At 43.1% G+C, this 288,358-nt stretch overlaps 6 protein-coding genes and 1 pseudogene across 20 annotated transcripts; 4 read left to right on the top strand and 3 right to left on the bottom strand.

The window, feature by feature from the left end:
• The first annotated feature begins 75,065 nt into the window (after positions 1-75,065).
• Positions 75,066-164,264, top strand: NSD1 (nuclear receptor binding SET domain protein 1). 10 transcript variants are annotated; one of them, XM_060240173.1, is made up of 23 exons: positions 75,066-75,083; positions 77,732-78,630; positions 121,794-121,929; positions 123,781-123,953; positions 124,765-126,934; positions 129,927-130,048; positions 130,541-130,823; positions 134,282-134,388; positions 136,229-136,304; positions 137,767-137,885; positions 140,024-140,167; positions 140,581-140,704; positions 141,519-141,719; positions 141,907-142,086; positions 143,585-143,741; positions 146,762-146,967; positions 148,462-148,574; positions 149,526-149,795; positions 150,790-150,906; positions 151,235-151,376; positions 154,418-154,524; positions 155,697-155,898; positions 156,619-164,264. In XM_060240173.1, the coding sequence occupies exons 2-23, from the start codon at positions 77,752-77,754 to the stop codon at positions 158,472-158,474; spliced, it is 7,884 nt and encodes a 2,627-aa protein (XP_060096156.1). In that variant the 5' UTR covers positions 75,066-75,083; positions 77,732-77,751; the 3' UTR covers positions 158,475-164,264. The 10 variants fall into 10 exon arrangements, with proteins under 10 accessions (XP_060096156.1, XP_060096155.1, XP_060096157.1 ...); XM_060240172.1 differs by lacking the exon at positions 75,066-75,083 and adding an exon at positions 76,405-76,423; XM_060240174.1 differs by lacking the exon at positions 75,066-75,083 and adding an exon at positions 76,794-77,077 and having other exon boundaries at positions 129,930-130,048.
• Positions 81,050-83,602, top strand: LOC132571010 (GTP-binding protein Rheb-like; annotated as a pseudogene).
• Positions 164,265-168,963: 4,699 nt separating the features above from the next.
• On the bottom strand, positions 168,964-177,199 carry RAB24 (RAB24, member RAS oncogene family). Its single transcript, XM_060240166.1, has 9 exons — positions 177,011-177,199; positions 176,238-176,467; positions 175,680-175,748; positions 173,877-173,955; positions 172,295-172,362; positions 171,727-171,826; positions 171,019-171,069; positions 170,047-170,109; positions 168,964-169,452 (listed from the first exon to the last, which is right to left on the bottom strand). Exons 2-9 carry the CDS (start codon positions 176,352-176,354, stop codon positions 169,385-169,387), a joined length of 615 nt encoding a protein of 204 aa, XP_060096149.1. The 5' UTR covers positions 176,355-176,467; positions 177,011-177,199; the 3' UTR covers positions 168,964-169,384.
• PRELID1 (PRELI domain containing 1) lies at positions 177,133-181,306 on the top strand. The gene is made up of 5 exons (XM_060240164.1): positions 177,133-177,483; positions 178,904-179,129; positions 179,235-179,348; positions 179,474-179,552; positions 180,708-181,306. The coding sequence occupies exons 1-5, from the start codon at positions 177,392-177,394 to the stop codon at positions 180,851-180,853; spliced, it is 657 nt and encodes a 218-aa protein (XP_060096147.1). The 5' UTR covers positions 177,133-177,391; the 3' UTR covers positions 180,854-181,306.
• Positions 180,956-187,565, bottom strand: MXD3 (MAX dimerization protein 3). Of its 2 annotated transcripts, XM_060240168.1 has the most exons (6): positions 187,416-187,565; positions 187,102-187,201; positions 185,245-185,274; positions 182,791-182,905; positions 182,139-182,313; positions 180,956-181,896 (listed from the first exon to the last, which is right to left on the bottom strand). In XM_060240168.1, exons 1-6 carry the CDS (start codon positions 187,483-187,485, stop codon positions 181,778-181,780), a joined length of 609 nt encoding a protein of 202 aa, XP_060096151.1. In that variant the 5' UTR covers positions 187,486-187,565; the 3' UTR covers positions 180,956-181,777. The 2 variants fall into 2 exon arrangements, with proteins under 2 accessions (XP_060096151.1, XP_060096150.1); XM_060240167.1 differs by lacking the exons at positions 180,956-181,896; positions 185,245-185,274 and having other exon boundaries at positions 182,082-182,313; positions 187,416-187,528.
• A 9,980-nt stretch (positions 187,566-197,545) lies between these two features.
• On the bottom strand, positions 197,546-235,517 carry LOC132572764 (lateral signaling target protein 2 homolog). Of its 4 annotated transcripts, none has more exons than XM_060240163.1 (13): positions 235,357-235,517; positions 220,736-220,876; positions 218,510-218,647; positions 213,301-213,503; positions 212,865-212,954; positions 212,529-212,618; positions 206,225-206,326; positions 205,142-205,294; positions 204,327-204,454; positions 201,295-201,408; positions 200,442-200,528; positions 199,445-199,557; positions 197,546-198,626 (listed from the first exon to the last, which is right to left on the bottom strand). In XM_060240163.1, exons 1-13 carry the CDS (start codon positions 235,396-235,398, stop codon positions 198,495-198,497), a joined length of 1,533 nt encoding a protein of 510 aa, XP_060096146.1. In that variant the 5' UTR covers positions 235,399-235,517; the 3' UTR covers positions 197,546-198,494. The 4 variants fall into 4 exon arrangements, with proteins under 4 accessions (XP_060096146.1, XP_060096144.1, XP_060096143.1 ...); XM_060240161.1 differs by having other exon boundaries at positions 200,418-200,528; positions 235,357-235,505; XM_060240160.1 differs by having other exon boundaries at positions 200,418-200,528; positions 204,327-204,450; positions 205,129-205,294; positions 235,357-235,483.
• A 16,599-nt stretch (positions 235,518-252,116) lies between these two features.
• Positions 252,117-288,028, top strand: FAM193B (family with sequence similarity 193 member B). 2 transcript variants are annotated; one of them, XM_060240158.1, is made up of 10 exons: positions 252,117-252,439; positions 265,940-266,179; positions 266,645-266,861; positions 267,255-267,455; positions 268,012-268,408; positions 270,596-270,791; positions 271,215-271,451; positions 273,229-274,240; positions 274,901-274,976; positions 287,629-288,028. In XM_060240158.1, exons 1-10 carry the CDS (start codon positions 252,266-252,268, stop codon positions 287,723-287,725), a joined length of 2,847 nt encoding a protein of 948 aa, XP_060096141.1. In that variant the 5' UTR covers positions 252,117-252,265; the 3' UTR covers positions 287,726-288,028. The 2 variants fall into 2 exon arrangements, with proteins under 2 accessions (XP_060096141.1, XP_060096142.1); XM_060240159.1 differs by lacking the exon at positions 267,255-267,455.
• Positions 288,029-288,358: the final 330 nt, after the last annotated feature.

Raw genomic sequence — 288,358 nt, 5'->3', positions numbered from 1 at the left:
TAACATACCCACTTCAACTTCACGTTTGGAAAGTTCTTGCATGAATTTTGGAAGCCAGAAATTTGGTATAATTGAAAAAGCATGTTGAAAAAATATAGAATTTTTTTCCTGTTGAATTCTCGAAGCACCAGCACTTTAATTCAGCCCGTTGGAACAGGTGAATCGTCGTGAGTTTTTACAAGTCAAATTGAAGCTATTAAAAGGACTGGAATAAATGAATTAATGAAATATTGACATTTGTAGATGATTTATGATTGCTATGTGTATGTAATTAGGATGAATTTTTGATGTTGTGAATTTTTGTATTGTATTTCTTTAATCACTTGTTATTTAGTTATTAAGTTTTTGCCTTTATAAATTTGAAATAGAAATTTCGTATTGAGTTTTTTTCATTAACTATTTCACAGTTTTTGCTTGGTTTCAGACTTCTACTGTGATACTCTAGGAGTCCCAACGCACCTGGGGATTGGCAACCCTAGCTAGAAATATATTGAGTTTATTAAGGTTGCCATTTTCTGGATGTGAACTATGCCATCTTGCTTATACGCCCCATCTATTGTGTTAATAGTAATAAATGTCCATAAAGACAGATTACCCACATCTGTTTAACCAAGGGTCCATTGTACCTGCTGACACCTCTCCTGGTGTCCACCAAGCGCTTTTAGAAAGCAGGAAGAGTAAGGTGTGGCTTTTTCCCAGAAGAACTTCTGATTCACTGTACAGATTAAAAGTCACCCTGTTAATAAGCGCTTGTTGGGAAATAAGATTGAATTCAGAGGCGTGGAGTGGCAATAAATGGCGATGAAGCTTATTTCTAGCAAAATAAATAAAGTTTACTAGAAAAACATCAGGAAAAGGTACTTGGGATAAAAAGAAATACAACTTAGCTTACTAGCATGGCTAGATACCTCTGGTCTCTACATGGCTACGGTTTACAACTCTTTGTCTTCCAGTCCTTGTTCGCAGAAAGCATTTGGGACAGGAAGACAGGCTATTCAGCTTGCATACAAGATCAAAGCTTTTCACACATAACCTGCTGTCTGACCAATGCAATGTTTACATGTTTCCTGGGCTTAGAAGAGTCAGTCCCCAATTGGGTTTAAGCTACAATACATCATTTCCTCTTTCAGGTAAACAAACAGTTAACTCTATAATGTCTGATATGTGCATAACTTGTATTCTAACAGATCTTCTTCTTCAAATGTTGAAGACTTATTAGCGTGGTATGTAACCTCAATCCCTGACATTTTGTGGCTTGCTCTGCATCCTGCAGCAGCCCACCACCCTATGTCCGAATTCCAAAAATGCCTCAGACCCAGAAAAGTTGAGGAACCCTGCCACAGACTTTATGAATATTCCTCCTGAGTGGATGTTGCCTTGACTTTCAGTTAATCTACTTTTTTTAGCCACAGAAGGTTTACTTACTGCATTTGGAGATGGTGAATTGTGGAAAAGCCCCCCCTCCCCAAGTAGGAAAATTGCTTGGTGAGAGTTTCTCTAGTCTGCATCATTTTCTAGTTCTATAATCCTAATCCTACCGCACTGTTTATTGGAAGTCTTTGCTGTTTGATGGCACAATTTCTTATATTTTGTAAACCAGTGTTAATTTCAACAAGAAAGGTGGGCTATAAATGAAGTAAATAACAATGACAGATTTCTCAGGCCCAGTCTGTTCTGTCTGTCAAAAGCAGTGTGCTGATTTGTTCCCTTCCTAATGAGTACCATGCTCTAAATGTATACAGTTTTGAATATTTGAGTATTCTTGATAGTGAGAACAGAGATATGATATAAGTACACATTTATGACATCCAAATATGAACATTTATTTTCTGGTTATAGAGAAAGCTATAAATGAAAAATTCAAAAATTATCTGGTATACGCCACTGGATATTTGCAAGTGGCTTCCACATTATGGTTCCTTTATTAACCCAACAGAAAACAAATGTATCTATATTACTTGCAGATATCGCAGGAAATTTTCCCACTAGTTTCAGGGAGGTTCACTAGGAATAAATCCAGCCATAACTGGGGGGGGGGGGGGGGGGGGGGGGGGGGGGGAGGGATTGCAGAAACTTTTCCAAAATGGAAAAAAAATTATAAGGATTATTTCATAACATTAACAACAATAAACGGGCCACCACTGTCAATGCAAGATTAGACACACTTAGCATTTTTAAAGTTGTATTAGTATTTTTCATGTGATAAACCCTAGGATTTTTGATAGAATACATGTACATTTCCTTGATTTGTAAGCCTAGGGAAGGGGATTAAAGCTGCAAATAATAATCCAAATGAAAAAAATCAATGCACCTGATTGGCGTACAGGTCAGAGCTAAAATTATTATTTATGTCTTCTCTCACATGGCTTGGGGGGGGGGGGGCTCTTTCAGCATATCATCTAATGCCTATCCTAAAAAAAAAATCCCAAATTTCAAAAATATTGGACCAGGGGGTCCAACTCTATGGAGCCCAAAAGAAGTTGCCCTTATCCTCCATTATTTCCAGTAAAGGGAAGGCATTTAAAAGAAACATGGTCCCTTTAAATGTGATGGCTAGGCCCAGAACTCGCTTAGGAGTAATTGTGCTTGTCACAACCTTGCTCCTGGCTATATCCCCAAAGTCTCCTGGCTCCGCCCCCAAAGTCCCCAGATGTTTCCTGAGTTGGACCTGGCAGTCCTAGTCCTGATGTAATATGTTCCCACATGAGATCAGGGCTATGACAGTTCTGTAGGGCCTGTGAGACGCAGCTGTTCTGCCAGGCCTTTGGATGAGGCAGGGGGCATTAAACTATCTCGGCCTCCCCTGCCTTTGGTACATGCCCAGTGCCTTCCAGACACTGTTTATTACTTATGGTACATTATATTTCAGAGTACCTCCCACCATCTGGTCAAAAACTCTTATAAATCAGGCCATCTACCACCACCTGTTTAAATGTTACCGGAGATGATGGATTACTCATATTTTAGTGCCATCTTCTTTTAATTGCTTAAATTGTTTAACTGTTTTATATCATTGGTTTTATTGTTTTTTATTATGTTGTGAGCTGCTCTGAGTCCACTCATGGGGTAGGACAGGATAAAATAAATTTTCAAATAAAACTTTAACTTTATTTGAATATGACATTTAAATCATGCTTGACTTAGAAAACAAAACAAAATTCAGTTCATATATTTGTTACATTAAAACGGGGAACTTTTAAAAGACAGTATTTATATTCCTCATGCTCTGGAGTTAGTGGAATCTTTCCTTTTTCTCCCAATACAATATAATGTTTACATAGGTCCCACTTAACACAGCCAAGTTGCTGGTGTCTTCCTGCATTCAGCCACCCAGGCAATACCTCTCCTCACCCTCCAAGCCCTTCAACAAGGGGCTACACATATTAGCTGGAAGCTGATAACAATGGTGTCGCCATGGTAGCCCATGCTGCTACTCAGCAAAATAATCAGTAAACCAAAGAGAACTAAGGCAGCTATCTTCTTCTAGTATAAGGGCCACAGGCTAACCAGAAGCAAAGAGGCACATGTGGGGCCTGTCTGGGCCAGAGGAGGGGAGGGCCACTCCAAGCCCACAACAACTGGAGGCCGATTTTATTGTTTAACATTCCTGATATTTTCTGTCAGGGCTGAACCAATTGTCCCTAATCCACCAGGCTCTATTGGCCAAACAAATGCAGCTGAATCCTCAGCATCCTGTTCCCACTGAACAGGCATCTTTTGTGAGGGGGGATTTAGAGCGTAGCCCAGTAAATCCAGCTAGTTTCCTGAGCTGGGGTTCCCACACACACTCTTCCAGCTGCTAGGTCCTGCCCACTATATGGGGTATGGAGATGCCCTCTTCTGCCCTTCCTAAGCAGTGGCCACAGGGTTTTCTTTCTCTGAAAACTCTTTTTTGGGAGGAGAGCACTTTGAGAACTCTTTGTCACGCTGCAAGCTCCTTTTGTAATTTGTGCAGTGCTTATGTTTGCGGCCCTGTGGCACAGAGTGGTAAAGCAGCAGTACTGCAGTACTGTGGTCTGAACTCTCTCTCATGACCTGAGTTCGATTCCGGCGGAAGCTGGATTCAGGTAGCCGGCCCAAGGTTGACTTAGCCTTCCATCCTTCCAAGGTTTGTAAAATGAGTACCCAGCTTGCTGGGGGGAAAGTGTAAAAGACTGGGGAAGGCAGTGGCAAACCACCCCATAAAAAAGTCTGCCGTGAAAACGTGAAAGCAATGTCACCCCAGAGTCAGAAATGACTTGTGCTTGCACAGGGGACCTTTCCTTTCCTTTGTTATGTATGCTAACACTTCTCTCCCTCTCCTTCACTATCATCTGCCAACATGTCAGTTGACTCCACATCTGTTCTTTATAGAAGCAACTGCTATCCCTTTCATACTGTCCCTTCTGTGCTACCCAGGAGAACGACTGTCACTGGGCACAGCAGCCATTTTAGATGCACACAGTTCAGGGCTCTGGTTTACAGCAGAAATATATGTTCAAAGTTTGCACAAAAGGTAGAAACTTTGCTTACTGTACAATCCATTGTAAATTAGAATCATGATTAAATCAGTTATAAAACCTCCTAGCAAAGATGGATGGAAGCAGTTACAATATTTCTTATTTCTAACCATTGCACTTGGGTGAGAGTGATAAACAGTGCCCTTTGGCCAGATTTAAATTTTCCTGTTCAGGATTTTTATCCTCTGGAACAAAATTACTCAGGATAAAGGCACGTTTCAGATGTACAGCTTCCCTGAACCAAGAAGAAAGGCATGGCATAAATATTTTAATAAATAATAAATAAACTCTAAACTACCTAGAGAGCCCGGTGGCACAGAGTGTTAAAGATGCAGTACTGCAGTCTTAAACTGCACAAGACCTGAGTTCGATCCCCGGTGGAAGCTGGGCTTTCAGATAGCTGGCTTGAGGTTGACTCAGCCTTCCATCCTTCTGAGGTCGGTAAAATGAGTACCCAGCTTGCTGGGGGGAAAGTGTAGATGACTGGGGAAGGCAATGGCAAACTACCCCGTAAAAAGTCTGTCGTGAAAACGTGAAAGCAACATCACCCCAGATTTGGAAGCAACTGGTGCTTGCATAGGGGACCTTTCCTTTTCCTTTCCTTTCCAAACTACCTACAGAAAAAGGTGGACTATAATAAGGTAAATACATAAATATGCAAAAAAAAAATGAGTTTACCAACAAAATCGGACCTAAGCTGCTCTGGCAGACTGTACTTATGACCAAGGGTCAAACTATACACATGGAGGACCGCCTCTGAGCTGAGGAATGTCTTTCTTCCACCTCCCGGCATGTGCTGTTTTCCTAATTCAAAATGCCTTCCTCTCAAGCTGTTTGATTTGGGCAGGGGTGGGGGGGAGACAAGGTCTATATGGATGTCTTTTTTAGGGTGGCCAGCTTCCAGGTGGGGCCTGGAGATCTGCTTTTACAACTCACCTCTAGCTCAGCTGACAGAGATCAGCTCCCCTGGAGAAAATGGCTACTTTGAAGGGTGAACTCTATGGCATTGTACCATGCTGAGGCCCCGCTCCCCAAATCCCACCCTCTCCCAGATCCACTCCCAAAGTCTCCAGATATTTTCCAGCAGACTTGGCAACCCTAGTCTTTTTCCTTACTGGTACTTAGAGCAACCTGTTTGGAGAGGGAGGCACAAATCGTTTCCAATTGGGGAAACAGTAAGTGGAGAGAGAACAGTTATTCTCCTCTCACCCCACCAGTTAATTTTTACAACTAAATTGCAGGCCCTGAGGAAAGGGAGCTGAGGTAGATTTCAGCCTTCGCAAACTGAAGACCGACATTTAACCAACCCTGTAACATGCCTAAACTATTTCCCCCCTTATCATTTATATCAATCTCCTTTTCAATCTTTCTTTTTAGTCCCTTTTTTTCTTTTTTCTTTTTGCCCACTTTCTCCTCCCACCATCTTTTTCCTTCCTATAAAACATCTACATTAAAAAGAAACAACAGTCACAATAGCTCTTCTCATTCAGATCTGTTCTGTCTTCCTGTATTTTTAGTAATGTGAGCAGTTTTACAACAGTTTTGCAGCTCTATGATTAAAACGTGTGCACTACTGGGTTGCTTCTGTTTTCCTTTCAAGGACTCAGGAGACTCTAGGCCCAAAAACACACAGAAATAAGGTAAGTACAGTATGTTCCTTAATTTGAATGCCCTCATTTTAGTTTTGCCCTAGTTCTTCCAGATGTTCATGTCTCAGAATACCTTTTTAGAGTTGCCAGCCTTCAGATTGGGCTAGAAATTTCCTGGTATTATAGCTGATCTTAAAGTGACAGACAGAGGTCAGTTCCTCTAGAGAAAATGGCTACTTTGGAAGGTGGACTCTATATAGGCTTGCCAACCCCCCCGCCCTGGCGGGGGACTCCAGAATTTATAGCCTCCTCCCCCGGTCTCCAAAAGTCCAGAAGCGGGGGGGGGGAGGGGGGGAACTTCATGTCACTCTCCGGAGAGAGCCTGCCTGATTCCCTGCACCCACCGAAGGCTCAGCACTGGAGTCCAGTCCTCACCCAGGCATGCTAAGCAAGAGCCGAAAAAGAAGGGAAGGGAGGGTGTGTGTGTGTGTGTCCTGTCCTGTTAGTAAAGAAGATTTGTAGAGGTGGTTGGTGTGTAAATAAACATTCCTTCCAGGCACAGAGAGAGGGAGATCTAGCAAACATTTTCTCGTCACACAAACCTGCTCTGTGCCTTCACTGCAGAACAGAAAGGCATGAGGTGCTCTTGATGAGATTTTGAATGATGCATGAACTGATAAACTGCCTTGCCCTCAACCTGTCAGCAGCAACTTCTGCAGAATTTTGCATTAGAATACTTATTGAGAACTTTTGGGGTTGTTTTGCCTTTAAGAAGAAAAGCCTCTCTTCCAGAACAGGAAGTGCAGGCAAGGAGTAGTCTTCTGATGCTGTTTTGCTCTGCGACTAAGGTGCTTTCTAAAGCTTGATTTTAAATGATTTAAGGTATCCGTTTAGAGTGCTTAAGTTTTCGTTTTATGTGCTTCTCAGCCGGGCTGGGCTAAGCGCAGTCCCAGCCTTGTGTTCTTGTGGAGACTGTTTATTTTTTCATTGTCTTATCTGATTTATTGCCTCCTCTGCTTTTATTGCCTTTGGCTACCCCATGTTCAGCTTAACTTTGGTATATGCTGGCCCGGGTGTCTGGAACATTCTGAAGAAATTTGTCTTAATTTTTAAAACCTTGCTAAAACTTTGAACCAAGTGGCACCTTTAAGACCAACAAAGTTTAATTCAAGGTATATTTTTTCATATGCAAGCATATTTATTCAACTGATTTGCAGTTTACAGAAGTCATTTTCACTTGAGAAAATGGGTGTTAAAACTAACCTATTTTTATTTGCTAGCATTGTTTTGCTGAGTTAATTATCCTGCTCTCCTTCCCCCCCCTTAAGATATAGCAGGTTTTTTATCACAACAAACACACCAAACAAACCAATCCTATAACGACTGGGGGGAGGGATTTTCCAGGTAAAGATCAGATAGTTTGACAGGAATTGTATTTTTTGTGAAAAGGAAGCAATATAGTTTATTGCATTATGAATATGTTGGTTCTAGATGACTTTTAAACATATTTTTGAGCAATGTTTCCTCTAAGCTGAGTTAGTGTGAGCTAGTTCAGTTTTTAGTCTCCAGCTCACACATTTTGGTCTTAGCTCAGGAAAAATGGCCCCACATGAAACTAATTTATGCAGGAGCTCATGACTTCAATGCCAATAGCTCACAAAGTAGATTTTTTGCTCACATGACCCCACAGTTTAGAGGGAACATTGCTTCTGAGTCTCAGGTGTTCTAAATGCAGTACTGCAGATATTGTTTTGATATTGTGTTCTTTTCTAATCCCACTAAATGAAAAGATGAATAACTGATACTTGAAAGTATTTCCTGGAATTATGGCATATCTCCAGATTACAAAGTCAATTTCTGCTGGAGAAAATGGATGCTTTGGAGGGTGGACTTTGGGAGCATTGTAATCCACTGAGTTCCGTGTCCTCCCCAGGCTCCACCTCCAAGTCTCCAGGAATACCCCAACCTGGAGCTGGCAACCCTACTCCTGCCTCTGGTCAGTGACAGGTCCTGGCAACCCTAGAGCTATTCTATTACATGATGGTAACCAGAGCTGCTTATTAGGATTTTTGGTAGGGGTGATATATGCAAACCTCCACTCCCAATTGCTAGACATAGAGGAGGACATAATATGCTCTAGTGTGCATATAAGAATTTTCTCTGGTGTGAATTATCTTAAGCTTCCAAATTGCCAAGCATAAAGAGCTACAAATTCTTTTTTGTGGCAAAGAGAATGCAACTGAGAAATACCTGACCACAGAATTACCAGAGGTATGATAGAGCTACTTAGGCTTGTAATTGTGTTTGACCTGAGAAGACAGCAGTAACTAAGTCTTACTAGGTTGGGAATGGCCTCCACTGTTTAAGAGGGAAGCCCATATCTGTTTTGAATTAAGTGACATTATTTAGCAAGCTTTCATCCAAATTTGTCAATTAGAATCTTATCATTTGAATTGAGTCTAGCACTAAAGTCTCTCCCCCCCCCCTTTAGAATCAGGTGTGCTGGAGTATCTAATAAAAGTTCTTCAATAAAAAATTCAGATTAATTACAGCACCTTGCTATATCTGATCATTTTTGCTGGGGAGGGATATATACATTTAGTATTAGAAGAGACCCCATTTTGAAGTGTAGGAGGATAGCCATTGCCCATGGGTTTGAATTTTTTAGATGGACACATTCAATTTAAGTGATGTAGAAATTAGGATTCCTAAACCCCCATGAAGGGTTTTAGAGGTGGGGTTTGATGCAGTGTGCTGGAAGTGATATAGAGGAGTGAAGTTCAGGAAGTGACATCACTTGACCTTTGACTTGGAAGTGATGTCACTTCCTTGCTCCTGGCTCCACCCCCAAAGTCTCCTGGCTCCACCCCCAAAGTCCCCAGATATTTCTTAAATTGGACTTGGCAACCCTAACTCTATAGCATCCTACCCAACTGAGGTCCCTCCCCAACCCAGGCTCCTCAAAAATCTTCAGCTATTTCCCAACCCAGAGCTGGCAATCTTACTTTGGAGCCATGTAAGATGAAGATCTTTGAGCTAAACTGGAGCATGGTTGAAGGCCCCATTCTGAACCTAATTGAACTGCAGTTTGATAGAGAATGAAATAATTTAACATTTTCACCAACGTCAGGTTGCTTAAATTTTGTGCCAAGAAAAGCTGAGTTCTGGGATTTGAATAAGTCATGCAAATGAGGAAGGTTTGTATATATTGGCTTATTCTGCATATTTCTGCTTCAGCTAGTCATAGGGAGAAACTGTGTGGGGTATTGTAGTCTCAGAGCCGGTGCGTCCTCGGGCACCAGCTCTTGGGGACGTGCGTTAGGCTTCCCAATCCCCAGGTCCCAGCAGGGGATTCCCTGGTTTTACAGGCTTCCCCCCACCCCCAGCCAACTGGCTGGCGGGGGGGGGGAGCCCTGCCCCCATAGCCACCATGTACCTCTAGAGCTCTGGCAGGTTTAGAAACCTGCAAACAGGTCCTGTTTTAAAATGTATGTGTGTGTTTCTGTTGTTTGTGTGCTTTTAAAGTTGAGCAGGAAACAGGAAGCACTTCATGGGGAAAGGTCAGCAGCAGCTTAAGTTTGTTTTGCTTTCGTTTTCAGAGCAAGTAACCAGACCCAGTAAGTGTGAGTGTGTGTGAGAGAGGGAGGGTTGCCAGTTCCCAGGCGGGGGCAGGGGATTCCTCATTTTTGAGGGCCTCTCCCGCTTTAGAAAGGTAAGTAAGAAAGCGGAGGGCAGGGGAGGAAATGTCTACTGGGCACTCTATTATTCCCTATGGAGAACGATTCCCATAGGGAATAATGGGAAATTGATCCATGGGTGTCTGGGGCTCGGGGGGGGGGGTGTTCTTTGAGGTAGAGGCACCAAAATTGCGGCACAGCATCTGATGCCTTTCCTCAAAACACCCTCCTAGTTTCAAAAGGATTGGAGCAGGGGGGCCAATTCTATGAGCCCACAGAAAAGGTGCCCCTATCCTTCATTATTTCTAATGGAGGGAAGGCACTGAAAAAGTGTGCAGTCCCTTTCAATGTGATTGCCAGAACTCCCTTTGGAGTTCAATTGTACTTGTTCCAACCTTGCTCATGGCCCCACCCCCAAAGTCCCCCGTCTCCACCCCCAAAGTTCCCAGATATTTCTTGAATTGGACTTGGCAACCCTAGCGTGCGTTGTTTCTGGGGGCACGGGGCGGAAGAACTCTCCCACCCCCTGCATGCCCAGAAACAGCGTAGCACCTTTCAGTCCTGGACTCCTGGAGCACTCTCCGAAGGCAGGGAGCCTGTGGGCTGTTCCCTCGTAGAGTTCTTCCGATGCCATTCTGAGGCGCCCGGCCAGCCGCTTGCCTCTCAAGGTGGAGTTGGGTGCTGGTTTGAAGAGACTTTTTTTTTCAGTTGGTGTCTGCTGTGGTCTTTCCTTTTTCTCCTTGCCTGGCCACTGCTTTTCCTCCTCCCCCGGGTGTCTCTTCCCTCCACTCTACAGCGCTCCTCTTTCCCCCCCTGGCCAAATGCCCATGTGTGGTACTGGTGGTGCCTCTGCCACCCTCTGCCACTGCTGGTGGTGGTAGTGCTTGTGTGCAGAGCAAGCTGTGCGACGGGACTCATTGGGTCACTCGCACTCACTCCTGCACACTTTGCTCGTGAGGCGCTGTGGGGGGGACGGAGGGAAGGAAGGAGGAAGCTGCAGCAGCGGCGATGATGACTCCACGTACCCGCTGCCACCCTCACCCCCATCCCTCGTTGTGGTGCCTCGCTCGCTTCACAGACTGGCTCCCCTCTCCAGCTAGGCTCGCTAATCAAGCACCAAGAGAACGCCACAGGGCTCTGCTCCAGCCTCACCTAGCGCCATCCTCTTCCTCCTCTGTCCCCTCCCCCTCTTTGATTGCCCATTGTCTCTTCAACTCAGGGAGCGCCCATGACTGAAAGGCACCGTGTGGTTTTTGGGCACGCAGGGGCTGGGACAGTTCTTCCGGCCCCTGCACGCCCAGAAGAGCACTTGATGTTGTCACTGTGTGAGGTCATCATGCCATGCGTGAACAATGGGATTGGGGGTTGGGGGGTTGGATGCACATCAGGGTTCTGCCTCAGGCGGCAGAACCCCACGCGTCAACCCTGTGTAGTCCTGCAATCTATTTACTGAAGATTTTACTCAACTGCACTCTGGTTTCTGAGATTTTACCAGGCATTCAGGCTGTGGTTCAGCGGTAGAGCAAGAAGGTCCCAGGTTCAATCCCCAGCATCTCCAGTTAAAAAGTTCAGGTAAGTAGATTATGTGAAAGGCTTAAGACCAAGGAGAGCCGCTGCCAATCTGAGTAGACAATACTGACCTTGATGGACCAGTGGTCTGATTCAGTATAAGGCAACTTCATGTGTATGAGCTTTTTCACACAGCCTAAGTATTCCGGTATGGAAGCTGGTCAGTTACTGAACAGTAATGGGTTTCTGCTGGCATTTCAGACAGACCCGACTCAGTACCTGGCTGCTACCGGAATACTGTCACCTTTTCACACAGTCCCGCGGCTCTCCCGGTAGTGAGGCATGCCTGAGTCATTACTAACAAAGAGCAGCTTCTTCCAGTCTTCCAACCTTCTTCCGGGTTGAAATCGGTATGGGGCGCTGTGTGAAATGTCCAGTATCTAATCCGGGAGCATTTTTCACGCCCTTTTGCACCCGATCTCCGGCTTTTTTTTAACGTCTTTTAAGATCTCTATAGCGGGCCGAGTGCTACGGGTGACCGGGTCCCGCCACTACGATATATCAACCGAGGGGGGCCAGGTACTACGACGGCACATAGACCAGTTGCGGCGCCGCACGCTGCCGGAGGAGCCGGCGGACACAGAAGAGGCAAGATCCGGGGAGGAGCCAGCCAGGGGCCGACCTGAGGACGCGGCCCCAACACCCATAATGCCGGCGCAGGAAGCACCGGAACCGACAGAGCCCGAAGGATGGATGGGTGCACATCAGGCTGAGTTAGCAACATCTGTCTCACCAATCACTGTTGGTCTGTTCTCCCGCCGAAACCTGCTGCCCTATGGGCAACCCCTCTCCAGGTGGCAACAGCTCCCCCCCCCCAATGTGCCTCAGAGTCACCTACAGACCAATCTCATTCCCCTGACTCCCATGTGGGCATGGAAGTGATAGCAACAGGTGACAGACCAATGCCTGGTGCCCTGATCTCCCGCTTGAACTGTGTATCCAATGGGGCACCTGTTACCAAGTTTCAGCAGCGGCGATCTCTGGCATCTCAATGGAGCCCAGCTATCCCTAAGGTGGTGCTGTTGTGAGACATTGCTATAGCGCTATAGCGATCTTAAAAGACGTTCCAAAAAAAAAAAGCCAGAAATCGGGTGCTGGTGGGCAAAAAAGGGCGCGAAAACGGCTGGCGCTGGTGGAAGCAAGATAAAAGCAGAACAGTGTGAAATGGCTCGCTTCAATCACGGAACCCTACCAGGAAAAAAAACATGTTTCTGAAAACTCCCATCCCTGTCTCGGATTGCTGCAAGTCGGCAGAATACCGATTCCCTTCTGGTTTCCACTGGTAAGTGTGAAAAGGGCCAATGTTTTTAAGCCTTGTTTCATATCCTTCAGAGCCAGAAACTTGTATTTTGGAAAATAAAATAAAATGCTTGCAAATTCTGTTATTGTGTAATATAATTGTGCAAGCAAAGAATGCACTTACTCCTTGTCATAACTAGAAACTCAACTCATTCTGGCAATGCTATAAAAATTAAGAATTGTCCTGGGAAAAATCAGGTGTAAGCTTCATGAGCTGTATGTATATATGAATATGTGAGATTTCCAAGGCACCTGTTCTGTACATATGTCAGACTGTGAAAGGGCCATCTTAGACACTGATGCTTGAAATTGGGATGGGGCAGAGGTTGGGGCAAAGGTGTCCCTATCATTGGAGAACTGTTTGCAGATTCCTAGCTGTACAAACACAGCTCTGCAGCCCCTCCTGGGCACTGAATGAGTCCATTGTCCCAGCTACTTGCCAGGATACACACATGTCACAAGCAGGGAGTCACTGAGAACCTTTCAGGATTAACTCTTTATGGCCTGAGCTCTTTCTACTTTCATCTAAACCAGTGTTTTCTCTTTCCATATTTTAGTTGTCACTCATCAATCTGGCACTCAGGATTTCTTTTTTATTCACCGCCAACCTCTTTTGGGTAGAGGATTTGGTCAGCGTTGTAGAGAGCTAGTGTAGTATTATGGTCAGGATATTAGAAGACTTGGGTTCACACCATGCTCAGCCAGGAGGCTTAGCCAGTCACTTTCTCACACACTAATCTGCCTCATACAACTGTGTGAGGATAAAGGGGGGGGGGGGGGGAGAAATATGCTGAGTTTTTTTTTTTTAAAGCAATAATGGATTATAACACCATATCATGTGGGTGAAAGGAAGACTATCACTATTCTTAAAGTAACCTATGGTTATTCCATAACACTTAAAGAAAAAATGCTGCTTTCTTTTGTAGGACTTCCCTCTAGCTTTTTCCAGAGTGCTGGAAAATGTAGAAAAATATATAGGAGGAGAGAATGTTTTGAATTGGTAGCTGTTTTAAAATAATAAATGATCTAACTAAACAGGAGAACACAGAAATGGTCTGATGAAGATTTGATTGAAACAGAATTTGGCTGGCAATCCATCTATTTGTCATGCATTTTAACTCCTTTTTGATGTATTATAGATTACTGCCATTTCGTAGGGCCTGCAAGATGGAGCTGTTCCGCTGGGCCTCTGGTTGAGGCAGTGGGTGTCCTATTATTCCATCATTTGGCCTCCCTTGTGGTGACATCATGCTTTATTACAGTGCTATCCTATTGTTATTACCATAGTTTAAGGTCCACCGGTGGTGCATTTTATTTATTGTTTTTACTGTTAATTTTAATTTGGTGTTTTAACTTTGATACGTAGGTTTTTATTGTTATTTTTATATGTTGTGATCCGCCTTGAGCCTATTTACGGGAAAAGACGGAATATAAGCCTACTAAATAAAAAATAAATAAAAATAAATTTATAGTATCAATTTTTCTATGTTATTTCTAGTTATCAGTGCACTGAATATTGTGCATAGTTGTATGCATGACATTTTTCAAATTGTTGGATCAGTTGGTGTTTTCAATTTGTAGTTTACAACACACCCCTATTTTTGGTATACACTTTTGTACTTTGGTTTTGCATTTCTTGAGGGTGTTCTTTCTAGTTTTCAGTGACCTACAGAACAAGAGAAATTCGACTGGCTGACTGTAGATCCATCATTTGCAATGAGGAGTTCCTCTGAAGCTGTCTGATTCTGTCCTGCCAGAAAGACTCCCTGACAGTCCTGTATTTCTTATTGGGGAAGTGTCATCATGACTCCTCAGAAGAGTTTTTTATTTTGTATATTTTTTGCCCATGTTTCTCCCCATTGGGGACTCAAAGCGCTTTACAAAAATACACTTCTAACCAAATTAATATAAAGCAGAAGATGGAAAACAAAATACAACGGGTAGTTAAGACATCCTGTGTTAGTATCCCCACGTTAATCTGTCTGACTTAGGCCATAGGCTGTCAGCCACAGGCTAATGGCTAAGGGCATTTAGGTAATACAGGACATAGTACAGACAAATATGACTTTGAATGTGTATCTGAAGCCATGTTTGTCTGTATAACCCAGAGAAGCACATTCTCGAAAAGTAGCTCACTGCAAGGGAGTCTCATTGTCTAAAATGTGGCTAACTAAATCAGGGGTGTTATGATGGCTAGATCTGACATAAATGAGACCTTGTTGGGCCCGGCCATGTGGTCACAAAGTGTAATGCTAGGTAGCAAGATATAAATGTTATAAAGGAAACAGACAAAAACAATTAAAGATTTTTTAAAGCATAAAATATGCTTAAAACAGCACTTTTGCAATATTTTGTTTAAAATAACTGAAGGAAGCAAGAGAGAGGGAGAAGGAAGCAGATGACAACCAGTTGCTTGTGGGCCTGATAGGAGCCCTCCGGGGCCTGGTTCAGCTCCTAGGGCACACATTTGACACCCCTGAACTAAATGGTTAGACTTCAGCCACACTGCAGATAAGCACTCAACAGAGATCTCTAGTAAGGATAAATCTTATGCTAGTCTTGTCCAGTACATTTGTTCTATAATAAAGGATTGAAATTGAACTCAAAGTACAGTTGACTTTTGAGATCGTCAGAGCAGATCACAGATGTGGCTCTGTTCCCACCCGCCCCCCACCCCCACCCACCCCTCACTTAAAATGTTTAGTCCTATTGTGATGGAAAGTTATGAAGAGCAGCTTCAGCTTTGATTGAATCTGGGGCTTTCTTTGCCCTCTTCTAAATCTATAGCATCTCATTCATCACTGTTCCTTTTCCCTACAGTGCAATTGACAGACATTGCCAGCTGCCGGACGGTTCTCTGGCCCTCCCTTAGCTCCATTAGTGTTTTACCTCTTTGGCCAAAGAGCCTTGAGATGTTGGGGGAAGGGGACTGTACCCTTGTACCCAGTTCTACAACTTTCATATTTCATTAGCCCATTTGTAGATAATTCTGATGCATCCTGTCTCACAACTTGATTCCTTATTTGAAATTATGCCAGTGCTGCCTTAGGCACAGGCACAGCTGTGTGGCCCTGAAAAGAGCACCACTCTCAAACAGATGGAGCCAAGAGATGCCGGGGCCCCTGGGAACTGCAATATTAGTGTTGGAGACAAGCTGCAAAACAAGGCTATGAATTCTACTGCTTTGTGCTCCTTGCCTCTAATCCTTCCCAACATCTCATGCCATCTCCCTGTGCCTGTATGCCCAAAGCCGCCTTCAGTCCATGCCTATGTCTTTTGCATTGGCACATCTTGAGGAGGTGCCTTGTACTGGGCAGTTAAACCTGAAAAGAACGCTCCATTTGCCGGAGGGAAATTAAGCTGAATCCCCAGGAATCTGTGTCGAGAGGGAGGGGAACAGCACTTGTGTTACTCTCTTTGGGAATGATGTGGGAGGGCCATTAATCTGAGGAAATATTTCTTTATTTTCCCAGTGCAGAAATTTGAACTCGGGCAGCACCTGGGACAACAGGCTGTTGATTGCTTCAGCTAGGCATCCAACACCCTCCCCTCCCTCTCTGCAAAAGAGCCGTTAGTTAATCCTGCTCCAATGCCCAACAGGGAGGAGGGAGAGTGGCTATTAAATAATTAAATCCTGAAACCCGAGTGAAGGTTTGCTGACCTCTCATGGGCAGGTAACCCCAGCCCAATTCCCAGGACTCATCCCACAGTCAAAACATAGCAGCTTGAGCATTTTTTGTTTTCATAGCTGAAGGGGCTGGAGCTGGATCCACTCCAAGCATGAGGACCCCATCTCTCTTTCTCTCTTGTCTTGTCTCAGTCATGCCTTGCCTATCTTTCCGTGGCCCACAGCTACAGTGACCTGCAGAAGAGGAGGGCTCATGATGTTTTCTCTGGATTCTGTCCAGTGGTGGAATAAACCTAATGGATCATGGCTGCAAGGTGAATAGTGTGTCCTTTTTATAACAGTACAAGGTGAAGGTGAGGCCTTTTTATATTTGGGCCTCTGCATCTGGAAATGTCTTTTAGGGAAGCTAGCTAGGTGCTTTCTGCAGTACACAATGCCCCAACTTTCTGTTCCCTTGCACAGCAAGTTGTTATTGCCGAGCCTTGTGGTTATTACTTTCTTTAAAGCGCCAGCTACTATAGTAGAAGGAATTCAGGAGCAATTCTTTTATATGACAAAGGACACTTCTAGCTTGTTTATTTGTTTAATTAATTTAGAACAATTTTAAGCCATCTTTGGAGCCAACTTTTAAGGTTCCTGAGGCGGCAAGCCACAACAACATCAAAACAAGACTGAAACTCATATAAATATATATAAAAGAAAACACATAAACACAGCCTGTTGGTGACAAAGAAAAAAAAGAATTGACAATAAACTCATGAATAACTAGACTGAGATTAGGGCTGCCAATCCCCAGTTGGGTATACAAGGAAAAGGCAAAAACACCTCTGGCATAGTAAAAGTCCCAATCACACGTATTACAAATGTAAATATTTATAAAGTCCTTAAAATGCCAAAGCATAAAACATAGAAACATTTACACAACAGAAACCATTATAAATGAACAGGTAACTCGAACTCTATAGTACAATTTAAAGGGAACCAGTCCCACTTTTAGTGAGTATCCTGCGTTCCAACTTGGTTGTGAAAAGCTCCATTGTTTCCAAATTACTTCAACACTAGGGATGATTCCAAAGAGTCCAAGCTCAGCAGTATACATCTTCAAAAATCCAAGCTCAGCTAATGAGAAGTACCAGTCTCAGCCTTTGTTTCACTGAAGCTTTTTAAACACTAATATTCTCAGGCAATCTTATATATTTCTGCATCCTTCCATCTGGAATGGAAGAACTTTATAAATATGTACATTTGTAATATGTGTGATTGGGATTTCTACTACGCAGGGGCATTTTTGCCTTTTTCTTGCATAATCTTCCTGTGCTTCTCACTTGACTTGCCTATCCCCAGTTGTGTCACTATAAAAAGGGAGAATCACGGAGAGATAGCAAACAAAAAACCACCATGATCTAATTTGTTATAATTGGTATCCAGTGCATTCATTATTAGATCATGGTGTTTTTTTGTTTGCTATCCCCAGTTGTGGGCAGGGGATCCACCAGTTTGGAGTTCCTCCCCCCACTTCAGGGTTATCAGAAAGTGGAGGGGGTAGGAGGGAAATGTCTGTTGGACATTCCATTATTCCCTATGGAGACTGGCAGGTCTCGGATTCAGCGGGAGCTCACAGGAGCGCAACACCTGAACCTTTCTGAGAGTTCCACCTGCTCCTTCCCACTTTGTCCATTGAATAGTAGGTGCAACTGCATAACAATCCCTGGATGAGCTCCATCACCTATTTTTCTACAAAATGACCCCTGGAGACCGGTATAATGGAGAATTGATCTGTGAGTATCTGTGGTTCTGGGACTGTTTTTTTGTGGTAAAGGCACCACATTGTCAACATAGCATCCGGTGCCTCTCCTCAAAACACCCTCCAAGTTTCAAAAATATTGGACCGGGGGGTCCAATTCTATGAGCCCCAAAAAAGGTGCCCCTATCCTTCATTATTTCCAAATGGAGGGAAGGTGTTTAAAAGGTGTATGGTGCCTTTAAATGTGATGGCCAGGACTCTCTTTGGAGTTCAGTTGTGTTTGTCACACCCTTGCTCCTGGCTCCACCCCCAAAGTCCCCAGATATTTCTTGAGTTGGACCTGGCAACCCTAACTGAGATGCTGTTGTCACAAGAGACAATGGACAAGGATGAAAATCACAGGGGAAAGCAGCAACCCCATCATGGAAGAGGTGGCCACAGGTCAGCATGTATTTCTCCCTCATCAGCCAATGCTGGAGAGAAGGAATGATACATATGTGCCAGGAACCCAAACAATTAATTCTCTTTACATGGTGCAAACCACCACCACCACCACCACCACCACCCCTTATAGGCAACATGGCCTGGTCACAAGTACAAGACTGCTCAAAAGTAAAGGCCTATTCACAAGCCTGCTTACTTAGAAGTAAGCCCCATTAAGGCTAACACCCAGGTAGAGTATGCATAGAATTGCTGATCCTTAGGATCTAGAGTCTTGTATGGAGAGTGAGGTAACCAAGTTTGCAAATGATAATAAATTGTTGGGATTTTACTATCCTGAATCTGACACTAAAGAACTCAGAAATAATTCCTTCCTGGTGGTGGTGTATAACATTCCATATAAGTGCAATGTGAAGCATGCCGGGGTGGGGGGGCAGGGGGGAGTCATCTTAGTTAACGTGTTATTGCTTTTCTCTTGGTGCTTTTAGCTGTTGTTCTCTTCTATTCCTTCTTTTATCTGTCTTTAGTTGCTTACTGGATGTGTTTGATAATCACGGTGTATACTAGATGTAAAATTGGCTTTTGTTCATTACTGTAAACTGCTTTGAGTAGTCTACAGATCAGAAACACAGGATAAAAACAGTTTGTAGTGTTGCCAACTCTGCATTGGGAAATGCCTGGAGATCTAGGGGTGGGGCCTGGGGAGGGCAGGATTTGTAGAGGGTAGGGACCTCAGTGGAATATAATTCCAGACAGTCCACCCTCCAAGGCAGTCATTTGCTCCAGGGAAACTGATCTCTGTTGTCTGGAAATCAGCTGTAATTCTTGGCGATTTCCAGGCCCCACTTTGGGGTTAACAATCCTAATGGTTAAGTAATTACTTTGTTAATAAGGGATTGAATCTGGCTACAGCTTCATAAGGCCTGAACTACACAAGATGTTTTGCTACAAGTCAAGTCCGGGTACTCCTGCCCCAACTTGCATTCCCTGCAGTCAGAGTACCACAGAGTCCAATGGGGACCAGGACCATGGTGTGGGGTGGGGTAGAGGAGAGAAGGGGCTTCAGCTCCCCCCTCCCCAATGCTATTTCCCTGAGGGACAGAACCTTTTGGAATTGCCCTCTGGTGCTGTTGTAGATAGGAGAGCTGTATGGACAAGGATGAAAATAACAACCAACCTAGCCTGAAAGGTCTAACTCTAAATGCAAACCACATGGACCACATTCAAATCAATGCCACCTGGGGTACCTAGAGAGGGTTTAACTTATGCCTGCTTTGTTGATCCCTTCCTGTCTTGGAAGGAGAGAAAAAAAGAGGTGTGCCTGTCTTTTTTCTCCCCATTCTTCAGTTAACGGTGGCAAAGGGACTCCATTTTACTAGGCAAAACCATTCCATCTAAATTCCCTCTCTCCTCCACACAGATTGAATTAGTGAGTGGTTCCCATTTTAAAAACTGCATGGAAGGTCCTGTCAGGAAACTCCCATTGTCTCACTGTGTTTCGATCACTGAAATAAAATCTGGTAATTTTAGGAAAGGGACTGGTAATATGCCAGCAGGAATACCATGACAAAAATCCATGGGGTTGGATCCAGTGGACAATTTTCACAGATGATAGAAGGACATGGGTGATTCCCACCAATTTCCCCCTCCCTTTGCAGACCTTCCATTTCCCTCTCATGCCATTCTTGGGGGTCCTTTGCCCTCCAGGACCAGCATGGAGGGGAAAGTTTGGGCTGCAGTAGGAAGGGTGGAGGGAAGAAAGCATGCCTTTGATGAACACTGTGTGTGTTTTCCAGGGGCATCTGCTGGAGATGGGAGTGTCAGACTCAGTGAACTTTTGCTGTCATGTAGCCAGCTCATCCTCATGTTCCACCTCATAGCTTGGAAAAAATAAGTCATTTGTATCTACTTTCCTTTCCCAGGCTACTTAGTTACTATTGAAAATGCTGTTTTTTTAAAAAAAAAAAAACACCATGACTTCTTGAGGAAGACCCAGGAGGATCACAGTGTTGGGATTAATGATCATCAGTCTACTTTCTCATGACCCATTGTTCCAAAGACATGAACCAGAACTGGATTAGTAATGGTATCTCAGAGCAATATTGATATAGTGAGCATCCCTCACTCTGCCTGCAAGAGAGAGGTTTAGGTGAACCTTCTGCCAACAAGAGAACCCGGCAATGTATCCTTCCCCCAGAGTTCGCAATACTTGCTTCTTCAGAGCAGTTATCTGGGCATGTGAATAACCTCCCCTCCCACCACAGACTGAGTTGCTATCATGGCTCATTAGTCAGTCAGGATCAAGGAGTATGAAAGTGCTGACTTCCCTTCCTTGTCTTCTGACTGTGCTGGTCAGTTTTTTCACATGATCTACTGCTGTAAATCCCTCATGTACACCACAGTACCTCCTAATTTTCCTCTTTCAACTCCAGTTATTATGATTCCTTCTAAATGCTTGAGGAAATCATTCAGGCACCAGTGCTGCAGTTTCATATCTAAGATGAACATTAAAACTTAGTCTCTCACGCCTTTTGAGGACACCCAAATCTGGGGGTGGGAGACTACAGAATGGCACCTCCTGTAGACCCCTGCATTTTTGCAGCATGTTTTGCAGAATACAGAGATTGAAGGGTGAGGTCTTCAAATAACTCTCGTTAGTTGTGATGTTTGAATGTGGGAACCTTAACAAATTGAGGTTAGTTTTCCCCCAGTAACTGGAAGTATAGTTAAGAATCCAGCTTACTGGGAAAGAAATGAGCTGATATCAGGAATCCATTTCCAGACATCTCAAGTAACTGGAGTTGAAGACTTAGTGCATCAACTGAACATTTAGCCTGGTATGTGCCCATCACAAACACTAGATTGTTCATGATGTCTAAATTGAGCCTGATCCTGTGAATGTTAGCATGGAAATAGGATTGCTGAGACCCCCTTGGCCACTGGCAGGGGATGAAAGTAGCAGGCTGCCAACTCCAGGTACAGAAACTCCTGGAGATTTGGGGCAGAGGCTGGGGAGAACCTCAGTAGGGTGTAATGCCATAGAGTCCACTCTCCAAAGCATGCATTTTTTCCAGGAGAACTGATCTCTGTAGTCTGGAGATCAGCTGTAATTCAACAGAATCCCCAGGTCACACCTGGAGGCTGGTATCCCTATATGAAGGAAATAAGTGTCACTGAATTTAGTGAAGGTTACTCCTACATAGACATATATAAGTATTGTCTACATGACTGCAAGATTGCAGTTTTTTAAAACATAGCGGAATCACAAAATTAAATCAAGTTTTCCCATTTGACTCCTCATATTTCCTAAGCAAATATACTTCTAATTGGTTTTATAATAATTCAAATATACCAGCTTGCAATATATTTCACAGCCTTTGATAATGTAGCCACATGTCTTTTGTACTCCAAAAATATATCTGTAGAGACATGGAGGGTGCATTGCAAAATTAATGGATTTTTAAAAATTGTTTCTGTATGCATAATCAAAAATTGTGAATGTCTCAAACTGTACCAGCAAGGCCTGGTGCTTACTGGACAGCACACTATTTCCAATGAGAAGAAAGGTAAACAACCACACAGTTTAGTTAGCAGTTACAAATATCTGAGGAATAAACACATTGTGAAACTTGGGTAATTACAGGGCATAAACTACGAATGCAAGATCAGTTTGGTGAGCTCACTAGATGCTGCTGCTGAGATACAGGAAGGCATCTCTGCAGCCATCCAGATTAAATGAAGAAGAGTATAGTAACTCTACAGGGGTGTCAAACATGTGGCCCGTGGCATGGAGACAGCCCACACAGGGCTCAAATCTGTTCCCAAAGCAGCCTTCTCCTGCTTCCTTTTTCAGGGCTGCTGCTGCAACCGCATAATAGCTCCCTTGGTAGCTCTTTGCTTCCTGCCTTTTGCCATCCTCCTTCACTCTCAGACGCACACAGACACACTTCAAGACAAGCACTTTTCTCTGTCTCTCACACACATACACAGAGATCTTCTGCCTCCTTTTCCCTGGCTGTTCCTCTTTTGGGGAGGAATAGAGGGGGAGGAAAGAGAGAGAGAGAGAGAGAAACAACAAAGTTGGAGTGAGTCCCATGGCAGATTTAAGATCAACAATGTTTTATTCCAAGTACAAGCTTTTGAGTGCAAGCACACTAATTCTTCTTGTTTGGGAGAGTGGGTGGATGGATTCTTCTGACAAGCACAAAATACATTAAGGATATTATTTTGGCTTATTCTGAAAAGTTTAAAAAAAAAGATTAGATTTCTCTGTTCCTATCTGGATTATTTTCTTTCAAAAAGACCCTGATTCAGAATTAGAACACTTGGATTGGTCCTTATATAAATATAAAGTTTATATTTCCAGTACCTGGTGTTACATTTTATGGCATGCATGGCCCGGCCCAACAAAGTGACACATATCAGATCTGTCCCTTGTAACACATGAGTTTGACGCTCTGTGAAATTAAGGCTGTGCTCCTTTGTGTGCTTACCTGGGAGTGAGCCTCACAATACAGCAAAGTGAAAATGGACAGGACTGAGTTGCATAATACAATTCTCCTACTTCTTCCTGTTATGGAGCTGAAGGTTCTCCAGTACAAACCAGAGCACATTTACTTGAAAGTAAACCCTCTTGGATCAGTAGGAATTGAGCTTTAAAAAATGCATTTTAAAAAAATCAGGTTTTTAAAATCCAGCACAGTTAAAAAGCACTTATATCCCATTGAAATCAAATGTTCCTGTGCTTGATTGCAGTTCTGAATTGAAGGTATAAGTAGAATACTCTTTTACCATATAGGATTTTTAAAAACTATATATACTATATAAAATATATTTAAATAGCCCTCATTAAGAGATGATGTGATTGTGCCCTAACATGCAGGATGGTGATTTTAATCAATAGTGATTGCAAAAACAGAAACAGGGAGGTGGTATTTGCAGCAGATTAATTATGCTGGAGTATGATCTGGTGAATGTCTCTTTTGAAGCATGTCACGCTTCCTGTTTAGCATACCTGCCATCTGCAATGCTTTCCTGTATTTTCCCCAGTCTTTCAAGGGGCTCGATTTGCAACCTCTGGCTTCCTCATGCCCTATGATTGGCAAAGTTCTAAGGATCTGCAGGGCTTAAAATCTGTCTTCCCTTCTTCCAGACCAGCTGTTGGAGCCATCCAGTTGGGGGGGGGGGGTGAGAGGGAGACTTGTTGTGGACCTGAAGCAAGGCCAGATGGTTTGCTTCTTACCAGCACCCGGATCCCATCAAATGCAGACTTGTCATCAGAGCTGCAGGCCTCAACATGCACTAAGCAGTGAGATCACAGTGACTGCTCACAACTACAGCAAGAGCTCCATGGTGGAAGGGGAAGGCTAGGGACCAGGGCAGCTTCCTGCATCAAGAGACTGCAGTGTCTACATACAATGAGGACTTCCTGAGCCAAGTATCAGGCACTCACTTCCTAAACCACAGGCAGCTTCCCAGCTCTGTCTGTGACTCAAAGCTGATTCACATGGCCCTTGAGCATGAGGGCTATTTACTAGAAGATGGGAGTAAACATGTTTTGCCTCCTGTTCATCTCTTAGTCCTGTGGCAGTGGGAGCCAGCCATCACCATGGTGATCTCTGTTGCATCAGTCCTTCTGTTGAAACAAAGTGGATCAGGCCTTATCAACTACCCAGGTGGAAGCATGCCTAGGAACCTGAATTTAAGCCATTCCACGTTTCTCAGAGGACAAGGCATATAATAAGCAGAAAGCAATAAATTGCAAAGTTGTTGTGTGAGCAGTTTTCCCCTGCAGATTGGGTGATTTTTCATCATACCCACCACAACCTCTTTTTTCAGAGGAGCCCAGCATGCTCTTTCAGTCATGGCTGGAGCTGCAGAAATCATTGGATTAAGCTTTTCATTTCACAGAAACAAACTAAGGGACTAACTACAGAGGCAAGCTGAAAAACTGGCAACCCTGCCTCAGGCCAAGGTTGGCCGTGGTCAGAACTAAACAGCAGTGATGAACTTCACTTGTTTTTGTGCACATGACCTTAATCCAGAAGCAGATTCTCAGCAAGGCTTGGCCTGGAGCCCTTGTTCAATTGGAGTTCCAACCAGACCTCCCCTGGAACACTCTGCTTAGTTTCTGGGAAATGTGGACTGTAGGATTTTAAAAACTAGGCTAGTAGAAATATTTGTTTTATGTGAAATATAACAAATGTTGCCTTATGATATTTATATGGCTTCTTTGCATATAGTTATCTAATTAATGTTATAGCATTTAGCCAGTTAGTAATTTCTTTTGTGTGAAAGCCCAGGATTTTGTGCTGAGCCCAAGATACAAAGAATTGTTCCTCCTCCTCTCCACCCCTCCCCCATATTTCTCACTTTCATTCAAACAGAAATCCCACTGCCAAGTTGCCAGTAATAGGTACAGCTAAAGTTAAATTGCTGGAAGGAGCAAAATTAACAAAATTAAAATGAAATTCACACACTCTCTGACAACCCAACAACACAACACATTGATTGTTGTGCCTCAATAGTAATTAACACATAATAGAGCATCTAGAAGCAGCTGTGTAATCTTTAGACAGGAAAAGAGGACATTTTCTCTAGCAAATAATTAATCTGTGGAGGGGAGGGAAAGCCCAGTGTAAATGAATTCTGAATTCACAAAACTTCACATAAATATTATTTGAATTCATTAAGTGGCAAAACATTAATCACAGAACAAAATTAGCACATAGGAAAAGAACTGCAGATTTCTGTTTGCACAGTTAGATGTTTTAAATTTGCTGGATCCAACCTTCTCTTCTGAATTTTCTTCTTGGCAATTGTTTTTCTCTTTGTGCTTGCTGCTGTTCTCTCTGAAGTTGCAAAAGGCTAGCCCAGGTTTGAGTCTGGCTGTCTCAGCAGAAGAGGGGGAAGGGAGAAGCGTGGTGGCAACAGCATCCGGTAGTGGCCTAGGCATTGAGCACATTTCTGGTTTTATTGCACACACATCCTCAATAGTTCATTCAAAGCATTTTTAAAAAAGAGCTATTTAAACTGTGTTGCCTTTCTAATACTTTGCACCAGGGGGCACAATACTCAAGATGCATTGACCAAGTAATTCTTTTTTTAAAAAAATTCATAAATCATTCACAGTGGTCCTTGAGAAGGGAAAGCTGTGTGCATGGGACCTGGCTTCCAATATTAAAAGAATGTGACACTATTTCTATTAGTTCTGGTTTGTTTGCAAGTCCCTGTTTGCAAGTTTGCCAAGGGTCCTACCAAGTAAATCATTACCTTTCTCAGCAAGCTGACTCCATCTTATAAAGAGATGATGTCGTAGAAAGGACCATGAGTTTGGAGTCCTATCCAAACTATTACTCTTCATGCATACATAGGAAATAATTGGTTTAATACTCAGCCCATGTGGAGCTCTGTATGGAGTCCTAGAGAACTCTAAAAGTAAGTCACAGAACCCTCACCAATTCCTGAGGGAGTGTCATGACCCATAAAACAGTATTTGGTGTAGATACACTTTAGTCTTGGGTAGGGGATACTGTGTACTGAACTGTTCTGTCAGTGACAGTTCATCTTAGTACAGAGTCCTCTCATTCAGCTGAGCAGCATTGCTACTGTGTATTATTCTCTTGTGTGGATTCTCTCTTCAATGAAAGAGCCTGGTGCTACCCTTACAAATGTTTACCACAGTCAGAGTGACCAGATGCAATGAAAGGTAGGTCTCCTTGAGCCTTTAATGGTTATATGGAAGAGGGAATTTCCACAGTAGTTTTCCGTATCACAACATGAGGCACTGCTCTGGCTGAAACCCCCCTCTTTTGTTCAGCACTCCTTCTCTTTTTGGCCCCTATTTCCCCCTACCTAAGGGCAGTATCTCATATAAACAATAATCTTCCATGGAAATAAATTGGCAACAGCTTTAAGATAACATAAGTAAGGATGTGTTCAAGCAGCATGTGATTAACCTGTGGAATTCATTTCCAGAACATATCATGATAGCTGCATACTTCTAAAACCCATTAGGGGACACATTTATAGTGAATAGGTCCGTAGGTGGCTACCAGCCAAAAATACAACTGGTAGCTCTGACTTCCAGAGGCTGGGGAAGAACCAGACGGGGTATCGAGTGTCATTGTGCCTTGCCTGGGAGTTCTCCTTGTCCGGCTGCTGTCAGTAGCCCAAATGCTGCTGAATTTATCACTAGTAGAGTATGCTGCTATCAGTTCCCCAGGAATTCTATGACATTGGCTACAGTCAAGTGACTCGCTTCCATATTCATGCTTCCAGAATAATAGCAGTGGACTCAAAATCCCTTAATGCCTACACATGGCCGTGCAGGCTTTGCTTATGAGAATGAAATGCTGATACTGTGGCAGGGAAATCCTCAGTTTTAACAGGTTCTGGTTTCTGCTGAATGCATCTATAAGTTATGACCAGGAAGTAACTATTCCCACAAAAAAGGGAAGAGGAATATATTATGTTAGGTCAGACTTTGAAATAAATTTTGCTTTGATGATTACTAAAAAGGAGCAGAACTAGACATTGCTGTTTTTGTTGTTTTGTTAGCATAGGGCTGGGGCATGACAGGAAAGTATCTGCAGGGTATAGCAGTGAGTTGAAGAAAGGTCCTGGATCAACTCAAACATGCACTAATTCTTGCTCACTAATGCCCTCCCTGCAGCCATTTATAATTTGCAAGAGCAAATCACTGAGCACAGAAAGGGTAAAACAGCCTTCCATACTGTTGCCCTGTCTTCCCCTGTAAACCCCCCCTCCCCGCCAAAAAAAACTCTTGGCAAATATGCGTTTATACATTTTACTTTTGAGGTAACATCTAGTTCACCCCTCAGTCTCACTAACTGTAATTCAGGGATGGGACTAGTTCTTCTGTAGCTTGCTCCACAGATGAACGAAATTCCACATGACCTAGGAAGACAAGGGACAATTCACAGGGGTATTGGTGAGTACATTTGTTCTTATGGACTCAAATTATGCTCAAGGTGACTTGAGTGTCAGTAGTTCCTCATGGGCCTTTTGCACACAAAATTGTCTTTAAATAGTTCATTTGTTTAAAACAGGCCTATCTGGAACTTGAATTTAAAGTAGACCCCATCCAAGAAGTCTTGCTATGAGGTTGTTAAAGTTTGCCTCATGAGCCATATAAAACCTTCTATGTTTAGATTTCAAGGTCCTGTAGAGGCTGGTAGTCACCGTTGCTCTGAATATATATAACTTCATAGGGGTAAAATCCTGGGTTTATGTATCTGTTTACCGTATGGTTAGGAAAGGCTGCCATCTGCTGGTACAAAATCTGAAGAACATATTAGAAAGATGCTCTGGAGATGGTGAAGAGCCCCTCTGACTTCTCCACATTTGGTGCTTATTAACATTTTCATCACCATCTTCCCTGTCTTCTGGATGCGGGCACTTCTTACTCAACCTGTCTCCTTTCTTCTGCTCAGCCATTATGGGCAGGGTAGTGGAACATCAGATAGTCTGTCAGCCTAAACTGCAGCAGAGCAAGGGATAAGAAATGCTCAAGCCCTGGTATCACTCCCCCCTCCCCGCTTTGAGTGAATTTTTCCTGACTGAGTTTCAAAGTAGGGCACCCAGGCTTAATCCTTAATCACAGCATGAATGCCAAAACCTACTGTACTGCTTTTCACAGCAAGGGCATACGTAGGATCATAGTGTTGTGGCTTTGTAATGCAACTTACTGTGCTGAAATTTAGTGATAATGAACTCTGGGGTCCCAATACTGTAGGAATAAGTTCCAGTTGCTTCCCTGAAGTTGTGCTGCTTTTGCTCAGCTGAATCCTCTCATATCACCACTGAACTTGCATCCTGCTTGTCATAATCACCTCTCCCATTCCAAACTGCAAACATTTCCTGTGTTCTCCCCAATGTCGGAGGTGGAAGACTGGTGGTGGTGGTGAGAAGGCCGATAGCCCTCAATGGCTTTGCCATCTGTTGATTTAAAGGGTCAAAAGTCAAAACCTAGTAACATCCTGAACGGAAACAGAAATAAAAACAAGGACTGAACTTGGTGCTTGGGGTCAATGGGGTCAGGGCTACAAATAATAACTTCCTGCAGCCAGCGTGTAGTTAGGGAAAGTGCTCCCCAACAGATTGATGGCCAGTGACATCTGCTTTCGTCCCCTCCCTCTGCAGACAGCAGTGCCACAGATGCAGTGAGCAAGGTTCTCTGCTCCCTGCTCCTGAGAATTCTCATTGTCCATCCAGGGCAGAACTGGTATCATCATATGTTGGATGCCCAAGGAAGCTGTTTGCTTTCCTCAGGAACACTTACTAAACCAGGGATGCTTACAGCTGACCTATTTCTCCATCCTTAGGTGCCATTCTATGTCTTAGGGGTTTTTTTCCTGGGCTGCTGCAGTCCTTTGTTATCTTTGTTCAGTTATTTTGAATTTATTATCTCCCCTTCCTGGGTAATTCTCATGAGACTACTATAGGCTGAAAGCCTTTCCAGGGGGAAATAACAGGAAAAGTCTGCTGTTATATATCATTGGGAAATAATAATTAAATGTTTTTCCTCAAGGTAGTGTTTATGATGTGTGGAAGTAACATATCTCCAGCACTCAAAGCACCTTCTGCTTCAGGAGAACATTCCCTCCTTCTCCCCAGCCCTCTGCTAGTGTATAGAGTACAATCAGTGGTAATAAGAGTGCTATGAGGAATGTGACTTCATCACTGGCAAAGACCATATATTGAGAAATAATTTCCTTTGTCATGTTTTATGGCTGGGGAGATTGGTTAATATTCTCCCACTCAGGCCTAATAATATCATGTAGGCCCTTATATATATATTAAAAAAGATAACATGGGGAGGAGCCATATCACAGTGATAATGCATTTACTTTGCATGGTTAAATCCCCAGCATTTACAATTAAAAGAATCAGGTGGTAAGCAATGTGAAGAATGGCTGCCTTAGACCCTGGAGAGCTGCTGCCAGTTTGAGTATGGGATGGACTCATGGATGGTCTGACTGCATAAGGCAGCTTCATGCGTGTCGTGTATGTGTGTATTCAACCTCAGCTGTTACCTCCATCTGTTTTAATCCTCTGCCCTATCTTTTTTTTTAAGTTGGCCTATTTTGTTTTTCAAAATGTTTTGTTACTATTTATTTAAAATATTGATTATCATTTAAATTATCTACTATTGCTATTCCCGAGGTGCATTGGGTGCTCCCCTTCTCCAGTATTGCCGCACGTATCTCTCTTTGATTTTCTAAAAGGGCCGCAAATATGAGTAAGAAGGTAATAGAGCTGTTAATATTGCGCCGCTAACCCTAGATTACAGCTAGCACAATTGCCATTTTAAGGAGGAAGCAAAAAGGTTTTTTAAACATTTGCCTAGACAAACCTTTTCTTATTCTGTTCTCCAAGGTACATTTTAAAAAAATCAGTTATCAGATATATGGAGGCCTAATTTGTATTGGAACCACAAGGGGAGAGACAATTAAGCATCTACACAGTTGTGGTGATCCAAAATGGCATCAGTTGTCTGCCATGTGCAGGGACGGATCTAGGGGGGGAAGAGGGGGGTGCTTGCCCCAGGCATCAACAGAGGGGGGGGGTGCCAAATTGGGTATGGAGACCATTGTATTCTATGGGACCATAAGACAGAATGACCCATAAAGGGGCGTCATTTTTTAATTTTGCCCTCCCTCTCAAAAAACATGTAGATCCGGTCCTGATGTGAAAACATACAGGTCCAGATACGGAAACTTATAGGTTTACCCAAGCAGGGGCTCCACAGAGCTGTTTGAGAATGGGGGAAAGAGTGTAGGGAGAGATGGATCAAATCAGGCTTCTCTGTGCCTGGTAACTGAATTTTTAAAAACAGTGTGAGTTCTGGAAATGAATCTCCCTTAATCTTGTCTGGTTTGGTTCACAGATGAAGGAATGATGTGTAGCAGCATTGGACATTGTGGGAAACAGGAGTAGGGAAGTTTTGGGATATTGAGAGTTTAGCGTGGCTTCTGTTGATACCCTGTTGGGGTCTCATTACTACTATGAATGCAAAGGCATTTGCATATGTGTGGAGTCTCCATGTGGGGCAATTCCCTATTCTTTCACTGTTTTGCTGTCATTACACCATCCAAGGGCAATTGCTGATGTGATGGGGCTGCTTGACCAAACATGGGTGAAAGGCTCAGGCAGCACAGCTTTCTTGTGCCACCTTCATTGCCAGCTCGTCCTTCCCCAGATGGCCCTAATCTAATTAATGTGGATTTGAAGTGCTTCTGAAATAAATTTGGCAACAACCAAAGTACTATAATGGGCTGGCATATTCCAAGGATATTCAATGGAGAGGATGGAGTGGCAAGGGAAGGGCAGAGTCCCTTGGCCCCTCAATCCTCCCCTGCTAAAAAGAGCCAGAGGTTACAAACTGTGCAGTTCAGTTGCTTCTTGTAGATGGGGTTTATCCATTTAGGATCAAAAGAGTGAAAATTTTGGTAAACACAGTTGGGTCACAGTTTTAACCTTTGATAGCAAAATATAACAGTGGTACCTAGACTGAACAAAATTTATTCCAGTGTAGGTTTTCCTGAGTCAGAGATCATTTCTTCAGATGTATTTAAATGCCTAATGGGTGGACATTTTATGCTTCTGAAGAAGTACATTCTGCTCACAAAAGCTTTTGCTGAAATTAATGTTAGTCTTTAAGGTGCCACTGGAATCCTGTTCTATATTGACATTTTCAATGTTTCTGCAGACCCTTCTAAACTGTCACAAACTACTCTTTAAAATCCCCTCCATTTCAAAATGGTTATGTAGCAGGGACAGGGATGGCTGTTCCAGAGACTAAAGTTTCCTTGGGTGTAGGAGACTAACTGGATGATTCTTTGGATCCCATTAATTATTTAAGAAAATAAATAATCCCAATACAAATTGTTTGAGTTTTGCTGAGTCTTGCAGCTCTTTGAAGGCACTCTAAAGTGCTCAGTGTTTACTACTATGAGGAAACTGATTGAAAACTCTGACAGGTGCGCCTCAAAAAACAATTGCTTTGCCCCCAAAATTCATGATCAAAGAAGTGAAAAATATTCCTACTCAGACTATGAAACAGCAACCTAAATTGCTAAGACTTGGCACAAGTAAGGAAGGAGACATTAAATGAAATTTTAAAGCTAAGAACTTTGTGTTTGGAGGATCAACCAGGAAATGGCATGGCATTTATTGGGAATAGTAATGAAAGTACCCCCTCTGCTGGACACAGTTCGAATTTAACCATGCTTTCTGAATAAGACTGGTGGTGCTTGTGTTCATGAGCAAATTAAATCAGAAGTATAACTGCTGAAACCTGGTAGAATCCAATGACTACACAAAAGTCCGCAGTTTGCCTCAGCCATGAACTCACAATGTAACCTTAGGCAGCCCTTCCCATGTTAGCACGTCATGAGCAACATGAAGATAATAACTCAATTATTTTACAGGCTTGTTGCAACAAAATCATGTATGTAGCTTCTTGAACTCTGAAGTGTTTTATGAATATGATGCACAACCATGGAGTAAGAATCCCCCTATCTATGCAAATGTTAACCAGTTTGAAATTGGCTTAATTGACGTGGCTTTTCCCCCAGAGAACCATGGGGACTGTAGTTTTGAGAAAACCACAATTCCCAGCATTCCTTGATTGGAACCTGTATCAGTTCCGCAGAGCAGATTTGAATCCTTTCCAATGCACAAGATTAGCATGCCTTCATACAGTTCTTACTTTGCTCTAGGGCTCAACTATGGCTTTTGTTTTGAATGCCAACACTGGGACATATAAGAGATGAAAATGCACCTGAGGAAGTGTAAATAGAATAACCCTCACCTCCATGCAGCTCTCAACACATCAGGGCAGGGATGTCGAACTCATTTGTTATGAGGGCAGGATCTGACATAAATGAGACCTTGTTAGGCCAGGCCATGATTTAAGATTAGATAGCAGAGATATAAACTTTATAAAGGACACAGACAAACACAATTAAATATTTTTGTAAAAAACTTAAAACATTAGCAGACATTTGTCATTTGTCAAAACAAATACTTGTTTTGTATTTCTCCCATGGGATGCAGGGAACTGGGCAAAGGAAGCTCTGGCTCTTTCCTTCCTTTCCCAGGGGGCCAGGAGGGGGAGGAGCCTCAGCCAATAGAAGGAAAAGAGGCTTGACTCAGTAGCTCTTCTATGTGATTGTGATAGCCTGGCAAAGCAAGCTTTTCCTTGCCCCCCTTCCTCCTCAAGGGAGGAGTCTCAGCCAACGGAGAAAATAGAGGTTTTGCTCTTTAGCTCCTGAACGATCAAGTAAGCCTTGCAAAGCAAGCTGTTACACAGAAGGAAGCAAGAGAGAGGGAGAAGGAAGTAGATGACAGCCAGTTGCTCAGGAGCCTGATATAAGCCCTCTGGGGGCCTGGTTCAGCCCCCAGGCCAGATGTTTGACACCCCTGCATCAGGGAATAGGGGGAAGCAGGGCCTTTTTTGTAGCAGGAACTCCTTTGCATATTAGGCTGCACATCCCTGATGTAGCCAATCCTCCTGGAGTTTACAGGGCTCTTAGTACAGGGCCTACTGTAAGCTCCTGGAGGATTGGCTACACAAGGGGGTGTGGCCTAATATGCAAAGGAGTTCCTGCTACAAATAAAGTCCTGGGGGGGGAGAATTTTGTGATCATTGATGCAGTTTCCAAGAAGAACAGAGCCCCAGTATCTAGAGACCAACTGGAGAGCTCCAAAATAAGGCAGACGTGCAGCTGTAAGAAAATGACATATTTCACGTCACTATGTTCAAAGTACTGTTATATGAACATACTGTTTTATTTAATAAGGCCTGTTGTGGAGAAAAATACAATGAACTCTAGGAAGAGACTCTGGGTGAGCGCCCCCCACCCTTGCTGTCTTCCCATCCACCCACCCAAGTCAAGGCATTCACTCCCCTTCTTCTCACCCCACTCCCTCCAAATACCACCCACCCCAACCACCTCTTGCTCTCAACTACTCCTGCACCCTTGACACACCACTACTTCTCCCACCCTTAGCATTCATTCACCCCACCCTTGCTGTCTTTCCACCCACACACCCACCAATCCTTGGCCTTCATTAACCTTGCTGTCTTCTGACCCAACCCAACCCTTGGCATTCACTCACCCCCCCCCTTGCTGTCTTCCGAGCCACCCCACAGCTGAAATAGATGCTGGCTCCCCCCTCCCACATATGTGTATTGTGTGTCCCCATGTCTGTGGTGGCCATGGCTCAAAGCCCTGAAAGAGGCCCAGAATGGAGATAAGGAAGAATAATTATTATGGTGGGTGTGTGGAGCATGATGACAGTCATACAGACATGAAGCTCAGCATTTCTTTTGTTTGCAGTGCATTTTTGTCACCTTTTCCTGTCATATTCAGCCTTGTGACATTAAGCATCAGCATGAGCTTTTGGCGTGATTCAGGGGCAGTTTTTGCCTGGCTTGGTTGTGTTATTGTATACCATAGAGTATGCACCTCAAAGTGCCCATTTTCTGTAGGGGAACTGATGTGACTCCAGCTTTCCATCTCCTTCCCGTCTCTGCAGTCTCTACCTAGGAAAGTACAGTTTTTCTCCACAGTGGGGACCAAAGCTGGAGGGAAGCAACCTCAGCAGGGTATGATGACAGAGTCCACCCTGTAAAACAGCTGTTTTCTCCAGGATAAGGAGAGAGATCTGTTGTCTGGTGTTCAGTTGTGATCCCAGGAGATTTCAGGCTCGACCTAGAGGTTGGCTACTCAAGGCCTGGCTGCTTGCTCTGTTGCTGGGAAGGAGATAGGGTTGCCAACTCCAAGTTGAAAAATTTCTGGATATTTGAGGGGTAAAGCCTGGAGAGAGTGGGGTTTGAGGAGGGGTGGGACCTCAGATGTACAATGACATAGACTCCACCCTCCAAACCAGCTGTTTTCTCCTGGGGAACCATTGTTGCCAATCTCCAGGTGTGGGCTGGAGATCACTCAGAATTATGATTGCTCTCCAGATGGCAGAGATCAGTTCCTCTGGAGAAAATAACTGCTTTGCAGGGTGGATTCTATGGTGTTATAGTCAGATGAGGCCTCTCCCTTTACCAACAGAGGCAACCTTGGTGGCCTTGCAACAGCCTCTGACTAGCAGCTTCCCTAGTGGCTCAATCCTTGTCTGTTCTGGAGCAAGGCTGAGGGGAGGAGGGAGGGGGAGTGACAGGAAAGAGGTGGCAGCCATGGCCTCAGAGGAAACGCTCCCAGTGGGACCAGGCCTGTCTGCCTAGTCACATAATAGTGGTGGCGGCAGCTCCCTGGCTATTTCAGCAGCCTTTGGAGGCTGTGTGTGCTGGAAGGCTATTGATGGGGCAGCAGAGGTCTGTTCCTGGCAGTGGCCACAACACCTTTCATGAGGCCACAGTAGAACAGCAGCCTTTTCTGAGGCCAGTTGACAGAGAGGACAAAGAGAAGCATTAGAACTGTGTCCATCTCTGAGGTAAGACTGTTTTGATGGTTTGTTCAACATTCCTGGGCCTGTAGTAGGTGAGGGCAGGGGAGTCAGCCAATGGGAGGCCAAAAATGCTGACTGAGCTGTGATGGCCCAATGGTATATGGAATGTATGGAATGCACCTTTAAGCCAATGGGAGAGTTCCATTTGGCCACCACCATTAGGGAATTATATACATATAGATTTATACCCTGCCTTTTTCCCCAATGGGGACCCAAAGTGGCTTATTCTCCCTATCTGCATTTTATCCTCACAACAACCCTTTGAAGTAGGCTAGGCAGAGAATGTATGCCTGGCTCAAGGGTTGCCAGCTCTGAGTCGGGAAATTCCTGGAGATTTTGTGGGTGGAGTCTGGGAAGTGCAGGGTTTGGGGAGGGGAGGGAGCTTCTCAAAAATAGTGCCATAGAATTCATCCTCCAAAACAGTAATTTTCTTCAATGGAACTGATCTCTGTCACCTGAAAATTCCAGGAGATCTTTAGGCCCTACCTGGAGGCCAGCAACCCTAGGTCCATTGGGCAGAAGGGAGATTTGAACCTGAGTCTCCCAGACCATAGTGTGCCATTTTAGCCACTACACCACATTGGCTGTATTCTTTAATGTACATCATCTTTACAGTATTCTCATATTTCATTGAAGTTGCTTTTTGCAATTACAGTGAATCTCTTCTTTTCCATGAAATAAAGAACAGGTAGTAAACCTACCAAGTGTGTCTTTAAAAAAAAAGAAAAGAAAGTAAGTACTGACTTTATATGTGGTAGCTTTATTTAAATGTGTGAATATGGGGGTGTATTTTGTGTGCGTTTGTGTGTGCACGCATGTGTGTGTGCGCACCTGCAAGATATGGTGATGTCTAGTGACTGACTCCTACTGGGGGCCTGAAGGAAATTTGAGGAGGAGGCTGAATAAAGCCTGCCCCTGCCTCCTGATATTCCAAGGTGGTCTCACATCCAAGTACTTGCCAGAGTTGACACTGCTTAGTTTCCAAGATCTGATGAAATCAGGCTGTCCGGGGCTATCCCAGATGTGTGAGTATCTGAATGTGCTTAGTGCTTAGCACAGAAGCTGGGCTAACAACAACTTAAGCAAAGGGAACTGCTGTGGTCCTTATTGGAAGACAAGTATCATTCCCATTAGGTACGTGCAATTGTAAAAAATATGGTGTTTTTTGGATTTTGAGAATGGGTTCCATGTCACTATTCCAGAACAGTCAGGTCCCTCCATACCATTTCAGAATTCTGATTAGAGGTTATTGTGTTTGTTTTTGGCATTCCATCCCCCCCCCCCCGCCCCCAATATTCCAAACATACAAGAGCAACCACTGGCCAAATGCCTCCCAATGCAAACAGAACCAATGTCAAAGAGAACCATGGGCTAGTGTGGCAAGACCAACACAACCCAATGTAAAACCAGAGAATCCAAGCCAAACCATCGTGCCCAGCCAGTAACAAGGCAAGACAGTGACAAAGACACTAACATCATGTCCCCATGGCCAGGTTGTGGGAGTAGGCCAGGTAAGCAGCAGCCTAGGGTGGCACCTGGCCTTCAGGGGCACCACTGGGTGACCCTCTCCCCACTGGGCCACTTTCACCTGCCAGGGTCTGTGCAGGTGTCACCCCTTTGCTTTTGCCTGTCCGCCTCCAGCCTCCTCCCCCTCACCCGCACAGGGAGGGAGGAAGGTCACACTGTAGGCGGCAGCAGGGTTCTTGCCTGGAGTGGCACAGGAGATGGATAGCCGTGTGAGAAGTGATGTAATATTCTGGCAGTTCTGGAGCAGATACTGGAAATCACATCACGGTGTCCAGTTTGGGATTTTCTACATAACACAAATCCAAGGCAACCCGCACCACTTTTATTTATTTTTTAAAAAATTAAACCTATGTTCCAATTAATTTTTTTAAAACCACCTGGCTAATGTTTTGGGAAGCCTAATTTAAGATTATTTTTTAAAATACCACTGAACCCTAAATTGCAATTAATTTTATATTTTTGTAAAACACCTAAATCCTTACCTACAATTATCTGTTACTAAATTTTCCTTCAGAACAATTTTTCAAAACCAACAAGATCACTTCAAAATTTTACAAAACCACTTCCCCAGAAAATACAAAATGGAAAGATCTTTAAAACAACTATAGAAGAACAACTGTAAAACCAGAATCAGAAGAATATATATTTTAAAATATATATATATTTAAAAAAATTAAAATAGTAACAACTTGGAACAGCCTCACAAAAGCACAAACTCTTTTTAAAAAATGCAAAGCAGTAAAGATTCTAAAACAAGCCAAGAGAAGAGAACCCAACAAAACAGCATAAGCCTTTTAAACCCTTTTAAAAACAGTATGAAACAAAATCAAGGGAAAGTATTTTTAAAGGGAAAAAAGGTTCTTCTCCCAACTACCTCACCCCCAGGCAACCCCAAAAAACACATGGAAACTTGAAATGTTTCAAATTGTATTTTAAAGTTTAAACCAAATAAGGATGCTTATTAATAGAGGAATAATGCAAAGGAAGAGTTATCTAACCCTCTCTGTATGCCACAGGTCTGATCAAACAGAGTACCTGCCTAGATTTTAAAAAGTCACAAGATCCTGCCAGGAACATCCTATATGACTTGCGTTTGGGCTCTTAAGACTGCAGTTCTATGCATGCTTGGTGTAAGCCCCATTGTATTCAATGCATAAAGTGGACTGAAAGGAGATATGCACATATCCAGGTATGAGGTTATCAGGAATACTAAACAAATGCAATGTATAAAGACAGAAACGCTGAAGAATCCAAATGTACTACACAAATGTTCTTTTTGCACTAAGCATTTATTAAGTGATCCTCCTGCTAAGAGTAAGTACAGCCAGTGGTGGACTGACCAGGGTGTCAGCTTGCCTGATGGCAAGTGGGCCCCTGATGAAGTGGGCCCCCTTATACATTAGACAATATGTTTAAAATGTTAATGTCCTTTTAATAGCTTGAAAATATAATAGAAATTTCAATATTATTACTGTAATGCAACTAAAATTTACATTGTATTTAGGGTCGCCAGCCTCCAGGAGGGGCCTGGGGATCTCCTGCTTTTACAACTGATCTCCAGCTGGCAGAGATCAGCTCCCCTGGAGAAGATGCAGTCTGTATTTACATTTAATATCTACTGCATAATGCCAGTAAAATGTACAATATATGTACACTGTAATTACTAATATTACTATATTACTAATATATACACACACACACACACATTTATTTCACATCAGTTTTAATTGTACCTTTTTTCCACTTATGTATTTTTGAAAATTTTATTTATTTCTTATAAAAATTAAATGATAATCTTATAGTTGTGGGTGAGCCCCCTTTGTCTCCTGGCAACCAATATTTTTAGGCCCAGTCCATCACTGAGTACAGCTAGTCCATAAATCTGCATATTCTCACTCTAATGATTCATTGGTTTTTGTTTTTAGTAGCCTAACAACCCAAAAACCAGGATAGAATCTAGGGTAAGAATGCATAGATCTTTTTGTGAAGAGCCTAGTGCAAGCACATTATCACACTGTCTGCATGGAGAAGTGCACATTTTTTTATTCTGCAAAGGTACTGGCCTTATTAAAGAGCCCCACGGTGCAGAGTGGTAAAGTTACAGTGCTGCAGTCCAAACTCTCTACTCACGACCTGAGTTCGATCCCAGCAGAAGCTGGGTTTAGGTAGCTGGCTCAAGGTTGACTCAGCCTTTCATCCTTCCGAGGTCAGTAAAATGAGTACCCAGCTTGCTGGGGGGAAAGTGTATGACTGGGGAAGGCAATGGCAAACCACCCTGTAAAAAAGTCTGCTGTGAAAACATCATGATGTATATAGCAGAACAAATTGGTTTTTAAAAAAAGATAAAATGGAACGATTGCATACAAATACATCAGGAAAAGCATAAACATAAACTATTTCTATGAGATCCTCTGGCGTGCCTTTAAAACAGAATAAAGAAACGTAGCCACTTTCTCAGTGACACTAGATGAAGTATCGTTCAAAAGATTATAGACCTTAAGTGCATCAGAACAATCAACCATGCTAACTAAAAGAGGATGTAAACACTTGTGACGAAGATCTGTATACAAATTACAATAAAGAAGAATATGAGTAACTGACTCCACACATTTTTGCTTGCAGAGACAGTATCTGACTGAGTAGGCTGTCTTGTTAAATCTGCCATAAAGAATAGCAGAGGGCATGGTGTTGCATCTGGCAAGGGAAAAAGCTCTACACTGCTGTGGCACCTGCAAGACGGATAGATATGAGGCCATTTTCCCAGTACTAAGAGAGATCTCAAAACTCAGTGGGGAACAAATTTTCTTAGCCAGACTGTATAGGCCTTGGCGCTCAATATCTAGCAACCTATTTTTAATTTGCTGGACTGCGGTGGTGAAGGACAGCATGGACAATAGTTCTAGGGATAAACCCATTGCTTTTATTTTTCTCTCAATTTGTGCTGACCAATTTGACAAATTAAATTCAGAGAGCATTTGAGAGATATAGCTCCCCAGTTCAGAGTTGTAGTGCAAGCGTAGCCAGAATTTGAAGGTCATGAGCCATACACTAGTAACCATTAAAGACATGCCAGTTTCTAAGCAGATAACTGCTTATGGGACACATTTTGGCATGCCCAGAATTTTACGCAAGAATTTGGAATGGACATGTTCGATAGCACCTTCATAAGATCCAGGTTGGGATGCCATACAGAAGTTGTGAAATCACTTTGGCTTTGAATATTTTTATGGCAGCTGGCACAAATTGGTTACCTCTGTCATAAAAAAGCGAGCTATGGCAGATGCACTCATGTTAGCTATCTTCACTGCATACTTGCGATGGGTACACCAAGCAACATTATATTGAAAATAAACACCTAAGTATTTAAAATACTTGACTTGCTCTATCTCTTTACCATCAATAACCCATTTGTAAAGTCTCCACTTTTTTGAGAAAATTAAGATTTTGGACTTCTCATAATTGAGCTGGAGCTTATTACTAGTAAAATACAGAACACAATGGGACAACAGACATCTTAAGCCCACTCTAGAGCAGGACAACAGCACCGTATCGTCAGCATAAAGTAACAAGGATACATGTAATGCACCAAGTTTTGGACTATGGCAGTCAGGACCAGACAACTGAATAGCCAGGTCATTAAGGAAGAGATTGAATAAAAAGGGAGCCAAAATGCAACCCTGTTTGACACCCTTATTGGCAGCAATCTTCGATGTTAGGTTGCCTGCTAATGAGCATTTGATCTGGCAGGTTGTAAAAGTGTGTAATCTCTTAATAAGCATAAGGAGTCTTTTATCCATGTTTAGTTTATCTAGCTTAATCCAGAGGAGGTCCCTGTCAACTGAATCAAATGCGCCTTTTAAATCTAAAAAAGCAACAAATAATTTCTGGTTATTATGCACAGTGTACTTGTTGATTAGATGGGATAGGGTAATGCAGTGGTCTAAAGTGGTCTTCCCTTTTCAGAAGCCCAACTGTTCAGGGCCTAAAAATTTTTCCTGCAACATTCAGAGATTGAGCTTGACTAATAGACGTTTGGAGTAAAGCTTGCCAATGATGGAGAGTAGGCTAATCGGCCTGTAATTGGCAGGGTTAGTGTGATCACTTTTTTTGTATAGCGGGACCACTATTGCATTCAACCATGCCAAGGGAATTATGCCAGTTCAATCTACAATTATAAATTGCTATTGAGCTATAATGCTTTAGCAATTACTAACTTTTTTAAAGCCCTCAAGTGGTAAGGTAGAGGAAAATTGAGGGGGGAATGGTGGAAAGTGCTCTGAAAATTCCAGGCTGGAAGCACTGTTGTCAGTATGCATACCTCCATATTTGCAGCAGTGATGAATCTGAAATGGATAATCCTTGCTGTATGGAAGCAGCCTTTGGCTCTGAATAATTCATTTTTATTTTCTGTTGTGCATCATTATCTTTGCGATCTTCATGGGGTATTTTGAACTTCACATGGTGTATGGAATGTACATTCATGGCAGCTTTACAAATATGCCAGAAAGAGATCTGTTGAACATTTCAATCAGTTTGGCTCATGTGACTGATGGACTTGCAGCCACTCTTTCTGATGTGGTCAATGAGGTGGTACTAGATTGTGGGGAGACGTAAAATTCTAGACCAGACTATTTCTGACTGCAAATAGAGAACATTTTGCAAGGCTCTCCCATGATCAGCGCTACTCTATGCTTTCCTCCATGGTGTGCTGGTTTCCTGCTTGCAGGGATGTTTAAAAAAAACACAAACATCTGACACACACACCCTGAAATGGGACAGTCCAATATTCTTTTCTTTTTCTACCACCACCTCATTTCTGTGTGGTGTATAGAAGTGCTCAGTGCATGCAATAGAATGAGGTGGCAGAATCTTGGCAGAGTGGACTGCATCACTTTGGATTGTCATTTTTGAATGTTCTTCCATCTTTTTAAAAAACTGACAGTAGAAAACTAGCACATCAGGAAGGATGGTTGTAGGTCAGTGTATTTCTTGCTGTGCTCATTCTTCCTGTGTGCTTTTTCTTAATGAACAGGAGTATTAAAAAATATGGTCTCCCACCTACAGTATGAAATGGTCCATGCCGCCATTCTTTGTTCTGTGGCACACATAGAACAAGCCGGAGATGCCAGCGGATGTCCATCCCACAACCATCTCATGAGTGGCTGCCAAGTGTGCCACTTCTACAACAAATGGATGGAAGCAACTTTTGATTAATCTGCCTGGTCTCTTTAAAAATGTCCTTATATTGGAGATTATCACTACATCTGACAAAAGGCAGTTTTGAAGGCTGCTCTCTGGTGATGGTTTTTCACTTGTTTGTAAAAAGTTAAGTATGAAAAAGTAACAGTACAATTTTCAATAATTCCTAACATGATTTGCCTTTTTTATATTTCCAGAATTTCTGTTTCCAGCAGCATTCAACGGTCCAAACTACTAAGCCTCACCACAATGGGAGGGAACAATGGTAATATTCAGAAGGAAGTCCTGTGTTATTCAGTGGGCATATTCTCAGAAAAAGTGCCCTTAGGATTGCAGCAGCAGAGAACAGCTGCTTCATAAACCATCTTTTCAATGTTCTCTCAGCTCAGATAGGAAATGGATACAAGCTCTACCATAATGGCAGACAACTCGAAAGGAAAGGAAAGGAAAGGAAAGGAAAGGAAAGGAAAGGAAAGGAAAGGAAAGGAAAGGAAAGGAAAGGAAAGGAAAGGTCCCCTGTGCAAGCACCAGTCGTTTCTGACTCTGGGGTGACATTGCTTTCACAATGTTTTCATGGCAGACTTTTGATGAGGTGGTTTGCCATTGCCTTCCCCAGTCTTTTACACTTTCCTCCCAGCAAGCTGGGTACTCATTTTACCAACCTCAGAAGAATGGAAGGCTGAGTCAACCTTGGGCCGGCTACCTGAATCCAGCTTCCGTGGGAATCGAACTCAGATCGTGAGCAGGGAGTTCAGACCACAGTACCACAGTACTGCTGCTTTACCACTCTGCACCACGGGGCCACTAGACAGCTCTAAAGCACAGTACTGCCTGGTCTCCCTCCAGCTGAGGGAGTGGGGGGGCGGTGGAGTGGCACACATGGAAGCCTCTGTGTTGGAGTCCCACCTGCAAAATGGAGATAGAGATCAAGAGCACCTGCAGGGGCGGCGGATGGAAGAGCGGGATGCGTTTCAGCCGGGCGCTGTCTTCTAGGGTCAGTCTCTGACCCACCTCCCCGCAACAGGGCAGCTGCCACACACACACACACACACACACACCATGGCCTGCCAGGGGTTGGGAATGCGGCAGAGGGCAGACCAAGGGAAGGGAGCAGGCCGCAGCACAGGGGAGTGGGGTCAGCAAATGCCCCCTGCCAGAGCCCACTGCCTGGTTCAAGTGCCAGAGATGCTCGCACACTGAGCGGTCGAGAGTGAGGGGAGGGGGAGGCCGGGGGGGACAGTGGAACTTACCCAGCCATGAGCGAAAGACCTCGCATGCAGAGCCTCCAGGAACCTAGAACCTGTGGAGACCTGGAAACAAGAGCAGTTAGCCCCAGGGGAGAGACCTCTCTCTCCCCCTCACAAGTCAAAGATACTGTCAAAGCAACCACAAGGGGCAAAACCCATCACCAACGTGCCTCCCTGTCCCTCACTCTAAGTCTGTACGGCCGGGAGCTCGCCGGCAGAACTTCCCGCCACACAAACCTGTCCCTAACAACTGAGTTGTGCGAGGCCAGAGCAGAAGTATTTCTGGGAGGGGGGAGACTGCAGTTAGGTGCTGGGGAGGGGTCTCGTCAGCCTGAGGTGCAAGGGGATTGGCGAGGCAATCACACCACTCCCTAAGGGGGTTGCGAGCTTCCGCAGCAGCAGAGGCAAACTTTGTTTTTGGTTTCAACGAGTGCCTATGGGCCGCCGTTTTTGCAGGCATAAAGCTACGCTTCTCGTGGGGGGGGGGGGGCTGTAATGGGCCAAACTGCTCAGGAGGCCGCCTAAGCCTGGCTGCGCCTCCAACTCCACCCCCTCCTTTGCCTGTACACCCCAATCCGCCTCACTTCCGCCCACGCTCGGGCACAGCCCTCAGGCGCCGCTGCCCTCAGACGAAGCAGTGCTCGGCCGTCCCCCCGCCCACGGAACTCCCCTCCACTGGGGTGGCGCCAATCACACGTCGGCGCAAACCCTTCCTGCGCCCACGTACCAGCTTGTCTGCTCCCAAAAGACTTTCCGCCCCCCCCCTCTGGATTGCGCCTTAAATTTAGCAATATTAGAAATAAAAGCTAACTAATTGGTTTAACAGTGTTAACAATTAACATAAGCATAAAAAAGTAAATATAGTTCCTTTATCCTCAATACTAATTTACTTGTTCTAGCAGAGAGAGAAAAGCAAAAAACACAGTACTTTGTCTATTTCATTATAAACAGATTCTCTTGTCAGAAATATCAGCAGATCCTTAAAACTGCAAAATATTTATGTTGCCTGTCTTATTACAAATGTATCCATTAACCTTTTGTTTACTTTAAACATTTAAAATTCTGTAAAGATTTTGGAGACTTTAGGTCGTATTTTCATATTACTCTAAAAATCAGAAATTAATATACAATAACTACCTCATCTCCCACACTTGTTTATTTTTATGTAAATAAAAAATCATAGAATCTCCTTAGCCTACTCTTAATTACATTATTCTATTTAAATTCCATAAATGAGTATAACAGACTGAAGAGAGGTGTCCAAATTCTGAAAGCCTCCCTTTCCATTTCAAAATCACTTATCAATCCCTTTTATTAACTCAATGTTAACCAGTTAAATGTAGACAAAAAACAAAGCAAAGAAAAAACAGTTAATCTTCTTGAAGGCTTTCCAAAATTTTATCATCTTGCTGAAATCTGCCTCTTCTCCCTTTGGCATCTCCATCCGTTTTGCTGAAAGTGGTACAGCCCCCCAATTTGTCACTTCCCCCTGTGGAAATTTTAATCGGTCTTGATTTTCATTCCATCTTTGTAACTGTGCACATTGCCTCCATTTTGATTTTCTTCCAGATCTTTCCAAACGAATCTTTTAACTTTTTTTTCTCAGCTTAACAGACATCACTGAGGTCTCCTTATTACTCTGCTCATATAGATTTTCAATTTCACTGTATTTCAAAATAAAAGTATCCATCTTTTGTTGCATCAGCTCTGCAAAATGACCAAGTTCCTTCTTTAAGAAGGTTATGGCACTCATGATATCTTTTTTTTCACACGCTTTAGTTTGAACTGCCATTTCTCCCACAGAAAAGAATCAGTCTGTTAATCAAAGTTGAAAAGTAATTCAAAGTCCCAGTTAATGTTTCCTTCAGCCGCACGTTTTTCTCCTACATTACAATTGTAACCATTTCAGTCCTAACTAGGCATCACTGACATTTCTCTTGTAAGTATATTCCGTTTTTATTCAGACCGTGTTGTAATCAAAAGGTGATCTCATTAACGCTTATTTATTTATCAACCAAATCAGTTCAAATATCCTTACTCAGTTCAATTTAGATTATTGAAAATTTTCCAGCTTGTTCTTTACTTTTTGAAGCCTTCTTTGCGGAGAAGGGGGGGGAATTTCCCTCCTCTTCCCCTTTCTTTTGAAACAGTTCCAATTGTTGTTATGTTAAAAGATCCATTAGCCAGTATTGTTAGAAAGCTGACTTACTTGCATGGTAGAATTCCAGTGATTAAGGTAGAAGAATGATGCATCAGAAGCTTATTGAAAGAGAAAAGCAGTCGTGCAATCACCTCTTGCTGCCATCATGGCAATCAGGTGGCAGATCACTGGATCAAACAGGAAAAACAGGGAACAACCGCCGTTGTTTCTCTGGATCCTGTAAAGTTCCTTGCTGTCAGGAGGCCTTCCCCAGGGCCCACCTTGGAATGCCATGACTGTAGCACCCTCCTGCCGCCTGATTCAGGGGAGTAGTCGGAGCCAAACTCCTCCGACCCTCCAATCTTGAGGCACTGAAACCCGGAAACCACTAGTAGATAATATCAAGAGAACAATAAATATAATAAGTTACTGCAAAAGAGGCTTGGCTCAGTAGCTCTGCTGTGCAACTGAGAAAACCTATATTGCATGGGAGCGATACAAATAAAGCACCTTTAAGACCAACAAGTGCTAGTGTTTTAAACATTTTTTAAGTTTTTAAATAATCTTTGTGTTTGTCAGTGTCCTTTAAAAAAAATTATACTTCTGCTACCTGGCATTACATTTTATGGCACACATAAAGAACCCGACTATGGGGCTATTTTATTTTAAGCAAAACAACAACATACCATTTGCAATCACTGACACCACAGACCAGAGAAAAAATTATAGCCCTTTGGCTCCCTATAGTACATTACTTAACAGAAAATTATATACTACCTAAAAACTGATACTATCACAATTAAATATATATTTGAATCAGGTGTTGGCTCATTAGGAAACTCTGCTGAACTTCATTTGACCTATTGTATGTCTGAAACGGATGAAATCACACGGACTGAAAAATTAACAAACTATGAATGAAATAAATAGTATGAAACCAGATAAGATTTTCGTCGGAAAAATATTAAGGTGAATTTGGATTGTTGTCTTTACTTGCAATGTCTGAGGCTGTTTACATTTGACTCCTTCCAGGATCTTTTATTATGGTTGTTTACTCTATTAATCAATATGTTGCTGTTACTGAAGTTTTTTTAATTGCTTGAACTGTTTGTACCGCAATATGATATTTTTTAAAAACTGCAAATGCACTGGCAAGCCCACTAGTTCACATTTGTAACTACATCTTAAAAGAATAATGCCTCAGACTTGGGAATCTGCCAGAATTACAATTATTCTAAAAAAGGATAAAGATTTAATCTGCACTAAATCTTATTGAACTATCTCTCTCCTTAACCAGGATGTTAAGATTTTTACTGACATCTTAGCCAACAGACTAAACTGTATTATTAATAATTATATCCTGGATCAAACGGAGTTAACCATGATATTACAGACATTATATGGAAAATATTGAATATTATAAAGTATTATTTTAAAAAAACAGTTTGGGTTTATGTATTCTTGCATTAGATATTGAAAAAGTGTTTGATAGAGTGGAAACATATTTGAAAACAGTGATTAATTTTATGGGTTTTGGTGACAAATTTAACCATGCTATAAATATGTTATATGCTTCCCCAAAAACTCAGGTTAAAATTAATAGTTTGCAGGATTTTCATCTCTTTAGAGGTACCTGTCAAAGATGTCCCCTTTCACTTTAGCTATTTGTGTTATCTGTTGACCCTCTGGCTACAGCTATTAGAATCACAGCAAAAATCAAAGGTATACCCATTGAAACGTCAGAGTTCAAAATAAGTCTCTTTGCAGACAATATATTTATTTATATCACAGATCCTCAAAATTCACTTCACACTTTGGAAGATACAATTTATGCCTTTAGTCTAATTTCAGGTTTAAATATTAATCAAAGGCCACTTTGTACCCTATAATTTTTTTCCAGGATCCTTACAATTTTATTAAGATAAAATTTTCTTATAGTTGGGTTAATACTATACTTCTGTATCAACAGAAGTATACTGTCCAGATCAAGTGAAGTAATGGTATTGCTTTACTCTGCTCCGGTAAGACCTCACCTGGAGTATTGTGTTCCGTTTGGGGCACCACATTTTAAGAAGGATATTGACAAGATGGAATGGGTCCAGAGGAGGGCAACAAAGATGGTGAGGGGTCTGGGGACCAAGTCCTATGAGAAAAGGCTAAAGGAGTTGGGCATGTTTAGCCTGGAAAGGAGGCGGCTGAGAGATGATATGATCACCATCTTCAAGTACTTGAAGGGCTGTTATATAGAGGCTGGTGTGGAATTGTTTTCTGTGGCCCCAGAAGGTAGGATCAGAACCAATGGGCTGAAATTAAATCAAAAGAGTTTCTGGCTCAACATTAGAAAGAACAGGCTTCCTCAGGAGGTGGCGGGCTCTTTTTCTTTGGAAGTTTTTAAACAGCGGCTGGATGGCTATCTGACAGCAATGCAGATCCTGTGAATTCGGGGGGGGGGCAGTATTTGTCAATTTCCTGGATTGTGCCGGGGTTTGAACTAGATGACCCTGGAGGTCCCTTCCAACTCTATGATTCTATGAATAAGTATTCAGGCTTGGCACCAGAGTTCCTGGCACCTGAGGCTTGCCCTCACCCTAGGCAGACCCAGGAAGGCAAGGGCAGGGTGGGGTGGCAGCTGTGCACAGATGCCAATGCACCACCCGGCTGCTCTTGCCTTCAAGGCAAGGGCAGCAGGGCAGGGCTTGCTCTCCTCCGAGCCCGCCTTCCCTTGCAAGGGAAGGCGGGCTTGGAGGAGAGCACATGTTGACACCAAACTTAGTGAAACATTAGAAAAATGAAAATTCAGTACTATAAAATCCTTTATTTTCCCAAAATTTTAATATTTTAGAGCACTACCAATATCAATCCCTGAAAAATTGTTGAGGAACTGGCTAAGTATTTGGAATAAATTCATTTGGAAATATAAAAAAAACCAAGATCAAGATTTAGCAATGTCTGTTGACCTTCTAGTGTGGGAGGCCTAGCACTACCTGATATGTCACTTTACTATGTGGTGTCATCACTAATTTAGTTAAAATTTTAAATTCTACACACTGCATAGATTGGGTACAAACAGAGGAAACATTTCTCATTAAAAATCAGAACATCCAGTTCCAATTACTCATAATTAAAAAACAATACTATTTGGGACCAGAGAAGAATTAAGTTGACCCCTAGCATGTCAGTTTCTTCTTTTTTGGGGGGGGAGGCAGATTGGTTCTTATGGGAAAGTCCAGGGATTCATTTACAGCAAGGGTGGCCAACGGTAGCTCTCCAGATGTTTTTTGCCTAGAACTCCCATCAGCCCCAGGCAGCATGGCCAATGGCTGGGGCTGATGGGAGTTGTGGGGAAAAAACATCTGGAGAACTACCGTTGACCACCCCTGATTTACAGTATGGAGACCATCCTCATTGTATCAATTAACAGGTATAATATATAGAATATATATAGAATGCACCCAATGGATACCACCGTCTGTGACATATGTGTTATTCGTTTTATTGTATTTTACAGTTTTAGCCTGTAGTTTTTAATTGTTTTAACTTTTGTTATTATCCACCCTGAGCCCGCTTGTGGGAAAGGGCAGAATATAAATTAACAAAAATAAATAAATAATGCTCAAATTATAGACACATTTAAATTAGAGGAATTAGCTAATGCCAAAATTCCCTGGTTCAAATATTTACAAGTGAAGCATCTTTTAAATGATTCAATAATTAAAATCAGTGTCGCTAGACTGTTTACAGATTTTGAAAACCTCTTTGCTAAGCAAGAGAATAGAAGTAAATGTTTATTTTATAAGATTCTAATCTGTATGTAATGTTCAAGCTTCCCATCCTATGTTAAAGTTTGGCACGCAGATTGTAATATAGTTTTGTCTAAATTGCAGCGGGAAACAATATGGGCACAGTACGTATCTTCTAAGAAATCTTATCAATATTCAGCAACAAACATACAAATTACAAGGTAATATATAACTCCTTTACAGCTCTACCATATAGATTCTAAATATTCTCCCCTTTGCTGGAAACTTTGTGAGGAAACAATTGCTGGTGGGACTGCAGTAAAATTAGACAATTTTGGCAAAAAGATCTGTTTCAATTAAAATTACTTACAGGGAATGCAATTGCAGAAAAACCTGAGATCTTTTAAACCACTGGCAGGATAAAAATATTCTAGTAGAGATCTTATAGCCTTGCTTTTATCTGCAACAAAGACCTTGATAGCTTCCAAATGGAAAGACAAGTTTATTATAATTAGCCAGGGGTGGAATTCTAGCAGGAGCTCCTTTGCATATTAGGCCACATACCCCTGGTGTAGCCAGTCCTTCAAGAGCTTACAAAAAAGAGCCTTGTAAACTCTTGGAGGACTGGCTATATCAGGGGTGTGTGGCCTAATATGCAAAGGAGCTCCTGCTAGAATTCCACTCCTGTTATTAGCCAATGGTATAATAAAGTCTGAGATCATTTTATTATTGATAAAATATCAGAATATATCTCAAAGTTAGACTCTCATACTGGTCAATCTAAATTTACAGGACGTTAGTTTCCTATATTAGTCAAAATGGTACATAACCCTACCAGTAGTAAGTGCTTTAAGAAACATCACTATTATAAGTTGATGGCGTATTCTTAATTGTAATTTTTTTTCTGGTAGTAGGAAGAAACCCAGCACTTTAAGTACACCATACAACCTAGATGACCCTTTTCTGCATCACAAATGTGGGTTCACAATATTTTTCTACCACTTACTATCACCCTTTCTAACGAATCTATGCAACCTTGACATAAGGTCACATTCTTAACTGTTTGGGCTACCATGTGATACAGATCTGGATGGGCCATTGTTATTAATTCCTGCAACAGTTCCTCAGGTGATGCAATGAGCCACATGCATCTATTTGTCTCTGCCTTGATCTTTTTTTAAGGTGAGCCTCAAAGCCTCCCTTCTCCCTAGCTTCTCTGCACTTGTTGCTTGAGGCACTCTTCTTTGAGCTCCAGATAGGGGATACAACAACAGTGAGGGAAGGGGCTAAGCTGTAATTCCCCTCATGCATATGTTCCTTTTCATGTAAAAAATGGAGGCCCCTCCTTACCTTTTTGTTGTTGTAAAGTTGCAGTTGAATTATGGCGACCCCTGGTGGGGTTTTCAGGGCAAGAGACTTCAGAAGTGTGTTGCCATTTCCTGCCTCTGTGTCGTGGTCCCCCATCCAAACAGGCTGGCCATAGACTGTCTGGCACCCTGGGCAATGCTGATTTCTAGCCCCCCCTCCCTGAACTGATAACATCACTGAGTCACACAGGGGGAAATTTGGCACTCCAAAAAGGACTGCATAGGGTTGCCAAGTCCAATTCAAGAAATATCTGGGGACTTTGGGGGTGGAGCCAGGCGACATGAGGGGTGGAGCCAGGAGCAAGGGTGTGACAAGCCTAATTGAACTCTGAAGGGAGTTCTGGCCATCACATTTAAAGGGACCGCACACCTTTTAAATGCCTTTCTTCCATAGGAAATAATGAAGGATAGGGGCACCTTCTTTTGGGGCTCATAGAATTGGACCCACTGGTCCAATCTTTTTGAAACTTGGAGGGTAGTTTGGGGAGAGGCACTGGATGCTATGCTGAAAATTTGGTGCATCTACCTCAAAAAACAGCCCCCCCCCAGATACCCACGGATCAATTCTCCATTATTTTCTATGAGAATAAGTCTCCATAGGGAATAATAGAGTTGCCAGCAGACATTCACCTCTCCTACCCCTGCTTTCTGATGACCCTGAAGTGGGGGGAAGGCCTCCAAACCGAGGGATCCCCTGCCCCCACCTGGGGATTGGCAACCCTAGGACTGCACCCGAGACAATCACCTAGTTTGCCTACTGGCAGGGCCAGCCCTGCATCCAAATACTGACCAAGGCTGACCCTATTTGGCTTCCAAGAGCTGACAAGATTGGGCTACCCTAGGCTACCCAGTTCAGGTACTTTATACATAAATGGAGCAATTAGGCCAGGCTGCTCTCAACATGTCTATCACGGTCCTTCATCACTAATGGCTGGCTCTTAAATCTGGGGAGCATCTCCGTGTTCAAAGGATGCAGTCTTACCAGCCCTAGTGTGATCATTCTCTTTCTGAATATCAATGCCATGCTCACATCCTTTTCTCACTTGCCGCTAACTGCCCTGGAAGGCTTTGGACCATGATCCTTTGCCTCTGTTTCAGTATTGGCATAGTATATGCTCACAAGCACTTTGGCCTAGCTACCAGTTAGGGTCTTGGCTTTGCATTGATTTCAGTGTGAACTATGTATCTGTATTTCTTTTTATTTTTTTTAATCTACTGTTTAAGTATACTACTTGTGGAATCATTTGTAAGCATTTGCATGTTTTAATGTCATTGTATTTCTGAAATTTTTACAATAAAGTTCATAAACTTGGTGGGGGGGAGAATTATTCCAGGGTGACAAGGGTGCTTTGCAAGGTTGGTATGATTTCTCAGCAGAGCTCTGTGTTTTGTCATTTTCACCCAGCAGGTGTTCCTAGGGCTGAGGCAAGAGCTCTCCTTAGTTACAGTCCAGTCTCATGCATAGTTACTTGAGCATTTGACCTAGTTCAATTAGCTTTATCCTGTGGCTCTGTTCCACTAGCAACACAGCGTTTCCCCAGCAGAAGGCTCCACCATCCATGGAAAAGTCATAGGACAGAACCAAAGCAGCCTTAGCTTGGAAAAAGATGGACGGTTGGAAGAGGCTTTGTTTCCCATGTTATACATACAGTTCTCTTTGTCTCTTTATCCCCCCCTAGCCAAACAGGTTTTTCAAACAATACAAGGACTTGCAAGATACATTTATCAGAGTGAGATGAATGCATATACAATCCCTTTTAGACTGCTTTGAACTCTCTGAAATATTGCTTGCCATCATGGGAGAAGCAGAAGTTTGCTGTACTTTTTTTTGTTTATTTACATCATGTATACCCCACTTTTTCCCCCAGTGAAGACCCAGAGTTGCTTACCTTCTCCTCTCCCCAATTTTATCATCACAGCAACCCTGTGAAGAAGGTTAGGCTCAGAGTATGGGAGTGACCCAAGATCACCCCGCAAGCTTCCATGGAAGAGTTGGGATTCAAACCTCGGTCTCTCCCAGATCTCAATCTTGTACTCTAACTCCTAGCCCACATTAGACTCATTCAACTCTAGCACCTTAGAAATCAACAGGCAAGCTTGGTCTCATCAGATCTTGGAAGCTAAGCAGGGTCCTCTGGCAAGCGCTTGGATGTGAGACCTACCTGGAATACCAGCAGTCAGGAGGCAGGGGCAGGCTTTATTCAGCCACCTCCCCGAATTTCCTTCAGGCCCCCCCATAGGGGATCCATCACCAGAGGTTGCCATGACTTCTAGGTTCACACACACACATATAAATACAAAAATACCAACAACAAAAAAGATTGCCAAGGTATAAGCTTTTGAGAGTCAAAACTCCCTTTGTAGACATCCCTGTACCACCCTGACTCTCTCTAATACTTATTTATTTATTTATTTAGAATTTATATCCCGCCCTTCCCACGGGTGGCTCAGGGCGGCTTCCAACAATAGATCCAACATAAAATTAAGCAATATTTAAACATATAAGAGAATAAACATTTAAAACAGATAAAACCATAAATATTAATAAATATTCGAAATGTATATAAAAGAACTCTGGCAAGTTGCATTAAATTCTCAAGCTAGGTATAGGCTAGCCGGAAGAGGGTCGTCTTACAGGCCCTGCGGAACTGAACAAGGTCCCGCAGGGCCCTCACCTCTTCCGGCAACTGATTCCACCATGTAGGGGCCATAACAGAGAAAGCCCTTTCTCTGGTGGATTTCAAGCGGGCTTCTTTCGGCCCAGGGACAGTAAGGAGATTTTGTGTTCCCGACCTCAGTACTCTCTGGGAAACATGCGGGGAAAGACAGTCCTTCATGTAGACAGGTCCCAAGCCATATAGGGCTTTAAAGGTGATAACCAGCACCTTGTACCGGACTCGGTATATCACTGGAAGCCAGTGCAGGGTCCGGAGACCCGGCTGAATGTGTCCCCACTTTGGGAGACCCAGTAACAGCCGGGCCGCGGCATTCTGCACCAGCTGCAGTTTCCGAGTTCGTGACAGGGGCAGCCCCATGTAGAGGGCATTACAGTAGTCCAACCTCGAGGTGACCGTAGCATGGATCACTGTTGCTAGGTCGTCGCGCTCCAGGAAGGGGGCCAACTGCCTTGCCCGCCTAAGGTGAAAAAACGCGGACTTGGCAGCGGCTGCTATCTGAGCCTCCATCTTTAAGGACGGCTCCAATAGCACCCCCAAGCTCCTGACCCTGTCCACCGCTAACAGCGGCGCACCGTCAAAGGCTGGTAGGGGGATTCCCCCTCCCGGGCCACGGCGGCCCAAGCAAAGGACCTCTGTCTTCACAGGATTAAGCTTCAGCCCGCTCAGCCTGAGCCACTCAGCCACGGCATGTAATGCCCGATCTAGATTTTCCGGGGCGCAGGTCGGCTGGCCGTCCATCAGTAGGTAGAGCTGGGTGTCATCAGCGTACTGGTGACACCCTAGCCCATGCCTTCGGGCAATCTGGGCAAGAGGCCGCATATAGATGTTAAATAACATCGGGGAGAGGACCGCTCCCTGGGGTACACCACAATCGAGTGTGCACCTCTGGGACAGCTCCCCCCCAACTGTGACCCTTTGTCCCCGACCTTCCAGGAAAGAGGAGAGCCACTGTAAGGCCAACCCCTGAATCCCTACTTCAAGATTATTGTAATGTTCCCCATCCTCACCTGAGTCCTGAGCAAATGTAGAGCTGGAAGCAAACTGTGGCTGCTTGGGGGAGGAGAAAGTTTATTTTGCTTGCCACTTACAGACAAGGAAAATTGCTTTGCTTCTAGGCTCAGGAATGTGGCAGCCAGAGTAAGACTTGTGTGGCTCATGGAGACCCAGGAGAGTAAAACCTGAACAAAACGTGGTAAGAACTCATCAGACTGTTGCTCTGCTGTGCAGCACTAGAGGGCACCAACATCAGAGACTAAAAAGCACTGAACTTTGTGGTTCATGTTCCAATTTCACCCAACTGAATGCAGATTTTCAGAGAACAGCAAGGAAAGATAAAGGAGGCCTTCCTGAAGGAACAATGCAAAGCAATAGAGGAAAATAATAGAATGGGAAGGACAAGAGATCTTTTCAAGAAAATTGGAGAAATCAAGGGTACGTTTCATGCAAAGATGACCATGATAAAGGACAAAAACAGTAGGGACTTAACAGAAGCAGACAAGATCAGGAAGAGATGGCAAGAATACACAGAAGAATTATACAAGAAGGATCTCAATGTCCTGGACAACCATGACGGTGAAATCGCTGACCTTGAGCCAGACATCATGGAGTGTGAAGTCAAATGGGCCTTAGAAAGCATTACTAACAACAAAGCGAGTGGAGATGACGGTATCCCAGCTGAGCTATTCAAAGTCCTAGAAGATGATGCTGTTAAAGTGATGCACACATTATGTCAACAAATTTGGAAAACGCAGAAGTGGCCACAGGACTGGAAAAGGTCCGTTTATATTCTAATCCCAAAGAAGGGTAATGCCAAGGAATGTTCAAACTATTGCACCATTGCACTCATTTCACATGCCAGCAAGGTCATGTTAAAGATCCTACAAGCTAGGCTTCAGCAGTATGTAGATCGGGAACTACCAGAAGTTCAAGCTGGGTTTCAGAGAGGTCAAATTGCCAACATTCGATGGATTATGGAGAAAGCACGGGAGTATCAGAAAAGTGTCTATTTCTGTTTCATTGACTATGCTAAAAGCTTTGTGTGGATTACAACAAACTGTGGCAAGTCCTTAAAGAGATGGAAGTACCAGACCACCTCACATGTCTCCTGAGAAACCTGTATAAGAAGCAACTGTCAGAATGGGATATGGAACAACTGATTGGTTTAGAATAGGAAAAGGAGTTCAACAAGGATGTATATTGTCACCCTGCTTATTTAATTTATATGCAGAGTACATCATGCAGAATGCTGGCCTGGATGAAGCACAAGCCAGAATTAAGATTGCCGGGAAAAACATCAACAACCTCAGGTAAGCAGATGATACCACTCTAATGGCAGAAAGTGAGGAGGACCTAAAGAACCTCTTGTTGAGGGTGAAAGAGGAGAGCACAAAAGTAGGCTTGAAACTCAACATCAAAAAACTAAGATCATGGCATCCAACCCCATCACACCGTGGCAAATAGAAGGGGAAGACATGGAAGTAGTGACAGACTTCACATTTCTGGGATCCAAGATCACTGCAGATGGCGACTGTAGCCATGAAATTAAAAGGTGTTTGCTCCTTGAGAGGACAGCTATGGTGAACCTGGGCAGTATAATAAAAAGTAGAGACATCACCCTGCCAACAAAAGTCCGTATAGTCAAAGCGATGGTATTCCCAGTAGTAATGTATGGCTGTGAGAGCTGGACCATAAGGAAGGCCGAGTGCAGAAGAATAGATGCTTTTGAGCTGTGGTGCTGGAGAAGAATCTTGAGAGTCCCTTGGACTGCAAGAAGATCCAATCAGTCAGTCCTAAGGGAAATCAACCCAGACTGTTCCCTGGAAGGTCAGATGCTGAAGCTGAAGCTCAAGTACTTTGGCCACCAAATGAGAAGGGAGCACTCACTGGAGAAGATCCTGATGCTGGGAAAGACAAAGGGCAAAGGAAGAAGAGGAAGGCAAAAGATGAGATGGCTGGACAGCATTACCAATGTAACAGACACGAATTTGAGCAGACTTCGAAGGATGGTGGAAGACAGGAGGGCCTGGCGTGACTTGGTGCATGGGGTCGTAAAGAATCAGACTCGACTATGCGACTGAAGAACAACAACAAAATATTAGTGTTAGCTTTTTTTGCTGGCAGGGCTCCCATGGCTTGAGAGGAGACAGAACAGAAAGATGCAAAATAGCTCCAGCTTTTCCCAGGATAGAGAAGCAGTGATTTCTGCCAATCATACAGCTTTCAGAGGCAGCAGGGCACTGTCAAAAGCAAGGTGGCAACCAGGATGCTCCTGACAGCAGACACACGTTTATTTTGTCATTTTTATAATTTTATTCCACTTCCTAAGTTCAAGGCAGTTTATAGAATAATCACAACAAATGATAAATGATAACAAAAAAGCCAATAACACAGTCTCACAATATACATTAAAACCATCAAGACAGTAAAAATGAACATCTTGGCAAAAGGCAATTTTAAAAGTAATTTCTTATTCCCTACTAAACTGTGAAAAAGGACTTTCTTGACTTCCTATGGAAGAGAATTCTAGAAAGTCAGAGCTGCAATTGGAAAAGCTCTCATTGTGGCTGGCTTCAACCTTACTTGAAAAAGTGAAGGTACCACTAAGTGCTTGTTAGCTGGGCCCTAAAGGCATGTGGGCTCATAAATGGAGAGTGTAAACAGGTGGATTTTGGTCTTTATTTGGAATTAAATACTTCAGATCTCCCCTGCAGATTTCAGCACAGTTAAAATCAGCACAAGTACTTCAGAATCAGTAAGCACTTGTGTTTTCATAGCCAAGATTTTGTCCACATTCTGTTACAAAGGCATCCTATATCGATCCCAGTTTACAAGGAACAAACAAACATCCAATTTGCCTGTATTTAGACATCCTGGCAAACTGGAATTTAACTTAAAAGATTCTAAAAAGAATCTTCAGTTATGTGCACTGGGAAGGAAGGAAAGCACTCCTGATGACAGCAAAAGTCCACATATAGATGTCAAAATATGCAGCCATTTTTGGTGGAATGAAAGGCAACATGACAAAGCCCTTGCCCTTATGCTTGTATCAAAGCACACAAATTAGAATAATCTAGCTCAGTGATCCCCAACCTTTTGGCAACCGGGACCGGTTTTCTGGAAGACAATTTTTCCAAGGACCAGCGGATAGGGGGGCGGCGATGATTTCGGGATGATATAATTGTGCACTTTATTTCTATCATTACATTGTAATATATAATGAAATAATTATACAATACACCACACATCCACACTGGGAGTCTTTGGGGAAGGGGGGGGGGTCCATTTTGCAGTGCCATTTTAGGTGTGATTCCTCAGAACTCACTCTGCATAACCCACCCAGAGTCCAAAACAGACTAAGAATATAACATAAAGTGACTGTAACCAAAGGAAGTGCCCGGAAAGAGGGAACCAGGTGGCAGGCAGCACTTACCAAATTGGCTGCAAGGAGTCTACAAGATTTCACAACAGCACTGGCCAAAACCCCACCTTGGGCTCACCAGACCTTTCTCTCCCTCCCGGCTGAGTTCACCCCTGCCCTGCCACTGCTGAGCCTTCCTCCCTCGGTGGAATGAAATCACGCCTCTAAGAAGAGCCCTGTCTGTCGCACTAGCTAGGCCCACCCAACCAACAACTCTCCCTTTTCCCACTGCTCCTTCACTGCAGCTCACTCAGTGCCCGGGCCTTGGCCAGCAGGCCAAACAGATCCACAGTTTCCAATCGTTCATTGGACTTTTCCTCTGCTGGAGCTGTCCTTCCACCACTCTCCCATCCCTTCCCTTCCCTCCTTCCTTCTCTCCCCACCATGCTGGACCAGATCTCCATGTCAGAATTTGTTTCACCCACTGCCTCCAACTTCAGCACCCGGTTGGTGCATCAAGGAAGTGATTGAGGGAGAGCAGCCAAAAGGGGGCAGAGCCCAGCCGGCCCGGCCCGGCTCTCCTTTTCTCTTGCAGCTTCTGCCTCAGGGAAGGCGGGAGCTGAGCTGGAGCAAAGGCAGCTGTCTGAAGAAGGAAAAAAAATCCTCATATGCTTCACGTGTCTTGCTGCTGCCGCCACTGCTGCCCTCCTTTTTTGCTGTGCGGCCCAGTAGCTAACAGGCCACAGATTGGTACCAGTCCATAGCCCGGGGGTTGGGGACCCCTGCTCTAGCTGACAGAAAAGCCAAGCCCCTGGCAAGACACAATTCCTTGAATTACTTATTTTCTCATTGTGTATAAGTACCATTATTGGCCCACGTTTCTGAGTGACCTATTGATATGTCACCCAAATGTATTTTTATTTTATTTTTTAAATAAGCAGGGAAAAGATACGTTGTTGGAATGCCTGGTTCTATGCTGCAATGTAGCAGAGGTATTTTGATACTCAGGTAGGGTTGCCAGCCTCCAGTTGGGGGTAGGCTTCCCAACCCCCCCCCCCCCCCCGCACTGCCGGGGAACCCCTGGATTAGCAGCCTTTTCCCCCGATCTCCAAAAACGTGGAAGCGGGAGGGGGGGCACGCGGCCTCCCTTCACGAGGTGCATGCTGGGACTCGTAGTCCTTGCGTCCTCTCCGGCTGCTACAGGCGTCTCCTTGGGGAGTCTGGCCGGTGGAGGGGGAAGGAGCTCCGCCCCCAGAGGACCATGTGGGTTTCTACCTCCGGAGGCTTCAGTCGCTGATTGAAAGGCTTCCTCTTGGGATGGGGTGTCTGTGTTACTTTGAAGAAGTTGGCAGCAACTCGTGAGTAGAGAGGCCAATCCCCCTTCAGTGTTGCCAGAAATGGGGGGGGGGGGAGTCTGCTGAGTACTTCATTATTCTCTATGTGGAGATCAATTCTCATAGGGTATAATGGGGAATTGATCTGGAGGTTTTGGGGGCTCTGGGGGCGCTGTTTTGTGAGGTAGAGGCACCAAATTTTCCATATAGTATCTAGTGACTCTCCCCAAAGTATCCTCCAAGTTTCAAAACGATTGGACCATGGGATCCAATTCTATGAGCCCCAAAAGAAGGTGTCCCTATCCTTCATTATTTCCTATGGAAGGAAGACATTTAAAAAGGTGTGCGGTCCCTTTAAATGTGATGGCCAGAACTCCCTTGGAGTTCAATTATGCTTGTCACACCCTTGTTCCTGGCTCCACCCCGATGTCTCCTGGCTCCACCCCCAAAGTCCCCAGATATTTCTTGAATTGGACTTGGCAACCCTAATTGAGGGTGAGCTTTGTGGCATTATAGCCCAGTGAGGTCCTTCCCTTTCCCAAACCCCTCCCTCTACAGGATCTATCCCCAAATCTCCAAGAATTTCCAAGTCTAGAGCTGGGAGCCCTAAGGGTATTTGATAATGATTTTGAGTTGTATTCTGTAATTAGTAAAGATGCTAATTCCATTTATTTTAAAAGTTTTTATTGTTAATTTAAAAGTGTGTGATATTTGTCTTTTAATCTGTTGTTACCCACCTTGGGTCTCTATATTAGAAAGAAAGGCAGGTCAGTTAATAAGCAACAGCGAACAATCTGTTACTAGCAAACAAGTTCCATTTGGTCACAGTTACAAAATGAAAGACAATGGTGTATTTTAAAATTTGGGTATTAGCAAATAAAGATTTGTATAATCATTTTTGGGCTCTATCATAATTTCTTACTACGAAAATCCAGATGACAAACTTATTATTCCCTGTCTCCAGGGCTTTTTTTGTAGAAAAAGACCAGCATGAACTCATTTGCATATTAGGCCACACCCCAGACATCAAGCCAGCTGGAACTGCATTCCTGTGCATTACTACTCAAATAAAGCCCTGCCTGTCTCATAAATCAACTATTACCCCCACTGAGTTTTCAAAATCAGAAATTGGCTCAGTGTTCAAAACAAAATGTTATCTCAACAATCACTTCTGGTATGTTCCTATAAATGACAAATGTACATGTGTTAAATAGTAATATGAGTTTACTGTGGATTTTCATTCATGCCTTGGACATATTCAGGGTGAATTTCATTTTGGAACCACTGACCTTCCTGTTTCCAGAATAGACTCAGCAGATTAGCCAGCCATTGTAACACTCTGCACAATGCTGATTGGTCTCCTTCATGAATTTCACAAACGCACAAAACCACTCTCCCCCATTCACCTGGAGGCTTTTTAAAAAGTGTGTAAAAGATCAGATTTTTTTAAAGCCAAAGGATTAAATAATTTATTTAAAATATTTATTGCCAGTTTATTTAAAATGTTTGGTGCCTCACAACTTTATGAGGTGAAATATAAAGTTAAGCTGGTGACCATTAAAAATGATTTTAAAAAACCAAAAGAATAACCATATTCAACAGCAGCAATAAAAGCACAGTATTTTACAAGTAGTAAAAGCGCTATGGGCCTGATCAATGGCCCTGGCTAGCCTGATCTTGGAATCCAAACAGGGTTGGCTCTGATTTACTAGCGGGAGACCACCAAGAAGGCCTAGGATCACCATGCTGAGGCAGGCAATGACAAATCACCTCTGTCCATCTCTTGCCTTGAAACCCCATAAGTCAGCTGATGGCACTTTATACACACAAATACGAAGGCACTAGGCTATAAAACAGAAAAAAGATACAGTATTATGCATGTATCATTTAACTCAGTGCCTGGGCAAAAAAAGTGCCCATGGCACAGAGTGTTAAAGCTGCAGTACTGCAGTCCTAAACTCTGCTCACGACCTTAGTTCAATCTCAGCAAAAGCTGACTCAGGTAGCCGGCTCCAGATTGACTCAGCCTTCCATCCTTCCGAGGATGGTAAAATGAGTACCCAGCTTGCTGGGGGGGAAGTGTAGATGACTGGGGAAGGCAATGGCAAACCACCCCGTAAAGAAAGTCTACCGTGAAAACGTTGTGAAAGCAACGTCACCCCAGAGTTGGAAACGATTGGTGCTTGCACAGGAGACCTTTCCTTTCCTGGGCAAATAACATTTTCAACAGGCACGTAAAATTTTAACAAGCCATGCACTGGATAAAACACAGGGAGCGTGTTCCTCAGTCAAGGTGCTGCCCTGTTGCCATCTGCCTTACTCCCCAAGATGGGGACATAGTACTTCCATTCTTGACTGAGCAAAATTAGAATCCAGTAGCACCTTAAAGATCAACAAGCTCTCCCGTGTCAAAGCTTTCAAGAATCCATATTCCCTTTCCCTGAGCCTTTATAGTCATAATCTTAGCCAGAATGTGGGTGGGGTATTCTAAAAAAGTACAATGCAAAATATAATTGGCTTGATTAGAGGAAAAATGCTCAGAGGTGAGAAATGCAGAAAATTATTGTCTGTAGCAAGAATCCTATGTTCCTGTTCAACCTTGATGGTAAGCTTGGTGATGCACATAAACCGGCTAAGCACCTTTTTAAAAAATTGTTAAAAGGTTGTTGGAAAAACGGGGAGATGGGGAGCTGGGACAAAAATAAGCCCTCCAAGAATTAGAACTCCTTTCCAGTGTACAGAGATCAATTGTCTGAGAGAAAATGGCTACTTTGGAGGGTAGACTCTACAAGCAGGGGTGTCAAACTCATTTGTTATGAGGGCCAGAACTGACATAAATGAGATCTTGTTGGGCCGGGCCATGTCGGGTTCTGCCGAGCCATGTTGAGCCGGGCCATGTGTGTACCTATTTAAGAATTGACAGCAGTGATATAAACTTTATAAAGGATACAAACACAATTAAATATATATTTTTAAAAAGCTTAAATCATGCTTAAAACATTAGCAATTGTTGGTCTTAAAGGTGCTTTCTTTGTATTTCTCTCATGGGATCCAGGGAACTGGGCAAATAAAGCTCTGACTCTTTCCTTCCTTCCTCAGATGACAAGGAAGGGGAGGAGTCTCAGCCAGTAGAAGGAAGAAAGGCTTAGCTCAGTAGCTCTGCTGTGCAATTGAGCAAGCCTTGCAAAGCAAGTTGTGTTGCAGAAGGAAGCAAGATACAAGGAGAAGGAAGCAGATTGCAGTCAATTGCTTGGGGGCCTGATAGGATCTCTCTGGGGGCCTGATTCAGTCCCCAGAACACATGTTTGACACCCCTGCTCTACAGCATTACATCTCCCTGGGGTTCTGGCCCTCCCCACGCCCCTCCCTCCCCAGGCTTCTTTCCAAAAATTTCCAGGTATTGTATTTCCCAATCCAGAGTTTGCAACTCTAGCACATACCCATTCCTGGAGGGACATACATCATGTAGCCACAGAAGATCTCATGAAGTCCCTTACTTATTTAGATACTTAATTCAGTGAATTTGATTCTTAATTAAATTCACCCTCCTCCTGAAAACTCAGTACAGATAGTGTTTTGTATCATAACACTCTGTTTTTGTAGTCCTGTGAAGCTTGGGCTGTGCTTGGAGAAGATTAGGAGTACCAAAAATGTACTGGTGCCTCTGAAAATTTTTTCTTTACAAATGTGTAACAGTGAACAACAGCTCTGGGGAGCATGTACTCCTATAACAAAAATCTGTTCAATCTCTCCACAGCAGTTCTCAGCACAACTCTTTCTTTGCTAACTCCTTTATTAGCATATCTTGGGTCAGGCCCTTCATTTTCATTCCTTGATATATCTTTAATTGGGAGAGAGCTATAGGTAATTGCCCATTAACCAGTTTCTATGAACCCCCTCAGCTAGCAGGAGAAAGAAAAGGAAATGTTTCTATTCTACATTATTACAATCCTGGTTGATAACAGAAATAATATGGAAAAGAGGTAAGCAATCTCTTTTTTAGAAAGATTGGGGGGGGGAGGTTAACTGTGTTGGTCTGAAGCGACAGAATAAAGTTTGAGTCCAGTGCTGACGAAGTTTAATTCTGGGTATAAGCATCCATGTGTTGCCAACTGACTCAAATTTTATCCTTCTCTATTTAGAAACTTAGCTGGATATATACGCAAAATGCCAACATTTTCAACAATATTAAATATTTAACCTGTATGCATATGCTAGCATATTTTCTCTGTAGGCAGTTGTGAACCCTTTAGGTAGCTAGCATTTTGAGCCTGTACCCTTCATTTATTCTCATTTATTAACAGCTTTTATGGAAGTTACAGTTACTATCTTTTTTTTTTAAAATGTGCAGTTTGATCCTATGGATTTTACTTGGAAGTAAAACCCAATTTATATGTGCATCAGAATAAAAAAAGTATCTACATTATATCCTTATAGGCAATAGGTAGGGGATTGCATGTTTTAATGCTGCTCTGTGAAAAACAACCATGCACATAGAAGGTGAAGGTGAAATCCACTTCCTTCCCATGTTAGGTTTTGTCAAACAATTGATAAGGGAATAGGACAGGGAAGCACTCTAATGCCAATTACCACTAAAACCTAAAGTTATTACTTCAGCCCTGGGTGGGGGGAACTTTGATTCTGCCACATGTTAATACAAGGCTAAAGTTTCAATGAATTCATTGAGTCTCACTCTCAAATAAGCATGAACAGTTCTGGAACCTTGAGTTTGGGAACTCTACCTCCAGTTTCCAAATCTCAACTATTGTAGCAATAACAGCCCAAAGTAGAAAACAGCATTGTCCTGTTCTTCCTTGAAAACCTTCAGGAAAAGCAATTCCACAGTTCTCTGAACACAGTTTGCTGTTTGCCAAGCTGCTTTAATATTTTCCCCACCTAAATATTTGACCTATATTTTCCTCTGCTTTAAACACCTTGCATAATACATTTTCCACCACTAAATTTTATTTTGTTCCTTTCAAGCTACCTCTCTCATTCAAGATTGTTCTGAATTGCAACCTATTTATCTACCCAAAAGTATGCAATATTCTCCAAGGGTTTTTTTAGACCTCAAAGTTTATCCTTCATACCTTTAATTGGAGTCTCATTAATTAGAATACTGGAAAATGCTGCTGGTGGTCCTTGGAATGCCACTGAATACTTCTGTCCAAGTTTGAAATCAATTTGGTCTAAATTTAGACCTACTGAAGTAGACTGAGATTATAATCCTATGCACTCTTACTGAGAGCCAGTCCTTCTGAAAGCTAACTTCTGAGTAAATATAGACTTGGTCTACATGGAAATGAACTGTGAACCAGGAAGTTTCAAGTGCTGCCACGAATTCGGCAAGTGATCTTTGGCAAATGACCATCCCTTGGTCCTTCATCACACCTGTAATATGGGGATAAACACACTAGTTATAGGACTTTGAGATTTGTTAGGATTGCCTGGAAGGGGGGGGGGGGAGAACCATTTCCCTTTAATAAAGCTTAATGGAATGTTATTTACCAGGTGGTGCTATCTACATGCCATGAAGAGCTTGATCTGCCCATTCAATGTGCATTAAGCATCTATTAAAGAGACAGGACATTTTTCTCCAGGCCTGTTGGTAGTAATACTAAAGGGTAGTTTTCATTCTTAAGAGCACTTTGTGCCTACCCCTGGCAGCAGGAATCTAGCATGGGAGAAAAGGGAATTGGTACATTTTATGGAGGCCTGGACAACCAGGAAGCTTGAACTGAAACTGAAGTCCATTACTGTAATATGGATTATGGTAAACTGCAGTACTGCAGTCCAAGCTCTGCTCACGACCTGAGTTCGATCCTGATAGAAGCTGGGTTCAGGTAGATGACTCATGGTTGACTCAGCCTTCCATCCTTCTGAGGTCTGTAAAATGAGTACCCAGCTTGCTGGAGGTAAAGTGTAAGTGACTGGGGAAGGCAATGGCAAGCCACCCCATAAAAAAAAAATCTGCCATGAAAACATTGTGAAAGCAATGTCACCCCATAGTTGGAAACGACTGGTGCCTTTACCATTATATAATTATGATTCATGAGATTTGATAGCTTGGCCCATGTATGGTATGGCAGGGATGGGGGAGACACATATTTGAAGTTCGTACTGGACTCAGAGCACTGATACCTGTGGTCTGCCTCACAGCCACTATTTCCACCTATCCCCACTTCTTCTCCTCCCCCACTAGTAAAGTGTGGTCACACTTGCATAACAATACCAGGAAGCTATGAGTGCTGCTATACAGAAGAACATGGAGATGGGAAGAATGGCCACATTTTTTTAACAAATTGCATGCAGAAATTCTTTTTCTAATCCTGATTTAAGTTTTCTTAGGAGCACTTTATATAGGCTAAAGTGAAAAGGCCTTGTTGCAATTGAGGTATGCTTCTTATACTCCCCACCCCTTCTTTCTTACTAAACCAGTTACCTGTGTAGATAAACTAGATTTGATATAAGAACATGTTGGCTGTTGTAGTTAATCCATTCCCTTTAGATGTTTATAAACTAATTGGTTTCTCATTGGGTCTGTTGTCTTTCCAAACAGAGAAGACAAGCTAAGGAGACTGCATATATTTCCAGAGCTAAGCATGTTATTTATGCTATTGTCCAGCATCATGCCAGCTTTCTTGAATATATGGCTGTAAGATCTGCCTAGCTGCTTTTTTTCAAGATGCCTGGGTAAATGTCAACAGTCTCTGCTGCTATAAACAGTTTGAATGTATTCCTTTCAAATTTATTTTATAAAATAGGGATCGAGGCTCTAAAAAAAAAGAAGCTATTCAGTACCACAAAATCATTTAATATGCTTTAATTTGCTCTCTTTTCTTTCTTTTTTATTTTTCTGTTGTCAAGTCAAGTTTAATATGGTGAGAGACCCATCCAAAAAAGAAAGAAAAATAAGTAACAAGTGGCATTAAAAAAACCCAAGGTATAAAATTCAGCTTGGGCACAGTATAAAATATTATACATTTCAATTTCCATTTCTAATTATAAAACAAAGTAAATTGAAATATTTCACAGACTTTTAAAATATTCTTATAAATTAGTCATGGGGTGGGGTGGGAAGAGAGAAACAGAAGGGGAAGGCACTGACAAGGGAAGGGAAAGAAAAAGTAAGGTAGAAAAGGAAAGGGAGTATCGGAGAGGTGGGGAAAAGCAAAGACTGACAGGAGGAGAAATGGGGGGGGATAAAGAGGTTGAAAGGAGGGAGTTTTGATCTTTGTTATGTTTCTTCTCTTGTCAGTGTTGACATTATTTGAATACAATGTAGGTACAAATGAAAGCACTTAAGGAAGTGATACTCCACACTTTTTGGGAGGATTAGGGATATGAAGCGAGAAATACCGTAATCATCATCATCATCATTATTATTATTATTATTATTATTTACTGCAGGGCTCTGAGTGATTCGCAGCATTATTATAACAATCACAACAAAACATATGTAAATACATCTCAAAAACATTTAAATATTCAAAAATAGATATGAGTAATAATTTTCTCCTAACTGCAGCTGCTGGCTACTTCGCAGGCAGTGGAGGGAGAGGGGGAGCAAGGATGAAGCAAACAGACAGGGTGCCCACTTAAGAGGAAATCATGTCTTCTTTCTCACTCAGATATATGCACTGGGGAAACTGCAGGTGAGGAAAGGGTTAACCATTCCTTTTCTCTTTGCCACTTCTCTAATTTTAATCACCCCAGTGGGCTTGTTTTCTGCTGTCCGGCAAGCTTTGTTTTTCATCCACAACTGAATTTAAGTGTTCAGTAACTGAGGCCCAGATAGAAGGGCATACTTTAAATATGGACAGGTACCACCATGTCTAAAAAAGTCTTCTGCTAAAAAGCTGAAGATATCCCCCACTGAAGTAAATAGAAAGGAGCACAGATTCTGGCAAAACAAATGCAAAGTTGACAATAAGGCAAACAAATTAATTTAAAGAGCAGGTTAAGACAAAGAAGAAGCATTTCTTCAAACGTATCAGGAGAATGAAACTGGTTAGGGAGGCAATTGCACTTTTGGATGGTAAAATAATAAAAGGATTGTTTAAGGAAGATGGGGAGATCACAGAGAAACTGAATGAATTATTTGTATCTGTTTCCACTGGAAAATGTGGGGCACGAACCCACAATGCAGCTGGATTGGTATTGGGACAGATGCTATTTAACTTGTTCATAAATTATTTGGAACTGTAAATGAGTAATGTAGTAGCCAAGTTTACAGAAATTACTCAGGATGGTGAAAACCAAAGTAAAGTGTGAATTGTTACAAGGAGGATCTTTCTAAACTGTGTGAATGAGCACCAATGTGGCAAATGAATTTCAATGTAGGTAACTGCAAGGTGACGTACCCTGGGACAAAAAAAATCCCAATTTAAAATATATGCTGATAAGGTCTGAACTGAGACTGAAATTGGGGTTGCAGTAGAAAGATCAATGCTAGGAATTTTTATGAAAGGCTTTGAAAATAGAACAGTCAATATTATAATGACCTTGTATAAAGCCATCATGCAGCCTTATTTGGAATACTGTGTGCATTTCTGGTTACCATATCTCAGAAAAGACATTGCAGAGCTGAGAGAATACAAAAAAGGGCAGCGAAAATTATTAGTGGACCTTTTCCATGGGCAACTCTTCTACTGAGTGTCCGGGTGGGAGGAGACAAGGTAAGGGGCTTGTTAAATTATGCATGTGTTGGATAGAGAGAGTTTTTTCTACCTCTTCTTTAATACCAGAATTCAGGGGCACCCAGTGAAATTGTTTGGAAGTAGGTTCAGCATTGACAAAAGAAAGTACTTATTTACTCAACAAGTACTTACACGATTGGATTCACTGTCGGTGAAGGCAGTGATGGTCACAATAATTGATAGCTTTTAAAATGGGGTTTTAAAACGTTTAAAAATGCAGGAGCCCTGTGGTGCAGAGTGGTAAGCTTCAGTATTGCAGTCCAAGCTCTGCTCACAACCCAAGGCCATTCCAGCAGCTGCAAGTGGAGGAGTGGGGAATCAAACCCAGTTCTCCCAGATGCACTTAACCACTACACCAAACTGTTATATTCGCATCCTGCTTTTCCTTTGTGAACTTTTAACCACTTACATTACCAAATCATGGTTGGAGGAATTTTCTTTTATACTTTTGTTAAATTTGATACTGTAGATTTGACATTTATTTCATGTGCTCTTTATATTATTGTACACTATATATTGCTTTTTCATGTGCTTTTAATGCACACATGTACGACCTGCATGAGAGGCAACATTTTACAAATGAAACTAGGGATCAGCACCTGGATTTTAATAACACAGTTGTACATGTGTTGAATGTAACATGAGAATTATTCAATTTATGTGTAAAGAAAAGCCATGTGTACACTGTACATGGTTTGTGGATGTGTTCACTGTAACTTGTGAACTAGGCTACTATGTATCTCTGTTGCCATGGCCTATGGTCATTGTATCCAATTTAGTGTAGTGGGTAAAAGCATAGATTCTAATCTGGGATAACTGGGGTTGATTCCCCACTTCTCCATATGCACCTGCTGAGTGACACTGGATCAGTCACAGTTTTTGAAAAAAAAAACTGTTTCTCCAGAGAAGTTATCAAAAGAGCTCTCTCAGCCCCACCTACCTCACGGGGTGTCTGTTGAGGGGAAGGGAAAGGAGATGGTAAACCACTCTGAGACTCTCACTGATTCCACATTAACCTTTGTCCTGGTCTCTTTCTTGGCTCTTGAGTTTGCATGGGGCAGGGAACAATAAAGGAACACACAGCCCTGCTCCAAAGATGCTAATGCAGAATCTGGGGAAAAGAGCCACCTTGAGGAGCCCCACACAGAAGGGAGAAAAGTGCTAAATGCAGAATTGGTAATCTTGAGTGAAGGGTGGAGTATAAACCCAATTACTACTACTTCTTCTTCCTCCTCCTCCTCCTAATGTCTGATGTTTGCCACATTGGGGGCCCTATTTGTTTGAACAATTGGCACATAAATGTTTTAAATAAAATAAATAAATACACTGATAAATGAATTTGAACCTGAATCAAAACCCTAGAATGCTACAAAGAAGTAAACGTTCAAAGTGAAGTGTTTGTGTCACAAGCATGTTCCTCCTGGAAGTGATTGCAATTATTTCTAATGCCTAGTGGATCCTACACATTTGTGTAACTTGTGGCAGTTTGTTGCAATACTCTTGATTGAAGCTGCCTGTTCCATCATCCATCACTGCAGCTACTCAGTGAAGAGAAAGCACTGACTGAATTATAATGTGTGAAGAATTATGCCACTTTTTTTCAGATTCTGGTGCTCTTCATTTGAGGGAGGGAAACAGTAAGGAGCCCTTTTGAGCTGGAGCACAAAACATGAGGACATTTGATCAGACTTGCAATGTAATCCTGTGCAGAGTTGCTCCAGTCTAAACTCACTGACTTAATTGAGCTTAGAGTGAAGTAACTCTTCATAGGATTGCACTGTTAATGGCTTCAGCTGGTTAGTTTTTGTGAGGGGGTGCCATTTATTGGGAATTTGTCATTCTGTCTACTTTAATAACAAATATTCTTTCTTGCAGAGTGGGCTGAGGCAGACTTTAGCATGACATCTGGTGGGTTCAGTTAACATATATTGGTGGGATCCTTGCTTATGAACCCATCCATTCATGTGTAAAGCAGAGAGTGTTAGTTTAATGTGTTAGTTTAATGTGTTAATAGAGTGTACAGATGAACCCAAACCCAGGGTCCTTTCTTGTCCCTTGCCTTACTGCACTCTCATGAAACATTTTTGCTCCATTTAGGCTGCAGTACCAGTCTAGGGGAGAGGAGGATGTTGGGGCAAAACCCAAGCACGTAAGGTAAGGTGTATTTGAAGGAGGTGGAAGCTGTAGTCTTATTGTCGGTAAAAGGATACTGCTGAGAACAGCTTCTCTGTGATAAACACACCATCTGTGTTCTGGTGGCATCAGAACCAAGATGTTGTGAATTTGCAACCCTTAAGATTTGCTGGAATGCAGAATGAGGTGTGCAGGGTGTCACAGGTTTGATATATAATGGCATGGGGTTCACTCGCCACCGGAGATTACATTTTTAGGAGCATTTCCATTACAACATCAGAAACTCCTGCAATTTGTCAACTGATAATGGAGGTGATATATTATGTTCCCTCTAAGCTGTGGAGTCTTGTGAGCAAAAATTCTACTTTGAGCTACTAGCATTAAAGTTGTGAGCTACTGCATAAATTAATTTGTTCTGGGGCCATTTTTCCTGAGCTGAGGCAAAAATGTGTGAACTGGAGACTAAAAAATTGTGAGCTAGCTCACACCAACTCAGCTTAGTGGGAACACTGCCTGTTTTGGTCTCTGGGGACTCCATCTCTGAGGGTAGGGATGTATCTAACTCCTGCTAACTTTGCCAAAGTCGATATAGTGACTGTATTTTATCTTGTTGAGTGTACTAGGTCCATAGATTAATTGCTGGCAGTGGGCATCTGCTGATGAGGAAGGGTGACACTTTTAAAATGTTGTATGTATTGGTTGGGATATGGGCGCAGTATTCTGCAGTTCACTCACAGGCCTGGATGGCTTCTGAAAATGACCAATGATGTGTCAGATAATTTAAAGGCAGCCCAGATTTGAATGGTTTTCCACAAAAGCTGCAGTTGGCTCATCCTAAGTGATGAAATCAAATGGTTGTATACTGTCACAGAGGCTTTGCAATAATGGCAAAGTGATTTAATGGGCATGCTATAAAGAATACTTGAAGGATGGCAGCTTCAAACATTATTTGCTTGAAGCCATCAAGCTGCCTCTAGGTCTTACCTTGTTTCATCACTAATATACTAAAACAAATAAATAAATCACCATTTACTTGATACTACATATCCGTTCCTTGTTATTTACCTTGTTATTACATTTTACTTTGACAAAAACTATAGCACCTCCTTATTATTAACCATCTCTGCAGGCCATTTGTGACCACCACATCTTTGATATCAGCAAACTGAGCTTCCCCACTTTGGATGATACCCATGTAATCTGTGCACATCAAGTTATATTCAACAGTGACTGTAAGACAGAATTCACAACCATTGCAGACTAATTTTAGAGGTACTGATTTTTGACAATATTCCACTATGATGATGGTGAGATGAAGGGAACATGCCAATGCACAGACTTGAACCAGATGGCCCCATTTTACTGGTCCTTGGTTTTGGCACAATATCATTTTCAAGGACTGTGATCAACCTGCTTAATTCAACTACTAAAGGTTGCATTTTCCTTCACCGTAGCTCAACATTTATTTTAGTCATAGCTGACATGGTGACCCCATAGGGTTTTCTAGGCAAGAAATGTTCAGAGCTGGTTTGCCATTGCCTGGCTCCATGCCACAGCTGTGGTATTCCTTGGTGGTCTCCCATCCACATACTACTCAGGACCAACCCTGCTTAGGTTCCAAGATCTGATAAAATCAGGCTAGCCTGGGCTATCCAGGCCAGGGATACAATTATTGTAACTGAAATTATAACTTTAACTTATATGTGAAATACTTATCCTGAAGAAAAGGCAAGCATCTAGGCTTCCTCTGGTCTTGTATCCAATGAGTTAGCGCAGGTCATTAGTTATTCACTTTGCAGAAGATGAGTCTGAAAATAGGCAGGATTAATTTGAGACAGGATTCACAAGTTTAGTTCTGAAATCTGTTTTTGTTGTCAAGGCTAAGACTTAGAGCTCAAAAGGAGAATAAATATTTTCATTTAGCAGTTCTAACAGCTTAATGATAAAAGTTTCCTTAGTCCTCAGCCTCTACCAAAATTAAACTGAAACATATATAAGTTAACTAAAGTATTGTTCTCCACCTGTTTACACATCACATTAGAACTTCCCCTATGTCAAGCATAGATTGTTAGCTCTTCAGGGCAGAAGCCTGCTTTCTTGCTGTTACTCTGTAAAGTGTCATACATATTCATTGTGATAGATATTGAAATGTCGCAGGTCCCATCTAGAGTAGGGCAGTTTGCCAAAATACTCAGACAGGTAGCAGTGCTACCACAAAATGGCTGCCATGGGAGGCAATTTTTAAGAAATCACTAGGTTTCAAGCCAAGTATCTTCCTCTAATGTAGGGAGCCATTTCCAAATGGGCTCTCCTCTGTGGTCCCAAAGGTGATGACTTTGTTTTTTTTCTGAGTCACCTCCTATTACATTGAGTTTAAGGAAAACCAGACTTGGCTCTTTGTTTGGGTGATGAAACAAGCAGGCAACCAGAAGCATACTGGTGGACAAGCATGGTGCCCAGAAGTGCCATATTGATTATCAGTGCCCTGGAACTGACGTGCCATACTATAGTGGCATAATTTTGGCTGGTAAAATAAATAACATAATAATTTTGGCTGGTAAAATAAATAACATAATTTTAGCTGGGGCTCATTGATGCTCTTGAATATATGCTCGTCCTCATCCTTAACTAACAATGGTCAGCTGTACTGCATCTAGAATTAGGAGTCAAGGTACTGAGAACAATGGATATTGGTTCCAAGCAACATCTTTTTTGGCCAAACCTCTCCAGAAATAAAACACAACAGGCTATCCATTTAAAAAAACACTATTTTTTTTCTATTAAAGCTAGTTCAGCTTAGTTTAGCTTCTGCCCTGGAAAGGACACTCAAGGCACAAAAAGATAAAATTGCACTGAAAAATCATATACAATTTAATATGCAATCAACTAAAATTTCATGCTCATACTGATAAAAGGTATCAATAAAAGCATCTCTGTGAGCAAAAATAAATTAGTAGTTTGCCAATATGCACAAAAAATATACTTTTGGGGGGAAAGAATCCCAATCCTGTGATGAATACAAGCTGTATTTTTTGCAATCTATATGGCGATAGTTTTGAAGAGTTTCTATGAAAGCTTATTAGCATACCTTGGAAAGACAAATGCCAGTTAACAGCAACCCAGCCTGAGAGAGCACTCCTAAGCAGGTTTTCTCAGAAGCAAGTTATTTTATTCAATAAAGCTTACTCCCCAGGAAGGGTTCTAGGGTTGCTACCTGAGTAGGAGAGGCATGCTGACTCCCTTGAATCAGTTTCTAAATCCATGACAAGCTCCTTGCTTTGTAGCATGTAGCATGAAGAACTATTCAACTCATTTTACAGATAGTAAGCTAAAATGAAGGGGCAAGAAGTCATGGTGAATAGAACTATTCCAAAAAGATTACCGTACCTCAAATCATTACCTGAAAAGGATGGGTTTGATTTAATTAGTGGGATACTATTGAGATGGATAAACTGGATGATTTGTGAGGAATTGTGGAAGCAGTAAACAATTTCTAAATCCCCACCCCCAGTATCTCCTCTCAGTTTACCAGAGGGTTGACCAAACTGATTTTTCCTTCTGCCCACCCTTTTTTTAACTGACTCAGCTGCTAATATTCCATACGAGCTGGAAGATAGTTGGTGCTCAACAGGCCATTTCAGGTTCCCCCCACAACTTCTGAATAATTGATAAAGTCAATACTGGAGAAATCCCCTAAGATGTAGATGCTTCTTGACTGTTTGTGGGTAGCTCTATTCCACTGCTTTCTTGATTGGCATAAACAACATATTTTGTGGATATAGTGATAAACTGGGGACCCATAAAGCATCATGGGAGATGGGAACAATGTGGAATTCAGTTGGCAATGCTGTACTGATGTCAACATCTCATCCCTTCTGGAGCCCATCAAGCCGCTGCCACCCTTTTTTGTTAATTTACAAAGTCAACATTTTCTGCATACTACAGGAGACCTCGGGATAGGTATATTGTCTGTGGGTGGCTCTGTTGTGTATGTCTTACCACCTGCACAAGGGCCAGCCTGCTTAATATATGCAGTGATAATCTTAAACATCATAACCAACTTGAGTAATGGTTGACAGTGGTTTTTGTGATAAAAGAGTCAAAGGTCAGTTTGTAAGAACCTGACAGGGCCTAAAGACATGAGGAACTATGGATCATGTCCAGGAGGAATAATGTAGAGATAAAGCACCTAGATGTTGAGTACTCAAGGACCAGGATGCCCAGGAATAAGGGCAGGTTGGTTGAAGAAAGCAGATATTAAATTAAAAAGCAATGACCCAAGAGGAAGATGAATGCTGAACAAAAGAGGGTTGAGACAGTGAGCTGAGGGAAGGAGAAGCCAACAAAAGGGAAGGTGATGGCTGTGGAAATATTTAGCACAGGTTTGAGGGGGGAAATCAAATGGACAATAAACCATAAAGCCTAAGGAGACTAGAGTGGATGTTGAATCACAGTAATATCCCCCTTGCACAAGAAGAGGGGAAATATGATCCTGCCCTTATGAAAATCAGGTGCACAACTGGGTGGGAGCCCCATAAAGCCCCACAGCCAAAAGTGGTTGGGGAGAACCTGTCAATTTGTTGGAAACTACAGGGTGATAAAGGAGAGTTTGTGCCACTGGCTTGATCATGCCAACTGACTAGCGATCACCATTCTCATCTTTGGTTACATGTCTTGGCTAGGAACTGAACTGCGTAATCATTGAGAGGGACAGAATGGTCTGGTCTGTCTTACAGGAAAGATTCTCAAAAATACGATGCGGCCTGATGGAGAGGCAGGGAAAGACACTGAAGAGGTACAAATGTATCTTTTTTTCTAATGTTCAAGGGGGATATTACTGTGAGAAAGCACTGATTAGTATGCTAAGTATTATTACTATCATACAGTGTGTGTTGGGAAGCAGTGAACAACCCCTACCTTTCCTTCACACAACGCCCCCCCCAATGTGTCAATTATCTCCTCTGGAACCTAAGGACCACATTTCCATTTTCTGCAAGGTCCCCCCCTCCTTGAGGGATTGTAAGAGCCATACAGACAGTTCCAGTTTGTCCATTATAAACCCAGTGTCGTTTCTTTAGATCAATTTGCACCTCAGGCCAAGGAGTGAATTTGGCCAAGTACATCATTATCCTTTTTGATGCTCTGGGAGAGTAATACAGCTTTTCCCTACTTTGGGTGAACTTGGTAGCAGTTTTGAGAATCCATCTCCTAAAGTAATTCATTGTCTCAGGGCTGGGTGCAGCAGGTTGTATTCTTGACTTTTAACTTCACAGAGTGAGCAGTTTCAGTTTAAGTGACCTTGCCTAGGCTTGCTCAAGAGGTCTGTGGAACAGGAAGTCTGAGAGTGCACCCTCCTCCATGCTGGATTTATCAGCCATAGTTAAACTGTCTGCTCACTACCCTTGCTATGTAATAGGCTGGCTGATCTCACACACCTTTGCCTGTCTGTCTTTGGATGTGGAGCAACTGCTGTTTTCTATTTGGGAAATATTTCACACATTAGAAGCGCTGCCCCAAACAAACGAGGATATTATAGCCCGCCAACGGCCTTGGGCCCCAGAGCCATGACTCTCTGCCTTACTAGCGTTAGCATTTGAATGCATGCACTCAACGACGGAGGAGTTTTGCTGAAGCTGAGGAGTCGGACATTAAAAAAAAAATAAACTGACGATCCCAGTTCTCTGAGCAGGCAGCTTGCGGACGGATCGCGGGCGAGGATTTCAAGGTAGAAAGAACGAGCCTACGAATCACACCCGTTCTTAGTTCCTCTGGAGGAGGGGGGGGGGGCTCGGTTGCTGCACGGAGAGGTTGCCCCGGGAAGTCTGAGCTTGGCTGGCGGCTTTAATGGCCGCTTTGCTTTCCAAGGCAGGTTGCCGGGGTGGGGGTGGCGGCGAGCAGAGACTGCATTCTGCTCGCAATCGAAGTGGGAGCTGCAGCAGGAAGCGAAGGACGCAGCGTACAACCAAGGCCCGCCGCTCCTGACCGATGTCAAGGCGCTGTGGAGTTGGGAACTGGGCGCACCGGGCGGGGGGGGGGAGCCTCACCCTGCCTAGTCGTTCGGGCTCTGTGGCGGCTGGGCCCCCGAGAACCGGAGGCCCGGCTGCCATAACTAAGCTGTGGTTGGTTGGATCCCAGGAAGGTCCTCGGCTGCCCTGTCACCCACAAGACGGCAAAGCGCCCAGGGCAGAGCTGCAATAAGGAACTACGAGAGACAGCCTCCCAGCTGGCCCCAGAGACCAGCTGAGGAACGGAGCGGGGGGGGGGGGGGGTCGGTTAGGAAAGCTATCCGCCGGCCCCACTTCAGCTCCGGGCAGAACAAGAAGGGAGGGCAAGTTCTAGCGCCTTCGCTGGAGCGAGAAAAAAGTCTCCTATCATAGAGGGAAGCAGAAAAGCCCCAGCCGATTCCCTTCCAACTCCGTCGCCGAGCTAGTCATAGGCTAAGGATTGGATCTCTCGTGCCCGCTCCCCCCCTCCCCTCCGCTTTAGAGACTGGGGAGCGGCCTGCTTTTGCTCAGCCTTAAGTGCAAACCCGCCTCCCCAGCTGCGTGTGGGGCGCGCGCTGTTTGGCCCTGCCACGCAAGAGGACAGAGTATGGGATCCCAAAGCAGCCAGGTCTCCGGCCATTATTTATTTTAGGGCAGTTCGGCTCCCCTCCCCTCAGTCGGCGCGGGAGGGTGAAGGAAGGAGAGCGCGAACGAAGTCTTTCTTGATTCGCCACCCCCATTGTTGGCTGGAGATTAGGGAGCAGGCTGACCTGCCTAGTTTCCTTCATTGTTTGGGCGGGAATATGGGGATGGCCTGGCTCCTTTCTGCTCCCAATTGAGTAGCAGCGAGAATTTCCAGCTTTCCACTCCCCCTTTGAAGTGGGACAAATTGGCGAGACCGCCTGAGTTCTTTGACCACCACCATCATTATGAGGTGAAAAACAGCTCAGATCTAGAAACAGTACCACGAGCACTGGAGAGAACCCCGAGGCAGCACTAAACCCGGTTGGCTGGTGGTCACGGGGGTCTACAAGGCTTCCCCTCCCCCGGGCTGGCAAGGAGAGCGGCGACTGCCCAGCGGGTGGGTGGGCGAGCGAGCTGAACAGCCACCATCTTTGCTCGCTCCGGCTCCCTGTTGCAGCGCTTGGCTGGGGGACTAGCAAAGGCCTGGCCTCGCAGGCGGCGCCCTGCTGGGGCGGTTGTTGGGGACGAGGCGACTGGTTGAGGTTGCGGGGAAGGATGGTGCTGAGCGCTGGTGGTGAGGAAGGCAGGGCTTGTCCAGCGCGGGTAGAGAAAAGAGCTGCGTCGCCATGTGCCGTGGGAAAGAAGGGAGGGAGGGGAGGCCGAGGCCAGGCCGGACAGAACTGCAAGCCGACACCATGGGGCGTGCGACTCATGGGAACGGGTTCAGGAGCTAGTCCAAGGAGCAATAGGTGGGGCAGGGAGGGGCTGCAGCAGTGAGCGCTAGGGGGCAGCCGCAAGCGCAGGGGCCGTGGACTGCCCAAAGGGAGTCCGTGTGCAGGGACGAGCAGGCGCGCGCGCTGATTGGCCAACGCGGCTTTTGCTGCTGCTGAACCCCAAGAGTCAGTGAGGGGGCGCGCAAGAGCGCGCACGGGGGGACATCAGCGTGGACGCGCCTGCAGGAGCGGCGCACGAGAGCGCGCGAGCGGGGAAAGGAGCGAGCAAGCGAAAGAAGCTGGCTGGCAGGCAGGCAGCTGTGGTGAAGACGGAGCTGGTAGGGCCCGCAGGAGCCAAATCGGCTCTTCGTTTGGGCCCTGTACGATGTTGGGGGTGGGGTGGGAAGACGGGGAGGGAAGAAGCAGGTAAATTGGAAGGGTTTTCTTGTCCTTCAGAGCTGAAACGGATCTTTCCGGTCAGATTCCACCCGGGCACTGCAAGGACGATGCAGCCTTCTCCCGGAGGGGCCTTTGGCCGGGGCGGGGGGGGACATCCCCGCGAGCCGGTGTCGGGCCTGGCGCAGAAGCCGGGAGAATGAACGGCTCAGTGCTCAGGAGCTGCAGCTCTCGGGGAGGGGGGAGGGCAGGAGGCAGCTGAAGGGGAGCGCGGCGAGGCCTGGCCTGGCCTGCTGGGCTCCCTACAAGCAACAGCAGGATGGATGCTGCGCTGTTGTGAAGGCAACATTAGCCTGTGCCCGGGAGGTGCCGATCAGGAGGCAACGTTGCCGGGGGTGTGCTTGAGGGGGGGCAGAGAAGGTTGCACCCCGGCCCGTTATAGGCTCTCTGCGGTCTCCGCGCCGGGAGCAGAAGGCGTCTGCTGGGCCTCTGCCGCCGCCGAACAGGAGGAGGAGCAGTAGTAGTAGTGGCTGCCATTTTGGAGAACAAGGCCCTGGAGGGTTTGCCTGACCCCATTGTTGCTGTTTGCTTCACAGGTTGATGCCCGCCGCACAGGATGGATCAAGCCTGCGAAGTGAGCAGGAGGAGCTGCCTGTCCCCTTTCGCCAGCTCCTTAGTGTTAGATGCCCCGGAGAACGGGGACAGCCCTTATGGGGGGGAGGGCCAGAGCTGTAGCCCCGAGCCACCTAATGGGTGCACCATGCAGCTGCCCGTGGCAGCGTCCAAGGCTGCTGCCTATGGCCAAGACCCTTCCTCCTGCTATATCCCGCTGCGTAGGCTGCAGGATTTGGCCTCAATGATCAATGCCGAATATCTGAATGGCTCAAAAGATGCCTCTGACTGTTTGCAGGAACTGGAAAGGAGCGACATCTCCAGCCCTGAGCCACCGGAGCTCTGCAGTTCTTCAGCGCTGGCAGACCCAGAAGACTTGCACATCCAACAAGACACTGCAAGACTCCTGGATTTTGAGACACTCGAGGACGAGGATGAAGATTCTGAAACTTCATTTTTAACAGCAGAAGAAAATCCAGAGGAAGGAATTAAGTTCCCAATGAAAAATACGACCTCAGCATCCTGCACTAAGGCAGAATTTGGGAATGGAACAGAACTTATTCAAGAGAATCAGCAAAGCACCTCCATAGGCGTTAGATACAATGAGACAGTTTCTGCCCTGCTGTCACCCCCCATTCTTCAAGAGCAAATACAAAGTAATTCTTGCAAAATGTCTGGAGCAGGAACTAAAACTGAGAAAGCAGACCTAGCTCCAGTGTCTTACTTGCCTGGAGATACAAAGTTGAAAAAAGAAAAAGAGTTCAGCATTATAAAGATATCTGAAAAAGAAGATCCAGGCCAGAGTCCCATCACTTTAGGAAACTTGATAGAAAGACTTGAAACATCAATTTCTGCAAAAGCTTCAACAACAGGATTACCATCTGTAAGCAGCCTTGGGGTACCAGTTTAAGCTCTCTGCAAATATATTTATGGGGGAAATAAGGTTACTATAGTGTTGTTTGGGTCTGCTACTGTTGCAGAGAAATATACAAGTGGGTGGAGTTAACAGGTTGTCTGGTTTCCCTGTGTTCCTATCAGTTTGCAAAGTAGTGGTTGATGTCAATAAGGTGATAGTGTGAGCACTATATATTTTGTACCCATTTTGCTTGGCATAAAATCAAAAAAGTTGACACAGTGGCATATGTCTAGTGTGTCTTAGCAGAGCTGAACATAATTTGATCCCCCCCCCCCCCCAGGAAATCATATTTCCTCTGCAGGTTGTTAACATTCATCATAATTATGATTTGATAAGTTTATAAATGACTTGAAAACATACATTCCTCACAAAATCCTGCTCCCTGAGCATACTAGTTAGCTTTTAGTATTAACTAGAATTAGAAGTCGTGTAATTACAGCAAGGTGAAATATATTTGGGATAGGGAATTGACTGTTCTAAGCAAACTATTATGATAGTATTTTTCTTTGATTTGCAATGTTAGTAGGTTGCCTCAGACCAAGTGTTTTACTTAGATAGTGATGAATATGGACAGAGTCACTTTGGGAAAATCATACAGTTCTCTTTTACTATGCACATGTAAAGAATTGTGTGTCCGGGTATAACTGCCCAGTAAAATCTACTTGCATGAGGTATGCAGGTGTACAGGTTTATTCTTGTGCATCAAGGTATGCATTGTAAGCACGATGCTGTGTGAAGTAGCCCTAATTAGAAAAATTTTCTTGACTAGTAAAATTAGAAGATTTGACTGACAGGTCTGTTTATTTTTTTCCCTTTGAGGAATGTATTTCTGAAGAGTTGGGAAAAGTCTGCTAAATTATTTTGTGTGATGATAGCAGTGTTTCTTAGTGTACACTTGTATTGGAATCCTCCTGGTATTGAAATTTCAGTTACTGTATTAGGAGGCCACTCTTTATCCAAAATAGTCTCGTTGCCAAATAGCACTTTTTGTTGTTATGTGCTCCAGGGGAATAGCAGAGTTGATTTGTTGCAAAAACAACAAAGAACTGCTGGCAGCTTTAAGAGTTGTTTTTTAAAAAAAAAGCAAAGGGAGGCCTAAAGCTCAAGTAATGCCATAGATAGTAGCAGGTGTGTCATGGTACTGTGCAGAAATATACTAATGATAGACTAATTTAAATTTCCAAACTGGATTCATTATTGCTTACCTATATAGTACTATTGGGATGTGTATATGTGTGTTTTTTTGAGTTACAGTTGTAATAGACCACCAATACAAGTGGGATGTTGTTTCATAGAATGCATTCACAAGACACTAAATAATTCATTTTGCAACTGGATTTTTACTGTGTAAGAATAGCAAAAATCCAGTTGCAAAATGCATTATTTAGTATAGTGTGAACACACATATAGTCCTGCAGTTTTCTCTGAGCAGAGATTCTATTTGGTTTTAAAAGATGACTAATGGTTTCAGTTATAGGGATGCATGGGTAAGAACAGTCTCTTGGTAGATTGCCATTGCTGGACCTTAGAGGACTTCTGTAACTGTCATTGATTATTTTTTGCCATTTTGTGACACAAAACAGTAGCTGAGTTATTCAACTGTGGAAGAGCTCTGAACTTATACATAAGAGATTGAGTGGGTGCCCTCCTAGCAGTACACATCCTGTTATTTAAAAGATAAATATTGTACAATAGCATGACAGAAAATGAAAATGAAGAAACAATGTGACCATATGCCTTGCCTTCTATTTGGTCTGATTATTGCCGTACTTAAATGAAGAAGATAAATCGGTATCCACATAATTTCAATATATTATCAATGTTGTTTACCTAAGAACAACTTTTCTGAGTTCTTTGACCTGTAGAACTTGATGTGGGATGGAGACAAGACTATTTCTTGTGTTTAATTTACATAATCCTCCCCCCCCCCAAAAAAAATCCTGTTTTGTTAGAAGTGAAGGCTGTGTGAATATAAACTTTTGTATGCATGTGATTCTTAGTCTTCATAAAATAAACAGAGAAAAAAATACTGAGTGAAGGGACAGCAATCCTAAGTAGCTCTACTCAGAATCCCTCTTAGTTTTCTTCAGTGGTGCTTATTTCCAGGGAAGTGTTCTTCAAATTGCAGTGAGAATATTTTCCTGAAGTTAAGGCCATGGTTTCTGCAGGGGAGCAGGCCAGTACACCAGCACATGACAAAAAATTTTTACCGTGTCTTTTAGGTGGTGATTCCCATGTTGATAGGGAATGAAAATACAGGGAGACTGACTTCTTTAAAATTGTATTTTTAGAAGAAAGAAAATATTGTAAGAAACATACATGTTTAATTGGCTAAAGAAAATATGGTGGAACATTCTAATTTTCAGAATGGACAAAGTTAATAGGAATGGCTGTTGATTCAGAAGCACTGAAGTGGATGAGAAGCATTCAGCTACAGGTTATAGTAAGGAAGATTTAATTTTGATATCAGGAAACATTTCCAGATTCTATTAGGTGGTGAAACAAGTTACCAAGAAAGTAGTATAGATTAGCGCCTGAGAGATTTGTATGAGGATATTGGATGTGTGTGTATGTAATAAGGATGACTTGATTTGACTATAAACATTGATCATTATATCCAGAAGTAAAATGCTATTTGGACATTATTAGATGTTGCATACTGCTAAAATTGATATGTTTCTTTCAGACCCTCACCCCTTTGGATATTTATTAATTCAGTAGCACAGTCCCTTTTTTACAGCCCTTCTAGGGTTGAGTGATCATGGTAAGAGATGTGAATTTCTCTTCCCATTGATGATCATTGCTTCCCTGCATATGATGAGGTTCTGTTTGTGATAGTCTGTGTGTGATGAGCATTTCAGAAAACGTTGTATGATAATTGCAATTATCACATGGGGGAAAACAAGAGAGCTAGACTTTGATTTTGAATGGTGGGTAATTATATAGTAAGGAGATTTTGGACTGATATGTTGATGTATTTCTTAACATACTCCAATGGCTTTGTTAAAACAGACTTTTGATATACATTAGCTACACCTGAATGTATGATGGAAGATGTGGGGAGCCATATTTCTAAGGTCAAGAGACCAAGGCTAAGAGATTAATGGATTGGGATAGCCTGTGTGTACAATGTTGACTTTGTGAATGTATATGTCACTCCCATTTGGTACAGTGAGAAAAGACAATTGATTTGGAAATAATGCAAATATCATTAGTGGCCAGGTTTCATGGAAAGCAATGAAAAGTCCTGCACATAAATACTTCTTCCATGAAAGTTCTGCTAAGCCTATCTTGTTTGTTAATACATAATATATAGTACTCTTCATAGAAATAATTTTATTCTTGATACAAATAATTGAGAATCTCATGGCTTCTTTGTTATGTTCATATTGTAGCAGAACTGATTATCCTAATTAGGGCTGCAATTTAGCCTGCTAGGGAGTATGCAGAGGATTCATAAATCTCCATTGACTTAAATGAGTTTAGGCAGTGTAACTGCATTGGTTCTGTAGTTGGTAGTAGTGGAAAGTGCTGTCATGTTGCAGCCAATTTATGGTGACCCTGTGGGTTTCCAAGTAAAGAGACAAACAGGTGGTTTGCCATTGCCTGCTTCTTCATAGCTGCCCCTGGACTTGCTTGGAGGTCTCCCATCCAAATACTAGCCAGGGCTGACCCTGCTTAGCTTCTGAGGTCTGATGAGACCGAGAAAACTTGGGTCATCCAGGTCAGGGCCTGTAGTTGGTGGGAGGCAAATTATTTTATTTTGAAGGCCAATCATCATCAGTTGGAAGAGAGTTCATTTATGTAAGGCTACACTTTTTATTAGATTATTTTGGTTCCAGTGTAATATTGCAACTGTGAATTTAAAATATTACATATTTCTCACAATGGGAATGGGAACTTTAAGTCATCTCACATTTATTAATAACACTCAGGCTGACTTACCTCAGTGGGTGGTTGTTGTGAGAGAATAGAGGAGGGGAGATCAAAACTGCTGAGTGCCAACTCAGGTGAAAAAGCAGAATATAAATAAATAAATGCATGAATGAATGCATGTAGTTGACTGATTAAAATACAAATGTTCAGTTAATGGATAGCAGAGGCCTAAACAATTACTGACTTCAAATGACTTAATAGGGTGTATGCTTAGGGTTGCACTGCAGAGTTCTTTAGGAGAGTTGTGGTTTGAATTCTTTGGAATATGGACCAGTGATGGAAATCCTCAGGGCAAAATCCACTCCCCCAGGTTAGTTTTGGGCATTTAACCTGTGGAAGAAGACTTAGTTAATTAACCAGTCTGATTTTTAAAAAAATATAAACTTATTACAGCAGCAAAAGTTGATATTTATCTTAAATGATACTGCTTTAACAGCTAGCTGGCCGCAAGCAATGGTTTGGAGGCTGGCAGGGAGAAGACGCCACCCTCCAAGTCTCACAAGATCAGCATCCTAGGCTACAGAAGCATGGGGAAATCATCACTGACTATTCATTTTGTGGAACAGTTTATTGATGCATATGACCCTACTATAGAGGGCACATTTATGAAGCTGATTGTGGTATATGGGCAAAAGTATTATCTTCAGGTTGTCAGCACAGCTGACCAGGATGAATACTCAATATTTCCTCAGATCTGCTCTATAGACATTAATGGTTACATTCTTGTCTACTCAGTCCCATCAATAAAAAGTTTTGAAGTGATTAAAGTTATCTATGGCAAGTTATTGGAGATGATGGTGAAAAATCCAGATCCCTATTATGTTGGCGGGAAATAAAAAAGACCTGCACATGGAATGGGTAATCAGCTATGACTAAGGGAAAGCTTTATCAGAGTCCTGGAATAAACCACCTTCTTGAAGCTTCTGCTAAAGAAAATCAGACTGCTGTGTATATTTTCAACAGGTTGATACTTAATGCTAATTACAAAAAATTGTTACAATGAAACAAATTAACTTTTAGATATTGTTTTGGGAATTATAATTTCTAGCAGCATTTGTACATATCATCCTTTACATAAAATAGCTAAAGCAAAGCAACAGCAACGATTAAAAGGGTACTTACACGAAGTAGGCAATAAGCCAATCTTCAAGCATTATTAGTCTCTCCCAGGGGCTTTAGAGAGCACACAGCTAAATCCTGTGGAGGGAGAGCTCCCTGATTCCTGCAGAAAGTGTGGAATTATGGGCAGCCATAGAAAGTGTGATCTTTGCCACTGATGACTGCTTGTGTTCATGTTTTTGTGTGGAGATAACAGAAGTTATATCATGTGGCAAACAAGAGAGACTTTAATGCGCTTCTGGATATATGTAAATGTTTTTCTAGGCTGTACTCACAGTCAAGTCTCTTGAGGTGACTTGCAAAATATCCGTATTTTCCTTGATTGCTTTAGCATCTGATAGCAGAATTGCTGCTCTTGCCAACCCCTACTGCAGTTGCCAAGTTGGAGGCAAGAGGACATGAATGAAAAGTATCCACAGAGCTTTCTGGTGATGCAGTGGGACCCTTCTCTGTCAGTCCTCATTACTTTCTCAAACCGGTCCTTTAATAAAACTAGTCGCTATCCAAGATTTTAGGAGACAATTAATTGGAGAAATTATTTGTAACCTGTGCTGCTGCAGATAAAAGCACCATGTGAGATGACAATTTTATAGAACACTGAACTTTAAAATAACAGGGGAACAAATCCTTGGCTATACATGATACATGTAGCCCTGGCTAAGGGGAGGGATATGTCTTTTCAGGGATGCATTTTTAAATTTTTCATTAGCAAATGGAAACAAATACTGAACTTTGATATGAAGACAGTTGCATGAGTTCTGTGTTCAGATATTTGTGCTCCTTGCACAAGACTCTCCTACCAGACCAAGATGAACACTTCTAGTTATAATGTTTAAAAGTGAAAAGTTTTTCATGCCAGAATCTTCATAAATGGTATTGAGGTAATACAAACAGTATATAACCAATCATCTCTTTCTTACATTTACTGTCCAGTGGGCTATATAACCAATCACATATTTCTTAAACTTACTGCCCAGTGGGCTATTCGCATCAGTAGCCTCTTATAGTGGATTAATTCTTATTAACATTACCATGGGTTGTTTTTAGTATCTTTCAGGTTGTATTTGTCTACCTTGTAGACAGCATTCCAATCTGCACAACTGCCAGATATTTGTTTCAGATTGGCCCCAGGATGACTGTAAAAATTTATTGCTTGGTATAGGAAATAAGTGATTGACTTTAGCGAGAATTTTTAAAAATTACATGTTTAGATAAGGAAAAGAAACTTAACACAAAATCCAGCAGTATAGTCCATTATAGCAACCCAAAAGAAAGTCTTATAGGCCCTTGAAGACCAGCAGATTTATTATGCAAGCTTTGTCTAAAGTCTACTTCATTGGATGTGTGAAGTTATTACTTGTCATACACACACACACACACACTCTCTCTCTCTCTCTCTCTCTCTCTCATTAAGTAGTTTAACGGTGTTTCAACACCATAGATAATGCTCCTTGTCAGTGCCTTTCCTTCTTTAATTTTTTTAGACTGATGTGAGATACAAATATTTCAGCAGTAGATACATGCATTAAAATTTAAAATTTGTGTTTAAATTTTGTCTTATATATTCTGAATATTGTTAGAATAAAGTAGTCTTTTCTGTCATAAAATCTAAGCAAACATTTCCGAGTCTCTGGTTTGTGACAGTCAACTGGATAATCATGGTGTTTTTAAATGTTGTCCACCAACTTGGCTGTATGCCCTGATGGCTAAGTTTGTGTTTAACAAAAGACTAATGTTCCTGCTTCTCTCCTTGGTGTGTAGCAGTTTCAAAGGAAGTACTAGGGTGAATATATTGTTATACATATCATTTTAAAGGCTACTAAATAATGGACTGCTAAAAAGGTCCGCTTGGTTTTTTAATAGATATATCATAGCGGAAAGGTGATTGTTGTGATAATGTTTGTCATGGCTCTTTCCAAAAGAAGGAGCCAATCCTCTTCTGATTCAACATTTTGTCTTTGTGTGTGTGTGTGTGATGATAGTCCAAAACTTTGAGGGTAGTATCCTTGTAACAGTCCTGTGCAGAGTTACTCTTTTCTAAGCCAACTGAAATTGATAGGACTTTACATAGGATTGCATTGGAAGTTACTTGTATTAATTTTATTTATAGTTCAATTACTTTTTAAGATCACAAACTGCATATGTTTTGTCTAGAAGGCTGCCTACATTGATCACTGGTTGCCACAATAAATAATAATAATAATAATAATAATAATAATAATAATAATAATAATAATAATAATAATTTTTATTTCTATCCCGCCCTCCCCGCCGGAGCAGGCTCAGGGCGGCTCACAGCATAAAATATACGGTACATCATTTATACTTATAAAAACATGGTTAAAACAGATTATAAATAATTAAAATTAACATTAACAATATGGCGTTATAAACATTGGATCTTCAGTGGGATTCAGTAAATAAAAGCATTAATTAAATGTCTTTAAAATGTGTTGCAAGCAATTTTGTCTTCTGGGTGCGAGATAACATTTGTATCACTTTGCAAACACAGATGAGCAAAAGTAAACATTACTTTTTGAATTCTTCTTTTTCCTTTTAAATTTAGACACTGGTGAAAGAATCTGTGGGTTAAATGCAGTAGGACCTGCTGTTTATTATTTAGGATCAGTTGAATGCCATACCAGGTGGCTGGTTTTTTTTTTTTAATTAACAGAGAAATACACATTAAATCCATGAGCAAATTAAAGATTTACATCCTGATGAGTTCCCAAGGTTACATCTCAACAGGGCTTTTTTTGTAACAGGAACTCCTTTGCATATGAGGCAACACACCCCTGATGTAGCCAATCCTCCTGGAGCTTACAGTAGGCCCTGTACTAAGAGTCCTGTAATCTCTTGGGGGATTGGCTACATCAGGAATGTGTGGCCTAATATGCAAAAGAGTTCTTGCTGCAAAAAACGCCCTGCATCTTAAGTATATTTGACACCATTTACTCCACAAGTGAACATCTCAGGGCGAGTAACGTAGCTATCCTAGTTCCATATATTTCAGAATATTTAAATTATGTTGTTTCTTAACAGACATATTTCCTCTCCCTCTTAATTTCAGGTCCATTCTGTGAATGTGCATTTTAATGTATATTTTTGTTGAATTAAGAGTGCTTAGTTTGAATTTTACCACTGAGGAAGTTTTTGTGCCAAAACGCCTTTGGTTATTGGTTCTTGCATATGGAAACAATTTGTACCTTTTAACCTGTATTTATATTTTTGGACGTTTATCCTTATATTAGGATTAGGTACTTGTATGTTGGACCATAGGATTGTTTTTATATTTTATCATTTTTGATTGTATTATTAAATTATATGTATTTTATACATGCATAATTATATTTTACTTTTGTTATCTTTGTTTCAACTTTTCGAGTTACCTTTCTGATGTAGGGTTGTGTTTTTCTCCCCTTTTTTGGTTATATGCATAGTTCTTCAGTCTAACACTGCCTTTTGGTAATTCCATAATATAGTAAGTGCCAATTCTCTGAACTGAACCCACTAATTCTGTCCTCAGTCTGTCCTCATCTTTCAGTCCTGCTCCCCCTACTTTTTTCCTGTTTCAGCTGTACCCTCCTTCAAAACCTCTCTTAGCAATTATCTCATTACCCACCTCTTCCCATATTTTTATCTCTACCAGGTTGATTGGTCTTTGCTGAAACAGAACAAGAGAATATTGGCCAAAGCTGTTTCAGCAGAATTTTTTTTCAGCCTTCTTATCAGGGCAGTATAGAGTTATCTGAGGAAACTTAATGGACAGAATCAGGATCAGAAACTGAAGAGCAGTATTATATCTGAATTGACTGTGATTGTCTTGGTGACAAAAGGTATGAAGTGTCTGCCAAAGTCTCGAGGCAGCAGGAGGAAGGTTGCGGGCCTGACATGCCTGGGAAATTATAGATGTTTGTATACAAATGCTAGAAGTGTTTGAAGTAAAATGGGTGAGTTGGAATGTTTAGTGTTGGGGAAAACATAGACATTGTGGGAATTTCAGAAACTTGGTGGAATGAGGAGAATCAGTGGGACACGGTGATTCCTGGATATGTTATATCGGAAGGATAAGGAGGGAAGGGTTGGAGGTGGGGTGGCTCTGTATGTCAGAGAGGGTGTACAGTCCAGTAAGACTGAGGTCAAAGAATTAGATTCCCTTCTAGAAATGCTTTGGGTCGAAATAGAGGGCCCAAAAGGAAATTTAACTATGGGAGTTTGTTATCTCCCACCAAATCAAAAGATAGAGGATGATTATAATATGATGGAAGGATTAAAGATAGCTGCTAAATGTAAAAACTCTGTCATAATAGGTGATTTTAATTACCCGCAGATTGATTGGGGCAATATGTGTTCAGGTTGAGAGAAAGAGATTGAGTTTCTAGATATGCTATGGAGCAGATGGTCATAGAACTTACCAGGGGTGTGGCGATCCTGGATTTGGTCCTAAGTAATGCCCAAGACTTGGTGAGAGATGTAAAAGTGATCACACCGCTTGGGAGCAGTGACCATAACGTTATTGATTTCAACATTTGTATAAATAGGGAGTTGCCCCAAAAGACCAGCACAACCATGTTTAACTTTAAAAGGGGTAAATTCTCTGAGATGAGGAGGCATGTGAAGAGGAAACTGAAAGGAAAGGTAAATACAGCCAGAACCCTTGGGGAAGCTTGGAGTCTATTTAAAACTACAATCCTAGAGGCTCAGATAAAATATATACCACAAGTTAGGAAAGGCACAGACAGGTATAAGAAAAGGCGTGCATGGTTAACAAACAAAGTAATGGAAGCTGTAAAAGGTAAGAAGGACTCCTTTAAGCGGTGGAAAGCTAATCCAAGTGACATTAATAAAACGGAGCACAGGCTGTGGCAAATCAAATGCAAGACTGTGATCAGGCAGGCAAAAAGGGACTATGAGGAGCATATTGCAAAAAGCATAAAGACCAACAATAAAAATTTCTTCAAATATATTAGAAGCAGTAAACCAGCCAGGGAGGCAGTGGGGCCCTTGGATGACCAAGGGGTAAAGAGATTACTGAAGGAGGATAGAGAAATGGCTGAGAAGCTGAATGCATTTTTTGCCTCAGTCTTCACTGTGGAAGATGAGAATTGTTTGCCTGCTACAGAACCACTAATTTTGGAAGGGGTGTTGAAAGACCTGAGTCAAATTGAGGTGACAAGAGAGGAGGTCCTGCAACTGATTGACGAATTAAAAACTAATAAGTCACCAGGCCCGGATGGCATACAGCCAAGAGTTCTGAAAGAACTCAAAGTTGAACTTGTGGATCTCCTGACAAAAATATGTAATCTTTCATTGAAATTTGCCTCTGTTCCTGAGGACTGGAAGGTAGCAAATGTCACCCCCATCTTTAAAAAGGGTTCCAGAGGAGATATGGGAAATTACTGGCCAGTCAGTCTAACTTCAATACCGGGAAAGTTGGTAGAAAGCATTATCAAGGACAGAATGAGTAGGCACGTTGATGAACACAAGTTATTGAGGAATACTCAGCATGGATTCTGTAAGGGAAGATCTTGCCTCACTAACCTGTTACAGTTCTTTAAGGGGGTGAACAAACATGTGGACAAAGGGGACCCAATAGATGTTGTTTATCTTGACTTCCAGAAAGCTTCCAGAAAGCTTTTGATAAAATTCCTCATCAAAGGCTCCTTAGTAAGCTCGAGAGTCATGGAGTAAAAGAACAGGTCCTCTTGTGGATCAAAAACTGCCTAATTAATAGGAAGCCGAGTGTGAGTATAAATGGGCAGTCTTCACAGTGGAGGACGGTAAGCAGTGGGGTGCCGCAGGGCTCAGTGCTATGTCCCATGCTCTCTAACTTTTTCATTAATAATCTGGAGTTGGGAGTAAGCAGTGAAGTGGCCAAGTTTGCAGATGACACTAAATTGTTCAGGGTGGTGAGAACCAGAGAGGATTGTGAGGCACTCCAAAGGGATCTGTTGAGGCTGGGTGAGTGGGCGTCAATGCGGCAGATGCGGTTCAATGTGGCCAAGTGCAAAGTAATGCACATTGGGGCCAAGAATCCCAGCTACAAATACAAGTTGATGGGTTGTGAACTGGCAGAGACTGTCCAAGAGAGAGATCTTGGGGTTGTGGTAGATAACTCACTGAAATGTCAAGACAGTGTGTGATTGCAATAAAAAAGGCCAACGCCATGCTGGGAATTATTAGGAAGGGAATTGAAACAAATAATCCAGTATCATCATGCCCCTGTATAAATCGATGGTGCGGTCTGATTTCGAATACTGTGTGCAATTCTGGTCACCGCACCTCAATAAGGATATTATAGCATTGGAAAAAGTGCAGAAAAGGGCAACTAGAATGATTTAAGGTTTGGAACACTTTCCCTATGAAGAAAGGTTAAAACGCTTGGGGCTCTTTAGCTTGGAGAAACGTCGACTGTGGGGTGACATGATAGAGGTTTACAAGATTATGCATGGGATGGAGAAAGTAGAGAAAGAAGTAGGTACTTTTCTCCCTTTCTCACAATACAAGAACTCGTCGGCATTCAATGAAATTGCTGAGCAGTCAGGTTAAAATGGATAAAAGGAAATACTTCTTCACCCAAAGGGTGATTAATGTGGAATTCACTGCCACAGGAGGTGGTCGCGGCTACAAGCATAGCCAGCTTTAAGAGGGAATTTGATAAAAATATGGAGCAGAGGTCCATCAGCGGCTATTAGCCACAGTAAATATATATGTGTGTGTGTGTGTGTATGCACACACACATATATTGGTCACTGTGTGACACAGAGTGTTGGACTGGATGGGCCATTGGCATGGCTTCTCTTATGTTCTTGTCTTGGGGTGAGGGATCTGGGCTTTGAGAGTGGAGCCCAGAGTCTCCAAAAATTGATATCATTTTCTTGATCCAGATGAATGATTATAGATTATTTCAAAGGCTGTGGTACACTGCATTTTTGCTTTAATCAAAATGTAATTTTGATGGTAATGCAATCTCTTCAAGTGTTGTTAATGATAATCTTTGGTTACCTGTGTTTCTTTTGCAAGTCCTGTGTCTGTGCTGATTGTGTGCATGTGTGTACACATGTGCATACAAACATACATGCAATGTAGTGGTTAGAGTGTTGGACTAGGACTCAGGAGACCCATTGAATCTCCCTACTCTGCTATGGTAGTCTGGTAGTGGTCCTGCAAGTACTGTCCAGTGTTAAGCAAATTCAAGAGACTATTTAAAAATGCTTCATAATGCAGTCATGCCCCATTGTTCTTTGGTTAAGATTATCTTGTTCTTCACAATTAGATCAAGTCCAGTAGCACCTTAGACACCAAGAAGAGACTCAGAGTATAAGCTTTTGAGAGACATTTCTTTCAGTCACACATGACAGACAGAGCTGCCTTGACTGCACCCCCCCTCCCAAAAAAAATCCTGACTTGTTTTCCTGTGGACTGTTTGCTCTTGTTGAGGGAAACCTAAAATAAGAAATATTCTTTAGGGGGGCATAGAAGATGAATGAGAGCACAGTAGTCTGAATACCTGCAACAAATTTTCTAAAAAGCTGGTTCCAGCTTTTTAAAAATCAAGTAAGATGACAGAAAAGTGCAAATAAACAAGTCACTTTGTACCTTGTGCTACAATCTAGGATTGGAGAGAAAAGAGATTTCTTTTCATGAATTCATCACAGTCTAATTAATCTTTTCATGTTTTTACTAAAACATTGTGAATACAACGTTTCTTTTGAGAAGTAGAAATAAAGGCAATTTTTGATGAAACTAAAGTTGAAATGTTAGAATCAAGGCAGCACCTGGGATACAATCAGTGTATATCCATGATCAGCACTATAAAATAGTTTATCTTAATCTCTGTGTTCATATTTAAAAAAAAATGATACTGTGACATATTATATTCTTGGATGAGACAAGCATTTGACTAGCATATTCCTGTAGTTTAGTTCAAAATAAGGAAGTCAGTGGATTCTTTTCCCTGGAATTAATGCTTTGGATCCAAACCATGTTTTCTGCTAGTAGAAGAATAATTCTGGCAGAAGGGGAGGGCAGCTATAGTTGATTCCTGCCTCCTAGAACAGACCCTTCATATTGTGTCAAGGAGTGATGTTTGGGGGACATAGTGAGCTGAAGTGCATGGGGGGGGGGAGTGGGATGGTTCTTGTATTGAGCTTCCACCCATAGTCATTGAACAGCTCCATGCATGGCATCTCAATGCATTTGTGCAGGAACCTCACAAGATTTCTAGTGATCTCTTCATTGAACAGATTAAATGTATAATGCTGGTTGGAACAGCTGGTTTCTAAAATACTGGAAGCAGCTTTTAAAGTATCAGACTTGGGTAAGTTTCTAACAGTTTTGTGAGATCAGTCCAGCAGATAATATTCTGGTTTTTTAGGCTAGCCCAATCTTGTCTGAGTCAGAAGCTAAGCAGGGTGGGCCCTGGCCAGCATTTGGAAGGGAGACCACCAAGGAATTCTAGGGTTGCTACGCAGAGGGAGGCAATGGCAAATTACCTTAGATTGTCTCTTGCCTTGAAAACCCCATGTGATTTGACAGCAAAAAAAAAGTGACTTGTTGCTTAGGATTAGTATTTGTAGGAGAAATGCAAATCTTAATAGCCTAGCAAAGAGAGGGGAGCAAAGACTGTTGCTGAAAGCAAGCTTTTGAGTGTTTAGTTGGAAGCCTGAGGAAACATTTGCAGTACTTCCTATCTATATTTTAGAGTGCCACAACAAAAACATATTGTACATATTTTGTGTGAATAAAATTACAAAACTCTCCAACATCAATATTTTAAATACAACACCTTGATGCATACTCTGTTAAAATGAGGCAGTTTGATAGGTTCCAGCACAAAGATCCCATGGTCTAGTACAAAGTGATATTTGTCGTGGAAACAAAGCCCTTATGCTGTTAGTGTACCAGTTGTGCCTTCCAGGCAGTTGCCTCTTTTGCTGTAGTTAACAGAAGTGAAGTATATATTATAGATGGTGTATTGACTAGCTGGGCATAACTGGATGAGCCATTTCAATTTTGTTGCTGCTAAAAATATTAGCTGCAGTGTGACTTCAATTCTAGTACAGTATACTAGACACTGCCATAAGATTTGGCTATCCTGGTTAATGTGTAGAAGAATACAGGTTCTGACCTGGATAGCCTGGGCTAGTCATATCTCAGAAGCTAAGCAGAGTCAACTCTGGTTAGTATTTGGATGGGAGATCACAAAGGAAGCCCAGGCATGGCAATGGCAAATCACCTCTGTTTTTCTCTTGCCTTGAAAATTCTACAGGGTTGCCATTATTCAACTGCAACTTGAAGGCACTTTCCACCACCAAAGAATACAGCTGAAATCAAGGTTTAAATTTCAACAAACATTAAGAACAAAGGTGGTTTAAGAAAAAGGGCTCTTAAACTAAGAGAGAGAGAGAGAAATTTAAATTGTTGCAACTAAGCTGCATTTGTTTAAAATAATAGATTATATATACATTTTATAGGAATTACCTCAACACCTTAGATTAAGGTAATAGTACAAACAACTTTTTAGGTTTTTGAATTTCCATATCTATTGTAACCTTCATTATGGATTGATATCAAGTTCTGCATTTTGAAGCGTATCTCTGTTTTGCGTAATACTAATAAAATATTTTGGCAAAGAAGAAAGCAAAAATTCAGGGAACTAGTTTATATTACTGTGCTAAAAATATACCAGCTGTGTGGTACAGGTTGAATAATTTTGAAGTGGCATAAAATATATTCCAGATTTTTAAGTGTGTTTTGTAATCTGATTAGTTTTCCAATTTTAATATTATATGTGTTTGTTTTTTGATCAGTTATGAACAGTGATGTAGAGTGGAGATTTCTGGAATCTTTTCTGATGCTATACATTTTTCTGTGGAAAATTCTCCCTCTCACCTATGAAAATATAAACAGCAGATACAGTTGTCAGGGCTGTTGTGCTGCAACTCAATCATGTTAGATGAGCTAAATGTGGGATAAGAAGCATGGATAAACCCCAGTGTTTGTACATGATCCAAGGCTAACATTATTTAAATATGTAAATTATTTATTTAAGCTTGGATCAGAAAATTTTCTAACATGTAATTGATTAGAATATTTTGGCCTGTTACCCAGTCACTATCATGCAGGATACAGTAGAGATTAACCATTGAACATGTATCATGAAGGGCGCTACTGCTCTGAGGACAGGAGGATATCAGGGAGGCATGAACAAATCTTCTCACTTCCTGTCTTCTGCATGGGAGTCACCAATTCCCTCAGTTCTGGTGACTCTGAAAGCAGTTGTTTCATATTTTAACTCTGTGAAGTAAACTAACTACTTGAACAGCAACAAAAAAGTAAAGAACAATTAACAGTTAAGAACAGATAGGATTATTAAATCAGGAAGTGACTATTGAGAACTTAGTATGATTGGCAACTTGGGAGGGACAAGATTTCCTTCTGTCCTCAGAGGAGAAGGGCCCTTCATGGTAGGTGTCTACTGGCTGTTCTCTCTCATACATGGAGGACACCTTGGTGAGGCCTACCAGAGCAGTGCCCCTATTCTTTGAGTTCCTAGTCTTTGTAATCTGCATCCAGGATATACTGAAGCATCCTATGACCAAAGGCTACATCAGCTGAGTTGTAGAGATTTATTTTGTAATTTGTTTATGTATTTATTTTATTGGATTTATATCCCACCCTCCCCGCTGAAGCAGGCTCAGGGTGGCTATATGTTTAATTAATGTTGATTTACAGAGCTCTTCTGCAGAGGTGTGTTTGGCAAATGCCACTTTTGCTGCAGCACTCCTGAGTGTGCTGTAATACCCGTTGGAAAGGCTAGTTTGTGGATCTTGTATGCCTCTACAACAGGGGTAGGGAACCTTTTTTCTGCCAAGGGCCATTTGGATATTTATAACATCATTCACAGCCCTTACAAAATTATCAACTTGAAAAGCAGTGATCTGCCATGGGGAAATGATTCAGGCCAGCAAAATTAATGCAAATAATTGTTTTTTCTGTTTGAAGTCATGTGCGGAGAGCCTAATTTGGCACACACACACACACACCTGGCCTGCCACCCTAGGCAAATGCCTAGGTCCAGGGCTTTTTTGGTAGAAAAAGCCCAGCAGGAATTCATTAGCATATCAAACCACATCCCCTAATATTAGCATATTAGATCACATACTCATTAGCATATTAGGCCACACCATCTGGGATAATCAAGTGCAAATTGAACTGGTGATAGCTGGCTCCCACCCCTCCCTCCCTCCCTTCATGTGGAAACTGCAACTGCTCCCAGCAGATCTTTAAAGGCACCCACATACCCCAGCAGTAGTCCTTCACAATGGCCACCAGTCAGGCTCCACAGAGAGAAAGAGGGAGAGGAAGGAAGGAAGGCAGAAAGAGGGAAGAAAGGAAAATAAACAAATGGGGGGAAGAAAGGAAAATGAAACAGGGAAGAAAGAGTAATAAAGAAAAAAATGGGGAAAGAAAGGGAAATAAATGGAAATAAAGAAATGGGGGGGAAGGAAAATGAAATGGGGAGAAGAAAGGAAAATAAAGAGAAATAACGGGGAGAAGAAATTGAAAGAAAGGGAAATAAAGAAATGAGGGGGAAACTTATCTGAACCATGACAGTGTCTTTTCCAGGGCCCACAGTGATCCTGGCTGGCCAGCCAGGCCCCAGGAAGGCTGCCACACAACTGCGCCCTGCAATCCCTGCCAGCCAGCCTGACCCTGGGGAGGCTGCCACATGGCTTGGCTCGGCCCAGCAATCCCCAAGGGCCAGACCAAGTGATCTTGAGGGCCGTAAATGGTCCTCAGGCCGAACATTCCCCACCCCTGCTCTACAAAAACCTCTTTAATATAACTACTGATAGTGGATCTAGACATTTCCCTTTACGTTAGGTGGTAAAATATTCATGAATGGATAGTCTTATTTTTCTGTGTAGGTGTGCCTTGTGTGCTCTCCTTATGTCTAGGGTATGCCACATCTTTTCCTTAGGATGGACAGGGTTGGGACAAAAGGGGGGAGGAGACAGATTTCCTGAGATCTATGGAATATTGAACAGACCTTTGGTTTAGGAAGAGACCTTTGAGCCCACTTTGTGAGAAGGGCAGGATATAAGTCAAATAAATAAAGGTTGAATCAGTTCTTAAGATCACTTTATCTTTGTGAGAAACACACAATTCAGGTTTGATCAACAGGATGGCTAGTTTGCTCTTCCAGATGAGGTAATTGCTATAAGAAATTGGGGCTTCATCCTCAACCATTTCAAGGACATTTATTTGATGGGCTCAAACAAATGGTTGGTGAGTACGAAGATCACTGTGTTTAGCTTCCACTTGGGGAACAATCTGTGGAGGGTTCTTAAGACCTTGGAACACTGTTGATAATGCTGGCACTTGCCGTCAAAGAGTGGGTGCCTTTAAGCTGATATTGTCTTGTAGGAAGGCTAAAACAAACTTGAGTCAAAGATTTAATATATTTACCTTTTTCCTTCTATGCCATTTCATGAATGCTTTCCATGTGGTGTTGTATATCTTTACCACTGATTGATTCCTGGATGTGTCATGATCCTGGGCCTAGCAAGGCCTGCAGGCCCCAGGAAAGCCTGCTTAGGAGTTACTGGGAAAAGCCTACATCTCCCAGGATCTTCTCTGTTGCTCTGATTGGGTAACGAGGGTTTTGGAGGAAAAAAGGCCCAGAGAGGGGTGGGGCCTGGGAAGAGAATATAAAGGCCAAGCCCAGGAAGTGGGTGTTCTTTCCCTGGAAGGCTTAGCTGGAAGCAGGCTGTAGCCTGGAGAGCTGGAAGCAGGGGAGAGCCTCTTACCCAAGGGGGTAAGTGCTGGTAAGAGTAGGAACTGTAAGATAGACACATTAGGGCATTTGTTTATTTTCCCTTTACCCTTTTACTGGTTAATGCACCTTGTTAATTTATATTGCACTTTTTTGTTGTTGTTCACTCTGCCTGGTCCTCACACCCATTATTTGGCCTAGTTAAGGGAAGCCTGAAGGGCTTGGGACGGTGCTCTGGGCCGTCTCAAGGGGAATCCTAACCCAGAGTGGTGGCAGCAATTTGGTAAGACCCTTCTGAGTCATGACAGGATGCCTTGATAGTGTCTGTGACCTGGAGAATAACTTAGTTGGAGAAACGTGTTGGTCAGACACAGCCAGCTGGGTGAGGATAACATATTGGTCCCTGCTGAAGGAGGGAGTCTCAGAGGAGGAGCTGTGGACGTTTCCTGAAGTGTTGAAAACAGTCATTGAGGCCAAAATGGAGTTACTAGGAGGATCTCTGCCTTCTGTTCTCTGATTACCCTTAATAACGTGGGTATTACTGGGATGGGGGAAAAGACAAATATCAGACCTTTGGGCCAAGGAGATGTTAGAACATCTGCCACTTTGGCTTTGTGATGGAAGAACCTGGTGAAAAACCAGGTTGGTAATTTGTTGGCAAAGCAAACAGGTCCACGAGAGGTTTGCAGAATTCTGTTATGATCAATTGAAAAAGATCCTTTTTGAGGGATCATTCTCCTTTCTGAATAGTCTGCTTAACCAGTTTGTATTGATACTGGTGGTTCCTTTTATGTGCTCTGTTTTTATAGATGCTAGTTGTCTTTATGCTCATTGCAGTATTCGGGTGGCTTCCTTGTGGAGTTTGAATGATTTCGAGCCTATTTGTTCAATTAGGTAAGCTTTTGCTGTTATGTTATCAGTTTGGATCAGAATATGGTGTCCAGTTATCTGGAGTTCAAAGTGGATAAGGGTTCAGTGTATGGTGCAGAGCTCCAGCAGTTGATTGGTAGTTGAGATTCTGCTGTGGTCCATTGGCCCTGAACTGGCTTCTCATTCATGGTGGCTTCCCATCCCAATAAGCTGGCATCTGTGAATATCTGCTGCCTCTCTGGCATCCAGTATTTCTCCCCCTGTAGAAGGTTAGATAGTTTGTGCAACCAGAGCAAACTGTTCTTTACTTCAGGGAGAGGGGGGGTGAAGATTAGTAAGTTGTCTTCTTAGGATATTGAAGTTGAAGGGGTCTTAGTAGCTGCTGAAGTTACCTGGAATGGGGTCTTCCTCATTCGACCACATCTGTGGTAGATTTAAAAGTCCAGTCAGCGTGGTGAGTGTCATTAGTGAGATGCACTTGTTCTTTATGATCAGGGAGGAACAAGCAGAAGGTTGTAGTGTCTATTATTACTCCTACTGCTGAGTTGGCTCTTTTGGAGGTTCACTAAAAAACTATTTCTGTAAGCTTTGGATGACTTTCTCCATGTCCTGCATTGACTTGGAACTGGAAGGAAACTGGAAAGCAAGTTTTCTAAGTAAGTGTGGGTATGGATACCTTGCTTCCTTAGACTCACAACTGTGTTGATCAGGACCTTTGACAAGACCCTTGTCATATGGGCCAAATGGCCAAACCCTGTGTGGTTTCCAAGTGAAGGAGTTTCCTGTGTCCTACAGATATGGGGATGCGGAGATAGGCTTCTTTGAGATTGGTTGATGTCAGAAAGTCCTGCAGTTGAAGGGACTTGATAATTGAACTTGAGGTTTCCATCCTGAAACATCGTAGCTTTGCAAACTTGTTTAAGAATTTGAGATCCAGAATGGCTCTCCAACCGCTGTTCTTTTTTGGAATGAAGAAGAAGACTGAGTACACTCCACATCCCTATTCTGACATTGGCACAGTTTTGATGGCCCTGGTGTCATGAAGGTGTTGGACTGCCTTGATCATTCTTAGGCATTTGTGCTGGCATGATGGAATTAAGTGATCCAGTGGAGGGGGGTTGGTCTGTGGAAGTCTTGTCTTGTATCCATTGGAGATTAGGGCTTTGGTCCTGTCATTTGCAGGTGAGTTGTTCCAGAAGTCTCAAAAATGCAACAAATGACTCCTCACCGGAATTGACTGGGAGCCATGCTTTTGAGGGTTTCCCTTCTCTGACCCCTTTGTCAGATGTGATTGCAGACTGCTTGCCAAATCTAGATTTGAAATTCCCTCTTTGGAATGACTGTCTTGGATTTCCCCATGATGGTCTTCTGGTGTCTTTGTCAGAATCTGAGTAGTGTGTGAAAAGATCTTTTGTCACTGTGTCTTAATCTTGGGGAGTGCCTTTTTCTTATCTCTGGTTTCCACCAGAATCTTATTGAGCAAATTGTCGAAGAGTCTATCCCCTTGGAAGGGTAGACCATATCTATGGCTTTAGGTTGATAGTTGGCTTGCCAGGCTTGAAGCTATAGTGTTCTCCTGGCTGTGGCTGCCAATGACATGGCTCTGGAGGAGAAGATCATGGCATCTGGAGTAGCATCTGCTGTGAATTATGAGGCTTTCAGGATTCTATTGACTCCTTCCAGAAGGTGGCAATTGTTACCTGGATGAAGCTAACGATTTTTCTTGTCCAAACTACAGTTGCTCTGGAGACCCAGGAGGCTGTTGCTGATGCTCTAATTGCCATGGAGGTGGCTTCGTGGGCTTAATGAAAATTCCACTCTCTTATCTAGGCTGTCCCTGACGTTGCCTTGTCCATCTTCAGACAGCAGCCAAAGGACTGAAATGCTGTGACTGGTGCATCCACAAGGGGGACCTGTAAGAATTCACTTGTGAAAGATGGTAACATGTATAACTTTTTGATAAATCCTGGATATTGTTTATTTGTCTATCCTTGTAGCTGGAATCACTTCCTTTGGCAGTGATTCCATGTGCTGATTACTCTTTGGGAAAAGAAGTACTTCCTTTCATTTGTTCTAAGCCTACTGCTCATTAATTTTGTTGAGTTTCCATGAGTTCTTGTATTGTGAGAAAGGAGGGAAAGTATTACTTTATCTTATCTTAAAAAGTAAAGGTAGTCCCCTGTGCAAGCACCAGTCATTTCCGACTCTGGGGTGACGTTGCTTTCACAACATTTTCACGGGAGACTTCTTTTACAGGGTGGTTTGCCATTGCATTCTCGTCATCTACACTTTCCCCCCCAGCAAGCTGGGTACTCATTTTACTGACCTCGGAAGAATGGAAGGCTGAGTCAACCAGGAGCTGTCTACCTGAACCCAGCTTCTGCTGGGATCGAACTCAGGTTGTGAGCAGAGTTTAGGACTGCAGTACTGCAGCTTTATCACTCTGTGCCATGGGGCTCCCTTATCTATCCCATGCATAATTTTGTAGACCTCTAACAAGTCACCCCTCAGTTGCCATTTCTCTAAGCTAAAGAGCCCTAACCTCTTTAATCTTTCTTCACAGGGAAGGTGTTCCATCCGCTTAATCATGTTAGTTACCCTTTTCTGTACCTTTTCCAATTCTACAATATCTTTTTTGAGAGGAAGTGACCAGAATTATACACAATATTCCAAATAAGGCTGCACCATAGATTTATACAGGGGCATTATGATACTGGCTCATTTGTTTTTGGTTCCCCTTCCTAATAATCCCCAGCATAGTATTTGCCTATGTTGTTGCAGTCGCACACTGAGCTGATATTTTCAGTAAGTTATCTACCATGGCTCCAAGATCTCTCTCCTGTTCAGCTACCCACCTGTTCAGACCGCATCAGCATATATTTATAGGTAGGATTTTTGCTCTAGTGTCCGTTACTTTGCATTAAACCTCAATGCCACATTGACACCCACTTGCCCAGCTTTGACTGATCCTTCTGGAGTGCCTCACAGTCCTCCCTGGTTCTCACCACCCTGAACAACTTAGTGTCATCCACAAACTTAGCCACTTCACTGCTTACTTCCAACTTGAAATCATTAATAAACAAGTTAAAAAGTACCAGACCCCAGTACCAAGCCCTACAGTACTCTACTGCTTACCACCCTCCACTGTGAGAACTGCTCATTTATACTTATTCTCTGTTTCCTGTTAATTAACCAGTTTTTAATCTGCAAGAGGACTTGTTCTCTTATCCTATGACTGCTGAATTTACTTAGGAGCCTTTGATTAGGAACTTTATCAAAAGCTTTCTGGAAGTCTAGGTAAACAACATGTACTGGGTCATGCTTGTCTACATGTTTGTTCACCGCCTTAAAGAACTCTGAAAGGTTAGTGAGACAAGATCCTCTCTCACAGAATCCATGCTGATTCTTCCCCAATAGCTTTTGTTTATCAGTGTGTGTACTAGGGATGGGCAAAAACTGAAAAAATGAACTGTGGTTCAAGCATGAACTAGGCCAGTTCATGGTTCATTTTGAACCAGTTCAGTTGGTTGCATCATTCCCAACCCCAAAAACAAGCCAGCTTTTTCTCATGGTGGTTCAGATGGTTTATTTTTGCAGTTTGTTCTCCACAGAGTCTGGTGCCATTTCAATCAATTCCTAGGCAACACTGGAGGTGGACTTGTGGAAAGCCCTAGTTGTTGTCCATACCATAGAACAGCTGTGGGAGCCAACCATGGAGCTCCCATTCTGTTCTATGGGAGCAGATTATATATCAGTATAATACTACACCCTGACTCAGCTGCTTTCACTTTGCAGCATGAAGAGAGAAGAGTTGTTGTAAGAACATAAGAAGAACAGTTTGCTACATGGCTGATTTAGAGGAGGTTTTGAGGGACCCCTTTCTTCCCCCACACTGTGGGCCAGTTTTTTAAACACCCCTCTCAGCTGGGAAGGTGTTCCTTGCTGTGGTTTCAGGGACTGAACCTGAAGGTAGAGCTGAGCTTTCGTAGGGGCACCTGCTTTGGGGGGCTATGATTCAGACATCCCAAAGACCAATCTTCTCCAAACTTGGAAGGCAGATGGAAGAAAGCCTGCTGAAGACTCCCTGTAAAAAGTTCATGTGAGTGTGTGGGTCGTGCAATCAAACAAACTACCAATCAACATGAACCACCGTTCTCATTGTTTGTGCCCATCCCTAGTTCCTACTAATTCTTTCTTTAATATTGGATTCTGCCAGTTTACTTGGTATTAACAGCCTGTACTTTATAATGTTCTTATCATTTGGATCTGGTTGCTGACTGTAATAAAATTGAACTGGACTGAGACTCACCAACCTGTAATTTCCTGGATCTCCTTTGGAACTTTTTTTTTTTAAATGGGAGTTATATTAGCTACCCTCCAGTTCTTGGGAATGGAGGCAGATTGTATATTTTTGTCATAGCCATAAATTCACATTTGAGTTCTTTGAGAATTCTTAGATTGTATGCAGTCTGGGCCTACTGATTTGTCAGTTTTGAATTTTGTCCATCAGTTGTAAGACCTCTTCTCCTATCACCTTAGTCCAGTTCAGGTTTTTTTGGCACTCCTCTTGAAATTGGCGATTCTGGACTGGACAAGCACCTCCCGTCTTCCACAGAGAAAAAAATGCATTCAACTTCTCTGCCATTTCCCTGTCATCCTTTAGTATTCCTTTTACTCCTTGGTAATCCAAGGATCCCACTGCCTCCTTGGCTGGTTTTCTGCTTTTAATGTATTTAACGAAAATTTTATCATCGGTCGTTATGTTTCTGCAGTATGTTCCTCATAGTCCCTTTTTGCCTGCCTGATCACTGACTTACATTTTACTTGCCAAAGCCTGTGTTCCCTTTTGTTTAGCTCATTAAGACTAGCCTTCCACCACTTAAAGGAATCCTTTTACTGCTTCCATTACTTTGTTTGTTTAACCACAAAGGTCTTTTAAAAATACCTTTTATACCTTTCCTAACTTGCAGTATACATTTTATCTGAGTTTTCAGGATTTTTAAACTAAAGTGGATTATTGCACCCTTATAGCACAGACCTGTACACTGTTGCTTTGAAGTAAATGTCGCTGTTGAATGAAGCTTTGTTTCAAGTATGCATGGAAAGGTATTTGTGATTATACTTATTTTAAACATTTCATTTGCGTTTTCCCAAAATCAAACTCCTGTGGAATTCTCTGCTGCAATGCTTCTAGTTCACCCTCTACTTTAGGGAATTATTTCAGCAGCTGTTATGTCCAGGTTGCAGTTTCTTGCATCCTAGTTCTAGCCAGATTTTCACTCTGCAGGCGCATGTATAGCTTCCTTTTTCAGTGTTACCTGGGAGGTTTCATTTTGGTTGAGAGCTACTGTGAGCTAAAGTTACCATGTTTTGTTGTGCAGGATGACAATAGTAGTTTACGTGGATTCAAGTGAACTGATACTAACTGATAAAATTTCCCCGTTTGGAGCAGAGTGGTGGTTAAATTATTGGTTGCATTTCCCAAATAATATTCATTTGTTAGTGGTCACTATATGCATATAATTGTTGACCACATATAATGTCCAGTTTAGCAGGATGTTGTATGCCCTCCTGAGAATCAGCATAGAGTGTAATTTGGTTGTCTGTAAGGACTTTTTTATTATGTCACTCCCACTACCCAAAAACAAATACTAAGGAGCGACATACTTTATATCTGTCTAGTACATCTATCTAGTGGCATAATTTACATCTATCTAGTACAGTTTTATTCCACTCTTCCTCCAAGAAGCTGAGGGCAATGTACATGGTTCTTCATTCTTTATCTATTAATCCCCCCTTCTGTTCTACTCAAATGCCAAGCTGAAAATTGCTGCAGTTGCTTGTTTCTCTGATGCCAAAGTAAGGGGCAACAAAGAAATTAGCTAGGTAATTCAGGCATGTAGACAAGTAAGAGGAACCTGTTTTTGCAGTGTGAAGAGTGATAGTGCATCATATTTGAAAGACAGGATTTTAAAATTTCTGATTCCTATTGTTATTTAACAGTTATATTTAACAAGCATATACAGTACATCTCATTTACTGCAGAGGAGTTCTGCTTGCAATGTGGAGGTAGTAATAATGACCCATCTTAAAGATAGCTGGGGTTGTTATTGGAATAATGTATATGAAGTGCTTGAACACTATTAAAGCCTTGCATTGGACCTAAAGTTAATTCTTTGCATTCAGTCTGTAGCTTTGATTTAACTTAATTGAAATGTGCTCCCATTGCCAGCAAAAAAAAAGTGGGTGGGCAATAGTGCCACTTGCAGTAAGGGAACTAGTACTTTTTTAATGAGTAAGAAGCATTTCAGTTGTTAATGAGAGAGTAAAAACTGCAGAAATGATATTCCTTTGTAGACTATACTGTGAAGTGTTCATTTATACTGTGAAGTGTTCATTTTGCTGCTTCCAGTAGAGCCGAAAACCAGCTTGAATTAGCTTTATGAATGGGTAGTTCATTATTGTTATTAATAGTTTGGCTATTTCTAAAGGAAGCTTCTGATTTGATATCAGCTCACGATGATTGTGTGTTTATGTCTTTTAATATAATAGTGGTGTGTGTTAATATATATGCACTACAGTGAAAACTAGAAAATTAAATGATATACAGTCTGTGCATAGGATTTAGAATGCTGGTGTAGTGGATTTTCACTTCTACACTTTGAGGATGTGATAGGCAGGCAATTCCTGACCACGAAGTATGTTTAAGTAATAAAATATGATGTTTTCATTTAGTAAAGTGTACAGATGTTAGGTATCAGGTATGCAGGAGTCTTTAAGGTAGTACTGCTTTTAAAAATGTTTCATTCAGATAGTAAACAATAAATATTCCATAATACATTGATTAGGTGTTAGGAGGAAGTTATGCTATAGTCCAAAACAGAGTTACAGCCTTCTTCAGTGGATTTAGAAAGGTGTAACAGTGTTTAGGATTGCACTGTTACTGGTTTAAATAACTCATTATTCAATTATGTATTAAAGTATTAAATACATTAATATTTAGGGAAACTCAAAGACTGATAGAATTTCTGTTTGCTGCTGCAGCTGAGTACTTTGTCAACTTGTTTCCCCTTCTTTATTTTGCATCTTCCAACTTTGCTATCACAGTATAATTTCAGTTTATTCACCTGTTCATTCATAGTAATTCCCCTGTTCAGTCAAGAATCTGGCACCCCAGGCTGGGAGGGTGGGGCTGTCCCTCCCTCCTGGGCCATGTAAATTGCACAGAAGGGTGCCCAGGAGCAGCTGCTGCCCTCTCCTTGCCAGGTTCCTTTAAATCACTTGGGAGGCTGGCGCCTGCTCCTGGACACTCTCCGGATCATGCAGGAGTGCTGGCAGAAGCAGCCAGGCTGGCCTCCCCCTCCATTTAAAGAGCCTGCCAGATCAGCAAGTTCTTTAAATGGAAGGGGAGGCTGGCCTGGCTGCTTCTGCTGGCACTCCCGCATGATTGGGAGAGCACCCAGGAGCAGGTGCTGGCCTCCCTGGCAATTTAAAGGCCCTGCTGATCAGCAGATCAGTGGGACCTTTCACTGGCAGGGAAGGCACGGGCTGCTCGTGGGCACCTTCCTGCGTGAATTAAATCACCTGGAAGGGAGGGACCCCCCATCCTCCCACGGCGCCCAGTTCAGCACCTCCCCAGGCCACTGCCCTAGGCGACTGTACCGGCCCTGACCTTGGGAATAAATTTTCTTGAGGTCAGAGATGGCTGTGGGAAGGAAGGGAAAGTGAGGAAGATTCATTGATATAAAGCCATCTATGCTTGTGGCCTTCAGTACATCTACTGGCAGCAAGTAACACAGTATAATTTCTTGTTGAGTAAAGAAGTATTTCATTTTGTCCATCAGATTAATTGAGTGACTCCAAATTTTAGAATTAGAAGCTATAGTAGATGCTCAGTGCAGATGAAGTAGCCAGCTCTCTCCCTGACTTTGTTATATTCCTACAGTTTGTGTTAGTGAGAGGACACCCTGCTGTAAAACATTTGATAATTTTAAGAATTTGCCTAATGATCAGAGTTGAGGAGAAATCAATGGTGTGTTTCCTAATATTAGCATAAATCACCAGTATTTTAAGAAATGTATTTTTTGATCCTATTAACACCTTCCAAATGAAGCTTCAGCACACTTAAAAAGCCATTTCTGAGGGCCACCGTACCAGACAGAATGTGGTTTGGTATAGTCAAATGGGTCTGGGGAGGAGCTGATAAAAATTAGAGTTCCTCCCCTAGCATGGGTGGAAGTGGCTTCTTTTTATGCTGTGGCATTGTCTATAATTATTGCTTTGAAAGAAGACCTTTTCTAAAAAATAAAAAAAATCTTGATTGAATTCTAAATTAACTTTGCAGATACTTCTAGCTGCAAATATGTTTTTATTTGTTGTTTGTGTGTGTGTGTAATTTATTATTTCATTAAGTTTCTGTACTGCCCTTTCTGCAGGTAATCTCAGGGTGGCGCACAAGTTCATTTAAACGTATAAATACATTAAGCTTTTGTGTGTGTGTATAAATTTTGAATCTCATAACCTCATAACTTTTCATTTCAGAAATGATCATAAATTGCAGATGAACTAGATTTCAGGGTCAGATGCAGTCTGGAAACCTGGATTGCTGCCAAACAGTTGAAAAATGGGTGAGGGAAGAGTTGCTGCAAGGTTGCCTTCAGCATGCTAAAATTCTGCTCTAGTAGTTGATTGAATTTAGTATAATTTATAAATAAATAATTTGTAAATAAATACATCTAAGACTTACCTTCATTTGGGTATTAAAACCACGTATTGCAAAGGTTAGTTAAGAAGGCTGTTTCAGAAAAGGCATGCCTTGATTGTGGGTATCTGCACAGATGGTTAAGTCCTGTGAGAAGGCTATATTTCTTTAGGAAATATACATGCCATCTGTCCAGAGAACTATTTGAGGTGACTCACAAAGTAAAAAAAAAATGCAGTAGTCATGAAAACAGTCAAATACAGATAGACTCATTTCAGATTATTATGCCTAACCTCTGTATAACCTGAGCATTGGTTTAAGTTTCCAAACACACAGGCAAACCATGGCTTAAAACTTCTTACATGCTTTCGTTTTCCATCTGCTTAGCATTCCTCTTTCTATGGTGCAGTTGCCTTTAAAGGCAGACCTATGACTCTGATTATGTTCTATGGACTCAGACATTATGCCAGCCATAATTAAGCTTACTTAACTAAGGTTTGCCACACGGTGTCTGCACTGCAGTGTTTTCTTGAGTGACTTTACAAGTAGCTTAATATGAAAGGTTTTGAAGGACATTTTATACAGTTTGAAAACATCCTGGAATGTATAAAATTAAAAATTATATATGCAATTTCCAGTTTTAAAAAATTATGCTACTTTTTTGAATCTTTACTACTTTGTACCTTAAATGATGTCTGCTTGTTAAAGATAGTTTGAATCTTTGATTTTGGGATGGAGTGAAGAAAGTCATTGATTGTATGGGCTGTGGAGGATATTGGGAAGGGGAATATATATGCCTTGTGTTGAGATACTGGCTCTGACTTCAAGACAATGGTGTTTTATGGATGACTTCAAGTTCTACTATCCTATTTTGGACAGAACTTAATTTGGGGATCTGTAAACAGTCTTGTCATAATCCTCTGTGGCCCCCATTGGTGGACCTTCTGATGGCAACTGATTTTTGGACACTGTGTGACTGGATAGACCATTGGCCTGATCCAACATGACTTCTCTTATGTTCTTGTGATCTTAATCTTGGCTGGGATCCAGATAGGCTTATTCTGGAAGTTTCCCCAGCTTTTGTAGGTGGCTTTTAAAGGTCTGGGGGTAGGGTAAAGATGGGAAGAGATGGCTGCATTTGAATTCTGTCCTTGAGGTAACCTGAAAATCAGAATAAGGCAGTGATACATTTTAAATACTAATATTAGATCAAATACTTTTTCATAATGACTTGTGTGGAAGACTTCCGGTTCGGCGGCCTATTCTAGGGAGCAACTCGGACTGGCTGGTCCAGAACTGCTCTCTAATCGGGCGGCAGAGGGGTTCCCCATTTGTGGAGACTCGAGTCTGGGACCCGGGAAGTGTCCGATAAGATGCGTGGCTTGACACTGAGGATCGAGAAGGTCAGCAGCAGCTGGCTCCCAACCCCAACATTGCTGCGGGCCTCACTGTCCTGATCGCCATTTTTAAATGGCATCGGGGTTGACTGCTGGACTCTTTTCTTTTTTTTCAACAAGTTCTTCTGCATGACCAGTCTGATTTCTTCTACCTCTGGGATGGACTGTAAGTCTTCTTCTGTTTTTATATTTAATCTTTAACTAAGATCAGTGGGAAGATGGGAGTTGGAGAGTGGAAAGTCAAACGGAGCGCAGATGGAGGCAAGTATGAAGAGGAGGAGGAGGGGAATGCCCGGCTCCCTCTTTCTCTTTTTTAAGACTTCCAAAAGTCTGGTGCCTATTATGGTGGTTTCCCTAAGGACATGTTGCGAAATTGGGACTATTTCACACCAGTTTCTTAACTTAAACTGGCTCCTGAATTGAACTAAACTGCTCTGAGCTTTCTTGGGGGGAGGAAGACCTCATGATTGAACAACAGAAGATGGGATGGCTAGTAGCAAGTCGATGTGAAGGAGAAGACTAGTTGCTGTAAGAACTTTGATCTAAGACTGTTGCTAATGAATGTCTTATAGAGCTGACATCTATTGGAGACAATATAATTTTGAATAAAACTTTGCTGGTCTTAAAGATATAAAAAGATAAGAACCTTATGGCTATGTTCTGAATAAATTTTTGCTGGTCTTGAAGATTTATTCTGGGTCTCAGATGGTTTGTGCAGTGATTTATAAAATGCAGCTATATTGTTGTCAGTTGGAAGAATAGCTGTGAAGTTTACAAGTGGATTATAAAATTTTTGATGGTGGATATGACCCTTAGCATTTTGTTTTTTTAGTTTGTTTTTGGGTTACAAGTGGATTACAAAATTTTGGATGGTGGATATGACCCTTAGCATTCTTGTTTTTTCTTAATTTCTTATTGGATTATATAGAGTTGGCTAACTGAAGGTAATTTTTGCATCCCTTTTAATTTTTTGAATTTTGGTTTACTGTTTGTTTTCTTTTTTGTTTGCCCTTTTTGTATTTCTAGGAGGATTTATCTATAAATATATGGTTGGAATATTTTTTTTCCTTATTTTTAATTTCTCATTTGTTTTCGTATGGTGCTTTTTTCTTTTTCCTTTGTTGTTATTTTGCTGGGAATGTAGGGATCTTTTATTTGTTATTCTTCCTTGGTTATTTTTAATTTTTTCCAGTGGAGACTATACAAATGGGCATCCAGCCTTGGATTACAATTTATATCATGGAGCATTGGATGTATTTGGCAAGTCCCAGAGTGGATTGAACTATCTATCCTTGAGAACGCACTATAGTGAACTGTTTCTGTGAGCTTAATTGTTTAGGCTTGGTGATACTAAAGGTGGATGTAGTAAAAAGTTTTGTTTAGCATAGAGTTTATTTCTGTTTGAAGTTGGATATATTGTTGATATAAACAAGAAGGTCTTGTTCTCAAACCATTATCTTCTCATAATATTGATACTACTTGCTGGATACTGGGTTAGTTGATACAAATAGGAACATTGTGTTCCAAACAGGCCTGTTTAGGGGAAATACAAGTTTGGGAGTGTGAGTGCAAATATATTAATAAGGATGGACAATAAAGCTGCTGTTGGCTTTAAAGAGGCTCAAAGAAAAAAAGAGAACCAAGAAGGCAGACCACCGACTCCTTCACCCAGTTCTTTGTCTGGCCTTGAGTAATTTACACCTGTAACTATGCAGGGGGACATGAAAGAAATACAAAACACTCTCTTAACTGCCATAGCACAACTGATGGGCAAGGTAGATAACATAGGAGAGCAGATGGCAGAAATTAAACAAGAACTCCAAGAGAATAGAAAGCAAACGGCGGAGACCAATAAAGCTTTAAAGGTTCTTGATGCACAGGTGACGGAGAACACCCAAAAGGTGGAGCAACTGGAAAAAGAGCAGAAACTATATGATAGTAGATTTCTTCAGCTAGAGATGGATAGAGCAGCCTATATGCTGCAGTTTCAAAATGTAGCAGAAGAAAAAACTGAAGATCTATAGAAAATGCTAAGTGAAGCTTTGTCAGAAATTCTACCGGTGGAACCTGATAAGATGGAGGAGGAGTTTGATCAAGTTAAGCGGGTACCATCAAGTTTCATGAGATGGAACAAATTACCTAGCGAAATCCATTTGAGGCTCACAAGGAAAAAAACAGAGATAATATTTTGAAACAAACGAGGGACAAAACGGGGATGATAGCAGGAAATATGGTGACAATTTTGAGGGAGGTACCGTGGCCAACCAGACAAAAGAGAAGAGAATATCAAACATTGACAAACTTTTTGAGAGAAAGAGAAATACCATATACGTGGCTAATGCCGGAAGGCCTACTTTTTACGTATGAAGAGAATAGATACAGGATAAACTCTGTTTCAAAGCCAAAAATTTTCTGGAGAAAATTGAAAAAAAAGAGGGGAAGAAGAAGAAGGCTGGTGAAGAGGAAGTAGAGGAGGTTTCAGATGAAGATGACTCAAGTGGAGCAAGTGGACCGAGAAAATACTCAACAAGACTGCAGACAAAAAAAGATTAAAAAGATAATGATAAGAAAAATCCATAATGGCATCAATCGTCTCTATTAATGTTAACGGACTTAATTCTCCTATAAAAAGGAGGAAGACTTTCAAATATTTAGCAAAATTGGAAATGGATATAATTTGTTTACAAGAAACTCACATTTTGGCAAAAGATCAACATCTTTTGAGAAATAAGAAACTTGGCAATTTGTCTCTAGCAGCAGATACAAATAAAAAGAAAAGGGGCCTGGCAATGTATATCAAGGACAAATTTAACCCACAGTTACAGTACGCTTCAGAAGATGGAAGAATCTTAGTAATGATGGTGGAAGTAATGATGGATAGCAAAAAAAATTTATTGGCAAATATCTATGCCCCGAATGAGCATCAAGAAAGATTTTTTAAAGATCTACACCTTAGGTTAGTAAATCTGGACTATGGAGGGTACTGTCTAGTAGGAGACTTTAATGCAGTCTGTGACAGACAATTGGATAAAAAAATAAGCACATTAAAGCTAAAGGCTTTCAATTACCAATAAGCTTCTGGAAGCTTGCAGAAGAATTGGAGTTGGCTGACTCATGGAGGACAAGAGATCCAAATTCAAGAGATTTTACATACTATTCTGCCAGTCACCAAACGTGGTCAAGAACTGATAAGTGCTGGTTGTCCACAGATCTGGTTAAAGACCTAGTCAAGATGGAAATCCGACCAAGAGTTGTATCAGATCATAATCCTGTAATGATAAAACTCAAGGGTACTCAAATGAGAAGAACCTGGAGGTTAAATACTTTAATTCTAAAAGGTAAAGATTTTCTTCAAGAAACTAAAGCAGAAACGGAATCCTTTTTCAAACAGAATATAACTCAAGATGTCAAGATGCAAGTGGTCTGAGATACAGCCAAAGCATATTATAGGGGACTTGCAATTAGATTCAGTGCCAAGAAAAAGAAAGAAAGAACTGAAAACTTCCAAAAACTAGTGTCGCAAGCAGGGGAAGCTGAAAAGAATTTAAAAACACAACCTACTAAACAAGAGTTTCAAAATAAAATTTAAAAAATACAGCATCAGCTCAACCTACTACTTGCAGAGGAAATGGAGAAAAAAATTAAGATTTGCTAGACAGAATTTCTTCGAACATGCAAACAAACCAGGAAGATGGTTGGCTTACAGATTGAGGAAGGAGACTGCAAAAAGAATAATACCGGTTTTGAAAGATGAAAATAATAAAGAGAAAACTCAAAGACAGGAGATACGCCAAATTGTTGAACAATTTTACAAAAGATTATATGAAGATAAACAAGTTTCCAAGGAAGATTTAGAAGAATACATTAAACAGAACAATCTCAACAAGTTTACAGAGGAGCAACGGAAAATTCTAAATGAGCCAATAGCGATAAGGGAAGTGGGAGAGGCAGTGGCATTTCAAAATAATGGTAAGTCTCTGGGACGAAATGGCTTACCTGCAGAGTTCTACAAAGCCTATGAAGAATGTTTGCTGTTACCATTCAAACGTTTCATCAAAAGGATTCAAGAGGAAGTGGAAATACCAGCTTTGTGGCAAGAAGCTACAATATCCCTAATTCCAAAAGAGTGTGCAGACTTGAAAAACATAAAGAACTTTCAGCCAATTTCTCTGTTAAACGTGGATTACAAAAATTTTGCCTCAATACTGGCACAACGCTTTAAGAAGGTTCTTCAGACTACAATACATCAAGATCAGACAGGATTTCTTCCTAGAAAATATTTGAAAGATAATGTCAGAACAGTATGTAATATATTGGAATATATCAGAGCAGTCAACAGATTCAATTGATTGTTTGATAAATAAGATTAACCAGTTTGGTCACTGGGCAGGATTAAAGATCATTATCACAAAACAAAATTATTGACAAAGAATATGACAACAGAACAAATTCAACGCCTTCAACAAACATCAGGATTTTCTTATGAGAAAAAAGTTAAATATTTGGGTGTATATATTACAAACAAATGCAGTAGTTTAAGGATGAACAATTACGATAAACTGCTCAATGATTAAAAACTTGGGAGAGTGGCAAGATCTGAATTTATCTATGATGGGAAGAATAGTGTCAGTTAAAATGAATATTTTGCCAAGACTGTTATTTCTATTTCAAACTATACCAGTGCTTTTAACCAATGTGTTTTCTCAGGAACTGAACAAGATGGTCTTAAGAATTAAGCTAAAGACATTACAAGATTCTAAACTGAGAGCAGGTTTGGGGCTTCTGGATTGGCAGTTGTACTACAGAGCTGCAATGCTGTCTTGGGTGAGAGACTGGGTCCTACTGAATGACAGGAGACAGTTATTGCTAGAGGGCCATGACCTCAATTTGGGTTGGCATGCATATTTATAGTACCAAAAGTTAGAAGGGCATTCTTATTTCAAGAATCATGGAGTAAAAGGACAGGTCCTCTTGTGGATCAAAAACTGGCTGAGTAATAGGAAGCAGAGAGTGAGTATAAATGGGCAGTCTTCGCAGTGGAGGACGGTAAGCAGTGGGGTGCCGCAGGGCTCGGTACTGGGTCCCATGCTTTTTAACTTGTTCATAAATGATTTAGAGTTCGGAGTGAGCAGTGAAGTGGCCAAGTTTGCGGATGACACTAAATTGTTCAGGGTGGTGAGAACCAGAGAGGATTGTGAGGAACTCCAAAGGGATCTGTTGAGGCTGGGTGAGTGGGCGTCAACGTGGCAGATGCAGTTCAATGTGGCCAAGTGCAAAGTAATGCACATTGGGGCTAAGAATCCCAGCTACAAATACAAGTTGATGGGGTGTGAACTGGCAGAGACTGATCAAGAGAGAGATCTTGGGGTCATGATAGATAACTCACTGAAAGTGTCAAGACAGTGTGCGTTTGCAATAAAAAAGGCCAATGCCATGCTGGGAATTATTAGGAAGGGAATTGAAAACAAATCAGCCAGTATCATAATGCCCCTGTATAAATCGATGGTGCGGTCTCATTTGGAGTACTGTGTGCAGTTCTGGTCGCCGCACCTCAAAAAGGATATTATAGCTTTAGAGAAGGTGCAGAGAAGGGCAACTAGAATGATTAAAGGGCTGGAGCACTTTCCCTATGAAGAAAGGTTGAAACGCTTGGGACTCTTTAGCTTGGAGAAACGTCGACTGCGGGGTGACATGATAGAGGTTTACAAGATAATGCATGGAATGGAGAAAGTAGAGAAAGAAGTACTTTTCTCCCTTTCTCACAATACAAGAACTCGTGGGCATTCGATGAAATTGCTGAGCAGACAGGTTAAGACGGATAAAAGGAAGTACTTCTTCACCCAAAGGGTGATTAACATGTGGAATTCACTGCCACAGGAGGTGGTGGCGGCCACAAGTATAGCCACCTTCAAGAGGGGTTTAGATAAAAATATGGAGCACAGGTCCATCAGTGGCTATTAGCCACAGTGTATGGAGCACAGGTCCACCAGTGGCTATTAGCCACAGTGTATGTGTGTATATAACATTTTTTGCCACTGTGTGACACAGAGTGTTGGACTTGATGGGCCGTTGGCCTGATCCAACATGGCTTCTCTTATGTTCTTATGTTCTTAATCACTGGTTTCGAAAATCTTTTATATCACACATGGTCATGGTTAAAACTGAGAATTTATCAGAAAATTCCAAGATGGGAGCATTTACACCTCCAAACCTTATGAAACCTAATCAAAATTACAGATATGAAAAATTGTTGAAAGATGATAACCAACTGAAAACCAAGGAAGAATTAGAAAATATGGACGTTAAAATGAGTTGGTGGTTGAGAACACAAGTAGAATCCAGATATGCTAAGGATAAGACAACAGATTTCAATAAGGAACCATATTCATTTGATAGAATCTTTTTGGGCTCTCAAGAAAAAATAGTTTCTAAATTATATTCATACTTATTACAGATGAAGATACAAGATGAGATTGTAAAAGATTGTATGGTACAATGGGCTAAAAATGTGGGTTGCAATATCATGTTAGAAGAATGGGAGAGGTTATGGAAATTTAATATTAAATTAACCAAGTCAGTAGCCTTTAAAGAAAATTTATACAAGATGTTTTAGAGATGGTACGTAACCCCACAGAAACTTTGTAAAATGTATTCTAACATGTCTAACAAATGCTGGAAATGTACTAAACATGTTGGGTCTTTTTATCATATGTGGTGGACCTGTGAGGTGGTGAAAGGCTATTGGAAGATGGTTCATGAACTATTACAGAAAAATCTGAAGACAAAGAACATAAGAACATAAGAGAAGCCATGTTAGATCAGGCCAATGGCCCATCCAGTCCAACATTCTGTGTCACACAGCGGCCAAATATATATATATATAAATATATATATACACACACATACACACTGTGGCTAATAGCCACTGATGGACCTCTGCTCCATATTTTTATCTAACCCCCTCTTGAAGGTGGCCATGCTTGTGGCCGCCACCACCTCCTGTGGCAGTGAATTCCACATGTTAATCACCCTTTGGGTGAAGAAGTACTTCCTTTTATCCGTTTTAACCTGTCTGCTCAGCAATTTCATCGAATGCCCACGAGTTCTCGTATTGTGAGAAAGGGAGAAAAGTACTTCTTTCTCTACTTTCTCCATCCCATGCATTATCTTGTAAACCTCTATCATGTCACCCCTCAGTCGACGTTTCTCCAAGCTAAAGAGCCCTAAGCGTTTCAACCTTTCTTCATAAGGAAGGTGTTCCAGCCCTTTAATCATTCTAGTTGCCCTTCTCTGGACTTTCTCCAATGCTATAATATCCTTTTTGAGGTCCGGCGACCAGAACTGCACACAGTACTCCAAATGAGACCGCACCATCGATTTATACAGGGGCATTATGATACTGGCTGATTTGTTTTCAATTCCCTTCCTAATAATTCCCAGCATGGCGTTGGCCTTTTTTATTGCAAACGCACACTGCCTTGACATTTTCAGTGAATTATCTACCACGACCCCAAGATCTCTCTCTTGGTCAGTCTCTGCCAGTTCACACCCCATCAACTTGTATTTGTAGCTGGGATTCTTGGCCCCAATGTGCATTACTTTGCACTTGGCCACATTGAACCGCATCTGCCACGTTGACGCCCACTCACCCAGCCTCAACAGATCCCTTTGGAGTTCCTCACAATCCTCTCTGGTTCTCACCACCCTGAACAATTTAGTGTCATCCGCAAACTTGGCCACTTCACTTCACAAAGATTCAATTCAAACCAGAACTATTTTTATTGAACATATATCCTATGGAATATTCGAAAGAGATGAGAAATTTGCTGGCACATGTTGTTACAGCGGCTAGAATTCTTCTGGCACAGAGATGGAAACTCCAGGAAATTCCCACGAGATTGGACTTGATGGGAAAGATACTGGAAACAACTGAGATGGACTGTTTATCCCAGTTGTTGGCTGGGAAATCTAAAGAAGAAGCAAGAAAATATTGGGTGAAGTTATATGCTTGGTTAGATCTCCAAGACTCTTAAGATTCTTTGGTGTGAACTTCTATCTTCTACTTCCTGTAATGTGTATTACAATAACAGTTATATTGGTAATTGAAGTCAAATTAGATATCTCAATTGAAGACTTACAATCGTTAAAATATGTGTAGATGAGGTCGAAATAGTTTAAAGAGACAAGAGCATGTAATAATATTATATTTTAAGAAAGCATTTTTCTTGCAGAATTGATTATTATAATATTGATATGTGGTTGGTGGTGATCAGAAGTGAGGTTTAATTGGTTGCCATTGCTGTTCCTTACTGGATTTAAAGTGCACGATCAGGCAGCAATATCTGCCTCCTGTTCCTGAGTTGTTGGGCTCCTACTTTAATCCCTCTTCAAACTGGATTAATTTGTTACCAGGTCCATTCTGCTATTTTCCCAGTTGTCCATTTTCACCCCGCAGTTTTCGTGTCTGAACCCTCCTGCCGCAATGTCAAGCCATTTCTGGGTGTCTGAACTCCTTCAAGGTGCAAAAGCTGTTTTGGAAGCCTGAGGCTTCCACTTAATGTCCGTAATTGTTTTTTAATATTTACTTAGTGATGTGCGCATAACTGCATATTCGCACATCACACTCTTACTCATAGACACATAGGAGCTTGCATTCTTTTTTAAAAACTTCCAAAGAAAGATGTCTGTGTATTGCAGCTTTTTTCTGTGCTTTGCAGCACACAGGATGGAAAAGGTGTTACTTGAAAAGAGATATGGTTTTTTTTCCAGAGAGGCAGGGGGGGTGCAGTCTGAGGATGACGCCTGTGACTTCAGCTTTGCTCCAGCCTTTTAAATAAAAATGCCAACAGCATACAGGACCAGGATGAGTTTAAAACATTGAAGTTTTCAAAAACAGTTTTAAAAACCACTTTCCTCACACTGGTCTACATATCCCAGCAGGATCCTCCGGTAATCCCATTGGCCACTATCTGCCGCCATTCTGCCAGGAGTGTGAAGCCTGCTTCCCATAAGCACTTATGTGCATGCTCAGAAGACAAATGGGGGGGGGGAGCCCAGTGCCCCACTCCCTGGCTGCTGTGTCTGATCAATCAAGGACAGGGTGAAAGCATGTTGAAGCAGGTTAAGGGGATAAGTCTGATCAGACCTCTCCATTACAAAAACAAACCCTGGATCACTTAGATCACTTTGTGATCACTGCTCGTCTGATCACAGCCATTGTTTCTGGGAAGTGAATCAGACCTTAGTGAATACATGTTGCTCTGAAATACTAATTATTCCTGTTAACAAGTATTAATCTTGGGAGGAAGGGCAGGAATCTGTGGTGGAATCAGACAAGCTGCTCTCCCTGCCTGCCTTGGAAAGTTTTAGTGGTTGAAGGCCTAAAAGAATTGAAGGCAGCCAGATGCCCAGGAGCAAATCTGCAAGCAAGTTGGAAGGGCAGCTGTAGAGAGAGCCACAAGGTGATTGAGAAAAGTTGGAAGGTGATCCTGGAAGTATTTAAAACTAGGCAGGGTAAACAGAAGACAATGAGTGGGGGTGCGCAAAGATTGGCAGTTAAAGGGCTACTCTTTTGGTGTTGAGAAAACCCATCTGATATTCTTGTCTTAAACCTCCACCTCACCCCAAAAAAAGGCTTAGGGGAATGGGATTCAACTGGCTTATTTTCTGAGCTGGGGATGTGGTGGAATGTAGAAGTTTTCCAGGTAAATGCGAATTCCATGCTTTGTTGCAACACTAGGAAATTCTCCCTGCTTCTGAGTAGGATTTGCCCAGGTTCTGGTATCAGGTTTAGAGAAATTAGGCTTTTTCCTTGACAGAAAAGAGCAGCCCTTCCATTAAAATAAGTGAACAAAATTGTTTCTTTTCATTTTTCAAAATAATTACAGAACCATATTAAAGAATTACAAAATACATTTTTAATTACAGTAAGAATAACTACCAATTTTTTTAACAAAATGAAAATAGTTAAGCGTTTGAAAGTACAAAAATACATAAAATTCCATACCATGAATCTCCTAACTACGCTACTGCTTATATCTTATTCTATTTTAATCTTCCATTTATTACAATCAATTAATCAGACATATCTCAGAATAATTTCTTTTACCTGTTCTTTTGACCTATGTTTATTCCAATATTTCACAAATGGAAACCAAGTTTGAATGAACAATTCCTTAAACCTAGGTTTACCTTTTGCAGACCTTATACACTGTTATTTTCTTCATCAAAACCATATACCATATTGTATGTGCCCATTCATCTTTGCCCAGCAAAGGTGACTGTTTGCAGGCCTGTGCAAGAAGTTGCCTTGCTTCCCCCAACATATTTTTAACTGCATAGTTTCCCTTCATGATTACTCAGTAAAATGCTTTACAGTGCTATCTCAGGCTTACATTCCACTTTGCAATCCAGAATACTATTTATTTCCTTGAATGTTTTTTCCAGAATTTCTGCACAAGTGGGCGTTGCCACCAGATATAAAAGGTCTCTACTTCTGCATTGCAATACCAGCACACATTAGATATACCTATAGTATTTTAGCAGACCTATCAAGCATGAGGAACCACCTGTACCTAATTTAACAATATTTTCTCTAGCACCTATATTAGCAGTTTCCTTAACAATATCCTTGTGTAAATCTTGCCATTGATCTACAGATATTCATGTCTGAAGATCTTTTTTCTACCTGCTCCTATAACTTGTATTCCTAATTTTCCAAGTAGGCAGGCAAGCTATAGTCAGGAGTGTCAAACTCATTTGTTATGAGGGCCAGAGCTGACACACATGGGACTTTGTGAGGCCATGCCATGCATGTCATAAAATGTAATGCCCAGTATAAACTTTATAAAGGACACAGATAAACACAATTAAATATTTTTTTTACATAAAATACAAACATGCTTAAAACTCTTGCAATATTTTGTTTAAAATGGAAAAGTGAGGGAATAGTGGGATTTGGCAATGTAATTTTTAAAATAAAACACCAAGGAAAAAACAGGGATCACTGAAGAAACTAAAAATATAAACTACTCCAGTTGATTTTAGGTTCTCTTGTATCTTAAAGACTCCCTGCTGATCTTCAGCAAATTCATCATGATTGAATACTGGCATGCAAGGTAAACTAGATAATCCCAACTTGCTTTTAAGTTGATCCTATACATTAACTAAACTTTACAGATGTACATTAAGCCATGGTTAGACATTTGAATTTTCTTTTCCCAGATCTAGCTATCTAGTTATGACACAAGGCCATGTTACTCTCTTTCCTAAACTATTTGTGTTTTATCTCTTTTTGACCAATTAGTTAAGGCTGAGAGCCTGGTTGCTAGATAGTATCTTTTGATACTAGGTACCATCAGACTGCCATTATTCCATGTTTGTTGGAGCACTTGCTTTTTTATTTTTCTGTTTTCTATTGAATAGTTATTGATTCAGCATTGTATTTTTAATTAATAGTGGTAACATAATTCTAAAAAGAAATCTAGGTAGAATTTTCATCTTGAAATTTTCATCTTTGGCCTAATCAAGTTAACTTACATTTAGCTAGGATGACATGAGCCCAGGTGGGATAGCATCACGGGTGGAACTTGGAAGGGCTTGATGGACATGATGTTCCACTTCACGATGAGGATTGGAACAGTGGACTGAGCCAAATTTGGGGGGGGGGGGAGGAGACTTGCTACACCCACAGATCTCTCTATTGAATCTTCACCTGTAAGGCAGTAAAACAGAGCCATGGCAACTGGGCGCGAGTGCCATGCCAGCCTCAGCCATGTCTTGTCCTGACAGGATCTGCAAATATAGCCCCACAGATGGCACCACAGGGAGGTCCCTCCACACTAATGCCCCTTGAGGCACCTAATGGGACCAGCCAACTCACACTTATCTGTCCTTCCAGGTTGCTTGTAATCCATCCTGCTGCTGCAGCTGAACCATCTGATTCTGCAAGGGAATGAGTTAAACAGACACTTGACAAGCTGGTTCACAGTGTGCAGCAAAGCAGTTGCCAGACCACGCCACCACCACAGACACACCCTTTGCTCTGCCAAGGGTGAGAACCAGGCAAATGACAGAACTTTCCTCCTTTTCAGATCCCCAGGGATAACTTCCTGGGGAACTTTTGCCATGGCATATCAGGGGCCATGGGCACTGGATGACCACAGCTTGTGCAGCCTGACACCTGCACTCAGTGCTGGGCTTGAGTGCAGAAGCTGCTGTCATGGCACCCAGCCTCAAATGAGGGGAGTGGGGGAGCAGGTTTGGGATACTTGCCCTTGCTTACCTGTCAGTGTGGGGCTCCAAAGGTGAGATGCTTGTTAAGTCTCCAAGGGTTGGGTGCTTGTTAGGGTTCTGATATAGAAGAGGTCAGAAGAGAAGGAAGGGGATTGGCCGAGCCTGTAGTTGGCATTCTGAGCTTCTCTGAACCTAATGAGCATGGCTGCAGTAACGGAGCAACCTGGTTTTTTAGTTCAATGGATGCCTATGGGCTACACCATGCTTTTCATTGGCGTAACTCTCCACCGCTGGCAGGGGGCATTCCTGGGCTTGAAGGGCTGAGGGAGCTGACTAACTCTGGCCACACCCCCAACACCATCCAGAACCATGTTGATGCAGAACCTATGCTTCAGTTCTGCCAACAGCCAGCTGCCACACCATAATGTCAGTGGCCATCAGCAATGGGGCAGTGCAGTTGGCCTGCATTGTTGTAAGTGCAATTTATGCTGACATAATTCGGATTTAAAATGGTGTGAGGGTAATTTGGCTTCCAGAGCACTCCCCCAGATTGCTCTGCCCATTACTGGGCATAAGGATGCAGAAATCTCATAGGGTGCCATCTGAGACTTTTGAATAATTTTGAAGTAATTTGTTGTATTATTTGAACTGCTTATTTGTCTTAATCTATGTTGTACATTACCAAGAGCCCAGTGTGAGCTGGGATGGAGTGAATAATAATCTTCTTCTACTGCTGCTGCTGCTACTACTTCTACTAGTAGTAGTAAATCTGCAAAGATACCTACAGTAGAAGATTGGTGGTTAACCATGTTGGAACTGTTAGAAATGGCTAAACTTACTCCTTTGATTAAAGAGAAGACATTATCTGCCTTTATTGCTAACTGGAAGCCCCTTTTTGAAGTTTTCCATGCAAATGAAAAAAAAGTTAACTGATGATCTGTGGATCTGATGAGTAAAGAGAACTTTACATTTTAGAAAACTAGGATAATTGGTCGATTGGTTGTAAGTAAGTGATTATGTACTTATTGTAAACTAGGAATAAGGCCTGTTGTGGGAAGATACATTGTTCTCTAGAAAGAGGCTGTGGGCATTTGCCTTGATGTGGGAGCTGGGACGGGAAGGAAAAGACAGACAGATGAACACAGATAGACAGAGACAGATAAATAGAGATGGACAGAACAACACAGATGACTGGTTATTTTTTAAAAAGAAAGGGAAGAGGGAAGATTTTCCCCTCAAAACTGAATCATAATGTGAGGCAGTAGGTATTTTTGTATTTGTGTGTGCATGTTTGCGTGTGTACCTGGAAGACATGGTGACCTCTGGTGACTGACCCTGCTGGGGCTTGGAGGATATTCAGCAAGGTGGCTGAATTCCAGGGAGGTCTCCCATCCAAAGACTTGCCAGAATTGACCCTGCTTAGTTTCCAAGACCTGTTGAGACCAGACTTGCCGGGGCTATCCAGGTCAGGGCTACCCTACCACAAATTTTGTTAGTCTTAAGGTGCTCTTGGATTCTTGCTCTTTTCTACTGGAAATTAAGAAGTTTGTCTTAAAAGGGTAATTATTGTGTCAGACTGGTAGAGGTATTTTTGTCCTTCGCTCTTCAATAGGCCAGATGTGAAAAAGAGCCGCAGTTGCTTGTGGGGCCTGAAAATGGGAGGTTCATAGGAGTTTAACTAGTTAATAATTTATCTTTTAATTTATTCAGTTTACCAAAAATTATATGTTGTATTTAGAGACAATTGCAATAATCTGTTTTAGAAATCTAACATTTAGAGTTAGTAAATTTATAAACATCAGTTTTGTTTCTAGATTAACAAACAAGCCAAACCTCTCATTAAAATGAAAGACGCATAATTTTCCACAACCTATTTAAACTAACTCACCTGAAGTAAATGACTTCTAAAATAGGGATAATTTATTTTCTGTCCTCCCAATTAATCAATTGAAATAAATAGATTAAAATTAACTGTACTAGTAATTCATGACTTCTGTGTGTAGGAAATGAGTGCAAGATTTGTAGGTTGTTCATAAATACACATATGTGAACTCCCAGTTGAGATTCACAACTTTTTCTCTTCTCTCATAAGGGTCACAGCAAGAAGAAACCTATTCCTGTGAAGTATGAAGCTGGAGATCTTGTGTGGGCAAAGTTCAGCAGACGTCCATGGTGGCCCTGTAAAATTTATCATGATCCTGTGTTAGATACTCATACAAAAATGAAAGGTAATGTATTACATAGTTAGAAATTGTTTATGCTAACTCCATATTGTTAATGCTTTTCTGGTCTGCATTAGTAATTACAAATTCTGCCTTACTAACTGCATGGCATTTTGTTTGTAAACTTCATTAAATGAGTATCTTTATAGGTGTTTTGCTTTTTAGGAAAAAATTCCAAAAATACAAGTAATAGTGTTTTGTTAACATTTCTCTTCCTTATTCCTAGTAAATTTTAAGTATGGTTATCTACATGAATCTCTTTGTTCTTTGTACAAAAGCATCACAGATGCATAGTTAGAAGCCTAATACTTGGAAAAAGAAATTCTTCTGTACTTATTCTGTGCTATCATTCACACAGCACAACACATTTCTAGTAGCTGAGTAGGTATACTAGCAGCCAAATGTTTAATCAAATCATTCCAAAACCAGATTCCAGATTTTTCTAAATTTGTAGTATCAGGAGTCTGGCAAAAAATAAGCATGGCAGAGGCAGATTTGAGACCCAGCAAGTGCCCATGCTCCTGGGTTATGGAAATTTTTTTTTAAAGGGCAGCCATGTGTAGAGTGAGTTACAGTAATCCAGCCTGGAAGTGACCTCCATCAGTCCCGGACCTATGGCCAGGGAGGAGGGGTCAGGCACTGCATTGCTTAGCCAGGAGTCTTTCTCTTTCAGGCCACTCCCTGCACCAAATATTGCCAGTATTGAATATGTTGGTTTAGTGTGGGAAGCTGAGGAAAGTTTGGCTATCTAGTTGGTGTTCCAATTACTTAATGCACCAGCAGATACCCTGCCAGGCCTGCTAGAGGTTGTATTGGGCTGGGCACTGGAGCACCCCAGATTATTAGTTCTGGGTGACTTTAATGTCCATGGTGACAATGTGGCCTCCTCTCAGGCCAGGGACCTGGTGTTGTTCTTGGTGGCACTGGGACTCTCCCAGTTTGCATCAATTCCTACACATAAAGCAGGCCTGGTGGAGGAGTGAGAAATCCGGGCCGGGGAGGGGAGGAGCTGGTTTAGGGCAACAGTTTTGCCATCCCTCACCCATGTCTCAGTCATGCATGCCGGATCTACATACTGTCCCACCAGATAACCTTGCAGAACAGAGATCTCATTGTTAATAGACCTGACATTGCACAACACCAGTGACAAGAAGCATATACTTTCCTAGCCCCACTACCAGCATCTTTCAGGTTGGGATGCAGGTAGAAAGGGGGCCAAGAATTCCTGTAGCTTTGTCTCCTTCATATTTTCCTTTTATTGTCATTCGTTATCTAAACATTATTTTCAAGACTTAAAAATTGCCTTTCTGGATACCAGTGATGTGCATATGAAATTACATCTCTAAGAGCTATTCTTAGAGAACTCTTACCTAGAACATTTCAAAGTGTAAAACTCTTTCTGAAATAAACTTATAGCTGAATCTGAACGCCTCCCTCAGCAACAAAGTATGGCAGCTGTTCATATAATATCCCAACATAATCTGAGAGGAGCCTGTAGAATGTGCAAAGCGATGCATTTAAAGACAAAACACATTTTGTGTTTTTATTCATATGACGTTTTTGCTCGGGATCCATTCACACAATTTGTTGTCTGTCCTAAGATAACCACTCCTGAGCTCACTGAAGCCTTTGATTTATTCAAGAAGTAAAGTGGAGGCAGCAGTCAAGTTGGACATCCAGAAACCCCTGCCAAAATCTGAGATATAGGAATTTATTTAATAAATACATTGTTTATTCCGCAACTCTTAGCTATAGCTTTCTAAGGCAGTTGTTACCTGAATTTTAACAAAGAGGCAAGTTTCATTTGGGACATTTATGCACTTTCATTCCTACACCTTGTTAATTTTGTTTCAATAGTTTCCAATCGTAGACCATATCGGGAGTATTATGTGGAAGCCTTGGGAGAATCATCTGAAAGAGCCTGGGTTGTAGGAAAAGCTATTGTAGTTTTTGAAGGAAGACATCAATTTGAAGAATTGCCTGTCCTTCGGAGAAGAGGGAAACAAAAAGAAAAGGGCTACAAGCACAAGGTAAAGCTCTTGCTTTTCTGTATGTTGCTCTTGGGAGTCCCTATCTGAGTACAAAGCATGAGCTATGAGCCATCCAAAGTTAAACAGTTTTTAAACTCAGTTAATTTCAGCTGCAGAGATTTCAGGCCATACCATACTGCTTTTCTTGAAATAAATGGGAGACCAAAACACTTGGTCTGGATCATGCCTACAACATTTCAAAACAATCCTGAGGGAGTTTATATTGTGATCAGGCCTGCGAGGCAGCAGATATGTTTGTGTGTGTATCTATCTATAAATATATAAAATAAAAAAGATTTTATGCATTAGTTTGTCTGTGTTGGCTTGCCTGGGAATAGTGCATTAAAATGAATAAAACTGACAGCTTTTGAGGATGTGTCTCAGTGTTAATAATGGATAAAATTTTTCACCTGATAGGGCATATATTGTATAAAACAGGCAGGGCTAGAAAACTATTTACAAAAGCTTAGTCAATTGTTTGGATTCTTTTAGGGATCTGCTTCATATTTTAGATGTCAGTGTTAAATTAATATTCCCAGTTCTCAGGTGCTGCTGTGAAATCATTTGGTGCCCAGACAACTAGCTCTGTAGGATTGTCTCAGCCCATGGCTAGAACCATCCTAATTCTAATGTGAGAATTTGTGGAGAAGTTTGGATATTTTCTTAATCCTGCTTTGAATCATGAACTGCAATTACCTTTGTTAGATTCTGTGAAGGGAAATAATGTTCACCTCTTTGTATAATATTGTTCTTTTGTATGGTATAAATATTTGTTTTCTGACTTCTTTGTTTCCCTCTGTCTCTCTTTAAGGTTCCCAAGAAATTTATGGCTAAATGGGAGATAAGTGTTGGACTTGCAAACGAATGTCTCAAGCAGAGTGATACTCAGAAATGCAGCCAGACTTCTGGTCATCCAGACAATGAAAAAGACAAGGACATGCATTTAATGGGATTTTGTACCAATGGCTCCTTAAGTGAAGAGTGCAAGCAACTGAATGGATGTTTTAGGTCATTGGCATTGGATTCTAAACATTCCATTGATGAGAAGACAAAGACATCCAAATTGCGAATAAATAAAAGTTCTGATATGAGGAGGAGAGCTAGAATAAGAAAAAGTAGCACCAAACTGGAGGCATCCAAGAGAGACAGTGGGGGGAAAGTGCCAGTGAATAAAGTTAAAAACATGATTACTTCAGATCTGCCAGATAAACAGGCTTCTCATGAACTGTGCAGGATAGCAAAGAGCCTAATGGGATCCAAAGGCACTGTGGAAAACTACTTGCTCTCTTCTTTTGGGGAGAGACAATTTGACAAGAAATCTGTGAAAACCGAATATAAGGTCTCTGATAGAGACTGCCAGCAGGAGACACCCAAAGCAGACTTAAAGAAAAAGAAAAACCTAACAGGCTTTATGTGCAGTTCAAAACTACAGCAACACTATTCTGCAGTTGATGCTGGAACAGAGAAACAAATGGAATCTGATTCATCAGATAATGGTTCCTGTGATCTAGACCCTCTTGACCAAAGTATAGCAGCAGCAGCAGCCCATACTGTCCTGAAAAATGGTGATTCTGTAAATTACAGAGGGAAGGAAATGTCTTCGGGGCAAAGAAACATTAAATGTTCTTCCTATGTCTCAAAACCCATCAATAGAAGTTGCAAACCTCTGGAAGGCTCTCTAGATATAAATACCAATGTTGAAGCAGGAGGTGAGGAATTCCATGAGCTCTCCCTTGCAGCTGAGGTGGCTTCAGTTTACAGGAGTGACAATCTAACCCTTGTAGATAAGCACACTACACTCCAAAGCAAAGGGTTTACATGTCAAATGGATACAAAACAGCCTCAGCTCAGAAGTACAAAATGCAAACATAAAGGAACTGCTGCTGGGACAGACTCTTCTCTTAAAGAAGATGAATGTAGCCCCAAATGCTGCTTTCCTGCTGCCAAAGGTTCTCCTGAGTCTCATTTAGATACACCTGCCAAAAGTGGGAAGGTCGATGCCCCAAAACTGCTGAACAGCCCAAATGAGAAATCCCGTGATTCTGCTGAAATAGAAACGGCAGTAGTGAAGCACGTGCTTTCAGAACTGAAGGAGCTGTCTTATAGGCCCATGAAAGCTGAAGCTAAAGACTGTGGGCCAGCTAAGACCACAGGGCCCTTGCTCTTTTCCTCTGTCTCTGGGCAGAATCACTTGCCTATTGAGCCCGATTATAAATTCAGCACCTTATTAATGATGATCAAGGATATGCATGATAGTAAGACAAAAGAGAAACAAATAATGACTACTCAGAACATAGTATCTTATAGGAGTCCTAACAGCGGTGATAGTTCTGGAAGTAACACTCCAAGTGATTTGACATCTTTGCCTACAATGGGATCCTCTCATAAATTAGAAAAAAAACAAGATAGTGTCCAAGAACCAGAGTGTCAAAAACCCAAAGAAGGTCAGTCCTCTTTTTCACATGGTATCGCAACCAAGTTGATCGATCCTGGTGCTAACAAAAGAGAACTCACAAATGCTACTGTTTCTGGTACAAACTGCACCACATGGCGCAGCTGTCCAAAATCTAAGCATCTGTCCAAACTAGTAGCTAATGCAACTTCAAAGAGCAAGTCACTAATCCGATTATCCAGTACAGCTGAGGGTATGCCCCGTCAGCATAGAACTACTCAAGGATCAGTTGTTAGGCCTCTAAAAATTGACAAGGAAGATATTGTGAGGAAGGTATCTTGGGAGTTGATGGGACAATCCCCTGATGAAGACTCTGCAAGTTCCTCTGATGGCAGTTTAGTTCATATAAGAATGAAGTCAGAATCTGATAAAAAAAGAGAGAGCTGCAGCTCCCTTGAAAATGGGGAGTGCCTAGAGTTGGATTCAGGACTGAATAAAGAAGGCTCCTTGAGTGATGAGCCTAAAGATGTAAGCCACGTAGCACCCAAAAAGCGATGGCAGCGTTTTAACCAAAGCAGTGCTAAAGCTGGTAAGCACACCGGTAGATGTAGGGAAGTAGAACAGTTATATGCTATATGCCTCTGCTAAACAGAAATCAGTGTGGGAGTGCAGGCCTGTGTGGGGCCACAAACCAAGGGAGACCTAATAGGCAAGAACAATGAGAATTAGTTGGGCATCATTTCACTGCAATAAATGGGGAGGGGGGAAGTAAAGTTCCGGAACTATAGCTTAGAGTTTGACTCCCCAGTCTTAGTTCTCTGTGCAAGGTAAGAGAATTAAACACATACCTTGACCGTAACGTTTCATTCTTATGCATAATTACTCTTGCCTAAACCTTGAAGCCTATGGATTTAGAATGGAGTAACTCTGCATAAGATTGTAACATAGGAAAATTACCAATATCCTTTATCTAGAAATGCCACGGATTAAATCCGTTAGCTGTTAGTAAAGCAGCTGTTTGGCTTCAGAAGTCAAATGTTAGGTTCATCATTTAGGAGCCAGGAAGGATTATTCAATGGATGAAAAAAAGTTCATAATGAGCCAAATAAATGCTGATGAAATTAAAAAAGGTCCAGGACATAGTGGATTTCAGGACTACAGTATTAGTATTTACATTGCTGCTGTTGTATGCCTTTTTATTACTAGTTCTCTTATTATTGATCAGTAATTTGCATTTATCATTGTAACATGCTGAGTATTTCATAGTTTTATCATGACAACTTGTATATTTGGTTCAAGGCTGTTCGTCTCAGCCACAAGCCATAACAAATTTTAAGATGTAGAAGCAAAAAATGAAGCAATTGTAGGTTATATCCTACTGCTGTTCTACTGATTAAACCGAGGAGTGATCTATCCCCTGTTTCTCTCCTCACTGTAGCTTCCTGACCTGTGTAGCTTTCTGCTTCTCCCAGCAATGTCTTTGTGGGGTGGGGGAGTGCCATAAGAGGCTGTTATGAGAAAGAGGTGGAGAAAAATCTGCTTCCACAAGGAACATGTCCACAAGATACAACCCAAGAATTCTGCCAGGCAATAATTTTAAATGCCAGGGTAGTTACTATGTGACAGACACAAAGGATGTACTATAAAGTACCCCATTGACAGGTAATAGAATTTTGAAACTGAGGCAAAGATAGAAATGCTTATGTCTTTCTCTTTTGGCCGGCTTAATTAAGCACAGAAATGACTCCTGATCCGTGCCTCTCCTGTATTGTAAGCCTATGCATACTCAGAGTAGAGGCCAATACCAAGGTGAGAAAGGAAGCAGAGGCTCTTTATCCTTCACATCATCTTCCCTTGAACCCCAAGTCTGGCAGGAACAGCCAAAAACTAGTATGATAGGAAGTTGGGGCGACCAAACAGTATTACACCACCCTTGGACTACTAATTGCCTGTATTTGAGATCTTCCTTGTGCTCCATTTACAGATGAGTTGCTAGAAATTAACTTGCTAAATGGTCTGTGCCACAGACTCTGTGGTATCCCTGGCTGAGCTGGGAAGCACAGCTTTCTAAGGTTCAAGATAAATGCTAGTTCACAGTGGTACTTTGATGTATTAAATCACTTTAGATCGTAGTATTGTGATTCAGACAGGCTTAACTCGTGTATAATTCAAAAGCATGGCTTGGTACCAAAGGGGTAAGGTTTGTGCTCATGCACTCTCTTACTCCTTTCACATAATTGGAGTCAATCAATGATATCCAGTTTAACACAATTCATAGTTTGCCATTCACCTGTACCATCAAACTAAGGTGTATATGTTTTGAAGCTGATTTGCAATCCTTGTTTAGAGCAGAAGAACAAACATAGTTTGCTGATTCAGTTGCAGTTATAAACTGGTTTGTACTAAATTGAAAGTAACTAAATAATTGGTGGTTTGCAAGAAGAACAAGCACACAGGTGGAAGGGTTTGTTCCATTAGCAGTAAAGATGGTTTGTTAATGTCAGTGTACTCACATTCTGCTTACTATTTTCCTAAAGTGAAAAGAGAATATCTGAGCATTTAATCAAGACATCAACTTTATTTTATTTTATCACATGTAGTATCAACTATTTTAAATCTGTTTCCAGTGCTGCAACCTATCTCTTTATATACAGTGTATGTTAATACTTCCTGTTTTTCAAAGTGGCATTTTGGCCAGGTTTTGTAGCAGTGGCGATCAGCCAGTGCTTTTAAAAAGGAGAAAGGATGTGATAAACAGAAGAATAACATGCTCTGAAGAAGTGTGCAGTGATTCATGAAAGGTCATACCCTACCACAAATTGTGTTAATCTTTTAAGGTGCTACTGGACTCTTACTCTATTTTAATGCTCTCAGTGGGTTCATTGTGCCATCCTAGCTGGAGATTAGCTGGTTAAAAATGGCCCAAGATAAAATACAGGATATGCCTGCTTCCTCTTCTGTACTGAGGTCTTAGAGGGGTCCCTGTATTCTGTAAGTGTGAAGATAATAGCACAGACATGACTTAGGCAGGAATTAAATCACAAGCCTTGGAGCTCTAGGCTCTCATCTTGTTTCTGTCTGCTTGATTCATATGGTAGGGCCAGATCAGTAGAATTCACTGTCCAAAAGTGTTGGATTCAAACTTAGGGCAACCAGACTAGCAGGAGCTGTGGATGCCATAAAGATGCTGATGGCAAATTATTTGTAGCTGTCCACAGTTTTGTAATTATGAAGAAGAAGTGGTTGGCTCCCCTGGGAGGGGAGGAATTTGCATGTAACATGGTGTGGAGTTCTGCTAAAGAGGAGACAACATTTAGGGAAGATTGTTCATATGACTATCAAGAGGGATGTGCTGCTTCTTAAGAATTTGATTTTTTTTTCTCTATTTAAAAACCTTCATTATAGTAATAATGTCAAGGACAATCAAATGCTAAAATGCTCCTCAGAGTCTTATAGTGGCCTCTTGTTGCAGACTCCTGAAAACAGGCATCAGCAGAACCAGTTCACAGTGGAGAATTCCCTTCCAGGACCTTTTCTTTTCTCAAAAGGCTAACCCTGAAGCTTTCTTTCCTTTTTCTCAGTAGCAGAGTCAGAAAAGAAACGCCTTAGAAAGCCAAGTAAACGGCTTCTGGAATATGCAGAAGAATATGATCATATATTTGCACCTAAGAAAAAAAAGAAGAGCCGGGACTCATTTCGGAAGGTGAGTGTACTACACAACTGAAATGTGGTGGGAACTTCGTGAAAACTATAGAAACATCTAACTAGGGTTTTTACAAAATTCTCATGGGTATTTTAAAAAGCGGGCTGAGATCCAGCAAGGCCTATGTGTGCATGTACAAATGGGCATGGGGATTCCTGTTATCTGTAGCTTCACATCAATGCTTTTGGTAGTTGCCTCTATTAGAAGTGGCTTATTAGGGAGTGCAAGAGGGTGCTGTAAAGAAGGATCCTGAAGATAGTTTTTTTGTTATTGAAGTCAATAAGAATAAACATGCAACAACTACCAGTCATCACTTTGCTAATCATGCAAGGCTGACTGATTTTACTTCCAATTGATAGTTAACCTATTGCAGAAATGTTGCCATATCCCTGAACAGGCTGTACTCCTCCTTAGTATCCTTTGCCTGCACAGGATCCAAATGTTGAACCAGATCCTTAAGTTTTCTCTATTTGTATATATGGCTGCTACTAGGCAAGTTCTGTAGAAAAGCCTGAAAGCAAACAGGATTGCAGCAGTGGCAAGCAAAGTCAGAATAAACATCTAGAGAAGAAATTCATGGATTCGGTTTCACCTGCTTCTTCGTCTAAAGAATCTCCCCCAATCCTTGAAGCTGAACGTTGTCTGACAGATGACCCTGGGCCTGATTCCATGGAACCAAGGTCTGAAATGCCTGTGTTGACATTGTCTTCACCAAATGTGTTGGAAACTGCAGCTGTTTCCCCTTCGCAGGGAGAGGAGCAGTTGGTGAAATCAGGTGAGTTATGTACAGTTTGTATTTCTGATAGAAATTAGTATGTATTCTGTGTGTGTTCTCTTGTATAGGACTGCCATAAATCCAGTTTTGATCTAGTGTCACATGTGAGTTTCTTCCTGCTGTGTGTCTGTACTCAAGTACATCCCCACCCCACAAGTAATGTTTACGTGGACATGTCTCTAGGTTCTTCTAAGGGTATTCCAGAATGATCTCCCTTCCTGGATATTCCAGGTGTTCATATTAGTATTGTTTGTAGATATTACTCTCAGGACAACAATATTTGAGGGAACAATACAGTCCCTTGCTACTACTGTGTGCAAAAGTGAGGACATCAGACACTGCCAGCTACCACTTCATGCAGTGGTAAAACTTTTAAGAGTGTGCTAAAACTGGCACATCATTTTAATGTGGTTTTTACATTCACTACAAAATAAAATAAGAGCATTTAATATTCATGGCACTGCAAGAAGTTCTTCCATTGGCCTTAAATGATTTTCATGAGAGATGCCAGAGAGCTGACAGCGATTTGTTGCATTTGTAATTCCAAGTTTTCATGGGAAAACCTGAGAGTAGTGTAATCCCATTGTCTCCATCCCACAACCCTATGAGATAGGCTAGGCCAGAGGTTCCAAATTTATTTGGCTTAACGCCCCCTTTTCAGAAATAAAAATCCTCAGCACCCCCCTGGAAATCTTCAGCTCCAGCTAGTGCAATGGGAAGGTGCCACCACTGAGCCTCTTTCAACCCAAAAGCAGCAGGTAGCCGTAAAATGGGGCACTCTTTGGAGGCTTCCTTGGAAGCCTCCGACAAGCACAGGAAATGTTTTCCCTGCAAAAAAAAGCAGTGGCGCAGCAGCGCCATCCAGGACTCTCAGCTTGCCTGCTGGCTGGCACAATCGTGCCACATGGGAAGGGGGAGTAAGGGGGTGTCCAGCGTTACCCCCTGGCTGGGTGGCACCCTAGGTGGTCGCTTACCCTGCCTTCTCCCATGTGCTGGTCCTACAGAAGACACTCTGTGTCTGGGGCATTGCAGTTGACTGAAATCAACAGAAGCAACTACCTGGTAACCACTGTTCCCTCTAAGCTGCAGAGTCTTGTGAGCAAAAATTCTACTTTGTGAGCTACTGGCATTAAAGTTGTGAGCTACTGCATAAATTAGTGTGCTCTGGGGTCATCCTTCCTGAGCTAAGACAAAAATCTGTGAGCTGGAGGCTAAAAATCAGTGAGCGAGCTCATGCTAACTCAGCTTAGAGGGAACACTGCTGGTAACCAGAGGACTGTAAGAAGCTTGACGTTCTGCAGAAAACCTTGTGAGGAGAAAGCTACAGGTCGGAATTCTTCAGAGAAGTTTATGCAATTGCCTCAATGCTTCCCCTGTCCTGACTTGAACTGTATTGCTGAGAGAGAAACTGCAAGCAACCTTGAGAAGCTGCTAGCTGTAGCAAGTATTGGCTAGGATAGACTAGTAAGGTTTTTTGTTATTGTGTTTCTTGTTTGTACACCTCTTTTTTAAATAGAGGTGTCTTGTAAATAAACTGCATCCTTATATTATAATTGGAAGGAGTTCTGGTCCTCATTACTAGTCTAATTGGGTGAACTCACACTAAGTAGCAGACAGGAGGTGGTAGCAGATACAAGCATAGCCAGCTTCAAGAGGGGTTAGATAAAAATATGGAGCAGAGGTCCATCAGTGGCTTTTAGCCACAGTGTGTGTGTGTGTGTATATATAAAAAATTTTTGGCCATTGTGTGACACAGAGTGTTGGACTGGATGGGCCATTGGCCTGATCCAACATGGCTTCTCTTATGTTCTTATGTTCTTAAAAAGAAACCCTCTAATTTTGTTAATTAGAAATTTGTAAATTAGAAATTCTGAACCCCTCCTAGAAACATGATGTTTTGACACCTTTCTCCTTCCTTTATGCTTCCACCACCCCCTTATTTTTATTCATCGCACCCCAATTGCACCCAAGGCTACTACCACCACCACCACCCCCGGATCATTCCAGCCCCCCCCAGGGGGCAATATCACCCACTTTGGGAAACACTGGGCTAGGCCAACAAAGTGATTACTCCAGTGTCACACACAGTACAATCCTATGTAGACTGGTTATTCAACCAGTCCAAGCGCAGCCAACCCTCAGTCTGCTATACTGTGAAATTTAAGCTGATTGGCTGGGACTGGAAGTGGGTTGTTGAGATTGCAAATGGGATGTAGCATCATCAGCATTTAGAGATTGATTTCTTAGGGTAAACAAATAGGAAAATACACACTGCAAAGGACAGAGTTCCTTAATGGTTATGCAGAAGAAAAGGAATGCGATGGCTTGTTTCATGGGAGAAAAAAGTTGAACCTATAAAAATTCCCTCTTTTATACAGCTGTTAAAAGTACACAGAAGCTCTGGTTATCCTAGAGAGAGGATTCAAATGGGCCTGAAAAAGCTGGAAACGTCCTGAAAACACCACAGTCTATTTAATTTGCAATCCATGTTCTTAATTTGCTTTTGTACTGAATGTGTTATTTTAGTATTCAAACAGGTACTTTAACTCCATATTATAAAGATGGTGGAAACAAAGTAGAAAGAACAGAATGGGGAAGGAACGCTGAGAAAATTATTTGCTCAGAACTGTTGAGGCAAGGTGTGGAGAGAATATCTGAGCCCTAGTGGGAAGTAATTTAGGATAGCAGCCACATTTTAAAATAGCTGGTTTCCACATCTACATTTCTTCAAATTTACGTAAAATATATGGTGATTCTATATTCTGAGGGCTTTTAAAATGGCCTTTTACCATCAAACACCTAGCACTACTATACAGGTGATTGAAAGGAGGGGTGCAAACAGAATATAAGGCCATAGTTAAACAGAAGCCAGATGAACAAATCTAGATATCCTTTTCCATCATTGTTTTAATGGTACATCTGTTGTCAGAACTGGAATTGCCTGAAATAAAAATAATCTTGGTAAAACATTCATCTTAATCTCAGATATTTACCCCCAAAAGTGATAGTTGGACCTTATCCCATCTCAACATATTTTTTTAAATTTCATTCCAAATTTTAACATAGTTATTTTGAAATAACTTACAATTCATACTTGCAAAGGAGATACCCAAATATTTTACTAGGCTAGTAACATATGTATGATTTAATCAGTTTGAATGAATCAAAGAGAAGCAAACTCAATGATGCTACAAGAGAAGGGAGAATAGCTGGCAAAATTGAGTACATTAAGCCTGAAGATGAATAGATATGTTTTGTTTACAAAATTTGTGTTCTGTCTGCTATTACAAGGGCCACCAAGCCAGCTGATGGATATGCATGATATATTTCGCTTATGATGTCATTCTAAACAGAGTTACATTCTTCTAAGTCCATTAAACTCGTCATGGTTGTTTTGATGCTTACAGTTCTTGTTTGTATGTTGTAGGGAGAATGACTGACTTGCATCTTTGTTGCAGGGAGCTTTGAGAGCAAGCGTCAGAGGAAGCCAACAAAAAAACTCTTGGAATCCAATGATTTGGATACCACATTCATACCAAAGAGAGAGTGGACTTCTATAAAGAAGGTACATTCTTTCATTCAGCTTCTAAGTGTGAGCTAGAATATAAAGGTCTGCTATGCCCATGGGGTGTAAAAGAATTGAATCTGTAATAGATCCATATCCAAGATTTGAAGAACTGGGGCGGAGGCTTACATTTTTTCAGAGAGCATTTAGCAGCCCCAACCCTGTGTCCTTCCCTCCCCCCCGGCACCACTTGAGAAGGAAGGCTGCCAGCTCACTGTCCCACAGCCTCCCCCTCCCCACCTCCTCTTCCCTTCTCAGTGAGCAGCTCCTTCTGTCCCTCTGGCTTCCCTTCACCATGCCTTCCTGCTGCTGGGCCATGGCAGGTTGGGGCTCTGGATGGCCCTGTCCCCCTGATCCCAACGATGACTGGCCAGTCAGAGCTACCCAGCCTCGGAAAGCCATGGAGAGAAGCCCCTCCTCCTCCTTGGCTCTCTCACCCCTCCCTTCCCCAGCTGCGACCTCCCTCCCATCCATCCCCAGCACTGAAATATTGTATGGGAGGGATAGGAGCAGCTGGCAGTGCTCTCCCATGGAATTTAAAGGCCCCACCGATCAACTGATTGGTGGACCTTTAAATTGCATGGGAGGCTGCAATGGCTGCAATTTCAATGGAAGGGAGGGAGGCCATGGCAGCAGCAAGAGCAACCAGGGATGGAAGGGGCAAGGGAGGGAGGCGGTGGCCACAGCTGGTCCCTCAAGCAGCCATTCTCATTGCCGGTGCCTCTCCCCCATCATTCAAATTGTGTGTGGAAGGGGCAGTAGGAGCAGTTGCCATCAGCCTCCAACACAATTTAAAAGCTCTGCTGATCGGCAGGACATTTAAATTGTGCAGGAGGCCAGTGGATGCTCCTGCTGCCCCCACCCACATGCAATTTGAATGGTGAGGTTGGAAGGGAGGGAGGCCGCAGTGGTGGTGGGGCAAGCGGCAGGCAGAGTGGAAGGTTGGGGGCCCTGAGTCGGGGCCACCGGCCTGTTGGAAGTCAGGGGACAGCCCTTCTCCCACAGCTACAGGCCTGATCTGTAAAGTAATTCAGAACTTTATCTGTGAATTACCCATTGTGGGTTTTTCTTTAAAAAAAAAAAAGCTACTATCCATACTGGGTTTGTATTAGTCATGTAAGCCTTTGAATCTGTGTATCTTTTATAATGGCCAAACTACAACCCACAAATCCTTTTTAGACTCAACCTTCATTCATCTCAGCTGCATGTTAGATCATTTCTTAGTGGCCTAATATTATTTCTTTAGGTAGTTTAATGAATGGTTTTTTTATGAGGAGTACAGCCTATGGTGTGAAATGTCCTAGTTTTTCTTTGCATTTGTGGGAATAAAAAATAACATCAGTACATGCTAGATGTCAAAAGAGTTGTACTCCATGAACTTATTCTGTGCCAGAATAACAACTCAATAAGGAAAACCATCTTATTCTGGTTCTTTAACATTTTTAAGTTGTCTCTTGTAATATGAGACTCTCCTGTAATATGGGACAACCACATCGCCAAGTGTACGTGTATTGGCTGATATCTGTTAAAATGTGAGAATGGAATAATGTTTTGTAGTTCGCTTAGGACCCCTCTACATGCTTTGTATGGTGATGATACTTCTAGTCCTTCACAGTATCAGAAATCTGTTAGAATCACATTTGACTTACATATATTTTTCTGTTACCATTCTTTGAGTAGTCTTCTCATCTTTCTAGTTAAAGTAATTTGAGAAGCTATTTGTAATATTGAATTGTAAATATGTTCAAGTAGAATTGCAGTTGAGGTGAGCACAGAGAAACACATCACCTTGGTGGAATATGAATTTAGATGGTAAACTGTTATTCTTACTTATCCACAGTGTTCTGAGGCTGGTCCTTTGGATACTGAAATGTCTGAGTTGTATTCCACACCTCAGTTTCTGGATACAGGTGAAGGTAGGTCTTACTTGAGTTCTGTAGAATGAAGCAAGCAGTTTCCTATGCAGTGAGCAAAAACTAAGCAAGATTCTTCAGTCACAATAAGTAACCAGTCAGATGAGATATAATTTATTTATTTTATTTATTTATTACTTTCTATTTCTAACCCGCCCTCTCCGCAAGTGGACTCAGGGTGGCTAATAATCAATATAAGCAAATGGTTCATAGTTTCTGGTAAAGATTTATAAAGTTTTTGTTTAAGCTTTTCTGCAAAACCTAAAAAATACTGCAGTAAAATAATTAATGCTAAATAATAATAATAATAATAATAATATGATATTGGATTTATATCCCACCCTCCACTCCGAAGAGTCTCAGAGCGGCTCACAATCTCCTTTATCTCCCTCCCCCACAACAGACACCCTGTGAGGTGGGTGGGGCTGAGAGGGCTCTCACAGCAGCTGCCCTTTCAAGGACAACCTCTGCCAGAGCTATGGCTGACCCAAGGCCATTCCAGCAGGTGCAAGTGGAGGAGTGGGTAATCAAACCCAGTTCTCTCAGATAAGAGTCCGCACACTTAACCACTACACCAACTTAAGGGAAAGGGCTGCTTTGACTATAAAAATAAGTTTTACAATTGTACCAATTTATTTTGCACAGTATACATACCTTAAGTTGAGTTAATTCCTACTGATGTTTTGGTGAGATACTCAGTAATAATGTCAGTCTTCTGATTTTTTTGGTTTTATTTGTCTCACTGACAATACAGTCTGAAATCTCAGTAGATTATAGTAATTCACAGATTCACCTCCATGCATATGATGAAGTGCTCTGTGGCTGAAAAAAGTGTATGCCACATTAAATTAGTTATCTTTAAAATGTCACAAGATGCTGTATTAAAAAATGGATGTTAGCTGTTGAGAATAGACTACAATGCAAAGAATGTAAATTCTACCCTTACATGGAAATCTTAGCAATAGCTGCTTAGGGCTAGTAATGAAAAACATAGAGGAAAATGACTAGAAGACAGCAATAGATGATGCTTTGAGTGGCTTTCTCAGTCTTCAGTTTCAGAAAAGCAATCATGCTTTTTTTAATGATCACAAGGATGAGAAATTCTCCAGTATATGTCCTTCTGCTTTCTTGTGTGCTGTACAGAGGAACATATTGAAATGGAATTCTTTATAAACATACCAGCTCTGCCTTTCAACTATTGGCAATAAAGAGAATATTGTGTTTGATGCTAATATCCTGATCACATTTTTTATAATTTGTGCCGCTCTGGGACAGTTTGCATGCACTGATTCTGAGTGTAATGGAGGGTTAGGCAGGCTGGCTGTAGTGTGCTCAGTGTCATTATACAAGATGGCGAATGCTGGATTCTGGTGTGTTTAAGTCTGAGACATGACAATATCCATATTGTCTCACAATTCAGCTATTTCTGTCATGATCTTAAATCATGCCCTCTGCCTTGCTACAGTTCCTGAAAAGGCTCCAGCAAAACAGAGAAAGCGAAAGCGGCAGTGGCGAACTCTGTCTGCAGTTCCAAATAAAAAAGAGAAGGGTGAAGATGTCCTGGGAGAAACCCCAAACTCAGAGGTACTTCTAAGCTGTGGGCTCTCCAAACTGTGTGAAACAATACTTTAAACTTCTTTTCTTTTGAAAGTAGCGTAAACAAACTTTGGAACACTCCACTGTGTAGCAAAAGAAATTTTTTTTAAAAGCTCTTTCCAGACTTGAAGAAATTTTACCTCTGAACTAGTAGTTCACTTTGGAAGCTCAGGTTTTGCTGCTTTTTATGTTGGATCATGGCAAATTCTGATGCAATGAACTTTACTGGATTATTCTGCATTTTAAAAGGTATCTTTTAAGGAATGGTTCAGTCATTGAGTTGGATCCAGATTTCCCCCTTCTGCAAGTAGATGGACACCTCTGCTTGCACAGATGGGGAAGTGATTTTTTTTTTTTTTACTAATTCCCCCTTCCCATGGCAAGCATCCTATGATGTTCCTCAGTTTATTGATAACGAATTAGGCTGCAGTGGAAAAGATAATAGAAGAAACATCAGGGTGAAACTATACTATCAGAACATTTATATGTAATAGGAAAAATCTTTTGGCCTCTACTTCTGAGTAGACTCTACTTCTAAGTAATCTAAGATGAACAATATAAATGTGCACAAAGTCACTTTAATATTCCAAAGCTTCTACTTTTAAACAGACTGCAATATGAAACACAAGAGTGCATGCAGGCACTTAGACATAACCTCTGTTCCCAAACAGTCTGCACTAAAATGAATTCAAACAGTCTGCAGAAAAATAAATCAAAGTGCACACAGGCACTTTTAAAGTGCATGCAGGCTTTTTTTGAAGGTTAAGATTCATTGATTCATAAACCAAAACCAGGAGAACCCACTCCGTCTTTATAAAGAATGAGCTAGAGCCTTGTGAGGAAGAGATAGGATTTTTGGGTTCCCTTAAAAGCTATCAGTCTTGAAAAAGGCAATGAAACATTTGACACCGGCTAATGTGAACTGCCTTTATGTGGATGAACTTATTCTTTATCCTATACCTCACTGAAACAATAGTGGACTGAATGTACAAGACTGTGAAGTGGGATAATTTGTTTCTTAAAGTACCCGCATGCAATCTGGATGAAATAATAAATTACAGGCTGTTTTCTCATGATTTTGGTTTATGAGTCAATAGCAGACTCTTAACTTTCAAAAAGTGCCTGTGTGCACTTTGATTTATTTTTCTGCAGATTGTTTGAATTCATTTTAGTGCAGACTGTTTGGGAAAAGAGGTTATGTCTGAGTGCCTGCATGCACGCTTGTGTTTCATATTGCAGTCTGTTTAAAGCTTTGGAATATTAAAGTGCCTTTGTGCACATTTATATTGTTCATCTTAGATTATTTAGAAGTAGAGTCTACTCAGAAGTAGAGGCCAAAAGGTTTTTCCTATTACATATAAATGTTCTGATAGTATAGTTTTGCTTAAACTCAGGGAGCCCCCTTTTTTTCTGCAGTGCAAAGGAGGCACAAAAACTCTCTTTTGCAAGTGGTGCTAAGCTGTCAGTTCTTTGTATTCTAATTCATAATCCTACCTCAGATTCCTGATAGTTAGAGGTGAAATAGTTTATCTGTTTTGTGGGTGTTCCACATTCAGCACTGTGTTTTTCCCTCAGTCTATCACTAGGACAAAGTTGTCCAAGATTTAGGACAAACAGGAAGGAATCTATAAATCCAGGTTTCATATATTTACTTGGTGGCCCTATTCATACAGTAGGGTGTAACTTTTAAAAATCAGACTGCAATATTCATATGAGCAGAAAAAGTAAAGACTTTGAAAAAATATATGATTATTTGCAATTTCACAATGTCTGCCCAATACAGAGGTGGTTTGGGGAAGGATTATTGACATTCTCCAGTGTGGCCAGTCAGTAAGGCAGCTGAAATAGGATAACAAAACAGTTGTATTTAATGTGCTGTATTAAAGTTCAGAATGTTTCTTTCCCCCAGTGAAACCTAAAAGTTGGAGCAGTGTGAGGAGAGCTAGTGCCACAGCATGAGGCATCTTCTGCAGGCAGAGTGATTAGGGCTAGAGGCGTTGCATGCAGCTCAGCAAGCAGGTTGGCAGAACATCCATGTTTTTAGCCCACTAACAGCAGCCCATTAGAGAATGTGGGGCTGAAGAAAAAAAATTGACTGTTTAAAATCCTGGCTTTCTTTTTTACAGGGAGATAGAGCTATTCAGGGGGCAGCAGGAAGCCCCAAGGACACTACTGAAGAAGGCTCTGAAAATGACCATGGAGTGCCTTCATCCAAAAAGATGCAGGGAGAGCGTGGAGGAGGAGCTGCCCTCAAGGAGAATGTGTGCCAGGTGGAAATCTTAAGACATTCAGTTTGAATGCTGCTAACTGTGAAGATGCCATGGGCTAGAGTACTTGGAAACAGATAATGTTAATAAGAACCAGTATTCTCCCATTCTTGTTTCATGTTGGGCTGGGTTGGTTTGTTTCAGTTTTTTGTTTTGCCCTGAAATAAACGTTTTGCAAACAGGGCACCAACTCTAACACAAATGCATTTTATCTGTTAGAAAATCTCGAGTGGAAATTGTGAAGTTGGATGAATCATTGGGATTTCCTTCACACATGTGAAAAGCCACACAGATTTGGCTATGTGCTTGCTCAACATATTTGAAAAAAAGTTCAGCTGAAGAGAACACAAACAATATATTTTCCGTGCATTTTTTAAAATCACTCTGTGATAATGCTTTGTTTCCCTTCCTTACAGATCTGTGAAAAACCAGGTGAGCTGTTATTGTGTGAGGCTCAGTGCTGTGGTGCATTCCACCTGCAATGTCTTGGGCTCTCAGAAATGCCCAAGGGCAAGTTCATCTGCACTGAGTGTTCCACAGGTACAGTTCTTAGATGCATCGGGTGATGGTGGTAAACCTCATTGCTAATTTACTCTGCTTTTGTGCTACTTTTTTTGTGTGAGTACCGAGTCAGATTCAAGGTACTGACTTTTGAGGCCTTGAATAGTCTGGGACCAGTGTATCTGCAGGACCATTTCCTCCGTTATGTCCCTGGTAGAGCATTACACTCTGCTGGTAGTAACCTACTGGTGATCCCTGGCCCTAAACAGGTCTGGCTTGTCCTAACATGGGGGAGCACTCTGCCAGATGACATCTGGGCCCTGTGGGACCTTACGCAATTCCACAGGGGCTGGAAAGCAGAAATGTTCCACCAGGCTTTTGATGGATGACAGCTGGCACCTTCCTTTTTCCCCATCCCCCTCCCCCCAGAAGTTTTTTCTTCCCTCCCTCTGCGCATTCACTGCTCTGACAGTCTGGAAGAACAATACTCTTAGCAGGATGCCATTGGGGTTTTTGAAATTTGTATTCTTTTAATCTGTATTGTTCAGACTTTTAAATATATGTATTATTCCATTTTATGTACATTGCCCAGAGCCTGGCCTGGGCAGAGACTGGGCAAATAATAATAATAATAATAATTAATAATAAATAACCTGTGGGAAATGAGCGACTTTGCTGTAAGGAGCAAGTAAATGGCTGTACTGTAAACAAAAACAGAAAGGTCCAGCTCTTGAAACCAGCTGCAAACAGCTAGACTGCTTGCTTGTAAATGTCTGCTTTTTTGCTTCTTAGAACTCTGCTTCCTTCTATATTTTGACTGTAGTTCCCTTCCATTTACTGTCCTATCCTTCAGGGGTGCACACATGCTTTGTATGCAAGAGCAGTGGAGAAAATGTGAGGCGGTGCTTGCTTCCTTTGTGTGGGAAGTACTATCATGAAGAATGTATACAGAAATATCCTCCCACTGTCATGCAGAACAAGGGCTTTCGATGTTCATTGCACATCTGTATGACGTGCCATGCAGCCAACCCTACAAATGTGTCTGCATCTAAAGGTACAGTAATTTTCTATATCCACAACTGGAGTCTTTTTTCTAAATCCAGTTCCTGTGTAGTCATTATTTAATATCTATGCTTTTGTTGGGAACTTTAAACATGGGATTGATTTTCTTTTTAAGCGTGAATCTTAACAATTTTTTTCAGGTTAAAAGCCCCTGTAATTCCAATGTGTTCCTCTGCTAGGTCGCTTGATGCGTTGTGTTCGATGTCCTGTTGCCTACCATTCAAATGATTTCTGCCTTGCTGCTGGGACAGTGATTCTTGCTTCCAATAGCATGATCTGCCCAAATCATTTTACCCCTCGAAGAGGCTGCAGAAACCATGAGCATGTAAATGTCAGCTGGTGCTTCGTCTGTTCTGAAGGTAAGACACGCTGTGCATTGATGCATTGTAGTATTGCCATGACTGTCATCTGAAGGACACTGTTGAAGAAGTTTGTGCATATGCAGGAAAAATTCCATTTGAATATTCTCCACACTCAGGCTTGGTAGAAGTAGACTTCAGTGCCTGGCTTATCAGGATTTAATTTACAGCATCAGAAATAATAGGTTAACTTTTGTAAATCATAAACAGAAGCAGTTCCTGGAATTGGTTTTCTTCCCTGAGGCCTTCTGCAGCCTTTTCCTGCCCCAAAAAAAACAAGCTCTAGAATCCCAGGTGAACCCTTAGAAACAAAAGATGGGTTGCAGTTCTGAGGGCTGCGACAAGGATGTGGAACCAACAGAAGTTGCTCTTTTTTTTCTTGAGTACTCTATTCACAGGAGAAGCGAGGGTAACTCCTGCCAGTTTCCTTTCAAGCTGCAACCCACTACACTGCATCCCACTCTGTTCCCAAGAACGCTCAGGAACAGTTTGGTGGGGGAGTAGGGTTAGTGAGAAGGGGGGAAATCTGTTCCATGAACTCCTTCTAGTGACAGTTTGTACGATCCAACCCCTTGTTCTTTCACACTACAGACATCGGTGAGTTCTCAGCAGTCTAGAATGAAGATCCAGGTAGCTTGAAGAGCTGCCTGTATAATTATATGTGTATAATTCTGACAATGAACCTGCTGTACACTGTACTGATTGGCTAGCTCCTTTTGTTGGTCATAAAGCCCCACATACCCTTCGTGATGTAGTTTTTTTTTTCAAAGTAAAGTACTGATGAAATCTTTGATCAGATAAACTTACAAGGCAGGTGCGGGGGAGACAAAGTGGATAATCCACCAGAGGCAACCAGCATTCAGTTCAGGGGCTGTCCTTGAGCCCTTTCATGGAATGAAGATGGGAGGGAAACAGACTCACCTCGCAGCAGGAAAAACACCTGATTGTTTACTGTTATGTGTTCCAATAAAACTTTAATATGGCTATGCAGTAAGGGAGATGGGGAAAAAACAGGATTACAACCCACTATAGCAGGTTGCTTTTTTTAAAATCATTTTTAATTTTTTTAAATTTTCAACACTCCAGGTGCCAAAATAATGAAAAGTTGTAAGAAACCCAAACTGCTTATTTTTTGGGAGGGGTGGGAATTGTTCTCACCTATGGCTGTAGCTTTGGGTGAACAAGTATGGGAGCACTGAGTACTGGTGTATTGTATGGGTCAGTACCCTTGATGCCTCTGAAATAAAATTGTAAATCAAAGATTGTCCTGCACAGAACACCAAAGTTCATACTATTCTGACCATTTTCCCATCCTGAGAACCATGATGGGGTTTGAGATCTAAAGAGCCATTATTGAAGGGGGAAAATACCATTTCGAAGTTTGCACTGCTGATGCTTCTATTTCTTGCATGGGAAGGAAGAAACTGCATATAGTTCAGTGTTGAACACAGCAGGAGGAGGCTTTGTCTCCATCAAAGTCATCTTTTTTTTTTCACAGGTGGGAGCCTTCTGTGCTGTGAATCTTGCCCTGCTGCATTCCACCGGGAGTGTCTGAACATCGACATGCCTGAAGGGAGCTGGTATTGTAACGACTGCAAGGCCGGCAAGAAGCCCCACTATAAGGAGGTGGTTTGGGTGAAAGTTGGGCGTTACAGGTGGGAAATGTTTTGATCATTGTGAAAGCTTGATCTGGCTCCTCTGGTTATGGTAATGCCAGCGGGTTTTTAATAAATGGTAAGCAATATAGTGATAAATCACACAAATGCTAGTATACCTGTTGTTCCTGCAGTTTCTCCCACATTGTTGGTAGAGTGTATAAAGTCATCTTTCCATGTGAATAGCAACTTTGTTATGGTTAGCAACTGCATAGCTGAGGCTCTGCTACAAAGATTAATCTAGGGAACAGAAAGCCAGTGTGGTCTAATGGTTAAGAGTATCAGACTAGTATCTGGGAGACACAGATTGAATCCCAGCTCTGCCGTGGATGATTGCAGGGGGTGATTGTGGGCCACTCACACACTCTGAGCCTAACCTTCCTCACAGGGTTGTCATGAGGACAGAATTGGAGGAAAGGAGAATGATATAAATCACTTTGGGTCTGCACTGGAGAGAAAGGTGGGGTACAAATAACAACAACAATAGTAGTAGTAATCTTATAGTAATAATTCTTCTGTTGTGTTGGCAAATCTGACCATCCTGATTGGTTGGGGTTCGGTGGGACTGTGGGGTATCAGCCTTTGGCCTGTCAAATTATCAGTCAAGAGCACTGTGTGCCATTGGTTCAGTCTGCTCCTCTCTCCCGCCCAAGTGGCTGTTGCTAGCCAGCAAAGCTGATTCCGCCAGTAAAAAGCAACCAACCTTAGTTCTGGCAGTTGTTAATAATTTATTTATTTATTTATATCCCGCCCTCCCTGCCGAAGCAGGCACAGGGCGGCTCATATAGCATAACATAATATAAAACACTTCAGCAGTTAAAACAAACATCATAAATCATACATACATATTCTAAATCATTCATTTAAAACCATATACATTAAAACCATCCAAGTTCATTTTGGTGCTAAAATCTTGATGTTACACATCTTTCAGTTTTTTCCATGGTGGCGGTATTCCGTCTACAGTAGATTCCACATTAAGTAAAAGCCAGCTGGAAGAGGGTAGTCTTGCAGGCCCTGGGGAACTGGGGAAGGTTCCGCAAGGCCCGCACCTCTTCTGGTAATTGGTTCCACCAGTGGTAATTGAGAAGGCCCTTTCTCTGGTGACTTTCAGTTTGGCCTCCTTCGGCCCAGGGATTACCAATAGGTTTTGAGAACCAGATCGTAGTACCCTCTGGGGAATATATGGGGAGAGACTGTCCCTAAGGTAGGCAGGTCCTCGGCCATATAGGGCTTTAAAGGTAATAACCAGCACCTTGTAACGAATCCGGTACACTATTGGCAGCCAGGACAGTTTCCACAGCCCCGGCTGTATGTGCTCCCACCTAGAGAGCCCCAATAACAGCCTGGCTGCTGCGTTCTGCACTAGCTGTAGTTTCTGGATTCGGCACAGGGGCAACCCCATGTAGAGGGCATTACAGTAGTCCAACCTCGAGGTGACGGTTGCATGGATCACTGTTGCTAGGTTGCCACACTGCAGGAAGGGGACCAGCTGCCTCGCCCACCTAAGAGGAAAAAAGGTGGATTTAGCAGTGGCTGTTATCTGGGCCTCCATTGACAGAGCAGGCTCCAGCAGCACCCCAAGCTCTTGACCTTGCACACCATTTTCAATGGCGCACCGTTAAATGCTGGTAGGGGGATTTCCCCTCCCAGACCACCCCAACTCAGGCAAAGGACCTCTGTCTTCACTGGATTGAACTTCAACCTACTCAGCCTCAGCCATCCTGGCACAGCTTGCAATGCCAGGTCCAGATTTTCTGGGACACAGTCAGGCCTGCCGTCCATCAGTAGATAGAGTTACTGTGGAAACACACTATTGCCCATCACACATCAGTCGCTATCCCTGGCCTCCCATTGACTGACTGTCCTGTCCCTGTCTTCTGCAGGCCCAGGACTGTTGGAAACACTGCCAAAAGCAGTCTTACCTCAGAGACAGCCACATCTCCAACTCTTCTCTGTGTCCTTACTCTCAACTGTCCCCAGAAATGGCTGCAAAGCTACTGCAGACTCACAAAAGTCCTCCCAGCACACACAGCCTCCAAGGGCCACAGAAATAGCCAGGGAGGCCAAACCCTGCTGGGAGTGTTTTCCCAGAGACATGGCTGCCACCTGGGAATTGCTAGCCAGAGGCTGTTGCTAGGCAACTCAGGCCTCAGGGGAGTAGAATGCCATACAGTCCACCCTCCAAATCAGTTATTTTCTCCAGGATGGGGAGAGAGATCTATTGTCTGGAGTCCAGATGACAGAGATCCGCTCCCCTTCAGGAGGAGAGGGGGAGTGAATGCCTTCACTTGGGTGGGAAGATAGCAAGGGTGGGAGGGCACTTACCCAGAGGCCTTTAGTGATACCTTTCCAGGTTGGTGGGAAATCCCTGGAGATTCTGTGGTGGAGTTTGAGGAGGACATACAAGTTAAGACTTCAGAGTGGGGTCTGCCAGACCCAGGTTCTTGCTGTAGAAGCTGACTGAGTGATTTTGGACCAGTCACACACTTCCAGCCTAACATACCTCACAGGGTTGTTGTTCAGATCAAAGGGGGGGGAGAATGATGTAAGCTGCTTTGGTTCCTCCCTCACTGTGCAGAAAGACTGTGCTTTTCCTATGTAGAGGCTGCAGGAAGGGGTAAGGCGATGGAAAGCTGAAAGATAAAGGTTGCCAACTCCAGGTTAGATTCCTGGGCCTGGAGAGGGTGGGGTTTGAGGAGGGATGGACCTCAGACAAGTACAATGCCATTTCCTCCTGTTGCCAATCTCCAGGTGAGGGATGGAGATCACTCAGAATTACAACTGCTCTCCAGATGGCAGAGATCAGCTCTCCTTGAGGTGGGGGGGGAGTGAATGCCTTCACTTGAGTGGTTGGGAAGACAGCAAGTGTGGGGGGGGGGGCACTCACCCAGAGCCTTCTTCTAGAGCCCATTGTATTTTTCTTCACAACAGGCCTTACTCCTAGTAATAATAATAGTATTAATTCTGGGAAGTACGTGGACTCACTGATTGTTCCTGGCTTTTTTTGTAAATATCAGGTGGTGGCCTGCTGAGATTTGCCATCCTAGGACCATTCCTGTCAACATTCAAAAGATGAAACACGTCATTGGTGAATTTCCTGTGTTGTTTTTTGGATCAAATGATTACCTTTGGACACACCAGGCTCGAGTGTTCCCCTATATGGAAGGAGATGTGAGCAGCAAGGACAAGATGGCAAAAGGAGTAGATGGCATTTACAAGAAAGGTAATGTTTTCTTTTACATATTTTATTTTACATAATTTGTATTCAACCTATCTGCCCTCACAAGGGCCACTAAAGCAGCTAAGTTAAAATATAAATACAAATCATTTTTTAAAACCATCACAACAGGACCAAAGCATTAAAACAAAGCCATAGCTAAAATACATACACAGACATAAGTAATAATCAAACTATTGGGGAGGTAGGTGGGAGGGAATCACTGAAGGAATGACAAAACAAAACAGTATTCACCTGCTGGTGGAAGATGGCATCAGAAGGGGACAGATGAATCTCCCTGGTGCCATAGCTGAGAAAGCCTTCTCCCAGGTTGCCACCTCCCTAAGCTTGGAAGATTGCTAACCCAAAGCAGGTCCTTATAAGATGACCATAGTGGGTGGATAGGTTCATAAGGGAGTTTAGGCAGTCCTTCAGATATGTTGGTCTCAAACCATACAGAGCTTTAAAGGGCAATACTAGCACCTTGACTTGTACTTGGGAACAAATTGGGAGCCAGCATAGATGGACCAAACCTGAGTTTATATGGTCCCTCCAATATACTTAGGGCAGCCCTATACAGAACACTCATGAGCCCTGTGGCACAGAGTGGCAAAGCTGCAGTACTGCAGTCAGAACCCTCTGCTCACGACATGAGTTTGATCCTAGTGGAAGCTGGTTCAGGTAGCCGGCTCCAGGTTGACTCAGCCTTCCATCCTTCCGAGGTCGGTCAAATGAGTACCCAGCTTGCTGGGGGGAAAGTGTAGATGACTGGGGAAGGCAATGGCAAACCACCCCGTAAAAAGTCTGCTGTGAAAACGTTGTGAAAGCAACGTCACCCCAGAGTTGAAAACGACTGGTGGTTGCACAGGGGGCTACCTTTACCTTTATATAGAACACATTGCAGTAATCTGATCTGCTGTTAAGTGCATGGTGACTTAGCTACTGAAGCCAACCATAGGTGTCGTAGGCTGTAGTCCCAAGGAGCTATGATATTGCTTTTAGCAGATTTTTAAAAAACTATTGATACACTTCAGGAATAGCCCTAACTAGAGCTGATCTGTGCAGATGAAAGAGGAAATAATTTTGTCTACTTCCCTCTCCTCCTTGCAGCCCACCAATATGAGTTGCTGTTACTCCTTGTAGATCCTGCAACCCAGGAATAAACTTTCCCAGGGATGTAAGGAACTGCTCAGTGGTGGGGTGAGGGGGGAGGAGATGTACACTCTTTACATGAGAAGATAGTGGTTCCAACAATCTGAATGTTTTCACTGATCTTAGGGTCAAAAATTTTTTAAATAATCCTTTCTAAGTAAAAGTTTCTTTACTGATTTCTGATTTTATATTCACCCCCTGGTATGAATATAAATGGTAATAGAAGCCTACTAGAAAGTAGCTCAATTCAAATATAATAATAAATCAAGAGTAGTACATCTACCAGAAAAGCGTAAACAAATGGCTGCATGTCCGTTTAAATCTTATTTTAACCTTTCCTTAATATAGCTCTGCAGGAAGCAGCTGTAAGATTTGAAGAGTTAAAGGCTCAGAAGGAACTGAGGCAGCTACAGGAAGACAAAAAAAATGATAAGAAGCCTCCTCCTTACAAACACATCAAGGTAAGATAGACCTTGTGACCTGTGTGGACACGAGGCTCCTAGTCTCTCAAGCCTGGCTAAGAGAAACAAGCCATGGGATTGTAAACTTTCCCTTTTGGCCATAGTCATAGCTAAGCGTTTGTGTTGGCATCAGACTTAATCACAACTAATATTAATTGAGGTACACTCTTCATGTGTGCTCTACTTGCTTTTCTGTAATCCGTATCTCACCTTTCCCACCACATCACCGTGTATAAAATCTGTACAGTCTTTTCACTGTGATACTTGTCCCTTTCTAAGGTCATGAACCATGAAAGCAGCTTCCAGTGGTGCCACGGATTCCAAGACTGCATTTTGCAGTGTAGGTTAATTACATTATATTGAACCATGAATACTATGAACCAGTAAAATATACAGCCCTGTTCAGAGGAAGGGATTAATATTTTGTCTTTTGGCTCTATAGAGCTGACAAGTGACCACCCTTGCAAGGGTCTGACTTATGCTTTGAAAGCTATTTCTGTAGATAATAATTGAAGTGAAGGATGCACATATGAGAAGGGCCACAGCTCAGTGGCAGAGCATCTGTTTGGCATGGAGAAGACCCCAAATTGAATTCTTGGCACCTCCAGTTTAAGGAATCATGTAATTGACAATGCAAAAAACCTCTTTTTGAAACCTTGAAGAGCCACTGCCATTCAGAATAGTCAACATTGACCTTGATATGGCAGTGGTATGACCCTAGTAGAAGGCAGCTTCAAGCGTGTTCACTTTCTGTAACAAAGGCACTTGATCAGGTATATATAAAAGTACTATATGGGCCCATTGTTACTTAACTGTCACTAAAATGCACACACATTCTGATGTCCATAGCTTTGAGTTGAGTGTTCTGACAGCTGCTCCAGCCAAGCTTGGTTTTTTAAATGTCACACAGCTAGACTTGTCTATTTACTTGGTGTACATTTGTATTTAAAGATAAACAGGCCTATAGGCAAAGTGCAGATCTTCACTGCAGACCTATCTGAGATACCACGCTGCAACTGCAAGGCAACTGATGAAAACCCCTGTGGCCTAGACTCAGAGTGCATTAATCGCATGTTGCTGTATGAGTGTCATCCAGCGGTATGTCCAGCTGGGGAACGCTGCCAAAACCAGTGTTTCACCAAGAGGCAGTACCCAGAAGTAGAAATCTTCCGCACGCTAGCCCGAGGTTGGGGCTTGCAAGCTAAAAGAGACATTAAAAAGGTATGCTCTGTTTCGCTGTCTTAACTTTTTTTGTATGTTTAGAATCAGCAGACAGCATCCCACAATTTTCATAACTCATTATTTGGCACCTGGAGTGTTGAAGGATGCTATATTGAATTTCAGGAGGGGGGCTAGCAAAAGTAGGATACGTCAGAATTCTCTAAGGGTTGCATTGCCCTCTTACCCCCTAAAAGCCCAGTTTTTCATGACCAGTTTAAAAAAAAAAAAGAAAAAGCCAAAAATATACTGCAGTAGACTATATATGTATCTGAAGAAGTGTGCATGCACACAATAGCTTATACCCAACATAAAAGTTTGTTGGTCTTAAAAGTGCCATTGGACTCAAACTTTTGTTCTGCTGCCTATAGTCAAGTTAGTGCTTTAGACTGTGCTTCTAAGATACACTTAGAAGCTTTTTACTTTCATGAAAAGTCATCCAAGTGATGTGTGTTAATTTTGTCTTTAAGTAACAGAAACAGTCTTCACTGATGGGTAGGGCCCTTGATTCCTAATTCAGCTGCCAAAATGTGACCCAACTCTACAAAAAAAAATTATGGTAATATGATTGGGGTTCTGATAATTGTTTCATTTGCCATTCTGGAAATTGGATAAAGTAGGCTGTATCCTATCACTCCATCTAGGGTAGTGCATTGTGTTTAGTGCAAAGTGCATTCCATCAGTGAAAGGAGTACTTCTTCTGGAGGCTATATTTTGTGCTGATGGAATGTACCACCCTTAGCTGAGTGAAATGGTAGGATAGTACTCTGAATTCTGCCTGGCTCATGTTTCTTATTCTATTGATTCTGTATTTTAAGTTGTTTAAGTGTTGTGTAAAACTGCCTTGGGAGATTTGTTCCAGGATGCAGTATACTTCAGAAAGGGCAGTAGACAAATATTTGTAATCGTTCAGATACCATTTATAGACAGTGTTTGGCTGCTCTCAGCTTAACATTCAAGGCATTTTATTTTTGTTCCACCTTCCCACTGCACGCAGAGTGAATTTGTGAATGAATACGTTGGAGAACTGATAGATGAGGAGGAATGCCGGGCTAGAATCCGCTATGCTCAAGAGCATGATATCACCAATTTTTACATGCTGACTTTGGACAAGGTTTGTAAAACTTTCTTGTTTTCTGTACTTCAAGTAAAATTTGATTGTCTTAATTTCTGGTGTGAACTGTGCTTGATAGAAAGACTTTAAATGTGAATGTTCCATTTTGTGTTGCCCACAGCTAAAAATCAGAATATCAGGTATTCTGATGTATTAGTCTTGTTAACATTAAAATACAGAATATGTTGAATGTGTGTGCGTGCATGTACATATTTTCCTGCAAAGTGAGTGAATCTGTAAGGTACTCTGTATCTGTACTGAGCTGGTTGTAGTTGGAAAAAGATTCTGGCTGTTTTTGTAAAGTCAGAGCTGTGTCCTGTGACTTTAGGATCGGATCATTGATGCTGGACCAAAGGGCAATTATGCTCGATTCATGAACCATTGCTGCCAGCCAAACTGTGAGACTCAGAAGTGGTCAGTGAATGGAGATACCCGGGTTGGCCTTTTTGCCATCACAAACATCAAAGCAGGTTAGTAATTTTGTTATTATTTTTTGTTTGATTTAAAATACCTGTACACTGCCTCTGCACCCAAAGTGCTTGTGGCAGTTCACAGCTTGGTTTCTAGATATTTTAAGATATTTAGGACTGTGTAGCCTGAACTGTTTACTCTTCCTTTTATTGCTGACAAACCCCAACAGAAAAGGATCTGTGCTTGGGATGGATGAAGCATTTAATCCTGTAATATAAATACTACACTGTTGCCCAGAAGCCATGAATGAGACTCTTAAGTTTCCTTTGAAAAAGTTGTGTTTTGGTCTCAGACTTCCTTTGTGTACAAGAAATTTACTCAACCCTTTGTGTAGCTCACGATATGTGATGAGCACACCTGTCTTCACTATGAATACATACATTAGAAGACCATGGCTGACAGCAGCTTTCTTCCATATGTGCTCTCAGCAACATAGACAAACGTGTTCGCCATACTTGTTGAATTGCATGCTAGATGTACAGAATTTCCTACATGTAAATGTAGTGTTTTATGGTAGGCAAGACTGCAAACATACTTTGTTTATCATTGTGGTACCTTTGCAGTCTCACAGAGATTACTGCACATGCACAGGCCTGCTGTGGAGAGATTTTGAAACTCAAAAACTCCAGAGGGTGCTCCTTTCCTCCATACCGCTTTCTGGCTTTTTCCAGGGTAAAACACCCTTAGTTCTCTCTTTCTCCTGCTGTGGAGAGAGGCTCTCGTCTTTGAAGCTCCCTGTGCATAAATTGTGGCCTTTGAGCCTTGTCCTTCCTCTGCTACATTCAGGCATATGGTTTCTGACCCTAGATTTATTAGGCACCAATTTCCATGTAAGGATCAGGTCAGAATTCCAAAATGACCTCCGCTTTCAATGCTACAGTCTCTTTTCTCAATAAACCATCCTAGCATTTGGTCTACCTACACAGCCACTGGAGTGTTCACTGAAGTTGTAGAAGTGGTGGTAGTTTACCTGAAATCTACCCCTACCTACATTGTTGGCTAATCATAGCAGAATCCAAGGTAAAACTGCCATCAGATGTCTAGCTAATTCTGAAGGTCTTAGATGGTCTCAGGATACAAGTCGTCTGTTAAAAATCCAGATTAGAATCTATCCGTAGAGTTTTCTTTGGTAGAAGCAATACTAGATTCCTTCCTGGTGACAGTCTTCCTACTCCTAAACAGAATCCTAGACATTTGTGTAGGAGTATTCCTTTGCAGTTACCTGTGACTCCAAGTGGGTATATTCTTCCAAAGGCTCCTGGGGTTAATGGCCTCTACCACAGTCATAGTGACAACATGCACATATCTTACAACTGTGGTTCCTTATTTGATATCTTTCATCATTCCCAGTCCAGAAAGTTAAATGCCCCAAGACATGTCATACATTCCCTGTCCTAGGGAATTTTTCCTGAACACCTTTCATCAGGGGTTCTGTTTCACCCTGTTATATCAGAAGCCACACTTATCGCAGACACCTCACTCCATCAAGTTGTGGTACTCATGTAGAATCCTTCTCAGTTAGTGGTGTTTGGTCAACTTATGAGAAATCACTCCATCACACCTTAGAAATTAAGGTAATTTACCTGGCATTATCTGCCCTTCAATCTCACGTAATGGGGAATTACATCAGTGTTTTATATAAACAAAGAGGGAGGCTGATCCTCTTCAACCTTGTGCCTTTTGACATCCATGATATGGGAATGTTTAATCCTTCACAGCTCACTGATCCACATAGAAAAAGCAACAGCCGCAGAGAAGGCTTCCTCAGCTATACCACACTAATATGTCACAAATGAGAATGGAATTATCACTTCCTTCTTCTGGTATTCCAAGTGGGGGTCACGCCCAGTGTAGACCTGTTTGCAGTGGACACAAACAAGAAATGTACCTTCTTCAATTCCTGAACAGTTTGGCATCCTCATTCACTGGGATATGCCTTCCAGATCTTATGGGCAGGGGGCACGTACTATGCCTTCCCTCCATTCTCGCTAATCTCACAGGTATTATGCAGATGAGGATAGAAAACACAATGGCCATTAGTAATAGCCCCAAGGCAAGTATGGTTCCCTATGCTACTTGTCACAAGGCAGATACCACCCCCATCACAGCCTTCTACATCAAGACCCCTTCCTGCACCCTAACATACATAGCCTGCATTATACAGTGTGGCTTATTTATTCCTTGACAACAACTTTTCAGAGCCTGTAAAGCCATCTATATGGCATTTGTATTCCGCAAAAAGGAAATGTACCTTGCATTGAGCCAGCCAGAAAGAAATCAACCCAGTGATATATTTCTCAAGTCAATTCTTTGACTACCTCAGTCCAAGGAGAGATGTCATCATCGTCTATCAGAGTATACCTATCAGCCATAGCCTCCTACCACACTCACTTTGCAGGGAAATCAGTTTTTGCCAAAAGGGAATCTGGAGTCTTTGACTGGTGCTGCTAATCAAACTGATGGGCTATTATTTATGGAAACTATATTCTTGGTAGTCATAACATCAACCAGGAGAGTCAGTGAACTCCAGGCACTGTCTCATGACCCCCCCCCCTTTCCTAAAAATGTTCAATTCCAGATGAGTGCTATGGCCATCTGGAATTCCATCCAAAGATAGTGTCAGAATTTCATTTAAATTAAGACATCAAACTTTCAGTGTTCCTGAAGGAAAGGCACTCCTCCACCTCCTTTCCCTGAGAAAGGAGCATGGAGGAGGGAAAAAGGAGCACCTTCTAGAGTTTTTGGGCTTCAAACTCTCAGTGGCAGGCCAGAATGTGCTCAGTAGTGACTGCAGTTACAGGATAGTGCAACCCTGTCTTTTTGGACTATTGGTGCCAGCTGCACTTGAATGTCAGTACATGCACATCTAACATGAGGAGAATTTGAAAGAGGAGAGATAATTCTCAACACTTTCCAAGTATATTTTGTTAGGCAATCTTTTATGCCATTGCTAAGAGCTGAAATTTACACTTAAAGGACTGACATTTACACTTAAAGGACTGACACTCTAGATGGGTCACTGATTTCTTTGATTTACCAGGGACTGAGCTGACTTTCAACTACAACCTGGAATGTTTGGGGAATGGGAAGACAGTTTGCAAATGTGGTGCTCCAAACTGCAGTGGTTTCCTTGGAGTGCGACCAAAGGTATACCAGCCTGTCTCTGGATTCCTTCTGTCTTTGAATTGCATTGGCCTAATTTCTTCCTTAATTCACAGGACTACTGCTCACTGTGAGATGCTGATTAGATTCATTGTGTGATTGGTGCTGGTGCTAAAAGTAACACCTCTGTAAAGCTAAAGCTGCTGCTCTCTCTGCATCATATAAACCAACTGAAAATGCAAATATTGGGTGCGAGGCAGCAATTGTAAAAGAGATCTGTGTTAATACCTTTATTGTGCAAGCCCACTTTCCTGTAGCAAGAGTCAGGGCCAATGTTAAATTTGCAATGTGTCTAGTTCAAAACAAATCTTGATTTGTTAAATCAATAGTTAAACAGTTCTGTAGCATAGAATACCACTATCTTTTGTTTTAAAATGTATTTAGAATATCTATATACACACCTTTCTTCTGAGCATCTCAAGATCCATCTCAAGATCCAAGGTATTACCTTTAAAGCCCTATATGGCCGAGGACCTGCCTACCTAAAGGACCACCTCTCCCCATATGTGCCCCAGAGAGCACTGAGATCCAGCTCTCAGAACTTACTAACAATCCCTGGGCCAAGAGAAGCTAGGTTGAAGGCTACTAGGGAGCAGGCCTTCTCAGTGATAGCCCCTCGTTGGTGGAACGACCTTCCAGAGATGGTGCGAGCCCTGCGGGACCTGAACCAATTCCGCAGGGCTTGCAAAACATTTCTTTTCCAGCTGGCTTTCGAGATAGAACCTGATTAATCCGATGTGTGGACATCTAGCCATCTTGTGGATATTATGATTACAGTATTTTAGCACCGATTTTATGTATTTTATTTATTTTAAATAATCACTATGTAATTGATATATTTAAAATTGTTTATATTGTTTTAGATGAATCATGGGATCCCCATGTCTGTTAGCCGCCCTGAGCCCGCCTTGGCGGGGGAGGGCGGGATATAAAAATAAAGTTGTTTATTATTATTATTATTATTATAAACATAATCACAATAAACTATTTAAGACTAGAGTGCTCACTCTCCCTCAGGAATTATGATGATTATGACTATAGCCATTTCCCCCAAGGCACTTTCTTAGGTCAGCTAACAAATTTTAAGAAAAAAAGATTTGGAGGACAGGGAATTTACTCCCTTTGGAAATAATTCACTGTATTTGTTTTGCTTCTAGAATCAGCCACCTGCTACTGAAGAGAAGTCCAAGAGGTTCAAGAAACGACATGGGAAGCGCAAGTCACAGGCAGAAATCATGAAGGAGCGGGAAGATGAATGTTTCAGCTGTGGGGATGGAGGACAGCTGGTTTCTTGTAAGAGGCCAGGCTGTCCCAAGGTGTACCATGCAGACTGCCTCAACCTGACTAGACGTCCTGCAGGTTAGTAATACATGGCACAACTGTTCATTCAGACAACAGTTGGACTGTTGGCACTGCTGCTGAGAGTGATAACTAAGTGCAATAGCTGGAAAGCAGGCAGCACCTCTTGGAGTGTATATATGGTGAAGACAAAGGACTAAGTAAGAAGATGCTCCTCTAGTTTATCTGGTTTTGGTTGAACATTCCTTCAGATTTGCCCCTCTTTGGCCTTTTCTTGATATTTTGTGCTCATTGCTTATGAGTGAAAATTGCTTCAGATATATTCCCCTCTTTTCACAGACTGAATAATGAGAAAGGTACGGGATGAAAAATAGGGCTCTGTTTTACAGGATAATAGTTGCTGTATGTTCAGTCCCCTTCCTAGCTTTGGTCTTCATTCTAATTCATAGGACAGTATGAATTGCAGACAAAATAAAGTATATTTGACCATTGCAAGGTTAAAAATTAATTGAGTGGGTGATTACCTTGAAGCAAAACTAGGTCAAAACACAGTGTTTAGAGTGGAATAAAACTGAAGTAAATGCCAAATTACATTCTTGCCTTTTCCCTAAATATGATATAATTTTATATTGGCAGTTGGAAGCTGGTAAACTGGAGTCAGCTAATATTCCCTACATAGACTCCATAAGGCAGAGCATTTCCACTTGTAGACTTCAGGGACTTGATTTGCTAATGTGACCTACCCCCCATTCAGTTGTGCCTGTTCTTCCTTTATTGCAGGGAAATGGGAGTGTCCTTGGCATCAGTGTGATGTATGTAACAAAGAAGCAGCTTCTTTTTGTGAGATGTGCCCCAAATCCTTCTGCAAACAGCATCGAGAAGGCATGCTATTCATCTCTAAATTGGATGGACGCCTGTCATGTACAGAACATGATCCTTGTGGCCCTAACCCTCTAGAACCAGGAGAGATTCGTGAGTATGCGCCTTCCGCAGAATCAGCAGCTGGCTGCAAAAACACTGAGTCATCAGACCAGCAGCCTTCTGCTACCAACCCCAAATCTCAGCCATCAGAGAAGCTACCTCTGACTGTGGCCCTGAGGCTGCAGCCCTCAGATAAACCACCTTCCTCTTCATTGGCTCTGAGATTAAAATCCTCAGAAAAGCCACCTTCCTCGGTTGCACTGAAGCTACAGCCCTCAGATAAAGCACCTTCCACAGTGGCACTGAGGCTACAACCATCAGACAAACTATCCTCCACCTTAGCCCTGAGTTTAAAACCTTCAGACAAATTGCCCTCTACCTTGGCTCTGAGGTTAAAGCCCTCAGACAAATTATCCTCTGCCCTTGCCCTTAGATTACAATCATCTGACAAGCCACTCTCTGCTGTGGCTCTTAGGCTACATCCCTCAGAAATATCACCCTCTGCTGTAGCTCTGAGGCTACAGCCCTCTGAAAAACTAGCCTCCACTATAACCCAGAAGTTGCAACCCTCAGAAAAGCTATCCTCCACTGTAGTTCATGAGTTACAGCCCTCAAACAAGCAGCCCACCACAGAGGCATCAGGAACACAGGACAAGAAGCCTGCTGTAGAAGCGTCAGGATCTGAGACGTCAGACAGAATTCCTGCTTCAGAGACGCTAGAGCCTGAGATGCCAGATAGGTCACCTTCTGCAGACACAACTGGGACCCAGATGTTAAACAAGCCATCTGCCACAAAGACACCAAAGCTCCAGGTGTCGGACAGCCTTTCAGAGCCTGAATCTCTGAAATCTCAGCCATTGGAAGGGGCCACTTCTGTAGGTCCCCTGCCTCAACCATCAGGCAAGTCTGTCACTCCTGTGAGCCTGAGATCTCAGTCAGCAGTCAGGCCAGCCACTCCTATAGCCCTGAGGTCTAAACCATCAGAAAAACCTATGGGATCATGGTCTCAGATGCCCAACAGGCTTTCTACCCCAGTGGATACTCGGTCTGTGCCATCAGACAAGCCTTCTACCACCACAGGGCTGAGACCTCAGCTGTCAGATAGGCTTCCCACCCCATTAAGTCCAAGGCCTTTGCTGTCAGAGAAAGCACTGAGGCCTGTTGACCAGAATGCTCAACCAAAAGAAAAAAACTCTGTGAGCATGGAGCAGAATCCTCAACCAAAAGAACAGACATCTGTATCTGATGAGCAATCCCGTAGGCCTACAGGGAAACTTTCAACATATGCGGGACAAACAACCTGCCCCGTAGAGAACTTGCAAATACGTGAGCAGACCTCTTGGCTCAGTGCAAAAGGACTGTCATCTACAGAACAATCACTTTGGACAGCTGAGAAACTGCAGGCTCCAGAGCCCAGTCTTTGTCCAAGCCAGGAAGTGGCCCCTGCAGCTCCCACGGAGCAGACATTTTGGCCAACAGAAAGACTGTGTGCATTTGAGCAGCCTCCTTGGCCTGCAAAAGAAGCTCCACTTCCTTCTGGGCAAACTTCATGGCTGACCAGAAACATTCAGACATTGGAGCAGATCTCTTGGTTGTCTGGGAAAGCACAAACACCTGTGGGGCAGGACATTTTGCCTTTGTCTGAACAAAATTCGGTGCTAGTACTGAACCAGGACTCTCCTGGCCATGAACCTACTGAGTCTAAACCTAAATGAAGCCAGTTTATGAGACCAGACGGGTCACCATTATTGGGTTGTTGTTTTTTTAATTGTCTAGGGAAGGGTATTTTGTTTTTTTTGGTTTTTTAAATTTTACTTCCCCAGACCCTTAACTTTCAACACATCCACCTACCCAATTAAGATCTTTACTGATACACTTATCTAAGTCTGAGTGATGCCCAGCCAAGGAGCAAGAATGTAGATGGTCTGTTCCTCCTTCGTTTTGCAAACAATAAAGCTGAAATAATGAATTCCACTGTGGATAGAATTTCTAATGCCATTGAAATAATCGAATTACTAGTCTTGCATGTCTGAGGGCGGGATATAAATCCAATATCTTCATCTTCTTGAGTGACAGGCCTGCACTTGAAAATGCATTTCCTAAATATTTGTAAGCAGTTTGTAATTTCCTTCCATCTGTTCTTGCTAGATGCAAGTCAGCAATTCTGCACTGCCACGTCACATTTCCAAAACAATTAAGGGGTCACTGCAGTTATAGGTCAGATGAAGGGAAGAGACTTTATACTTTCTCTACTTCTCTTTCCTCCCAGTTGTTTTAGGGGTGTTTGCTTGAAAATATGCTGCCAGTGCAAAACTTGTCAAAGTGCAGGTGCTTTTCTTGAAAGGGAAAATAAAAAAGCTTGATGTTACTTGAAGTTACTTGAGAAGCCCAAGTCTGCTAGGCAGGACAATTCCCTGCACCGTGGCTGACTGAACCTACAAATGGAAGTGGGAATAAATTAAAAAATGTCATCAATCAGTATTCTTATTTTTGGGAGTTTAACCCTTTGGTGCAGTCAGAGCTGCCACTTCACCAGAAATTTGACCGCTGAGGGCCACAGCAAAAGTATGCTGCAGAAATTAGTAAGTCTCTCTTCTGGATTTTGCAATGTGTCATTGCTATTTTCTAGTTTTTTTCTCTCCCCAAATCCATTCTCTTTGTATCAGCAACTGTTTGTCAGTGAAGTTGAATGAAATGAATCATCTCACCCTTCTCCATTGCAAACATGTACTTAAGAGTTCTGTTTGCATTGCATGCTATAGTCCTGGCAGCTTTGGTGTATTGCTGTTGCTAAAGTATAACTTAATTCAGAAGATAAGACAGAACTGATTGCCTGTTTTGGGGGGGAGGGAAATGACCTATATGGAATTTTTTAAAAACTCTTATCCAGCTTAGCCTTTGGCTTAATGCATCTCTCATGTTACCAAAAATACTGAAAGAAGACTTGAATTAACTGGGCTACACTGAAGAGTCTCTGCATGCCAGAAACAGAGATCCTCCTAAGACTATAGTTCTCACACTGGAACACAAGGGCTCCAGCATCTGGCTGAGATCTCTGTTCTTTTCTCCTTATTTTTCATTCAAGGCAGCCTTTTATGCCTGGTCAATTGCCAGGCTGGTATTCTGTGTAAATCTGGTTGTGTTACCCAACCAGACAGCTATGTTCCCTGAAGACAGAAGAGTGGCTTGCTATGGTATTGATCAGGTATTACTGTGGAATTATACCTGGGGAATCAGAAAAATTATTATTTGGGGCTGAATATGACCATTTTTGCTATTCTTGAATGTAGGAGAGCAGTCAGGCCCATCATGCAGGTACCTCTCATACTGATTTCAGCTCAATCCTAACCAAAAAATAGCTCTATTCCTGCATAGCCACTGTCACTCTACTTGCTTGGCAGTTGGAGTCTGACCATGTGTCATGCTCCGGCTTCAGATAGCAAACTTGGCCCACTCCCATTTGACCTCCCTAGTTTTTCAAGCTTTTGCTCAGAGTAGAAGTCCTAATTGTATCCTAACCCACATCCTCTCACATGGGAACAGATAAAGCAGGGTAATTCAGGTCTGATAGGCATTTGCCAGAATTAGTTTATGCTTTCCAGGGTGCTGGGCAATGGAAAACATTCCCTCTGCTATTGTGCATCTTATCCTTTTCTCTGCATCATTTCATCTTTTCTGAGTACGACTGGTAACTTTGCAAGGCGTTACGTGGAATCTTAGTGCTTCAAGCTAGTTCTCCATGAAGAACTACAGGCCAAGCACAGCTGAAACTAAGGAAATGCAAATGCCTTTGTTTCTGCATGACTCCTATACGGAGGAAAACAGGACAGCTCTTCAGAATGAATAAGACAGAAACAAGAAACCAAGGGCATTTTACTAAAGCTTTTCTTAAGCAATGAAAAGATCACTTTCTTTGCAAGCCAACTGAATCATGAGGCTCAGTATATTTAATATTTCTCTTGTGTGGAAAAAAAAGCTCTAAAATTTTACATATCTAGACTTTCCCGTGAGCTGGACCGTCATGTAGATTGTGTGTTTAGGGCTTCCTTTGTGCCAGCCCCTCCCCTCTCCCCAGCCAACTGTTCCTGTAACAAGAAAATACCTGCACTGCTTTGTCCAACTCTGTTCTTGCAATGTCATGTGTTTTGACTAGCTATTTGTTTCATGGGGAAAAATAAACTGTGAATATTTTTGGTGGAGGCTATTTTAAATCTTTAAAGCAGAGCAAATTTCTCTATGAATGAATTCTCCTAAGTGCAGGTTCCAGGGAACAAGTGGTGTGATAACGGTAGCAAAGGTGGTCCATACAGCAGTAACACATAATTGAGTTTGTGGCTTGAAATTATCATTTAAATTAGGTTGGATTTTTTTTTTTTTTTTGCATTTCAAACGGATTGCTGGACATCTCCCTTCATCCTTTCCTTCTCCCTCAAGAGCTTCTCTGTACAGATTCATTTTTACAGCCTACTCGTTCCCTGATCAGTACATTTCTTGGAAACAAGAAGCTGCCAAATTAAGCATCTGCAGTAGAAACTGTGTCATAGAAATGTACATGGGAGAATATGCAGTGCATGCTTATAGTACTACATTATCCACTACAGAGAGCACCATTCCAAGTACAGTGTCTGATTAAGCTAAATGAAGAAATCACAAGGCCAAGCTTAGAGAAGCATTCCTACAGAAACCAGAATTGGCACCAACTCTCTGAATGCAAGGCAGACGTAAATACTTCCTCTCTGGAATGGGAAAAATTGCTTACTCACGTAAGGCAGAACAGTCTATCAGGACAAACATCAACCAAGCAGAGACTGAGCACTGTAGCATTCTGAGAAACCCTGAATGTGAAAGACTGTCCAAAAGGACACAGGGTAAAAGAGTAATGTGATTATCTATTTGTGTAGATCATCATGCTTGGTATGACATGGAACATATCCCTGTCATTTTGTCCTTTCCTAGCCTGGATCAGCTGCTGTTGCTTCAAACTGGGCTGCCAGCTATTCTACTGTTGCTTGTGCAGTACTTTGCTAGACCACAGTAACAAGCACCTGGTGTTTAAGCTGTCAATCTTCCGCCTTGATTTCATATTCCATGGGGAAAACTGGGTCCTCAGCTGCTGAGATCTAATTAGAAAGAGCTTTACACATTTCCCAGCCTCTGTCAATATAGGCCAGATTCTTTTGTTTGGTGATGTATGGATCATTCAAATAAGCAGAATTGCAAATGTTTATTTCATACCTTAGACTAGGGAGACTATAGTCGCTCAGCCCCTCCCAGGCTCATCCAGTTATTTCCCAACTTTTTTTTTTGTATCCTTAAGGACTATGATGTTTGCAAAGAAAAAGGTGAAACTTGAGGTACTCAAGATGCCAATTGCTATATACTTGTGCATAATATACAGAATTGCATAATATACAGAATGCAACCAGGTTAATGGGAGAAATTATTTATAATGGAGCAATTTCTCTCCCCCCCAAAAAATATAAAAACATGTAGCAGTAATCCAAAGCAATATTACAAATATGTTAATTACTGCATCTCTGTGAGAAACAGAACAAGCCAGAATCTGTATAAAACTGACTTGAAAGTGAAGCAAACAAACTAGTCTTTCCAGACTTGCATTCTTATTGGCCTCCTGAGAATGTGGAATTGTTGTCCAGTTTCTTTAATCACCATCCTTCCTACAGTAGATGTACACTGAAGTCACAATTCTTGTGCGGGGCTACAAGGTTCTATATTGTCTTTTGATAGAAAAACATGCATGTCAGTCATCGAACAATAACTGCAGATTCCTCTGAAAGGCACAAATTCTTTAGTTGTTTCTTGACGTTTGTATTATTTAGGGGAAAGCAGCACTTTGATTGGAAAGTCTGTAGTTGCTTATCTTGATCTTGGAATATTTGCATCATTGCTGGAAAGAGATTAGCAGCTCCACATTATAAAACTAAATTCTGTTCTCACATTGCCCCCTGTGACTTCAGCCTTAATACTGCAAATTCCCTTCCTTTCTCCAGTGCTATGCTATGGCCTGATGCATGTTAACAAAAGCCAGGCAGGCTAGATATGTAGGAAAATGTGGTTCAGCTTTGAAAGATCTGGCGATCCCAGTGCTAAAAGTAACTGCAGTGGCCTTTGATTGTCTGGAAAGCATTGCTGTCGTTATTATTCTGTGGATGCTAAGCGTGCTACAGTGTATATGCTTTGAGATGTATAGTTTGTAGAGGAGGACTGGACTTTTCATTTGAAAGTGGAAATTTGGAATAGGCATTTAAACATTCCGCACATTTTTGTGCTGAAATAGATAAGGACTTTCTCCCAAAATCTGTATAGCTTCTTTCAGGCCTATATGATACCACAACTTTGTCACCAACCTGTTGCCTATGAGGGGGCCAGTAATGTGCAAAGTATATTCTAGTGTTTTAACAAGGGTTGCATCTACAGGTACCTAGGATAGCTTCATTCTGAGAGCAAGAGATTTCAGAGTACATTTCACAAAAAGTGATGAAATAGAAAAATAATAATGGCCACATTTTTTCCCTTTTGACTTCTAAGTTCCCAATTTTCAGGAAAGCAGGGTCAATGTATATATGACACCTACTTCCCATTGTTCTGATTCTCGGTATTGGTGCAGCAGGTTTTTTTTTTAAGTGTGCTTTTGCTCACTCATGCACATGTATAGGTATACATTCTTTTACAGCTTTGATTATTTAACAAAACTGTCCATGATAAAACATTTATATAGGTCTCCTTTGTATTTTCCATATGGCAAATGCCATACAGCAGGTGGAGCAAGGAGAGAAAAGAGTTCATGCATCTCTGATATTGCTTGGTCCAAGAATGATGTCTGCTGCAAACAGAGAGATGGTCCCTGAGACAGCTAGAAATGGAAAAGGGTTAAAAATAGTAGGTTCTCCCCACTCCTTTAAAATAAAATGAAAGAAAAGAAAAGAAAACAAAGAGACCAGGCTGGGAAATGAGCATTAAGCAGTGCTGACATGAATGAGTGGAGGAAGATTGTTTTTCCAAGCGATTTTGTGTTGCTTCATCCTTCTCAGGCATGCTTGTTGCTGATTCTGGAAAGCACCTCAGTGGGAGTTGTGGCTGAGCAGGGCTGTTTCAAGAGGAGGACTGAACTCCTGTTCTGCAGTGACTCTCCAGAGTTTAATCTTTATGTTTCTGCATGGATAATGAGAGGGAAGTCAACGGAGCATATGCTGGTGTTAGTGACAGCCAAGCTTAATGTATGTATTCAAAACTACCCAATTCTCATCTGTGTAATCTACAAAAGGATTAAAGAGCTGGCAAGGGAAATGTTTATAGTGTCTGTATTAAGAGAAGGAGTATTGGATCATTACTTTCATTTTGGTCTCCTTATAGCCAGTTGACTGTATGTGAAACTTACTATAATGGAAAACGTTGCCCTACCCAGGTGTTCCCGGAATATGTACTGTAATTCTTTGTATATAAAAGAAAGCAATTACTGTAAAGTAAAGTTTAACTTTACTCTTGATGGTTGTATGTTGTCTCATTGAGCTTGAGCAGGGCAGATTGTGACCAGGGGAAACTACAAGTGAATAGACAGATGGTGCCAAAAAAGCACAAGCCATTAATTCAGTGTTACTCACAGGTCGTGGGCAGGGTAGGGGGTGGTGTGGAAGTTCTATTTCACTTTCTTTGCATCAAGGCAAATCCACAGCCAGATATCATAAACAGTTTGGAATAACATTAGTTTCAACCAGAACTTCAGGGTTGCACTCACCTCCTTAGCAGCTATTTCTGAAAATTAATTTAAGCCTTATATTCTCAGTTAAGAAAACCTCCTTTACTGTAAAAATTAGGTCCCTACATCTTACTTTAGGTACAGTTGTTTAAAACAGGTACTTCACCAGTACATGAATATTGTTTTTCACCTTAATAGGTGTTAATGTAATGTGCAGTCTGCAATTTGGATATATCTACACAAAACAGTTTAACAATCATTTTCTCAGGGGACCCTGAAATCTGTAGTTCTGTGATAACTATTTCCCAAGTACATCTGGACACTACTTCCAGGAACACGAGAACAATGATACAGTGGTGGAAAGTGCCATCAAGTTACGGCCAACTAGTGGTGACCCCATAGGGCTTTCAAGGCAAAAGACATTCAGAAGCAGTCTTCCCACCCAAATACTGACCAGGCCCGACTGTGCTTACCTTCCGAGATCTGATGAAACTGGGCTAACCTGGCCCATCCAGGAGGACAATGATGTATTTTGCCCTGAAAGCCCTATGAGGTCACCACTAGTTTGCTGTGACTTGATGGCACTTTCCACCACTGTCATTGTTCTCATGTTCCTGGAAGTACTGTGTCCAGATGTACTTGGGAAATAGTAATGGCTGCTACACAAAAGTTTGGCTGATCTGGTTAGCTGATGGTACACAGATAATGAAGCACTTTCCTGTGTCTGCTGCTCTCTGGAGGTATTTTTATTTTAAAACACAAAGGGTTGAAGTTGCCTCTGTGCTTTCGTAGCCTCTTTTACCATGCAAAACTGGGAAGGGTACATACCACTGGTGTTTAATGTCTTGGGGTCTTTAATTAGGATTGCATTCCCACATTCCTGAATATTGCACTGTCAATGTGCTATGGAGATGATTGGGAACCATATCATCTTGTGACGACATGCAAATACACTTGTGAATTGTTATTGTGTCACAGTATAATATCCCAAGTATCAAACTTGAATTGCAAGAAGCTTTCCATTGAGACTTCTCCACTATAAACATCAGTATATTAAGATGAAGCACAGGAAACTTCTATGGTTCCTGAAGTCTGTGATGCAAAAGGCTATGGGGAAAGCACAGTATGGAGGGTTGCACCAGAAGAAGGAAAAGGTTAAAAAATGTAAGCCCTTATACACTGAAGTCCATGTTATTTTTATCAAGCCACCTGTTAAAGAGCAGCTATTAAATCAAAGGTACAGAGTATCTGTTAATGCAAGAGGAAGTGAAGCTAGGAAATAATAGCTTTATTGTTCTTTGTAAGGACCATAGCAGCTTGTGCAGAAATGAAATTAGCAGCATCCCACCAATATTTTTGTTTACAAAATACATATACTGCTTTTCAGCTTCTGTTCATAAAGCAGCATATAAAATATATTTTATATAGTTTCATAAAACCAACTTGAATTTCTTTGATCACTTGGAGAATTTCCAAGGACTGCTATGGCCTTGGTCCATAAAAGCCTCATTAAGCTGGCATTTTGAGATAGGATGAAGGAAAACTAGTTTTAGTTCCATGTGAAGTTGGGCCAGTCCACTTGTCACTTCTGACAAAAGGCTAGGAAGAGGAGCCCCAGCCTTTCCTTTCAAAAATAGGCTGTCAGATACGACATGAAGTAACGGATGCACAGCTGCACCCTGTTCAGGATGACTGGAGAAACTGCCAGGCTCACACATTTCCTATGAGAGAGAATGAGAAAGTGGAGCTTGAAAATTCTGTTTCCCAGTCTGTAGTTCCATGCTATTAGGCAACTTACTGAATGCACAGTATCTTTCCAATTTCAATAGTAACAAAATTCCTAGAGGGAACATGAGAATTTAGAGGGGGTCAGATTTCTTTCTGTTTCACAGCATTCCATTATTTTGTTTTGATTTGGGATTTTAGGTAGAGCAAAACGGCTGAGGTGAGGGTGTCTGGGAGACCAACTTTTGATTTTATTGTAAACCAGTTCACACACATTGTTGAAGATGTGGGACATAAATGTCGTACTGAAACTTTCCATAGGAAGAGTATTCATATTTTGGCATTACAGAGAAGCATCAGTTCAGTAAATCAGAGAGAGCACTGTAGCCTCACCTAGAAAAGGTAAGCATCAGAGGTAACCCTCTGCAAGCATCAGTCATTTCCGACTCTGGGGTGATATCACATCACGATGTTTTCATGGCAGACTTTTTTAACGGGGTGGTTTGCCATCGCCTTCCCCAGTCATCTATACTTTTCCCCCAGCAAGCCAGGTACTAATTTTACCGACCTTGGAAGGATGAAAGGCTGAGTCAACCTTGAGCTGGCTACCTGAACCCAGTTTCCACCGGGATCAAACTCAGGTTGTGAGCAGAGCTTAGACTGCAGCTTACCACTCTGCGCCATGGGGCTCTTGCAATCTTACTAGTAATAAACATGACATAACTGCATATGCAAACCACCAGCTCCAACAAAATACTTTCAGAATTTTGCACCAATTGGGCCTGTAATCATCCACAAAAGTTAGAATCATAGTTGGAAGGGACCTCCAGGGTCATCTAGTCCAATCCCCTGCATGATGCAGGAAACTCACAAATACTGCCCCCTAAATTCACAGGATCCTCATTGCTGTCAGATGGCCATCTAGCCTCTGTTTAAAAACCTCCAAGGAAGGAGAACGCACCACCTCCCAAGGAAGCCTGTTCCACTGAGGAACTGCTCTGACTGTCAGGAATTTCTTCCTAATGTTGAGCCAGAAACTTTTGATTTAATTTCAACCCACTGGTTCTGCTCTTATCTTCTGGGGCCACAGAAAACAATTCCACGCCATCCTCTATATGACAGCCCTTCAAGTACTTGAAGATGGTGATCATATCACCTCTCAGCCACCTCCTCTCCAGGCTAAACATGCCCAACTCCTTTGACCTTTCTTCACAGGACTTGGTCTCCAGACCCCTTACCATCTTTGTCGCCCTCCTCTGGACCCGTTCCAGCTTGTCGATTACTTCTTAAAATGTGGTGCCCAAAATTGAACACAATACTCCAGGTGAGGTCTTAGCAGAGTAAAGCAATACCATCACTTCACATGATCTGGATACTTCTGTTGATACAGCCAAAAACTGCATTTGCCTTTTTAGCCACTTCATCACACTGTTGACTCATGTTCAGCGTATGGTCCACTAAGACCCCTAGATCCTTTTTGCACAAACTACTGCTAAGACAAGTCTCCCCCCATCCTATAACCATGCATTGGATTTTTCCTACCTAAATGCAGAACTTTACATTTATCCCTGTTAAAACTCATCTTATTGGTTTTAGTTGTTTTCCAGCCTGTCAAGATCATCCTGTATCCTTTTGCCTTCCTTCTACTGTATTTGCAACCCCTCCCAATTTAGTATCATCTGCAAATTTAATAAGCATTCCCTCTATTCCTTCATCCAAATCATTTATAAAGATGTTGAACAATCCTTGACATATCATTGAGGCACTCTACTTGTCACTCCTCTCCAAGAGGATGAGGAACCATTCACAAGCACTCTTTGGGTGCAATCTGTCAACCAGTTACAGATTCTCCTAATGGTAACAGGATCCAAACCACATTTTACCAACTTGTCAACAAGGATAGTATGTGGAACCTTATCAAAAGCCTTACTGAAATCAAGATAAAAGATGTCTACAGCATACCCCTGATCCAGCAACGTAGTCACTTTCTCAAAAAAAGAGACCAGGTTAGTCTGACATGACTTGTTCTTGAGAAAACCATGCTGGCTCTTAGTAATCACAGCCATCCTTTCTAAATGTTCAAGGACTGGCTGATGATTTGTTCTAAAACTTTTCCAGGTATAGATGCCAAGTTGATGGGTTGGTAGTTACCCAAATCCTCCTTTTTTCCCTTATTGAAGATGGGGACAACATTCACCCACCTCCAATTTTCCGGCACCTCTCTTGTTCTCCCAGAATTCTCAAAAATAATAGTCAGAGGCTCAGAAATTACATCTGCAAGCTCTTTTAGTACCCTTGGATGCAGTTCATCTGGCCCTGAGGACTTAGTTTCATTCAAAGAAACTAGGTGCTTGTGTACTACCCCTATGCTAATCCTAGGTTGCAATTCCATACCCTCTATATGTTCTATTTTTGCCATGTTGAGCACCTTACAAAGGTAGGGAAAAGGGTGAGGAGAAGTGGCAAAAGTTAGTCCAATAAAAGGTCTCAAGTTTCTGAGAAGCTCTCTCAGGTCCAAACTTCTGTTTCTTCCTTGAAACAATTCCCTCCCCACCTTTGTGACTTGATTATCTTATCCCATGCTGAAAGTTGACGGTCCTGTTAATAACCCCAGTAAGGGATATCTTTCCTACTTATGCAGAGTGTTCCCTGTCCAGCTGCGTTGCAGATGAAGGTCAATCCCATCTTCACTGGGTGCTTCTGTATTAGTCTAAAAACAGTCCTAGCTCCAGCCATCTCTATAACAACACAAGACCACACTGCATTTTTATTTACATTTATATAACTTATTAGAAGCCTGTTTTAAATAGTAAAGCAAAGGAATCACACAACACCTTCCAAAGGGCAGAACCTACCACAGTCAGAACAGGCTGTCTTCTGCAAGGAAGCCTGTTGTGAAAAACCAATTCCTGGCATGCTTCGATAATTTTGCTAGCCTCTGGAAAGGAGGAGGCCGCAAGGCAATCCCAGTCTCTCGGCAACAAGGCTTGCAGTAGATGCAACAAAACACCTGGGTCTGCTGCATTCTCTCTTCCCTGAAGAGGCTCCAGCCAGGGATGCTCTGAATGGCCAATGGGCAAAATGTTCCATGCAGCCGATAAAAGATGTGAACCATCTCAAGAGTGTGAACTGCAATGCAAACCCAGGAAGAGGAACACTGCTTTTGGCAAACTAAGGAGAATTTCAATGATGGCAGCAGCTGTAGAAGTAGGTGGGAGTGTTCTTCTGGCTCAGATCTACTCCTTTATCCTCTAAAAGCAGAAGAAGTTACAATAAAGCAAAAGGCATAGATAGCAGTTGGATGATTATTGCTCTGTAAAGAATCTTTCAGGATTTTTCTAGACAATAATTGTGCCACATCCAGATAAATTCTGTACACAAAGGACATAAAAAGACCACATTTCCTCTTCTGCCAGCCCCAATCCTGCATTTATCAACAAATAATTAAGAAAAGATGGAGTTCATAGGCCACATAGAATGAAATGTGACAATTTCTCAGGATACCCCACCACAACTATTCATCTCATTCAGAAAAGGTCCACATGCTAGGTGTGCCCTAATTCAGGATCAGGTTTGCACCAGAGCATATACAAAGAGCCCTGACCTGGATGGCCAAGGCTAGCCCAATCTCAACAGACCTCGAAAGCTAAGCAGGGTCAGCCCTTGTTTGTACTTGGATGTGAGACCACTAAGGAAGTCCAGGGATGTTACGCAAGGCAGGCAATCAACCCCTGAAGGTCTCTTGCCTTGAAAAATTGTGACTTGATGGCACTTTCCATCACCACCATATATGAAGAGGATAAATATTTTCATGAGGGCACATGGGTGCACAAAGGGCAGCTCACCTGTCATTTCTTGAAATGCAGTAAACTGTGCATAGTCTTCAGCTACTTTCTTGAAGAGCTCATCTAAAAACAAAAACACAAAATTACCGTATGTCTTACTCCAGCTGTCTCCAGTAGGAGCACATGAGCTCAGAGGATACTAAAGCCCAGAGATAAACACCCTGTGTCTCCCTTAGTAAACTCTTGACACAGTTAAATCAAGTAGTCCTGTGGACATGATTTACAATCTGACTACCCATCCCTGTTGCAGACCGCAGTTATAAGCCAAAGTGTGGTAAGCCTTCTGCCTTTGTGTGATAACTAGAGAGTGAGACTCACCAAATTCAGTGGGACTTACTTATGAAACAACCATGCTTAGGATTAAGCTGCAGTTTTCTTTGAACAGATGCCATTACTTCTTATCATCCTTCCTCTTCAGGAGGCACACAACAGGCAAGCTGTCACATTCCCAGCAGCCAGGATTGCCAAACCAGAGGAAACAATTAGCAGATCTAAGGTAAAGGCACACCAGTAACTAGTCCACATTATTCCCCCTGTGATGAGGCTTTCCAAGTATACCAGCCATGGTCTGGTCATAAAGCTGTAATCCTGCAGGCTGATAGATTCAGGTGGGTAGCCATGCTGATTTGAAGCAACAGAAGAAAGTTTGAGTCCAGTGACACCTATAAGACCAACAAAGACCAATTTTGCACTAGACCTTTAACCCTGGTTTAGCCCTGTCCCCAAGCTGACATTCTACGCTAATATCACAGAATCATAGAGTCACAGAGTTGGTTTCTCTGATTCTAGTGTAGAATGTCAGTTTGGGGACAGAGTTAAACCAGGATTAAAGGTCTAGTGCGAAATTGGTCAAAGTTTAATTCTGGGTATAAGAACACAAAAGCTTGTATCCAGAATTAAACTTTGTTGGTCTTAAAGATGCCACTGGACTCAAACTTTGTTCTAATCCTGCATGACTCAATAGACACTCACCTACGTTTTGTCCTGTCTTACTGGAGGTTTCAAACAACTCAGCTTTGATCTCTGAAATGACAATATAAAATGTTTTGTTGCATTTCCCTCCAAACCGTTCCTTAGTTCTTTGTAGACAGTGATCTGTCAGGGAAGGTGCTGGCAGTCACAGAACTTCCCTGCTGTCCCCTCCCCCAGCAGTCCTTCCCAACCTCAGAAATGTTTATTCCCACTGTTGTGGAATCCATATGGACTAAGAGTCACACAAATCAGAAGACTCCAGTGGGAACAGGTAAGGAGACAGTATCCCCCTTCCTGTCTTTGCTGTCAATTTTATTGCTGGAAGAGGAAGGAACAAGCAAAAGTTATCACCTCCTGAAACCACAGAAGACAAAGGCAATCTCTGGCCAATGACTGAATTTCCTGTTATGGATATCACAAGAATCTTTTTGCTATGGACTTGGGACAACATGTAACTCCCACATATAAGTCCTCATTAGAGCATTCCAGCAAAGCTACTTGCAGTGATATCTTTCCCAGCTCTCTAGCCCCAGCTTCAGACCCTTCCAGACTCCCACTTCACAGAGGAATTACAACCAGCAGGAGAACACACTCTTGTTTCTAAGGACTGAGTGAGCCCAAAGAGAGCTGCCAGAGACCCCAGTAATGCAAAGCTCCTTGATGCACCCACTGGCTTTCTCTCAGCAATGAATGAAGGAAAACACACACCATCAGCATAGTCCTGTGCATCGTGGAAGTCAATTCCCCGTTTTCTCCTGTCGTCATCTAATAAGTCACTCTTGGTGCCGCACAAATAGATCCTGCAGTTCTGCAGAGGAAGAGAAGGAGGAGGCAAGTTCTGCCATTTGTGTTCAGTAGAGTAAGCTGATTATGTCCATCCCTGGTCTCAAGAACTCACACAGCCAGAAGAAGCATGTGCCCACAAATAAACCATAAGTTCATTGAAATGCTCCCCTGTAAGGCCCAAAATGCAATCCCAGGCACAACTGATATGGATCAGGAAATAATCAGAGAGTGTATAATGCTGTCACATTGTAAAAGCCAAGCAGCCCTCAGACTAGGCAAACCTAGATAGAAGCCCCATGTAAGCTGCCCTAAGTGTATAGGTGCAACCATCCTCGAAGACCCAATGTCCTCACCCCTCCATTATCACATCAGTATCCATCTTAAGTGTCTCACATGCTGGGCTATAACCCTCTGCAAGGTGAATTTTCCCTGCTCTTATACCAGGAAGTCAAAGATATCTTTTACTGCCTGCAAATGGAAATCTACTCACCTCTTCAAAGTTCTGCAGTTCGTTCACCCAGAATTTTGCTCTCTGGAAACTGCTGCTATCAGTAAGATCTGTGGAAGTGGGGAGGTGTCAAGGCTAGATCCTACCCAAGATCCAAAAAGTAGATTCCACCTACCCCTATACAGGCAGAACACAGTTGCAGACTTGAATGAATAGCTAGGTGATTAGTTGGGAAAGTTCTGTTTTGTCTTCAATACATCATAACAAAGACACTGCCACAACCTCTGAACTCTTTTAACAAACATTCTTAACCCAAAAGTTATAGGAAAGGTTAATGGGAACTTCCATTTTCCTTGACTCAGACATTAAAATGATTTGGTTTGACTGGATCACAGGGCCGGATTGGGGGGGGGGGGGGCAGAGGGGGGTGCTTGCCCCAGGCGCCAACGGAGGGGGGGCACCAAATTGGGTATGGAGTCTATTGTATTCTATGGGACCACAAAATAGAATGGCCCATAAGGGGGCTTCATTTTTTAATGTTGCCCCCCCTCAAAAAACATGTAGATCCGGTCCTGCTGGATCATTCCACTGCTCTGCACTACAGCAGAGCAGAGAAGCCAGCATGGTACAATGGTTTGAGTGTCCAACTAAGATCCTCATTCAGCTATGAAGCTTATGGGGCAGTCTTAGGTCAGCCATTCTTTCTCAGCCTCACCATATATGCTTTTCTGCTGAGATAAGTGATTTATTAAGAATGAACTTTATTCTAACAACAGTCATGCACTTTCATGTTTAGCCAAATAAGCATTAGAAAACTTTTCCCTAGTAATACAGAAGAAGAAGAGTAGGTTTTTGTTTCCAACTTTTCTGCACCTTAAGGTGCAGTGGCTTACAACTGCATTCCCTTTCTCTCCTCACAAAAGGTACCTTGTGAGGTAGGTGAGGCTGAGAGAGTTCTGAGAGAACTGTGAGTGGCCCAAGATCACCCAGCATGCTTCATGTGGAGGAATGGGAAATAAAAATCAGTTCTCCAGCTTAGCCCACTGCTCTTCATCACTACACCACTTTGGGTCTCAAAAAATCCATGGTCAGCAATAGCATCATAACTTAGCACCTGCTTAGCTGCCTGTGGCGACAACTGCCTTCAGTCAATTCCACTGCTGTCATAACGGCAATTGTTTGTGCAGACTGCACTGCCACAGTGCAGCACCATTTAGCAGAGCACCACTAAGGAAGCTGTAGAGGTGCAGTTTGCCCCCCTTTTGCTGGTCCTGAATCAGAACTTCTTGACAGGGAGGAAAGGTAACTGGTATTGCCAGCAGCACAGGGAGTGAAGAAAAGAGAAGCCATGCTGGAGAGGACAGCAATAAGGGGCTGACCACCTCCTGAGCACTAATGGCCAAAGCTGATCAACACATATGTTCAAGAGTGCCCCTGCATTTTGGTAGTCACTACTCTGGTCTAGAAGACAGCAAACCTCTGTAAAGGAGGTGATGGTAGGAGGGACAAATCAGGAAACAACTCATGTGCTAGATAATGATAAAAGGGTTTTGTGAACATTTTCCTGGCATTGGCAGTCCAGAGTTGTACATGTACCTGCATCCACATGCAAATGATTACCTACCATAACATACAATGGCAGCTTTTGCCCCACGATAGTATATCCGGCTCATGGCCTCATACCTTTCCGAGCCAGCTGTATCCTAGAGAACAGCAACATGAAAGTAAGAGCCTCGTATGTAACACCCACCTAGAACATATAAAGGGGGGGAAAGGAAAGGTCCCCTGTGCACGCACCAGTCGTTTCCTACTCTGGGGTGACGTTGCTTTCACAACGTTTTCACGGCAGACTTTTTTACAGGGTGGTTTGCCATTGCCTTCCCAGTCATCTACACTCTCCCCCCAGCAAGCTGGGTACTCATTTTACCAAACTTGGAAGGATGGAAGGCTGAGTCTACCTTGAGCCGGCTACCTGAACCAGCTTCCACTGGAATCGAACTCAAGTAGTGAGCAGAGGGCTCCAACTGCAGTACTGCAGCTTTACCACTCTGCGCCACGGGGCATATAAAACAACTTCACAATTTAAAAAACAAACAGAAAGGTAATAAAAGACTGCCCATGTTGTGGAGCAAAAGAAACACTTCTGGGGAGGACCCAAAGTATCCCTTACCAATATGGTACCAACTCTAAACAATTTTTACAATAAGAAATAGTTCCTTTCTTTTCTGCTGCACAACCAAAGTTTTCTTGTACCTATTACATATAGGCTTGGATCCTGATGAAAATTTCCACTGACAGAAGGATTTCCATCTGTGGAACATGACCTCCTTGTTTCTCCCCTCCCTCGCAACCCAAAATGCCCAGAAATAGTATTAAGAGGGAGCCTGCCCCCTCCTTTTAATCAGCAGATTCCACAGGATCCAATCCATTGCCTACCTCGCTTCCATACCAACCAGTGTCTGGAAGATATGTTGGACCACATTCAGGTGAGTAAATGGAAACTTAAGACACAATGGAAGTACTGCAAGTTGGTAATCAGGCTGATTTATGAACATGTATACAATCTCTCGTAGATGGGGTTCTACTCTGCCTGAAGAAACAGGTATACAATTCACAAATGCTCTTGGCAGCCTTGCTAGGCAGAAGGTGCTAGAAGCAGAAAAGAGCAAGTGTCCAGTAGCACCTTAAAGATTAGCAAAATTTGTGGCAGGGTATGAGCTTTTGTGAGTCGCTGTTCACTTCTCAGAAAGACGAACACAGCTACCCATCTTGGTGCTAGACGTGCTCCCTTCCCCAGCTTAGCTGGTTCACTATCTATAGTTATGTATTTCTATTCACAGCCAATCTTGCCACAGACATACCTTAGTAACATCTGGAATAAACTAACATAATCTGTTCAACATGGGGATTTCCTTGAAGATGATTCAGAAAGTTCATCTAACACTAAATATCACAGGTTTTTACTGGATTCTGTCAAACACCTGACCACCTACCATTGCACTGGCTGCCAATTTGCTTCTGGGCATAATACCAGCTGCTGCTTTTGATCTTTAGAGTTCTAAATGGTTTGGGCCCAAAGTACCAGAAGAACTGTTGCATACATTAACTGAACTGGTGGAAGCCTTCTTTTGGGAACCTACTTTATCAAAGGTGAGGCTGGGGAGGACTTTTGAGATAGTCTTTTCAGCTGCCATCAGCTGGTTGTGGAATTCTCCACCTTGAGAGGTGAGGTTGGTGCTATCTTTATAGGCCTTCTCAGGAACTCTGAAGGCTGGCTTGTTTGTTTCAGAGGGACAAAGTACTATGCTGATAGCACCACCTCTTTTTAATGTTTTAAACAATTTAGATGTTTTAGTAATGTAAGCTGCCTTGGTAACCTGAAAGGCAGTAAAAAAAATCCACTGAATAAATCAATCTCTCAACTCACCCAAATTCCCAGAGTCACTGTCCGGCCTCCTACTGGCATGACTTTGGCCACAAATGCAGCACCTATTGTCTAAAAGAAAGAGGCTAAATATAGAGGCAGTTACATGACCCCAGTAGTCCCTCTCCTGGCTGATAGCCACTCACGTGTGACCAAGCAAGCACCACCTCCAGGAAGCAAAACAGGGAAGTTCTTGCAAATACCAAAATGGACTTTCAGGTCAACGGTGTGTCACAAATGACTAACATGGGTATGTGTTGGGAAGAAAATCAGTAACTATTTTTTTTATAGATTAGTAATGTTTAGGAATTTATTTACAAATGCTATCTTAAATTGGGAGCTGTTATACTTCCTCAAACTCTTCTGACAAAATAGTTTGTTTCCTTTGCTATTCAGAGTATCTGTGGACTTACAGATGTATCGCCACCAGATATCAGTTTAACAAAAGGAAAAAAAGGGACGCATAAGGGGGAAAAGCAACAATTATTTAGGGGTGGAAGTGGAACAGAAGACAGTTCAACCCAACTGTCTCCATCTCTGCCATGCAAGGGACATACTCACATTCTGGTAGGGCCCCACAAGGAAGCGGTTATGAACATATCTTTCCACCAAGCTGGTCTTGCCCACGTATTCTTTGCCCAGCATCACAACTTTGGCATCCACACGCTGCCCACTCATTCTCCTGCCCTTGCAGCAAAGAATTCTCCTCCAGAGGGATTCCAAACTCCCCCGTCTCAGAGAGTCAGCTGAAGCAGACAACAGGAAGGTGCAGCTCAGGTGGAGAGGCTCACCTGCAGGAAAGAGAAACCAACAAACTGTGTTGGTACTACAGGGGGCAGCATAAAAACACCCCCACTCCTTTTGCTGAAAGGGGTTGTAATGACCATCAAGAGTACCTTCATAGTGCAGGATTTGTCAGGGGAGGAGACACTTACTGAGGGGGCAACAAACAAGCAAATATGCGAAGGGCCAAAAAAAAATAAAAAGGCAGAAGACTCATTTACCCCTTGAGCAACACAAATTGCATCTGGTGAAATAGACGTTAGCCCATAAAAGCTTCTGCCAAAATAGATCAGCCAGTTTTTCAGATTCCATAAGACAAACAGAACAACCGCACTGGAACAAATTACAGCCGGGGCTGTCCGCGGCAAACCGTGTTGTCACTGGGAAATCTCAGAAGGACACTTGCTTTCCCCCGCCTCCATTAACTCAGCCGATGTTGGCTTCAGCGCATCGCGGTCTCAGGCATTGGCAGCCGCGGGGAAGTCCACAGCTAGGTAAGATGACAGGCCGTCCCCTCAGGGTAAAACGGCGCGCTTGGCCGCGGCACTTACCTGGGCCTCATGGCGCTGAAGTGCAGACAGGAGGGCGGTGCTGGAGTGTGGAGTTCCCGCTGGATCAATCCCCGGGAGAGCGAGCGCGGCCAGGTAGCTTCCCCGGGGGGGCGGTGCTTGGTGTCGGGAGCGGAAGCGCGTGTCGGCCGAGAAGGGGCCGGGACTGAGGCAGCGGAAGAGCTCGGTTTTGCTGTCGGAAGTCGTTGCCTCTCCCCTGTCCCCGCATGGCGGCGGCTGCTGGGCGCCTCCTGCCGCCGCGATCCGTAGGGCTGCCGGTGTGGCGGGTGAGGGGTCCCTGCAGGCAAAAGGCTTGTAGGGCCGCCTAGGTCGGCGCTCCTCCTTTCTTCTCCGTATCCCGCGGGATCGGTGACGGCGGAGCAGATGGGGAAGTACTTCCTGACCCTGAGCGTCCTCAAGGGGCCCTGGGACCAAGTCTTCGCCGCCTTCTGGCTGCGCTACCCCAACCCTTACAGGTGAGAGGGGGCGCCCAAGCGGCATTTTGCCGCCCGCCGGAGAGCTTCTTTCGGGGGAGGGTTGCTTAGATTTCATCTCTTGGGAAGCAATCCTAAATATGTCTAAACATAAATCCCAGCCATTTTGTCTAGTGTTTTTAGTACTATAAAAAACACGGCGGGGGGAGGCTGACTAGGCTTCCTGAATTTCAGATTTTCATTTCGATTGAAAGGATCGGGACCGCAGTTTTACGACACCCCTCCCTTCCCGTCTTGTTTACTCCAAACTAAGCCCTACTCTGTGCATTGGAGTTTATTGCTAAGTAAGCGTGTCCAGGCTTTTCGCATTAATCTGTTGGGTTAATTTCTGCAACGCTGTGAAGTGCTCTAAATCGAGCAGGGCGCCCTCTGTCTGATCAAGCTGACCCCCTCCACTTCAAGGACCTTTCACCCACTGGATTGAGTGCTGCTGAGCGCCTATGGCTTTGTCAGCACAGCAGCTGAAACCTGTTGTTCTTTGATATTTACCAGCATCAACTTGAAATAAGATCAGGTTTTAATTCACACCAATTCCAAAGCTAAAATGGGCAGATATGCAAGGAAATAACACCCTGATGTGTGTGCAGAAAATAGGCCAAAATGTTGTATCTTGCTGACTCTGACATGAGGATTGTTTTACATCTTGGAGAAAAGAACCAAGTACACAATCTTATGCTTTTATGATCATTGAAATAGCTTCTGACCTTGAATGTGGTACAGTGTCTCCCAGCTCCAGTGTGCTGGCAAGGCGATCACCCAAGGCATGGGAGAGACGGCTCTAGCGCAACAAATGCTAGGAGGGATCTCATCTTGCTTGCAGCTTCCCACAGACTTACAAAAAGAAAAATATGGATTTGTCTGAGCTTTGCAAACTTCAGCAGGTGTCCAGAAACTTGCTGGCTATATCCAAGCAGTTGAATACAGTGTTAGGAGCTATAGAGTTCTGGATCACCAGTTAAAACTTGTGCCCCATACAGGCAAAATGCAGATGAGTAGAGGTTACCTTACTCTTGAGAATCACCATTGACCAGCTACTGAAAGCAACCTGACAAAAGGTGAAAAGGTTGCCTCTGGAAGTTGGAGATAAAGACACCCTGTTCCGAATAGGCTGAAATTGTTTTATATGAGTCAGTTCCTCCCCTCTATAAACAGTTCTGTCCCAAGCTTTCACTACTACATTTGGCAGTAGCCCTCTTAATAGGCTGGGGGTGGGGAGGAGTTGGTGTCTTACTTTACAGATACAAAAACAAACTTAGTTTACCTAGAAACATTTTCCTGATCTCTGTTGGGTTCTGCCTCCACGCTGACTGTGGCTTTCTCTGCTACTTGGACTTTGCCTGAATAAAGCTCATTGAACAAAACACATGCACACAACTAAAATGCTTTTGTGTCCTCTACTCAGTAAACATGTCCTGACAGAAGATATCTTGTACCGGGAAGTGACAGAAGACCAGAAGCTGCTTTCCAGGCGGCTCCTAACTAAGACCAACAGGATGCCCCGCTGGGCAGAGCGCTTCTTTCCGGCCAATGTTGCCCATTCTGTCTACATCCTGGAAGATTCCATTGTGGACCCACAGAACCGAACTATGACCACATTCACCTGGAACATCAACCATGCACGTCTTATGGTATGCAGTAGTTGCTGTGTGGGGCTGGTGCTGTGCTGTAAAGTACTGGAGCTAATGCTGATCGCTGAGAGTGATGGTCATTTTAGTCTTCCATCTCCCCTGCAGGTGGTGGAAGAACGTTGTGTTTACAAAGAGAACCCAGATAACAGTAGCTGGACAGAAGTCAAGCGGGAAGCTTGGGTCTCCTCCAGCCTATTTGGTGTCTCACGTGCAGTCCAGGTGAGGGTACCACAGATCTATATTACTTTATCAGTTTCACATGTATACAATGGTCAAGTGCCTAGCGTTAAACTGTGCAAACAAGTAGCTAGTCTCTGTTCATGCTTACTGGGTTCTTGTTTCAGGAGTTTGGCTTGGCCAGGTTCAAAAGCAATGTGACCAAGAGCACCAAAGGATTTGAGTATATATTGGCCAAAATGCAAGGTAAGTGTGTGCAGTAGCAACTAGTAAAAAGGAGCTGCAGGGGCCAAGGATACTCACTGACACACATGGGGATGGAGTAATCAGGTGGTGCTCAGCTTGCAAACTACTGGTAGCATGTAGCTTTGTAACAAAAAGATTAACATATAGTGCTGGATTGTCAGTCTCCTGCTATTTTTCTATAATTATTCTAGGGAATGGGTAGCATAGTAATGTTTTCTTTGATTACTTCTGCTAATAAAGCAAGGAACTGATGCCGAAGACCAGCTAGCTGCCTTCATATGCTCTTACAGCACTAAACTGGCCTTTGTGCCCTGGTAGTGAACCTTGGTCATATTATGCTTTGCTTCCCCTTCTGTTAAAAGTCACAAGAGAAATGTTTTTGCTTAATTGGTCAGTCAGCAGCAGTTTCAGTAACTCAAAAAGGAAACACTACTTCAGGCTTTTGCACAAGTTCTGGGTAAACTTTGCCAAGTTCTGCTACTTCCCTAACTAGTAGTTGTTGCAAAGTAATAGGCTAGTGGAAGCCCTCACCTGGATAGTGCAGGCATGCCTGATCTCATCAGATCATGGAAGCTAAGCAGGGCTGTCCCTGCCAAGTATTTTGAGAGGAGACCTTCCTGAAATACCAGGAGTGGGAGGGCAGAAGCAGACTGTATCAAGCCACTTCTCTGAACATCCTCCATGCTCCAGAAAGGGTCGCCAAAAGTTGCTGTGGCTTCCAGATATGCACGTACACACACACACACTACAAAAATACAGGGAAAAAGGCTAGTGGAAAAACGGAGCATTGAGATGCCATGATAACTATAGAAGAGGAATGTAAAACTCCTGTGTGTTATGGAGAAAATGAAGCGGGGAACAGCCTGTCTAGCTTCTTTATTTCTCTTGTATTTGCTTAAGAATGCCCATCTCCCAGTATTACTCCATAATCTGTAACTGGTTTCCGAACCTTTTCTCATGAGAACAAGGGCTAAATAACTTTCCTTGTTTAAAGTCAGTATGTTAACAGTTCTACAACCATCTGGCATGAAATCCCTGCCATTAAGTCCCCATACAACAATATTTAAACTTAGCAGTTTTGCAAGGCATTTAGGGCTTGAGCTCAATGGCTAGTTTGGTGAGAGTATGTTTGACTTTTTTTTTTTTAAATCACAGGTGAAGCACCATCTAAAACCTTGGTGGAAACAGCAAAAGAAGCAACAGAGAAAGCCAAGGAAACTGCCTTGGCTGCTACAGAGAAGGCAAAGGACTTGGCAAGCAAGGCAGCTACTAAAAAGAAGCCACAGCAACAATATGTATGAAAAAGTGGCTTTTCTACAGTGGGGACTGGAGTAGTACTGGAAGCTCACCTGTAATATAGGTTTTCAGCCCTTGGGAGGTAGAGCTGACCAGACCATCTCTTCTAGATTTTATGTTTTTTAATTGAAACTGTACAAATCTGACAATCATCTTCTTTCCTAAAGGTGTAATTATCATTAAAAGAAACAGACTTCTAATTCAGTTCACTGCCAACACCTATTCTGCTGGTAGGAACTGATCTTCAAAACTGTGATTAACTGGATAAGTCTTCCTGTTTACATTTACCTTCTTGGGGCTTCCATCTTGCCTATCTGTAGCACAGACCAGTTCAGCAGGGTGGCACCTGCCTGTAAGAAAAGGAGGCTTCCCACTCCAAGAGCTTATTCGGGTGCTTTGGAACTCTTAGGTTTTCTTCTAATGGCTCAGGTGCATATCATTAAAGAGCTATTTACTAAGATGCTGCTGAGTACATGTGGGCATGGGTACAAAGGGAAGGCAGCTGTACTGTAGGGAATCAGAGTAACTTTCTCTGCCGCTGCCTGGATTATGTCATCTTGTGAGCCCATTTCACCAGTTGCAGGCATTGTCTACTTACATCATCCATCTGCAGCTGACCCAATGTTGTGGGTTGTCTGTTGGGCCAAAGCTGCTACATATAGTGCTGTATAACCTTGCCCTTGTTTCATTGTCTCTGTCCAGTAGGAAGAGAAGGCATGCTTCCTTCACAACAGACCCTCTAAGGAACAACAGTGACTGCTTCTGGCAGGGGCAGTGTTGAGGTGCAGCACGGGCATCCTTTGTCCAAGGCCAGAAACTGCTCTCTTCCTCCTTGACTGAGAGCAAGATGAGCCTCTGGTCCCATTTATAGCAGGATGAAGGGCTGGGATGTTGTAATGCTTTTGCTGCCATCGAAATGGTTATGTTCATCATAACCAGAAGTTGCTAGCGTTTGAGTAGCTGTGCTCCTGCCCAGCGTTGAAGGAAGCCACCACAGCATCTTCAATGCTACCAAATTCCAGGCCCTCAACGTCCACTTCTACATCTTCTGTAGCAGGGAAAAAAAGCTCCATTATAGTTCACTATTGTATGTGGTATGTACAGGGGCTTTGGCTACAGCCCCACACTTTTAGGAACAGGCCTGGGCAATTGTGTATTAAAGGAGCCATATCCGAGTAGTAAATAGCCAGCCTGCCCAAATTTTGTAAGTTAGCTAATGTTCTAACAATAGAAAAGATCAGCCACAGAAACGACAGACTGCAGCAGGGACAGTGAGATTGTGGTACTCGCCTTGGTCCGAATCTGAGCGTTCCGAGGAGAGCTGAGAGGAGTCCAGGCTGTCGACGCGCAGCCTTTCTGCACTAGAATGACCAAGCAACACCTGCAACCTCTGGTGCAAGATCTGCTGCTCACACTGTAGCCTCTCCTTCAGCTGCTGAGCCTTCTGCTCTTGTTCTTCTAGCTTCTGCACAAAGAAGAATGATGTTAAGAACAGCCAATCATTCTACTTCCTAGAAATTTAATTAAACAGCGGTAGGTGATACTCCAGAGTAATTAGGCTGTCCAGGAGGATCTTCAGTGCCCTGCTTGTGAGGTTTCTGAAAATATCAGTCTGACCACTGGTCAAACAAATGCTGAACTAGATGGACCCAGCAAATCAAGCAAAAAGTTGCAGCCCCTCAGGATGTGCCACTTGGCTGCAATCAGATGTTCCTCCTCTATGTTCCTTGGCCAATCTCTTGTGGCACTTCCCTTGAAAGCAGGGAGTCTTTTCAAGCCATTACCAGCCTTACTCAATACATCTACTGGATCTTACCCAAACATACAAAATACAAGACCTACTCTAGCAATCCACAAAGAACTGAAACCTGAGCTGGCTACGATGGGGAATATTTAATTGTTGCCACCCCTGTGTGTGTAAGGAGTGATGCATGTAACTTACCTTAATGTGCAATCTGGCTTGGTGCAAGAGACTGAGGGTGGTAGAACGAGAATGCTCTGAGGTCAGGGGGACTTGCTGCTTCAGCTGCTCCAAACATTGCCGTAGCTGGGCCCTCCTGCCAGGGAAAGAACATAAGAAAGGGCTGTGTTTCACTTGGGACTGTAACTTAACTTCTGGGCTCTTTTGAGATGGCAACATGTTTTCCAAAAGTTTTGTATAGTGGGGGGGAAAACCCTAGAATCCTCCATGCTTTAAATTTTTCATTAATAATTCTGTGTGCACATTCAGAAACTGAACCAGATCTTACAGTCTACCTTTGCTTGCTTTGCTAACAAGTAAAAGTATGTGGACAGATGGCTAAAGCTGCAGAGATATATAAAACCAACACAGACCATGTAGCATCACAGACGTGTGTCTTTCTTCTACACTGTTTCCTTACTGCAAAGACCTTCCATGCTTGAGCCACCACCCCCATGGCTGTTCTTACAACCATAGGCAACTCCTGAAATATGTTTGAAAGGCCTACCATAAGAGTGGCACTGGAGCTGTGTATGCGGACATTAAGTACTACATTGCGTAGCCGGCAATGAACTTCAGTCCAGCCAGAGACTCCCTGTGGGCAGTTACCAGCATCAAAAACTGGCTATTAATAGGAAACAGAGAGTGAGTATAAATGGGCAATGTTCGGAGTGGAGGGTGGTAAGCAGTGGGGTACATCAAAGCTCAGTACTGGATCCAATGCTTTTTAACTTGTTCATTAATGATTTGGAGTTGGGAGTAAGCAGTGAAATGGCCAAGTTTGCAGATGACACTAAATTGTTCAGGGTGGTGAGAACCAGGGAGGATTGTGAGGCACTCCAAAGGGATCTGTTGAGGCTGGGTGAGTGGGCATCAACGTGGCAGATGAGGTTTAATGTGACCAAGTGCAAGGTAATGCACATTGGGGCCAAAAATCCTAACTATAAATACAAGTTGATGGGATATGAAGGGAAGTGGAGACCAACCAAGAGAGAGCTTGGAATCACAGTAGATAACTTACTGAAAATGTTGAGACAGTGTGCGACTGCAATAAAAAAGGCCAATGCTATGCTGGAAGTTATTAGGAAGGGAACAGAAAACGAATCAGCCAGTATCATAATGCCCCTGTATAAATCGATGGTGCAGCCTCATTTGGAGTACTTTGTACAATTCTGGTCATCACACCTCAAAGATATAGCATTAGAAAAAGTGCAGAAGAGTGCAACTAGAATGATTAAAAAGTTGGAACACTTTCCCTATGAAGAAAGGTTAAAACGTTTGGGGCTCTTTAGTTTGGAGAAACGTCAGCTGCAGGGTGACGTGATAGAGGTTTACAAGATTATGCATGGAAAAAGAGAAGGTAGAGAAAGAAGTACTTTTCTCTTTCTCACAATACAAGAACTCGTGGACACTCTGAAATTGCTGAGCAGTTGGGTTGGAAAGGATAAAAGGAAGTATTTCTTCACCCAAAGGGTGATTAACACATGAAATTCACTGCCACAGGAGGTAGCGGTAGCTACAAGCATAGGCAGCTTCAAGAGGGAATTGGATATACATATGGAGTGGTGGTCCGTCAGTGGCTATTAGCCACAGGGTATAGATGGAACTCTGTCTGGGGCAGTGATGCTCTGTATTCTTGGTGTTTGGAGGGGGGCACAGTGGGAGGGCTTCTAGTGTTCTGGCCTTACTGATGGACCTGATCGCACTTGGGTTTTTAGGTCACTGTGTGACATAGAGTATTGGACTGGATGGGCCATTGATCCTGATCCAATATGGCTTCTCTTACGTTCATCAGCTCAAAGGAAGAATGTTATAAGACACAAAATACAGAGACTAGCAGTTACAAGACTGATCAAGAGTGGCAAATGTTTAGAGCAACACCTTTCTTTGAAGAAGTGCCATGATCACGGGGCTTGCACTTGTGACCTTGATGTGTCTTTGTTCATTGCCTTAGCTATAGCTCTGCAGGCTCTCATTTGCCCTCTTTCAGGAATTGCTTTGTTATCACTTCTTGATTTAAAAATATGCATGCCTCATATCATCTCTCCTGCATTTCCCCATACACATCTCCAGTGGGGCCCTTGGATCTTGTAGTGCACTCATGTAGAATTCATCCAGTCTACACACCCACTGACTTCATTAGACTTTGCTAAGGAATACACATCAAGATTACTGGTCAACAGCATGTTCAGTGATAATATGAATGCTCTGTTCACATTTCTGAAACTTGGTAAATGAGGCAGAAAAGCCTCTGGCCCATTCAGCTCAAAATGCTTTTACTAGTACAAGTATTCCATCCTTTCCCTTGCATACAAAGTGTAAACTGCTAACAGCATTCATTGCTATTAGTTTCCATTTCCTGCAAAAGCAGAAAGGGGAGTGAGGGGGATAAGAAAAAGATTCTCTTTGTCCTCATCCTTTCCCATATAAGTTTACCTGTGCTTCTCCAGCTCATTGTGTAGAGACCTAAAAGCAAAGAAAAGAATAATAAGGATGTGGACTACATTTATGTTTCCAGAAGACACAGCTGTAGGTCTGAGTGCAGCAGAGACAAGCAAAGTCCACTTCCAGTCTAAGCAAACCCTCTTGCTTCAACTTTCCATACCAGAAGTGTGTGTGTGTGGGGGGGACTTGCTTCATCAGGAGCAGTTCAAGGAGAACCCCATAGATTAGAACAGTACCAAGTTCATCCTTACTTTATCTAGAGCATCACAAACCCTCACACCAAATCCAATCAGTCAGGAAACACAGAACATGAGAGGCCAAAAAGGCTAAACTGATGAGCACAATGGAGCACAAGATACTGCAAAACTGCATGTGCATTGCTGAGAACAAAAGGGCCAGGCTTCACAGAAAAAAGGCTCTTGGCCATATGTAGCAAACTGTAAGCAACCCACATGGATGACTTCTTTACATCGCCAATAAGAAGGCAGAGCGTCTGCCACTGCCTACTGGGGAAAAAATACGATAACAGGTTTAAAAGACAAACTAGTAAACAAAAGAGAAAGAAAAAGAGTCCAGCAGCACCTTAAAGACTAACAAAATTTGTGATCAGGCAGGAGCTTTCATGAGTCACTGCTCACTTCTTCAGATAACCCTGCCACAAATTATGTTAGTCTTTGTGCTACTGGACTCTTGCTCTTTTCTACTGCTACTGACAGACTAAGATCCATCTTGATCTAGCAAACAAATAGTGACAGCTCCTACCCCAGATGATCAGAATAGGTATTCTCATGTCATTCACAATCTAACAGGAGATTTACCAATTGTAGTTGTTTTCTGGAATCAAGGCTTCTGTCTCCTAGAGCATTAGGCATTGAAAATACATAAACCCCAAGACCAAGATAATGCAATATGTGTCATTCATTAGAAGAAAATAGAACAGCAATACAAAGTATTCAGTCCAAATCTTTACAAGTACAAAAGGGCAGAGAGAAGGTGGGCCTGTACTAAAGCTTTCTTATATCATAGATCCAGACTGGCTGTTCAGTTACTGGGGGCGGGGGGGGGGGTGAGAACCCCATCGGCTATCACCATATAAATATACTTTTGTCAGTAGTTCTTTCATTTTTTCCATTCTTGGCAGTGATTCCTGCCAGGCAGATAAACATTTCTCCAGTTACATATCTTCCTGCCAAAGAAGCATCATTTGCTATGTTCTCCTTTTGTGTGTGTGTAAAGTGTCAACAAGTTGCAGCCAATTAATGGGGGCTTTCAAGGCAAGATGTTCATAGGTGGTTTGTCATCACCTCCCTCTGAGCAGAGCCCCTGATATTCCTTGATGGTCTCCCACCCAAACAGTAACCAGAGCCAACTCTACTTGGCCTCAGGCCCATAGCTAACCCGGGGGCCATGGGGCCAGGCCCCCTGACAATTTGGGGGCCCTCATCCCCATCCCAGGGACACCCCTCTCTCTCCTCCTGTGCAATTTAAATTGTGCAGGAGCGGGGAAGGAGGGGCAGCCCCTGGCATCTCCAGCTTCCCACTCTCACCCCCACGGCCCCCTCCCCCTGTGGCTCCCCTCTCCCCAAGGCCTCTAGCTACAGGGCTGCTTGGCTTCTGAGATCTGATGAGCTTGGGCCATCTGCATCAGGGCATGTTTTCATTTTAGCCTTCAGTATATATATGCTCTTCCTCACTTTCATCATGGTAAGGGTCAAAGTCCAGGTATCTACAGCTACAGAAAAAGCTTTCCTTACCCATTTCCCTGTGGACTAATACAACCTCCCTTTTGTGCAGGTTGTGGGGAGAGAGGAAAAATATCAGCCTCAAACCTCAGAGAAGGGCTCTTACCTGACATTTTTCAAGGCCTTTCGAGGCTTCAGCCTCTTTTGGGATTGTATGGTGTCTTTTCCACAGTAAGGCGCAAGAGAGGCGTAGCCGTGTTCTGCTTCTAAAGGACAAAACAGAAACTGTAAACTAATTCCCTCTCATCATAACCCCTCCCTTCTCTTCTTGTTCCCTTATAAATTCACACACACACATACACGTGATGATACAACGCTGAACTATCAATCATCAGACCATCCAGGCAAAAGCCTCATCTAGAAAACAAATGTCCCATTTTCAACAACACCGACTCACTCGCCCCGCCTTTAGACAGGTACCTCTCTCTCTGCGCTCCAGGAACTCAGCCGCCTGCAGCAGCACCTGGATGTTACTAGCGATGAGCTCCATGACAACCAAAGACCGGGACCAAGCACGGACTTGGCTACAATGTAACCGAGACACCGCCTGCAGCAGCCAACCCGGCCAAGAGCCCGCCCATTCGAACGTTCGGTGATTCAGACCCTGCCCCTTCGAAGCAGTCCCGCGGCAGTCGACTCAGATCCGGTCCGCTTGCAGATGTCACGTTAAGCCTTAAGGGCAGGGAGGCCGTCTTGTGACACCCCGGAACTTGAGCACCAGTTTACACGCCGCTCCTGCCCTTCTTCAGCTCTAAATGCTTCGCTGCACTGTTTTGAATCTCAGCCTGCGATGGGCGGGGCGAGGGGAACCGGCGCTACTATTGGCCAAAGGATGGGACTAGGCGTCCTGACGTTGGTACACTTGCAAAACAAATTCAGGCGGGAAAAGCTGAGGTTTCAAATTTGAATTGGAGGTGGGGCCAGCTAGGACGGTCTTGATTTGGAACGAATTTTTATTCAAGGTGAGCTTAAACTGAAATAGCCTCATACTGCAACACATAACGAATTTCTATTCAAGGTGAGTTTAAAAGAATATAACAAGCTTCATTTTATGGCCATCATTAGCCTGGGCTCAACTGCCTGCCCAGGTAATAAATATGTCAGAGCTGGAGACGGATGTATCTTTAATGGAGAGAGTCTGCCATAAAACCAAGCTTATTCTTTTAATTTGTTAACAACTTCACGATTTTCCCCTCTAATTTGCTGCCACTCTCTATATGTATGACTGCTGTTTCTAATTTCATTTTATCTGACGACGTGTCTTCCGCAAAACCAGTCCCTGGTGCCAAAAAGGTTGGGGACTGCTGATTTAAACGACCTAAATCGACACACAGCCCTTCACGCTGGAAGCCTTGCGATAATCGCACCTCACCTAACAAGGAGGACAGAGAGCTGAGAAACAGAAATCCAGCCTCTTTGCTGTAATGAGAAAAATAGGGGACGTGCTAAAACTCGGAACAGCACCTGCCCATAGAGAAAGCACACCTGCCAAAGGGAATAATGGAGACCACATTTCCCCACGAGAAATTAGGCTTGTCCTAAGGAAAGCAATTGCCCATAGACTATACACGCCTGCCAAAAGAGAAAGCACACCTGCCCATAGGGAATAATGGAGACCACATTAGTCCATCGGGGAAAATAAGAAATTAGGCTTGTCCTAAGAGCAGCAATTGCCCATAGACTATACACCTCTGTCAAGAGAAAAAGCACACCTGCCCATAGGGAATAATGGAGACCACATTTCCCCACATGAAAGAAGGGAAATTAGACTTGTCCTAAGGAAACTGCTTGCCCATAGACTATTGGCAATTGCTGTCCATAGGACAAGCCTAATTTCTTTTTCCCAATTGGCTTCATTATTCCCTATGGGCAGGCATGTATTGTCTATGGGCAGGCGCTGTTCCGAGTTTTAGTATGTCCTGAAAAATAGTTCCTCAAAAATGAAGCGAGCCTAAACAAAATAAAAGCATAAAGAAAGGAAAACAAAGTACACAGTTTCATGTACTGCAGATTAAATGGGCAAAAGTAATTGGGAGGTTTTGATCAACAGAAATGCATCCTTCCCATTTCCTGCATGGCTGCATATCATCTATTTTAGTAAACCACGGCTGTTCTCTCTTTTTTTTAACTTTCCTTAAAACAAAAGAACAAGGGAGGAGAAACTTAAAATCCAGCAACTAAACAAGATTGGGAGGGAAGATACATACATAACAGTGGTGGAAAATCTACATGCAAGTTTCTATAAACGGGTTCCAAATATCTAAAAATACGTTCATATGCAATTGCCGTCTACAGGCCATGCATTCATATATTGATAAAATTCTAAGGCCCTTGATTCACCAATTTACTGAAGTGGGCTTTATCTTTCCAGTGTAATATGAGTCTTTTAGCTGTAGTAAGGGCACAGAAAGTCCATATTAGCCTCCAAGAGACAAACAAATAGTTTAAAAGTGCATAAGCATCTTCAAAAATAAGTGAACATTCTAATAAAAAATTAATATGAAATAACTTCTCAGAAAAACTGAATGACTGGACACACCCAAAACGTGTGTTTAAGGGATTCATCCTGTAAGTTACAATGCCAGCGATTAGACACTTTGCTCAAATCTTTGCTAAAGAGACGCTGTGGTGTCAAATATATCCTAAACATAATTTTTTGCTGAATAAGTCTCAACTTAAGGTTCATGGAGAGAGCATATTCATACCCATGGCTGATGACATTGAGTTGGGGAAGGTATGCCCCAGTCTGCAGTTTCCTAGCGAAAGTAGTATTCGAAGGAAGTCTGCCTTTCCTTTCAGTATTTACTCAAATGCAAGGCTAGTTTTTTCTCCACAGGTTTCACATACAAGTAATAGTTCTGTTCAGTAATTAATTTGTGTGTGCATAACATTTTTAAGACGGTAATTTTCTTTTCAAATGTATTTTTCCTTGAAGGTTTTCAGAGTTAACAATATCATACACATAGACTGTTAATTTTCATTTAGGTATGGATATGAGCCCCCCTGTTTTAAAAATAAAAATGATATCATACTGTAAAACATACATGAATGAAGCCTGAATTAAACATGATGCTGGGGAGCAAGAACTTACTTTATTGATGGGCACAGAATTCTATTTAAAATTGAATACTCTATGTGTAGCATTGACGTGGCAGCACAATATGCACTTGGGTAGCTGCAGGTGGGCATGCTAACATTGCATGCATAGCAGGTGAGCACATGCAGCATCATATTAGCATATTTTCTTGATTGCTAGCATCATATGTAAACTGTGCCTGAGTTAATAACTAGAGATGACGCAACAACACTTGAAAATTACCAAACTAGTTGCTGAGATTTCAGAAGTGCTATAATAGAAGAAGGATGAAACTATAAACACTATTCTATCAAAACTTTTATTACAAGAAAATAATGGGGTGATGAGAAAAACTCTGGCCTCTACTTCTAAGTAGCCTCTACTTCTAAACAGCCTATAATGAGAAATATAAGTGTGCACACAGGCATTTTAACATTCCAAAGCTTCTACCTTTGAACAGACTGCAATAAAACACACAAGGGTGCACATAGGCATTTTAACATGACCTCTTTTTCCAAACAGTCTGCACTTAAATGAATCCACAGTCTGCAGTAGAATAAATCAGAGTGCACACAGGCACTTTTAGAGTGCACACAGGCACTTTTTAAAGGTTACGAGTCTGCAAGTGACTCATAAACCAAAACATTAGAAACAGTCTGTAATGAATTCTTTCACCAAGAGTGCTCACAGACACTTTTTAATGGGTTCCACATGAAATCCTCACATCAAACAAATTATTCCACTTTTGAAGGTCGTAAATTAATTTAGGAAATAGATATGGAGTCAAATATTATATGATAAATGGAAAGAGTCAGAATACTAATAAATGTGGTTTAGAACTGTAAGTCCTTGAAATAGATAAGGATGTAATATGATGTATGTAACTGAGTTTGATCCTTATGCTTCAGTGTATATTGTATATAGTGTGTGTTTTGTTTTTCTGTTTGTGGTGTGTGTTAATGTTATAATAATAAACCGAAAAATTAAAAAAAACCCAAATTATTCCATTTCACAGTCATGCACACTTAATCCACTATTGTTTCAATGAGGTGTTAGGATAAAGAATAAATTCATCCATGTAAAGCCAGTCCACATTAGCCGGCGTCAAACGTTTCGTTGCCTTTATCAAGACTGATAGCTTTTAAGTGGAACCCAAAAATCCTGTCACTTCCTCACAAGGCTCTAGCTCATTCTTTGTAAAGACAGAGTGGGTTCTCAAGGGACCATTGTATCTCTCTCAGAAGTGAGCAAACTTCACCACATGGGAATCTGGACAGATACATGATAGAGTGACTTCAGTCAAGGAAACCTGATTCACTGCTTTATACCATCCAGAAAAAAGGCTGATTTAAAGTGATTAAAAAACCACAATATTTTTAATTAGATAGAATACTATCAGCCTGCTCAGCTAAGTCTCCTTGTACCTGAGGAAGGCCCTACACTTTGTAGAGCAGAGTGGTAGGACTCAACCCATTATGAAGTAGATAGTTCTTCTCTAACTAAAACACATATACTAATTCATGACTATAACCATAAAAATACTTATTCAGTTTTAAATCCTCTTTACAGAATTGCAGAGGGAACATAGCAAGGTCCTCCCTACATATTTTGCTATTTTTAGAAAATGATATACATTACATTGCTTATTTTTAGATAATGCTCATGACCCCAGATAGGGTATCCTTTACGACCTGCAGCCATGGCAGGTTTTGTAAACAGGTGCTGGTTGGAATCAGCACACTGAGGCGCTGCTGTGTCTAATTTTCCTTTCTGCATTAACCTGTGCCTTCTCTGTTGTCATATAATTCCTACCTCTCAAAAGTAGATGATCTTAAGCACCACCAAAGACAGGCAGTACCAACTGGCCAGACGAGCATTCTGAGATAGAAGGTAAGTAAAATAAAGGTAGAAGATGATGATGATATTGGATTTATATCCCGCCCTCCACTCCAAAGAGTCTCAGAGTGGCTCACAATCTCCTTTACCTTCCTCCCCCACAACAGACACCCTGTGAGGTGGGTGGGGCTGGAGAGGGCTCTCATAACAGCTGCCCTTTCAAGGACAACCTCTGCCAGAGCTATGGCTGTCCCAAGGCCATGCTAGCAAGTGCAAGTGGCGGAGTGGGGAATCAAACCCGCTTCTCCCAGATAAGAGTCCACACACTTAACCACTACACCAAACTGACTCTCCTCTGCACAAGCACCAAGTCGTTACTGTCATGATGTCACATCATGATGTTTTCTTAGCAGACTTTTCTTTTATGGGGTTGTTTGCCATTGTCTTGCCCAGTCATCTACACTTTAACCCCTGCAAGCTGGAAAGCTGAGTCAACCTTGAGCTGCCTATCTGAACTCAGCTTCCACTGGGATCGAACTCAGGCTGTGAGCAGAACTTGGACTGCAGTACTGCAGCTTACCGCTCTGTACCAGCTTGATTTATATTTAGAATTCGAACTATGCCTGTTGCAGAGAGTGGGCACTTATCAGGCATAAAACAGGCCTAAAGGTTTACACAGATGGATCAGTGGACATGTGACCAATGTTCCAAGATGAGTTGGTGTGAGCTCACAGTTTTTTAGCCTCTGGCTCACACATTTTTGTCTTAGCTCAGGAAAAATAGCTCAGAGCAAACTAATTTATGCAGTAGCTTACAACTTTAATGCCAGCAGCTCAAGAAGTATGATTTTTGCTCACAAGACTCCACAGCTTAGAAGGAGTATTGGTGGTGACTTGTCTAGTTCCCAAGCCATAATGGAAGCCCCTGAACTTTTGTGCTATATGGTAACTTGCAAATTAAGGTTTTCCTACAGTTCTCTTTAAAAAATAACCTGGCTTAAAATAAAGCTTTATTGTAATACAATTGTATATTTTAAAACTGAAAGTATCAACTGCTTTTGTCTGCAAATAGAAATTTATAGCTAAAACTTCTTTAAGAAGTCATTGATTTTTATTCACACCAGTTGGCTACATTCACTCAGTGTATTATCAAGTTATCACATTCCACATGTGAGATGGACACAGGAACAAAGGGATCCATGTCCCCAAGGGAATAAAAAGGCAGGATGTCTCCCCCTCAGCACATAATCATGTATATACTCCAATTAATATTTTACAGGAATAAGGGTATGTGAAGAAGGTACTTGGATGGGTGTTCCACATCCATTTCATCTGCCAGCATGGTGTAGTAATGTCATACCGTACTAGGTAAGATCTGGGAAATCCTGGTTAAAATCCCCACTCTGCCTTGGAAGCCTGCTGGGTGACCCTTGATCAGTGCTAACTTATTGACCTAACATGGATGTTATGAGGACCACATGGAGAAGGGGAAAATGTTTTATGCTACACTGAGTCTCCACTGGGGAGAAAAAGTGGGATATAAATTAAGTAAATAAAATGTTTTAAAATGTGCTATTCTTGTTTCCAGTTAGCTTGGTTCCCTGTACCAAGTTTATTATTGTTGAGGTGATGTAACAGACTAGACACTAAGGATAGGAAGTTACCCTTATTTAGCAAATCACAGCTGTCTTTTACAGAGAATATGGGAAGGCTGCGTATCACACATATGCACGCATCCCTTTTCACATTCTTCCTTGTTTAATACAGTAACAGATTATTATGTTATGCCATCAAAAGGATTAAACCAAGGCACAATCTTCAAACAAACCCAGGGAAATATAATCCAGAGTATGCCACAATCTCCTATATGTCATATGTGAAAATGGAGCACTACAATGTAATTCAACACTGCAATTCTCACCAAACATAATTGCTTGAGCAAACCCTGCCCTCTCACTCCACATTTATTTTTATTTATTTTTCAGATTTATATTACACCCTCCTCACAAGCGGGCTCATTGTTGAAGGCAGTTGGGCTGGGGTGCGCACAATATTAATTTACCCTGCAATGGAGTTTTTCTGCACTGGCTGCTGAAACTGATGTATTAGCTTACCACAGAGGTGGGGAACATCAGGCCTGAGGGCCATTTATGGCCCTCGAGATCATTTGGTCTGACCCTTGGGGATTGCTGGGCCAAGTCACATGGCAGCTTCCCTGGGGCCCAGCTGGCCGGTGAGGATAGTGCAGCCTAGCCACACTATGCAACAGCCTCCACAGGGATCACAGAGCCCAGCCAGGATTGCTGCAGGGCCTGGGAAAGTCACTGTCAGAGTTTAGGTAAGCTTTCCCCTTATTTCTTTATTTCCCTTTTTTCTTATTTCTTCCCCCCACTTCTTTGTTTCCTTTTATTCCCCCCTTTCCCCTTTTATTTTCCTTTATTACTTTTTCTTCCCTCCATTTCTTTATTTCCCTTTCAATTTCTTCTCCACATTTCTTTATTTCTCTTTATCCCCCTTTATTCCCATTTCTTCATTTGCCTTTCTTCCCATTTATTCATTTTCCTTTCTCTTTCCCCCAATTTCTTTCCCCTTTATCACCCTTTCTTCCCCCATTTCTTTCTTTTCCTTCCTTCCTCCCCCCCCCCCCCCCCGGTGGAACCTGAGTGGTGGGCATTGTGAAGGACTGCTGCTGGGGCATGTGGGTGCCTTTAAAAGTCTGCTGGGAGCAGCTGCAGTTTCTACATGGCGGGGGGCAGTGAGAGCCAGCTATCACCAGTTCAATTTGCATGTGATTATCCCAGATGGTGTAACCCAATATGCTAATATTAGGGAATGTGGTCTAATATGCCTGGAGCTAGGCATTTGCCTAGGGTGGTGGGCTGGGTGTGTGTGTGTGTGGTGAATTAGGCTCTCCCCATGTGACTTCAAATAGAAAAACAATTGTTTGCATTAATTTTGCCAGACTGGATTGTTCTCCCTCGGCGGAGCACTGTTTTTTAGGTTGATAATTTTGTATGGCCCGCAAATGATGTTATAAATATCCAAATAGTCCTTGGCAGAAAAAAGGTTCCCCACCCTTGGCTTACCAGAACAGCTTTGTTTTTTTAAAAAAACCTTAATGTCTAGCCTTCAGTAGATCTGGTTGCACTTATAGAATAACTGCAAGCCAAATTTGCATCTGGAGAGGCACATGGGATTTAGGGGAAGTGTGAAATGCCAGTCAAGAACCAGCTTCACCATGCTCAAGTCTAGTCACACAACTTAAACACAAAAAATGGTGGGCATTATTTTGCTTAAAGCTATTCTAAGAGAACATAGTTTGTCCCAAAACATGCTGTCACAACAAGCATTATTAGTTGCAATGTGTAAAATCTGAATACTAAAGAGGATCTTGACAGTGATGCATGAGAATTTGCATGTGTTTTCACTAAGACTGTGGTATCCATTACCACCAACACCCACTCAGAGATTCTCCTGGGTTTTATGCATCACAGGTCTTCATCACTAGGGTCTCACATTTGGTTCTAGTACATACCAACAAAATATTTGAAAATCACACCAAAAAAAATGAAAGATGAAGAAGTATTACACCAGGCATCCTAAGTGAAATTTAGAATTGCATAGTGGTGGCATGGCTGGTGAACTTGGTGGTGTTGAGGCTGGGGTGGAGGGCTATGTGTTAAGCACATGCTCCTTCACATTGCAACAGCAAACATATTTCCTTTTGTGCACATGAGAATGCACAGATGCTTTAGGGCATACCCCTTTCCCTTTTTTTCCAGTGGACAGCCATTTCTAACCCAATGTCTTTTATTATTTATTTATTTATTCTAAGACTTATATCCCGCCCTTCCCATAAAATGGCTCAGGGCGGCTCACAACAAACGATAAAACAATAAACAGAGTGCAAAGTTATTACATTTTAAAAAGTCGAAGCGTTTAAAACCTAAAAACCTTAAAATCTTAACGTTAAAACTATACAGTATATTTCACTGAAGTCTGATAAGCTACATTTATCTAGTCAGGCGTAGGCTAACCGGAAGAGGCTTGTCTTACAGGCCCTGCGGAACTGAGTAAGATCCCGCAGGGCCCTCACCTCTTCCGGCAGCTGGTTCCACCATGTGGGGGCCATTGTAGAAAAGGCCCTGTCTCTGGTTGTCTTGAGACGGACTTCTTTGGGCCCGGGGATGGTGAGAAGGTTTTGCATCCCAGACCTCAGTACTCTCTGGGGAACGTGTGGGGAGAGACGGTCCTTCAGGTAGGCAGGTCCCAGGCCATATAGGGCTTTAAAGGTAATGACCAGCACCTTGTACCGGACTCGGTATATTATTGGAAGCCAATGCAAAGCCCGAAGACCCGGCCGAATGTGCCCCCACCTTGGGAGGCCCAATAACAGCTGGGCCGCGGCATTCTGCACCAGCTGTAGTTTCCGGGTCTGGCACAGGGGCAGCCCCATGTAGAGGGCATTGCAGTAATCCAACCTCGAGGTGACCGTAGCATGGATCACTGTTGCTAGGTCGTCGCGGTCCAGGAAGGGGGCCAACTGCCTTGCCCGTCTAAGATGAAAAAACGCGGACTTGGCAGTGGTTGCTATCTGAGCCTCCATCTTTAGGGACGGCTCCAGTAGCACCCCCAGGCTTTTGACCCTGTCCGCCACCGTCAGCGGCGCACCGTCAAAAACCGGCAGGGGGATTCCCCCCCCCCCCCCCCCGGTCCACGACGGCCCAAACAAAGGACCTCTGTTTTCGCAGGATTCAGTCTCAGTCCACTCAGTCTCAGTCATTAAATCAATACCTGCATTAACCAGGGGGTTTTAGATAGGAAAATACCCCTGAATATTTATGTAGAGTACGTTTCCCTTTTGGCTGTTACACAAGCAGAGCTATACCCTGATGACAAGGCTAGCAAGAATTCAAGCCAAGGAGGTAAAAGCATGAGAACAAAACAAATGGTGCATTTTGCAATGTGTTTTTTGTCAAATAAAAAAAAACAGAGGTAAAAAGCAAACTCATTTAACTACCAACTCAGAACTACATGAAACTTTCATTAGAACTAAGGGAATCTGATTTAGAACTGATTATTTTGTACAGAACTGCATGTTAGGAAACCTCCGGAGGTACTACAAAGCAGGGACTGTCCCTGAGAAATAAGAACAGTGAAAGAGTATGGTAGATGTGGGCTGGGGGAGGGAGAAAGGAAGAGGCAGACTACTTAAACTTTAGGTAAATAACATAAAAATCAGGCTGACTCAGCAGTGCAGTATGACTCACTAATGAGCTGTGATAGTTGATCTATGTACCATTTGTTCAAGCATGGACACCTCGGTGCACCCCCTCCTCAGTTACCAGGTCATTCACAATTCCTTTACTCCTGTCACTAATTTCTAATGGCACCAGAGTGGGTTTGGGGGATAAAAAACACAGAATCTGTATGAGGTTGACAGAAGCTGGAAGCAACATTATCACTGCCTGCTAAACTTGGAGGGGATGTGTGCCCGCACCTGGCTGGATAGAGGCAAATTGGATTGTGTGTTCATTGCAACCCAGAACTACTGTACTAAATGACATGCAACTAAACAAGCCTCAGATGGCATAATAGGGAGGGGGCAGAAAAAAGAGAAAGAAAACTAATATACACCATTAACATTTGAAAGTTTGTATTTGCATTTTTTTATGGTGGGAAGAGGAAATATAGCAGCAGATCCTGTCTATCAACACACCAAACAGCAATCCTACAGTCAAATCCAGCCACTGCCAGCACATTTACTCTGTACAGAGAAGACAAGTTGGCAGGAGTAAGAGTCAGCATTTATTCAAGTATTCAGGAGAGTTACCAGCTTATGCTGATTTCAAAGGAAGAAGCTATAAGTCTCACAGAGAGAAAAACATTTTTTCACAGAAAGTACGCGCAAGGTTAATTGCAGCCCTTTTCTAAACAACCCACCTTAGCCCTTCCTACATGTCAAGCTGGTAGGCAAAAAATCCTGACTCTTCCACATGCTTTGCAACAGTGCTGCTGGAGTCAAGATCCTGCTTTCGGTTCCAGCAAAAAGCACTGTGAAGCTCATATTGCACTCCAGTCCGCATCTGGCAATGTGCCTCTATAGGCTTGTTAAAAAACAAACCTGTAGGACAAAGCTAGCCTTGGACTCCCCTGCCCCCCACCAAATCCCCACTAAGTGCAGGAATCCTGGAAGCCAGGTTAACAGCACCAGGCAATCCTTACATGGGTAATAGTCCACTCCGTCTGAGAAGGAGCAATGGGAGACAGCCTATTAATGGCATTTACAGAAGTCTGCCCAAGTGCCATCTACAATGAATTCTAGCTCCAGGCAAAATGGGTCACAAATGTTCTTCAAATATTAAGATAAAGATCACTTGCTGTGAAGCTCTAGAGTTTCCTCTTCTGCTATTCCATCCTGCACTATGAAACGCCCTTTGGAGTGCTCATAAGAGCATCCTAATAAGACACAAGTGGTTATTCCTATAGTTCTTTGCAGGTGGCCCAGGCTGTGGCTGGCTGCCAGTCTTTGGTGTTTCTTTAGTCATGCAAGGTGTGTGATGAAGCCCCAAGTCCACAGGCTGATGCTCACAAGCAGCTGGCATCTTTATGGGTGGAAGGTAAGTGAGTGGTATAGCAGTGAGTGCAGATGCGGACTGGCTTCAGCTGTCTGAAGTGAGGCAGAGGTGCCAAGTGTGATGAACAACGAGAGCAGAAGATCTGTAAGAAAATAAACGGCATCAGATAAGAACCCAGTTCTGCAAGCCCCACTTATTTTCTTACTGCATTAATTTCCCCTTTGTTCCCCAGTGGGGACCCAAACTGGCTTACAACATTCTCCTCTTCTATATTTTATCTTTATCTCTGTGAGTTAGGTTAGAATGAGAGTACATGACTGGCCCAAGGTTGTCCAGCAAGCTTCCATGAAGTGGGGGGGGGGAGGTATTTGTGAATTTTCTGCATTGTGCAGATGACAGAGTGGGGATTCAACCCTGGGTCTCTCAAAGGGTAGTCTGATACTCTAACCCCAAGATCATGCTGACTCTTCACATGCTGGGGGAGGGAGAGGGTGGCACAGAGATGCTGTCCTAAGAATGCACCCATCCATGTGTCAAAGCTCAAATCAAGCAATCATTAGGCAGTATCAGTCTCATCTCAACATGGCCTTACTTAACCAGCAAGTTTCATTTCAAGTCCTTTCCTTGCACCCATTATGCTGCTCAGAATGTCACCCAGGTTCCATTCCCCCTCCAGAGCTGCCTGCTGATTCGGCAGGCATTGCCTGCAATTGCTGTTGCTACCAGTTTGTCCCACCTGGCTGATACATCTCAGTATCTCAGCTAAGAGACCACTAGGATTCATTCACAGAATCATGCCACTGAAAGGAACCTTTCCAAAACATCTAATATGACCACTGCCCCCAACATAGGCTATCCTACACATAGAAAGCACAAACACCTACTGCCTGTCTAGCCTTGTTTATCCTTCCCCAAGAATTAAGCTGTCTGCAGGCTTATGAGCAGCAACCAATCCCTTACCTTCCCACAACTCCGACAGTGGTGTCGTCGGCGAAGAAAAGTGAAAGGCACATGACAAGCCATGCAATGGCTGCAAGTGCTATCTGGCACCCATTCTGGTGGTTCCAGTGTGTCTGAAAAAGGGGCAGAAGGGCAGCTGGTGACATGGCTGTGCTTCTTTTGAAGTCTGATAAAGCTATAAGCCCACCATCTATTGAGAATAAATACCTGAGGCCCATAGATCTCACTCCCCACTAGTCTTCATACTAATTCCATTACCCTTTCTTTGCCTCCTCATTCTGCCATAGTTTCTAATTGGTCCATGCTTCCTTCCTTTATCCCCCACTTTTTGCTCCATTTTTCTTTCCTCCCCCCTCAGCTCTAGGTTCACTCCCACCTCTTAGTTGTCTTTCCTACCTCCCCACCACGCAATTCATCTAAGGTTTTAAAATGAAATGCACCAGCTTTTTAAGATTACAAAACAAATTATTTTGCAAGACTTTGACATTTTAAAAATTAACATTTTCTTTATTCGCCTTCATGTTTTTAGAAGTTAACTCTTTTTTTTTTTTTTGCAAACTTGGGGTCTCCAGGTTCCCCAATCTGTATTTGTTCCAATTGTGTTGATATTTTATCTACACTCTGGAGGATGTATTCAGAATTAGGCACACACACAGTAAACAGATGTACTAGTTAATGTGAAATAACATTGCCCAAAGCACTGTAGACTAAAAGCCAGGGTCTTTCTGAGCAGGCCAAAGTTGAGACAATGCAGCACCTCAAGTGGGAAAACCCACTTCAAAGCAAACAGGAACCTGCTAGCAGAACTTCTGGTTGACTGCAAATCAGCCAGCCAAAACAACACCCACCTAAGATAGCAGCCAGCCAAAACAGCACCCATTGACTACCTAAGAGAAGCTAGGCTGAACTGTCCTTGGAGGTCAGGCAAAGAGACAGAGGCACAAACAATGCTGAAGCAAAAGGCTGTAGTTACCAGTATCACATTCTGGATTCTCACCCTGTCTTCCATGGCCTTGCCAACTACTGGAGCAGAGAGCACAATCTGTCAGGCGAGAAACTGCAGGCCCCACACAGACCCCCACCTCTGAAAAGGGGAAATGAAAAGTATTAGCATGCAGGCAGCTTATGCCTGCCCACAGCAAAGTGCCAGGGCCCAGATACAACTAATATAGTAATATTGTAGTATGTTTCTTATAAATGCTACAGCTATTATCTGCTAAATTAAGACATCTGGGGAAGAAGGATAGAATAAAGCCTCTTGGCGCTGGGAAGCCACCAGCAGGCAATCCAGAAGCTCCAAGTGCCAACTGTTTGTTACAAAGAGGTTCCCCTCCGCTCCTATGTATCTATTAAGAGCTCGAAAGCCCTTCTTGTTCCAGGCTTCAACATGCACTCCACTGCCCGCTGATGGGCATCACTGCTGCGCACATCTGAAAGGTAAAGGAGCAAGAGCACAGAGCATTGCAATTACCAGCTAGCAAGAGTTTTAATAATACACTTGCTCAGAGCCTAATAAAGCTGAGACTCTGCAACTCCCTCTCAGGGGTTTCATCATGCTGTGCCAATATGCAGCCAAGGGGGAAAGGCAGCCCTGGGCTGCTCATCATACTTTTGTTCAAAGGACGTGATCAGGCATCCAGATCTTCGTGCACTTTCAAATCGCATCACCAGTGCTGGAGTTCAAATGTGGCAGGTTCATCCCTCATGAAACAAAGTTTGCCCCTAATATCACTGCTTGGTGTTTATAGCAGAACAGCACTGTGTGTCCACACTGCACATGGCTACCTTTCTGATACACTGTCCTGAGTGTAGAGAAGGATCATACGCTTAAGTCAAGTAGAGTCACTCACGGCCAGTGTCTGTTACTTCCAGTTCCTCTGTCTGGGATGTCACAATTGCAAATACTGTCTTCAGGATGGCACGCAGGTCACCAGCAAAGTTAGTTTGGAGCTGGTCTGCCACTCCTGCCCATAGACAGCACAATGGTTAGAGTACATAATTACACAAAATTGCCAAGCAAAAGAAAAGGCAGGTTCTGGAGAATCTGCAGCTGCACATGCATCCCTTTTGCCACCACTGTGTTTATTCTACACCCCAAAAGAGCTGCTGATCTCTTCTACAGAGGCATCTGGCCTGCAAGGATGAGGCATTAGGTATACTAATTCCTACTCTGGACACCGGTCTTTCAGTAAGTGCTGCAGTTGAGGGATTTAATCTGTGAATCAGAAAATGCCCAGTTCAAATCTAGCCTCACTTCCATATCTGCAACAGGGAGGTAATGTTGAACTGCTTCCCAAAGTTAAGCAAGGATTACTAAGATAATGTATATGAAATACTTTGAACACCTGAAATGCATTATGCAAATGCAAGTATTTTAAGCCTCCCTACTACTATTGCAATCTCATGTATTACTAAATAATCCCTCTGGGGACAGACAACACTGGTAAAGGTTGCTTTTGGCCTATTAAGTTTCATCTAGAGGGTTATGCTCCATTTCTTCTATTAGGAAATCACTCAAAGATAACATGTTGACACATTTACTGTGGCCCCATGAAATAAGCTGATAGGTAATGACGTGAAGCAAAAGACATACTTGGTTCTAACTTCCTACATTCAGAACTGATTAGCTTCATCCCACAGTGTACGCTAGCTATACTTAGGAATTCATCATGGTAACAATTGTATCACATGACAGTCAATTTCATTCCAAGAAGCCTTCAAGATACTCACCTTGCCACTATCTCTTTCCAAGATCTGATCCCCAAAAGGGCAACAGGATTTTATATCCTATTCATCCACTTTTATTAACTGCAGACACTCTAGATTCATCACCCATTGTTTGGTACATGTTTTGCAATAGTTCCTGTCCTACCTGGAGAGTAGGTTTCAAAAGGAGGTGCTAGGCGACTGCTGGTCAGCCACTTGGCCTCTGGGGTCCAGCAAAGTTCCATCTTGTCCCCTATGCTTTTCAGATTCTACATAAAACCAGTGTAATCCAGAGATCTGGGATGGATTGACATTTGCACCCCCTCTAATGTGCTGCCCACCACCCGTGCCTCCTCCGCCGCCTGCCCCTCCTTTCCCTTCCCTTTGCAACCCCCCCCAGCGCACCGCCCGCCCATGCCTTCTCCACTGGCCCGCTCGTTGCCTGCCCCTCCTTTCCCTTCCTTCCTTTCACCCCATCACCACCACCACCCAATCACAGCACACCATGCCTGGGCTCTGCTGGCCATGGTGCAGCTTGTGCTGTGATCACGTGCAAGGGGGAGGTGACAGGAACGGAGGGGCAGGTGGCGGGCCTGCGGAAGAGGCACAGGCGGGCGGTTGGGGGGCGGGTGCAATGGAGCACGGCGCTGTGTTACAGTGCTGCGGGGGGCAGCAGGGGGTGCCTGCCTAGGGCACCACGCGCCTTTAGGCCGGTGCTGCCAATACGTAGATGACACGCAGCTCTGTCTTGCACTTCCAGCTGATCCCAGGGAGGCTGTAGAAACTCTGAACTAGTGCATGGGTGCAATGTTGGAATGGATGTGGGCTAACAGACTGAAGCTTAATCCCCAAAAGACAGAAATGCTATTAATGAGCAGAAGATCTGACCCAGGACTCAAAGTGTCACTCAGTCTGGATGCTGTAGCACTCCCCTCAAAGGAACAGGTCCATAGCTTGGGTGTTCTTGGGCCCAACCCTTCCACTGGATAAGCTGTGGTCAGGAGTGCCTTTTACCAGCTTCAACTAGTTAGCCAGCTTTGGGACTTTCCTGGGCAGAAAAGGTCTGGCCACAATGCTGCATGCCCTGGTTACATCTAGATTAGATTACTGCAATGCACTGTACATGACAAATGCTTGGAAAGGGTTTAGAAAATTCAACTGGTGCAGAATGCTGCAGAAAGGATGTTGACCAAAGTGGTTTCTAGGGACCATATCACTCCACTCTTGGTCCATCTACACAGGTTCCTGATCTGTTTTGGGTACATCAAGGTGCTAGTGTTTACCCTGGAAAGCCTGTATGGCTTGGGATCAACATACCTGAAGGACCATTGCTCTGATCTGGATAGCCCTGGCAAGCCTGATCTCATCAGATCTTGGAAGGATCGACTGTGGTTAGTATCTGGATGGGAGACTTCCTTGAAATACCCCGTTGGAAAGACAGGGGCAGGCTCTATTCAGCCACCTCTCTGAATATTGCCCAGGCCCCCAATAGTGGTCAGTCACCCAAGGCTGACATAACTTCCAGGTGCAAACACACTCTTACACAAATATACAAAATATTTTTTTTAAAAAAACATACTTGAAGGACTGTGTATTTGAAGGACTTGAAGGACTCCCTTATGACCTGTCTGACTACCACAGTCATCTTTCTAGGGCCTCCTTTAGGTGTTCCCACTTTCTGAATTTAGGCAGGCAGCAACCCAGGAGCGGGCCTTCTCAATCATGACTCTCCCCAGAGAAACTAGTCTTTCCCATGCTGCTGCCATCTTCCACCAAGAGGTGAACATTATTTTCGTTTCATCTGGTGTTCCCTCAACATCCTTCCTGCCTACCCTATGTTTTAATTTTTTGTATGCATAGGTTAACTTTGGTTTAATTGTTCAGTGGGTTTAAGATGTATTTTTATATGTTTTGAATCTGTTAGCTGCTGTGGCAGCCCTGATGAGGACATAAAGGACAGGGTATAGATTTTGTAAGTAAATAAATACATATTTTCTACCACAAGGAGCACCTGATCTTTGCTAGTCCAAGTCAAGGGATCACACACTCATTGAAGCTCTCTCCTATCCAAAAATCCTTTTGTCCCATTAATCATACACCCAGTACTAATTTTCCCCATTGAGGTGAGGAATGTGGAGTGCCAGAGACACCTTCTTGGGGAAACTTGGGCACCTACCAGATATGCAGACAAATAATGTGTGGATCATGTCCTCAGTGCTCCTGTAACGAGCTCGCAATTCCAACCATCGGGAGTGCTGTGAAACATCAGCAACAGCTCCTGCCTGGGTGCTCTTAGGCTCCTGCCTGTTAAAAGAAAGTATTTGAACAAAAAGGCACTACTTTCTCCTATCTTTAACCCCCTCCTCCCTATTTTGTCCAGGGAGGAGGGAGTTTTTAGGAAGGCATCTGTCCTAAATGAATGTCCATCATGAAAACTGCCAAGGAAAAGGCAATCTCTACAGCAGAGCTTGCATCAATATGTCCACACCAACTTTGGCTCAGAGAACATTCACCCATTTCTCTTTCATCTTCCAAGAGAACTTTTGAATCCTTAGATTTAACACAGACATGACTGTGACTCAAAGAGGCCTCCTGGTCTGTAAATTACTATCAACTGACTGCTAACTGCTTATTTATTTGGATTTTTATTCCTCCTTCCTCACAAGAGGGCTCAGGGTGGATCACAACAGGAAACAGAGTCAACGACTCATCACAATACACAATTAATAATAAAATTGTTAAAACAATAAACTATTGCCTCCATCTCTTGCTATGGATCTTTGATTACACCATGGCAGAGCCTCACTACTAAAAACACTAAAACTAAACTAAACACTAAGACCAACATCCCACTCGGTTTGGAAATCATGTGACTTCAGCTATGGTCTGATTCCTCTTAGTTGTCCAAATAATTGTGCTAAAAAGTTCATTGGGCAAAGCAGCAACCAGTCGCTAGTGGATGTGTGTGTGGGGGAGACTTTTGCTCCATACCTTGGAACAGACACGCAAACATGTGACGCCACAGAGCCCCTGAGGTCAGCAGAGTTCACCTCACAGGAGGCCTGTGAATCAGTAGCACTTTCATTCAGGACACGTTTCTCCAATATGTAGAGCTCTTTCTTGGACAGCACATGCAGCAGGTCTCTGTAACAAAAAAAGTTTTAAAAAAAAACATACAAGAGAGACAGCATGCATGAGCTGCCCTCAAGGGCTGATCTAAGTACACACAATAATTGGAAAGAAGGATATCTCTAAGCTTATCTTATGGTAGGGCCTTAAGTGCAGTGCAAAAGCCAAGCCTTGCTTAGAGATATTTGAGAGATATCTCTAAGCTTATCTTATGGTATGGCCTTAAGCGCAGTGCAAATGCCAAGCCTTGCTTAGAGATATTTGAGGGATATCTCTAAGCTTATCTTATGGTAGGGCCTTAAGTGCAGTGCAAACAATAAGCCTTGTTTAGAGATATTTGAGGGATATCTCTAAGCTTATCTTATGGTAAGGCCTTAAGTGCAGTGCAAAAACCAAGCCTTGCAACAAGGGACTCGCTTGAGCTTGGCAACCCAGTTCATCTTACTCTACCCATATGCTTGCCTTCCCCCACATCCCCCAATCCCACTTTCACCTACGTGAATCGTGTCTCTGCCTTTAACAGAAAGCACAGACATCTCTACAATGCTTATCTTAAGAAACACTTAACTGGGATAGTATTTTCAGTAGAATCATGCCCAGGAGTTTCTGGGACTGCTCACTGCAGACACTGCAGCTTTTGAATACTGTGCCAGTACAGTAAACTAACATATCAGGGAGAAGAACTAGGTTACCACCACTCTATGAGGTGCTAATCAACTACATGAAGAGAAACATTTAATATGGGCAGAGGCATTCAAACATGGCATTCAAATCCATGATATAAAACAGGTCAGACTAGGAAAGACATCTCCATATATTTCTGCTGAACACACAGCTCGGTGCTCAGCTTGCTCCCTTTCTCAAAGGGACCAATCCCCTCGATCCTTGTAAAGTTTCACTGAGGTTCCTGTGCAGGAAGGCTGTTTCACATTCATTCACACACACCTGATTTTTCTTAGCAAAACATAGAAAGGGCTGAAGACTCGGGATATCTCCTCGGGCTTCCGTTCCAAGTTGAGGGGCCCATCGGGGTAGATCAGAAGCCCACTACATAGAAGGTAAAAAGGCAGAGATAGAGAAGATGGTTCAGAAGTAGGAAATGTCCTACTGCACAAAGTCTTCTGGATGCATTCTAATGCTAAAGCTGGACTGATTGAATACAATCCAATAGTAAAGAAAGTGCAGCAAACTGCTGTCATTCTATGCTGCCTCAGCACATCTACCTTACTGAAAGGAGAAACCAAGATGAAAATAGAAAGCAAATTTTGTATCAAACAAAAGGAAGTGTGATATTTTAAGTTTCATATAGTCACAATAGCACTAGTGGCATACCTGGATTTTGAGTTAAACTTTATAACACTGAAGTACTCAATAGTGTTTTATCATACATATTAAGAACATAAGAGAAGCCATGTTGGATCAGGCCAATGGCCCATCCAGTCCGACACTGTGTCACACAGTGGCCAAAAATTTTATTTATATATATACACACACACACTGTGGCTAAGCCACTGATGGACCTCTGCTCCATATTTTTATCTAACCCCCTCTTGAAGCTGGCTATGCTTGTAGCTGCTACCACCTCCTGTGGCAGTGAATTCCACATGTTAATCACCCTTTGGGTGAAGAAGTACCTCCTTTTATCCGTTCTAACCCGACTGCTCAGCAATTTCATCGAATGCCCACGAGTTATTGTATTGTGAGAAAGGGAGAAAAGGACTTCTTTCTCTACCTTCTCCATCCTATGCATAATCTTGTAAACCTCTATCATGTCACCCCGTAGTCGACGTTTCTGCAAATTAAAGAGCCCCAAGCGTTTTAACCTTTCTTCATAGAGAAAGTGTTCCAAAACTTTAATCATTCTAGTTGCCCTTTTCTGCACTTTTTCCAATGCTATAATATCCGTTTTGAGGTGTGGTGACCAGAATTGCACACAGTATTCCAAATGAGACCGCACCATCCATTTATAGAGGGGCATTATGATACTGGCTGACTTCTTTTCAATTCCCTTCCTAATAATTCCCAGCATGGCGTTGGCCTTTTTTATTGCAATCGCACACTGTCTTGACATTTTCAGTGAGTTATCTACCACGACCCCAAGATCTCTCTCTTGGTCAGTCTCTGCCAGTTCATACCCCATCAACTTGTATTTGTAGCTGGGATTCTTGCACTTGGCCTTCTAGACCTTTCGAACTTTCTCAGGTAGATCTTCCGGAGTGGCCCTCTGTGACTTCTGATGAAGTTAAAGATCTAATTTTGCAATTGAAATCAGGTAAAGCAGCAGGACCAGATGTTATTCCCTCTGAAATCCTAAAGTTAGATCCAGATTGGTGGGCTCCTCCGCTCGCATCTCTCTTTACCAGTATTGACAGAACTGGCATAATTCCTAAATCCTGGCTTAATTCAATAGTGGTTCCAATTTATAAAAAAGGAGATCCCGCCATCCCAAATAATTACAGGCCGATTAGTCTCCTATCCACCATTGATAAATTATATTCTAAGTATCTGCTGAGGAAACTTGAACAATGGATGACACGAGAAAAAATTCTTGGTCCGGAACAGCTGGGTTTTTGTAAAGGCAAAACTACTCTCAATCACTGTAATACTTTGTCCCATCTAATTTCTAAATACACTATTGGGAAAAAGATGAAATTGTATGTAGCCTTTTTGGACTTAAAGGGAGCATTTGACTCAATTGACAGAGACCTGTTGTGGGATAAACTGGAACAAACAAGTATTGATAAAAGACTCCTTATGCTCACTAAAAATTATATACTTTCAACTTTTGTCAAGTCAAATGCTCTTTATCAGGCAATCTTACGTCAAAAATCCCGTTAAGAAAGGGGGTTAAACAAGGTTGTGTGTTGGCCCCCTTTTTGTTTAACCTCTTTCTTAATGATCTTGCTCCCTTTTTGTCAGATACTGACCATCATAGTCCAAAACTTGGTGCCAGACATGTTCCCTTACTGTTATATGCGGACGATACAGTCTTACTATCTTGTTCCAGAATTGGATTAAAGCGTTTGCTTGTTCGCTGTATCACCTTCCTTAATAACAATAAGCTCCTATTGAACTATGACAAATCCAAAATTGTTGTTTTTTCCAAATCTTGGAAACCAACTAAATAGTCAATAGGTGGCAAAAAGATAGAACAAGTAAAATACTACAAATACCTAGGAATTCATTTTCAATATAACACACTTTGGACTAATCATTGTAACTGTATAATTAAGTCAGTCAATGTTAGTGTTGCAGCTATCCAGCGCTTCTTTTACAGCAGAGGCAATCAGTTTATCCCAGCTGCACTAAAAATCTTTAAGGCTAAAGTGATACCGCAGCTTTTATATGAGGTCCCAGTGTGGATCACAGCCTTGGATAATAACATTGAAGGTGTCCAATCAAAATTCCTACGGAAAATTCTGGGATTCCCAAAGTGCGTACCATATGCAGTTTTGTGTTTAGAAACAGGGACGAATCTTGTGGAAACACCAGCATGGCTAATGTCACTTAAATACTGGTTTCGGCTACATTTCCACTCTGACTCAGAGAGCCTTTTATATCAACTGCTCTCAGAATCTAATTTGTCAAATTGGCTAGTATTTATTGAGAGGAAAATAAAATCTATGGGCATTGATTTAGATTCACTTCTTATGCTATCCTTAAAAGAAGCTTTCTTGAAACTTAAGCTCAGAATTCTAGATATTGAAATGCAAACATTATATAGCCTGGCCAACAAGTCCTGCTCCCCACTGAATTTCGAACTTCCTCTTTCAGTAGGGAAATTAGCGTCATATTTCTCCTCTCTGCAAGCTCCACAGCGACAGCGTGCATTCTCGTTAACGAGATGTAATGCATTACCATCTGCTATCCTATTTGGTAGATTTAACAGGATTGAGTACTCTAATAGACACTGTCTTTGTAATTCCAAGTGTATTGAAACTATTTCCCATGTACTACTGAACTGTCCTCTTTATGAAGATATTAGTTGTATATACTTGAAAGATATCTTAGCAGATATGTTGGGCTGTGCTGATTCAGGCAAAGTCCACAAACTTTTAAATGACACTTGCGCTGAGGTAACCTTAATGGTGGCTAGATGTCTCCAACAAGCCATGGAAATACGACAGAGAATGGTTCTGGAATGACCACATTTTATCTTTTAATTATTTAATTTGGCTAAACTCGATTCATATATATTTTACTTATTTTATGTATTTTAGCTCCCTATGTACTTTATAATCTAGGATTTTATATTATTTATATTGCTATTTTACTGCTAAATCTGTTTTATGCCAATAAAGGCTTGCTATTTGCTTGCACTTGGCCACATTGAACCTCATTTGCCACGTTGACGCCCACTCACCCAGCCTCAACAGATCCCTTTGGAGTTCTTCACAATTCTCTCTGGTTCTCACCACCTTGAACAATTTAGTGTCATCTGCAAACTTGGCCACTTCACTGCTTAGTCTCAATTCCAAATCATTTATGAACAAGTTAAAGAGCATGGGACCCAGTACAGAGCCCTGCGGCACTCCACTGCTTACCGTCCTCCACTGCAAAGACTGCCCATTTATACTCACTCTCTGCTTCCTATTAATTAGCCAATTTTTGATCCACAGGAGGACCTGTTCTTTTACTCCATGACTCTCGAGCTTACTAAGGAGCCTTTGATGAGAAACTTTATCAAAAGCTTTCTGGAAGTCAAGGTAAACAATATCTATCGGGTCTCCTTTGTCCACATGTTTGTTCACCCCCTCAAAGAAATGTAACAGGTTAGTGAGGCAAGATCTTCCCTTACAGAACCCATGCTGAGTCTTCCTCAATAACTTGTGTTCATCAATGTGCCTACTCATTCTGTCCTTGATAATGGTTTCTACCAACTTTCCCAGTATTGAAGTCAGACTGACTGGCCTGTAGTTTCCCGGATCTCATCTGGAACCCTTTTTAAAGATGGGGGAGACATTTGCTACCTTCCAGTCCTCAGGAACAGAGGCAGATTCAATGAAAGATTACATATTTTTGTCAGGAGATCCACAAGTTCAACTTTGAATTATTTCAGAACTCTTGGATGTATGCCATCTGGACCTGGTGACTTATTAGTTTTTAATTCGTCTATCAGTTGTAGGACCTCCTCTCTTGTTACCTCAATCTGACTCAGGTCTTTCAACACCCCTTCCAAAATAAGTGGTTCTGGAGCAGGCAAACACTTCTCATCTTCCACAGTGAAAACGGAGGCAAAAAATACATTCAGCTTCTCAGCCATTTCCCTATCCTCCTTCAGTAATCCTTTGACCCTTTGGTCACCCAAGGGTCCCACTGCCTCCCTGGCTGGTTTCCTGGTTCTAATATATTTGAAGAAATTTTTATTGTTGGTCTTTGTTTTTTGCAATATGCTCCTCATAGTCCCTTTTTGCCTGCCTGATCACAGTCTTGCATTTGATTTGCCACATCCTGTTTTTCCTTTTATTAATCTCATTTGGACTAGCTTTCCACCGCTTAAAGGAGTCCTTCTTACCGTTTACAGCTTCCTTTACTTTGTTTGTTAACCATGCAGGCCTTTTCTTATACCTGTTTGTTTCCTAACTTGTGGTATATATTTTATCTGAGCTTCTAGGATTGTAGTTTTAAATAGCCTCCAAGCTTCCCCAAGGGTTTTGACTGTATTTACCTTTCCTTTCCGTTTCCTCTTCACATGCCTCCTCATCTCAGAAAATTTACCCCTTTTAAAGTTAAATGTGGTTGCGCTGGTCTTTTGGGGCAACTCTCTATTTATACAAACGGTGAAATCAATGACATTATGGTCACTGCTCCCAAGCGGTGCGATCACTTTTACATCTCTCACCAAGTCTTGGGCATTACTTAGGACCAAATCCAGGATCGTCCCACCCCTGGTAGGTTCAGAGACCATCTGCTCCATAGCAGTCATTGAGAGCATCTAGAAACTCAATCTCTTTCTCTCGACCAGAACACATATTGACCCAATCAATCTGCGGGTAGTTAAAATCACCTATGACGACACAGTTTTTATGTCTAGCCACTATCTTCAAGCCTTCCATCATATTATAATCGTCCTCTATCTTTTGATTTGGTGGGCGATAACAAACTCCCATAGTTAAATTTCCTTTCGGGCCCTCTATTTCAACCCAAAGCATTTCTAGAAGGGAATCTAATTCTCTGACCTCAGTCTTACTGGACCGTATGCCCTCTCTGACATACAGAGCCACCCCACTTTCATATTAATTATGAACAATGACATTTAAACAAAAATATCCTTACTATATTGTATGTCTGCAATATACACCAGAATTTTCTAATATTATGAACTGTCTTACAAAACTTTTCATACTATGCCTTCTGAATAAGTAAAATTGTGCCTTAAAGTAAGGAGGAATACTGTATGTAAAACTGAGTTGACCCACTAAACCAGGGGTGTTGAATGCATTTGTTATGAGGGCCAGATCTGACATAAATGAGACCTTGTTGGGCCAGACCATGTCAGATTGGGTCAGGCCATGTATGTACCTATTTAAGATTAGGTAGCAGAGATATAAACTTTATAAAGGACACAGACAAACAATTAAACATGTTTTTAAAACAAAAATTAAAACATGCTTAAAACATTTGCACTCATTGGTCTTAAAGGTGCTTTCTATGTATTTTTCCCATGGGATCCAGGGAACTAAGCAAAGGAAGCTCTGGCTCTTTCCTTCCTTCCCTAGGGGACTGGAGTGGGGGGGAGCCTCAGTCAATAGAAGGAAGAGAGGCTTGGCTCAGAAGCTCTGCTGGGCAATTGAGAGAGCCTGGAAAAACAAGCTCTGCCTCCACCCACCCCTTCCACACCAAGGGAGGACCCTCAGCCAACGGAGAAAATTGAGGTTTTGCTCTGTAGCTCCTGTGCAATTGAGCAAGCCTCGCAAAGCAAACTGTTATGCGTAAGGAAGCAAGAGAAAGGGAGTAGGAAGCAGATGATAGCCAGTAGCTCGAGGGCCTGACAGGAGCAATCCAGGGGCCTGATTCAGCCTCCAGACTGCATGTTTGACACCCCTGAACTAAACTGTCTCCAGTTCTAGAGTCTCTGTTTGCATAGTGTCATTTGGCTTGATTTATTCTGCCTTGGAAATATATCAGTCTTGCCAGCATCAAGAACCAGAAATGACACGACAAACATGTCAGAAATCTTGACCTGTGAAGTTCTGCAATGCTCAAAGATTTACTCTCAACCGCACGATGACTAGTAAAAACCACATACCTAATAATGGCCAGGCGGGGAATTGTGAACATCAGCTGCGGCTCGTAGCCATCAATCATCTCCTGCGTCAAGTAGCCAAGCTTCAGAGCTCTAGATGAGTGTGAGAGAGAAGTGCAGAAAATGAGAAAAGAAGGGTGTGGACAACATGACTAGCAGCTGTCATAACCTCACTCCAAGCAGCTAATTATCTTAGAAATAGCTTGAGCCAAATTTCCCATATCAAACAAAGTTTTGGCAGATATGCTTGGTTTTCTTCCAACACAAAAGTAGGCAGTGCTTGTTCAAGCATTTTCCAAGCCACAAACGAGAGGCCATGAAAAGAGGGAAAATCCTCACCTGGCCACAGTTTCGCAGAAGAGCACCACAATCTCCTGTTGCCTATAGATCTCTTCGGGTGACTTCACTGAAACCAATGAAGACACGTAGCTGGAAAAGAGACAGACTGTGAAATCCATTTCAGCCACCATCAATAACATGTTCTGCATATGACCCCTTCTTCAGGTTTCCCATCACAACCAGCACTTTGCTGGCATGAATCTCAGAAGACAACACTAATTTTGCTTTGAGATTATGACAACATCTTTGACTGAGTCCAGCCAGAATATTCTTTAGCACAAAACTGCCTTAATCGAAGATCAGCTGTTAGACTTTTTCATCTCTATATCCCTATACATGCAAGGCTCAAAGTAGTGCATTTTCTAAAAGGAGGCCAACATAGTCCTGTCTACTCACTCTGGAATAGTCACCAATTCCAAAGGAGCTTAATACATACCTTAGTTCAAACTCTGCAAAGAGTATATCAAAGCGAATCAGTGCCCTATGGACAGGGTCTGAGTAAGGCCCATGTTGGCTCAGACTTTGCTCCCGTAGGACTGTCCGTACAAGTTCTAAGCTGCACAGCAGATCTTTGGCCAGAGGTCGAAGCCGCACACCATCAGCCTCATCCACATCAATGTAGGTGCGTGCCATCAAACACTGAAAGGAGAGCACATGGACTGATCAGGAAAGTGCCCTGTGTTCTGGCTGCCCCTCCCTATCTCACCTTCTGTAGTGTATCAGTAAATAATATGCGACCGAGCGCAGGGCGCGAATCTCCCCGCCCATCAACAGCTGTGGCGGGAAGTTCAACGGGTCAGGATTGGCCTGACCAACCCTGTAGGCTGTACCGGGGATTGTATATAAGCGGGACCCGGCCCGCGTGTTCGCTCTCTTGCAACGTGCTCCCAATAAACCATGTTGCCCTACTCTCGTCTCCGCTTCGAGTACGTTACACTGGCGACGAGGATGGGATTCTAGCCTTATCGGCTACGACGGAGATCTTGGGCAACGAACGACCGGCCACGACCGCCGCCGCCACCATGGCCAACCAGGGCGGAATCACCGGCCACCTCGAGCCCTTCGACCCCGCAAATCCAGAGGGCTGGGAGTCCTACTCGGAACGGGTCGAGTTCTACCTCCGGGCCAACAAGGTTACCGACGCCGGAGCCAAGAGGGATGTTCTCCTGAGCGTATGCGGGCCCGCCACGTTCGAGATCGCAAAGGGTCTCTCGGCGCCCGCCCGCCTGGCGGAGAAATCCTACGAGGAGATCATCAGACTCCTCACGGGCCACTTCTTGCCGCAGCCCTCCCGGGTGGCTCGCAGATTCCTGTTCCACAGGAGGGACCAGGCGGCAGGAGAATCGGCCGCCGACTATCTGGCGGCCCTCCGCAAGATCGCCGGGAACTGCAACTTCCCCCAGCTGGAAGACACCCTGGCCGACAGATTCACGTGGGGCCTCCGCGACGAGAGGCTCCAACAGAAGCTCTTCGCCAAAGAAGAGCTCACCCTCCAGAGCGCCTTCAGCGAAGCGGTGGCGTTCGAGAGGACCTCCAGGACCTTTCCCAAGACCCGGTCAGACGCCGTCCACCACGAGGAGCTGGACCACGACCGCATGGAGGAGAGAGAAGCCTACCAGCTGCGTCGCCCCGCCGGCCCACCCAGCAGAGCGGCCCAACGCCCCCGAGCGGCCCATCGACCACCAGCGTCGGAGAGGGTTCCGGCCACCAAGTGCGCCAGCTGCGGCGACTCCCACGATCGGAGAGACTGCCAGTACCGGACCTGGGACTGCCGGAGTTGCGGGAAGACCGGCCACATCGCCAGGGCTTGCCGGGCCAAGCTCAACCGTCGGAGGCCGACCACGCACCACGAGTCAGCGGAGTCCCACTCAGCAGACTCCACGTCCCTACAGGTACTGAACTTGCCCCACGCCACCCCCGATAAAATTAAAGTGGCAGTCCTCATCGAAGGGAACCCCTGCCAAATGGAGGTGGACTCAGGTTCCTCCATTTCCCTCATAGCGGAGGAGACCCTGAGGGAACTGTGCCCCCGGCAGCGGCTGCAACTACGGCCGGCGAACTTCATACTCCGGGACTTTCAGAAGAACCCGGTGCAAATCGCGGGGTGGGCGCGGGTGCAAGTTGAGAGGGGGTCCTTCTACGGGCCGCTGGACATCCTGGTGGTAAAGCGCCAACTTGCCACCCTGCTGGGGCTGGATTGGTTCAAACCCTTGGGGATACGCGTGGAGGGGGTGGGGCAAACCTTAACGCCCAGCGGGTTCGGGGAGATTTGCAAAGAGTTCCCCGAAGTATTCGATGGGTCCCTGGGAAGCTACAAGGGGCCGGCCATCTCCCTGCCCCTAGACCCCACGGTCAGGCCGATCCGGCTCAAGGCAAGGAGGGTCCCGTTCGCTTTAAAGCCAAAAATAGAGGCCGAACTAGACCGCCTCACAGCCCAGGGTGTCCTGGAGCCTGTGGACTATGCCACCTGGGAGACCCCCATCGTAACCCCCATCAAGCCAAACGGGGAGGTGCGGATCTGTGCAGACTATAAATGCACGATAAACAAGGCACTGCAGGATAACCCCTACCCAGTGCCGGTGGTAAACCACGTTCTGGCGGCCCTAGCGGGGTCCAAGATCTTCGGGAAGCTGGACCTGGCACAGGCCTACCAACAGCTCCCGGTAGATGCTAAGACGGCGGAAGCCCAAACGATAGTAACGCACAGGGGGGCCTTCCGGGTGAGGAGGCTACAGTTCGGGGTAAGCGTCGCTCCGGGGATCTTCCAGAGTATAATGGACGCTCTCCTTAAAGGGATCCCCGGAGTCCAGCCGTTCTTCGATGACGTTTTAGTCGCCGCCCCGGACCCCGAAGAATTCGGCAACCGCCTAAGAGAGGTGCTCCGCCGGTTCCAGGCTGCGGGGCTAAAAGTCAAGAGGGAGAAGTGCCTGCTGGGGGTTCCGCGGGTGGAGTTCCTGGGGTTCGCCGTGGACGCAGCGGGTATCCACCCCACGGAAGAAAAGACACGGGCCATCGTGCAAGCTCCGGCCCCCACCTGCAAAGCGGAGCTACAAAGCTTCTTGGGAATCCTTAACTTTTATCACTCATTCCTCCCCCACAAGGCAGCCCTAGCAGAGCCCCTTCACCGCCTACTGGATAAAAAAGCCCCTCGGGTTTGGGGCAAACGACAAGCCGCCGCGTTTCAGGCGGTCAAGGACGTTCTGGTGTCCAACGCGGTGCTCCACCATTTTGACGAGGGCCTCCCCGTCATCTTGGCTTGCGATGCGTCGCCGTATGGGGTGGGAGCAGTCCTGGGGCACCAACTCCCGGACGGGAGGGAGGTGCCGGTAGCGTACTACTCCCGCACACTGACACCGGCAGAGCGCAATTACGCGCAAATAGACAAGGAGGCTCTGGCGATCGTGGCGGGGGTCCGCAAGTTCCATGAGTATCTGTACGGGCGGAGGTTCACCATAGCCACGGACCACAAGCCCCTCTTAGGCCTGCTGGCCCCAGATCGACAAACCCCCCAAATCCTGTCACAGCGCGTGTTGAGGTGGAATCAATTCCTCAACTCCTACACTTACACACTGGTACACCGGGCCGGCAAGGCTATGGGTCACGCTGACGCGCTCAGCCGCTTGCCGCTTCCGGAAACGGGTCCAGACCCCGCCCCCGCACACCAGGTCATGCTGATGGAAAGCCTCCCAGAGCCGCCCCTTCACGCAGCGGAGGTCGCCAAGGCCACCCAGAAACATAAGACACTTGCACGGGTGCTCGACTGGGTGGTGAGGGGGTGGCCAGAGGGGAACATGGGGGAAGATTTCAAACCCTATAAGGTCAGGAGGGAGGAACTAGCGGCACACAAGGGGTGCCTACTATGGGGGAGTAGGGTGGTGATTCCGCCCCCGCTGCAAAGGCGTGTTCTAGAATCCCTCCATGAGACCCACCCCGGCATAGTTCGCATGAAGGCCCTGGCCAGAAGCTACGTCTGGTGGCCGGGAATGGACGGGGAAATAGAGAGTTGGGTCCGCAGGTGCCAGACGTGCCAAGAGTCGCGGCCCGAGCCTCCCAGCGCCCCCGCCACTAGGTGGGAGTCCACCAGGAAACCATGGTCGAGACTCCACCTCGACTTCGCGGGGCCATTCCAGGGGCAGATCTTCATGATAATTGTGGACGCCTACACCAAGTGGCTCGAGGTCATCCCCGTAGGGTCCACCTCGTCCGCAGCCGCAATTCGAGCATTACGCAGGGTCTTAAGCACACACGGTATCCCGGACACCATAGTCTCGGACAATGGGACCGCTTTCACGTCCGCAGACTTCCAGGCGTTCCTCCAGCGATACCTTATTAGGCACATAAGGTCGGCCCCCTTCCACCCAGCCACCAACGGCCAGGCAGAGCGGATGGTCCGCACCACCAAGGAAGCCCTGGGCCGTATTGTACAGGGAGACTGGGACCACCGATTAGCAGCATTCCTATTCGACAATAGGATCACCCCCAACCCGGTCACAGGGGTTAGCCCGGCCGAGCTCCTCATGGGGCGAAAGCTCATAACTCGGCTGGACAGACTACACCCTGACCGGGCTTCAGACACCCGAGAGAGCCCCGAGGTCCGGGACGCAGTCAGGGGTTTCTTCGCGGGCGACCCGGTTTACGCCCGAAACTACGCCAGGGGGCCCAATTGGGTGGCGGGCCGAGTGCTACGAGTCACCGGGTCCCGCCATTACGACATATCAACTGAGGGGGGCCAGGTACTACGGCGGCACATAGACCAATTGAGGCGCCGCACGCTACCAGAGGAACTGGCAGACACAGAAGAGGCAAGAGCCGGAGAGGAGCTCATCGGGGACCGACCGGAGGACGCGGCCCCATCACCCCTAACGCCGGCCCGGGTAGCACCGGAACCGCCAGAGCCCGAAGGTGCCGAAGAACCAGTCCGGCCGCCACCGTCCGCACCAGGGTCCCCCGCAGCATCAGATGCGGTGGCGGCGCCTCCCCCACAGGACCTCCCCAGACGGTCCACCAGAGAGCGCCGACCTCCCGCATATCTGCAAGACTATGTTCATTAACCAGGGGGGGGAGGGGTGTAGTGTATCAGTAAATAATATGCGACCGAGTGCAGGGCGCGAATCTCCCCGCCCATCAACAGCTGTGGCGGGAAGTTCAACAGGTCAGGATTGGCCTGACCAACCCTGTAGGCTGTACCGGGGATTGTATATAAGCGGGACCCGGCCCGCGTGTTCGCTCTCTTGCAACGTGCTCCCAATAAACCATGTTGCCCTACTCTCGTCTCCGCTTCGAGTACGTTACACCTTCTTTTCAATCTATTTCAGGGTTAGGATGTGCCCTCTAGCAACTGTAATAACTGTGTACTCCAAAATTAGTTCTGGACTATATCTCAATAAAGAAGGCAACAATGTTGCATCAGGGTTCAGTAGTCATCTGTCCAGGAGGATCCAAAGATTGTATAACAACTTAAAATTAAGCCATGGTTAGTGGAAGAACATGATGTGGCACTAATCAAGGAATCTAGTTATCTATTATTTTAGCCCTTCACATTTTGAGCGCCATTTCATTTATGACATACAGCAGAACGTAGGTTGGTCCCCTCTTCTAATGCACTACAGCACATCCAACATGGCTATCACTCCCTCATGACTTACCTCAGCAGCAAACAGCATGTGATTCCGGAGACTGTCCACTAGAAGGTCCTCTGGGAATTTGGCGACATAGTCACGGCCATGACGTTCCTTGGGGATGCACTCATCCATTATCTGCTCTATGATGGCTAACAGTTCAGCCTGACAGAATGGGAAAAGGCATTAGTACTCTCAGCACAAGTACATTTCAGAGATAGCAAATGAATAGTTATGCAGGAGGCATCACTGGCCCAGAAAGGGAAAGCGGGTTTTGGCATTTGCATGGTCAGAGAAACAAACTTTTGTGCTGACAGGAAGTGAGGAAAATGAAGGAGACTCTAGAATACAGCTGCTCCATCAATCAAGAGTGACCCATGGTAACATTTCCCCCCTCTAATCAATGATGAGAAACTTCCAAGCTACCTTTGCAATTTCATCAACAGTATGTCATGTACAGAGCCGGCGCATGGGAATGGGCAGGGTAGGTGGCCACCTTGGGTGCCCCCTCTCCCCTGAGCAGAGCCAGAGCCAGCACTTGCATAGCACGCTCCTTGCAAAGAGTATGGTACGCAAGCATTGTAGCTCTCCCTGACCCCGAACAGGCTTCCTGCAATGCGGGAAGCCTGAGCATGGCTGGGCCAGCGTTTGCGTAGTGCACTCCTTGCAAGGAGAGCACTATGCAAGTGTACTGTTTTAGCAGTGCCCAGCTGCTTTCAACCCAAAAACAGCTGGGCACCATTAAAACATTGTGCTCTTCAGAGACTTCCAAGGAAGCCTCCAAAGTGTGTACTGCAGGGGAAGTGATGGCGCAGCAGCACCACCATCGTGCACTGCCCATCGCTCCCTCATCCCCTGCTCACCCGGCCTGTGCACTGGGGCTGGTCATGTACAAATATGTGCAAGCTGTGGTGAGCAGGCTACATTGTCAGATTTATATATAACTTGCAGTCTGAGCCTTTCTGAACAGCATTCATTGCTCCATAGGTCCAGCAGATACAGACATTATAGCAGATGCCCTCTGAGGGCTCAACTGCACTTTCGCACCTTAAACTGTTTTAGCCACTTTTTCACCTTGCAAGGATCACTTTCAGTTACAGAATCCCATAGAGAGAAAAATAGCTAAACTGATTTTGCATGGTGAGTTGAGTTCAGCTTTCACTCTGTGCTTTCAACCAGCCTCTAGTTCTGATCACAACTCTACTGTCTAACTGCCCCTTGGCTAATCTTCATTGGCACTAGGAGCTAGCCCAAAAATTTAGACACCAGGCTCATTTTTCAGCATTCAGGGGTTTGTATTTTAATAACAATTTATTCTCATTATTGCTACCATAAAACCTAATCCTAGGCTCTTCACAGTTTCTTGTAATTGTATAAAAGCTATCACAAAAGTAATATTATAAAACTTTATTACTTTCCTCACAGGGACTCAAGGTGGATTACACATAGTCAGTACAATCAACAAAAACAGACGTCCAGTAGCCAATGCATTATGGGAGCTTCAACAGAAAAAGCACAATACGGGCAACTATTGATTTTGACCATTTGCAGGCTGGCATGCACAGAAACCCCTGCTGACATGAGTGAAGTTGTTGTGGTGGAGCATAGTCAGAAAGAACTGGAGGACAGCATAAGTATTAACATAACACATTAAGCAATACAAAAATTGCATAATAGGATCCTATTTACAATAAGCTGTACATGGCAGTATAGACCCCAATCCCTAATCATTTATCCAAATAAGACTGTGAAATATTTTGAACAGTGTATCCGCATTATCTGTACAGAAAAGCCATCTTGAATAATTACTTTTTGGAGAATGATCTCCTTGCCGTGCCATTCTATAAGGTGGTAACCCTGGTTGTCATCACTACAACAAAAAATTAACTTCTAAATGTAACCCAGCTCCTCTCCAGTTCCCCACAATTCCATTATTACTTTGAAAAGTTCAATTTAATTGGATATTGGAGTCAGTATAGAAAGTGACTGGGTTTAGAAATAAATTCATCTACTATTATACATTAATTTTATGCCATTCAGAGTACCTATGACAAGATTTTTATACATAATGCATTTTTATATCATACTTAAAAGTATTCAGAAGTGAAATTATAAATAAGCCTGGTACTTGTACTGAGGATCACCAAGAGCAGTCACAATAAAATAATTGCTGGAAACACTAGATGCCACCATGAATTTTTTAGGCACTGTGACAGCCTGGCATTTGTTAAGCCCTGAAATATCCCATCTTACCTGACTAAGGTGCAGCTGATTTAGAAGCACAAGGTACTGCTGAGGATCTGTCTCCACATCCAGACAATTGATCTCCGTTACCACTCGAGTCACTCTCTCATCAGCATAGAAGAACTGTGACAGTAGCCTGGGATCAGAACGCTGAACAGAGAACAACGAGGTTGGGTAAGTCATTGCTGGACCTTACAAGACTGCTTAAGACCAAGACTTAAACCTAGTGCTCAAACAAAAGCTCTGTGGAAGAGATTAGAGTACATGGAACTAATCATAGGACCCAAGCCACAGGTCTCAGACCCCTCCTTTAGAAGGAAGGAGAGAATATGAAATTTCAGAAGTCTTTGCAAAAAGAGCACAACTATGATCCACTGGAGAAGAGTGCGTATGAGAAAGAAAGCTAGCAAGCATAGGAAATAGTGTTTCCAGCTCTGGGTTAGTAAATACCTGGATATTTTGGCGGTGAAGCCTGAGGAGGGCAGGGTTTGAGGAGGGAACAGACTTCAGTGGGGTATGCTACAGAGTCCACCTTCCAAAGCAACAATTTTCTCCAAGTGAACTGACCTCTGTCATTTGGAGATCAACTGTAATCCCAGGGGATGTCCAACTACCACCTGGAGACTGCCAACCCTAATAGGAAGAGACGCGCCCAACAGCTCTGTTCTCCAAGGGCCCAGCGGCACAGAAGCAGGTAGGCATGGAACAGGCTGCCAGAGTTCATTGAGCTCCTTGACTCAGCATGAATTGGTCCCAACTTCAAACACCCAAAGCACCATGTGCTCTGAAAACGTAGTTGCATGCCTGCTCTACAAATGCATTAATGGTATATGAGTTCCTAAATATTCTTAAAAATTAGCTAATTCTCTAACGGAATACCAAGCCAGAGGATATGGAGGGAGGAGAGATTGAGTTAAGTATATACTAGAGATATGTCAACTCAGGCAGGTAGACAGCCTGTTGTCTACAAAAAAGTATGAAATTGCCCTAGAAGACCAGGCCAGGAAGTGGTCCTTATTTTCTTTCATGCTACATGGGAAACATAAACTAATAACAGGTAGACTAATAGAAGTATGAAACAACTCATTTAGTTTTTTGGGCTTATTTGCAAGATAGTTCATTTCAGTGCTGTCTAGCTGCATGCGGTTAGAAATTGCCAAGAGAAACCCGTACAAGATTAGCACTGAGCAAGTCAGCAGGGTCAGCACATTTACTTGAATTAGCCAGGGCAGCAACAAGCCAGAAATCACCAGATATTGTTCCAAAGTTGTTAGACAGCTCTCTCTTACTTCACTTAGCACATATGCCCTCACATTTGCCCTCCCCTTTGAGTAGACTTTGATGGGGAGAAACAGGCTGAATTGTTCAATAGACTTTGTCATCAATATTCATCCATGACTCCACTGATGGGAAGGATTACAAACCAATTTAAATTCACAGGTTAGCAATTCCTGTGAGTTCTTGACAGAGCTCCAAAACATGCCCCAGGCTGCCTTCCACATGGGTAGAATTCTCCACATGGCTTTCAGTGTTGCTGTAAATGGAGAGGCATGTGCATTAGCAAAGGAGCTCTGCACATGGGAGTTTTCTGCATGCCTTCCTCTTATCTTTTTTCTGACACCCCCCCCCCCACACACACACATGCTTTGTATACCTCAGCACTGGAAACTCATCATTCTTTTTTGTTGTTGTTCAATTTCACATTGAAATTTGACACGGATAAGCAACAATACATTGCTATAGCAATTGCCATAAAACAGACAGACTCAAAAAGGTCTCCCATGATATGGCAGGAAAAAAAATGCTGAGAAAATGGCTCCACAAATGGATGATGAAAGAAAAATAGTGCAAGGCAGGAAAACACACACCATTCCTTCCAGGCAGCATTCTAACCTGGTTGGACAGTGTTCTTTAAAGAAATATCAAGGTGACATTTGAGAAAGGGTGACATTTGGAAAAAGAATGTATAGAGAACAGGGGAAACCTGAAAACAGGATGGTTACAGCACAGCACAATTTTGCATATGGGCTTTAACAAAAAACATTCCAGTTTGGGAAGCCAAGATGGGGGGGAAAGCATCCATGTGGAAGCCGCCCAGGGATGCTTGGCTTCCAAGGATTGGTAACCAGCAAGCAACTTGCAGTTGCTTCAAACACAACCAAATGATGGTTGCCCAAACAAACTCATACCACAATTAAGAAGAAGAAGAAGATATTGGATTTATATCCCACCCTCCACTCCGAAGAGTCTCAGAGCGGCTCACAATCTCCTTTACCTTCCTCCCCCACAACAGACACCCTGTGAGGTGGGTGGGGCTGGAGAGGGCTCTCACAGCAGCTGCCCTTTCAAGGACAACCTCTGCCAGAGCTATGGCTGACCCAAGGCCATTCCAGCAGGTGCAAGTGGAGGAGTGGGGAATCAAACCCAGTTCTCCCAGATAAGAGTCCGCACACTTAACCACTACACCAAACAGAAATGCCACAACATACAGTCATTTTGCTTCTAGATACCCATACACTATTCATTCTCCAGAGTTACTGCTGCCCCTCTCTGCAATCAAACATACTAGTTTATTAGCACTGTTAATTGAGTCTTCAGACTGAGCAAAGGACAGATGCAATGCTGAGCAGATGCAGGAAAATACTGCTGGCTTAAAATGGAGGAAAATTCTAGAAAGACAATGCACATATGCTTATATGGAGCTAGGCTCATTGGTCCTCAACTGGTAGAGTTCTCCATAATTATTTACATTTCTTGTGGTAACAAACAGTGCTGCCAGGATACCCATTCAGCCAAAGGAGCCTTCAAGAATCCCTAAAGGATGGGCTGCAATTCCCAATCAAGGCAAGCACAACATCATGACCAGGTCATCACTAAGCTGACTGCTTACAAATAAGCAGTGCTAGCAGAGATATCCAACAAGAATAGGGATGAGCAAATAGTGGCTCATGAATGAAAGCCTGTTACAAATTTTATCCGGTTTGTGCTTCACAAAGTCAAGTTTGTGGCAGGGTGACCAGCATGAACTTTCCACAAACTTTCAAGATGTTTGTGGAGGTTCATGCTGGTTTGTGAGCAAATACCTTCCCAGACAGACTGTCTCTGCTCAGTCAATGCAACAACTAGAAGGCATGTAGAGGGCACCAAGAGGAACATAGGAGGGCATGAAGAGGAGCTGTTTGACAGGCACAGGTTCAGGACTGTATAGAATGGATCCTGTACCAGCTAGAGACATGAAATTCACAGATGTCTCCCCGGATGTCTTTAGGATCTGCTCTATACAAGCCTGAATCTACATCTGTCAAAATGACCGCTGGTGGTCACTTTGACAGGCACAAAATCAGGAGGCTCAGGAGTATACACAACAGGTCCTCTGCAAGCTAGAGACACAAAACTCAAAGGGGACCTTTGGCTGTCTCTCCTCTGCCTGCCCTCAACATTTCATGAGGATTGGATTTACAAGGTCTGAGTTAGGGCCCCTCAAACAAGGTACTCCCAGGAAAGTGCTTTCTGGGAAAATGACAGGAGAAATGAGTAAGAGTCCAGTAGCACCTTAAAAACTAATAAAATTGGCAGTAGGGTATGAGCTTTCCTGAGTCATCGCTCAGTTCTTCAGATACAGCTAGAATGACAGTCATTCCTCCAGAAAGCACTTTCCTGGGAGCATCTTCTTTTTTGGGGGGGGAGGGATGTAACTCAGACCCCGTAAATTCAGTCCTCATCAAACTTGTAAAGCAGGTAGAGGAAAGTCAGCTAGAGATTCTCTGCAACATAGGTGCTACTAGCATGTCAGGGGCTGTTCTACTGCCTCATGGACCTCACAAACTGAACCAGTTCATGAGTTGGTTATAATTTTGCGACAGTCTGTGGTTTGCAAATGGGTCATGCCATGAACCAAACCAAACCAAACCACATTTTTCCAGTTTGTGCCCATCTCTAAACATTACCTATAGTTTTAAAAAACCTATATCTTCCATTCAATCTCTAATTTCCTTCATAACTCTGTGCCTTTTTCATGTTGTCCCTCCATGAAAACTGCTGGAGTGCTCAGCCAGGCGTATTCCCCAATGTGTTCCTAACACAGCTATTTTCCACCTATCACAGCAAGTCCATCTCTCATGTAATATCACATAACTGGTACTGAATTACTTCTGCTTTATGTATAATGCTCTGGTGTAGACTATAATCTACACCTTCAAGAAGGGGTTAGATAAAAATATGGAGCAGAGGTCCATCAGTGGCTATTAGCCACAGTGTGTGTGTGTGTGTGTGTGTGTATGTATGTATATATATATATATATATATATATATATATATATATATATATATATATATATATATATGTTTGGCCGCTGTGTGACACAGAATGTTGGACTGGATGGGCCATTGGCCTGATCTAACATGGCTTCTCTTATGTTCTTATGTAATCCCAGTTGCCCTTTTAATCTACCGTTCTCCCTCCAGTTTGAGACACCACAGCCGGATGGAAAGGGAAGTAACTTCAGACTAATTCACAAGCATGAATGGAATCACTATTTCCTCTTTTTAAACTGTAATTTTTAGACAAGTCATCATTTTCATAGCTAGTTCTAAAGTGTTAGTGGCTTTGTATAGAAGATGAAATCATACAGCCACCTCAGGATGTACAGAGCATGAGGTCATAATACACACCCCTCTCAGGTATGCTGGGAGGGCAGACAGCTCTTTTGCAAAGGATAATTGCAGGCGCACAAACATCACTACAGTTCATTGCACATCCACCAACTGCAAAGCCAGCTGCTCCACCCAAGTCATGCCTTGACTAACCCTCAGCAGAGGGCATGTGATAGTTAGGCCTGGGACTTTAAAAATGCCACTGAAGGGCAAAACAGCCCCCAAACCTAACTTTCACTAGGCTTTGGTTTTGATTCTCACACAGATTTCTTCCTGTGATCCTGCTGCAGGGAAACATTGTTCCTCAGTTTCTCAAACATGCTATAGTATCAATGGTTTCTTAATCTGAAAGCCTACTCCAGAAAACATGTAAGAAACACTTTCTTAGCCAAACCTCCCTGTTTGTGAGGATGGGGGAGAGGGAACTAGAAGCCAAAGAAATTTTTACAAGAAAATTACCTCACAGTTACTAATAACTAGCATCTCTCTCTGTGTTCAGACTGGACTGTGGCATGGGGTGGGGTGGCTGAGTGCTATCTTTCACACCATTTCTCTGATCTCTATCACCTCATCAGAGTAGTTATCTGCCCCACGGGCAGGGTTGGCATATGGGGGTTGGGCTAGTATCCCAGCAGCTGCCAGTGATAACAGGATGGCTCCCTGACATTCTCCTCTGATCTACTGATCCACCTGCCCATCAATCCCTCCCCCCTGCCATGTTGTAGGAACTTCTATGGTGATCTTCAATTTCCTGTGAGCAAGGCTGCCTGAGGAACCAGTGGAGCACAACTCTTTTAGTCCTGCTGATGCTGACAGAGCTTGAAGAAGCACAAAGGAGTTGCATTTTATATTTTTATCCAAGAATGAACCAGCAAGCACATTTGTGTGGGACTTCATCCAAACAATTTTTTTATTTATTTATTTGATTTATATCCTGCCCTACCCCACTGAAGCGGGCTCAGGGTGGCTCACAGCATAAAAGTTCCGGGGCAGGGGGGGGGCTTCCAAAACCTGGAGCAGAGGGAAAGAGACACATACCAGTATTTGTGAGTTTCATCCCATGAGGCAAATAGGTCCAGGAGGCCAAACTTTGGGAAAGTCATGCACCGGGAAAGAATTAAACTCCCCATCACATTGTGCCACAGTCTCAACCATTTATACTTAAACATTGTTATCTCCCAATCAATGCTCCCTCTAAGCTGTGGGGTCTTGTGAGCCAAAATTCTACTTTGTGAGCTACTGCATAAATTAGTTTGCTCTGGGGCCATTTTTCCTGAGCTAAGTCTAAATGTGTGAGTAAAAACTATGTGTGGTAAAAAAACTATGTGCCAGCTCACACTAATTTAGCTTAGAGGGAACCCTGCTCCCAATATCAGTTCTGCTTTGTTCCCCTGTGGCTACTCCCCCAAACCCAATGCCTAGCATACAAACCAAAAACCTCAAAAGAAGGCGGCATTTATGCAGAGGCCTCTGTTATTTTGTATGAGCCCTGTGGCTCAGAGTCTTAAAGCTGCAGTACTGAGCTCTGCTCACAACCCGAGTTCAATCCCCGGTGGAAGCTGGGTTTTAAAGTAGCCGGCTCAAGGTTGACTCAGCCTTCCATCCTCCCAAGGTTGGTAAAATGAGTACCCAGCTTGCTGGGGGGGGGTGGAGATGACTGGGGACGGCAATGGCAAACCACCCTGCAAAAAGTCCGCCGTAAAAATGTTGTGAAAGCAACGTCACCCCAAAGTCGGAAACGACTGGTGCTTGCACAGAGAACCTTTCCTTTCCTTCTGTTGTTTGGTGCTAAGCTGTCTGGTGTTTATGCTTTGTTTTTCCTCTAACTACCAATCTAATTAATGATGATCACAACCACAGCAGCTACATGCTCATGGCCAGTTTCATCAGGACTGGCCCTGCAGTGACCTGTACAGCCAGACCATCAATTATGTCCAACATAGTCTCTTCCCAATCACACACATCATTCCTTCTTCCTGCATTTACTGAATGACACATATCCCATATCTGGAGAAGGAAGCAAGACTTGGCAGCTAGACCTTTGGTTTCCCATGAATGATGGCTATAGAATAGCATCAGCACTCCTTCCATCAGCTTCCCCACCCCATCATGGAACTAAATACCCTGGGCTCTAATGACCCTTTGTTCACTGCCCACTATAAGATGGGCTATAAATGAAGCAAGTAACTGTAGATGGTAGAAAATTAATAAAAGATAACATTGCCATAGAAAAAAGTGGGTCTTATAAGAATGATGAGAGGTGTCATATGCCTATTACTAGACTAATTCAATTGGGTATTAATGAACAGTAACCTTTAGTTCATATTGGGTCAGCAAGCCATGTTACCAGTAACCAGACAGACATGGTGAAATGCTTAATAAATTATACTAAACTCTGCTTCTTTCCAAATGGCTTATTTTCTTTTCCTGATGATTTATACTGGGCATAAACCAGAGCTGCAAACTTGAAAACAATTTGTATTCAAAACTTCTACTGTAACCAAGCAGTAATGGCTAAAGATAGTTATATTAACAAATTCTGAAATACCAGACAAAATCTATAAGACATGAAAACATACAAACACAATAAAGGTATGCATTTAGCCCAATGTCAATTTAAGAGAAAAGCAATGAATTAGTCTTATAAGCAAAAATAAACACCGCCAATATTTTCACCAAAAAAAGACTTACTGAATAAATCTTTGTTTTCTTATATTCAAACAATTTTATTAGTAACATATGGCAATATATTCAATTTCTTATAACATAATTACTTTTTCTCTATCCCATATAAATCTTTGTTTTCATTGACATTTCAAGAAAAAGATCCCCTCTGAAATGTATTTTAATTCAACCTCTGGAAGATACTGTGATGGTTTAATCATATACCAGCACTTCATGAACAAGATGAAAAAGAGCAGCTGGTTTTATACCCCACTCTTCACTGCCCAAAGGAGTCTTGGAGCAGCTTACAATTACCTTCCCTTCCAGATACTTTGAGGTAGGTGGGGCTGAGAGAGTTCTGAGACCCAGCTGGCTTCATGTGGAGAAGTGGGGAATCAAACCCCAGTTCTCTGAATTAGAATCCACAGCTCTTAACCACTACACCAAGCTGGCTCTCAAGCCTTGTGCTTAGTTGTTCCTTCTTCCCCTTGCATGCTCAATTAGCAATGAACAGTGTGGCACAAACCAGAGTTCACTATTACATCCAAACTAACAAACCATGTTTGCACAACACCACCACCGCACCACCACCCCACAAACAATGGGTTGAAGTTCATTTGCAATCATGGGGAGGAAAGAACACACAAAAACAGAGTTTGCACACAGCACTAACCAAGGGAAAGTGCTATGTTCAAATTCTGAATAACTTTCAGAGAGCTCAGCAGTGCTCCCTTATGTCACATCAGCTTTGGAACAACAAGTATAAGTGTATCTCTGCTCCACACAGCTGCACAACTTATGACCTCCCCCTTTCTTCTGAGATCTCTAGAGCAGGGGTGTCAAACATGCAGCATGTGGGCCAAACCGGCCCCCAGAGGGCTTCAGTCAGGCCCCCGGGGCTCTCTTCTCCCCCCTCCCGTCCTCACCCTGCAAAGCTTGGAGGCTTCCTAAGTTCCCAGCTGCCTTCTCTTTGCAGAGGCTAAAGCAGAAGCAAAACTGCAAAGAAAATGTGGAATAGATTTCCCATAGGCAGAGCAGACTGGAATGGAAAATGCGCTCCCTTTTCCTTGTAACTTTGTTTCAATGGAGAGATTTAACTTCCCAGGTTTCCTATGGCCAGCTGAAGCTTCCTGGAGTTGTGTCCTGGCAGATCAAGCGTGGATGTTCTGAGTCAGCTTTGTCTCTTCTCAAATCAAATGAGAACTAGTGCCTAGTGAGTTTTCTAACTTGGGAACCCACAGCCAAAGGGGAATATTGCACTGGAGAGCCACTGCTGATCTGAGTAGACTGGGGGTGGGGGGAGCTTGTAATGCCTTGCCATTTCATGTTTTCTCAGGGTGAGAGCATTTTATTTTTTTTAACTTTTCTGCTGTGTGATCCTTGTGCTTTTCCTTGATGATTTATTTTTAAAATTGCATTGCAAAATCCCACTATTTCCCTACCGTTCTGTTTTAAACAAAATTTTGCAAGAGTATTAAGCATGTTTGTATATTAAGTTAAAATAATATCTTTAATTGTGCAAGAGTATTAAGCATGTTTGTATATTAAGTTAAAAAATAATGTCTTTGTGTTTGCCTGTGTCCTTTATAAAGTGTACATCTCCTCTCTCTGGCATTACATTTTAGGACATGCATAGCTCGGCTGCACAAAGTTCCATTTATGTCAGATCCAGCCCTCCCAGCAAATGAGTTTGACACCCTTGCTCTCTAGACTACGAAGAGAACCTGAGTGAAGAGTAAAGGTGATTCTGCCTCCACTGAAGTCTACTGTGAGAAAAGAGGAACGGGCACCTCTCTTTTATGTCCTCCATTCAAGCACCTAGGAGAAGGGAACGGAGTTAGTCTTGGAAAATAAAAACATATTAAAGGGACTAAAATAACTATGCTTCACTACTGGAAACATCACTTAGTGCTATGCTGCCTTCTGAGATTTTACCATATATTGTCTATCATCAGAGTTTGAAGGCCGGTTACTATACATTTTCAGCACCAGCAAAAACATATTCAACATTTGCATAACATCACTGCGAATCACACTGTAGATTACTTCCTTGAAATTTAGGATTATAATCAGTAGAGAAGTGGCTAATGAACCAAGAAAGTAATCAGTGTATTTAAATGGGAAAATCACTATTAGATTTCTAGAAGAACTGTACAAATGCAAATTTCAAATATTAATAATTTTAACAAGATAACAGGATCACTACTGAGAAAATGTATAGGCCACACAGTAAGTGCAGCATAAGCATATACTCCAAAATATATCCCACCATGTTCAATCAACAGAGAGCTATATGATATCTTTAAAATGAGCACATTGATGCTAGTGTTGCCAACTCTACATTAGGAAATGTTTGGAGATTTGTGTGGTGAAGCCTGGGGGCGGGGGGGAGACCTCAGCAGTGTATAATGCCACAAAATCTACCTTGCAAAGCATCCATTTTTCCCCAGGGGAATTATCTCTGCAGTCTGGAGTTGTAATTCTGGGAGACAGGTTTCACCTGAAGGTTAGCAACCATAGCCACTGTATATGTCTTGGCAAGCCAAAGCCCACACCTTGAAGTGCATCCTGGGAATTTTTCTAATTTATCACAAGATGCTGCTGTTTTCAGCTGTTACAAACTTCAGACACCTCTTTGGACCATAGTAGAATGGTGCTTTTCTCCCAGGGAAGCTTAAAAAGGATTGCCACCATTGCAAATGATGACAATCATTGGACTGTTTCACAGACTGAATTCATAAGGCTTCACACAAAGAAACCAGTTCTTTAAGAATGCTAACCCATACTACAAAACAAGTCACCATCTCTGCATCCTAAATGAACTTGCTACATCTGCTCACACTATTGATAGCACTTTTGAGTCATGTGCTTCTCAGACTTCTGCACTAGTAATGCATTTTACATTTTAATGTGATACTTTTTATGAATCAAGAGGTCTGGCTCTATAGATGTTGGTATACAATTTAGCTTTTCTTACCACCCCATATTTTAGTTTCCCCTTTGCATTTTGTGTGCTATTCCCTCCCCCAACAACTGTTCTGATACTGTATATGAAACACCTTTCTACATTCTACTATTGCCCATCAAGATGACTACCACTTCTACTGCGGCATGTGTAGGCAATCAAGATACAAGCTTCACCTTTTGAACCAGAAGAGTTAACAGAACAGGCTCTACCCATGGGCAACAGCTGTAATGTCCCAAGCAGGTAAGCTACCTGTTACCCAATGTTCCCTCTAAGCTGCAGAGCCTTGTGAGCAAAAATTCTACATTATGAGCTACTGGCACTCAAGTTGTGAGCTACAGCATAAATTAGTGTGCTCTGGGGCCATTTTTCCTGAGCTAAAACAAAAATGTGTGAGCTGAAGGCTAAAAATCTGTTAGCTAGCTCACACTAACTCAGCTTAGAATGAACACTGCTATTACCTCCTGCTACAGGAGCATGCTGTGCCCCAGTGGTGTGAGCCCCTGAGCAGCCCCAAGAAACCACAGAAACTGCCTCCCCACAATATGGTTTGGAAATATGTCAGGCTGAGGCAAGAAGGCACACCCTTCTCCAAAGCAACAGCAGTGTAATACTACAATCCCCTGATATAGTTAGGGCTGATGATCAAAACTAGATGTGCGCTCCACAAGCTGTGACCTGTAATCTTTTTGATCAGTGTCTGCACAGCAGTTCAGACAAATATGTCCCTACCAAGAGAGAATCTGAGAAGTATGCTGGATTTTTTACAGCTCGACAAATATTAAAAAGTAGATGCTGTTTTTCTATGCTGCAGCAAACACACCTAATACCCCCTTTGGCTTTCCCTCAGGTGTTCATATCAGTGACATTCCTGTTCTTCTTTTATGCTATATGAATCTCATTGGCTGTAAAAAAACAAGTGAACAACACTAGACAAGAGGGGATGTGTGTGTAGCTGTTCAAAAATAAAAGCAAATTTCTCAATAAGTAGTCTGCTGAGGTTATGTAATATAGAATAAGGACATAAACAATTTTAGGCTCTTAGCTCATTACCAGGTATTTCTAGGAGTAAGCAGATACGGCCCTGTCGACCATTCACTAGAGTTATTTTTGCTTCTTCCAGTGAAAAAAACCCCACACCCAACAAGAAGCAGCATTTTCCTGACCCAATGTAAGAAAATACAGCTGGTGATACAGGAATGGTTCTTATGAAAGGCATTTCCACTGCCAGCAGTTGCTGTATCTTTCTAGCAGTTAAAAACTTCTGAAAATCCTATGTAACTAACTGTGGCCTATTTCTCACTGAGGTGGTAAAAACTTGTGTCAGGCCTGTAAACACTTCAGACTGCAGACAGATGGTCACACATCTGAATACCCCTCCTTATATGGGGGGGATTCTACACATAGAAATCTAGCATGTTACAGAGAAGACCAGGCTGCTGCTTATTCTATACACAGATAACAATTTTAAATAGAGAAACAGTCCCCACCTACATTCCACAGAAATAAGCCCAGACATGCTTACCACCTCAATGAAATTTAGGTCTACCTTTCAATATGGGCAGTTCAGCTTGTAAACTAGTTATGTTAGTTCACCAGCATTTCAGCTAACTTACTCCCCTAGAGACAGACCAAGCCATCAAATAAAAAAAATACCTTCATAAAAAGTTTGTGGATCACAATATGACACTAGCCAACAGCATTATATCGGCATAATCAATGTAAAAAGCAAATAGCACCAAGGTTTTCTCCCTTCCTTCATTGTGAAACAACCCCAGCTCTCAATGATGCAGACTCCCCCTGCCCGAATGAATACGAAGAATCTGAGGTATACTAACAGGATGAAAGACTTAAAATGCCCCACTTGTTTGCTTTAGTCAAAACTTATAGTTAAACAGCATATTAAACATTAAAATGTAGAAAAGCTATGGCTGAAGTTGGAATTGGTCCCATTTTCAATAAAAAAAATAGGGAACAAGCATTTAACCATACAGACTACTAACAGACCAATTCTGCCATCAATTGTACTGTGCAGATCTAAATACTATTTTCCTAATATGGCACTAAGAAGACTGTCCATCAAATAATAAAAATAGTTGATTCACCATCAGGCTTTTAATCCATCAATTATACTTAAACAAGGCTGCATACATTCACAGCATTTCAAAATATGTGACTTTTTGAGGCAACTGAATGCCTGTTAATTTATACACACAAAAAGCTACTGCTCATTGTTATAAGGACAGATCATCTTTAATATTTCCTTTTTCCATTTCCTATCACAGTGCTGTGTTAGAGCCAAAATGGCTATTAATCATCGTCCTTCAGTCTCAGACCCAATGATCAATGGAGATAAACAAGTTTTAATTAAGTTCAATTATGAATACTAGAGGGAACTAAATAGCCAATACTAAACAAGAGCATATTGAATTCTTTCTCTGGTCCTGAAACTTAAAGCCCTAAGATTTTTCTTCCTAGCCTTAAATTTCAGTCTTTGTGCCTTGTACCACTTTGTATATCATCACAATTGCTGCAAACCTATTTAAAAAGCACAAGAACTGACAGAATAGATTTGTTTATTTAAGTATTCAATATCTCAATGTCACAATAAAAGCGTAAGATTAAACAAAATGGATTTCTTAAATGTGAGAAGTTTCATTCCTAAAACAGCTTTTATACCCCATCCCCAAATCTGTCAGCATTAATTTTTCCAACACAGAACAACTTTTCTTCCATTTAACTGTCTAAAACAATTTTGTAATACTGCTAAATTCCTGAGTTCAGATACACTCCACTTAACCAGCAGTTTATAAGCTGTTCATCAAGATCTCTCTGTTTGCCCCCAACTCATAATCTACTTCAATTACAAGATTATTTGCCTCGGAGATAACTCTTTAGATCATGACTGATTTTTGAAACCTGCCCCCATTTTTATCAAGGGGGGGAGGGTATCCTTCTTCCTGTAACTCAGAGAGACCTGGGAAATTAGTTCCTTCAAAGCAATGGCACATAAAGAGGATGCTAGCTACTGATTCCAAAATGAGTATTGTGGCATACAATGCTGACCTAGCTGTATTCCCATGATCAGTACAAGCAATCATAAGAGGGTTTTTTTTCCCACAAATACACCATATGTTACTCTCTCTGAATTGCACCTTAGAGTACTTGGCTCAATAGAAGGTGAGTCATAAACAAGGCAGCAGGAAGTCAAACCCCTGCCAGCAAATGGACAGCAATGATTCCTGTAGAGGCAATTGCATCCACCCACACCTTCAGCCATCCACAGCAATGATGGCACAACACCAGTTCACACAGAGTTCTTTGAACTCTCAACCTCATCCAGAATTGGTCTACAACTAGGACAAGGCCAATGCCCTTTGCTGAAGGGTTGAGCATACAAGTACCTTGATCTGTCAAATGGCATTCACTTTCAGCAGCATCAAGAACAAGACACGTTTGCCAGTAGTAGTCATGGTCTTAAACCAATGTAAGGGAGCACATCTAACCACGACTAATAATAGTCACAAAACAGAATAAAATTTTGCAGCACCTCTTCTGAATCAAACAAACAGACAGAACACCACTGGAGTCACCAAACCCCACAATTACCCTGAAGCTACACAACAGTCTACCACTCATACCCTACCCACCCTCACCTAGTAAACACCACCCAGAACAGAGCTCTTGACAGCCACAGGCAGCAGCCGCTGGAGGGAGCGCACACATTAGCTGCTTTTACTATAGCTGCACTACATCTGCTTCACTCTTTAGCCTCCTAAGTTTACTACCACCGGGGAGAAACACATGAGGAGGAGATGGGAGGAGTGGAGAGAAAAGTGTGAAGAGGTACAGTCACATAGACAACACCACACCTTTGAAAACCAACGTTCATTAATTTAGAACGGCCACTCCCTAGTGCCATATAGTCATAAAGCTACCATAAGAGTGAGAAAAAGCTTTTCTTTGTCCTCTTTTAGTCATTCCGATTACAAAAGGGGGTATTCTTAATGCCCAAAGACTAAGGGACCAGCATTAACAACCCTGACTTGGCATCTTTAGCGGTATAACTACGCTCAAAGGGTAGAGGTTGGACCAAGGCGATTGTAAGGAAGTAAACTAGTAGAGCCGAGGATTCTTTTCAAAGGTCCGACAGGAAAAAGGGATCATGGACGAGACAACCAAAGGCGTTCCTCGGGTAAGGACGGCAACCGACGCGAGCAGCTTTCTAAAGCCAAGAACCGGGGGGAGGGGGGCGGCAGGCCTGCCCCAGAGAGACTAGAGAAGGAGGCAAGCAGCCTCCAGGGCTAGCGTGGCCCCTGCTAAAGCCGCGAAAAGCATCCTGCCTCACCTTCGGTCTGTGTAACCACCTCCGGACAGCAGCAGGCAGCATGGCTCAAACTAGGCAGACGGGCGAGCGCCGGTCGAGGACAGCTCACTCGCGCTACAGCTCCTGCCTCCTCACCTGCGCTCGCTCGGCTCACAGTCACAGCCTAAAACAGGGGGCGGAGCTTAGGTCGCCGGGCGTGGAAGAACTCCCCGCCCGACTGGGCTCCCCCCACCGGCGCTCGGTTGATTGACAAGACGGTCTCCAGCGGCGCGCGGATTCCCCAACTTCTGCGGAGAGGGATCTCCGGTCCGCCTGACGACAGAACTGGCAGCCCCCCTTCCCCGCTAGCCTAGACGTGCGGGAAGAGGGAGGAGGCGCCCTGCACTTCCCGCAAGATCATTTCGAGTTCAGGAAGCAAGAGCGCATTCCCCCTTCGCCTTCGGCCAATGGAGATCCAACTGGGTGCCCCTTCTCTGGAGCGCCGATGGAGCTACGGTGCTTCTGCTTTGGGAGGAGGATATGAATTTTGGTTCTTATTAATTAAGGGTACCTACTAACATTTTAAGTACAGTACACGGGGGGGGGGGTCAAGTAAGGGGGGGAGGGGTGGTTAGGAAGTAATATATGGGATAGAGGAAAAAAGTAGTTATTAATGATGTAAGAAATTGAATATATTACTATATGTTACTAATAAAATTGTTTGAAACATAAGAACAGGGGATAAACAAGGGCAGGCACTCTGGGCCTATTTGTAAGGCAAAGAGGTGCACTTTTAGTATGCATATACCTAGTGCACAGGCTCCTTTAGTTTTTAACAGTCACACAGAATTTGTGAATGGGCCTGAGAAAAGTACTCTTTAATGATCATGCAACATGAAAAAGAAGTGTTCTCACCACCCTCCCCAAGTAATTTTATTCTTGCCATACCAGGCTGTACCCATTAGGTTTCTGCATGCCTTGCAGAAACCCAATAGGTACCAGGAAACAAGAATGAATGAGTTATGTCTTGTCTATTTTTACTTTTTATTTAGCCTTTTATATATAATAATAAAAAGACATTATAAAGCCTTCCTGAGAGTTCAGAGTGCCATCCATGATTATACTGTATCCGCCCCCCCCCCCCATACACACACACAACAATCCCTGCATGGTAGGGTGTCTGGCCCAAGATTACTCAGTGAACTTCATGGCTGAGTAAGGATCTGAACTCTGGTCCCACCGAGCCTAGTTTCACAATCTCCCATTAAATTGCACTGCTTTTAAAATATATATATGGTACCTTGCAGGGTCCTTGATCCCCTACGCAACAGCATCTGTGAGAGAGAGGTTGTATGGAAGGCAGAATAATATGCAGACTCTGAACTAAATTGACTTCCAGATTAATTTCTTTAAAAAGGATACCAGAGCTCATTTTGCCTGATGGACCGGTACCCTGATCCCAAATATGGGGACAGTAGATGTTAAGTCTGATAAAGGCATATTTTACATGGCTGTGAAGCATTCTATTCATCATTCTCATTCTGTGCCCTGAGTGCAAAGACCTAACTTAACTGCAATCCAGCCTTGTGAGGATATAATTCTTTGTATAAGCAAGGAAGGGCCGTTTGCTGCTTCATCTGCAAGAGCTAGAATAGATCTCTTCCTAAAACCAGCAGGGTGAGCAGTCCCTCTCTGCATAGTGCACCCATCCTACCAGCTCCGAAATGTTCCAATTCGCTCATCCCTCAGGATCCATTTAATTACCTTTTAATTTGAAACTTATGCTCTATTTTTTTCAGCAACTTAATCCTTGAGTGAGGACTAAAATGTATAAAGAATTATTATACATGGCTGTTTGAAGTGAACAACTATAAAATGAATTAAACAGTCTAAACATGCTAAAAGGTAAAGGTAGTCCCCTGTGCAAGCACCAGTCATTTCCGACTCTGGGGTGCAGGGGTGGTTGGCTATTGCCTTCCCCAGTCATCTACACTTTCCCCCCAGCAAGCTGGGTACTCATTGTACTGACCTCAGAAGGATGGAAGGCTGAGTCAACCTTGAGCTGGCTACCTGAACACTAGCTTCCGCTGTGATCGAACTCAGGTAATGAGCAGAGAGCTTGGACTGCAGTACTGCAGCTTTACCACTCTGCGCCACGGGGCTCCTTCTAAACATGCTACTGAGGATTATATAGTTTGCAAGTACCATCTTATATTAAATGATAAAACTTACTCCCCCCATAATTAATTATAACAAACTGAATAACATTTCTTGAAGCATTTGTACAATTGCTGCTCTGGGCTTTTGCTGACAATTGTAATTGTACTGGCTGTTTACAAGGGAATAGTTGCTGCTGCCAAAATGTGATACTATAAACATAGAGCAACTTCCTGTACAGACTGCCACTGGCTCTGTCCTTGGGGGTCCCACACTCATTGAATACCGGTTAAACATACAATGTTGATAACATAGCACAAGTAATAAGGCTGCTGGTACTATTAATTTGTCATTTTTTGCTCACCAAGGATTGCGGTATTTTCCCATGGGAATTTCCTGCACTTCCTCTGCCTCAGTCCCCCTCCTATAGCCATCTCCCACCAGGCACTGAGGGCTTTTTGCTTTTTAAAAAATCAGCAATTGACATATTGCTTTAATAGTCTACCAGGTTTTCCAAAATCCCATGTAATTTTTTTTAAGTAAATCATTAGCCCTTCTGGGAGAGATAAAATGATGCCAATGTGGGCCAGATGGGAAAGATCCAGACTTTTCTTTCCACGTGGGTCCTTCTCCCCAGCTTTACACTAGAGCTGGTTTTACAACATTCCCAGGAAAGATGGTAAAAATTCAAGAGGAGTACAGAAGCATCACAAGTCATCACAATGCTGTGGCAAAGTGGGAAGAAACCCACTTCACAATACCATCCAAACCTGGCAAACAATCTGTGTGATCGTGACAATTTTAACCTTAAGGTAAGGTGACCTTAATGTGAGGTGACAATTTTAACCTTAATAAGACTTTGTGTGAGTATATGTTCATAGAACTGCACAGTAATGGTGTGAAGTACTAAGAAAAAGGCACCAGCTGGAGAAAAAATCCCAAGAGATAAGGCTGGCTATAAATATGTACCTTCTCTCCATATCCATTTCATTTATTAATCTTCAGTATTAATTAGGGGATGGGGTGGGGAAACAGAGCTCAGAATTGAGAGCTTCATATCTTTGCCGAATGCACTCAGTGTTCCTTATAGGACGCTCATAACTATTTCAAATAGTTTAATAATTTCCTCAGAGCTTAACAAATATACTCAACAACATTAAAGCAAAACAGTCTCTATCCACCTCCCCTGAGAATGGTTCCTAGGCTAAAAACTGGCAATCACATTATTTAAATCTCATTTTCCCTAAGGGTTCTTCCTATCACCTCCTTTCTTTCAAATAAAGGCTTCTGCTTTAATAGGTAAGAAGCTTAGTGAATACTGCCATTATACATAATATGAAGAGCAGGGGTTTTTTATTTGTTTTTTAAAGTAAGAACGCAGTTATGGCTGGCTTGGTGCCGGGGGTGTGGCCTAATATGCAAATAAGTCCCTGCTGGGCTTTTTCTACAAAAAGCCCTGGTGAAGAGGTTACATAATATGCTGCCAAGGTCTAGAGTTGATTTTCTAATAGAACACTTCAGCTACCCTATCACAAAAACAAGCAGCTGATGAACTTACTGTGCAGTGGTTACTTTGTCAACAAGTAGACTTCAAAGAGTTGTTCTTGCATTTCATATCCAGATAAGTGAGTTTGAGGGCTGACATGAAAAGATGGCAGGATAGACTTGTGAGTACACTACAACTTTCAGGTGTGCTTTTCAAAATAGTTTTTACCCTCATCCCATCCCCAAACTCTCATCCAAGCTTTAAAATATATAGTAGCTGGAGAAAAAGTGTAAGCAATGTAGCATAACTTATGTATGAACCTTAAGTCAATTTCTAGGGGAAAAGGACATCGGGGGGCTTTTAGGTAGATCGTGCTGAGATCATAATGTAATTATGTATTCATATTTTTTAGAACTTTTTGTTTCAGTTCTTAATTATATATAGCAGCTAAGTCACAATGTTAATTCCTTCCCCATAATAACTTTAGGCAATGCTATTACAGGACCTAACAATAACAGCCACCCCATTAAGGAATCATTTGCTTGTCCATCCTCCAAGAGATCATCACCTACCGGCAATGCCCTCTATTGTCTACATAGGACAAACAAATATAACCCCACTCACACACACTTTATATTAAAAATATAAATAGACAAATCTTATATTAAAAATATCAGTATTCACAAACCCAGTAGGAAAACATTTCTTACATGGTCCATGTTTCTCATAAAACATTACTACAGAAAGTAGTCCAGGTGTCATTACACAAAGGTTTGCAGGCAAAGATGGGTAATTGGATAGGAGAGAACAACCCTGGCTATGGCCAGCGCTAAGGGTGCCAGGCCAGGGCTGGGATTGTAATGATCAGGGTACTAGGAAGGTATGGCGATGGGAGGAGGAATGGAGGGAGATGGAGATACAATTATTCTTGGTCCCTTCCAACCTCTGTCCCATTCCAAGTCACATAGGTGAAAGGGTTAGGAAGAAACACTTCTCTTTGGTCTATTGATTAGGTCTATCAATAATAAGACTGTGACACTGCACAATTATATAACTGCACAAAATGTCAACCTGAAGTGTGACCAAAACCTGGACTTGAAAGGGCCAGACAGTTGCCTTGAAAAAGCTACCCCACCACACCAGGTTTTTTGGTCCTTCATCAGTCATGAACTGGGAGGGGTGGCAAAATTCATCTGGGAGGATTTCACCTTTAGGGCAATCCCTGGCATTGATTGTATTGGTCTGGTCTGGAACACTGAGGAGAGTTTGGCCATCTGCCTGGTGCACCATTTGACTAGTATGCCAGCAGACAGCCTGCCAAGCCTGCTGGCGTGGGTAGCACGCTGGGCTTTGGAGTTTCTGAGACTAATAGTCCTAGGGGACTTCAGTGTCTATGCCAACACTACAGACTCCATACAGGCTGAAGACCTAGTGTCATCCACTGCAGCACTATGATTCTCCCAGATTGTATCAGGTCTCATATATCAGGCAGGCCACATGCTAGATTTGATTTTTGGAATGAGGATAAATATGGATCTGGTAGATAACTGTACAGTTATGTGATTAGATCACTCTGCCCTAATGGCCTGGATGGATATCGCACCCCTCTCCCCCAATCTAGGTGATGAGTGAATTTATGCTCACCCATGGAGACTTATGGGTCCCAATTGGATTCCAGAATACTCTGCGGGATCCGATGATGTCTGGTGACTCATTCGATGTGCTGATAGAGGACTGGGATTCCCCCCTCTCTAAAGCAATCAAGGAGATTGCCCCCTGATGTCCTCTCTGCTCCCGTGCTAAATTGTCTCTCTGGTATACAACAAAACTAAGGGGGGTGAAATGGGAGCTGAGATGGCTACAGAGAGTATGGCGGCGAATTCAAGATGAAGAGACAAGAACATCATATAGGGTGTTTATGAAGGCCTATAAGATGGCGGTGAAAACTTCAAAGGAGTATTTTGCAGCCTTCATCACTTCTGCAAGTTCATGCCCAGCACAATTATTTAGGGTAATTGGATCATTAATGTCTCTTACTGAGAAAAACCTAAATGTTAGGAAATTGACTCTGAGCAGCCAGAGTTTCCTGGATGAAACATTGACAATGGACCCATTAGGTCTAGTTTCCACCCTGGGCATGGGATGGAGATCGCCCTCAAGGACAATCTTCATAGACAGCTGGATTGAGTTGGGTCTGCACTGCTGATGTTGTTGGATCTTACAGCAGAATTTGACATAGTTGAACATGATCCATCAACTCGCCAACACAGGATTTTGTGGGATAGTTTTGAAGTGGCTGATCTCATTTTTCCAAGGTCAGGAACAGAGGGTGGTGCTGGGGGGAGGGGTTAACTAGATACTCACTAATATGTGTGAGTTGGAGGCTAAAAATCTGTGAGCTAGCTCATGCTAACGCAGCTTAGAGAGAACACTGCTCAAAGTGCTATTCTCTCTCCAATACTGTTTAAATCTATATGTGCCCCCTCACCCAGCTGGTTCAGAGCTTTGGGCTTGGGTGTCACAAATATGCTGATAATACCCAACTATACCTGTTGATGGCTTGCCACCTAGACTCTGTCCCAAAAAATCTGGCTGATGGTTTGGAGATCATAGTGGGATGGTCAAAGCAAAGCCAAGTTGAAGCTGAATCCAACTAAGATGGAGGTTCTATGGCTCTGTGTGTGTGCATGTGAATGTGTTACTCAGGATTGGGGAGCCAACTTCCAGCACTTGACATGGTGCCTCCAGCTCTGACGCTTACAGCAAGCGCCAGGATCGCTCCCTCCGCCCTCCGATCCCGGCGCTTGCTTTAAGCATCAGAGCTGGAGCCAGGCAGATGGCACGGAGGAAGCACCCGCCCCCTCTGCAAACCCAGCGCTTCACGAGCGCCGGCTGTGGAGGGGGCGGCGTGCTTTCTCCGTGCCCGTCTGCCTGGCTCCAGCTCTGATGCTTAAAACAAGCGCCGGGATCGGAGGGCGGAGGGAGCGGTCCTGGCGCTTGCTGTAAGTGTCAGAGCTGGAGCCAGACAGACAGGCACAGAGGAAGCACGCTGCCCCCTCCGCAGCCGGCGCTCGCGAAGCGCTGGGTTTGCGGTGGGGGCAGCGTGGAGCGATCCCAGCGCTTGCTGGAAGAATCTGGAGACAGGCAGGCAGGCGCGGGGGAAGCGCCAGCGGATCGCCCCCCAGGAGGAAGGTGCGTCCTATGGCCCAGAGCGCCTTATGGACCGCAAAATATGGTAAATGTTGTAAACAGCTCTGAGTCTGCTCTGTGGGCTGAGCAGTATAAAAGCTCAATAAATACAGTATTTTTTGCACCATAAGACTCACTTTCCCCCCCCAAAAAAGTGGAGGGAAAAGTGTGTGCGTCTTAAGGAGCGAATACTGCAAAAAATTCACACAAATGCCTCTAAATTCACACAAACGGCTCTAAAAACTAGGTGCGTCTTATGTTCAGGTGCGTCTTATGGAGCGAAAAATACGGTAATAATAAAATAACAACATTGGAAAGATAAGTGTCTACCTCTAGTAAATCAATGGATTTGGTACCTTAGAACTGTATCAGTATTTTTTTTAACTTTTCAAAAATTTTATTGAAGTAAAAAGGATCATACAAATATAAGGTAAGTATAAATTTAGCAAAGAGCAGTATATAACAGAATCATATCATACTTATCATTGGTGTAGCACAACTAACATTGAGATATGATCCAAATCAGTTTGAAAAAATGTAACAATTCAAATAATAGCATAACAACAACAACAAAGGGAAAAAGGAAATGGTATGCTCATAACCAACTGGTTATAATGGAGCTTGGAATATCCAAGAGGAATGGGTACATCAAAAGGAGACTAACAACAACAAGAGGACTTTATACATCGAACTTTTGGTAAGTGAGTTGATATAAAATGGGTCACTATCTAGTTTTTCCAAAATAGGTAGCCATATTGCAACATAATTGGTGTAAGCTTGGAGGGGATCGTGTTGATCCAAAGCTCCCTGAATTTTGTCCATTGCAATATGTTCCCAAATCTTAAGAAACCAGGAATCAAGTGACAGGCTAGTTGGATTTTTCCAGGTTTGTGCAATTGATGTTTTAGCAGCTGTTAATAATTTAACAATTAAAGATTTTTTTAGAGGGGGTTAGTTGTATGCCCGACCAGTTGTTAAGGAGTATAACCTCTGGAGTAACGGGGATTAAAATATTTGTTAAGGAAGAAATATGGGCACAAATTAGTGACCAAAAAGATTTGATTTTGGGACAATCGCACCAACAATGAATATAGGATGCCTTGAAGCCACAGTTCCTCCAACAATCAGAGGATCCATGGGGCAATATATGAGAGAGTTGATGAGGTGTATGATACCAACGAGCGATTAACTTATAGTTTTGTTGAGAGATATTTATTATTTTGGATTGTAGTGTTTCACTAGCCCAGATGGAATCTCACTGTTCTGGGGAAATAGTAACATTACAATCTTTTTGCCAAAGAGCAGTATATGAGGGTAGAGAGATTTCTAGTTTAGTCAAAAGGATTTGATATAGCTGTGAGATGAGACTTTTTGTATTATTTTTGTTTTGGTTTTTAGGCAGTTGGAGAATCAGGTGTTCAAAATCTGTCGAAGGGCAAGAGATGGACTGGCTCACTTTGAGATCTTGAAGTAAGTGTCTGATTTGGAAGTATTCGAACCATGGTGAAGGCATTAACAATTTTTGGTCTAATTTATCTTTGGGTAAAACTTGTCTTGAGGTGGAGAGGAGATCAAAAAGAAAAACTTTTGAAGAGCTTCTCCAAATTTTATAAGAGGAAGGTAGTTGAGCTGGGGGGAACCATTTTTGACCTATAAAGGAAGAAATGATAGAGTATCCTGGCGCTAAATAACAATGTTCAGAGTCTCAAACTGATAAGAGAGCCTTAAGGAAAGGATTTACAAAATGCCAAAGTGGCCATTCAGATTTCTTGAGCCATAATATTTCATAAAATTTGAGAGGAGAAAAATGAGCCTCTTCTATAGACTTCCAAGGGGGTGGAGGATGATAGTATAATAATTTGACCAATTGAGACAGAATTGTAGCTTTGTAATAGCGTGTAATGTCTGGAACTGCCATACCTCCTTTTGCCTTGGACCTACATATAGTAGTTAATTTTATTCTGGCTTTTTTGTAATTCCAAATGAAAACAGTCAGTGTTTGTTGCTAGGATCTCAGAGTGGTCTGAAGTTTCTCTATGGGGAGGGCCCGGAATAAGTATAGAAGTCTTGGGAAAATAAAAGATTTAATAACTTGAATTCTTTCCATCCAAGACAGTTGTAATTTGTCCCATTGTTTTAAGGTTTTAGAAACATCAGATATAGTGGTGGTGTAATTTACCTTCAACAGGTCAGGGAGTTTTAGCGGAATTTTCAAACCTAAATAAGACCATGTTTCTTTGACCCAGTGAAATGGATAGTTTGAAGCTATAGCTTTTTTAGAAGAAGGAAGTAGAATGATTGGGTAAAGAACTGATTTGGAGGTATTAACACAAAGACCAGACAACCTACCAAATTCAGACAACAGGGTAGAAATAGCTGACAAGAATTGGAAATGTAAAGGACTATGTCATCCGCAAATAAACTAATTTTGAAAGTATGATCTTGAACTACAATGCCCTTGAAGAAGCTCGTATCTTGTTCGCAAGAGGTTCTATTGCCATGGCAAATAGCAGTGGTGAGAGAGGACAGCCTTGGCGTGTCCCTCGTTCGAGAAAGAAAGTAGGGGAATGCTGACCATTAATGTGCAAAAGAGCTGATGGACAAGAGTAAAGTGAATTTATGATTGTCATAAATTTTGGCCCAAAGCCCATATATTGTAATACCTTATGTAAGAATTGCAGCTCGACGGTGTCAAAAGCCTTTTCAATATCCAGGGTAAGGATGCAAGATTCATGGGGTTGAAAAGCACAGTATTGAAACAAATTAATAGTCTGTCTTGTGTTATCAGTAATGTCACGATTTGGGATAAAACCTGATTGATTGACGTGAATATAAGAACCAATTATACAGTTTAGCAGTCAAAACTGAAGTAAATAATTTATAGTCATTATTAAGTAGGGATATGGGGCGATAAGACTTAGTATTAAGTGGGTCTCTTTAGGGATAAGGATTACCTTTGCTTGAGACCATGAGGGAGGCATATGACCTGACTCCATAAAGGAATTACATACTGAGGTAAGATGGGGTGTAAGAGAAGGGCCAAATTTTTTGTAAAATTCTGAGGGTAAACAGTCTCTACCCAGAGTTTTGTTGGGTTTGGAAGCTTTAATAGCTGCACTTATTTCTAGAGGGGTTATGGGGGAGTCCAAAAAGCATTGATGCTTAAGAGATAAATGACTGACTGTGTTATGGTCTTTTAAAAAACGTCAATTAGGGAGGAAGAGGATTAGTTGAAGCATACAGTTGGCCATAGTACTGATGGAAAGTTTCTAAAAAAATTTGGTTAGAAGAATGTACATTTCCAAATTGGTCTTTTATAAAATAAATCTGTCTTTCACTAATTTCTTTCCTAAGTTTTCAAGACAGCATTTTTAGTGCATGAGGGTGATTGTGCAAATATCTGTTTTTTAAAAAGTAAGTTTTTCCTGATGGTAGATGTTTCCATCAAATCCAACTTTTTCCTTTTGAGTAAAAGTTTGTGGAAATTTTTTTTTGAACCTGTCAGTTTGTGTTTTTGTTCTAAACTTTTGATATTCTCAAGTATGGTATGTTTAAGTTCTAACTTTCTCTTTTTATAGGCTGAGTTCAAGGAGATACATTTGCCTCGGATGACGGCCTTCATAGCATCCCATACTATGTCTTGAGAGACATCACAGTCAGAGTTGTTTTCAAAATAAAATTTTATCTCTTGGTCAATTTGTGTGCATGCCTCTTGATTTAAAAGAAGTGTTTTATTCAAAGTCCAGTTGAATGTAGGTTTCTCCAGTGGAGTCAAGTTTAAAGTACACTCCAACCAAGCCTGGTCTGAGAGTGTTCTGAGACCTGTTAGCCTGAGTTATTTGATTTATTGAGGGAGAAATGAAAAAATAATAAATTCTAGTAAAGATGTTGTATACAGCCGAAAAGTAAGTGTAATCTTTGACACCAGGGTTTTTTATTCTCCAGATGTCACATAAATCAAAATTTTGCAGCATAGCTTGTAAGGGAGGTGAGTCAACAATAGTAGGGGTGTGTGATTTAAATGACCTATCCCATAAGGACAATATCTCATAACAATATCTCCCCCAATGATAACTGCCCCTTCTTGAAAAAGGGCAAGTTTGGATAGCGTTTCATTAATGAAGGTAAGTTGTGCAGTATTGGGAGCATATAGAGAAACTAAGGTGAATGGAGAGTTATTAAACAACAAAGTGTGTTGGGCATGGAGCGGAATCAAAGCGAGCACTTTACTTAACATCGCTTTCTTGACCTGAATGAAAAGAGCAAGTTAGGTGGTCGGGATGGAATGACCTGATTCAAGTTAGTGGCTTGAGGAGGGTCAATGTTAAGTTGCTTGAGGAGTTCACATCCTGAGACAAAGTCAGAAGCTGACAATCGAAGACCCTGGTGAACCAAATAAATTTGCGTGGGGGAGGACCAGCGAAAATGAATCTTATAATCTATAAGTAAATTTAGTATCGGCTTCATGTCTTTTCTGTGTGCCAAAGTTTCTGGTGACAAGTCAGCCAAGACCAAGATCTTTTTCCCTTTGTATAGCAGGCCCTCCTCAGAACAGGCTTTCCGAAAAATCAAGGTTCTGGTTCTAGAATCTGGGACCACGATCAGGATGTCACGTGGGAAGTCTTTAGAATTCAGTTGTAGAGTGCCCAGATGATAGGCTGAGTCAATAAGCGGGGCGACGCCATCTTGGAGGCTTAGAGCTGAGACAAGCCAATTTGCAATAAAAATTCTAGGCTCTTTGTTTTCTTCAGCCTGTTCTGGTAGCCCCCTTAATTTCAGCCTGTTCTGGTAGCCCCCTTAATTTCAGATTAGTAGCCCTTAATTTATTGTCCAGATAAAGGACTTTCTCTTGAAGCCAGAAATCAGAGTGCTGTAAGTTCTCTACAGCCTCTTGTGCCTTGGACGCCATTTCAAATGCAGAGTCAGCCGTTTGAGAAACCGCCAAAATGGATTCGTTAATTTTTTTGAGTTAATTCTGAATGGGGGCGATAGCATTGGAGATTTTATCTCCAAGGGTCTCCTCCAAACATGCCATCACTTCATGAAATGTTTGGGTGGTTAATAGAGGGCTTCCTACAGAGTTGGGGGAAGCCTCCAACGCCATTATCTGTGAGGTGGCAGGCCGGATGCGTCAGGACTCACTGGGGGGAAGGTAAGGATCCTTTGAGTCTTTATAGAGGCTCTGGCAGCTGCTTTAGGTCCTCCGGTGTTCTTTTTGCCCATGCCCAGGCGTAGAGAGAACGTTCAAAGGGAATGGGACTGAGGTGAAGGGCCAGTTTGTCGGGAGCGATCTCCTTAAGCGTCCACCATGCTCCATGTCGCCCCGCTCCCCCCCCCCCCCTATCAGTATTTGAATGCATGGAACATGGATGACAATTCCATATGTGGTTACTTTTAGATATTTGAAAGCCTTTTTAAAAAACTTATTTGTAGATTACGACCACAGTTGTTATATTTTTGTCTACATTTCCTTCCTTTTTTGCTAGAATTTGAGTTTTTCTCCCCTTGTTCTTTTGTTCTGTTTTTTTTTTTAAGATTTTTTAAAAAATAGAAAAATGCATTCCTGGTCACTACTACTAACTGAGTATCCAGGAGCATCCCCAAACTGAAAATCTGCTAATCAAAGAATAATACAATCCAGAAGAGTTTTAAAATTTAACAATACCACCCAATCCCTTCCTAGCAAGGTGACACAAGGCAATACCAGTGTCAGTCATATGAAAAACACTGACATACCCAAAAGGACCAATAAGGATGCACTTCATTCATTTCCCAGCAAAGGAGACTAAAGCAGTCTTCATAACAAAAAACAAGCTGGAAAGCAAAGTGAAAAGGAACAAGAAAATTAATCTAATTCAGAAATATCTAGACACGGACCATCATTATACACTTTCAAATCTTGACTCTGGCATTTCTGAGGCGGGCTGATAGTTATTTAAATCAGCAGGGGTCTAGTGAGAATTTCCTCAAGAGAAGACTTACCTTGGCTTCTTTTCAATATTTCAAAAATGAACCCTCTTGCAACAAACCATTTCTGATTTCCATTATCCTTCAAGCCAAGTCCTCATAGACAGGTCTACCAAGCCAGAGCAGGCAAGGAACAAACATGCAAGCAACATGCCTCACCTCTCCAAGAATTCTGCCCACAAGCATAGGTTGCACAAGGTGCAAATTATCCCAGAAAACCTGACAAACAGAAAGAGAGGGAACATGCAGAACAAGAGCTGTAATAAATTTGAACATATGCATATATATAAAAAGCTGCTGTCTCAGAGCATTAGTCCATGAAGCTGTTTAAGAGTTGATCTTCAGAGAGTAGATTTCCAAGCACCTGCTACTCAAGATCCTTTAGTGGGAGATTTTGTATGAAAAATGTTATTTACAAAAATTCTATCCCACTTTTCTCTCTCCAAAAGGACCAACAAAGCGACTAATAAATTAAAACATACATAATCAAAAACCACACTTCAAAATTATTAAAAGCATTAAATCAATTAAAACAGCTAAAATATGTACAAAGACATAAAAACAACAATTAAAATATACAGTAAGGAAGCGGGGAGCACTGAGGGAACACCAAATGAAAAAAAAATCTGGTAAAAAAAGGCAACAGAAGAGAAAGACAAATCTCCCTAGGGAAAGAGTTCCAGAATTGTGGTGCCATGGCCAAGAAGGCCCTGTCCTGAGCTGTCACATGCCTAATCTTAGAAGGTGGGGGCACCAAAAGCAGGGCCTCTGAAGACAACTGTCTTTATTTATTTTATTCCACTTATATCCCGCCCTCCCCACCAAGGCGGGCTCAGGGCGGCTCACACAGACATGCATGTGCATGTAGTGGTCTGGTGGGTTCATAAGGGAGTTGGCAGTCCTTCAGAGGTGGTCTTCTGTTACCAAGCCATGCTTCCTTATGGAGCCCAGAATGAATACGATTGATTTTAATGAAAAAAGCATTCTTCATATTAGTTACAGTGGCCACCAAGGACGAACTCCTTCAATTTCACTTGAGGGCCAGCATGAAACCTCCTCTTCTTTACACTGCCTCTGCTTAGGGTTGCCAGGCCCACCTCAGGAAATATCTGCAAACTTTGGAGGTGGAGCCAAGAGCAAGGTTGTGATAAGCAAAGGGAGTTCTGGCCATCATATTTAAAGGGACTGCACACCTTTTAAATTCCTTCCTTCCGCTGGAAATAATAGAGGGGTCACTTTCTTTTGGGGCTCATAGAATTGGACCCCTGATCCAATCTTTTTGAATTTTTTGGGGGGGAGGGTTAGGAGAGGCACAAGATGCTATGCTGAAAATTTGATATCGCTACCTAAAAAAAACAACAACAACCCTCAGAGCCTCACATACCCACAGACTGATTCTCCACAGATTGGTTCTCCATTGGGAACTGGTCTCCACAGAGTATAATGGAGTGTCTATCAGACACCCTCCTCCCCGCTTTCTGATAACCCTAAAGAGGGGGGACAGCCTCCAAACTGGGGATTGGCTATACTACCTCTATTGAATGACACTGCAGACACAGTGGAGGCATAAGAGTTCTTTGCTGTCATCACATCAATTCATTCATCAATTCAACATGAGATTCCCTTAGGATTGCCAGGTTTCCCATGGCTGCCAGTGGGGGATGGGGGGGGGGGGTAGGGTTTCCAGATCAAGGTTGGGAAAGGATTTGGGGTGGAGCCTGGGGAAGACAGGGACCTCAGTGGAGTTCAATGCCACAGAGTACACCCTCCAAAGCATCCACTTTTTACAGGGGAAATGATCTTTGTAGGCTGCAGATGACCTGAAATTCCAGGGGATCCTCAGGTCCCACCTGGTGGCTAGGATCCCTAGATTTCCTCCACCGGCACTTACCCACTCCCCCAAAACCTGGGAGGTAAACAAGCTCTTACAAGCAGAAGAAGATGCCTGGTAGGGCCATGGCAGTTATCCATGTCTCCTGCTTATTGCAACAGCACCCCTAAACTGTCTAATAATGCTATTACTCTCCCTATCCCAAAAGCTCAGTACTGCAGCCTCCAGATTCACCCATCTCCTTACAAACACATACATACAGCGCTTTTTTGAGCAGGAACCATGGCTTTTCTGGTAGAAAAAGTCTAGCAGAAACTCATTTGCATATTAGGCCACACCAGGGTTCTTTTTCTAGCAGGAGCTCCTCTGCATATTAGGCTATGCCCCCCTGATGTAGCCAATCCTCCAAGAGTTTAAAAGGCTCTTAGTACAAGGCCTACTGTAAGCTCCTCCAGCAAAGGAGCTCCTGCTAAAAAAAGAGCCCTTGCATCACGCCATCTGGAACTGCATTCCTGTGCGTTCCTGCTCAAAAAAAGCCCTGCCAGGAACAAACAGGAATGCAGTCCCAACAGGTTTGGTGCCGTGGGTGTGGCCTAACATGCAAATGAGTCTATGAGTTCACCCTGTGTGAAACAATGTGACATCAGGAGGTGTGGCCTAATATGCAAATGAGTTCCTGCTAGACTTTTCTACAAAAAGCCTTGCGTATGCAGAACCAGGGCTTTTTTTGTAGCAGAAACTCCTTTGCATATCAGGCCATACACACCCTGATGTAGCCAATCCTCCAAGAGCTTACAGTAGGCCCTGTAAGAAGACCCCTGTAAGCCCTTGGAGGATTGGCTACATCGGGGAGATGTAGCCTGATATGCAAAGGGATTCCTGCTACAAAAAAAGCCTTGCACATAACATACGTCACTACTGAGAAATAGCATACACAGCCCCAGAACTGCTCCTGCCAGACCTAGGGGAAAGCCTATCTTGCAAAACATCTGAGCAACAGCTGCATTTGTAACTCCTAGCTAACATTACACATTCACTAGCCTTCCCCAGTTCTCAACAGAACGACAACCAAACAAATAACATTCCTTGGATTCTGAGCAGTCCCTGAATTCTCCTCCTGTCTGTGGATGTCCTTTGATGTTCCCCTTTGAAAAGTAACCTAGGCCCTTTCCACATTACCTTTCTAACAATGTTATTCATTATTGGCCTGTCATCAAGTACAGTGATACAGGAATGGAGGTTTCACACTCCAATTTTCTTCCTGTTAATGAACTACCTCTGAAGTATTATGGCCATTTCAAACTGTGCCACTTTTTCCACTGCCTTTTTTAGTCATGTGTGTGAGATCTTCCTTGGAGGTTTTTAAAAAACATTCTATTGGGAGCGTTATGGCGCTGAAACAGGACCTCAAATTGGCACCATAGTGGCTCCATTGAAATGCCTGGATTCCATTGAGACACACTGAGGTATATGCCATCCTGACATTGTCACCTGGAAACAAGGACAGAAGAAGCTGATTAGATAGCAGGTTTAAGCAGCAGCTTGGGCTTCAGTGACTAATGTGACAGATGTTTCCAGGTTATGATTGCATGTATTTCAGAGTGTGATAGGACGCTCCTGTGCCCCAAAATAATGGGATTTCCAATATCACTTGTTTGCATTTTCATCCAGGAGTCCTGAATGTAGGCATCTCAATGTAAAAACGTGTTCACCTAAGCTGATGAAGCCCCAAATGTTGACACACCTTGAATATCATTTCATGCAATTCTCCGTGGATGGAAACAGGGGAGCAAGAAGAATCAGAGGCCTCATTGAGTGGTGGAATAGGATTCCAGAGGTAAAATGGGTAGATGTTTAGTAGCTTGTAGATGCAAAGGCAGCTCCGGATAATCTGATCATCAATGTTTAAAGCAGGAGGGCTACTCTCCAGCACGCAGGTTCCCAAATGGCAATTTTAGCCTCACAACCGGAGATTAGATAAAGACAGACTTTGATGGGAATTTTAAACCTCCTGCTTACAAACGGAGATGCAGGGAAAAGGCCATCTTCACCACCTACGGCAGCTCTGCGCCTCTCTTGCTTTTACACGCGCTTGCCATAAGCGATGGCGCCTCCTCCGGCCGCTGGGGGGCGCGCTGCCCTGTAATTGCCCGTTCCGGCGATGGCGGCGGAGGCTTCCCCCCGCGGGCAGGGGCCGGACGGGCCGCGCCGCCATATTGGCTGTTGTCCTGTCTGAGCAGCGGCGGCGGCGGCAGCGGCGGCGGGAGCAGCAACAACAGCGGCGGCGACGAGAGCGCGGTGGCGTGGGGTGCAAGACGGGCATGACTCGCAGGCGGAATAAGGCAGTGGGCGCGGCTGGGGCGCGTCGGGAGCGAGCGGGGGGAGCAGCCCCCCCAGAACCTCCCGCGCCCCCCGCCGGGCCCGGCCTGCCGGAGACTCCCGAGGCGGCGGCGGTGGCGGCGGGGAGTAGTGCGGAGCAGGGCAGAGCCTCACAGGTACCGAGAGCGCGCGTCCACATCTCGCCCTGCCCCCGAGTCGAGCCTGCATCCACACCCCTCTGCTCTTGGTAGATCGCACGCCCCGCATCCATTTGCGGCGCGATCCACCCTTCACCCAGATTCCTGCCGCACTCATCTGTTTATGATCGCCTGCGTTCATCCATCCCGGGTACCCATTTTCTCCCCTCCTCTACCACCTGCAGTGATGGTCCTCGAATTGAGTTCCTGCAGCACATTGCTAGATCATCCAAAACGATAATGCATCCAGCCCCTACTATCCACCTTGCAGTCACCTCAAGATCCACCTTGAATCCTGGCTGTCCAGATCATAACCCAGTACAGAAGCTCTCCCGATTCTCCCCTCTCTATTACTGCCACCTGCTCCCCCTGCATCCGGCACCCATTAAGTCCTGTTCATCACGCTTTCTGCGTCCATCTAGTTACTTATAGAAACAGCACTCCAACCTACATTCGAAATGTGCTAGTGTTCCAATTAATCCCAGTCATGTATGCAGCATCTCTACATGTACTTTCCACTTCCTTACTTGCATGCAACACTGAATGTGCTTATAGTTCACCCAGCATACCAAAGGCTTCATGCACCTTTACTCCTGTATCTCCTCATTTCCTTATGGAGTACCATTCCATATGTTGGATGCACCTTACTCCACATTACTATCAAGGCCTGTCTGTATCTGTCCATAGCACCAGTTTATTCTTTGTATGTTGCATCTGTTCACACTCCTCCTGGTTACATAGCTTTGTCACATACACAAAGGCAGGCCTTTACCCCTTGAAAATCATTTAATGCTTAGCATTTATAGCTCAGCCTTCTGCTTATGCTTTCATGCTTTGGGACAAAAAAATTGAGTGGGACCTTTCTCAGATTAATGCATCCATTTCCTCCCATAAGGTAGGGTGGAGACTTATCACCAGTATACTGGCAGGCACCTGGATCTTTGTGTAGTCCAAACTTCTTCTACATAGTAAAAGAAAACAAAATTCTCTTCCCTCTTTATAGAAGCAGAACGCGTTATTATTTTTAGAAGAGACATTAATAGTGAAAAGTTGGCTTTTCAGGGGTAAGGGAAGATGTGTGGATATTGAATCATGAAGATGACAGCAGACAGCAGTGGCCAGGTCATTGTGTAACCCTTAATGGTATGACCTCCAAGAGAAATTGAGTCCCTCAGCTTGGCCTTGGCGTTAGAGTACATTTGCAGAGCTATGTCTAGTTATTGTTGGGGCAGTTGGACAAGAGCTGTGCTGCAAGCAGAATGAAGTTTGAGCCAGGGAAAGAACTAGAATGCTGGTATGGACAGAGGTTTAGAAGCTGGTCCAGGCAGTGTGCCTATTAGGCCTGGTTCTGGTTAGCTTGTCCCCTCTTGGCACTGGGCAAGCTGTTTCTAGCTCTTTACAGTTAGCCATGTACACTGAGGTGGCAAATCCCCAGGGCAGCTTTGTGTTAACTAAGGATTGTGGGATTAGTCTTCTGGGAAGCTAGGCGGCTGTTGGCAGACAGACCTGCAGAAAACTCAGCCAGAGTTATACAGAGTATTTAAAAGAGGGGGGCCTGTGCCAGTCTGCAAGAGGTTTTCAACCTTGTGAAGAACCAGGCTGTTCTTGTTTACACATGTGTACATTTTTCATTATGCCAGTTCTGTGGGGATATGCAGATCATGCAGGCAGAGACAGTTATATCCAATGGTAGGGAACAGTTCACTTAGAATGTTATTTGGCTGGGCTAGAAGGATAAAAAAATGCCATGCTGATCAAACAGAAGTGCTAGTAAGCAAGCCCCCTGGGTAGATGACGCTGAGCCTCTCCTGTCTGCAGCTTCCTTAACCTGCTGCAGCTACCATTTATGAATGTTTGTAGAGCAAATAATTAGCCCCTTGTATGATATGCTATTTCCATAATTAAAATAATGGAGGATGAGAAGCATATAAAGGAATTTCTTGCTAAGGTATCATGTGTAGCGGGGCAAGGTTAGTGATTGGTTGGGACTTGCCTTGCTTCTTACCTGTGCCATAACTCTCTGCAGAGGACTAGACTTAAGAGGCAGCCATTAGATATGTCCAACAAATAGAAACTTGGGGCAGGTCTGTTAAGGACATAGCATGGCACTTTGTATGTGGGGGAAGGAGGTTGAATTGCAGGCAGGCTGTATCCAGCCTCCACTGAGATTTCTCTGCCCCCCTTCATGCTCTACTCTTACCATATTGAGTACAAGGCACAAGATTTTGTTCCTTCACAAGCACTTCTCACATGTGCCTCCAAAGCAAGGTGCAACAACTGCATCTTGAACTCAGTGTCTGAATGCAGAAGGGCTAGAAGACCCCCACAACTTTTAGCTCACTGCATGACCCTGTCTTCAGAAGACTCCTCGTCAGAAGGATGGCCAACAAGGTAAAACACAGTACTACTCTTTCCCAGTCATATTTTTAGTCAAAAGGAAGAAAAGTGGCTGTAGTCTTTTGTTTTTTAGGTAGGGAGAGAAGAATAGAAAGAGGAGATTCTCCAGCCAAGCTGCTGAGTAAAAGAGGATGTGGGAATGGGGGAGGGTCGTCCATCTCCTAGGGCTGAAGAAGTTGGCCATTCTTGATCTATAGAACTGAAAATACATAAAATATCTTCTGCATCTCCTAGCTGTAGTGTAAGAAGATAAAGGTAGTATACCTGCTTGCAAAGATGTCATGACAATCTGTGCCCTGAGGGGGTTACAGCCTGGATAATGCCCTGTCAAAAGAGGAGGGTCACTTAGAACATTTGCAAGACAATAAGACTGACTGGAAGAGATGCTTTTGTAGAATTGACTGCAGAGCAAACTTGTGAATTGGCCCATTTAAAAGGCTAAACACAAATACTTGAAGATCTGTGTTGTTACTACCAAACAAGATCAGCAGGTTCATAGATAAAGATATACTTGAGCATCTTGTAAAAAAGTACTGCAATAGAAATCAGTGAAAAGACTTAGAACAAGGTTATATATGCTTCATTATAATCAGTATAAATCAGGGATTTTGATTGTCTGTTTTTGAAATACAGACTGTATATTCAGTTTTCTATTTTTGCTATATTTTCAAATTAAAGTCTGGTAAGTTTAGGTGGATGTTGATTTAAGAACAGATCATTACAGTGCTGTGGACAAAACTGTAGCATTGTGTCCCTGTGTAATGAAGTGGGATATAAACCCAAGTGGAAGCTGGAAAGCATGAAGCAGCATCTCATCTCATCTGCTTCTTAAGTAAATCTGTCTTCTATCAAAAAATGAAAGATCACACATTTTATATTGTTAGGTGGCCAACTTTGGAAATTCCAGAAGACAATTGAGCTTCCTAGTAGACAGTTCCTCTGCTGGATGACCAAAGTCCCAGTGAGAGAGGAAAGCAGAGGTGTTAAGTGTATTAGAATAAGTGTATTAGATCTGTATGTTATCTTTACAGTACCTGAACCACACAGTCCTGCCCTGAGTATAAAGTAGAGACAGTGACAGAGCGAAGCAGGTAATATTGTGCTATGTAGAATAAAACCGAATATTTGCATGTACAGGGTTCAGAGGATTTTCCATTCAGTTAAATGTACACTAACCGAGAACTTTTTATTTAATAAGAGAGTCATGCTCAATTGAGCAAGGCAGAAATGCAGAGAGCTTTGAAGAGATGAATGAACAGAAAGTAGAAGGTTGCATGTTGCTTATGGGTACTACAGCCACTGTGTAAAAATAAATGGGTACTACAATCACTGTGTAAAAGTAAATTTGCAGCTGCAGGCATTCACTTTGCAGACTAGCTAGAAGTTAAGACAGCATTTCCCTTCTTGTATCCACTTGCTCTGATCCATAGCTAAAAAATTTTGTATGCATGTGCAGTCTGCCACATACGCAGCCTCATGCAAGCATTGTTCCCTTAGCAATCCAGAGACTTTTGCAGAGAGCTGAAAAATCAGCAACTGTAACTTCCACTACTGCATCCCTGTTGGGGAACTACACATAAGTATTGAGTTGCAATAGTTTAAGGGCTCAGGAATCTACAGTTAGTCTGACAACTTTATTTCAGTACGAGCCAAATTTCTCTTGTCCTCTCATTTATCCAGTTAGGAATGTACTAGGAGTGCTGACCTACACAGTATTTGTTAGCGAGCTGTGTAGAGGGTTACGATAGTCTAATTAAAGTCACTAAAAAGAAGGTTGGCTCTGATCAGGGGACCCAACCCCAATATGCTGTCAGCACAAAAAGGTTAGTAAAATGCAAGTTATTGAAAACAGGCTGGTACTAAGGCTACAGATTTATGAGGTGGGATTCTGATTTACCACATGGCTTCTTGAGATGAGGCAGGCCTATGGACAGACTTCTTTATAACTTTGTCTAGGTTAGTAAAATACTAACGGCCATCAGCCACTTCAGCTTTGATACATAAAGCGCAGTAGCATCATTCCCATTCTAACTATAAATTTCTGCACTTAATATTTAGGGCTGTCAGCCATTAGATTCCAAGATCATCTTTGTAATCCAGGCACTGCATAGGGCTTCCTACCTGCACACTGATTACTGCCAGTTTCTTTTCACAACTGGCTACCTATATTGATAACAGTTTCTGCATATATTGTGCTGTCTTTGTCCAACTCTTCCTCATTTCCAAAATATTTCATTGCACTAAACCCAGCTTGGATTTAGGGTTGCTGGGCAGATTTCCAGTGAACACTAAAACAAAATGTTGAACAGATCTCCTTTTCCCTGACTGAAGCAACAATTGAATCTTGCTACTCAGGGACCTGATCCAGACGTGCATTAACTAGAGTTATTTTTATGTTGTGTGTGCTTCAGCAGCTGTTGTACTAAGTCAATCTTGTAGTTGGCAACTGCCCCAGGTAAGCACCCAAATGGGCAACTGCGCTCCAGCAAAAGAGCTGTGCCTGAGGCCACCAGAACAGTGCCCTGTGTTTAAAACAAAGCCACATTCTAGGGGCTGCTTGGGCCCCTCTGTTTAGCATTCAAGAGCCAATAATAGTTAAAAGACATGGAAGCGGAAGCTAGATGGAGCGTGTGAATGAAGAACCCATGAAGCATCAATATTGGGGCATTTGTATTGTCCAGCATTGTACCAATAGGGTTGCACACATGACTTTTCTCCCTTTCATAGCACTGGGCAGCTATTGGTGTTCTAGTATGCTTCAACCTGGCCTGACCAGCTGGGACTCTGAGACTAAAGCCAGCTACCTCTTGTCAATCAAACATAGGCCAAAAATGAACAGAAAAAGAAACGAAAAGAAAAAAGATGAAAAAAAATAACTCTCAGGCAGTTAGATTTCTTGTTGCCATCTCCTGAAGCCAGTTATGATCCCTCTTCTCTAGTTCTAGGCCATCAGACAAGATAGCCTACTGCCTTCTTGGCCACCTAGTAGGATGGGATATATAGTGCTGTGAGCATTTTTGGGGTGGTGAGTACTCTTGGCTTAGCTAGAAAAGTCAACAGGCATCAGTCAGATATGGATTACAAGTTGGAATAGGGGGATAAGCAAGTTGGAATACAGGCAACAGCAAGGATAAGGAGACATTTTTGCTGCCATGTGTTGTAATTACTGGGAGAAGTTGATCCAAGGGCCATGCAGCTTTTTGCCCAGTACAAGATAATAAAAAACCTGCTTTAATTCTATGTTATATATAGTCCATGGTGATGGGGGGTGGGGAGGAAGGGATGGTCTTATAATTAACATATTCCTTCCCCCCACCCCTTGCCACACATATACTATTTACATAGATAGCAGAGCCAAGTAATGATGGCTGAAGATCTTGCTCTTCCCATCCCCAAGATGGTCATGTCATGGTTCTGTTTTCTGGAACTGGACAGCCACTTGCCCTGTAATGCTACATGGAGAACACACAGGACTGGAAAGTGGTTGGGGCAGAGCTAGAGTTCCAAATAATTTTTAAACATCTTTGTTGGAAAAGCAACAGAAGTTAGGTTTGGCTTAAGAACGTCGGGAAAAGTTTTCCCAATATGTATTTATCGGTTTCAGCATCACAGTGCTCAGAAAAACACAGGTACTCAGATATCTGTTGAAAGGGAGCTGCATATACTTCTGTATCTTAACCCAGATTGGAGAGAAAGGCCCAGAAATAAAACCTTCTACAAACTAGTGCTAAAATCCCTCGCCTTTGCTTATAGAAGGATTCCATGGTGGGACCAAAAGGCTAATGCGTTACACCCATTCACATCTCCAAGTCCTTGAAAATCAGTCCTATCAATTGTTTACTTGTTTCATAGATCCCAGTGCAGAAAGACGTGTACTAGTAGCAAGATATTGCGAAAGGAGAATTCTAGTAAGCCATAGAAGTTACTATTTCATACAAGAAATTAGAGTTCATCATAGGATAGGTACAAGGCATTCTCAAAAAGCTTTTAAAAGACATTCCTTCCCCTTCAGCCCTCCCCCCTCTTTCCTTTGATGGAATGCCAGCAGGCAACAGAACAATCTAGTGATAGGAAAGACCATCAAGCAATGGCTTTTGAGGCCACTGTGGAGAAAGGCACTAGTACTAACTAGTTTGTTACCTAGGCTTGGGTTGCTCAAGTATTGCATATGACTGCCTCCTAGTTCTTTGTTAAAAACAAATTAGAATTTTTTCCTTCCTCTATGTCTCCTTTGAAAAATGTTCTTGCAAAGCCAAAACCTTACATAGTGCTGAAGTATCAGTCAGAATTAGTTCACAATTAAAAATCAATGTTGATTCCAGCAACATTCGTATGAACTACTAGAATCAAACAAATTAACTTGTAATAGGAAAAAGTAGATACTTGGTCCAGTTATTCATGTAAAAATTTGTTATTAGCTTTATAGCTCTCAAAGCAGTTTCTGGCAAGGTACAAAAACACAAAAGTGCTTGATTCAGATGTGCTGTTCCACTGGGACAGCTGCTTTTTGAGATCTTGAAGGTAATTTGTTTAATGAGCAAACACCAGTCATTGTTAGAAGGAAGAAGAGTATAATATTTTCTCCTATTACAAGATTGTTCAAACAGTCTTTTAAAACTATGCCTTTAATTCACAGGCTTATCAGCTGACCAGGAAATATATTAGCCAGTTTAGAAGCTGTAGCCCTCAATTAGATATATTCAGCTATTATAGAAAAGTCCACCAGATCCTGGTATTCTGAACCAGTTTCTCATTTCCAAAGCAGCTTGTGAGGGGAGAGAAGACATCTCATTTCCCTAGAGACCAAGAATGTGAATATCTTGAAAAGATAACAGCAGCAAATCTACAACAGCATTAGAAGGGATTCAAAATTAGTTCCTTCCTCAAGAGATCAAGTGTGGTTTTTGCATCACAACTTTAGAGTCTGGCCTTGAAAATACAACCATACCTTCTCTATGGGAAAACTAGTCCCTCACTAGTCAACCAACAGCCCCAGAGATTAAAGTATTTTAAGGTACACTCACCAACTTGACTGTAGTGCAGAGAGGTTTCGGTTATAATTAGTAGCTTATAAAGGAGGGGGGGAAATGCTCTTATTTTGAAACCTATATGACACAAAGCACATCTAAGAGCAGCAAGAATCAGACCAAGTATTGCTACTCAATCCAGTTGCATCTCTAGTATCCAAAAAGAGTCTCTTAAAGATTCAGCTGTTCAGCATTTGTTTCTTTACATAGTCTTAAAAACTAACAAAAGGAATTGTACAAGCTAAAAAAGTCTGTTAGGAGTTACATACATTCAAACTAGCTTCTGATAAATAAGTTCTGCAATAATTTTTTAAAAACAACAAAAATCAAATATAATTAAATGTAAAGGTCACCTTCATAAAAAAAATTGACACAGCTGATAAAATTACCCTGTTTATTTCATAACCAAAGCTTTCTCCTTTATAAAGCATCTAAAGATATACTGAGCATGCTCAGTAATTTTCTCTGGTGATTGGATGCTAGGCCAATTAGTGGTAGAACTGAAACTCTATAAATAGAATTCTTCCTGAGTAGTGGTTGGGTTTCTTTAAGTTAGAAGAGGGAAACATGTTTGGTCTCGTTTCTCAAACGTGGTCCTAGCTTAAGTTAGTGCTTTTGCAACCCCCCCCCTTCTAGTTTTCCAAGGGTATTTGTTTGCTTGCTTGTCAGTTTTTGGGTGGTGGGTGACTTGTGGCAGAGGTAGTAAGAAGAAACCTGGAGCTGGTTGAAGGTGTGTCTGCAGAAATGTGACTTTCCTTGGGATGTCTGATTTCTATGTGTTGTTTAGTGAAATCTTTTAATTTGGGCGAAGGCTTATGGTAGTAGCTTTTTCTCATAATCACTGTGAGAGATTTTGATGTCTCTGGGAATCTTTGCCTCGTGTGGGTTTTGTCTGTATTCCATGCAGTAAACTAGAGATATGCCTCAGGCACCCTGAGGTTATTCCAGAGCACCTGTGTCATGTGGTCAAGACTTTGCTATTCTCTGTGAATGATGTTGCATGATGCCAGTAAGACTGGAGTACCTTGCAGGAGGCCTGTAAAATGTATTACAGACCCTATAGGTTGGAGGAGGGGTGATGTAGATTTGAGGCCCATGATAATGAGGCTGATATGTATAAATGAAATTGAGAATATCCTAATTAGTGTTAGAACTAGAGTGAGGTGGCAGTTCTGTGTGTTCTTACCTGGGAATAAATTCCTGTGAACTCAGTAGGACTTGCTTAATGCAGGATTTGTATAAGGCTGCCTATTTGCGATACTGGGAGGAAGTTAGTTGTGGGAAGAATATGACTGAAAAGTTAACTGCAAAGACTTCTGAGTACTAGCAGTACCCATTACCAAACTGAGAGAGCAGTGTGCTCTGAAATTTTTGAACAGTGTAGGTAGGACAAAATAATTTGACTTGCATTATTCAGTAATAGCAAATCTCTGTCTACTTTGATGTTCATGTGACATGGGATCCTCTGGGTTCAGAAAGGAGCACAGGGATTAGAATTTTGGCAGTGTTGAATGAATCCTGATGGAACTGGGCTTGTACAGAAGCTGAAAAGAAAAGACTGATGCTGTGAAATTATAAAAGTAGGAGACTAGCTATTTTGGGAAGATAGGGATAGATTTCCCCCCTCACATGCAATGATTATATGGTGCAACATGAACCTTAGTGAATACAGTGGGGTACATGTTGTATTCAGACCCCAGTCAATGGAGTGAGCACAACCCCCCGTAGCCTTTGTTAAGTGATTGGGCCTTCATCAGTCATGGAAGTAAAAGCATCAGTCACAGACAACTCTTATTTTCATATGTTCTGTTAGTAAAGAGGAGACCAAGTCTGTGACCCTTCATATATACATTTAAAAATATTGATTGAAACCTCTAGTATTATTAAACTTCAATGTTCACTGAGGAGATAGTGGAACGCTCAATCCACCTTATACTGAATCATACCAGTGGCCTATCAAGGTTAGTATTGTCTGCCATGAGTGGTACCAGCTCTCCAGAGTCTTAGGCTGAAGTCCTTAATATCACCTACACACAGATCTTTTTAACTGATGATGCTGAGGGCTGAACCTGGGACTTTCCGCATGCCAAGCAGATACTCTACTATTGAACTATGACTAGAACTAGAGCCAGTTTGGTGTAGTGGTTAAGTGCGTAGACTCTTATCTAGGAGAACCGGGTTTGATTCCCCACTCTTCCACTTGCAGCTGCTGGAATGTCTTTGGGTCAGCCATAGCTCTCATAGGAGTTGTCCTTGAAAGGGCAGCTGCTGTAAGAGCTCTCTCAGCCCCATTTACCTCACAGGGTGTCTGTTGTGAAGGGAAAGGGAAAGGAGATTGTGACCGCTCTGAGATTCAGAGTATAGAGCGGGATATATAACCAATATTTTCTTCTTCTTCTCTCAGGAAACAAGACTGCTTCAGTTTTCTAGGAGAGGGTTTTATGATTTAAAATTTGTGCTCTGTTTATTATTATTCATTATGTTTATCTCCTGCTTTTCCTTCCACTAGCTCAAGGCACTATATGAGGCTTCATCCCATTTTGCCTTAGCAATCTTTTGAGTAAGCTAGGCTGCTCAAGAGTAGTTTCTCCAAGAGCATCTGTTATCTTTACAACTGAGCTAACTGTGGTGTCACACTAGCCTTCCAACTCCAGGAGACCTGAAAGCTAAATATATTACAAAGGGGTTAATTTTCATGGGGAGTTGCTTCACAAAGAAACTCTCCATATGAAAAGTGAAGTGGAAGTATCCTGTGAAAGATCTCTTCTGCATTAAGCACTGGACAGTGGACACCTGGAATATAAAACAAAGATGCACTGTTCTGTTGGTGATGTTTGGTTTCATCGAAGGCCTGAGAGATTGACACTTGGTACATGAGTGGGAAGGTGCTATTCTGCTTTCACATTAGTAAATATTACTTGATTGATGTCCAGGAGCATCAGCCATAAAAAAGTTGACTGTAAGGCGCTAAATCACAAGGAAGCAAGTGACAGGGCAGTGCTTCTTCTAACTCACTCAAAGCATTCAAAGCCAGGGCTGAGTGAACTTGGGAGGAGCTTTTACTTCTTGAACATGGGCTGCTTCTACTTGTATAACCATCAAGATACAGGAGAGGCTAATAGCCTCCAAGGCGTAGCCAGTGACACTTTTAAAGGCCTGTATGCTAAGTCAGGAGTAGTAGCAATCAGCAAAATAACTATTTCAGAGACACAGGTAACAGATTCTGCTTAGGAAACAGGACTTTTATTTCAAGGGTATGGGTTGGCTAGGTGAAACTCTAGGCCTCCAATCACACCTGCTACATATCTCACAAGAGACTGTGCAGGAAATTAATGCTAGCTCTTAAAATGACTATCAGAAGAACTGCTGTTTGCACCCTGCAGTAGAATTAAAATTTGTATCGGAAAGCCTGCAGTTTCCAATTAGACATGGATTGCATGCTGCACTAATATAGATGACAAGGAGTGGAAGTACAATCTGTGATCTGAATTTACACTTTGCTTTTCTCAGTTCCTGTTAGGGGAGGTTCACTCACTGGTGTAGAATTTTAGGGTGTAAAAGTATGTTTTATTGGTTAGAGTGGGATGCTGGAGACCAGGGTTTGAATGTCTACCGTGCCATGGAAGCCTACAGGGTGACTTTGGGCCAAGCGTTCTCTCTTACATTGACCTACCTCACAGGATTGTTGTTATGAGGATAAAATAAAGAGAAATATACTGTAAGCCAATTTGGGGAGAAAACTGAAATATCAATATATCAAATTTGCAACATAGCCTGATCTGTAGATTAACATCTAGAGATAGAAACCATGAACAGACAAGACATCTTTCTACAAATATGAGAAAAGCCCCAGGTTTGCAGAAAAATCTGAAATTTAAAAAATAATAGAGGGGAGAGTTTGAAATCTTCCAAAAGAATAAAAATAGAACTTGTCCTTTAAAAAGCAAGTGCCCTCTGCAGTGGCCATAGCAGGGATTGCTAAGCAAGCACAATAGTAGTGCCAGCTGTCAAGCCTTAGTGTCTATCAGTAAATGATGGGGAGGGGGCAGACTCCTTCTCAGTTTTTTTGGGGTGGGGGGAAGCTTTGAGGGAGGACTCATTGGGGCCAGCTCTGGCAGGAACCACTGGCAGGCCCAGCTCCTCACTATTGTTCAACAGCAGCAACCACATGAAAGCCAGTGTGGTATATTGGTTAGAGTTTCAGACTAGGATCTGGGAGACTCAGGTTCAAATCCCCACTATGTTGTGGAAGCTCATTAGTGACTTTGGGCCAGTCACACACTCCCAATCTAACCTTCCTTACAGGGTTGTTATGAGCTAAAAAGAGGAGAATGTTGTATGCCTCTTTGTGTCTCTTACCCTTTGGGGAGGGACGGTGGCTCAGTGGTAGAGCATCTGCTTGGGAAGCAGAAGGTCCCAGGTTCAATCCCTGGCATCTCCAACTAAAAAGGGTCCAGGCAAATAGGTGTGAAAAACCTCAGCTTGAGACCCTGGAGAGCTGCTGCCAGTCTGAGAAGACAATACTGACTTTGATGGACCAAAGGTCTGATTTAGTATAAGGCAGCTTCATATGTTCATAACGGGGAGAAAACTAAGTGAATAAGTGAAGTAAATAAATAAATATAGCTGAAGATACCCATCTTCAGCTATATTTACTTATTGCCCCCTCCCTGCTTTTTACTGACAGAAGTCAAGGCTGGTGGGTGGGGGAGAGAATATAGGGGCTGCCAGGATGTGGGGAAAATGGAAATAGAGGGGGAGAGGATACAGTGGAAAATGAAACACACACACCCCTTAGTCTTTGCAGGTCTCCCACTTGTAAATATCTAAATAAAGCTGGAGCTTAAGGATTAAGTGCCAGGGACAAAGGTTGATGCTTGTGGAACTATTTTCAGAAAAGTGTGTTGGCCTTCGAGTGTATTATTTAGCAGTAGAAAGCAACATCCAATGAACTGTAAGTGATAGTCATATCTCTTAACTTCACTGCCTCCTCCCCTTCCAGGACTGGCAAGGTGTTGCTTATTTTTTTCCCCATGGGGTGTGTCTGATTCTGTGAGAGTTGTGGGACCCGCTGCCAGCCAAATTGTGAAAGTCTTCCCTTGTCACTTTTATTGTCCCTCCTTGCCCCTGAGCATGCCTGTCCCTGCAGTGATTGTGAGAAGAGAAACTCAGTTTTCCTTTTGTCTCCTTCCAGTGCACTCTTCGCCCCTTGTGCTTTGTCTCACCTTGAGACTGAGCGAGACCATCTGCTTTGCAGCAGCAGCCAGATGCACAGCCTATTGTCTTGGGCTTCTCAGTTGGTGGGAGACAATGATGACCCTGCCCTTAACTCTTCATGCCTGTCATAATCTCTAAGCAATCCTGTGGCCGGCTGGGTTGTTGCCTGTCTTCTGCCTCAGAGCCAGGCAGGAAACTATAGGCCATGCCTCCTTCAATGGGAAGAAAGGAGCAGCAGGGAGATGAGCTCTGCCTCAAACAGCTGCAGCTGTTCCTCAGCCACTTCAAGTGTTGAGCAGGGAACAGGTTGCCTGCCTGCTAAGCCCACAGGGTGCTGGGATAGTGCTGTGTCTATTGGGCTGGGGAAGCAGCTTGCTTGGACTGAGGCAGAATTGAAAGCTGAATAATGAGGGGTAGAGAGAGATCGAGAACAGAAATCCCCCCCCCCCCCCAAAAAAAAGCATTGGGATAGAAAGCAGATGCCCTGTTTGGTAACACACATACTCTCTGCGCTGTTCTTTCTCTCATTCTTGTATCGGCTGCTCTGAAAATGAATGTTAATAGGGTTTTGACCCAGGGTTAGTTTGCGTGAATGGGGTTGTAGTAGCAAAGCCCAAGGAGCAGAACATCTAGGTGCCTACTATGAGTTGTAATTGGATGGTCAGTCCCTCTAGTGTGCCCATTGGGTTGTATTGATAAGCGCATTCCCAGCACTTGTCTGACAGAGATGCAAGGTAGACCATGACTGTACATGTCTGAGTAAAGAGCTGTCTACATCAATTCCTGACAAATGCCTTTTGTGAAAATAGTTGCTATGTGTCTGTGTACCCTTCTGCAGGTGCTGCCTACTTCCAACCAATCTGTGCAGACGTGCTGCTTGCTGTGTCACCGGGAGCGTAAAGATTGGGGAGGACCATCCCACAATGGGTTGGTGTCCCCAGGTGAACGGCTGCCCCCAGACTTTGTGCCAGCACTGGTGCAGAACCTGCTGGGAGAGATGCCACTATGGATCTGCCAAAGCTGTAGGCAGAGTGTAGAAGAGGAAGAAAGGAGGGCAGTCCAGGAGCAGGCACTGGCGGTAAGCATTTAACCCTGTAGAGTGTTTTGCAAGTCCATTGCTTCCTCCAGAAGAGGTGCTCTAGGGCAAAGAGAGCTGCCTGCTGTGAATGTCATCTACACAGGAAGTCTTTCTGGATTGGTCATATTCAACAACTCTTTCTGCAGTCAGACAGCTGTATATATGTAGCTTTTGTCTCCAAGCTATGAGACCTGCCAGTTATGGTCTTAGTGAATGTGTTTTCTACAGATGGAGTCCTTTTAGTCTTTGCTTCCTTGACACTGCCCCCATTTGTGGTGGTGGGAAAGGGGAACAGGAACAGAAGCAAGAGTATAGGTCTTCTTCCCTAGAGGTCTCAGCCTTACTCCTCCTGGGCCTACAATGGCAAGAATATTCTGGGACAAAGGTTAGCCCATCATGCTTGAAAGAATAAGCTCATTTGGTATTTTGGATCTGCTGTTTGAGTCACCAGCCGTTTCTCTTCAGGTCTCGCTGTCTCATACGGCCTGTAAGTCACAGTCCTGCGGGGCAGGCTCCCACTCTTCTTCTTCTTCGTCATCCTCATCCTCGTGCCACGTGAACTCGGAAGACTGGGACCCTAGTTCCTTCCTTTCTGCGCACAAGCTTTCAGGGCTTTGGAACTCCTTGCATGTCAATGGAGCAGGCCAGGGAAGCTCCCTTGGGGGGACACCTGTTGTACCAGGTGAGTTCAGGTTCACACTAGTCTAGCTCTTTGTCTTCTCCCTTTTGCTGTGGGGTTCTCCCTACAGTTCCTTCATAGAGGCTGTTCAAAGAGTCATGAGGGTGGTAATGACTCAGCTTCATTGAGAGCTCTGTCTGACTCCATGTTAATATGCTTCTCTGAGGACAGATGGCTCAATGCAAGTTTGTGTCTTGCCTTTCTCCTGGGGGCAAGTAATACTTTACCAGGAAGGTCCCTACCTAATGGGCTTATTACCAGGGGCTGTCCAACTTACCTAACAAGAGGTTTCCTGCAGTCTTGGTCCTCTTTTATGGGCTCATGTCAGGTGGCTCAAATGGGGAGGCAAGCAGGGGGCCTGGAGAGCAGCTAGCTCCATCTCTGACTCCATTTCAGGTGACAAGCACCCCGGCCTCCCTCCGGAGTGTGCCAACCAGGCCCCTGCTGTAGGAGGTGGGCTCAAAGCCTGTCCTTACAGCCACGCGCTCTCCCCAGCTCCCAGCGGCACCCCAGGCTCACCTCTGCCTACCTCACTCGACTTCTGCAAAACGCTTCCCAAGCAGTTCAAGAGCATGTGCCGGAGACCCACCCCGCCAGGTCTGTATGTGCGGGGCCTGGGGAAGGCCAACAGACCAAACCTGCAGGGCAAAAGTATCACCCTTGTTGTTGGGTTCACAACTAACCCGCCCCCTCCAGGCGTTGCTGTCTTTGGCTGAATGTGGGACTACAGCATGATAACCCAAAACCTAAAGGGCCAAGGGGTTGGTTCCTTCTCCCTGTTTGAGTTACCTCCCTGGGTTAGGATTAGGGAAGTATGCCACTGAGCACAAAGTACATAAGGCTGGACTTCCTAGCATGCTGAGGGAAACTTTCATTTTATGTCACTTCAGGAAGTGCCACAGTTAAAAGTAAGGCTTCTGACTGGGAACATGGCCATCGCATCAGATTGGACTGAACTGTGGCTTTAGGCACACAGTGTTAAAATCTGGGAGGTATTATAGGCGAGGGAATACTTCTGGGAATGAAGTGGTAGCGTGTAGTGGCAAGTGTGCAGTGGGTGGGCTTAGCTGCTGCGGGGTGTTATGCCTAGTATGTGGAAGCTTCAGCTGTCAAAGATTTAGTCTAACCTTTCTCTGTTCCTGTCTGGCTGCAGGAGAGGCCTTCCATTCTGCAGAGCACCACCGGCATGTGGATCTCACTGCTCCTCCCAACAGCCCCACGGGCCTTCCCTCACAGCCACCGGCACTCCTTCCTACCAAGCAGATGCCTGCCCACCCTGGGCCCTTCAGCTCCCCTCCTCACGTCCATCTGAGCTCTTCACCACAGGCGGCACCGTTCCCTGCACCAGCCCTCAGCCCACACGCACCAGCTCCAAAGCCAGGAGCAGAATCCCCTCCCACCGGATCCTGTAAGAGCCCGCACTTATCCACTGCCAATGTGCCACTGCTGAAGATACCACCTCCTGTAGGCTGCACTCACCCATGCAACGGCCATTGCAGTGGCTCCTTGGGTCCTCCTACTGCCTCACATCAACTGCCCAGCACCAACAGGTAAGTGCACAACCCTGACTACTGGGGATACTTGGTGACCTACCTGGTCTCCAAATGGGAATGCTTTGCTGGGAGTATTTATCAGTGTTGCCTAGCTTTCTTGGATACTAGTTTGTTAGAATGTAGATGTAAGCTTAAGAGTAAGATCCTATGAAATGGTATATCAGTCTGGTGTAGCTGAACACTAGTGTACACCCCTGAAGTCTAGTGGTCTCTGAGGCAGAGTGTTGGCCCCCTTCCATATCTGTGGCAGTTGTGCCTTGACCTTGCCCTACTATGTGTTAGGGACTGTGGCTGCCACAGAAGGCTTATATTAATTCCATTCTTCAAGAACTGTAACTAAGGCAGGTTGTGATTATTTTATTTTTGCACATGAATGGGGTTGCTGCCACAGAAGAGGGAGGACTGAGTGTTTCCTTTTTGGAATTAAAAGATGCTCACTATGACTCTTTTTGTAATGGGACCTGTCAAACCCACAAGGACCAACACACAGACTCTTATTTAAGAAATATCTTCCATGCCTTTTGGCTTTTCAAAAAGTTCACAAGGTAGTGTACAAAAAGAGACTCTGCAAATACACTCTATGTAAAATACAATAAAGCCCAACATCAGTTGCAAACAGAAGCAGAATAGGCAAACAAAATAAAATATCAGCCAGCAAAATGCCTTAGGAAATTAAAGTGTCTCAAAAGCTACAGATTGATACTAATCAAATGTTTCTGGGAGAGGGAATTCTGTTCAAAATGTCTTGAGATGCTCAGGATAAAGGGGGCATGTAAGTACTTTAAATAAATGAATACTGCCCCCCCCCGAAGGCTGTCTGGGATTGCCCTCCACTGAAACTCTGCAGGTCGAGACAACCAGAGTAAATCCTTAAGGTCTATGGTCCATTTTCCCTCAGGCCAGTGCAGTTAAAAGCTATATTGGAAGTCCTGTTCTGGGAATTTAATCCAAGGTACACATGGGCCTAATTCAAATTGGTACCAAGACACACAGGGAGAAGGAACTTTAGTCATCATCTTCCCCCACCCCCTTCATTGTTTGAACATATGAAACTGCCTTATACTGAATCAGACCCTCAGTCCATCAAAGTCAGTATTGTCTACTCAGACTGGCAGCAGCTCTCCAGGGTCTCAAGCTGAGATCCCCCCCATTTGCCTAGGCCCCCCCCCCCTTTTTTTTTGCCTGGACCCTTTGTTTGCCAATCCTGAAACAATGCAAGGGCTCTTTTTGCCCAATTGAGGACTAAATGGGCTGTGATGGGGCATACTTAAGGAGTTCTATTTATCCCATCAGAGACAGAGGTGTACCCCATTGGTGCATATAGAGACCCCAACAGGTAAATAGTATCCCTCTGTGACCTTTTTTTTTGGGGGGGGGGGGGACAAACCCTTCCTCCTTGTGTGCTGTGGTCAAATTGGGCACACATGTGCCTTGGAATTAAATTCCCATTATTGGACTTGCAAGACACATTTTAATTATGTGGATTCAGAGGACCTGGGAAAAACACAGCATGTAGGTAAGCCATCACATGTTGATCTAAATGAACGGAATCGTTCATATGATCCTTCAGCAGTTGTTCAAACAGAAGTTCCAGTTCTGTATAATTTTGTATGGTGAATAAACATGCTACCTACATTTGGGTCTTCACATGCTTCTTGGAGCTCATTTTGACATGATGTTTTTCTCTTATGAAAGAATATCCATGGAAGAATCTAAGTGAAAAAGTTACATTCAGAATTCAGCATTCCTGAGTACTAGGCTGGAAAGATCTGTGAGTAGGAATCTAACCTATTTGGGGATATTTTTGGTGAATTCAGTCCACAGGGATTTTGCTTTCTGATGTAACATTTTTCATCCCACTTCAAGTAACGCAGGATAATGAAATTGGCCTTCTCTGGAGATTGCTTTGTCTCCTGCGCAGCCAGGCAGGAAGTGCTGCAGAGCTTGATCATCTTGTATTGTATTTTGCATTTCATCAGCCCTATAAAACTCTTAGATCTTAGCATTGCAGCATTCCTATCTCAGAAGGGTCAAGTTCCTATGCTGATGTGAGGTTCTCCTTTCCTCTGGTGCTGAAGCTCAAAAGTCTCTTGTCTCTCTTCTCTGCAGTACTGAGGAGGGGGAGATTTCACTGGGAACAAGGCTCACCCACTTGCTTTCCCTTGCTTCCATTCCCTTTTGCAGGGATCCTGCCTGTAAAGGCCACAAGTTCCCAAACGGTACAAGCTGTCACGCGCCACAGTCCTGTGAGGCAGATGAAGGGCTTGGTGAGGATGAGGATAGCAGCTCTGAGCGGAGCTCTTGCACTTCGTCCTCCACAACCCAGAAAGACGGGAAATTCTGTGACTGCTGCTACTGTGAGTTCTTTGGCCACAATGCGGTAAGTGCACACATAGCTATGATTTTGCTTGTAGTTGTTGTTAATTATTGGGTGTCTGGATAAGGGGCTTGGGAGATCACATGTATGACATACATCACTACTTGACCTTTGTGGCCTTGACATTAAAGCACCCCCTGATATTTTAACTTTGAACTCACAGTTCTGGCCAGTAATTTCTGATCAGTTGAAATAAAGCCTTGTAGTTGCACTCAGACCAGCAGGCTTTCTGTTTCAGCTTGGACCTCTGCAATAGCTTATGTGACCAGAACTGGCAGCTTATCTGCCCCTCTGGGGGGCAATGGAGAATGTATGAAATGACTCTGGAAGCACGCTATAGCTGCTTGAGATAGTGGTGGGTTGGCAGCCCCATGGTATCCAGTCTGCTGTACCAGCAGCAGGCCAATAGCCCAGCTTTCTCCACAGCCTCCAGCTGCCCCAACAAGCCGGAACTACGCTGAGATCCGGGAGAAGCTACGCTCACGGCTAACCAAGAGGAAGGAGGAGCTTCCTCAGAAGCTGGGGCATAGCAGTAGCTCAGGAGAGCCAGCCGTGGACCACCGGGATGTGGATGAACTCCTAGACTATATCAACAGCACTGAGCCGAAGCCTTTGAACAGCGCCAAGGCTGCCAAGCGTGCACGCCACAAGCAGAAGAAGAAGGTGGGCCATACAAGTCTGTGCATGTGAGAAAGGGAGAGGGAGCATACACACTGGTTCAGAGCTCTCAGGAGATAAAGGAGGAGAGGGTATGGGTCCTTAATGAACTCTGGGAAGATGACTCCCAAAGTACAAGGCTAATTTGAATTCCAATAAAGTGCTGGCCTCAGCTAGCGATGGGACTGGGAGAGAACTTGGTTAGACACTAATCTGAATATAGTTTATTCCCAAGCCAGTGGGGCAGTTGTCTGTCAGTTCCCGTGTATGTGGGGTGCGTGGGCAGGGGAATTAATGAAATTGAAAAGAAAAATGAACTATTTGACAAATACGCTTTTTCTACTTGGATTCATGGATAGATTTCCATGGATTTACAGTGATGCTGAAAAATGACATGATTTGATATAACCCTCAAGCTTTATTCTGCCTGCCTTGAGAACAGTGTTGAAGAGGGCTAGGATAAATACTGGCATATGTTCTACTATTCCTCCAAAGAAAGTCCATAGCCTTTCTTCAACTTCAGTGGCTCTTCCACTCCTTAAACTAGATGAAGTGCTTCCAACCAAGGGCTGGATCCATGCCAGCCTTCCTGCCGTACTGGCATAGCCAGAAGCTTCATGTGAACCCAGGGACAAGATCTAAAGGGATCACAGCCTGCAGTCATTCTGTGAGCCACCCTGAATGATTCAGAAGCTGCTCAGGATACAGCCTTATGTTATTTTCTTTGTTTATATCATTATATTGTTTCAATCCTTGTCAATTTATATTTTGATGTTTAAGCTGTTTTGGATCCCCACTAGAAAGGCAGGGCAATACATTGTTGAAATAAACAAATAAATGCTTCTTTAATTAAATGGCACTTGCTCCACTTCCAATATAATGAATGTAGAGTAATTCCAAACACTTCAGTAGCAGCCCTCCAAAGCACAGGTCTTGCCTGACTTTGGGGACTTCAGAAATTGAAACTGAGACCTGAGGCACAGCCCTGCTGCTGAGTTTTCCAAAGGGTGCTGGTTTAACTGTTAACCTGTACTAACAGCCCTTGTCTGTGTTTCAGGCACACTACTTTACCTGCTGTCTCTGGTAATTCTCAAATCAGTATGCATCAGTGCCCCTCTTGCCTTTGCAAACATCTGATAACAATCAAGAGGGAGAAAAGAGGTTAATTACGCTTCTGATCCCTTATTTTTCTCTTTCCTCACACACTTCATATTCTGATTCATGCACTAGAATGTATAAACAAATCAGAAGCTGAAGTGAGTTAAGGAGTTATTATCTGTGGATAACTGATCTGCAAACAAGCCAGTCAGTTGTTTTCACCTGGGTTCTTGAGCTGCAGCAGAGCTGAGCCAGGCAGCCTGAAAGTTTATCCCTTTGTTTCTCTATTCAACTCCTTTTTCCTTCCTATAGTGCTGTTAGCTGAGTTGAGGGACTGGTATATGGGTAATTCTACTGGCTCTTTCGTGCACAGGGAAAATGCTGTGGGAAATGGCTGGCAATACATTTTCTCCCTGAGGTTTGTTACCATGGCACAGACTCTGTAGGTGGCCTCTCATTGGTTCCCAGCAGTAATTCCCAGGTGCACAGTGTGGCTTGCTGGAGTGGCCATCCAGCTGTATAAAAGAAGTGATTGTGAGAAATTGGAAAGCAGGGGCCTCTTGATCTAGTTCAGCCAGAGCCTGGCTGCCATTCTTCCTCCTCACACTTCTTTCTTTTATTAGTTGCTAGTTGCAGGTATGGGCTGCTGGAACTATGACACTCATGTCAATTTCCTGTGATGCAGGAGAAGGAGAAGGCTCAGTTGGAAGCCGAAGCCCAGAAGCGAGTGGACCGAACCTCACCTACTGGTCAGGACCAGGAGCTGGCTAAAGAGAAACTCCTAGAGTGGCCCCAGCTTGAACTGGAGCGGGTAAACAGCTTTCTGAGCAGTCGGCTGCAGGAAATCAAGAACACCATCAAGGATTCCATCCGTGCCAGTTTCAGTGTCTATGACCTCAATCTGGACGTCAATGACTTCCCCAAGAAGGCAGCTGTGCTTGAACAGAAGAACCTGCTTTCCCACCTCAATGGCTCATCTGAGCTGCAGGAGATTGACCTTGACTTGTCTCCACTCAGCCTGGGTGCCCCACATAATCATACATTGCTACGGAGTGATGTAGGCTCCCGGTGGGCAGAAAGCCCTAGTGAGGTACCTCCTCCACCACTGCCAGCCTCTGAGAATGGCGTGGTGAAGCGGCTCAATGCTGTCCCCAACCTCTCCCGCATGATTTGGGTTCAGTCACCCAAGCCAACAGACTCTCCCCAGGACAGTGGGGCTAGCCAGGAGCCTAAGGAGGTGGCAACAGGCAGGGGAGCAGAGCTGCAAGAGCAAGCACCTGCCACAGGAAAGCAGAGGAAGGGGAAGCGGCAAAGCTGCCCAGCAAAGAAAGGGGAGTCTGTTGCTACCACTGGTGATAATTCTATCTCCAAGGGGATGGGACCGAAGAATCCATCCAAGGGGACCGTTCCTGAAACCCAGAGAGGAAGCAGCAACACGGAGCAAGGTGACTGCTCCCGAGGGTTGCGTCAGGGCCAGGGATGGGGATGCAGCAGCTCTAAAGGAGATAAAGAGAAGAGCACTGACGGGAAAAGCCGGAGAAGTGAAGGCAGAGCTGATCAGACAGAGCAAGAGCCTGCCCCTTCAGGGGCAGGGGACCGGCATCTGCCCCACACAGCTGTATTGGATGACTTGCCCCAGCCAAAGGGCAAAGGCAAGAAGAGCCGGAACAAAATGGAAAAAGCAAGCCCTTCCATTGGTGAGTCGTCCCCCATGCTGAGGGAGCCTATTCTGCTTGGAAGCTGTTTATTTGGAAGAGCATGTGTACCCCTTTAGTTTTCAGGGCTCTGAAGTTGCTGGAATACATCTTATGTTCCTTGAGGCTCATCATTACCATGGTGTATGGTAGTCTGCTCAGATGCTTTTAGGTGCAATCAGAAAGTTGCTAGCTTTCACACTGATGTGTAACAGATTCGTCATACCCATCAGCTACAATCTAGGGATGGGTTCGCACTAGAAAAAAAAGAAAACTACTTTATCAGGTATATCCTACTGCTCAGAACACATTATGTAAATTAAATAAGGACTTTTTTTTATAGAATTAGGAATAGTTTGGCAAGGATTGTTATGGGAAAGCGAGGTATGAGTGATGGGAGGGCAATTAGGTCAAAAGTTGTGGTGACTGGGAATTAAGGGGAAAGGAGCTGTATGGGCTTCAGAAAGTTATAGTTCAAACAAAATCACTGTTCAATACAGGGACATGTCCCAGCATGCATCCTGCTTTGGCCTTCTGGATTGGGGCACATGTTTTGAATGGTGTAAGGCATATGCTTGGTTTAGGAAGGAGGGGGGTATCTTTTCACTGCCGCCTTTTGGAAGCTTAGAAGTTCTGCTGATTCCTTCATTGTTGTATCGGCAGATGATGTTTTCTTGCCAAAAGATGTGGATGGTGTGGAAATGGATGAGACTGACAGAGAAGTGGAGTACTTCAAGAGGTAAGAGTTGGCTACATGGACTATTGTACCTTTCAGTCTGGGCTTTGCACATAAAGAGAAGGGCAGCCCAATCCTAACTTACGTGGTGCCTGGCCACTCAAATGTGGGCATGAGTTACCGCTAGTCCACTTCCCAAGGACTTGTGCTTGCACGGGTGTGGTGGGGCAGAGAGAAGTGTAGCTCACCACATGTGAGACTGTCGCCACGGTAACTTCGCTGGAGTGCAGACACCTGGTGTGCGGCCAAGGCGGAGGCAGCAGGAGGGGGCGGGGCATCCCAGAGCCACAGGATTGGCCAGTCCTGTCGCAGGCGCTGTTGCACATGACACTCAGGGATGTGGAGAGGCAACCCCGGAGAAGCTGATCGCCCGTCTCACTCCGCTCCCTGACAGAGAACTGAGCCTGTTACAGGCAGACGCCAAAGTCATCTGTTTTCCCTGCATGCCAGCATGGAACATGGGCATTCACCAAGAATACAAGTCTGCCCCCTGCTTGGGCTCCCCCAACATGGCCTCTGAGACCCTCTGTGTTGCTCCCTGCTTTGTGTGGAACTCCTCCCCTGGGGGCTGCAGAACATAGAGTGTGAGGCACCAGCCAAGCACCCACTCCGTTAGTGCCCCCCCCCCATTGGGCCAGCTTCTCTCTGTCCAGTCTTGTGGTGAGGTGGCTCTTAGGTTCCTACCACCCTCGCTTTCCCCCCCCCGAAACAAGCGAGCCCACCCTCCAAGACATTCCCACGTGGAGCCCACTGACAGGGTGGCAGAGGGGATGGGGAGGAAGAGGGGCACAAAAATGTGCAGCAGACGCCAAGCAGGAGACACAAAATATGGCACATCTCAGACTTTATTGTGCTGGAACCAAGTGCAGCAGCATCCCAAGTGCAACTTGGACAGTCTTGCAGGGCACGAGGCTCCACTCAGAGAGGAGGGTAGGAACAGCTGACCAAAGGGGGGGGTTGAATCTCCACAAACGGAAGCCTCTCTGTTGAGTCCCCACCTGGAAAACAGAGACAAAGACCAAGAGCACCCGAAGGGGTTTCCGGAGTGCTTGCAATTCATCAGCCCTGGTAGCTGCAGTGTGAGGCTCTGTTTTGGACTCTCTTTAAGGGACAGTCTCTGACCCACCTCCCCACAGGCATCGGAGCAGCTGCCAGACCTTCACCCAGTGCCCTGCCAGGGGTGGAACCGAGGCAGAGGACAGACCAGGGGGGGCCTCCAGTGGCATGCAGGGGCCTCGGCAACTGCTCCCTGCCTGAGCTCGCTGCCCGAGTCAAGTGCCAGAGATGCTGTCCCTCTGCCCAGCTTTGAGCAAGGGGAGGGGGAAGGAAAGTTTGGGGTGCGCAGTCGCACTTCTGTCCATATGCTACTACCCTTGAGCGGTGAGCCTCTGGAGGTCAGGTATCTGTTGGGATTTGGAAACGGGAGAAGTTAGCCACAGAGGAAAGACTTCGCTCTCCTCCTTGCAAGTCAAAGAGCTCGCTCTGTACTGTCTAAGTGCCCTTGCTGTGCTGTCTCCACCACCAAAGTGCCCTGGTGCTCACTCTAAGTCCACACAGCATGGAGCTCCATGGCTGAGTGGAGTGCCACTCTGATAATAAGCCCTAAAACTTCAAGTCTCAGGGCAAAAGCCTGAGATAGGGCAATCCTTGGGGGAAGGGACTGATTTTATTGTCTATTCTGTTTTTTAATATTTTATGTGGTTTTTAACTGTTGTTAGCCACCCGAGCCCATTAGTGGAGGGCGGGATATAAATTTGATAAAATAAATAAATAAATAAATAATTTGATGTACTTACAGGTTACTTAGAGAGCAGTCCTAAGGTATGCTCTAAAGTAAGTCCCATGTTATTAATGGCATTTACTCCCAGGAAAGTGACTTTAGGATTGTATCTTTCATATTCAGAGGCAGCAGACCTCTAATTACAGCTTTAAGAGGCAACATCAGGGGAAGGCCTTGGCATCTATGCAATGTTTGGTCATTCAGAGCAACCGATTGGCTACTGTGTACAATAAGTTACTGGGGCAATGGACCATTGGTCTAATAGGGACATAGGAAGCTGCCTTATACTGAATCAGACCCTCAGTCCATCAAAGTCAGTATTGTCTATTCAGACTGGCAGCGGCTCTCCAGAGTCTCAAGCTGAGGTTTTTCACGCCTACTCGCCTGGACCCTTTTTAGTTGGAGATACTGGGGATTGAACCTGGGACCTTCTGCTTACCAAGCAGATGCTCTACCTTCTTATGCTCTTATTCTAAATGTGGTAGTTTAAACTTAATGAGATTTTAAGTCCCAACTCCCAAGTATTTAGACCAAATAATTCAGGGTGACTGTTGTCTGGCGTTCTGTTCACAGCACTGTTAGATACAATTTTATCTGATTACATAATACTTGCAATGCAAACATAAAACCATGCTCTTACTCAGGCAGTAATAACATTTACCCAACAATATAAACGGCCTCTAAACCAGGGGTGTAAAATGTCCGTTCTGTGGACCTAGGGCCCCCAGAGGGCTTCTCTGAAGCTCACCATGGTCTGCTTCCTTCTCCCTCTCTCCTGCTTCTGTTGTCGCCATTTTCATTTTCCTGCCTGGGAATGGCAGTGCTTGGTTTTGTAGCTCTGCTGTGTGATTGAGATAGCCTGGCGCAGCTTAATTACACAGAAGAGCTATCGAACCAAGCTCTTCCATTGGCTGAGACGCCTCCCCTCCATTGGGGAAAAGGGAGGGGGAGAGGGAAATAAGGAGGAGAGACTGTTTTGCTTGGCTACCTCAGTTCCACTGGGGAAATACAGAAAGCACATTTAAAACCAACAGTTTTATTCAAGGTAAGTAAGAGCTTTTTGTCTTCTCTTCTCTTCCTTCCTCTCCTTCTCCCTCTCTCTCTCAATGTTTTCTTCAGCCATCTTTCCCTTTCAAAGCTGGTTTTGCCAGGGCTTTCTTGGGTGCAACTGGGTTCCTTCCTCCTTTTCCTGTATTTATGGGGAAGACTATAGCTTTGTAGATAAAACACATAGTCCTCAGTCTGTGTCATGGTGCCTTCACATGTCTTGACCAGCACACAAACCACTTATGTGCAAAAACTCACAATTCCATGTTTTCCTCTGGGTCCTAGGGTACAGAGCATTGACCATGAGATTTCTGTAATGAATGACAATAAATCAAAAATAGGCTTGCAACTTACAGATACGCACCTGAACAATATATTCAAGATTGCTACAACATAGACATTTGGTGTGTTCACACTTCACTAAATAATGCATTTTGCAACTGGATTTTTGCTATTCTTACACCGTAAAAATCCAGTTGTGAAATGCATTATTTAGTGTAGTGTGAACACACCCAGTCTCCAGGTTTTGATGCAGTAATTCAGAGCAAGATGTGTCAGTTACCAGAGACTGTTAATTAAACAAAACATTGCAAGAGTGCTGATGTTTTAAGCCTGTTTTATTTTAAGGTTTTTTTTAAACTTTGTGTTTGTCTGTGCTCTTATAAAGTTTACATCTCCACTACCTGGCATTACAATTTATGACATGCATGGCCTGGCCCAACAATGTCTTATTTATGTCAGATCTGGCCTTTATAACAAATGTTTGACACCCCTGCTCCAAGTGACTGGGGGGAGATCACAGTAATTTAAAATGTGTGGTCCTGCATTCTTCCTGAAAAGGAGTCGGCTGAAGACTAAAGTTCTGGGAGGAGGGAATGGTATGGACAATATGGTAGCAGAGAACTAGCCCATATGTGAAATGTTTGCTTTGGGAAGTTTATTTCATATCTGTTGTATTCTAAAGATTAGGTTTTGTATAGGAGTATATATCTAAAAAGCTAATATAGCTAATTATTTTTTAAAAAACAATTTCTATGCCACCCTTCCACCCATTAAAACAAATAAAACACATTGAATATGAAACTATAAACACATAAAAACTGAAACAGGGAGCGGGGCTAATAAGAGTGAGAGTAAACCAAACAAAAGTCCCCACCGTTCAGCAGGAGACAGCTGTAGTGTCCAGATCCCATTCCATGCTATCATGCCTGGCTTGAGGGCTAACAAAGGAGGCTTCAGGAAGCTTGGCTGTGGTTGGCTTTCCATTCAACCATTAAGCAGACACGCATACGCACAGGAGGAAAGTTGTGTTCTCTAACCTTTATTCTGCCAGTTGCTCACAGAATCCTTCAGGACAGCCACAGGGTATTTCAGGACCATTGCTCTCACTCCCTTTCCCTCCCTGACTGCCTTCAATTGCTCCTTTCCCCTTCCCCATGCTCATGTTCCACCTTTCTTTGTCTGCCCAACTCCTTTCCTTGGCCGCTCGTAAATCTTCCTTTAATGGGACTACCAACTGGGACATCTGGGCAGGGTCTTTGCATGCACCCTGCTCACCAACCCCGTTGCCTGCCTAATGGCATGCTTCCTCTTGTTTTAGGGGCTTCAGCTCCCAATAACAACCCTCTTCACAGCTGGTTTGAAGTCAGCTATACACATGCAACCAGCCTTGACTCTAAATGCCGCTACGTGGGCCTCTTAAAGACAGCATGCCTTTTCCCCTTACCTCAGCACCACAACAAAAGATAACTTTCGTTGGGGAGCTCTAGAGTTGTGTGATTGAGACGGCCCTTTCTTGGGCTGCCACCCCTCTAGCCGTAACCTGGGGGTGGGGGCACCCAAAACAAGGCAGCCAAAAATGAACTGAGCAGTCAGGCAGGTTCTATATGAGAGTAGGTGGTTCTTCAGATATGCTGGCCCCAAGCCATATAATGCTTCAAAGGTCAATATCAGCACCCTGAATTGGGCCTGGAAACAAATAGGGTGGTAGTGTAGATGGAACAAGACTGGAGTGATATGGTCTCTATGGCCTATTCCAGCATTCTTCCCAAAGCATTCTATACCAACTGTTGCTTCCAGACAGTCTTCAAGAGCAGCCCCATGTACATCACATTGTAGCAAACTAATCTAGATGTTATTAAGGCATGCACCGCAGTGGCAAGTTCTTTCCTGTCCCAGGAGGGTCATAGCTGGCTCACCAGTCAAAGCCGTGAAAGGTACCCCTGGCCACCACTGTCACATATTTATCTTGCAAAAGGCTCGGGGCCATCAGCACTCCCAAATCTGCTCTTTGAGGGAAGTACAATCCCATCCAGAACAGGAGATATCCCAGTTTCTGCCTCAGACCTTACCCCAACCAGAAGCACCTCCTTATTGTTGGGATTAAGTTTCCGCTTGTTAGCCCTCATCTACTCTAAAACTGCCTCCAAGTGCCTGTTCATGTTTTCCACAGCCTCCCTGGGTTCTGCTGGAAGTTCAAAGATAAAGCTGAGCATCATCTATACGTTATTCGCAGTTCAGCCCAGATCTCTAGATCACCTCTCCTAGCAGCTTCACATAGGTGTTGAAAAGTATGGGAGGCAAGATAGATGGCCAGCTACAGGACTTTGCCACCCAGTGGGGGGGGGGGGGGCACTGTGAGTGACAAGTGTGTTTTGAGTATGGTGGCAGCTGGTTATTCCCTGGAGCTCATCTCCTTTCCTCTAAACTAGTTTGTGCAAGTTTTTTGGAGGAATTGCCCCCCAAAGCACCAGTTGATTATGAGGTCTTATCTGCTACCTCCTGGACATCGATGCCATAGAATTGGTACCAAAGGTGGAGAAAGCTTCTGGGGTATACTCTGTTCTGTTCATGGTACTAAAGAAGAACAGGGATGTCAGAGCCATTCTGGACCTCAAATGGCTGAACAGAAGGGGGAAAAAAAGAATGTTCAGGATGGAGGCCCTAAGGTTGATCATTTTGGAATGATCAGCCATACAAAAAGGGGATTTCCTGGCATCTGTAGATCTCTCAGAGGCCTACTGGCACATCCTTATCTGAGATTCACACAAAAGGTCCCTGTGCTTCATGTATGACAGGTGCCACTTCTAGTACCGGGCTTTTCATTTCAGACTCAAAGCAGGCCCAAGGATGTTCACTAAGGTGCTGGTCTCCCTGGTAGCATACCTGAGGACTCGAGGCATAGAATTTACTCCTGTCTGAATTACCTGTTTATATGGTTTCTGACTCGCCAGAAGAGGTTTGAGGATGTGGAGTAGACTGTGGCCTGTGTCCAGGAACATGGTTTCATCATCAACAGGGAGAAGAACAACCTGTGTCCATTGAGACAGATTTTACACCTGGGAGCAATATTCCCTCTAAGCTGTGGAGTCTTGTGAGCAAAAAGTCTACTTTGTGAGCTACTGGCATTAAAGTTGTGAGCTACTGCATAAATTAGCTGCTCTGGGGATGACTTTTTTGAGCTATGACAAAAATGTGTGAGCTGGAGGCTAAAAAATTTTGAGCTAGCTCATACTAACTCAGCTTAAAGGGAACACTGCTTGGGAGCCACAACAGGCAAGGAGCTGAACAGGGTTTTCATGTTTCAGGAATGTCAAGAAGTTAGTAACCTTGGTGCAGGACATATTGGATCAGTCCTGGGCAGAGGTTATGCTCCTGATGAGACTCCTGGGGATAACAGTGTCCTGCCAGGACATTGTTCCGTGGTCTCAATTCCACCCGTGCCCCCTAGAGATTGGTTATTAGAGTGCTGGTTATTAGAATAGGGACTGTATAGTCAAACGCATCAGGGCTGTTGTTTATTTGCACCAACCTTTACTGTATATATATTTCACTGTTTTACGCACTTATTTGAGCATTGTAAATAAACTTCTTGTTATACTCCTTGGGTCCTCATGTCTCCTTGGTCACAGTTAAGAGGTGTTTACAAGGGTGGTTGGGTGCTCTGGGCCCTCCATACAGACCCTTACCAGAGTTGGGCCAGCAAGTAGAAGGCCCTGCTAGGCCCTTGCTGTGTGACATATGAACAGAACCAAGGCCCTACATAGGCCAAACTCCATGTTTGTCACCTTCAGGAAATGCTTGCTGGAGCTAAAGGTTTCCACCTGCGACGGAACCGGTCCAATTTGACCTTCAGACCCAGTCCCATCAGCTCCCTCTTGGGCTGCCAATTCCTGGAGGGAGCTATTCTTCTTCCTGCCACTAGGACGCACTGCCACCATCTGCTCAATTTAGAGGTTCCTGACAGAGGAACAGGACTCCCAGGGGTGGCCCTTTCACTAGGCAGCCTTCACTTTCATGGTGAGGGAAATAAAGGGTGAAAGCGGCTGGGAGGGAGCTGTGCACCTGCGCTGCAGAGTGTGCCGTGGGGCTGCCCGTCACTCTACCAGTTGCGTCAGACACAGGGGTGGAACTAGGGCAGCCTCACAGTGCGCTCCACAGTGAAGGTGTGTGGCTGCTCCTTGCTGCTTTTGGAGGGGGTTGGGCGCCCTGCTAGGGCGCTGTTCTACCTTGAGCCCCTGCTGAGGACTTCCAGTCCCCCTTTCTAGTTCTGAGGCCTGGCCTCGAGGTCCTCTGCCAACTCAACACCTGGTTATCACAGAGACCAAAGTCCTTCTTTGGAAGACCCCTGGAGGATTGGCACCCTTGCCAACTGCATGCCTTCCCGCTTCCCAGGACTCTCCTCTTACAGTAGTGTGGTCTAAGGCAGTTGGGGAACAATATTGTACAGAGCTTTACTGCCAGCCTTCAAAATAGTAAAAGGTTTATTTTTAAAAAGTGAAAAGTTACAAGCATAATCTTAGCACAGCACATGATCAGCAACCAGAAGATCTAATAAAAGTTAGTTTGAAACACATCTTTCTGTCTCTGGTTTAAAAACTTGCCCTACCAGATGTTTAAGCAGAGCAGGCACATCTAAGCTTAGTAAGTTACAAAAAGTTTCTAATGATACCTCATTGCTTCAGGCTTCCTGCATCCATCCATCCGAGCCACATGGTCAAATATGGTTGCTGTCTACTGGCTGGAGAGTAGCAGTCTTCCAGTCCCAGCTCCAAGAGAGAAGAGAGGCTGCAGTCTTCAGATCAAGCACTTTCATTAATCCTGACTCCACCCACTTTGCATCACTCTTCACCCCTTGTTGCCTGGCCCGCCCAGGTTTTGGCTTCTTTTCCTGTTGTCCCCAGAAGCCTCCTTTCTGGTAGGCATTCTGGGAAACCCCATGCATTCTGGGAAATCTGCAGCTCATTCCTGGAGACAGTCTCTGGGGCTGGTCTAGCCCAATGCCCTTCCCACTGTTTTCTGCCTGGAGGAGAAAGGTGCCCATTGTCTCTTCAAGTAGCTCTATTAACATCTCTTAAGAGGTTGCCCAGGTGTGGCTGTAATTCCAGGGGCTAAATTCCTCCCCCCCACCCACTTCCTGCTTGTCTCTGAGCTCAGTGACAAATGTTTAAAGCCAGCTTGCTTGCCACTTCTCCAGGAGGCAAGGCATTTCTCCACATTGCATTGTTTAAATGTCAGGAGAGCCCTGCATTTTTATATGGACAGAACCAAGGCCCTACATAGGCCAAACTCCTTGTTTGTCTCCTTCAGGAAATCCTTGCTGGGACGAAGGGTTCCCTCTACCATTAGTAGGTGGGCAAAGGGTTGCATCATCCTTGCCTACAAAGCAGCTGGGTTAGAGCTTCTCCCTGGGGTCACAGCACACTTCATCAAGGGAGTGGCAACTTCAGCAGCATACCGGTCCTTCCCTTCCTTGGAATTGATCTGTAGGGCTGCCACCTAGAAATCAGTATACTCCTTTACCAGGGATTACAGGATAGATAGGTGGGCCTCAGCCAAGGCAGCCTTTGGGAGGAGGATACTACAGCATACCATCTCAGTTTACGGCCTGTTCTTTCCCTCCCTAGGACATACTGCTTTTCTAGGTCTCAATGGTGCACACTGCCCCAGCCTCAGAACCACTGGAGAACAATGATTTGTTACACTTATGATGAACCTTCCTTCTCTGTGGTTGGAGGAGGGGCGGGGGGGGGGGGGGTAGGGCAGTCTATCCTGCCTGAGGGTATTGTTTGATGGATCCAGTATCAGAGATGGTGTAGTGGGAAGGTTGGGACCCTTTGAGGTTAGTCCTTCAGAAGGTTTCATTTTTGTCCACTGGTGGAGGATGGAAGGATTAATGAAGAGGATGGAAGAATTAGTGAAGGGCTTAGGCCCTTCGGGAGAGGGTTTCCATGCTTCAGGAAGTTTTTTCTGGAGCCATGAGGAAGAAGCTCCTCCCCATTCAGGAATTGCAGACAGATGTGGCATCCTTGCCTACTCAGAGGGAGGAGCTTGACATGTGAAGCTGACCTTTAACAATATCAAATTTGTTAGCATATAATATTGCACTACCATATTTAAAAATACAAATGCCTTAATTTTCTGCAAGTGAAATTGTTAATATACCCAATATTAGAGAAAGAGGCAACTGCAGTTGCTAAATTCTAGCACAGGTATCTTACCTTTTGTTGTTTGAGAGGTAGGAAAAAATAAAAATTGAAAATAAAACACAAATGTAATAAAGAAAAGAGAACACATCTGCCCAGGACGTCTTTGCAGTCATAGGACTAGCTAGCACCACATTTAAGTGTCAAGTTAAACATTATTATTTATTAAATTTATAGACCATCCTCCCCAAAGTGCTCAGGGCAGTGTATGTCAAAATAAAAACATAAGGTGTTAAAACTACAATAATGATAATAAAAAATTAATAACAGGTAAAGTCATACCAAAAACACTGCACTTCTCAATAGTATATTATACACATTATAGCATATTAAACAATAAATACATGCTTGAATATATGTTGTATATGTTTACGGTATAGAAATGAGTCCTGACCTGAATGGGCCAGGCTAACCCAATATTTTCAGGCCTCAGAAACTAAGCAGAGTCAGCCCTGGTTAGTACTGGCAGGAGGAACTACCAAAGAAGTCCAGGGTTGCTACTCAGAAGCAGGCAACGGCAAATTGCCTCTGTCCATCCCATGCACATGAAGCTTCCTTATAATACTTACATAACACACCTTGCTTTATCAAGGTCTGTACTGTCTACTCTCACTTGCAGTGGCTTTCCAGAGTCTTGGTCAAGGTATTTCACATAACCTACTAACTGATCTTTTTAACTCGTGTGCCCATAGACTTTCCCCTTTTTCCTGCTTCCTTCCATCTGTATTTTGAGTGAGCAAACCTTGTCTTATAAAAAAGCATGTCAATCATTCCAGAAGAGGAAACGGTTCAGAGGAATTTTTTCAGTGCTTTCCCAGATTTCCAATTTTTCTGCCAAAAAGGGTCCTTGCAAAAAGAAAAAATGGGGGGAAATGTCTCCCCCCCCCATATGTGTTCCTTCGCAGCTATCCAAGGAAAGCAGATTTACTTATAATAATGCTCTGAGTCTTTCGCTGATTTAATTAGTGTATCTACATTCTGTCAAGCAGTGTTGCAGGGCATAAGGAAGAAAACAACTTGTGCTTTCATTATTAAAATAGAGATTCCTGAGTTATACTTACTTGCAAATTGACTCCTCCATTCTAAAATTTCCCTTTCTTCATCTACCACCTTAGTGTCATAGTTACTGTGCAGTGGGGGGTGGGGGAGAGTTCTTACTATTTCTGCATTCAGAGCAATAATGCTTCTTGGCTTAGATGTATATAGAGCCTCCCAAAGACCACACTTTTCTGTAGCAGTGGGGCTTAAGACTGCCTGGATACTATGCCTTCTCAGCAGTTTGGCCTTTTGCAGTTGGGTATTTCTTTTTCTATAGCAAGAGGTTCTGAAGCTTAAACCTACCTAAATATTATGCCTCTTCAGCCATTTTGCCAGATTTGAGGGGTTGAAAACAAGAACTTGACCATGGTCATTCATTTGCATTTTGCACAAATGTTCTTGCACACAAGTTATAATAAGATGGCTTGCATTTAATGATTAGTAATAGAAACTAGGCTGAGTAAAACTGACCTCAATTTTTCTGCAGTCCCCCATTGTCCCACCTATGCTTGACACAAATTTCCCATTTGCTGGATTTTTATAGTTTGTTTTTAATTATTTTTGCTGGGGTTTTTTTCATGTTTTACTTTGTGAGCCGCATCAAGCATCTTCTTTGGGGAGGTGGAAAACAATGAAAAAGGCTGGAGATGTTTTATTAATTAAAGCTGAGAAGTTGAGGGGAATGACACATTGCTTGAAGGGGCATTGCCTCCATATGCCTCCATGTAACTATGGACTTGGAGGAAGAGTTGAAGGTATTTTGCCAGCAGTTCCCGTTATAATAACCAGAGTTATATTTAGGTATGTGTATTTCAAAGATGACCAAATACGTGAGAATGAAAGTTTTATTTCTATATTGTATTGAGACAGGTGGCCTCTCAAACACTTTAGTTTTATTGAATACTTATAGGCTACAACATAAGTTTAAAAAGAGCTAAGATCAGCAGTTAAAATGGGCTATGGCTGAAAGAAAGACCCTCTATTTGACAGTCCCAGTTTTAATGCCGAGATCAATGTTAAAAGCAAGGGTTTTTTCTGGGGGAACACGGCGGAACAGAGTTCCAGAATCTCTTCACGGAAACAAAATTCTCAAAGAATGTTTAAAAGTTTATGAGGGGCACATGTGTGTTTCTCCTCCATTTCCCTCTTGAAAGTTAATTAGCACCTCTTATTCCAGAAAAAAAGCCCTGCTTAAAAGGAACAGGTAGGAGGTGATGTGAAAGACCTCTGCCTAAAACTCTGGTGAGCCGCTGCCAGTCTGAGTAGACAGTACTGACCTTGATGGACTGAGGGTCTGGTTCAGTTTAAGGCAGCTTCATGTGATCAGTTTTGTGTAGTGGTTAAGTGTGCAGACTCTTATCTGGGAGAATCAGGTTTGATTCCCCACTCCTCCACTTGCACCTGCTAGCATGGCCTTGGGTCAGCCATAGCTCTGGCAGAGGTTGTTCTTGAAAGGGCAGCTGCTGTGAGAGCCCTCTCCAGCCCCACCCACCTCACAGGGTGTCTGTTGTGGGGGAGGAAGGTAAAGGAGATTGTGAGCCGCTCTGAGACTCTTCGGAGTGGAGGGCGGGATATAAATCCAATATCTTCTTCTTCTTCTTGATCATGTGAATTTGCTATTAAAACAGTAGCACATATAAACAGCATTGGCAAGCTTAGCAGGATGACAGACTAAAACAAAAATAAAACTATGTAATGTTTATCCCATGGTTCCTCCAAAGATTTCACTTTACAGGGTTCTTTAGATTCTTGTTTTGACCTCACAACAATTCTCTGAGAGTGACTAGCCCAAGCCCACCTAAATGAACACATGGCTGTTAAGGGAGGGATTTCAAAGCTAGTCTCAATCATAGTCTGCTACACCATGTTGGCTCCCAAGGGTAATAGGTAAAGCTATCATGATTTAATTGTGACTTTATATTGTTTATATAATAGCCATGAGTATCAAATGAACACATTCTATGCTCAGCCAACAAAATGCTTGGAAAAACAAAAGTTTTTACTAGGGCCTAAAAGTTTCACACCAGTATCTTTCCTGTCTTTCAACAGCACATAACCCTCTAAATATCTTTTCCAAACTGATTTTTCAATTTCTCACAGAAGTGGCAATTCCTACCAACATTCTGTTACTAATAATTTGATACTCAGAACATGGAACGTTCATAAACATTTTAATTCATCAGGACAGATCAGTTAGTGATCAAAGGAAACTGATAGGTGGCAAGCAGTTTTTATAATATTTGCATGTAATAAGCTCCCAGCCCTGTTCTTGCCCCTCTCACAATTTTTTCCCCTCTGTTTGTAGGTTTTGCCTGGACTCAGCCAAGCAGACCCGACAGAAGGTGGCCGTGAACTGGACCAATTTCACCCTGAAGAAAACCACTTCGAGTGCAGCTCAGTGAGGTGTGCGGTACACCCCTGGTGTATGTGCAGGGTCCCACACCTCACCTTGCCTCTCCTTCCCCAAACCCAATAGACAGACACTTGACCTCACCAATCCCTGCTCCCCCCTTCCCCCCATCCATGGGGCTCCCATTCCTAGCCTATAGGCATGGCCTGGACAGCCCGTGTCCCTCACCTCTCAGTGTTCGACGTTCGGGGAGATGCTGACTGAGCCGCCCCAAGCCCAGGGGCAGTCTTGATCGGCCAAGGCCTAGCGTGGCACAGGGACCAGGCTGCACCCAATAAAGGACTTTTTAATTTTTTATTTTATTTAAAAAACCCAACTTTTTCTGTTGTTTGTTCTGCCTTTTCTGGTCCCTAGGGGCATTTCCTAGTGAGGGGATGGGCAATTGCAGCAACCGTTTGGGGGGGAGGGAGCCTTCCTCCAGTGGACTCTCATTCAGACTTAGTAGAATACTGTTGATCTGTAATGGCAACATGAGCACATGATACTGCCATTGACCAGGGCCTTTAGACTTTGGTATGAGAACCTAATCATCTTTTTGCATGATCGGGCAGCAGCACTTTGGGGTGTAATGAAGCTGCCTGTACAGCCTCCTGAAAATTGCACATGTCCTGAGGACCATAGCTGG

This window comes from Heteronotia binoei, chromosome 5 (genome assembly GCF_032191835.1).
Source record: "Heteronotia binoei isolate CCM8104 ecotype False Entrance Well chromosome 5, APGP_CSIRO_Hbin_v1, whole genome shotgun sequence".
Classification (NCBI taxonomy): Eukaryota; Metazoa; Chordata; class Lepidosauria; order Squamata; family Gekkonidae; genus Heteronotia; species Heteronotia binoei.
Note: the sequence above shows the minus strand (reverse complement) of the source record. Positions and strands in the feature narration are given on the sequence as shown.

Excerpts from the sequence above, each read along its gene's own strand:
- NSD1 (XM_060240173.1), top strand. The coding sequence starts at position 77,752 with ATGGATCAAGCCTGCGAAGTGAGCAGGAGGAGCTGCCTGTCCCCTTTC. Across the intron at positions 140,168-140,580 it reads TCAAGGAGAATGTGTGCCAG|ATCTGTGAAAAACCAGGTGA; the intron begins GTGGAAATCTTA and ends CCTTCCTTACAG. Across the intron at positions 154,525-155,696 it reads TCCTTGGAGTGCGACCAAAG|AATCAGCCACCTGCTACTGA; the intron begins GTATACCAGCCT and ends TTTTGCTTCTAG.
- RAB24 (XM_060240166.1), bottom strand. The coding sequence starts at position 176,354 with ATGAGTGGGCAGCGTGTGGATGCCAAAGTTGTGATGCTGGGCAAAGAA. Across the intron at positions 172,363-173,876 it reads AGCTGCCATTGTATGTTATG|ATCTTACTGATAGCAGCAGT; the intron begins GTAGGTAATCAT and ends CCACTTCCACAG. Across the intron at positions 169,453-170,046 it reads TGCATTTCAAGAAATGACAG|AGGATAAAGGAGTAGATCTG; the intron begins GTGAGCTGCCCT and ends TTCTGCTTTTAG.
- PRELID1 (XM_060240164.1), top strand. The coding sequence starts at position 177,392 with ATGGGGAAGTACTTCCTGACCCTGAGCGTCCTCAAGGGGCCCTGGGAC. Across the intron at positions 177,484-178,903 it reads CGCTACCCCAACCCTTACAG|TAAACATGTCCTGACAGAAG; the intron begins GTGAGAGGGGGC and ends TCCTCTACTCAG. Across the intron at positions 179,349-179,473 it reads GTGTCTCACGTGCAGTCCAG|GAGTTTGGCTTGGCCAGGTT; the intron begins GTGAGGGTACCA and ends TTCTTGTTTCAG.
- MXD3 (XM_060240168.1), bottom strand. The coding sequence starts at position 187,485 with ATGGAGCTCATCGCTAGTAACATCCAGGTGCTGCTGCAGGCGGCTGAG. Across the intron at positions 185,275-187,101 it reads AAGGCCTTGAAAAATGTCAG|GTCTCTACACAATGAGCTGG; the intron begins GTAAGAGCCCTT and ends CTTTGCTTTTAG. Across the intron at positions 181,897-182,138 it reads ACGCTCAGATTCGGACCAAG|AAGATGTAGAAGTGGACGTT; the intron begins GCGAGTACCACA and ends TCCCTGCTACAG.
- LOC132572764 (XM_060240160.1), bottom strand. The coding sequence starts at position 235,398 with ATGCTGCCTGCTGCTGTCCGGAGGTGGTTACACAGACCGAAG. Across the intron at positions 213,504-218,509 it reads ACATGCTGTTTGCTGCTGAG|TGTTTGATGGCACGCACCTA; the intron begins GTAAGTCATGAG and ends CTCTCCTTTCAG. Across the intron at positions 200,529-201,294 it reads GGAAGTAACAGACACTGGCC|AGGTGGGGGTCTGTGTGGGG; the intron begins GTGAGTGACTCT and ends TCCCCTTTTCAG.
- FAM193B (XM_060240158.1), top strand. The coding sequence starts at position 252,266 with ATGACTCGCAGGCGGAATAAGGCAGTGGGCGCGGCTGGGGCGCGTCGG. Across the intron at positions 268,409-270,595 it reads CAACTGCCCAGCACCAACAG|GGATCCTGCCTGTAAAGGCC; the intron begins GTAAGTGCACAA and ends TCCCTTTTGCAG. Across the intron at positions 274,977-287,628 it reads GAAGTGGAGTACTTCAAGAG|GTTTTGCCTGGACTCAGCCA; the intron begins GTAAGAGTTGGC and ends CTCTGTTTGTAG.